Source organism: Halichoerus grypus, chromosome 6, assembly GCF_964656455.1.
Source record: "Halichoerus grypus chromosome 6, mHalGry1.hap1.1, whole genome shotgun sequence".
NCBI lineage: Eukaryota > Metazoa > Chordata > Mammalia > Carnivora > Phocidae > Halichoerus > Halichoerus grypus.
Window position 1 is genome coordinate 75,813,589 of NC_135717.1, and position 213,148 is coordinate 76,026,736.

General features: G+C 42.6%; 4 protein-coding genes, 1 long non-coding RNA gene, 1 other non-coding gene and 2 pseudogenes across 29 annotated transcripts; 5 read left to right on the forward strand and 3 right to left on the reverse strand.

The window, feature by feature from the left end:
- Positions 1-6,946: 6,946 nt before the first annotated feature.
- Positions 6,947-48,251, forward strand: BID (BH3 interacting domain death agonist). Of its 3 annotated transcripts, XM_036102503.2 has the most exons (6): positions 33,321-33,358; positions 33,526-33,601; positions 38,463-38,673; positions 42,153-42,292; positions 44,779-44,991; positions 47,022-48,251. In XM_036102503.2, exons 1-6 carry the CDS (start codon positions 33,336-33,338, stop codon positions 47,031-47,033), a joined length of 675 nt encoding a protein of 224 aa, XP_035958396.1. In that variant the 5' UTR covers positions 33,321-33,335; the 3' UTR covers positions 47,034-48,251. The 3 variants fall into 3 exon arrangements, with proteins under 3 accessions (XP_035958399.2, XP_035958396.1, XP_077931544.1); XM_036102506.2 differs by lacking the exons at positions 33,321-33,358; positions 47,022-48,251 and adding an exon at positions 6,947-7,078 and having other exon boundaries at positions 44,779-45,429; XM_078075418.1 differs by lacking the exon at positions 47,022-48,251 and having other exon boundaries at positions 44,779-45,429.
- Positions 24,157-31,430, reverse strand: LOC118542373 (uncharacterized). Its single transcript, XR_004920549.2, has 3 exons — positions 31,169-31,430; positions 26,299-26,549; positions 24,157-24,186 (listed from the first exon to the last, which is right to left on the reverse strand). It is a non-coding gene; the product is annotated as an uncharacterized LOC118542373 (long non-coding RNA).
- Positions 48,252-49,695: 1,444 nt separating the features above from the next.
- BCL2L13 (BCL2 like 13) lies at positions 49,696-138,856 on the reverse strand. 5 transcript variants are annotated; one of them, XM_078075400.1, is made up of 7 exons: positions 138,673-138,856; positions 128,152-128,320; positions 101,463-101,552; positions 91,481-91,637; positions 86,648-86,717; positions 79,169-79,312; positions 49,696-56,354 (listed from the first exon to the last, which is right to left on the reverse strand). In XM_078075400.1, exons 2-7 carry the CDS (start codon positions 128,270-128,272, stop codon positions 55,536-55,538), a joined length of 1,401 nt encoding a protein of 466 aa, XP_077931526.1. In that variant the 5' UTR covers positions 128,273-128,320; positions 138,673-138,856; the 3' UTR covers positions 49,696-55,535. The 5 variants fall into 5 exon arrangements, with proteins under 5 accessions (XP_077931526.1, XP_077931529.1, XP_077931528.1 ...); XM_078075403.1 differs by lacking the exon at positions 138,673-138,856 and adding an exon at positions 138,543-138,624; XM_078075402.1 differs by lacking the exon at positions 138,673-138,856 and adding an exon at positions 133,269-133,397.
- On the forward strand, positions 72,023-73,098 carry LOC118542372 (BCL2/adenovirus E1B 19 kDa protein-interacting protein 3-like pseudogene; annotated as a pseudogene).
- Positions 109,624-109,793, forward strand: LOC144382335 (small ribosomal subunit protein uS14 pseudogene; annotated as a pseudogene).
- Positions 138,857-138,909: 53 nt separating the features above from the next.
- ATP6V1E1 (ATPase H+ transporting V1 subunit E1) lies at positions 138,910-187,532 on the forward strand. Of its 4 annotated transcripts, none has more exons than XM_078075416.1 (9): positions 138,910-139,053; positions 153,558-153,623; positions 158,925-159,034; positions 159,657-159,723; positions 174,238-174,327; positions 175,134-175,202; positions 177,381-177,475; positions 180,437-180,524; positions 187,239-187,532. In XM_078075416.1, the coding sequence occupies exons 2-9, from the start codon at positions 153,567-153,569 to the stop codon at positions 187,335-187,337; spliced, it is 675 nt and encodes a 224-aa protein (XP_077931542.1). In that variant the 5' UTR covers positions 138,910-139,053; positions 153,558-153,566; the 3' UTR covers positions 187,338-187,532. The 4 variants fall into 4 exon arrangements, with proteins under 4 accessions (XP_077931542.1, XP_077931541.1, XP_077931543.1 ...); XM_078075415.1 differs by lacking the exon at positions 138,910-139,053 and adding an exon at positions 147,409-147,608 and having other exon boundaries at positions 187,239-187,530; XM_078075417.1 differs by lacking the exon at positions 138,910-139,053 and adding an exon at positions 147,410-147,608 and having other exon boundaries at positions 187,252-187,302.
- Positions 156,830-157,033, forward strand: LOC118551039 (small nucleolar RNA SNORA74). The gene has a single exon (XR_004924856.1). It is a non-coding gene; the product is annotated as a small nucleolar RNA SNORA74 (small nucleolar RNA).
- Positions 182,458-210,654, reverse strand: SLC25A18 (solute carrier family 25 member 18). Of its 15 annotated transcripts, none has more exons than XM_078075407.1 (11): positions 210,348-210,654; positions 204,507-204,571; positions 195,501-195,621; positions 193,874-194,029; positions 193,578-193,633; positions 192,333-192,423; positions 188,763-188,881; positions 186,167-186,332; positions 185,245-185,399; positions 184,593-184,668; positions 182,458-183,273 (listed from the first exon to the last, which is right to left on the reverse strand). In XM_078075407.1, the coding sequence occupies exons 1-11, from the start codon at positions 210,374-210,376 to the stop codon at positions 183,135-183,137; spliced, it is 1,173 nt and encodes a 390-aa protein (XP_077931533.1). In that variant the 5' UTR covers positions 210,377-210,654; the 3' UTR covers positions 182,458-183,134. The 15 variants fall into 15 exon arrangements, with proteins under 15 accessions (XP_077931533.1, XP_035972415.1, XP_077931540.1 ...); XM_036116522.2 differs by having other exon boundaries at positions 182,458-184,168; positions 193,874-193,996; positions 210,348-210,653; XM_078075414.1 differs by having other exon boundaries at positions 182,458-184,168; positions 193,874-193,996; positions 195,501-195,770; positions 210,348-210,653.
- Between the last annotated feature and the right edge of the window lie 2,494 nt (positions 210,655-213,148).

Consider the following 213,148-nt stretch of genomic DNA (forward strand, 5'->3'; position numbering starts at 1 on the left):
ACATAGCAACATAGAGGGATCTTGCAAATACAGCACTGAGTGAGGAAAAAAATAAAATGAGATCTACCATAATATGTACAAAACAACAGTATACTTTTTTTTACGAGACTTTATACAAACAAATGATATATAATACATATATCATAAAAGGTACCTCTGAGAGGCAGGTGAAGGAGATGGGAAAGGGGAAAAAAGAGAGAAGAAATAAATGAGAACACAGGAGAGGGGACTGATGAAGACCACGTGCTAAGAATGAGGCAGCATGATTCATCCAATGCAGCGCATTTGAGATTTTTTTTTAAAAAGCATAAAAGAAAAACATTCTTTATAAATAAATGACTTTTGGGGCGCCTGGGTGGCTCAGTCATTAAGCGTCTGCCTTCGGCTGAGGTCATGATCCCCAGGTCCTGGGATCGAGCCCCGCATCGGGCTCCCTGCTCTGTGGGAAGCCTGCTTCTCCTTCACCCTCTCCCCCTGCTTGTGTTCCCTCTCTTGCTGTCTCTCTCTCTCTCTCTATCAAATAAATAAATAAAATCTTAAAAAATATATATATATATAAATGACTTTTTTTTAAAATTTAAATTCAACTTAACACATACTATATTATTAGTTACAGAGGTAGAATTTAGTGATTCATGAGTCTCCTATGACACCCAGTGCTCATTAGATCATGTGCCCTCCTTAATGCCCATCACCCAGTTACCCCAGCCCCCCACCCACCTCCCTTCTAGCAACCCTCCGTTTGTTTTCTAGAGTTAAGAGTCTCTTACAGTTTGTCTCCCTCTCTGTCTTATTTTATTTTTCCTTCCCTTCCCCTATGTTCTCCTGTTTTGTTTCTTAAATTCCACATATGAGTGAATTTATATGGTATTTGTCTTTCAAGCTTACATAGTGAGTATATCATCAACTGGAGATCTGCTTTTTTGTTTTTAAGTTTATTTATTTAAGTAATCTCTATAACCAATGAGGGAACTTGGGGCTTGAACTCATGACCCCAAGATCAAGAGTCACTTCCGACTGAGCCAGCCAGGCCCCCCTGGAGATCTGCTTTTTAGCATTAATCAAAGCTCAGGCCTGCAGGGTTGGGGAAGGGGAAGCCAGACAGACTTTCTAAGATGCGCCATAGGGAGAGCACTTTACCTTCCTTTCTGTTTCCACACAAGATGAAGCAGATATTATTTGGTTCATCTTCCCCAAACCAATTTTCAACCCTGAGTTGGCTTTGCACAACAACACCCTTGGCCTCCTGATGTCAGATAACCAGTAAACTCTATTTTCCAAACTCAGCCTTGAACATGAAAGAGTGTAAAGGGAGCTCTAAACAGAGCTGTCGCCATGCCTCTCCCTACCAGGTTGTGGTCGCACACAGGCTTGTGCTGGTGTCGGAAGCTGGAGGGGTCCAGGCCTGCGTTTTCCTGTGAGCCTGGATCTAGGGCCAGAGCCTGGAAAGGTCAGGTCATAACAGAGGTTCAGGGAGACCCAATACCAATCTGCCAGGGTCCGCTGTCACCTCGGCCTGTCCGAAACAGCCTGCGAGGGGGGTCTGAAGGGACCCAGGCCTGAGAAGGAGGGCAAGATTTGAATTTTTCTAAAAAAGGGTAAGCTATGCCCTTGACCTTGGAGCAGGATAATGATGTAGTTTTGAATGTAGGTGAGGTCCGGAGCTGATGGTCAAGAACGAATTCTTGAGACATCTTTGGTGCAAAAAGGTGGTTTTATTAAGGCACGGGGACAGGACCCATGGGCAGAAAGAGCTGCTGCACCGGGGTTGTAAGGGGTGACTTGGGAGTTAGGGGTAAGGAAAAAGGGAGGCTTTCTAAAGAATTTTCATATGCTAAAGAGGATTTAGAAGATACTGGAGGCCTTGCCATCGTCAAGGTTCTTTTTCCCTCTAGTAAGGTATTAACATTGAGACAGTTGGGAGCTTCCTGGAGGAACGTTAAACTCTGCCTGCCTCAAGTATATGTCAATGGGCTGCAGGTTATAAGGACATTTAATTTTATCTACATTTCCTTCTGAAAGCTAGGTTATTGATAAGAACGCTTTTTCCTTGTAAATCACTAAGACATTTGTAAACTGAAGGAGACTCACGTCTTGCAGGACCGTGATCTCTATGAGTTAACCATTTGTTTTCCTTCCCTTAGCTTTAGGGCAACCAGGAGTGACTGAGGAATGTCACACTGATCCCACCTGGGAGTGGGGGTGTGGGAGGGTTGTGGGGTGTCAGCTTGTGCTTTGTCCTCAGCTTGCCTTCTGCTCCCTCATCAATAAGATAAGTGTGAGACCTCCCCAGGACCAGAAGAGGAAGGTCACCTGGCAAGGAACACAGACAGTAAAAGGGAAAGAAACCCAGCCCCTTCTGATTGGGTACAGGTGACTCATAGCTAGAAGTGGGTGTATGAGTTTGCTCCGGCTGCCGTAACAAAGTACAGCAGACCCGGGGCCATAAACAACAGAAACCAACTTTCTCCCGATTCTGGAGGCCAGAAGTCTAAGATCAAGGTATTGGCTGGGTTGGTTCTTCTGAGGCCTCTCTCCTTGGCTTATAGACGGCTGCCATCTCCCTGTGTCTCCTCCATATGGTCCTCCCTCTGTGGGTGTCCGTGTCCTAATTTCTTCCCGTAAAGATATCAGTCATATTAGATTAGGGTCTACACCAGTGGCCTCATTTAACCCTAACTACCTTTTTAAAGAGCCTGTCTCCAAAAACACTCCCACTGTGAGGGACTAGGAGGTTAGAGCTTCAACAGATGAATTTGAGGACACAATTCAGCCCATAACAATGGCTTTCAGAAATAATCATTTTCAAACAGCATCCCTTCAAGATGTCTTTGAAAATGCCATCCTCTTTCTGCTGCAATAAAGGGAACTTAGGAAGGGGGTTGGGGTTTCGTAGGAGGAGTGGCCCAGCAGCCGGAAGCAACAGTGAGAAACCTCAGGGAAATTGAAACTGAAGCCAGACTGCTTACCTTCCTACACCCTTTCATCCAAAACCTCACTGGGTGTTTTGTTTTGTTTTGTTTAAGATTTTATTTATTGATTTGAGAGAGAGGGAAAGAGCATGAGCAGGGGGAGGGGGAGGGGCAAAGAGAGGGGGAAGGAAAGGCAAAAAGAGGGGGAGGGAGAAGCAGACTTCCCACTAAGTAGGGAGCCTGATGCTCCATCTCAGGACCCCAGGATCACGACCTGAGCCGAAGGCAGACACTTAACCGACTGAGCCACCCAGGCGTCCCATGGGTGCTGTGTTCTGTCTTCATTACTAAGAGCATCATTCTCTCTTGTTTATTTGTGTATTTACAGTTTCATTTTTGAATTAAGTTATCATTTTTACATACGGTAAAATTCACCTGTTAGTGTGGAATTCTATGAATGTTGACAAAAGTATACACTTGTGTAACAACCACCACAAGGAGCATGTAGAAATATTCCATCATTCCCGTCTTCCCTTAGAGTCCCTCCCCTTCCAGTGGCTGGCAGCTACTGCTAGGTTTCCTGACCCTATAGACTTGCCTTTGTGAGAAGCATCATACTCTCTTAATTTACAAACAATGCTGACAGATTTTAAAGACCAAAGCATAACAGAAGCAGCAAATTAGAACTGGGGATTGGAGTGGAGAGAAGCTACCCTGACTGCAAGAAGCTAAATAGGAGACACAACGAATTTGGGGGCAGACTGGCATAGATCCCACCCTGCAGGACAAAGTCAGTGACCCCCACAGTGTTTAGGATAAGACCTGACTCCTCACCCAGCCTGTCCCCAAGCCTCCCTGCTGTCACCTTGCACCCACTAGGCACCAGCTCCCTCGGGCTCCTTCCTGCGTTGGCACGCTTGCTGTAGATGCTTCCCGTGTCCACAATGCTCTGCCTCCTCCTGTCACATCTGCTCCCCTTTTCTGACTTTCAGGCATCAGATGACCCAGCTCCTGAGCCACCCATCGCTCACCTGCCCTCGCAGTGTCCTGTTCAGTCTTCTGCACGGCACCTGACACCACCTGCTGTTTTTCTTGTCGACACAGTTATTCCATCTGTTGAGCACCCATGAGTACCAAACGCTGTTTTAGGGACCAAGACAAGAACATGAATAAAACAAGTCCCTGTCCTCCTAGTGGAGATTATTTCCCAGTGAGGGGAGACAGTCCAACACAAACGAAGAATTATAGAATATTTCAGGTTGTGAGAGACGCCGTGGAGGAAATGAAGCCAGGCCCAGGGAAAGCACAGAGGCTGTTGGGGCTGAGGCAGAATAATAAGGGGACGGTGGTAGGATTTGAGCTTAAAGAGGGTGCAGCTCATATAGGACTTTGGAGGCTGTTAAAAAAGCCTTGGGAAACCATCGAGGACTTTAAAGAGTGGAGTGACACCATCTGACATTTTATAAAAGGAGGAAGAATATAGGGAGCCCCTCCCTGTTAGAAGCTATTTCTATGATAGGGGGATATGGTGGCATGGACCAGGGTGCTGGCGGTGCAGGGGTGAGACACAGGGATTCGTGGGGCTGCTGGGATGCTCACACGCTGCTGGTGGAAGTGCAAGAGGCTACAGCCACTTTGAAAAACTGGCTGTTGGTAATACAGTTGAACATTCCTCACCCTATGACCCAGCAGTGCCACTCCTAGGTATTATACTCAAGAGAATTGAAAACATATGTACACAAAAAGACTGGTAGGAGAATGTTCATGGCAGCACTGCTGTGACCACCATATTTGGGGATGCATGGATCAGTGAGCAGACACGCATCTTCTGGAGATGGAACCCGAGAGTGCTGCCCAGAGCCAGAGCACCGTTTTACAGGACAGGAGGCCATGCTAGAGAAGGTGGCTGGAGGCATGGAAAAAATGAAATCATGTTTAGAGTCCTGTGTAGGGAGACAGAGAAGTATATCATCCATTATTCAAAGTTTAGCAATCAGAAGTGCTGAGCAATCAGGAGAGTTGAGTAGTGTTGAGATGGGAAGGATTACTAGTTATTTGCATAGGGTTAGAAGTTAAACAACTCCTGATGAGAAGTTTGCACTGGGGAACTCCTCCTTGGGGAGCATGATATAGCCTGGTTGGTCCACATACAGTATGAGAAACACATTTATAGTCCTAGAAACGTACTGGTGCCAGAAGTGACTTACAGCTTAGGTAGGCCAGACTCTGTGCCCAAATGAAGAGCGTCTGTCCCGGGTGCGGCACACAGCCTCTGCCCCCTCTGACTCCAGCATGCACTGCATCTGCCTCCCCAGGGAGAGAGTGTCGAGCTGGGACTACCCATGTGTCATTTGTACTCTGATCTCACGCATCCTGTGCCCCTTTCAAAGAGGTCATCCTTGGAGGAAATATATTTATTTATTTTTTTTAAAGATTTTATTCATTTATTTAACAGAGAGACACAGCCAGAGGGGGAACACAAGCAAGGGGAGTGGGAGAGGGAGAAGCAGGCTCCCCGCCGAGCAGGGAGCCCGATGCGGGGCTCGATCCCAGGACCCCGGGATCATGACCTGAGCCAAAGGCAGACGCTTAACGACTGAGCCACCCAGGCGCCCCAGGAAATTTATTTATTGGAATGAATCTGTTCTTGCTCAAAATTTCTAGATTGTCCCCTTTGACACCTCTTTCAGAGCCAAGTTAAGCTGCACACAAAAACCAGAAATTTAATTTACAGTTAGGTGCAAGTTAAGGTTGGACACTCTTTTTATTTTTTTTAAAGATTTTATTTATTTGACAGGGAAAGACACAGTGAGAGAGGGAACACAAGCAGGGGGAGTGGGCAAGGGAGAAGCAGGCTTCCCGCTGAGCAGGGAGCCAGACATAAGGCTTGATCCCAGGACTGCGGGATCACGAGCTGAAGGCAGACGCTTAACCACTGAGCCACTCAGGCGCCCCAAGGTTGGACACTCTTGAAGTGGAAATTGGTATGCTCCATTCTTTCTTTATAGAATCGTGAAATTAACCTCTCTTGCTTTGGCTGCCAGAAACCTCAGAGACAGCCCCTTTACAAAATATTACTTGCTATTTATACTTTAATCACTTGGACATGCGGCTCTGATAAAGAAATCAACTTGAAATACAGATAATGCTACCTAAATTTAACAAACCATTCCATTATGTGATTTTCATTATAATCGTTTTCAGTCACTGTAAAATTAATGCCACCGTTCTTTCAGAAAAATTGGAAAACACAAAAAAGCGAGAAGTAAAAAAAAAAAATCACTGTGATTTTTATTATTTTAATGTAACCTTGTGATGATTTTTGGTTGTATTTCGTTCCAATCTTTTTCTTCTTTAAAATTCAGTTTCTAGGGACGCCTTGGTGGCTCAGGTCATGATCCCAGAGTCCTGGATTTGAGCCTCATATCGGGCTCCCTCCCTGCTCAGGGGAGAACCGGCTTCTCCCTCTGCCCCTCCCCCTGCTTGTGCTCTCTCTCTCTCTCTCAAATAAATAAAATCTTTAAAAACATAAAGTTCAGTTTATACTACTCTGTTCAGGTGTAGCAACTTCCATAGTCCTATATGTTTTGTCATGATTTCCAGAAAGTTGTTTTCCTGATTGTTTTTCTCTTTTGTTGGGAGTCACGTGTTTCTGCTTTGGCTGTGCCGTTGTGGCGATATCTGGGCACAGGCACTGGTGAATGGCTTCATGAGGTTATTACCGGGAATCACAAACCCCCGCCCCCCAACCCGGCTACTCCAAGAACAGCTCGTGAGGATTCTGAAAGCCCTTCCCAGCAAGGAACATTAGGAATAATCCCTGCATCGCCGGAATGCGTGACCAACCTCCCCAGATGGCCACCTTGATAGGGACCACTGTCTGAGGGTGGAAGTCCACTGTATCCTCGGCTGATCTGCCAGGCGGGAGTCGCGGTCCCCAGCCGGGCTCTAGGGACCGGGCTCCCGCATCGCGCGTGGGGGTTTCCCAGTAGGCGCCGGCGGGGGGCGGGCCGGGGGCGGGGTCGGCCGTGGCGGGCGGGAAATAAAGGAAGTGGGAGCGCGGCGGCTGCGTACTGCGCGCCCCGGGCACTTTGCCGCCCGCCCGCCTAGCGCGGCTCCCGGCTCCCCTGCCAGCCTCTCGACCTGCTGCCACGGCCGCTGCGTGGGTGAGTAGCCCCCCGCTACCCCGCGCGGCCGTCTGCGCTGAGCTGCAAGCTTAGGAGCCCCTGCCTGACGGGCGACGGGATGGCTCAGTGCTCGCCGGCGGCCCGACCCTCCCAGGCACAGTCCCAGACCGCCTGCGCCCGGGGGTGGGAGCCGGAGGGCGGGAGGGGAGGCCCCGCCGCCAGGTGCCACCCCGCCCGGAGCGCCTCGTGGGCCCCCGCGGTTAGAGCCTGCCGGCCCTCGGCCCCCGGCGTCGAGGCAGCCTTTCACCCCGCCTCCCGTCCGCCTGGGCCCCTCCTTGGGTCCTCGCGGCGGGGACACCGCCGGAAGGGCTTCCCCCCCCCCCGGAGGAAGGGGGACACAGGGGGAGCGGGAGCGGGGCCCGCGCGCGGCCCTCGGATTCTCTCCAGTGGCTAGTGGCCGGAGCGGCCCTCTCCTTGGGTAGGCTGGAGATGGCTTTATTGTCTCCTCTCCGAGCGAGTCTTCGGGTTTGGCCGGCGGCTTGTGGGGCCTCGGCCGGGGTGCGGTGGCGGGGGTGGTGAGTTGAGGACTTAAGACGGTGAGACTAGCGGCTGCCGGTCCAACCTCTGAGAGGAAAAAACCGACGGGAAGAGACGAGTTCAGGTCACACATCTGTCTGTTCAGCACCAGATCCAGAACCTAAATCCAGACGCAGACCTTGGACTCTGGTCTCGGGCACTTTTCCCTACTTCCCCTGCCTCAGTGTGGCCAGAGAGCCCGTCTTAGAACTGTTAGAAATTACATGCATATATTGGCTAGTGGTAGAAGTCAGTTTGTTGAATGACTTTGTGACCCCAGGGGACCCTGGGAGAGCCCTAAAGCCCTCAGCTACAAAGTGGCTGGGCTGGCAGGGATTTTGCTGGGGTCGTGGAGGGACAGTGGTGGTGACAGTGGGGGATGAGCTTGAGGAACACAGGTGAGGCCTTCTGGGATTGGATTGGTCTGAAAAGGGTTGAGGAGCAGGTGAGAAACCCAGCACAAAGCGCCCCCACATTTACAGGCAACTACCTAATTCCACTGCCAAGCCTGCCTGCCCTTCCTGCAAATCTTATCTGTCTGCCCAAGCCTCACTTGGTGGCATCTCAGCTGGTCTCTTTCTATAGAAAGGAGCTGGGAAAGCTGCTGAAGGATGTGGTTTGTCCACATTCCATCTCCACCCATCTGGGGCAAGTGGCAGGCTATGAGTTGGGGAAGGCTCTCCTGGGCCTTGGTCTCTGCCTTTTTTTTTTTTTTTTTTTAAGATTTTATTTATTTGACAGAGTGTGAGTGCTTGGGTGTAAGCACAAGCAGGAGGAGCAGCAGAGGGAGAGGGAGAAGCAGGCTCCCCACTGAGCAGGGAGCTGGAAGCGGGGGCTCCATCCCACAACCTGAGCCAAAGGCAGACACTCAACCGACTGAGCCACCCAGGCACCCCTGGTCTGTGCCATCTTGAGACAGACCTTGAACCAGGGCCCTGAGTGTCCACTGGAAGTCATCAGTGACTGTTCCTGGAAGATAGTCTGGTTTTGGAGCCAGAAGGAAAATGGGAAAGGGACTTCTGGTTTTAAAAGTTCAGGTGGACAGAGCTCTAGTAAGGCCTTGTTGGGAAGAGGATAGATGTCAAGCCTTTCATTGCTGCCGGGCATGTGGTGTTCTGTCCCTCCTGCCCAGGGAGAGAAGAGGTACAGGGTCGGCGTCCACAGGAGGCCTTGTGAGGCACTTCATAAGTGGGGTTTAAAGGCAGCCTTCTCATGGGCTTCCTTGAGTACTGAGGTGCCCAGTGCCCATGTGGTGTGGTTCATGAGGGACAGGGTGCTGTCTCATGGGAATGGAGACAAACTGGCTACTGTCATACATCAGGACGTAGGCTTTAGTGTGTTTGTTGCAAAGAGCTTTGGGAACATGGGGTGGGTTGCTGTTTGTTTTGTCTGAGGAGGTTAGGCCATCTGAAGGGGACTCTGATGAATGAATAGGATCTTGCCAGTTGGATAAGGTGGGAAAGTGCACTCAGGGCAGTGCAGGAATGCTGGGGGAGGGGTGCCTAGGCGGGGAAGAGGTGTCTCTAGGTGGGAAGGGGCATTGCATGCCCTCCTCCGAGGCCTCGCCCAGGGAAGCTCACAGCCTTAGCCAACCTGGGGAGACTCATTGGAGGAACTGCAGGTTTCACTCATTGGCAAACGAGAACGGCCTGTCAGGAGTGCTGAGGCCACATGGAGGAGCAAGATATGAGATGATGGAGTCTTCCAGGGCAGGAGTCTTGGCTTGAGAAGGACAGTGAATGACATTTGAGCTGTTCTCTTTTTCTCTAGTGCAAGGGACTGTGACAGGAGGTCACCATCATGATCAAGGACTGTGTGTTCCTTGGTGGTAGTACCCAGGATGCTGGCTCTGGATTCCGAGCTCCTGAGAAGACTCACTCTAGAGCTGTGGCCATTGGAAGTCCTTTCTGTGGTTGTACCTCTAGTGACCATTTGTCAGTCTGGGGCTTTGGAGGGCAGTGCCGCCCTGGATGCCCCCTGGGGCCAGCTATCTACCCTACCGGGCCTCCTATGCATAGGATCCCATTAGCAGCACCTTGGCTGCCACACCTGGCTGGCCACCTCCCAGACCATACCTGTCCTTGCCCAAAGCCACTGAGGGGTCTGAAAAAGACAGCTAATTGAGGATGGTGATAACATACAGAGCTCACTGTGGGCCAGATACACACGTAAAGAACTTTATGTGTGTTAGTTAGCTCATTTGGACATCACAGTAATCAGAAGCAAGGTTATCATCCTTATTCTTCAGATGGGAGAGCATTGAGTAACTTGCCCACGGTCACAACTGAGGGAGTCAGACCGTAGAGTCCCAGCTCTCAGTATTATATTACACTGCCTGGATTTCCAGGCTACTCACTAGTCCATTTTCCAAATTTGGCCCATCTACCTCTGCACCTCTACACTGGTCAGACGTGAAGGGGCGAGGAGCAGAGAGAATGGCCGTGGCCTTTCTGTGGACTCCCCTCCCCTGCAGGCAGCTAGTGATGTGCGTGGGACAGGATGAAGCTTCAGGGAGCAGTGCCATGGACCCTCTGGGTGGGATTTTGCCCATCAGGTTCCCCAGCCTCCCATCCCTGGGGTTCAGTCCTTTCCCCACCTTCCCCTCCTCTTCTCTTTCTGCCTGCAGAGGTCAAAATGGGGGAGTTTCAAATGAAAGGCAGACTTGATGATCTGGATGAACCATAAAGCAACCATCGAATGGAAATCGTGGTTGGCTTTTTGTGTCCAGGGTCCTAGAAGCCACCAGCTTAGAAAATGAGGAAGTGGTTTGTTTTAAACTAACCTCTCCCGTTGGTAATCCTATCAGCTTGGTGTTGGGTGTTGGAGACGGGTGCCAGGCGGTGGAGTTTTATCACCCTCTCTGAGTCACAGACCAGGTTTAAAAGGGGGCTGGTTACGTTCAGACACCCAGAGTGGCTGGACTGACACTGCCCCGTGTGGCCTGGTAGACCGGCTGCCCTCGTGGAAGGATGTGGGCTGCATGGAAGTGGGGCTGCCACATGTGAAGAGAGGTGTGCCTTCTGGGTCCAGGGTGTCGGGATCACCATGGAGATCCTGGCAGAGCTTCGTGCCTGGGCTTCTGCCTGGTCTGAACGGGCTCCCAAGCCCACACTGAATAAGCTCCTGCCATGCTGCTGTCTGTGCTGACCAGTGGGGCAGGTCTGCAGTTGCTGATAGGCTCCTGTGCTTAACAAAGTGCCTTTCTTCAGAGTTAGGAAAGTGAGTGCTGTGGCCTCGGTCAGGGGCCGGCCAGTTTTTGGAGTGCCAAATGTAGCGTAGTGGTGGTGGTGGGGCTGTCTGAGCTTTTATCTGAGGCCAGCAATGGTGTTGCTGTTTTTCTGTCAGTGGGCATCTGTGCATCTGTAGTTGCTTTCATTTGCATAACTATCTCATTTTAATTCTCAAGCGAATTCTATGAAATTCTGCAGATGTGAAAACATCAGTGGTGGGGTGTTTCTCATGTATATGCTCATATTTAGACAAGTGTTTGGATGGTCAAGCCCTGGGTCCAGGACTGGGCCATGTCCCAGGAGCTTCTGCTTGGATCTCCACACCCTCATGCGCACCCCACCCCCATACCCCTCCCCGGCCAAGCCAAAGTGAAGGGTAAGAATCTCATGAGGCAGGGAGTGCCCTTTTTACAAATAGGGAAAGAGAGGTCACATGGCAGGTTGAGAGCCAGCTGTGACCCGGGTATCTATCCCTCTTTAAAGGATCCCTCTGTGGGCTGGGAATGCGTGAGCCTCTTAAAAGCTGCTGGGCCCCAGGGACTTAGGGAGTGTGGGGCTTTTCTGGGGTTTTCATCTGTCTTTCCAGGGAGAGCCAGCTGAAGTCTGGGGGACTAGTGTTCAGTTAGGGCTTGGGGACAGCAGGAGACATGACAGGAGTAAGGGAGCAGAGGAGGAGGTAGTAGATGGGGGGCGGGGGATAGGGTTTGAATCAGGAAGGCTGTGGGAGGTGGTGTAGGGTTCCCACCTGGGAGTAAATGCTGGAGAGTGACCTGGGGCTGAGTAACTCTGGTCCCCTGAGCAATAAACCAGGCCTGAGGTCTGAGGCATTTGTGTGCCTCAGTTTGGGAGAAGGCCAGCCGGGTAAATGAGTCACAGCACCAGCAGCCCCTCTCAGCATTAGCGAGGGTGTTACTTATAATGGATCACCATCTGGGAAGTCAGATCCATATGGGAAGGGCTGGGAGGGGCTTCTGCACCGGCAGGCAGCTCCTTGGAGACAGAAAGGAGGCCGCAGCCTCTGGGGAATCCTGAGCTTTAGGTGCTGACTTCTGGTGAGGGAGGGCACTGTGTTTGGGACTGTCCCTCCACTTTCTTCTGGGCCCAGACACCTCTATGTATGGTAGCAGGGGTGGGGAGAGGGCAGAGGCTCAACACCCCCTTGACCCTGGAATCAAGGCAGGCCCTGCTATTGTAGAGGAGGTAGAGGGCTCTTGACTGGAACCTCTTCTCAACTTTCCAGCAGGTATTTCCTCACCCTGTCCTGGAGAGAGGGTAGGGTTAGGGTTGTGAGGTCAGTGGGCTGGCGGGCTGGCAGGCCCCTGGGATTGGGTGACAGCAAGCCTTAAGGACAGGCATCCCAGAGGCTACTCCAAAATGTCTAGCTCAGCCTTTGTCCTCGCCTCTCTCCTCTACAACCCTCTCCCACTCCCGCTGCTTGTGTTCCTGCTCTCGCTATCTCTGTCTCTATCAAATAAATAAATAAAATCTTTAAAAAAAAAAAAAGATTTTATTTTTAAGTAATCTCTACACCTAACATGGGGCTTGAACTTATAACCCTGAGATCAAGAGTTGCATGCTCTACCCACTGAGCCAGCCAGTTCCCGGGAGTTAATTTTCAAGAAGTCCAGTTTATCTGGTTTTTTCTTATATCACTTAATTTTGTGGTGTCATATCTAAGAAATCATTGCCTGACCCACGGTCATGAAGTTTTATTCCTGCGTTCTAAGAATTTTATAGTTTTAGCTCTTGGGTTAGTTCTATGATCTATTTTGAGTTAATTTTTGTATATGATGTGAGGTAGGGGCTTGTGGATACCCAGTTGGCCCAGCACCATTTGTTGAAAAGACAACTTTTTACCTGGTCTTGCCCCCTTTGTCAATGATCGATTAACCATAAATATTCGAGTTTGTTTCTGGACTGTCATTGCTAGTCCACTGATCTTATGTTTATCCTTTGCAATACCACACTGTCTTGATTACTGTAGCTTAGTAGTAAGTTTTGAAATTGGGGAGTGTGAGTCCACCACCTTGTTCTTTTTCAAGATTGCCTGTTCTATGCCCCTTGCATTTCCATATGAATTATAGGAGCCATCTGTAATTTTCTTGGGGGGGAAAAAAAAAAGCCAGCTGGGAGTCAGAGAGGAATTGCATTAAATCTATAGGTCAGTTTTGGGGAGTATTGCCATCTTAACCGTAATAATTCTCCCAATCTGTAAGCATTGCATGGCTTTTCATTTATTTAGCTCTTTAGTTTCTTCCAACAGTATTTGTAGTTTTTAGTGTACAAATCTTATGCTACTTTTGTTAACTGTATTCCTAAGTGTTCTCTTTTTCTTGATGCTGTTATAAAGGTAATTGCTTTCTTAATTTCATTTTTGGGTTGTTGATTGCTGATGTATAGAAGTACAGTTGATCTTGCAATACTTACGTCCTGTAGCCTTGCTGAACTCACTTATTAGTTCCAGTAGTTTTTTTAGTGGACTCCTTGGGCTTTTCTACATGTAAGATCATGTCAACTCAGTATGTTTTAAAGCTTCTCAGTTGATTCCTGTGTGCTAGGGTTAAAAACCATTGGGTTAGATCAGTGGTTCCCATGCCTTTGAGATGGAAAGGTGGGGGAACAGAATCAGAGCACTTGAATTTCTAAGGACTTTTCCTCTGTGTCTGTGGGGAAGAATGAGGGGCTGGGAGCTTAGAGAGGGACCAGTATCCTACACTCCAGCTTCCTCCAATCCTGGTAGACCCAGTTGGGCTGGGTGAGTGAAAGTGTACCTTTTACCAAAATGTGTTTTGGGTGAGAGTGGCAACACCCTCCCTGCTTTGAGTTGTCAGAAAGAGCCCGTGGGAAAACTGGTAAGAGTCAAAACCCAAAGGAAGAAGTCAGAGGCTTATGGAAGCCATTGAGGTCCTATTGGGGACTGAGTAAAGGAGGAAGTCTGGGTCGGAGCCACCCAGGGTTGTCAGGACTGTCTTTCTGGCTCTGCCTTGACCCTATCCACCCCAAGTAACTGGACTTCACCCCACTTGAAGGGAAGGACTTTTTCATACAGCTCTACACTATTGGTTTTATTTTCATAAAAGCGGATGTGAGAACTGGCAGGCACCTTAGAAATCCACATTGTTTAGAAAACTGTTGTATCCTCTTATTAGTTCCTTCATTAATTAGAGAGCTAAATGAAATCTCGGACACATGTCCATTTTAAATTTGTACAAAAGTCATGGTTTCACTTTTTTTTTTTCTTTTATTTAGCGGTTTGGGAGGTCATCCACTGAAAAGCATGCCCAATGGATTCACATAGTCTTTTCTTTCTTTCTTTCATTTTTTTTTTTTTTTTTTTTTAAGATTTTATTTATTTGAGAGAGAGAGAGCACACGAAGGGGGATTGGCAGGCAGAGGGAGAAGCAGGCTCTCCGCTGAGCAGGGAGCCTGACATGGGACTTGTTCCCAGAACCCTGGGATCATGACCAGAGCTGAAGGCAGACACTTAACAACTGAGCCACCCAGGTTCCTTCACATGGTATTTTCTTACCTGCCAGAGGCAGTAGCTAAGCAGAACTTGTTTCTTGACTTTGCCAAATGTGTGTGTGTCTCCCTCCCTCTCTCTCCTGACTTCGTTTTGTTTTGGTTTCTGGTTTGCACATGCAGATCAATTATTCCCAGTGGTGGCATCAGTGATCAAAGATTTGGCTTTGTGGTCTCACCATGGACAAATGGATTCTCTGTTGAATGGGGGATGACAGAGAGGCTGGATTGTTGGACTTTACTGTGTCCTTAGTCTCTTGAGTTCAGTTTGGTTCAGAATTTTGTGTCCACCAGGAAGAACAACTCTGACATCTGAACCAGTAAGTCTTCGTGTATCTATGTTTACTCTCAACCTGGAGCTGATGTAGAATTGATGCCACAAGCTCTCTCTGTCTGTAGTTCAGAAAGGCCTTTGCCTCTCATTGTATAAATGTGAAACAAATTTCTTTAATTATCGGGGAGTTAGGTTGTAAAGTGTCTTAAGTTGGAGAAACTCTGTTCTGATCACCTTGTGGACTTGAATAAATGTCTACATCAAGTATTTCTAAAATTTCCAGAAAATATGGAAATTGCACTTTTTTTTTTTTAAGATTTTTTTTTTTTTTAGGTAATCTCTACCCCCCAGTCTCTTACCCCCAAAGTCGCAAGATTAAGAGTCGCGTGCTCCACTGACTGAGCCAGTCAGGTGCCCCAAGGAAATTGCACTCCAAATAATTTAAATGCACTAGACTTAAAAAAAATTCTTACAGAAACAAGCATTTTTTAAGAATGCAGATTTACATTATTAAGTCTTTGACAAATGAGAATAAATTAATAATTTAGTGTAAAAAAAAGCTTTTCTCTGATTTATTAGTATTAGATATAATGCTGATTATGTTTGGTAACAGCATTCAGTAAATCAATATAATAAATTTTATTTTACCTTCCCACCATGCCCAAACTTGTACAGGTAGACCATTACTCTTACATAATGTTTAAGGTTATAAAAAATGTAAATTTGTTTTCAAATAAATTCAGTTAAATTGTGACAGTGTTTTTATTTTAACAGTATTTGAAGATAAAGCTTAAGTACCCTAAAACCTCGGATAATATTAAATTGGGCTAGTTAATGGGTAATCATTGTATACCTAGAATACTGAAACACTGATTACTAGGTATAATTTTAAGTTTTTTTTTTAATATACTAAAAAGCTTTATCTTTGGCTAGTATTAATGAATGTGAGAAAGTATGAAAGGGGTGTGGGGGGGCTATAGAAAGTTGTGTTATGTATTGTGTTCAGGAGTTGTGCTAGTCTGCTAAAATGTTCGTGTGTGACAGCTCTCAACCCCCTAGTTCTCTGGGAAGTACAAGTCAATTAGTTTGGTTAAAAGTTATACTTAAGGGCGCCTGGGTGGCTCAGTCGTTAAGCGTCTGCCTTCGGCTCAGGTCATGATTCCAGGGTCCTGGGATTGAGTCCCACATCAGGCTCCCTGCTCAGTGGGGAGCCTGCTTCTCCCTCTCCCACTCCCCCTGCTTGTGTTCCTGCTCTCGCTGTCTCTCTCTCTGTCAAATAAATAAAAAAAATAAAATCTTAAAAAAAAAAAAGTTATAATTAATACGAATGGCAGATAAAAACTTTGTGTATATGCTTTTAATTTTCAAGCAAAAGGGTTTTGTTTTTTTTCCTCAAAGCAGCATTTCTCACACTTTTTTGTCTCTAGATTCTTTTACACATAAAAATTATTGAGGACCCCAAAAGCTTTTGATTAAGTGTGTTTATCTATTATATTTTCTCTGTTTGAAATTAAAACTGAGAAATTTTTAAAGTATTTGTTGATTCATTGGAAAATATTGATGCTTATTGCTTGTTAACATGAACTTTTAAAAATACTGTATTTTATAAAACACTTTTCGTGAGAACAACATTGTCATGTTTCTGCGGATCTGTTAAATGACTGAGTCTGAAAAGAAGCTATGAAATATGTCATAGCTTTGGCAAAGTTTGCTTATTTTGATGGTCTTGCTTTCTTGGTTTACTCATTGATGCCTTTACTGCCAAAATGAAAGATTATTTTTTACTTTCCGTGTAATCCAACTGGATAGCAGAGATTCTGTAAAACAATAATTTTTGATACTTTATGGTAACTTTAATATATTATTGATTGCTTGAAGGGAAAAAACCCTACAAAGAACAAAGGCTCATCACTTATGAAAGAACTAAGGTTTTGTTAGTTTCATTAACAGACAGCTCTGGTTTCTCAGGTATTCCATGATCCTCGCTTAAATGCCAGATGGCCTCAGACAACACTTTTGGTGTTGCCTTCCAAAAATTGGACCCTAAATGTAGACAAAAAATTTTTTTCAGAATGTTATGCCTAAAACAGTCATTGAGATTTCTCAGAGTGCCCCTGTAAATCACAAAGGTCATTCACCTTCTAAAAAGAGAAATACTATAAAATGAATTAGATTTGTTTGAAGTGTCACTCCTGTGAGGGCTGCGTGCAAAGAGCAGCTGTCGGATCAGAAGAGGTGCTTGCTCGGGCGCTCCTTGGTTACGTTTGTGCAGATAAAATGTTATGAATGCAAATATTTCAGAAAACATTTCCTTTATGGGAATGCCTTTCTGCCCATAATATGTTTTTATTCTCAGGGGAAAGTGATGAAATTTGTTATGAAATGGTTATGTATCGTACCCCAAAAGAGAATCTGTCTCTCTTCCATTCTTACATTACCAGTTGGAGAAATAAATTAATCACAACCAGTAAGTCTCTGCCACCTGTAGATGATTTGGGGGGTGTGTGTGTGTGTGGTTTATGTGTGTATCTCCAACAAAGGACAGAATCAGAGCCTTGTGGAAAAGGATTATACCAAGTACCTTAAACTAGTAATACTTAAAAAAAACAGGCCTCTGAGTTAGCATGGCTTCAACAACTTTCAGACAACACCAGTGCTCGGAGTCAGGATTTCCAGGGCACTTTTTACTCTGGATACTGACTGACAGCGCCATGGAAGTGGCCTGCTGGCAAGCTGCCAAGCTCGATTTCTATAGGACACAACAGACCTGTGTGGGAAACTGTGCTGTGGGGATTTGCTTGGAATATTGCTGAGGTTTCATTTCCATTTTCTAGATAACATGAGGAAACTCCTTAAGCTGCCTGTACTGTCTGTAACCTGTAACAATTTAATAGACTCTGCTTTGGGAAACTGAAATGAAACATTTAAAAATGATACCTAGTTCTCTGCTGCCCTCCTGCCCCCCCACCTCACTCACGTACCCTTCTCCCCTGCCCTGGAATTCCTGTGAAGTCTCCCTGTTTTGAAGGCAGACGCTTAACCAACAGGGACCTAGGCACCCCTTGTTCTTCCTTTTTGAAGCTAAATTAATATTCCACTCTATCGGGACGCCTGGGTGGCTCAATCGGTTAAGCGTCTGCCTTCAGCTTGGGTCATGATCTCAGGGTCCTGGGATTGAGCCCCACATCGGGCTCCCTGCTCAGTGGGGAGCCTGCTTCTCCCTCTGCCTGCTGCTCCCCCACTTGTGCTCACACACTCTCTCTCTCTCTGACAAATAAATAAATAAATAAATCTTTTAAAAAAATATTCCACTCTATGGATAAAACCATGTTTTGTTTATCCATTCACCCATCTATGGACATCTGCATAGCTTTTGTGAATAGTGCAGCTAGAACATGGGTGTACAAATATCTGTTTGAATTGCTGTTTTCACTTCCTTTGTGTATATACCCAGAAGCAGAATAATATATATTAAATCATATGGTAATTCTGTGTATAATTTTTTGAGAAACTGTTACCAAACTCAGACTTGTTTGTATATCGGATACACAGTAATCTAATGTCTGAGATACCGGCTTTGAAGCAAAGAAATCTTTATTATCAGAAAGGCAATCCAACGAGAAATTAGGATCATTTCCAAAGCTGAGTGACCCTGCTGAGCCTAGGGACAGCTTATATATTTGAGAGGAGAGGAAGGGGTTTCTTGAAACCTTAAGGGGGTGGGGCTCAACAACCTAGAGATAAGCATTCTTCCGAACAATGAGGCACTATTTGGGACCTGGTACATCAAGACCGATGTTACCATCCGGTCCCCATTAGGTTTATTTTATTTTTATTTTATTTATTTGTTAGAGAGTGTGCATGTGTGCGCACACAAGCAAGGGGGAGCGGCAGGCAGAGAGAGAGGGAGAAGCAGGGAGCCCAATGCTGGGCTCGATCCCAGGACCCTGGGATCATGACCTGAGCCGAAGGCAGACGCTTAACCAACTGAGCCACCCAGGCGCCCGCCCCCCGCAACCATTAGGTTTCTACAATCAATGGGTAAACGGGGAGTAGGGGTAAAAAGGCAAAGTTAATGATTGATCATGCATGAAACATAATTAGGGAACATAACAGAATGTGGAGCTGAGTTAATAATGCAATTAATACAACCATAGTTCTGTTTATGCTCTCAAAACAGGTCCAGGAACCAAGTGTGTGGCCTCAAAACTGCCATACTGTCCTTTTTTTAAACAGGATATAATTCACAAGCTGATAAGTGTAACCAGGGCCTTCCTTGGAATGTCGAATTTTGCATGATGCGCATGTAATGACAAACCACTTTTCACTTTATGGAGCCAGTGCCTACAAAGCCTTGCCAGGAACCCTGCCCGGCCCCTGGCTGATAGGGCCATAGCTGTACAGGGTAGTTAGGAAGGTCATTTCCTGATGCCAGGGAATTTAAGATACTTGGTGGACCTGAATAAGAGAGGCAAGAGACTGACTATATAAATGGACAGTGGCCAGACTGTACGTAAATGCAGAACCCACCACCTGCAGCAACCTACCCAGGAAACCATAACCCCTCCTTACATAATGACTAGCTCAGGAAGGCAGCCTGCTAGAAATCAGACGTCTGTCTCTGGTGACAATCCAGAAAGCTAAAAATAACTTCTGTAACAATTGGCCCCTAATGGCCTTCATTAATAACTGGTTTCCTACTGTTTGTCCCTGCTTCCAACTTAGGACCACCCAGAAAAAACCAAATATGCACCCCTAACCAATCACCCAGGGTGCTACCAGCCTCCAGTTGGGGCACACTTGAAGCCCCCTCCTTTTCTTCACTGTAAATCTTTCCCACTCCTCTGCCTGCCTTTGAGAGTCTGCCAAATGCAAGTGTCTGGATAAATAGCCTTTGTTCCCAGTTTGGGCTTTCTTTATTTCCATAGAGGAATTCACTCATATTTATAGGAACTGCCAATGAAACCTGCTGGAATTGGTTAGGCTTGGTTTCCTGCCCTCAGGTCTCAAATAATAAGGTGTTTAAAAGTCCAGTCCGAGATTCCTTATGAAAGTCTCTGGTCAGAAGTTGATTCTGTGGCCTTAGTAGTTCAATATTGAGTGGCTCTAAGTTTGCAGAAGAAACTTTTACAGGTTTAACTGGTTAATGAACACCCTTGCTGTACTCATGTAAACTACCAAGCCTGTGGAATGAGACCAGCCCTTATTTATGTCAAAGAATAATCTTTGAGATGATTATCACAGGCAGGAAGACTGTCAGGAAAAACTGTGGAAGACTTTGAAATGGGAAATGAAAAAACCCAACCTGGATGTTCAAACTAGTACACCCTTTTAGGCTTTCTTTGCCTTTTATTGCCTTTGAGTTATTTTACATCTTTGTAAGTTGCAGAAAACTGATACTAATGCAAATGATTGTTAATAGAAATGCAAATGAGCTGTCCAGTGGAATACCTTGTGGATATTGACTAGTTTGGGGTGTGTTTGTAAATTCATTTCAGCTTTCCCATTGCCTATGGCTATGGATCTTTGATTCCTTTGAATGGTTTTAACATTTTACTGTTTCCCCCATTAAATGAGTTAAATAAAATCTTTAATATGTGTTCATTTAAGAAGGAAAAGAAAAAGGAAATCCACCTTCTCCAAACCCGTTTTTCTGAGGAGGACACCAAGGCCCAGAAAAGTGAACTCCCTGTCCCTGTATTTTCCAGATAGCACTTTCTCTTCTGGATCCCCAGTCTGGGGAAAACATAAAAATACCTATATTTTCACAGATATACAACTGACTTGAGTTTGAACTGTGCAGGTCCACTTATATGCAGATTTTTTCCATATATAAACTTAGGCATTGATAAATACAGTGCAGGGTATACCGTAAGTGTATCTTCCTGATGATTTTCTTAATGACAGTTTCTTTTTTTCTAGCTTTAATTTTTAAAATTTTAAAAAGGTTTTATTTATTCATTTTAGAGAGCAAGAGAGAGAGAGCGGGGCGAGGGGCAAAGGAAGAGGAGAGAGAGAATCTCAGGCAGACTCTATGCTCAGCACAGAGCCTGATGCAGGGTCGATCTCAATCCTGAGATCATGACCTGAGCTGAAATCAAGAGTTGGACGCTTAACCGACTGAGCCACCCAGGTGCCCCTCTAGCTTACTTTATTATAGGAATACAACATATCATACATATAACATGCAAAGTATGTGTTAATCACCTGTTTACATTATCAGTAAGGCTTTCAGTCAACATTAGTAGTTCAGGGGTGCCTGGGTGGCTCAGTTCTTAAGCGGCTGCTTTCGGCTCAGGTCATGATCCCAGGGTCCTGGGATCGAGCCCCGCATCGGGCTCCCTGCTCAGCAGAAAGCCTGCTTCTCCCTCTCCCACTCCCCCTGCTTGTGTTCTCTCTCTCGCTGTGTCTCTCTCTGTCAAATAAATAAATAAATCTTTAAAAAAAAAAAAGTTATATGGGCATTTTTGACTGCACAGGCGTCAGTGCCCCCCCAATCCCCACGTTGTTCAAGAGTCAACTGTGTATAGACCTAGGTCTATATATAAAAATAGATATATCTTCATATATATTTAGCTATAAAAAAGATATAGATACATGAGATACATAGATACATATAGATATGGTGAAAATAAAGCAAAATCTCACTGACATAGAATCAGGAGGCCAGCAGGGGGCGCCATCGTGCGCAGACCTAGTAGGAAGAGAGGGTACCTTGTGAGGGCCCCCCCCAACTCTACTGCCCCAGCAGGAGGACTGATGAGAGGACAAATGAGCCCAGCCAGTGAGAGACTGTCATAACTCAGCCAGTGAGAAGCCACTATACTTGGAGCCCCCCTTTTACTCCAGTGGACTTTTGTTTATAACAGCCCTCCCGGCTTCCCCCTTTCGTCTCCAAGTGTTCTCCTTGCCGAGGACTTGCCTATGGTGTTGCCTAAGTGGTTTAATTTTTTTAAGGTGAACATCTCACACACACAGTTGACCTTTGAACAACATGGGGGTAGAAGCGCTGAGTCCCCTACTTGCAGCCCCACGGTCAGAAATCTACATATGACTTTTGACTCCTCAGAAACTTAACTGCTAATAGTCTACTGTTGACAAGAAGCCTTACTGATAACACAAACGGTCAATTAACAGATATCTTGTAGGTTATATGTATTCTTATAATAAAGTAAGCTAGAGAGGGGCACCTGGGTGGCTCAGATGGTTAAGCATCTGCCTTCGGCTCAAGTCGTGATCTCCAGGTCCTGGGATGGAATCTCACGGTCTAGCTCTTGGCTCAGCTGGGAGTCTGCTTCTCCCTCTGCCTCTCCCCCCTGCTTGTGCTCTCTTTCTCTCTCTCAAGTGAATAAATAAAATCTTAAAAAAAATAAAGTAAGCTAGACAAAGGGAAATGTTATTGAGAAAATCATAAGGAAGAGAAAATACATTTACAGTACTGTAAAAAATCTGTGTATAAGTGGACCCACGAAGTTTAAACCCCTGTTTTCAATGGTCGACTGTATATAGATAAAGAGATATCTCTTCCCATGGTCTTTTTTTTTTTTTAAAGATTTTATTTATTTGAGAGAGCGAGAGCATTAGAGAAAGCATAAGCAGTGGAGAGGGAGAAGCAGGCTGCCCATCGAGCAGGGAGCCCGATGCAGGGCTCGACCCCAGGACCCTGGGATCATGACCTGAGCCAAAGGCAGACGCTCAACGACTGAGCCACCCAGGTGTTCCCCCTGCCGCCCACAATGGGTCATTTTTCCACTGTTCCTCCAGCTGCATGCACCGTGCCTGCACATTCGACGAGCTCAGCGTGGGTTGTTGATTGATGAAAGCCATACTCGCAGTCACACAGCTGGTTAAGTGATGGGCTGGGGTCATGCAGAGTTGGGTTCTCCCAGCATAATGGTAGCATGCCCCCCTGTGCGATGTTGAGTAACCTTGAGGTCTGCTTGGTGGTTGGTGAGGAGATGAGTGTGGTGGGGGGGACACAGGTGAATCTATGCTGGGAAGGAGAGGCCTGCCCTGCCAAGGTTTTGTCCTCCTAAAACCTTTGTCCTTCCGGGGCACTTGTGTATACTTGCTCCTGCCTCCCTTTGGCCCAAGCGCCCAAATTGACTGACTTTATGGGATGGTGTTGGGCTGTTTTTTGGTGAACTTTGGGGTTTTCAGTTAATACAGGGACATTTGGCATCCAGGGTAGGGCTCTCAGGCCTCAGGAAAGGGGACTGGAGTCTGAGTAGACACACATCAGGTACCCGCTGTGCTTATGTTTCTCATGGAAAACGAATGGGCCCAGGGGTGGGCACCAACTTGCCCCGCACCCCCAGCCTTGGGCAGCTCTGCAGGTGCTGTGTTCCCTGCCCTCACTGGGCAGCCTCCAGTCTCAGCCTTGACTCTGAAAAATGAGGTGGAAGTGCCTTCTTGACAGGTATGTCATGAAGGCTGGAGAGAAGCCGCAAGCAGAGATGAGCCCGGCATTGTAGCTGGTGTGTTCCCATGTCGTCAGTATGTGGTGGTTGCTGGGGTCTTGTTACGAGTAGTAATACTTGCCTTCCCTGCACCTCAGAATCCTAGACTGATAAGGGTGGGGGAGAGCGGGTCTCCTAGAAACCAGCCGTGCAGAATCTCAAGTCCCAGGCTGCGTCCATCATAGGTGAAATACTGGCTGTGAACAAGCTAGGTAACTGGAAAGCCTTGTCCAGGGGGAAGCCAGTGGCTTGCTCTTTCCCGTTTCCATCTACCTCGCCATTTTCCTGCTGGATCTCAGAAAGGAGAGGACATCAGTTCTTGGCTGCTTGAGTTTTCCTTCTTGCTGGCAACTTTGGTTAGGAATTGGGGTTCGGGGATGGAGCCATTAATGACACAGAGCCCTTGAGGTTTTCCGTGGGTCTTCGCTCCTGTATGCCTGGTCCTGCTCACAGCTGACAGCTGACTCATTGAGTTTCTTCTTGAGTAACAAAGCAGTGAAGCCAGAGGTAAACCAGATGCAGGCAGACACTCTGCCCTGAAGGTTTATGCATCCCCCCGAGGCCCTGCTCAGCCAGGCGTGGGAGTGCAGCCCCCTTTCCTAAAGACCTCCATTGGGCCACACATCCCCGGGGTACTGTGGCAGTGACCCTGAGGCCTGTGTGACCTGGGCACAGCCCAGCTGAGCTACAGTCCCTCTTGTCTCTGACCACCGTGAGGCCTGTGCGTACGCTGAATTTTCACATCTATCTCCTTTGATTCTGGACTTAGTAGGAAAACACCACACCAGGGTATTCATCACAACCCTGTTTTTAATGATGAAAAATGGGAACTATAAATGTCCAGTAATAAGGCATTAATTGTATTTTGGGGTATATGTACAGTAGAACAGGGTTTTCAACCTCAGCACTGTTGACACTTTGGGCTAGAGAATTCTTTGTTCTGGGGCGTGCCCTGTTGTAGGATGTTGAGCAGCATCCCACTGGATGCCAGTAGCACACTCCCCAGACAACGAGAAATATCTCCAGACACTGCCACATGTTCTGGTGGGGGGGGGGGCGAAGTCATCTCTGGTTGAGAACAAACCTCTGCAAAATAAAACATTTTTTGAAAAATACCTATTGAAGCGGAAATACCACAATTTGAAGGAAGACAGTCTACCTGAGGATGTGGATGTGTGTATTGTTAACCTTAAAAATAAAACTGCCAGTTATTTTTACCGGCAAAAATAGGTTTATTTAGCAATAGCAAAGAATTGCAATTTGGGACAAGCTAGCCATGCCAAAGCCATAGGCAAGTCTCTAGAACAAGGGAGAGGAACACTCTTTTATGGAGGAAAGGGGGAGGTTGGGAGGGCTGTTAGAAACAAAATTTCTTTTTTTTTTTTTTTTAAGATTTTATTTATTCATTTGACAGAGATAGATACAGCGAGAGAGGGAACACAAGCAGGGGGAGTGGGAGAGGGAGAAGCAGGCTTCCTGCGGAGCAGGGAGCCCGATGCGGGGCTGGATCCCAGGACTCCGGGATCATGACCCGAGCCGAAGGCAGACGCTTAACGTCTGAGCCGCCCAGGCGCCCCAGAAACAAAATTTCAATGGATGAAACGGAGTTTGAAGGATAGTGACTCTCATTGGCTGGGCTGTGGGGGGAAGCCTACCTACCTTCTGCGGTGGTAGTTATCTACTGGCAGGGTGTGGGAGCGCCCCCTGCTGGCTTCCTGACTCCATTCTAACCAAGGTTTCCTTTTGTTAATTTTCACATTTCCCCCTTTTTTGATCACGATCTTTTTTGAAAGCATTGCTGATCAAGAGTCAGGTTTTCCATATGTAGTGGTTTTGTTCCTTAGTGCCAAGAAGGACCTTCCCTGGTTGTCATGTCCTACTTGGGAGGGAAAGTGCATAGCAGTTGGAAATCCCTTAAGGCCACGGTGGATAACGAGGGTTAGGAGGGAGAACTGTCTGGCACTTCCCACCTATAGTCTATATTTATCAAAATGTAAGTATTGGAAATCATCTTGAAGCACTGAACCAGCATCATGTTACTGGGTACATCGTTTTTAGAAAGTTTGATAGACAACGAAATACAAAACTTAAAATAATTCAATTTTAATTTCTGTTTGAAGAAGTAAAATGAATTCCAAATTGTATGATGGTTCTAAGCCAGGACTCTAACTCTGAAAGTAGCCAGCTGAAATATTTATTGGCACTTAATTCTGACATCAGAGAGAAACGTTCTCCCTACAAAGGCATGCCTCCTGAAGTCTCTGCTTGTAAAGGGACCAGGAAAGGAGAATACTGGATACAGCTGGATACAGCCAGAGCACACTGAAAGGCGTAACTGAGCACACTTGGGAAGATTCAGTGCAGGTGTAAAAATACAGCCATAGCTGTTGGGGCTTTTTGCAGAATAGCAAAACTTAAGTGAGGTTTTAAACCAGTATTGTTGGGGCGCCTGGGTGGCTTAGATGGTTAAGTGTCTGCCTTCGGCTCAGGTCATGATGCCAGGGTCCTGGGATCGAGTCCCGCATCGGGCTCCCTGCTAGGCGGGGAGCCTGCTTCTCCCTCTGCCTCTGCCTCTCTCTCTCTCTGACTCTCATGAATTAAAAAAACAAAAAAATCATTTAAACCAGTATTGTTATATCTCAGAAGAGCTGTTTGGAATAAAATGTTTTATCGATAATATAGCCTGTGAAGTTGCAAATTCAGAGGCCATTAATTTGTTGTTGTTTTGTTTTTTTAAGATTTTATTTATTTATTTGACAGAGGGAGACTCAGCGAGAAAAGGAACACAAGCAGGGGGAGTGGGAGAGGGAGAGGGAGAAGCAGGCTTCCTGCCAAGCAGGGAGCCTGATGCGGACGCTGGGATCATGACCTGAGCCGAGGCTTAACGACTGAGCCACCCAGGCACCCCTGGAGGCCATTAATTTGGGTAAGAATCCAGAGTCAGTTAATAGTTTAGGTAAAAGAAGGCTTTTGTGAATTCTGAGTGTTCTTAACCCTTCAGAAAAAGCAAGTGAGAAATGAGTCCCAGAATCATGATGAGGTTGTTTCCAAAAGGCCATGATCAAAAGAAGAGGTTTCCCCCTCTCACAGGGGCTGGGAGATGCAGGTAAGGACATCATCTTTCCACGAAAGAGAGAGAAGCAGTAATGAGAAAAAGGTATACAGGCCTGCTCCAGACCTCTTGGAAAGCTGTCTCACCCGGTGGTGTCTGCTTCAATTCCAGAACTTCCCTTCCAGGTCAGCAGGGGGTGTGCAGGTCGAGCCAGAGTCTGGTGCTTTCTGTAGATGTGTTATGTGAATCCAGAAGTCTTCTCCCTGGAGTCTGATGGCTTAAGAGTCGGTTAGCAGTCTCTGATAAGGTCGAGTCTTTCTGGAGGTGTCTTTTTCAATTGACAAAATCTCCATGGTACAATATGTGATGCTTTAGGTGGCCATCTCCTGGGAACACACTGGGAGAAGATGGCATTACTGAAGCGTGGGTATTTTTAATAGAAGCAATTAGTTCTTTACAATTTTGAAGTAGATCTCCTTTTATCAACTGTGGATCAGAGGAGGCAGGGGCCAAGTGCATTGGATGTCCTGCGAGTATCTCAAAGGGTGACAGTCTGTGATTTCCTGTAAGGTAGATCTGAGATTTGGAAGTACTGGTGGCAATGCTTTCTGCCAGGGTATTTGGAGGGTCTCTACACATTTTGCCAGCTGAGTCCTAATACTGCTGTTAGTATATTTGACCAACCCTGAGGATTAAGGGAGGTATGGACAATGAAAGTATAAAACCAATCAAATAGCACAGACTTGTCGAAGCACCTGATAAGTAAAATGGGTTCCCTGTTCACTTTGAAGTTTGAGAGGGTTCCTCAGATAGGGATAATCTTTTTTTTTTTAAGATTTATTTTATTTGTTTGAGAGAGAGCACAAGCAGAGGGAGAGAATCTCAAGCAGACTCCATGCTCACCGTGGAGCATGATGTGGGGCTCAGTCCCACGACCCTGAGATCATGACCTGAGCAGAATACCAAGAATCAGACGCTTAACTGACTGCACCACCCAGGCGCCCCAGGGATAATCTTTTCTAACAGAAGTTTAGCCACAGGAGAAGCATTTGCCAGTGTAAAAGGGAAAGCTTTTGGTCAGTGAGAAAACATACAAGCCATGACTAAAACATTTATCCCTAACATCCATGAGATGGGGAAACCATATAAAAACCGTCTAAAAGCCTGAACAGCTTTCCCTGGATTGTACTTTGGACGGGTGGGACAAGTGAGGTGGACAGTTTTTGTGGCCTTATTAATATTTCCCTACCGGGCGCCTGGGTGGCTCAGTTGGTTAAGTGACTGCCTTCGGCTCAGGTCATGATCCTGGAGTCCCAGGATCGAGTCCCGCATCGGGCTCCCCGCTCGGCAGGGAGTCTGCGTCTCCCTCTGACCCTCCCCCGTCTCATGCTCTCTCTCTCTATCTCATTCTCTGTCTCAAATAAATAAATAAAATCTTTAAAAAAAAAAAAAATTTCCCTACCAGTACTGGTTCATGAATGCTGTAATTTTGTCAGTAGATCAACAGTTTAATGCATGTACCGTGGTAGATAGCAGAAATATTAGAATTTCTGGTAGGGCTGGATTATTTGGTCCAAATCAGAGTTCTCTCTTTATCAAACCATTGAACAATTATTACATTTCCAATATTGTTTTTTCCTCTCTGGGGTCAACTGAGTATCTCTGGTCAGTTTTTCCAAATTATCATTGGTGAGAACATCCCTTTGGAACATGACAGAAGTTTGGCTACCGGTTTACTTGAAAGTGTGGTTTCTGTTTTTGTTTTTTGTGAAGCTATCAGCAAGGTGGCATCCAGTAAATTATGGACATAGGAGCCTTTTAAAATCGTATCCCCATTGAAGGCAAGGATACCTCGTTGTTTTCATAATATTCCAAAGTCACGAGCCACACCAAAGGCATATGGGCTGTCGGTATAAATGTCTGCAGTCTTACCCTCGGCTAAGGCACAAGCTTGAGTGAGGGCGTGTAACTCCGCCTGTTGAGCTGACACGGCCGGGGTGAAGGTGCTGCTCAGTGACTTCAGGAGTTGCAGGCAGTAGCATAACCAGCATGGTATTTACCATTTTCCTCTTTATCAGTGGGAATACTAAGAAAGCTCTGTATAGATCAATTCCAGTGAAAAAAAATCTGCTTTCAGTGGAAATGGATCTCAGTAGCATGTGGGAGTTAGGGACAACAGGGTGCCGTGGGATAACAGTGCTATTTATTGCTCAGAGGTCCTGGACTAACTTCCACCCTTGGCCACTGGGTTTTCTCACAGGTAAAACAGGGGCATTCCAGGGACTGGTGTAGGAAGTAATGAGGCCTGAGCCTTGTAATCTGTTATGGGCATAATGCCTTGAAGTGCGTGGGTGTCTTTGTTTATATGGTGTGGATTAATGCCGAGGAGAGGTTTTGAGGGATCTCTTTGAATCTTGATGGGAGGTGCACTGTGGCTTCTGCCAATTATCTATCGATTGAAGATTTTGCCCATAAAGAGGAATGTAACTGATCCGATAGGAGTAAATGATCAGTGTCTCCAGACTCAGCTATAGTGCCATCAGAGAAGAAACAAATAAAAGATGTCAAAGGCTCATCTGATTTTTCTGGTTGGCTGTTTTGATTACTACTAACAAATTCTAGAATTATTTACCCCTTTTGGGAGAAAGAAATTCCTGCCTGATACTTTTCAAAAAAAAATCTCAGCCCAGCAAATGAATAGCAGTGGAAGAACGGAAGAGAAAAGGTTGTGTATCTCTGAAAGGGTCTAGACAAAGGGAATAGGTTCAGAGACAGGAACGTGTTGAGGTTTATGAGAGACCCCTACTGTTTGATCTGTTTTAGTACTCTGCGGGGGAGGCCGCATTATAGCCGTGGGGTTGAGCCCCGAGAGTATAGCTCTGGTGTTAGTATGGACACAGAGATTAATTCCTGATCTGCAGAGTGGTTTCTCCAAGCCAATTAAGAGGGAGGAATGGGAAGAGCCCCTGTAGTTCCTTGGAGCCTCATCATTGGGAAGTGGGATCCCGGGAAGGCTGGCGATGGGGTTAAAGGCTCCTGAAGTGCTTAAGTTTGTAACAATCTTTTTTCCAGTGTCCTGGCTCTTTGCAATAACAGCAGAAACCAGGAGGGTTTGGGTTTTAGGAGTCTTCATTTGCTGAAGTTGAAAATTAAGAATTTTAGTGGTCTTTCTTTTAGGTGACTTACCTGGATGCCAGCCAGCTGCTCTGGCAAATTAACTAAATCTGGAGCGGACATAGTTTCCCATTCCATCCTGGAGTTTCCCATTCCACCCTTTTTTTTTTTTTTTAAGATTTTATTTGAGAGAGAGAGAGAGAGTGAGCATGGAGCATGAGAGTGGGGAGGGTCAGAGGGAGAAGCAGACTCCCCACTGAGCAGGGAGTCCGATGGTGACTCGAACCTGGGACTCCAAGATCACGACCTGAGACTGAGCCACCCAGGCGCCCCATCCTGGTCCTTTTTAACTAAAGGAGAAAAACTAGCCCATTAACAAACAGAATTAAATGCTACCCAGGTGGATTCATATCCAAAGGAAGACCAGAACTTTCTTTAAAAACATTTTGGAGTTGATTGTAATAGTCATGAACAGGTTCATCAGGCTTTGTTTGCAAACCTGAATTTTATTCCAAGGTTTAGGAAAAGCTACTGTAATTGCTCGTGAACATTTCCCAATGAGCGTTCTAGCACCTTGCCAAAAGTTAGGAGTTTGGTTATCTAAATCCCCTTCGGGATGTTCCCATCGGGCTAGTTTCATCCAGTGTTTGGCCTGGCCATGTGTACGAATTGATAAAAATCTGATAAACCAGGTTGATAAGTTTGAATATGTTAAATTCTTTAGCAACCTATGGGGCCCTCAGTTACTTTAGGAAACTAACTATGGCTGGCAGTTTGGCCTTAGTTCAAGAAACATAGAAACTTGGGGTTTATTGAGATCCTCAGAAGAGTAAACTTTAGGGGCGCCTGGGTGGCTCAGTCGTTAAGCGTCTGCCTTCAGTTCAGATCTTGATCTCAGGGTCCTGGGATCGAGCCCCAAATCGGGCTCCCTGCTGAGCGGGAAGCCTGCTTCTCCCTCTCCCACTCCCCCTGCTTGTGTTCCCTCTCTCGCTGTGTCTCTCTGTCAAATAAATAAAATCTTAAAAAAAAAAAAAACAACACAACTATAAAGGGGCAAGTTTTAATAGGTTTAAGGGAGGAGAGAGTGGGGAGAGGTTTGGAGGAAAAGTGAGGTTGGAAGAATAGAGGAAAATGGCACAACACCTGTGCTCATCAGGTGGCTGCCACCTGTCTAGAAACAAGGAGGGCGGGGGCTTCAGAAGCAGTTTTGACTTCTTTCAGCTGTTTGCCTCAGTTAATTTCAAAGTAGTATTTTGCAAAGAGGCAAACCTAGAATCCTGACATTTGGGAGCCTCAAGGTACCAATTGAAATAGACATCCAACTCAGTTTTTTCCCCTTTTTAAGGGCCACAGCTTTTTTTTTTTTTTTAAGATTTTATTTATTTATTTATTTGACACAGAGAGAGACACAGCGAGAGAGGGAACACAAGCAGGGGGAGTGGGAGAGGGAGAAGCAGGCTTCCCGCCGAGCAGGGAGCCCGATGTGGGACTCGATCCCGGGACTCCAGGATCATGACCTGAGCCGAAGGCAGTCGCTTAACCAACTGAGCCACCCAGGCGCCCCGGGAATGTAGTTTTTAAGCAAAAAAAAAACTGGCCAGGGTCTCAGAAGAGGGGCATTTGTATGACTGGGATCCCATTTCTTAGGTGTTTTTTGTTTCTCTAGAGCAAAAAGAAAAGTTCCTAAACTGCAAAGTTTCAACAGGGCCTGGTCCCAAAGGAGTCAGACTGAAGGCCGGCACAGTTCCAACAGAACAGTCGGTTCCTAAAAAAGGAGTCAGACCAAAGGCCAAACAAAACAAGTACTCTCAGAAAGGACAAGGCCTTAAAACAGGTCCCAAATAAAGTCTGGAAAGCTCAAGCATAAAGAGCGCAGAACTCGAAATCCAGGTGAAAACTTACCCTCAAACTTCAGGGTCAGTGAGAAAGCAGTGGGCCCGACTGGCTCCGTGGGTCCCGGCACATGTTGGCTCCCCAGCCTTGCAGCTGGTGGGGGTCATCTGTGAGTCCCACTTCTGATCACCAAATAATGTTAACCTTGGAAATAAAACTGCCACTGATTTTACCAGCAGCAGTGGGTTTATTCCAGAATAGCAGAGAATTGTAATTCAGGACAAGCAAGTTATGGCAAAACCATAGTAAGTTCACAAAACAAAGGAGAGGACTGCTGGGACGGCTGTTAGAAGCCAGAAGCCCATTGGAGTAAACGAGGAGTTCTGAGTATAGCGGCCTGTCATTGGCCGGCCCGTGCCAGCGTCTCCTTGGCTGGGTTGTTGCTGGGGCGGGAGGAAAGCCTCTCTTCCTCCTACTGGGGAAATAGGGTAGTAAAGTAGGGCCAGACTTAGAGGCTATGTTTCTTCCTGTTGGGTCTGAAATTCATGAGCCGTGGTAGGGCATGAGAGCGCCCCCCTGCTGGCCACGACTCCGTTCTAAGCAAGGTTTCCTTTTATTTTCACTGTATCAAAGTCTGGAGGAAACAAATGTTTATGTGAATTCTTTCCCTTTTTTTAAAAAAAGATTGATTTTATAGAGAGAGAGAGAGCAAGCATGGGCATGAGTGGGGGGAGGGGTAGAGGGAGAGAATCTTCAAGCCGACTCCCTGTTGAGCACGGAGCTGGCCACAGGGGCTTCACCTCACAACCCTGAGATCGTGACCTGGGCGAAAGCCACAAGTTGGACACTTACCGACTGAGCCACCCAGGAGCCCCATATGTGAATTATTTCTTGAGAGAACAAGGTGGGGGCCAGGAGATGGACAGATCTGAGAATAATTGTGTCCCACAAATGTGCGTGGCTGCCTGGTGGGGGAAGGCACGTTCCCCATCAGTGCTAGTCTTGGCCCCCTTTTCACTTGCCTGTGGGAGTCTCACCCTTGCTTCCTACAGAGGAATTGGTTGTCTGTTCTTGTTTTTTATCTCCTCTACATTTAAGAACCAAGATAAAATTGCCAGATTTGGCTGTTTTTTACCCTACAAAATGACCATGTCATTTGGTTCAACCTAATACTGTGTGTAAACCACACATACACAGGCAAATACATTTTAAGATAGCATTATATTATATTGTTGAGACTGTTCTGTAGAAACCATTGTTCAGGATCACTCATCCTTTTCATGTTCTGTATACTTCATGGGCATAATCTTTTTGAACTCAATCCCCAATTGCCTTTTGTCTGGTCGGTTGTTTATGAGGGTTATTTAGTTTGGAATAGGTCCCGTAGAGGAGCTTTAATCTTTTGTGTAATTGTCAAATATACATTCTCTTTCCTTCTTTCTTGCTTGGTCACTGAATGCTAAGAAAACATTTTACTTTCAAAGCTTCTTTTTCTTTATATACATTTTATAAGAGCTCTTTCTATATGAATGCCATTGAAACCATGTGGCCTGTGGGGAGAACTGGTCTGCCTGGCTGTCTCTTACTCCCCAAACCTTATTCTCTCATCCAAGTAAGCCAGGATCAACACAGTATACTATCCACTTTTCAACCTAGTTGTGTGGAACAGAAGAGATAATGTGAAGGCTCTGAGAATGGTTGTACGCTGAAGGAAGGCTTGGGTAGTGGTCATATTAGTAGTCATAGTAATAACAAGAGGCCCTGAAAACTTCTAGGTATACTTTATTAGCTAACTTTTTTCTCTCTCTCTTTTTTAAGATTTTTATTTATTTATTTATTTGAGAGCGTACACTGTGGGGGGCAAGGAGGGGCCGAGGGAAACCCAAGCAGACTCAGCACTGAGCCGGAGCTGAGTTGGGGCTCTATCTCATGACCCTGAGATCACAACCTGAGCTGAAACAAAGAGTCGGACACTTGACCAACTGTGCCACCCAGGTGCCCAAGCTAACTTTATTCTTGTAGGAAATGCGCTAATGTAAGTATTTGCTTAGAAGGAATTCATAAACTAGACTGCCCTGATTTGCCTGATCAATGAGGTCTTACGATCCGTGAGCTCTGGGTGGGAGAGCTGAACTCTGAGGTTGGAGACCGACCCTGGGGAGCTCTCAGTGCTTTCGCAAGTCTCTGTGATGAGGAAAACTCCAGAGTCTGCTCGCTTGGTTGCTGCCCAGGCTCCATGCTGAGAAGGGAGCAGCCTGGGTGAGTGTGGTTGGGGTGGGCGAGGTGTGAGCTTGACTGCTGTGTCTGGAGAGCGCCTCAGAGCCAGGGCCCAGGCTGGCTCCCTCGATTCTCTCCTGAGGGTCCCGGAGGGGGTGTCCCCACAGGGAACAGCTGCCTACCCTGCGTGTATGTGTGTCCTCTTCCAGGCTGCTGACTTGGGACACCCACAAAGCCGGAAGCAAGTCGGAGCCCTGCCAAGCCGCCTGTGCCATGGATTCCAAGGTCAGCCCTTGGGCTTTTCCTGGAGGAATGCTTTGGGAGGGGGAGTGAACATGACGGAGGCCAGCTTTTTCTTTGTGTGTGTGCTGTCAGTGTGGGACCCCGCTGACCCCTTCTTTGACAATGCTGCAGGGAGGAGCCTCACATTCACAACTTAGAGGAGCACAGTAAAGAAAAGAGATCAAAGACCTGTCTTGTCTCCTTATCCTCTTCCCTCTACCTTGTGCCTGGTCACTCACTGGAAGGGCAAGGCAACTTTCTGATTCAGGACCATTTAGAAGCTCTAGAGTTCTTGGAAGTGATCACCCTGAGGTCATATAGGCCATTCCCCTGGCTTCAGCAGGATGGTACCTAAATTGCCTTCTCTGTACTCATCTTCTAACTAGCTGGAAGAGAAAATCATGGCATATCCAGTCAAAAGCTCTTTGTTCATCTGCTTACTAATAGTCTTTCTGCTTCCCTTCTCTGCCAACTTCTGTAGAGGCCCCAGCCCCAGGGGCTCCTCTGTGTGCACACTGTGCATCAGCCTTTTGTTCTCACCAGCCATTGGGGAAGGTTTCTGCAAAAAATCTAAGGATTTGGTGGTTAGTAAACTTGGTGGCCCACCGTTTCTGAATCCCTAAACATAGCAACACCTGGCACCTGGCAGGTTCTCAAGGTGTAGTTGAATATCCTCCTGAAGGGTGGAAACCATGTGATTTTTCAGTTTGGTAGCCAGAGGGCCTGAGACACGGTAGGCTCAGCAGAGATGGTAACTGCTTGTCCGAAAGATTTCAGTAGCACTTTTGTCCTGATAAAGGTCTATTCTCAGTATCCAAAATTCCCTTCCATTTGGTGCCATTTAAACCTGCCCATTCTTGTCTTATACGTGTATGTATGTATGTACGTATTAAGATTTCCTTTAGTTTTTCTTATAGGGCAGGTCTACTGCTATACTGTGGTTTATCTTACTATTTAATTTTTTTTAAGTAGGCTCCACAGGGCTTGAACTCATGACCCTGAGATCAAGACCTGAGCTGAGATCAAGAGTCAGATACTTAACCAACTGAGCCACCCAGGCACCCCTATTTTATTTATTTCTTTTAAGTAAACCCTACGCCCAAGTGGGGCTCGAACTCAGGATGCCAAGATCAAGAGCTGCATGCTCTACCTACTGAGTCAGCCAGGCGCCCCCATTCTTGTCCCTTTTAACTTGCAACTGTTGTGTCCTTTCCCGTATTGTTGAAATGTCTGCATTAAGAACAGTGTTGCCATGTCACACTGTGTGGCACTTGAACTTCCACAAGTGCTTTTGTCCGCCTTGTCCATTTTGCCTGAAAACCCTCTGGGGGAGGAAGGGGGACAGAATTACCCCCAGCGTTTTCTCTTTTTTTCAACTTCAAGGTGAGAAAACAAAGACACATAAGTTGCCCAGTGTCCCATGGAGCTGGGGTTCACAGTGAAACACTGAGCAATTTCCTCTTATATTTCAGAGTTTGGCCCCCATCACAGTTTAATCCTGTTGTAGATTTTTCTGACTTTTTCCTTTTGAGGTTTTTCCAGTTTTTAAAAAATTGTGGTAGAATACATAGCATAAAATTTACCATTTTAACCTTTTTTAAAAACACAATTCACTAGCATTAAGCACATTCATGTTGTGGTGACACCATCACCACCATCCACCTCCAGAACTTTTCACCTGTTCAACTGAAACTCTGTCCCCTTTAAATACTAACTCCCATCCTCCTGTCCCCGTCCCTGGCAGCCCCTCTCCACTCTCTGTCTCCGTGAATCTGACTACTCGCGGTCCCTCAGAGAAGTGGAGTCAAGCAATATTTGTCCTATTGTGTGTCTGACTTATTGCGCTTAGCATCATATCTTGTGTTTGGTTTTTGGTTTTGGGTTTTTTGTTTTGTTTTGTTTTACTGTTAACGGTACTGTTCATCCACATTTTAGCATTCTTTTAATTTTTTAAAAGATTTTATTTATTTTTTTTATTTGAGAGAGAGAGACACAAGCAGGGGAAGCAGCAGAAGGAGAGGGAGAAGCAGCAGGGAGCCCGATGCGGGGCTCGATCCCAGGACCCTGAGATCATGACCTGAGCTGAAGGCAGATACTTAACCGACTGAGCTACCCAGGTGTCCCTCTTTTTTTTTTTTAGATTTTATTTATTTACTTGACAGAGAGAGTGTACAAGCAGAGGGAGTGGCAGGCAGAGGGAGAGGGAGAAGCAAGGGAGCCCAATGTGGGACTCCATCCCAGGACCCTGAGATCATGACCTGAGTTGAAGGCAGACCCTCAACTGACTGAGCCACCCAGGTGCCCCCATTTTAGCGTTCTTCTTTGATTTTTTTCTTTATATTTAGAGAAACAAAATAAGGGCAATTGGTTTGGATTTTTTTTTTTAACTGTTTGTATGGTGCTGTTTTTGCCAGGTTTGGGCACCTGGATTGTTCCGGTTTCTCAAAATACATCAGATAGCTTTCCATTTTTTTCTCTACACTGAAACTGATTTTATAGCATGAGAGTTACTTTCGCATTTCTCTCTTTTTTTTAAAGATTTATTTGAGAGAGAGAGAGAGAGAGAGAGCATGAGTGGGGGCAGGGGCAGAAGGAGAGGGAGGTTGATCCCACAACCCTGAGGTTCATGACTTGAGCCAAAACCAAAAGCTGGTAGCTTAACCAACTGAGCCAGCCAGGTGCCCCTTGATCATTTCTCTTAATATACTTTTTCCTGTGATTTAAAAGGATAAATAGCTATCAGATCTTGCATCTTCTGAGACATCCATTTCAACTTTTATCACTAGAAGATCAGAAAGAGTCACAGTTGGGCACCTGGGTGGCTTAGTAAGTTGAGCGTCCAACTCAGCTCAGGTCATGAGATCCAGCCCCATGTTGGGTGCCACGCTCAGTGGGGAGTCTGCTTGAGAGGCTCTCTCCCTTTCCGTCTGCTCCTCCCACTCGTGCTCTCTCTCTCTCTCTCTCAAATGAATCTTTTTTAAAAGAAAAAGTCATAGTTTCATATTCGGTTTGTCACAAGCTCTATATGTTCTTGGAATTAAATACTATCAGCTCTTGAGCCTACTTTCTGATACGTGGTTTAGTCTGGCCTGTTCTTGACCTGCCCATCTAACAGTGTCTGTCCAACTGCTTTATAACCAGCTGGTACTGAACAGCTGGGGCGCCTGGGTGGCTCAGTTGGTTAAGCGACTGCCTTCGGCTCAGGTCATGATCCTGGAGTCCCTGGATCGAGTCCCGCATCGGGCTCCCTGCTCAGCAGGGAGCCTGCTTCTCCCTCTGACCCTCTCCCCTCTCATGTGCTCTCTCTCTCTCATTCTCTCTGTCTCAAATAAATAAATAAAATCTTAAAAAAAAAAAAAAACAAACAAACATTTGAGTGTGTGGTAACTCAGCCCACAGCCCTGCCCCAGCCCTCCTTTCTTCTCTCCTAGCCAGGACATCTCCTTCAGGTAGAAATGAAGGATGTTCTTGAGTTTCTAAGCTGTCTTTTGCTGCCTGGCCTCACCATACCGGAATTGTAAGGATTCGATCCAGCAGAGCTTTTACATGATATTCCCCCCCCCCTTTTTTTAAAGATTTTATTTATTTATTTGACAGAGAGAGACACAGTGAGAGAGGGAACACAAGCAGGGGGAGTGGGAGAGGGAGAAGCAGGCTTCCCGCTGAGCAGGGAGCCCGATGCGGGGCTCGATCCCAGGACCCTGGGATCATGACCTGAGCTGAAGGCAGACGCTTAACGACTGAGCCACCCAGGCGCCCCTATTCCCCCCTTTTAAGAAATAATTCTGGAGAAGGAAAGGCTGAATAACAATACATAAGCACCTTGTTTTATGCATTTCATTTATTTAAAACAATCTGCTCTCTAAAAACTGTCCTAAAAGGTTTCTGAATTTTTTAAATGAAAAATATTCAGGACTTAGAAGACAAATAAATGTTATCGGCACCTTCATCTTCTGCTGAGCTTCTCTTACAGCCGAGTATGTGTGTGTGTTATATTTACCTGGGAGATCTCAGTATCCCTAGCCTTCTGGATGATTCCCTCTTTCATCCTAGGTCTTGGCTTGCTCTGAGCATAGCTGGCTGCTGGTGGTACAAGCACTCACCTTTGTTTGCCAAGAACACTGACCCAGGTGCAGTCAGTAACCCCAGAAACGTCCCTCCTGGCTCCCAGAGCGCAGATGCTGAGCTGAGCTCCTGCGGCAAGTGGTGATGGCGGATGGAGCTGGCGGGCAGAGCCCCCAATCCCTCGCATTAGAGCGGGAGTCATCCTCATACAGCCGGATTGTGGTTAAGGGGCATATCCTCCCGAAGCAAGCCAAGCCTGCCCAAAGGGAGGCATTATCTGCAGTCACTACTGCCCAGGATTTATGGAAAATCGGCTGGGTGCACAATACCATCATAGCCCACAAAGGAGATTATGAAAAAGAAAGAGCTTCTAACTGCTGGATGCATAGCTGGTAGGGTGAGCTGAAGTTGCTAAAGGATACATGGGAGTTAGCAGGAGCATGTAAGTGTAAGGATGTAATGATGATATTTGCTGACTTCCCTAAAACAGCCTTTGGAACTTCCTCCTCCAAAAGCAAGCTCACCTCAGCTCAGTGTTTTCAGAATGTCATGCAAATGTGTGCAGAATCGGAGCTTTTTCTTTGGCACCTACTGGGGGCACTGCTTGAAGCAGACACTGCAGACTTGGCCTCTGCCCACTGGGTCCTCTTGCGCCCATAAGGTCATTCGGACATCTTAGGCCAGTAAGATATTTCAGGCCCAGCTGTCCCCAGAGCCGTTCCACCAAGCTCAGCTGCAGACAGGGCCTCTGCCCTGGACCGGGTTCCTACACGTCTCCCTGACTCCCTTTTTATCCTAGGTCAGCAATGGTTCAGGCCTCCAGGATGAGCGCATCACAAACTTGCTGGTGTTTGGCTTCCTCCAAAACTGCTCCAACTCTAATTTCCACAAAGAGTTGGAGGTGCTGGGCCGTGAACTGCCCGTGCCGGCTTACCTGCAGGAGGACCACGATGATGGGCTGCAGACAGATGGCAACCACTGCAGCTACTACCTGGCAAGTGGGGAGAGAGGTAGGTGTTTGGCGCAGCCTCCTAGGCCCCAGATCTGGGCTTTGCATTTAGGGAACCTAAGTCCTGGAAGGGAGCTTTGGGCTCAGTCTCCCCCTCCCTAGTCTCAGTCCATCATAGATGTTTGTGTCTTATGGTGGTTTGATCTGTACCTGTTGACTCTAGTGGAACAGGCCTGAGTTTCTAATTAGTTGAAAGCCACTCAGTTTCTTTATGATGACTCTGAATCTGTATAGTACGTTACACTTTTATGTGTATTGTGGTGGGATTATCTACAACATGCCTAGGGCATTGAAGTATTCTGAACCTAATTTCCAGATGAGGACACTGAGGCCCAGAGATGGGTAAATGATGAACCCCAAATCAAATAGCAACTGGGCACAGTAAGAGTCAGGCTTGGGGCCAGGCCTCTCTTCTCGAGCTGGGCTCTCTTCCATTGTGCTCCCATGATATGTCCTCCCAGCATGTCATGGTTTCCAGACTTCACCTCTCCTCACCCACATCCCTGTGCTACCTCTTCCAACTTTACTTTTTACTCCTGTGCCATTGGTGCGGCCTCCACAGATGGAGGCCATCCTGAGCTGAAGGCTGAGGGAGCAGGGCTGGGAAGCATGTTGAGAATTAGCCTCTTCTAGATTCTGGGTACATTGGAATTCCACGAGGAACATTTTCAAAATGCACAGTCCTTGGGCCCGACTCCACCTGTCTGCACCAGCGTGTTCTAGGGTGGAAGACTCCCAGGTGTTTATGAGGTAATATGCCCTGGTTAGGATCAGTGCCTTAAAAGCCTAAGGTGACTCTGAAGACCTGGACCCAGGCCTCCCAACCTAGCCGAGAGTGGAGTCAAATCCTCCTGCCTCCACGGAAATCTCCTGGCATACAAGATTACACTGCCCTCTGGTGGCCATGGGGGGGGGGGGACCAACAGCTGATCCACCTTTGGACCTCCAGCTTTATCTTAATTTGGGTGGGTGGGGTATGGCAGGAGTTCCCCCACGAGCCAGGGTGTGCCAAAGACTTTCTGTGCTTTAGAATCCAGCCACCGTATCTTCTGGGTGGCCCTAAACTTGAGTAAGAGCAACTGGTCCTCTTAGGGAGGGGATGGTGGGGCAGGAATGGCTTGGCTGTCAGAAGCTGCTGCAGGGCTAACTGCAGCCAGAGGCTGCACCCTGAGCTGTCCTTTGCTCTTCTACACCATTACTTGCCCTTAGACTGCAAAGCCTGGCTTGACTGAAATGTCATTTGAAAAAGTGATTATGGGGCTGTACACCACACCTCACCTCTGGTAGAAAACTGGCCTGTAGGTTAAGTACCTGCCCCAGGTACTTAATAGAGTAGAATAGAGGCTCTGTATACCACAGTTCCGTTGGTGAATTCATTTACTCAGCTGGATACTGACTGAATCTGCCAGGACTCCTGAAGTTTGCTGGAACCAAGTGAAAAAGCTCAGAGAAATCCGTGAGGCAGCCAGTACAGCGGGAGCTCCGGAGAGGCTGGGTGCTCTGAGGGGCCAGGAGAGACTGCGTGGCTGTAACTGCACTTGAGCTGGCCTGTGGAGGAAGGGGCACATTTTGGCTCTTTGGGGGCTGGTAAGAGGCAATGGCAACGGCGTACGCAAACCCTCGCAGGTGGAAAGCCTGGGGCCTGTTAAAGGTAGTGTGAATAGTTGGGTTTGGCTAGCGAGTTTGGAGGGAATAGTGCAAGTTAAGGTCCAAGGTGTTTTGAGGCCTGGTTGCAACTTGTCACTTCAGCAGGTGTGAGCCCGTGAAGGAGTAGAGAAGTGACTTCCTAGCCAGACTCCATGGGTCATGGTCAAGACCACCGTGGGGCAGGTGAAACGCTGAGGGCACAGAATTTAAGGAGGCGCCCTCCCCAGGGTCACAGCAGTACCCCCAACCCCCTCAAAGCCTCTTTCACTCTTGCACCTCAGTGCCTTGCTGGCCACAGCATATTATGGAGAGTGGGGAAGGGCCTGGAGGGCAGAGAGGGGGCTCGGAGCTTGCCGTCATGATCCAGATGAGAGCTGACAGAGAACCCACATCCGGGTGGTGGCGCTGGTGACACTAGGACAGACAGGTGTGATGTGCTCTGAGATAAGATGTGACCACTGCTTGAGGATGGCTGCAAGCATTGCGGAGATGGAGATTTCTGTCCTGGGTAAATAAGAAGCCAGAGGAAAGGTGCAAACACAGAAGAAATACAAGATTTAATGGGAAAAATAACGGTAGCTGGCATTTATTGAGTGGTTATAGGGGCAGGGACAGGATTCGTTCATTGACTCGTTCATTGTGCAGTTGTTGATCGAGCTCCCGTGTGCCTTGCCTTTTCAGTGCTGCATGTTTGACAGTAAACAAAACATTTAAAAATCAGAGCTCTTGAAATAAGTCAAACAGAGAAAGACATGTATCATATGACCTCACTGATATGAGGAATTCTTAATCTCAGGAAACAAACTGAGGGTTGCTGGAGTGGGGGGTGGGGTGGGAGGGATGGGGTGACTGGGTGATGGACACTGGGGAGGGTATGTGCTCTGGTAAGTGCTGTGAATTGTGCAAGACTGTTGAATCTCAGATCTGTACCTCTGAAACAAACAATGCAATATATGTTAAGGAAAAAAAAAAAGAAGAAGAAGATAGCAGGAGGGGAAAAATGAAGGGGGGGAAATCGGAGGGGTAGACAAACCATGAGAGACGATGGACTCTGAAAAACAAACTGAGGGTTCTAGAGGGGAGGGGGGTGGAGGATGGGTTAGCCTGGTGGTGGTATTAAGGAGGGCACGTTCTGCATGGAGCACTGGGTGTTATGCACAAACAATGAATCATGGAACACTACATCTAAAACTAATGATGTAATGTATGGGGATTAACATAACAATAAAAAATTAAAAAAAAATAAAAATCAGAGCTCTTAGGAAGCTTACCTTCTGGCAAGGGAGTCAGACAAAGAACACTGACAGATAAATGGTGTAGTAGTGAGTGTTGAGGGAGGAAAAGAGAGGGCGGGGGGAGGGCAGGTGGCAGGGCAAGCAGGGGTGTTGATCTCTCTGGCACACGTACAGCCCTAACTCCGGCTGCGGCGGAGCCCCCGCCCTAACAGCTTCTTAGGCCGACACCTGTTACGTGATGGGATAGAGCTGGCAGCCGGGAAGGTTGCCATCACATTCATGCCACAGATGCCCTGGCATCACTGTCATTTTCACAGACAAATGTTGACTGTGTGTGGGGAGGGGCCTGCTTCTCCAAGTCTTCTGCTCACTTAGACCCTTTCCTGGCCCCAGCCCTCTGCCCCGGCTGCTCTCAACTGCAGCTCTACCAGCATAGAGCACGTGCTCAGAGAGCCCACTGTGGTGAGCGGTGCAAACGGGCTGGCTCTCTTCCAAAGCAGAGTCCCTTTCTTTTTCTGGTACGCGGTGGAGTGGGAGGGGTCAGACAGGGCCATCGTCTGAATCTGCTGTGTCTCTGTGCCCCTGCCTGAACATTTAGATTCTCAGGGTCAAGAAGAAATCATCCAGGATATCGCCAGGCAGCTCGCCGTAATAGGGGACAATATGGATCGCAGCATCCACCCAGGACTGGTGAATAACCTGGCAATGCAGTTTATGAATGTGAACCTGTCGGAAGAAGTAAGTGAGAAAATCCACCACTGCCTTTTCTGGGTTAGTCAGGAAGTGTGAGAACTTTTTTCAGTGGTCAGTTTTTTTTAAATTTTAATTCCAGTGTAGTTAATACAGTCTTATATTAGTTTCAGGTGTATAATATAGTGATTCAGTAGTTCTGTATATTACTCAGTGCACATCAAGAGAAGTTTGCTCTTAATCTCCTTCACCTATTTCACCCATCCCCCACCCACTTCCCCTCTGGTAACCAGCAGTTTGTTCTCTATAGTAAGTCTGTTTTTCAGTTTGTCTCTTTTTTCCCTTTGTTCGTTTGTTTTGCTTCTTAAATTCCACATATGAACGAAATCATAGTTACTTGTCTTTCTTTGACTGACTTATTTCACTTAGCATAATACTCTACTCTGTAGCTCCATCCATGTTGTTGCAGATGACAAGAATTTATTCTTTTTTAAAATGGCTGAATAATATTCCATTGTGTATATACCACATCTTCTTTATCCATTCATCAGTTGATGGGCACTTGGGCTGCTTCCATAGTTTGGCTATTGTAGATAATGCTGCTATAAACATAAGGGTGCATGTATCCCTTCGATTAGTGTTTTTGTATTCTTTGGGTAAATATGCAATAGTGCAATTACTGGGTCACAGGGTAGTTCTATTTTTAATTTTTTTGAGGAACCTCCATACTGTTTTCCAGAGTGGCTGCACCAGTTTGCATTCCCACCAACAGTGCACAAGGGTTCCTTTTTCTCTACATCCTCACCAACATCTGTTGTTCCCTGTGTTGCTGATTTTAGTCATTCTGACAGGTGTGAGGTGATATCTCATTGTAGTTTTGATTTGCATTTCCCTGATAATGAGTGATGATGAGCATCTTTTCACGTGTCTGTTGGCCATCTGTATGTCGTCTTTGGAGAAATGTCTGTTCATGTCTTCTGCCCATTTTTTAATTGGATTGTTTGTTTTTTAGGGTTGTAGAAGTTCCTTATATATTTTGCATACTAATCTTTTATCAGATATCTCATATGCAAATATCTTTTCCCATTCAGTAGGTTGTCTTTTAGTTTTCTGTTGTTAATTAAACCATTGATGGAGAAGAACCATGAGAGACGATGGACTCTGAAAAACAAACTGAGGGTTCTAGAGGGGAGGGGGGTGGGAGGATGGGTTAGCCTGGTGATGGGTATTGAGGAGGGCACGTTCTGCATGGAGCACTGGGTGTTATGCACAAACAATGAATCATGGAACACTATATCTAAAACTAATGATGTAATGTATGGGGATTAACATAACAATAAAAAAAATTAAAAAAAAAATTTAAACCATCGAGATCTGTCCTCTGTCTCCTCTCAGACCAGTGTCCAGTGAGGTGACTCAATTCATGACTGCCTACAAAAGAATTGGAAATAGAATCATAGCATGGTTAATTGTATTTCAGAATTAACTTGACATTTAGGAAACTTGAACCTTAAGTCAGAGTCAAGATTTTGGATACAAAAGCCTCTAAACAGATTAATAAAATGTATATGACTCTTCCAGAAATAACTTATTCTTTCTTCAGTTGAATAAAAATGTAAGTAGAGAATGTCAAGTCACAAGAAAAGTGACATTTTATTTAGCCTGCTACTCTTAACTTCATGGTTATAATCAATATACAGATACTAACAGAATTTCTAACCCTTGCCGGGTACCATAAAGTACTCTATCCTTCCTGAAGAAATGTAGTGGGAGGGAGAACTGCCCCAAGGCTGTCAAATCTATGTCTACAGGAGTTCAGAGGAGAGAAGCGTTCCATCCTTTGACCACCACCTGAAAATGCAAATGCTCCTCTCTACATAGAAATGTATTCATCCCCCAAGGTTCAGTCAGCCAGGTCAGCCTCCTGCCTGTAAGCAGGTCTCTCTACTCCAGGGATCTCTCCCTGTCTGGAGTTCTCCAGCAGCTCTCATAGACATGGTCATGTTCTGCCTCAGGACCTCTCCCACAATGTTAACTGAACTTTGCATCTGAGTTGATGAGCTTGAAGGTCCTTTCAGGTCTAATGGTCTGTGGGGTGCCTCTCCCATGTAGGCTAGGCAAGAAGGGCACATTTAGGCCCCCTTTCATCTCTTTCCCTGGAGCTAGGTCTGCACCAGTAAGATAGATCTAAGACATCTTGGGTAGTTAACTAATTCTTGACTTTAAGTGTCTTAGAGGCAGGGAAGGACTCGGGCTTCTTCGGTTCCATTGTCTAAAGTGAACACACAGGCTCAAGAAAAATGTATTTGGTGAATGAGTGTCCAGCTGCAGGGAGTGAGCTCAGTCTCCCCTTTTCATTGTCTCTCAAAATTAAATAATTTCTCATTCTCTCCTCCAACCTCCTCAGCTGTTTAGTAAGTTCCTCCCTATGAAATGAAAGCTGCTTTCTACTTAACATTGGAGGACTGTTTTCCTTTCAGAGGGCAGAATATTAGTAAACTCAGTTCCGTGTGACCCTGTTTTCACCCATGCAGGACAGAAGGAGGTACCTCGTCACTGCGCTGGAGCGGATCATGCAGACTTACCCTACAGACATGGAGGAGGAGAAGACCATGCTGATGTTGGCCATGCTCTTGGCCAAAAAGGTGGCCGATCACACACCATCCTTGCTCCGTGATGTCTTTCGCACAACAGTGAACTTTATTAACCAGAACCTATTCACCTATGTGAGGAACTTAGTCAGAAATGTAAGAACCAGTGATGTCAGCTCCTTGGTGTTTCACTAAATCCTCTTGGTCTCTGCCTGGTCCCTCTAAGGTCTGGAAACCCAGCAGAACTCTCTGCTGCAGGGCTTCTTTCATTCTTTCTCCCCGTGCTTCTGGTGACTAAACCACAAGAGAGGCTTAGGGACCTTCTTGCTCAGGTAGAAAGGCTTGGTTTTGCCTCTGTGACAAAGTTGTGTTGTAGAAGGTGGTGATGAGCACCTAATGCCCTTTTGAGCTCCATCAACGTTATTTTTAAGACAGGGGCGCCTGGGTGGCTCAGTCCTGGGATCAAGCCCCGCATCAGGCTCCCAGCTCAGCAGGAAGCCTGCTTCTCCCTCTCCCACTCCCCCTGCTTGGGTTCCCTCTCTAGCTGTGTCTCTCTCTGTCAAATAAATAAATAAAATCTTAAAAAAAAAAAAAGACACGCTACTATCAGAGCATACTTTATACTACACTATTGCTAGAATCAGAATAGGATGGTGTAGGTAAGGTGTGTGGAGCATGAAAGAAAGTGGCAGGAGTATCCCCAGCGGAGCTTCTTCATCTGCTCTCACCCTCACCTGGTCACAAACATTAAGTATAATTTACATTTTCTTTTTAAGATTTTATTTATTTGAGAGAGAGAGCACAAGTTGGGAGGGAGGGGCAGAGGGAGAAGCAGGCTCCGCACTGATCAGGGAGCCGGATGTGGGGCTCAATCCCAGGACCCTGGGATTTTGACCTGAGCTGAAGGCAGAGGCTTAACTGACTGAGCCACCAGGTGCCCCATAATTTACATTTAAAAACATACTTACCAAAAAAGGATGTTGGGGAGAGAGACCAAAATAGTCAAAAGGGGGGAAAACTATCTAAAATTTTCCCCATAAAACCTGTCCAAGATATTAAAAATAACAGTTCTTCATGATGCTGCCCAAGAAGAGCCAGATAGCCCTCAAAGTCTGTTGTTTCACTTTAACTGGAAATTAAGTTGATGTATCTTATCTGTAAATTTGAAAGTATTAGTGAATGTTTGGGATTTTATGTGTCAGAGGCATTACCCAGGCATCTAACCCTGTTAATATTTACTGATAGGTCTCAATGCCTTTTTTCTCTGTCTGCCACGGTCTTCATTTTTGCCAGCACTTTTTTAAAATTTTTTTTTTTTTGAGAGAGAGAGAGCACGCGCACACACTCAAGTTGCGGGGAGGGGCAGAGGGAGAGGAAGAATCTTAAGCAGGCTCCATGCCCAGTGCGGAGCCTGATGCAGGGCTTGATCTCACGACCTGAGATCATAACTTGAGCTGAAATCAAGAGTTGGATGCTTAACGGACTAAGCCACCCAGGCGCCCCGTGCCAGCATTTTAAAACAGGAGAATGAATATAAATCTTGACTCAAGTATATTAAGCCAAGCTGAATTGTTGGAAGAAGGTAAGCCTGAGAAAGTTCCTGGACAGCTTTCACCAACAACCATCTAAAGGGGGAATAAGTGGGCAGATGTCAGCAGCAATTTCTATTAACAGCTTGCCAAATACTGAAGGGATGAGGGGCGCCAGGGTGGCTCAGTCAGTTAAGCATCTGCCTTCGGCTCAGGTCATGTTCTTGGGGTCCTGGGATGGAGCCCCGTGTCAGGCGCTCTGCTCAACAGGGAGTCTGCTTCTCCCTCTGCCCCTCCCCCAACTCATCCTCTCTCTCTCAAATAAATAAACAAAAGCTAAAAAAAAAAAAGTACTGAGGGAATGAAACAGAATCTTCATTCCTCAGACCCACTAAGGTGCTTCTTGGCACCATAAGTGGCTCAACAGATGTGAAGATCCCGATCTCAGCACCTGGAAAGCCTGTGTTTTTGTGGTTGCTCCCGTGTAGCAAGAAGGAGGATGCAGGGATCTAAGGATAACAGGACTCCAGAGAGTGTGTTTTTTGCATAAACACCAGCTTCACTTCTATCGATTGTGGCACCAGAGTCCTTAAGAACTGAATCCTGGTTTGTGAATTAGACTGGTTAATTCTGGCTATTTTTCTTTTCTCGCTGTAGGAGATGGACTGAGTGGACACCTCTGCCAAGGCACGACTGGTTAGAACTTGATACGGTGACGACAGTCCAGCTGCCTGCCGCTGAGCCGGAGCCATGGCATTTAAACAAAGCTCGTAGGAAAGATAGGCTGAGATCATAGCTATTTATTTCTATTGTAAAGATGATGTTCTAAGCCGGTGATCTGTTTAGACATCTTTACATTAACATACTTGAATGAAAATGTCAACTTGCACATATTTGAATTTCATACCATCTTCTAAATCTACTATACATTGGGCTCTTATCTTATTTCTTTTGTACTTCACTTGAAAATTAAAGAACAGATTGTAAGGCAGAAGAAAAAAACAATGTTTTTTTGTTTAAAAAAACCCGAACTTTACTGTTTATTAAAGTGCAGCCTTGGGGCATGGTCTTACAGCAGGCAAGATCATGTTTGAGGAGAGCAAGGACTGGAGATGGATGCACATACCCTCACAAATGAAAAACTCCTTTCAAAATAGGGAACATAAAAACCAAACAGTACAAGAGGTTCTGGACTAAAGTTCTCTACTCAATGGGAAAATCAGCCCTCAGAACATGCGATTTTTTTTTCAACTTGATGTCCTTTTATTGAGTCAGGGAGAACCACAGGCAATTAAAAGGTGTGGTGGGATTTAAGGGCCCAAGTCAACCACAGTCTCCAAAATGAGGTAACTCCATGCATTTTTTTCTTTCCAAGAAGTCAGAGCTTTAATAAAAATGTTAGCCTGATGGAATACCAGAGGCTACTGCATACATCCCGTGGGGAAATAGGTTAATAATCTTACGTATTCATTTTCCTCCCGTATCCCTCAGCTGATCTTGCCCAAGAAGCTACATCTAAAGAAAACAGGCTTTCTAGGCATAAAAGATGAAAGAAGTTAGATTTTTAAAAATTCAACGCTTGAGGTGGTTCCCTTTCTTAGGGACACAGAATGCAAGTAATACCAAAATAAGTCATTTGGGAAGTGCCAGAATAAACCAGGGAGAGCTTACATTTAGAAAGAGTGCAACAGGGACGCCTGGGTGGCTCAGTCGTTAAGCATCTGCCTTCAGCTCAGGTCATGATCCCAGGGTCCTGGGATCGAGCCCCGCATCGGGCTCCCTGCTCAGCGGGAAGCCTGCTTCTCCCTCTCCCACTCCCCCTGCTTGTGTTCCCTCTCTCGCTGTCTCCCTCTCTGTCAAATAAATAAAATCTTAAAAAACAAAAAACAGTGCAACACTGGTCTCTTGTTCCCGGCAATAAGTGTTTCCTAGCATTCTGTTTAAAAGTATGATGGCAGATGCTGGGTTCACATCACACATGGTACTGTTTCACTTAACCAGTAATACTGTTGTTACTGTGAATATGATACTTTCTTGTTACCAAAAACACTTTTCTGTTCCTTGAGAGTTTAATCAGAAAGGAAAAATGAGGGATGCCTGGGCGGCTCAATCGGTTAAACGTCTGCCTTCGGCTCAGGTCATGATCCCCCAGGGTCTTTGGGATCAAGCCCCGCATCGGGCTCCCTGCTCAGTGGGGAGTCTGCTTCTCCCTCTGTTCTCTCACTCTCTCTCAAATAAATAAAATCTTAAAAAAAAAAAAAAAAAAAGCGTTGTTCAGCATTAAATACATACCGTACTAGGGCTGGATCACAACCTGGTTATCTGCAATATGTTTTAGATACTAAAAGCTGTGCAGTATGAAGACCACCATTTGGAAATCTTCCAGTAATGCTGTTACGAATGTTTGAACAACTTTTTTTTGGAAGGATTCATAGTACGGTGGACACAAATCGAATCACACATACATACTCATCCACACATGTATCAAAGTGTTCAGATTCTCACTAGGGAGAGAGACTTTCTTCCAAAAGGAACAATTTAAATACAAATAGTCAACTCTAATGGAAGAAAAAAGGGCTCTAAAACAACAATCCCAGATTCTCATAATACTTAACTTTTCACAGCACCTTCACCTGCCATTGTTTTGCTTAACAGTAGGCCACCATTTTAATGCAGCTTATATACACATTTTGGTGTACATTTTTTTTCAGGCCAAGTTAGACTTTCTCAGCCATAAAGCAAAATTATCACCTCTTGTTCCCAAGCCAGCATCATGAACAGTCCACTGTATCAAAAACAAGTGTTCCAGTCTTGGGCGCATCCCAGCCACAATGACTCAGGCATATCCTGGAAGTTGGTAGATTTTACGCTGGGAACATAATCCTCATGGATATGATCGAAAATTTTTAATTCAATGTTTTTCATCCTGGTTTTTTAAATATTTGAATTAAGTGATGGAAATTCCTTGGTTAAAGAGAAACAGCTTTCTTCTCCAGGAGATGCTTGGCATATCTGAAAGTCAGATGGACTATGTGGTCTATTCAGAAGGTTAAATCATTCCTGATCTCACCATGCAGGATCCAGCACAGACTGCGGAGATGCTCAGGACTGCTTTAAAGGGTCACAGCGCCAGAGTCTGCTTTTATTTCCTAACAATTTCATTGCTGACTGGAAACCTGAATAGGGAGTGTCCTTTGGATGTTAGATCATGTTTTCAGAACCTGAGGGCAAAGCAAGTGTGTACTTACGAAGACCACAAAATTATCTGAAATGATCCCTCCAAGGTCAAGGGCATAAGGTTACCATATGAATAGAAAGAGGAGTCCATCAATTATCTTCAGATCTCACTTTATTTCAATTTCCAATGTGTTCTCCCCAACACACTGCTTCTAACAGAAAGCACAATTCATAGATTTCAATTTTGTTCCTTTTCCCTGATGAAGAGTAGACTGGACGAAAGGCAGATTACCAGGAGGGAAAAGGAGGAGCGAGAATAACCCACATAAATGAGCAAATCAGAGCTGTTAGTGAGGAGAGCTAATGGAAATTCATACAGAAAAAGGAAGTACATGCATTTAAGTGAAATGCTTATGTTAATTACCAAAATTACCATTTAATTCCAGTAATTTTGAGGAGATGAGAACATTAGAACCAATAATAAATTGAACTCGGTCAAGGAACGAGGTAGGAAGAGGCACTTTTAATGTGAAGGAAAAGAGAAATGGAAGACTAGGTAGGATAGCAGGAAAAACACAGGTCTAGGAAAAATATTCTATCTTTTGGTGCTGGCCAAGGACCAATCTATATAATACAATTGTCTTGCTAGAAACCAGGAACCAAGTTATTCCAGACTCTGTAATAGGAAAAATTGTACTTCAACTTCCTTTTATTCCTGGAACAAACTTAGTAAAACTATGTCAAAACTTTTGTTCATAATACACCGATTAGCCAATTTCTCCTAGTGGTGCAAAGAACACTCACTGAGCAACATTACTATAAAATTTCCCCTAAGAAGGTGAGAAGGGGGCAAGGATCACCTTAAGCCAGCTGCTACTTTTTAACTTATTACAAGGCCTTGCAAATATCCCTGAGAACATTTCCAACCTGAGCTAGCGATTGGAGCAGCTGCCTGGCTAGAACTATTGCAGTGTAAACATAAACATGTAGAGAACACTACTGGTTTTAATTCACAGGAACATGGCAAGCCAGGCAGAGGCTAGTCTTGTGTAAATAAAGGAAGATGGGATGTATTAATATTTTAGTTACACGACCGACCGTTTCCACTCTCTGGAGCTGTATATATGAGGTAACTAAGAAATAGTGGCTAAATTTTAAGAAATGGGTGTTCTATAGCCAAGGCTACTATTAACTTTACATTCCCCAGTGTGCTGTGGAATAGAACAGAAAATTTTTCACTGGAAGGTCACCTGGTGTCAGCTTCTGAGCCAGATGTGCCTGTGGTGCTGCCTGACCAGCTGTCTTGAGTTAGTGACCTCTTGGGTGTTGAGAGGCCAAGCAACGCCTAGAAGTACCCCACTTCACGACTCATGGCACGGGCAGGGGAAAAGGAAAATAATGAACAGACTAAGGGAGAGAAAGTGTCAAGGCGCTGCCTTCAAATCATTTGAAGATTCCCGTGTCAGACTGCTTTACCCTTGTTTACAAGCAGAAAGACGTACTATCTGACACATTAGCTGAAAATGCTAATGAAAGATCTGTACCAGCAGTAACCGCTAATTCTTTATCCATAAGGCACCTCATTCAGTATTTAAGGGGAAAACATCTGGTAGAATCAGAAGTTGGGAATAACCCTGGACATAACCTTTGAACATGCTCAGTACTTAGGACTAGACCATATGGAACCATCGTACAAATCAAGAAAAATCTCCCTTTAGTCGGGTGAGCTTGGCCGCCCTAGTGCAGTGTATGATTGGCACAACCATTTGTAGGGAGCCTACCAATCCTGCTTGGCAGGGTCACAAAAATGGTAAAAACTGAGAAAAGCACTAGACTTGGAGTCAGAAAAATTATCACCCTTGCCTTTGCCTCTCCCACGCTAGAAGACCTTTGAAAAGTCATTAAACTCTGAGGTTTCTTCACTCTGTAAACTGGGGATAAGGAATACAAGTATGAATTACAACTGTGAAGATGGACTAAGGTATGTAAGGGCGCTCTAGAACAATCCCTAGCAAGCTAAATGTTCAACTATTATTTGTTAAAATGACCCACACTTTTTAAGGAAAAAGATATTCTAATACAAAAAAAAATATGCACCCTAAACTCAAACCCATCTCACAGTTGAACCTCCTAAGTGATGAATGGAGTAACAGGACGAGGTTATCACTAATGGCAGATCTCAGTCCTCCAGAAAAGAAACCTTCTAGTACTGTGTTGCTGAGGCTTTAAATGAGATAGGGTAGCGCCCCCTTATCCTCGCCAGTGGATGACTGAAACTGCAGATAGTACCGAGCCCTCTATATGACTTTTCCTCTACGTCCATCCCTGTGGTAAAGTTTAATTTATAAATTAGGCACGGTAGAGATCAAAACAACAATAAAATAGAACAATTATAATAATATACCGTAATGAGTTATGTGAATGTGGTCTCTCCCTCTCAGAGTATCTTCTTGTACTGATACTCACCCTCGTCATGATGGAAGATGCTAAGGTGCCTATGCGATGAGCTGAAGGGAGGTGAATGACCAGGCACTGTGAGAGGCATTAGGCTAGTACCGACCCTCTGAGGATCCATCAGAAAGAGGACCATCTGCTCCTGGACCACGGCGCACCGCGGGTAACTGAGCCACAGGAAATGAAGCTGCAGACAAAGGGACTACTGTCATGCTTGTGAGGAAATTGGTTCAGAGGCCAGAAACTGTTTCTATAAAGCAACCAAATAGTTGACAGGCTCTCTGTGAAACATGATCACCACCTCAAGTTCTTTGAAAGATAAATGTGTGTAAAAAGACCTCAGGAATTAAAAGAAAGGACAAAAATCTTATCTAGAGTACCTTTTATTTCTATAAAGCATCTCTTAAAATAATTTCAAAATTCTGTGCGTATGACACTTGTCCACGTCATGCCTTTAGGGAAAAAAGGCAAGGATCAGGCATTACTTTTGTATTATTATTAGAATTAGCACAAAGGCTGTGGACATTAATTTCCACAAGAAATTAATGGTAGCTGTGGTTCAAAAAACCCCGTCTCCGGGCTCACTGTTTATTCCCCCAGGACAAACCCAGGGAGCAGCTGCATTTGATAGAGGAGATGGTACAGAAACGCAGGCGAGGGCAGGTGTCAAGGAGGCCTTTGTGCAGTCAGTGCGTGAACCAGATGGCCAACAGTTGCTTTTTGGTTTCTAGAAAGCTTTCTAGAGGACAGTGATGATCACAAGAGTCCCCTAAGGCACACTGTAGATACTGACTGACTTCTTTGGGCCCAGAATTATTATTATTTTAATACAGAGAGGATAAAATAGCATTCTTTAATTCTGGTATTTTTCTCAAGAAATCTTCACTGGCTTTTTGACAAGTTTTCAGAAATCATTACATTCACTAAAGCAATTAAGAAGAATTCTAGAGGACTTACACAAACTTTTCCTGAATAGTTCAAAGAATGAGGAACGATAAATGGTGGTATTTTTAATTCCACACTTGAGCTCCATAAACAAGTTGGATTTATTCTGAATCTGCCTTTTACTTTAGATTCAGATGTAACAGAAGTTAGGAGGGGGAGAAGAAATGGCCTACTACCAGCGCCACCAAAAAAGAGGGAGGTGGGAGGTTGAGAAATAACCTTTTTTTTTTTTTTCATAGCAAAAGTAGCTGCTGTAAGAAGCAGTCCTTACTAGGGTACTCCCTTCCACTGCCAGAGGCCGAGGATAAGGAAGTAAAGAAGGAATGGGGACACTGACACGTTCCTATTACTCGGAACTAACAACGAATCACTCTAGAGAAAGCCAATGGAAAAGAATATTAACCATTACCCAGGAAGATAAAATGGGCCAGATCACTTTGGGTTAATGTTCAACAGATGGGACGATAAACCGCACGTGGCAGCTCCTTCTGTGGAGAACACAGACCCAAATATCCTAAGCCACAGATGGCCTTTTAGTAGCTCCAAAATGAACCTGGCTTCTCTTAGTACTTAAATGTGTCTTAGCTAATGGATTTGAGGATCCGGAGTTTAAAAGTGTGAACATCGGAAGGAAAATATTTTATTATAAAAGAGAAAAAAAAAATCAAGATAACTCACCAGTTTGCTCTTACCCTATGCAAACACAAAAGTAGCAATTAGAATACAGAGTAACCCAATGTCTGAGCCAACTGTCAGAGTCCAAGGAGGAAAATAATCTTTACTGCATTAATCCCCATTAATCCCATTTCCCCCCTTCACTTCTAGCTATCCTAATCAAAGTGCACCAAAACCCTTAAAAAATATCACTCCCTAAGACACTAAAACTCAGAACATAAAGACACACTGCATGATAAAGCTGAACAGACAAACACACTTCAGACCTTTCCTCGACCAACTTTTAAATAGTATTGCTTTAGGGAGAAGATTTCATTTTAAAAAAATAAATTTAAAAAAGAAAGCACATTTAAAACATCAAGTTTTGGTGATCAGGATAGTAAAGTAATTTTATTACAAATTTCAGGATCTAAAAAGTAATTTGTTACATTTACTAAGATAAATCTGAGATGACCTGGATCAAGCACATGTGTCCTGCATAGTGACACTGACCCTCACGCATGAAAAGACACAGTCCCACCCCCGTTAGGGATGGGATCAACCAGATGAAAGAAAGTTATGCTGATTCTCAACTAGCACATACTGATTAGAATCATTTTGGTTTATCACTCTGGCATTTGGACTGTAAAGAGTTCAGGGAAGAAGAAGTCTTATTCTTGAACTCTGAAAGCCAAATTAGAATCTCAAGAAATTCAAGCTTCTCTTTTCCTACTTTTTATTTCAATGTTATTTAGGGAGATTTTCTGTATAACTCTTATTGAGTTATGATTTAATTGGTCTGTAAGCCCAAGTATGAAAATCCTTATCACATGGGAAGAGACCGCAGAGAGGCTGGTTGACCAGTAAGAAGACTGAGGCCAGATAAAGGGAAAACACACAGCCCAGATTATAGACAGTGACCATCCAGCAACAGAGATGCTGCCAGCAAGTAACCATAAGCTCAGAAGGGTGGCCATACACAAAAGGGCCAGAAGACACTCGGCCATCTAAGTCATCCTGCTTATAAATGAGACAAATACCGCTCTCTAGCCAGTTACTTGCACTCGCATCCACAGGCAGGGAACCCTAGGTCTCTTTTATATTTATTTTTTTTAAGATGACTAACGGCAACATCTTTACAAGGTGGAGCTGGAGGAAGCATCAGGGACTTAACGGGTGCGGACCAAGCACTCTCCCATGGGGCCTTATAAAGCACCTGGGGGTGAAGAGGAGCCGTGTAGTACCTGAGAGGCAGCTGAGACATAGGGGAGAGCACCCTCACGCTACAGGACCGAGAAGGTGGGGAAGAAAAGAGGAGCCACAGAGGAATGGCTGCAAAACACAGCATGTTCACCAGGAAAGATGAAATTCCAGGGGCAGGAACAAATCAGTAGCTGAGGAGCCCACAGCTAAGCCCTTTTGCCTGGGAATTTCTATCCCAGATTCTCCTAAATTAACCCTTTCCCTCTGGAGCTGTGGCTCTCCACGGGAACAATTTTGCCCCCGGAAGACATTTGGCAATGTCAGGAGACATTTCTGATTGTCACAACCGGGGGAAGGGTGCTACTTGTATTTAATGGGTAGAGGCCAGGGATCTTGCTAAACATCCTACAGTGCACAGGACAGCCTCCTACAACGAAGAATTAATCATGATGTCATTAATGCCAAGGTTGAGAAACCCTGTTCTAGAGGGAGTGCTTGACGCATAAGATTCCGAATTTAGCAGGAGCCAAGGCCCTTGGAACTTAAAATCAGACAAACGTGAATGCTCTCTACCCGAAGCCCTACTATGTGGATCAATTTACTGCCTTGTTGAGTAGAAGTCTCCCATTATCCCAGAGTGTTCCACAAATGTCCAAATCAGCTGTTGGTGGTTCAAATTCAGTCAGTACAGCTAAAGCCTGACATCTTTTTTGTTTTCTTTCTCTTCTGAAAAATCTGCTATTTCTTTCTCAGAGCCAGTGCGACCCCAACTGCCACTGCCAGCATGGCGATGGCGGCGGCCCCTCCAAACAGCAGTATAGACTTGCCCTCAGACAGTGGGATGGCTTTCCCTTCTCCTGCAGGGGAGGGGCCTTCTCGAAGGCCCCCTCTCCTCACACGCATCTCCTCTTCACTCAGCAGTGTTGCTGTGGGTTCCAGTGCAGGGGTCACCTCCTTTTCCAGTTCAACAGATTCAACCGTTGCTGCTTTTGTCTTCAGCAAGTTCTCTTGTTCAGCAAGTTCCACAAACGAAGACGGAGCAGGGCTGACTGTCTCCACTGTCATCCCTTCTGTGTCGGGCTCCCTCATCTCCAGCAAGGAAGCGGCAGTGATATGTGGAAGCAAGGGAGCTGGTACTTCCGGGAGCGCCTCCCGCAGCTCCTTGGTTGGCAAGATGACAGATGCCACGGCAGCCTCTTCCACGTTTTCAGGAATTTCTTCTTTCTCCACATGCACAATGTCAGAATTAGAAGAGTTGTTCTCGCTCTTCTCTCCAGCCCCGTTGCTATCTAAGCTTTTGACTTCTTCAGGATCCATTGCAATCTGCTGCCAGGACTCAGGACCTAGGGACACTGGGAGGCTTTCTGTGTGCCAACTCTGACTGGCTGACAGTGAAACAGGTAAGCTCTCTGACTGCCAAGAAGTAGTCACAGTAGGAGACTCTGGAGGACTGACTTGTCCAGAGTTGTCACTGGGCAGGATATAAATGTCATTGCTATCTTCGGCAACAATTCCAGGGTATTCCTCCTCCTCTGATTCAAGGTTAAAGACAGTGCCCTAGAAAAGGAGGAGAGTCAATACAAAGAATGGTAAATACATTTAAAGTAAATATAAATCTTGGATGCCTGGGTGGCTCAGTCTGGTTAAGCATCTGCCTTTGGCTCAGGTCATGATCCCAGGGTCCTGGGATCGAGCCCTACATTGGGCTCCCTGCTCAGCAGGGAGCCTGCTTGTCCCTCTCCCTCTGCCTTCTGCTCCTCCTGCTTGTGCTCTCTCTCTGATAGATAAATAAAGAAAGAAAGAAAGAAAGAAAGGAAATAAAAATACATAAATACATATATAAACATACACATATATCTGGGGGTGCCTAAATCGGCTAAGCACCCGACTCTTGGTTTTGGCTCAGGTCGTGATCTCGGTGGTGGGACCAGGCCCTGCGTCGGGCTCCATGCTCAGCACAGAGTCTGCTTGAGATTCTCTCCCTCTGCCCCTCCTGCTTGTGCGTGCTCTCTCTCTCTCAAACAAATATTTTAAAAAATAAATATAAATCTGGAAAAAAATTCTTTCCTAAACTGAAGTTCTAGAAATAAATACACTGTCTAAGCCTACGTAGTTTCTGAATTTAAGAATTTCCATGTAAACCACTGTAGAGGAAGAATTTTTAACAACATCGTCCTTTGACCAGTTTCCTTGAAGCTAAAAAACCAAAATTTGATTTTTATATTTAATTCAATGTATGTATATTTGATGCAATAATTAATGTAAAACAGCAGAGAAAACAAAGGCAAGAACCTTGCTCTTGAGGAATTTCTCACTTAGTAGGGCAGTGCTATCCTGCAGTCCAAGTGCTAGTAAGAGTTCAGATGGGGAGATGCTGACTTCTTTTGGTGAAGGCTGCAGCAGGCAGGGAGATGACAGAGCTTCCTGGAGCATTTTAGCTATCTGGAGGATGGGTCAGGTTCCATGGTGAAAGCATGTACAAGACACGCCACCAGCAAAAGCACAGAAATAACAAAGAGGGGAATAGTAAGTCACCCAGTTTAAGGAGTGCACAGTGTACATGAAGAATAGAAGTTCAGTTGGGAAAGGGACCCTGGAAAACCTGACAGCTAAGAAATATGGACGTGATTCAATACGAAGTGGTTAGTCAGTGGAGTCTTTCAGCTCCACAATGACAGTCACAGCTCCACTTTAAAATTATGTGAGAGCAGTGGCTACAAGGAAGCCAGAAATGCAGGACTCGTCCTTCTCTCTTTAGGAAGACTCTTTACACCAAAGTAATAAAGATAAATAAAGCCAGTCTTTGTTTTCACACTTAGCAGTTTAGTTTAACAGGACCCAGCATGTGCTTGTGGCCTATTAGGTACCATGTTAGGCACTAGCATTATAAGGAAGAATGAGATGAGACTCCATTTCTGTTCTTAAAAAATTCACTGTCTAGATGTGAAGACTGACATATGAATAACTAATTTCAATAGGATACAGAAAGCTTTGACAGGTATATACACAGGATGGTAGGGGAGCCCAGAGGTTACAATGTGATCAGGAAGGCAGGAAGAGAGGCGCCTGGCTGGCTCAGTTGGTAGAGCATGCGACTCTTAATCGTGAGGTCATGAGTTCAAGCCCCATGGTGGGTGTGGAGCCTACTTTAAAAAAATAAATAAAATATTAAAAAAAAAAAAAAAGGCAGGAGGGCGCCTGGGTAGCTCAGTCATTAAGTGTCTGCCTTCAGCTCCGGTCATGATCCCAGGGTCCTGGGATCGAGCCCCGCATCGGGCTCCCTATTCAGTGGGAAGCCTGCTTCTCCCTCTCCCACTCCCCCTGCTTGTGTTCCCTCTCTCGCTGTCTCTCTCTGTCAAATAAATAAATAAAATCTTTAAAAAAATGGGAGGAAGAGAACCAATGGAGTGTAATGTTCATAAAGACCTAATGAAAGCTTTACAAAATGTCTGGATGACACTTGGACATGCTACGGAGAGTCTGAATAGGATTATGTAAAACAAATTAATTCCTATTTTATTTTGTGATTATAGCTGTTATTCTATGAAATAGAATAATTTTATTCTTCAATCAAGACCAAAAATTTTCTGTATACATTAAGACTCTAATATAAATCAATAGTCCCTCTATCAGCCCCACATAAAAGGAAACCAGAAAAACAACTGAACAAGTAACATGATCATAATGTCAATATTCTAACTGCCCCACATTTCACCTCAACCCTTGCTTCAATCTCTTGAAGAAGTCCTAGAGGTCATCAGGGATAGTCCATGGATGAATATAAGCAGAGAGACAAAAGAGTATAGTAATTAAAAATACAATATTTGTAGGAAAAAAGAACTGGTTTGAACCCCAGCTCCACAGTAAATCTGAATGCTTTGCTTAACCATTTAAACCTCAATTTCTTCATAAAAGGAAGATGACTGGCAAGGTTGTTACAAAAATTAGATACAGTATTTATAGTGCTTAGCATAGCACCTTGTACCTAGTAAGCAATCAATAAATTAGGCTGTGTTTTCATTATCATTGTTTTGGTTGCCGTTGTTTTTGTTGATGTGGTGGTGGAACAAAGAGCTACTCTAAAATACCACCTAGACTAAAAAAAAAAAAAATTTTTTTTTAAAGATTTTATTTATTCATTTGAGAGAAAGAGAGACAGAGAGAGCATAAGCAGGGGGAGAGGCAGAGGGAGAGGGAGAAGCAGACTCCCCGCTGAGCTAGGAGCCCGAAGTGGGGCTCGATCCCTGGACCTGGAGATCATGACCTGAGCTGAAGGCAGACACTTGCTTAGCCATCTGAGCCACCCAGACGCCCCCCAACCAAAAAAAATTTTTTTTAAAGATTTTATTTATGTATCTGAAAGAGAGACAGAGATAGCGACAGAGAGCACAGGCGGGGGAGGGAGAGGGAGAAGCAGGCTTCCCGCTGAGCAAGACCCGGGATCAGGACCTGAGCCGAAGGCAGAGGCTTAACCGACTGCGCCACACAGGTGCCCCTAGACTATAAATTTTTAAAACTGAAAGCAATTTGAAACAATACCCTTCCCTTGGATAGAAAAGGTAATTAACAAACTTTTTCCTCCTTCCTCATCTCTTCTAAATAGAGGTATCACAAAAGTAAAATCTCTCTTTACAATAGTATACATTAAACCAATATATGGGTTATTTCTATGGGATAGAACTATAAGAAGTGTATTCTATACACTTTTTACAATGATCATGATTTAGTAAAAAAAAAACTTTCAATTTTTTTTTTTAAGAATGTACATATAAATTGGGGTCTGCTACCTCCTAGGAACTTGAGATTAGTGGATATTCAACAATCTCAACATGAGCTGTGAAATAATTTGAGTCAGATGAAGAGAATCTCCTGCATTTCTTTTGTACAGGTCTCTAAAACAAAGGGCAGGGCATACCATTAGAAATTGGTGTTCTTTTAAAAAATCTTTTATTCGTTTTTTAGTATTGATATTTACATTCATAAAATTTACATAACCTAACATTCACCATTTTTAGGGGCGCAATTCAGTGGTTTTTAGTATATTCACAATGTGTGCAAACATCACCACTCTAATTCCTGAACATTTCCATTATCTCAAAGAGCAAGCCCTTCATGTCTAGGCTCTTTCACTGCACATAATGTTTTCAAGGCTCATCCATGCTGTAGTATGTATGGGTACTTCCTTTCTTTCTACGGCTTTGCAGTATTTTGTTGTATGGCTATACCACATTTTGTTTATTAATTCATCAGCTGGTTGACATCTGGGTTGTTTCCACCTTTTGGTGATTGTGAATATCCACAAAGTTTTTGTTTGACCACCTATTTTCAATTTTTTGAGGATATAGCTAGAAGTGAAATTGCTGGGTCATATAATTCTATGTTTAATTTATTGAGGAACTGCCAAACTATTTCCCAAAGCAACGGTACCGTTTTATATTCCTCCCAGCAATGTACAAGGGTTCCAATTTCTCCACATCCTAACACCTGTTACTGTCTGTTTTATTTTTTTATTTTTTAAAGATTTTATTTATTTATTTGACAGAGACACAGCAAGAGAGGGAACACAAGCAGGGGGAGTAGGAGAGGGAGAAGCAGAGTCACCGCCGAGCAGGTAGCCCGATGAGGGGCTCGATCCCAGGACCCTGGGATCATGACCTGAGCCGAAGGCAGACGCTTAACGACTGAGCCACCCAGGCGCCCCTGTTTTATTTTTTTATTAGAACCATCCTACAGGGATGTGAAGTGATATCTTATTTTGGTCTTGATTTGTATTTCACTAATGACCAATGATACTGAACATCTTTTCATGTGCTTGGGGTCATGAGTTTGAGCCCCATGTTGGATGTAGAGACTACTAGAAAAAATTAAATAAATTTCCTGTGAAGTTGTATTTACCTACCTCTTTGCCAGAACACAATTCTTTTTTTTTTTTTTTTTAAGATTTTATTTATTTATTTGACAGAGAGAGACACAGCGAGAGCAGGAACACAAGCAGGGGGAGTGGGAGAGGGAGAAGCAGGCTTCCCGCGGAGCAGGGAGCCCATGCGGGGCTGGATCCCAGGATGCTGGGATCATGACCTGAGACGAAGGCAGACGCTTAACAACTGAGCCACCCAGGCGCCCCCAGAACACAATTCTAATTAGTCATGCAAATTCTCTACACTTGTTACAAAGGGATTTCTCTTTGCCAAATAATTTATATATGCAAAGGTTTATCTGTTTATTAAATCATCTCTTCAAGGAGCTCCACTGTGAAAACGAGAAATAAGGAATAATTTTACAAGGAGGGAAAAAGGTAGTAAAGTAGTAATAATATAAAGTAGCATGAAGTTCATAATTGTATTGACTTTGGTACACTTGTTTTATTTATTTGCTTTCTCAAAATCTCCAAGTGAGAAACTAAATATGGCTCAGCAGCTTTCAATCCTCTACCTTCAAGCTCTGCAAAGTAGTTAAAAAGAAGGGTAAGGAGGCCTTGCTGAAGCTTCAGTGTTAATTCATGGAAAGCAAACTACCAATGTCTTTCTGGAAATAAAATAAGTATATGTCTCTATCTCATAGAGGGGAGTAGTTTCCCTGCACTCTTGCTGAGTTTGACAAAGATCTTGGTTTTACTGAAAAATGAATTCAACTTCCCCCACCCCCCAATATGGCAACTCTTAGACACCATTACTAACTCAGAACAGAAGAGATGAATCTAAGGTAGCATCTGGCCATTAGATAAAGGCTCAGTTTGAATTTTATAAAACAGAGTAAGTAGTGCTACATTTGAAATCTATTTCTAATTGTCTCCTTCAGTTAAAAAGCAAGAGGGCAAAGTCATACAATATTTAGAATAATATATTATTTCTTCTTGGGCACATTAAATATTTTCCCAGGAAACCAAATATAAATTTTTTTTTACAAAAAGGCTGCAGTACAGGGAGGAGGTAAGGCCAATCTTTCCTTTCTTGTTTTTTTTTGTTATTTAAATTCAATTTAATTAACATATAATGCATTATTTGTTTCAGAGGTAGAATTTAGTGATTAGTTGCATATAACACCCAGTGCTCATTCCATCAAGTGCCCTCCTTAATGCCCATCACCGTTACCCCATCCTCCCACCCACCTCCCCTCCAGCAACCCTCAGTTTGTTTTCTATGGTTTAGAGTCCCTTATGGTTTGTCTCCTTCTCTGATTTTCATCTTATTTTTCCTTCCCTTCCCCAATGTTCATCTGTTTTGTCTCTTAAATTCCACATATGAGTGAAATCATATATTTGTCTTTCTCTGACTTATTTCGCTTAGCATAATACGCTCTAGTTCCATCCACATAGTTGCAAATGGCAAGATTTCATTCTTTTTGATGGCTGAGTAATATTCTAGTGTGTGTGTGTGTGTGTGTGTACACACCCCCCACAACTTCTTTATCCATTCATCTGTCAATGGACATCTGGATTCTTTCCATATTTTGGCTATTGTGGATATTGCTGCTATAAACATTGGGGTGCATGTGCCCCTTCAAATCACTATGTTTGTATCCTTTGCATAAATACCTAGTAGTTCAATTGCTGGGTGTTCTCTCCTTTCTATTCCTAGAGCCATTAGCCCAAATTTGTGTTAATCACAAATTAGGTGTCCCATATAAGAGGGAAGACTTATCTTGGCAAGGTTGCTCATTGTTCCCTACAAACGCTGTACTAAATCCCCAAGCCCTGTCTTCTTATTCATGTAGATAATGGTGCTAACATTTTGAGGAGCAGAAAATATTTCACAAATATAACAAAAGATGTGAGACTTTTCTTTTAAAACTGCGCATTCACACAAAGCATACACACCATTTTAGGAGAAATTTCACACTCCCTGAAACTTATCCATGGCTAAAGACTCTTCATCTGGCTCCATCTGGGTCCGGCTTAAATTCTAACCCCTCTGGACTGAATCCAATCCCCCTCTTATTTCTCCTGAACTCATAGCTCTGAGTCTAGGTTACACAAAATACCATAATTATACTTTTGTACCATACTTCTTGCTAATTTTTTCACAAGTATTAGTCATTCCCCAACTAGATTATAACACCTCAAGGGACGAAAACATGCTTTAAAAGTCTTTGCTATCCTCCTTGTAATGCCTAACATAAGCCAAGTAAATAGTGATGGTCAGCAAATGCTTAACAGGAAAACTGGTCCCATCTTTGGATACAAAAGAAGCACTGAACACCAGCTATTTTGATTTTCTCAGGCACTGATAGGTACTGTTCTTTATTCATTTCTAGATTTCTATGCATACGCAGTGTTTGTTGTCCAAGGTCACATACTGCTGGTGCTGAAGAGAATTCAAACTCCCCTCTTCTGACTCAAGTCACCCAGAATGCCCTTCTCCTCAGTTCTGCCCTTCTGAATCCTTCTCATTACCTTTAAACTCTTAAATGAGTTATCTGTTCTCTTTGCTTATAAAATATATAATAAATTGTGTGTATCTGTCTTATACCCCTACTAAGTTCTTAAGAGATTAAAGATACTTTTTTTTTTTTAAAGATTTTATTTATTTATTTGACAGAGAGACACAGCGAGAGAGGGAACACAAGCAGGGGGAGTGGGAGAGGGAGAAGCAGGCTTCCCGCCGAGCAGGGAGCCCGATGTGGGGCTCGATCCCAGGACCCTGGGACCATGACCTGAACTGAAGGCAGACGCTTAACGACTGAGCCACCCAGGCGCCCCAAAGATACGTTTTTAAACATCTTCATTGTACCGGGTTTTTTTTTTTCTCAGCCTTGTGCCAAGTGCCTTACAGAATTCCACACATATTATATTAATAGAATTATATATAATATATACTAATAGATTAATTTTTTTTTTTTTTTAAGATTTTATTTATTTGAGAGAGAGACAATGAGAGACAGAGAGCATGAGAGGGAGGAGGGTCAGAGGGAGAAGCAGACTCCCTGCCGAGCAGGGAGCCCGATGTGGGACTCGATCCCGGGACTCCAGGATCATGACCTGAGCCAAAGGCAGTCGCTTAACCAACTGAGCCACCCAGGCGCCCACTAATAGATTAATATTAATTTAGGGGGAACTTAACGACAAGCTGATCCAGCTCATGGATCTGGGGTCTCTTCCACTGAGGAACATCTGTCATTTCTCTTTGTGCATGATTGCTGCCTTGGAATCGCAGAGATGGAACATGTGTCATAACCTGCTGTTCTAGACCTGCAAGCCTCTCTGAAGAGGAAACACATCTGTTAGCCAACCTTTTCTACTAAACACAGAGAAGAAAGACACCCAGTGGAGGTCTGAGCAGAACCAAACAAGTTCAGGACTGCTTTTTTCATAACCAAAACTCAGTTTAGGATATATCACAAATGGCTCAAACGCAAAAGTTTAGACATAACAAATAAAGTCTTGCTATTCAGAGTCATGGCCACTCCAAATCACCTAAGCTGGATCTCACAACTCATCCAACTAATGCCTTGGTGCTCTCCAACATAAGTCTTTCACACTTCTTCAAGATGCGACTATACTTCGTCCAAGAAGCATTTCCTGATTGAGCTCTACAACCATCATTTCCTTTCTTGGTATTCTACACTACCCACTAAAAAATTTGTACTTCACCATGGCTTTCTTGATATTTATTTTGAACAATTAAACAACTGGCTTCATTATGTTTATAGTTGTGTTTAACTAATAAGCATATAATCACCAATCTAATAAAGCTTAAGAATTTTAGAATTAAAATCTGTTTCAAAGGGTCTATAATCTAGTTGGGGAGATCAGGTAACATAGCAGCCCTCAAACTCTCCTGCCTAATTAGAGATACCTGTGAAAGTTTTAAGATTTCCTATGCTAAAGTTACAACCCATAACAATCAAATTAGAATCTTTGAAGGTGGGACCCAGGTATTAGATCTTGCTCAACAAAAATGGGTATAATGGCTGCAATCAATTTGGCTTCCTCAGTATCCTACCCAAAGCCCAAACATACTCTAGCACAATGAAAAGATGATTAAGACTACTGAGTGACTATAAGGATATTCTAAGTTTGCTGATTCTTGATGAACCACCAATAACAGAGAATGATAGTAGGCAACACGAATGAAAATAGCTACCCAGGGAACCATTTCTGTAACCTTTTTGGAAGAGTATACCTGGAGGTCCAAGAGTAAGGAAGACCCAGTCACCAAAGCCAGATCAAGAGTTAAACTCAATTTTCCTGTGAAGTTGTACTTACCTAGCTCTTTGCCAGAACACAATTCTAATTAGTCATGCAAATCCTCTAACACCTTGTTACAAAGGGATTTCTCTTTGCCATGTCATTTATAGACTCAAAAGTTTATCTGCTTATTAAATCATCTCTTCAAGGAGCTTCATTGTGAAAACAGAAATAAAGGCTCATATAAAGAATAATTTTACAAGGAGGGAAAAGTAGTGAAGAAGAGTAGTGATAGTATAAGGTAGCATGAAGTACATAATTGTCCCTTACTGACTTGACTTTAGTACACTTGTTTCATTTATTTGCTTTCTCAAAGTCTCCAAATGAGAAACTAAATATGGCTCAGCAACTTTATAATTCTCTATCTTCAAACCTTGCAAAGTAGCTAAAAAAGAAGGGTAATGAGGCACTGCTTAAGATTACATTTTTTTTCTTCATTATTGAAACCCCACATTTAAAAACTGGGTTCTTTTTGTTAAATGAAGAGGAAGAAGCTGGAAAAGAGTGTTAAGAGAATTATACCACTGAATGAACCAATCACAGTCTATGACCCCCAAGAAGCAAGTAAGACTACCCTATTTTCTCAAAGAAACTGCACGTCAGGGTTACGCAAAACAGTCAAAGAACATCAGTTACTCCACTACTAGTAACTTAAAACAGTGTGTTCTTGTTAGCCTTCCATGAACATTGTCCAAGTTTCATCTAAAAAACTCAAAAAGTGCTCCTAGCCACCCTCACCTCCCAACTGAGTCATTAAGAGATAAAGAATGTAACTTCTCACGTTGTTTATTCTTAGCCTTCGAATCACATCTGCTCTCATTCCGTTCACACTCCATGCCACTTCAAGAGACGTACAGTACAGCTGGATTCACAGAGCCGCTTTACAATTACAGAGCTCTTCAAACAGAAGGTTATCCAAGGGTCAGAGCGGTCTTAAGTGCTCACTGATAAGAATCCTCAACAAGTTACTTCTCTGCACTTCTAAAAACAGAAACTCTCATAGCAAGAACTGATTAAAAAAGCAAAAAGCAAAAACAAAAACAAAAGAACCATAAAACAAAAGGCAAAAATTTCAATCCCCAGAAAGGAAACCTTTGCTGCTTATTCTTTAGGGCTGTAAGCCAAAACAAATGAAATGGAAATTTCAAAAATTCGATCATGAAGAAATAAGGGAAAAGTTAACAAACTGCAATAGAATTCAGTATAAAATGACATTTTGCTTTATTTTTAACAGCTTAAAGCTAACAAGAGTTAAGAACAAACACTCTTTGTTCCCTTGCTCAAGAAGTCTGTCAAATTACAACCTTGGAATAAAATATGGCTCAGAAGTCAATTCAGATTTAATTGCTTTTTTCCTTGCTGTCATGGCCTTCCCTGCCTTACAATTTATTTCTTACTTGGAACGTGATATTTTAATAAAGATTCACCAAAAATTTCGTGCTCTTATGTAAGAAGCATTAAAGAAAAATAGATGACCACTGAGACTTTTACTCCTCGGACCAATTCATATGAAGCAAAAATATAAAAATAGAGGCCTCTCTCTTAACAATTACCATTAAGAGTAGGCTTTCACTAAAAGATAAAGAGCTTTTTTGGATAATACTTTGGGTAAAATTTAACACATTAGGGTTGCGTGGGTGGCTCAGTTGGTTAGGTGTCTGCCTTCGGTTTGGGTCACGATCCCAGGGTCCTGGGATCGAGCCCCGCCTCGGGCTCCTTCCTTAGTGAGGAGCCTGCTTCTCCCTCTCCCTCTCCCTCTGCCGGCCGCTCCCTCTGCTTGTGCTCTCTGTAAAATGGATTAAAAAAATCTTAAAAAAAAAAAATTTAGCAGATTAGGGGGAATAAAATCTACAAGTAGTATTAGAGCCAGTCCAACAATCTAAAATCATTTTTAGCACAAAATATTTATGTTGTTGGAAATATTTTTTTAGTCCCATTGATATAAAAAACATAAAGGAGTAACTTCCAGGACTCAAAAACACAAAACTAATTTGGACCAACTATCAGAGTTTAAATATGCACAAAGAATCAGAGAACTGTATCTTTCTTTGAAAACAAAAACAAAAACTAAACCAGAGAAAGCCCAGAGAGATTATATTATTTTATAATAATTTTATTCAAACTTCAAATTTTCCATCTATTATGATGACCAAGCCTGCTACGAGAACAGCTTGTCAGTAACATGCAGTAACCCCCACATACTCCTACCATGTGCCCTTCTGAAGATTTTACTGATATTAACCTATTTAAACCTCACAAGGCTATAGAGTAAGCCTTATTATTATTTCCATTTTACAGACCAGGAAACTGAATCAACTGAAGAGGATAATTGTTCAAAGTCACTGAACTGGATTTAAGCTCAGGCAGTTTACCTCCAGAGACCATGCTTTTTATCAACTACATGACATTAACTCTTGGGCTGAAGTCCCCTGATTACCATACAGATGTTTTCCCCTGAGTTTACTGCAAGAAGTAAATAGAAAAGGTTATTCTTGTTTTCTTCAAGCAAGTACACGAAGTACACGAAGATATGTGCATGAAACCTTTCCAATAAAAAGGGAGAAAAGAAACTGAAATATGGAGATAAGGGGAGTATCTTTATTTATTTATTTTTTTAAAGATTATTTATTATTTATTATTTATTTGAGAGAGAGAGAGAATGAGAGAGAGCACATGAAAGGGGGGAGGGTCAGAGGGAGAAACAGACTCCCTGCTGAGCAGGGAGCCCGATGTGGGACTCGATCCCAGGACTCCAGGATCATGACCTGAGCCGAAGGCAGTCGCTTAACCAACTGAGCCACCCAGGCGCCCAAGGGGAGTATCTTTAAATAAATGTAAGAAAATATAAATGTAACTTTGGTTTTGGTGGTAGGAACAAAATAAAAACAGCTTGCAGATCATTAAAAGAACCACTTCAAAAATGTGCAGTTGCCGCTTTATTCTGCTTATATCGACTGCATTTTGCTTCCTTTTTTTGGGTTCACATCAGTTACAAATTATTCTGCCACTTCAAGCAGTATTTTACCTTCAGGGTCATAGCTGCTGACAAATTGAGCTCCTTACAGACTTAACTTTTCCATCTGAAGATGCTTTGGCAGAACTCCAAAGACATATTCCCTGGTAAACTCATCTAGGGACTAACCTGCCCTAAGATGTACCAACAAACCGTTACGGTTACTTCTTGGCCTTTATACAATATCTATCTCTCAAGTATTCCCCTTAAAAAATAGAAACAGATAATTACTCTTCTACATTCAGTCAAGCAGGATACCATATGTCTCTCAGATCACTATTAACCTAAAATGAGAAAATGCAAAGTGGGAAAGATATTCCAGAGAAATAATTTTCCATCTATTATGATGACCAAGACCCACAAAAAATGTATTTTGGAACACAGTGCAATGAATACTCACACCTGCATATAAAACACATGGACTTCATGAAACAGTACTTACCCTCATTACACTAAAATTATTTCAATCACAAAACCCACTTAGTGATTTTTAGATCACAAACTATGTGTCACCTCCCGGAGTATAAAAACTCTGCTCTTACCTAAAAGTTCCCAAAAGACAGTCTTCAAATATTCTTGATTACAAACAAAAACACTTTTTGTGGCTTTCTATTCTTAAAATGGAAATGAGAAGCTTTAAGTCAAAAAGAAAAAAGGCAAAAATTAATTTTATTCAAACTACTTAAATATTAAATATTGGGGCGCCTAGGTGGCTCAGTCATTAAGCGTCTGCCTTTGGCTCAGGTCATGATCCCGGGGTCCTGGGATCGAGCCCCGCATCGGGCTCCCTGCTCAGCAGGAAGCCTGCTTCTCCCTCCGCCACTCCCCCTGCTTGTGTTCCCTTTCTCGCTGTGTCTCTCTGTCAAATAAATAAATAAAATCTTTAAAAAAATATATTAAATATTATAGTAGACATCAGATGACATTTTCACCAATAAGCTTTTATGTAATTCAAAACTAAATCTTTCATAGTAAGTATATAGTTTAGTACATGACATAGAAAATAAAAGAGAAGCCTTACCACGGTGGACTTGTACTGCCCTTTTCAGGAGACAGACTTACTTCTAATGTAGCAACACAATCCCAGGAAATGAAAGACAGTGAGAAAGAAGAGGGAGGGAACAAGGATGAGTCAGGAAGAATCATAATATGCCAACTAGTCTGTGCCCTAAGTGCGCTGCAGGGCATTGAAAAGTCAGAATCAAAACGCAAAGGAATCTTCAGACTCAGGGAGAGGAAAAAAATACACACTCTTAAAGACATATCTGAAAACCTGACATTTGTAAAAATGTAGCATTTTCACAAAACACTTTTATATCATTATTTCTGTGAGACAGAGAGCTATTCTTCCCATTTTGTAATTGATAAAACTGAGGCTCAGAGAAGTTAAATGAATTTCCCCCAAAACACAAGACTAATATTTGGCAGAGCTGGAGGCCACAAATTAATCCTGTGGATTTCCAGTCTTTATTAACTCGCCACTCTCTGGCAGGGTTAAAAAATAAAGTAAAAAGAGAAAGGGGCGCCTGGGTGGCTCAGTCGTTAAGCGTCTGCCTTCGGCTCGGGTCATGATCCCAGGGTCCTGGGATCGAGCCCCGCATCGGGCTCCTTGCTCCACGGGGAGCCTGCTTCTCCCTCTCCCACTCCCCCTGCTTGTGTTCCCTCTCTCGCTGTGTCTCTCTCTGTCAAATAAATAAAATCTTTAAAAAAAAAAAAATAAATAAAGTAAAAAGAGAAAGAAACCAAAAGCCCTATCTTGTAATTCTAATGCCACATAAACAAAAATAAAAAATTATAATCTGGGGCGCCTGGGTGGCCCAGTCATTAAGCATCTGCCTTTGGCTCAGGTCATGATCCCAGGGTCCTAGGATCGAGCCCCATGTCAGGCTCCCTGCTCAGCGGGGAGCCTGCTTCTCCCTCTCCCTCTGCCCACTGCTTGTGTTCCCTCTCTCGCTGTGCCTCTCTCTGTCAAATAAATAAATAAAATCTTAAAAAAAAAAAGAAGATTGAAAATGTCTATGACAATATTGAAAGAATGCAAAGACAAGCCACAGACTGGGAGAAAACAATTTCAAAAGACACACACCTAATAAAGAATTATTATCCAAAATATACAAAGAACTCTTAAATAAGAAAGCAATCAATCTGATATTTAAAATGGGCCAAACACCTTAACAGATACCTCACCAAAGAAGATGTACAGATGGCAAATTAGCATATGAAAAGATGCTCCACATCATATGTCATCAGGGAAATGCAAATTAAAACAAGATACCACTACACATCTAGTAAAATAGCCAAAGTCTAACACCAACACCACCAAATGCTGGTGAGTCTATGGAGCGAAAGGAACTCTCATTCATTGCCAGGGGGGATGCAAAATGGTACAGCCACTTTGGAGGACAGCTTGGCAGTTTCTTACAAAACTAAACATACTCTTACCAGACTGCACTCCTTGGTTTTTACACAAAGAAGTTTAAAGCTCAAGTCCACACAAAAACCTGCACATGGATGATTGTATCAGCTTTACTCCTAATTGTCAAAACTTGGAAGCAACTGAGATCTCCTTCACTAGGTGAATGGGTAAATAAACGGTGGTACATCCAGACAAAGGAGTGCTAAAAATTCAGTGCTAAAAAGAGATGAGCTATCAAGCCATAAAAAGACATAGAGGAAACTTAAATGCATATTACTAAGTGAAAGAAGCCAATCTGAAAAGGCTATATATCACATGGTCCCGACTATATGACATTCTGGAAAAGGAAAAACTATGGAGACAGTAAAAAGATCAGTGGTTGCCAGAGGTGAGGCAGGAGGGAGAGTCAAACAAGTGGAACACAGGATTTTTAGAAAAGTGAAACTACTCTGTGTAATACTATAGTGGTGGATATATGTCATCATGAGTTTGTCCAAATTGCAGAATATACACCAACAGTAAACTGTAACGTAAACTATGGTCTTAGGCTGACAATGATGTGTCCACAGAGGTTCATGAGTTGTAACAAATGTACCGCTCTGATGGGAGATGTTGATGACAGGGAAGGCTATGCATGTGTGCAGGCAGGTAGTATATGAGAAATCTCTGTACCTTCCCTCAATATTTCTGTGAACCTACAACTGCTCTACAGTCTATTAAAAAAAATCCACACCAGTCATGTTACTTAGAAGCCTCAATAAAGTGCTCTTCTCAATACCAGTACAATGGAAAAATCATCTCAAATATAATAAGACAAAAATGATCACAAAACATAAATCATAGAAAAAACAAAACTATCTGCCGAAATCCAAAAGGCATTTATCCCAGCCATTTCTTTTTATAATTTAGAGAACAAAATATTATTTTCCTCTCTGCAGATCTATATGCCCAAACCCTTCATCCAACAGATTATAGCTGCCATCACCTCCTCCCTTCCTGTAGGTTTTCAAAATTAGTTCCACTTTGACAGCTAGACAGTTTGTTTTACCCTGATGTTGTGTTCAAGTGGCTGAAGACAAACACATTACCCATAGAAATCATACTATAGACTTTATATAACAGACATGCAACATCATGTAGCCAAATCATTCTCCTCTAGAAGAATGACCATAATGGTATTAAGACCTGTCAATGTAATGTTTAACACAGAGTACCTTAAAGATGATTCATGCTGACACTTTGTATCAGAGGATACATTTTCACCAATTAGTCAAAAAAGCAATCTCTTGGTTTTAAACACACGAAAAACAGAGTGCTTAGACCTAACAATGTGAAATACAGATTGGGCATTCAAATTTAGAGATTAAAAACACATTAAAAAATTTAAATATCAACAAACTAGTTATTCATATTATTGCTCTTTTCTTTAGCACACACATTTCAGTTGAATAAATGAGCTACTTTCTCTGTAACAAATTATAATAACCAAAAAACTTTGATGTACTGTATCATAATAAAACTGAAAATTGAGAAGGGAATGAATTATATTCCCTGTATTATAATTCTTCCCTTGTTGTAAAGCACCATGTAGGTGAGGAAGATTCCTGGGTGGAGCTACCATGAACAGCAGCAACGGCAATGATAATGGCAATGAGGAAAATGGGGGGCTGGCTCATGTATCTTCCTCAACCCTCTATCTACACTGGAGACATGGAAGAGATTCTTTTGAGAGCACATGAATCAGGACAGAGTAGTTCAAGGGGAAGTCCTTACTGTGACAGTCCTTCCCCACAAAAAGATGGGCAGATTATATGTTTAATGTAGAAATGCACAGCAGCAGAGATCATAGCTCTCAGTCAGAAGTTAGAAAAGCTGATGCTTTGAAGCAAAGTATAGACTGTATGTCTGACTGGTCCAGCAGGCCTGAAACCATTCCTCCAGGGAGTTCCACTTCAGTTTCCACTCCGTTTCTGGGAGCATGAGGAAAAGTGAAACCAGAAAGAAAGGGGGTATTTTTTTTTTTTTTTTTGCAGACTCTCTTCATTCCATCTCTCTTCCTTTCTCATGCTTTGGCTTTGGATCTAGGCATCTATATTGAAAATGACTGAGCGTACCTTCTGCCAGCACCTACTGAGGGAAAGAAAAGCTCCTTGAAAAGTATGAGACATATGAAGTGGTATATTATCACAGCAGTTCACTTGAACTTGAGACCACTGTAAGCATGACCCAACTTACCACCCTATTTTTGCATATCCAAGTTCCAGTAACTCTCAAATCCAGTATTTTATTCAAACTCTGTTGAGGCATTTTACTAACCTCATTCCCTCTTTGGCCTGTAAGTTTAGAATTTCCTAGCAGTTGACTGTTATTTAGAAATTTGCAAGGGCTTCCTTCTTTTCCCACAAATGCCACCAACAGATTATAATTTTGGCAACAATGCTATTGTCTCCTTTTAGTGTCACCAGACATAGAACTGCAACATTCATGGTAGAAATTTTACTTTTACAATATAACTACCACTTCTTTCTTAAGATGAAATCAGGGGCACCTTGGAGGCTCAGTCGGCAAGGTTCAGTCGGTAAGGCATCCAACTCTTGATTTCGGCTCAGGTCATGATGTCGGGGTCATGGGATCCAGCTCTTCAGGCTCTGAGCTCAGTGCAGAGTCTGCTTGAGATTGTCTCCCTCTCCCACTGCCCCTCCCCCTGCTTGTGCTCTCTCTCTCTCAAAAAAAAATATAAATCTTAAATAACAAGGGACGCCTGGGTGGCTCATTCATTTAAGCCTCTGACTTGATTTCAGTTCAGGTCATGATCACAGGGTCATGAGATTGAGCCCCACATGGGGCTCCATGCTGGGCGTGGAGCCTGCTTGGGATTCTCTCTCTCCCTCTTCCTTTGCCCCTCCCCCACGCTCCCTGTCTCTAAAAAAATAATAATAAATAAATAAATAAAATCAGGTTAGCAAATGATACAGAAGCTTTGTTATTTTGTTTTGTTTTTCAAGACAAAGGAAAGCTTCCCTAAGTTTGAATTTATAGTTATTAAAAAAAAGAAAAGAGGGGCACCTTGCTGGCTCAGTCAGTAGAGCATATGAGTCCTTTTTTAAAAAGATCTTAGGGGGCACCTGGGTGGCTCAGTCATTAAACGTCTGCCTTCGGCTCAGGTCATGATCCCAGGGTCCTGGGATCGAGCCCCACATCGGGCTCCCTGCTCGGCAGGAAGCCTGCTTCTTCCTCTCCCACTCCCCCTGCTTGTGTTGCTGCTCTCGCTGTGTCTCTGTCAAATAAATAAATAAAATCTTTAAAAAAATATAAATAAATAAAAAGATCTTATTTGGGGCACTTGGGTGGCTCAGTCGTTAGGCGTCTGCCTTCGGCTCAGTTCATGATCCCGGGGTCCTGGGATTGAGCCCCGCATCGGGCTCCCTGCTTGGCAGGAAGCCTGCTTCTCCCTCTCCCACTCCCCCTGCTTGTGTTCCCTCTCTCGCTGTGTCTCTCTCTGTCAAATAAATAAATAAATACATAAATAAATAAAATAAAATAAAAAGATCTTATTTATTTGAGAGAGAGAGATCACCAGCAGGGGAAGGGTAGAGGGAGAAGCAGACTCCCCACTGAGCAGGGAGCCCAGCGTGGGACTTGATCCCAGGATCCTGAAATCATGACCTGAGCCAAACGCAGACCGTTAACTGACTGAGCCACACAGGCACCCTGAGCATATGACTCTTGATGTTGGCGTCGTGAGTTCAAGCCCTACATTGGGCCTAGAGCTTACTCAAAAAAACAAAAACAAAAACACAAGACACACATACACACATATATCCTGGGCAATAAAAAACTATTTTAAACCAAAAACTAACTAAATAAGAAGAAATTAAGAAATAACAATAAAAATGAAAAGGAAGATACAACTTCATACACTATAAAGTTTAAAAGAGAGGATTTTTTTTTTTTTTAAGAAAGACAGAATGGGGGCGCCTGGGTGGCTCAGTTGGTTAAGCATCTGCCTTCGGCTCAGGTCATGATCCCAGGGTCCTGGGATTGAGTCCCACATCGGGCTCCCTGCTCAGTGGGGAGCCTGCTTCTCCCTCTCCCACCACCCCTTCCCCTGCTTGTGCTCTTTATCTCTTTCTCTCTCTCAAATAAATAAATAAATCTAAAAAGAAGGAAGGAAGGAAGGAAGAAAGAAAAAGGAAAAAAGAAAGAAAAAAAAAGAAAGAGACAGACAGACTATCACATGCAGTGCCTCATTTGGACATTTGCCTACTCTACATTCTTCTATAAATGGACCTTGAGTGCCTGTTTTGAGGTTCTAACAGGGGAGTCAAGCTACTCCTATACCCTTGATGGAAGAACAGTCCTCCTCTATTGGGGAAGGTCGTCTTCTTTAACCAAGCGCACAGGCTCAGGAGGGACACACGTGGAGGGTGAAAGAGGAAGGGACACCCACCTAGCCAGCCAGATCAGTCAAATCAAACCTGGCAATCAGTGGGGTGACAGCTGTCACAGCCAGATCACCCTCACATCCAAAAGAGAGGATATTTTTGAGACATTTAGAAATTTGAATGCTAATAGGATATTTGAGGATATGAAGAAATCATTTTTAAATTTTTGATGTGATAATGGTAGTGTGATTAAAAACAAAGAAAACCAGGGCGCCTGGGTGGCTCAGTCGGTTAAGCGTCTGCCTTCAGCTCAGGTCATGATCCCAGGGTCCTGGGATCGAGCCCCACGTCAGGCTCCCCGCTCGGTGGGGAACCTGCTTCTCCCTCTCCCTCTGCCTGCTGCTCTGCCTGCTTGTGCTCTCTCTCTCTCTCTGTCAAATAAATTAATAAAATCTTTAAAAATAAATAAATAAATAAATAAAATAAAGAAAACAAGGATGCCTGCGTGGCTCAGTCAGTTAAGCGTGTGCCTTCGGCTCAGGTCATGATCCCAGGGTCCTGGGATTGAGACCCACATCTGGTTCCTTGCTCAGGGGGGAGCCTGCTTCTCCCTCTGCCTGCCACTCCCCCTGCTTGTGCTCTCTCTCTCTCTGTGAAATAAATAAAATCTTTTTAAAAATGTTTAAATATAAATAAATAAAAATAAAACCTTTATTTTTTAGAGATACATACTGAAAAAACAATTTTGTTTTTAACTTTTAAGTAGGCTCCATGCTCAGTATGGAGGCCAATGTGGGGCCTAAACCCACAACCCTGAGATCAACACCCAAGCCCAGATCGAATCAGATGCTCAACCAACTGAGCCACCCAGGCGCCCCTGAAAAATTTTTTAAATTCCAGTATACTGAACATACAGTGTTATATTAGTTTAAGGTGTACAATATAGTGATTCAATTTTATATAGTACTCAGTGCTCATAAGTGTACTCTTAATCCTCTTCACCTATTTCACCCATCCCCCCACCCACCACCCAACATACTAAAATTTTTTTAAAGATTTTATTTATTTATTTGAAAGAGAGAGAGAGAAAGAGCAAGAGTGAGCATGAGCAGGGGGAGCCCAATGTGGGACTTGATCCCAGGACCCTGGGATCATGACCTGAGCCAAAGACAGATGCCCAACCTACTGAGCCACCCAGGAGCCCCCATACTGAAATTTTTCTAGATAAAATCATATAATGCCTGGATTTTGCTTTAAAATAGTATTAAGAAGGGACATGACTAGGGTGTGAATAAAGCATAATTGGCAATGAATTAGTGACTGTTAGGGCTGAGTGATGGGAGTCATTATACTATCTTACCTATTTTCATATATGTTCAAAATTCTCCAAAACAAAATGTTTAAAAGTAAATAGTATCAGAGAATTAAGATAGAAAAATCCATTGCACTCTCCTCCAAAAGAATAAAAATAAAAGGGTATAATGAATAGGTCTACACCAACAATTCAGAAAATTTAGGGATAATATCCAGGAAAATTATCAAGAGTTGACAAGAAAGGGGTGCCTGGGTAGCTCAGTCAGTTAAGTGTCCAACTCTTGATTTCAGCTCAGGTCTCAAACTCAGGGTCGTGAGCTCAAGCCCCATGTTGGGCTCCACGCTGGACATGGAGCCTTCTTAAAAATAAAAGTAGGGGCGCCTGGGTGGCTCAGTCGGTTAAGCGGCTGCCTTCGGCTCAGATCATGATCCCAGGGTCTGGGATCGAGCCCCGCATCGGGCTCCCTGCTCGGTGGAGAGCCTGCTTCTCCCTCTCCCTCTGTCTGCCGCTCTGCCTGCTTGTGCTCTCTCTCTCTGTTAAATAAATAAATAAAAATCTTTTAAAAATATAAATAAATAAATAAATAAATAAATAAAATTAAAAAAAAAAGTTGGGGCGCCTGGGTGGCTCAGTCGTTAAGTGTCTGCCTTCGGCTCAGGTCATTATCCCAGGGTCCTGGGATCAAGCCCCACATCAGGCTCCCTGCTCAGCGGGAAGCCTGCTTCTCCCTCTTCCACTCCCCCTCCTTGTGCTCCTCTCTTGCGGCCTCTCTCTCTGTCAAATAAATAAATAAAAATCTTAAAAAAAAAAAAAGTTGACAGGAAAAACCAGAAAACTTCCCTCAAAACACCAGGTGATTTTACATGCATGTTATAGGAAGCAAGGCACAATAATTTAAACCTCATATAAACTATTCCAGAGTATAGAAAAAAGGAAACACTCTTCCCAACTCTGGATTCTTTTATGAAGCCAACATACCCTTAAAACTGAAACCAAACAAGAAAAATTACAGTCCAACCTCACTCATTGAGAATGATACAACTAAATGGTGAAATAATTAAAAGCACTCATTTTAACATCAGGAAAAAGACAAGGATGTCTTCTAACACCAATTCCATTAATAGTGTACTGAAAGATCCTGATTTTTTTTTTCAGTTTTTAAAGTTAAAAAGATAGAGTTATTAAGGAACAATTTTATCATTATTCACAGACCGTATAATTTTCTACGTAGAAAACCCAAAGGGGGGCGCCTGAATGGCTCAGTCAGTTGAGCAACCAACTCTTGGTTTCGTCTCAGGTCATGATCTCATGGGTCATGAAATCGAGCCCTGTGTCAGGCTCAGCACTCAGGGGGGAGTCTCCTGGAAGATTCTCTCCCTCTGCCCCGCCCCCCACTCACATGCTCAAACAAATAAAAATAATTGAAAAAAACTTTAAAAAGGTGGGGGGGGCACCTGGGTGGCTCAGTCGGTTAAGCGTCCAACTCTTGGTTTTGGCTCAGGTCATGATCTCATGGGTTGTGAGATTAAGCCACGAGTCGGGCCCACAGTTGGTGTGGAGTCTGCTTGAGATTCTGTCTCTGCGACCCACCCTCCCCCGGGGTCACGCACGTTCTCTCTCTCTCTCTCAAATAAATAAATTAGTGAATAAAATCTTTAAAAAATAATAATTAAAAAGAAAAAAACCAACAAATCCAGAGATAAATAATCAGGATAATAAGAGAGTTTAACAAATTTGCTGGCTATGAAATCAATACAGAAAAGTCAATTTGGTAAGAGTAGCATAGTTGTGTAAGATGTTAACACTAGGGAAAACTGGGTGAACAATATGCAGGAATACTTTATAACATTTTTGTAAATCTAAACTTATTACGAAATAATCTTATTTTAATAAATGATTTTAAAAATTAATAAGTCTGACAATATTAAGTATTGGGGAAGATGAAGAGCAACAAAAATTTTTATATATTGCTGACAGAATATAAGTTGGAAAACCACTTTGGAAAACACTTTGGTATTATCTTGTAAATTGAAAATGTCTATACCCTTGGACCCAGAAATTCTACTCCCAAGTATATAACCAGAGAAACATATGTATAAAACTGTTCATAACAGCAATGTTTGTAATAGCAAAAAGATGGAAATGTCTACTGATAAGATTATAGAGAAATAGATTGTTATGTATCTACACAATGGAATACCAAACACCAACCAATACATCAACCCAGATCACTGGATGATTTAGAGGGTGAAAATAGGTTTGGCAAGATGGGGGAAATCTTAGATATTACAATCACTTGTGGCCCTTCAAAGGGCAACAGTACATAAATAGACTTCTATCTGTAGTATCAAAATTTCATGGGGAAGGAAGGAGATGATTAGGATAAAAATGTCTAAAAAGGATCCTAAAAAATTAATAAATAAAAAGGATCCTTCGAGTGATAATAAAAAAAAGAAAATTGAGAAACAATGACTGAGGAGAGTCTCAAGAATACAACATAGAGTAAAAAAAAGCAAGTTTAGAAGAATACATATAGTATATTATTCACATAAAGTTCAAAACATACAAAATAATGTAATTGTTTAGAGATACATATATATGTATGATTAAACTATAATAAAAAAACAAAATTCAGAATAGGAGTTATCCTTGTGAAGTAGGTAAGAGCATGCTGAAATCCAGGAGGGGCATATAAAAAAATTCAAAAGTATCGTCTGTTCTTTTCTTCAACTGGGATGGCAAATACATAAGCATTCATTTTATTATTCCTCATCCCTTAATTATTTAAATATTTTTTGTTAGTATAAAATATTTCATAATTAGAACTACTTAAAAGTAGTTAAAAGAACGATTTAAAAACACCACCTATCAATTTACTGAAAGTAAAATCTTATAGTGAAACCATATGAATAGTTTGCCCCTGATCTTCATGCAATTAATGTTAAATAATATTAAATGATAATATTCACATTAAACCTATGTTGCTAAAAACAACCACAATGAGAAGCTTAACCTTTTTTTAAAGATTAAAAAAAAAAATACTTAACAGCTCATACCCAGCCACCTTGTTGAGTGATGTACTCTGCGGCATAGTCCTCCAGATATGTCACACCAAACTGTAGCAATGCACTCAGAGGCTCTTGACCACGTCTTGTCAACTCCAAAAGCATTTGTTGTAGCAAAATCAGAGGCACCAAAATCTTTAAGGCAAAGATGAGAGAGTAAAAAACAAACTGAAATTCTTATAATTCATTTTATATGTTCAACTACTAGAAAATTACAACTTGGATGCATCATTATGGAATCTCATTTTTATTATAATAAAGGAATAAAACACTGACCCCTTACTAGAATGTCTGTGAATAATGCATGTAGATTTTATACCATAGGGTGGTAGAAACAATTATTTTATGAAAACAGTTGGGCTTATGTGTATGTGTGTATATGAAACATGTACAGAGAATTCACTGAAATATTATTTATAATGGCAAAAGACTAGAAACAACCCACCAGGGACTGGTTAAATCAATTTTGGCAAAATATCATGTAGTTGTTAAAAAGAATTAGATTGTTCACTGCCCAATCACCAGGACTTATTTTCAGTGAGAAAAGTGACAGGACAGTGTATATAATTATGGTACCATTTGTGTTTAAAATACACATACATACACATACACACATATATATACATGTTTGTATAATCCTATAGTATCTCTGGAAAAATATACAAAAACTGGTAATAGTGGTAGCCTAAGAAGAGAATGAAGTAATGGCAACAGGGTGGGAAAATAGTTTTCAATGTATACATTTCTGTACTTACTGCATTTTGTACCATGTGCTTTTTATATCTATTTGAAAATGAGAATTTTTAAAATTATCAGCTATCTTAGAAAGTCATCAAAAACCTAAATAGGGGGCACCTAGCTGGCTCAGTCGGTTAAGTGTCTGACTTCCGCTCAGGTCATGATCTCAGGGTCCTGGGATGGAGCCCCATGTCAGGCTCCCTGCTCAGCAGAGAGTCTGCTTGTCCCTCTCCCTCTCCCTCTGTTTCTCCCCCTGCTTGTGCTGTCTTTCTCTCAAATAAATAAATAAAATCTAAAAACAAAACAAAAAAACCCTAAGGAGGTATTATTATCATTCCTAATAACCTTGTGGCTCAATATTTAAAAACCGTCAAAATTTATGACAGAGGCATACGAGAGTCCCTTGCCTTCCAAAAACAACTAACTGCACATTGAAAAGAATTAAAAGCATTTTCAATTAACCATCTGCATGCAATCTCTTTAGTCTAAACCATCAAGAGGGCTCCACATGCCTGGAAAAGGAATGCAAAAGGAAATGAAACCAATTCCAGTCCCTTGTTACTGAAATGCCAAGGTAATAACTGAGGGATTACAAAATATTTCTGCAGAAAAGGACAAACAGAAAAGACAATGAGTTTATAGTCTTACTAATACTCTTTGGCTTTTAAGTAAAAGCAGTCCTGAAGGAATCTATATCAAAGTCTGAAAGAAAGAATGCAACAAACACATATCTTCCCTTTTTGATATTGTAAAAGAACTCCAGCCCAAAATTTATTTAAAAACCCCTTCCTAACACTAATGGAGGGGTCTAGGGCTATAAAGAAGAATATACTAGGTTTTCTTCACAATTAGAAAACCTGTCATACTATTAAAAACAAAAACAAACAAAAATACCCACCCCCAAAACCTATTGTTCATCTAGCTCCAGTACTCTGTCTTAGTAAGAGCAGTCAGGTCAGGTATAGCTTGTTGATCAGTCCTACTGACTCCGATCACCATAACTTCAAAGGCCTGAGATGTTCTATACCTCAAAACATTCTAATTTCCCATAATAATCTAATAATATGCAATATTTTAAAGTTATTCATGTTTAAGCTCTATTACCTCTTAGGGAAATGAGTTGCAAACACTTTATATTTGCTATACAAAATAATACTTATTTTTATTTGTTCCAAATTTACCTCTTTCATGTATCAAAAAGTAGATGCCCTAGTTTTACTATATAATTATCTAGAGATAAATCTGTAATCCCCTTTCACTACTGTCTTGAGTCCTTAATCATATTCCCTCTCATTCACTATACTTTTTAGGCTGAAATTTACTAATCTTTTAGACTGTTCTTCATCTGGCAATTCCTTCACTGCTTTAATCATTTAGATTACCCCTTCCCAGTTCTTCTCCATCCTAATTATATCTTTCTTGAAATGCAGTGTCCAGAGTACAGAAACTTCACTTTATTGGACTAACAAATTCTAACTGTAATATTCTTGATGATACATGCTCTGTCTCTTTTACCTATTTGACATCCTGTCTTCAGAGACCTATATGATGACTTCCAGGCCCACTACCTTTTAAGTATAATTTAGACTGTCTTTATATAGTTAAACCCACTTACCCTCTAATTTTTGTGATCACACACAAAACCTCTTAAGTTATTTCTACAACCAAGTCCATCAATTTGGTAGTGTACTACCCACAAGAAATTATCACCTTATACCTGATTTTTTTTTTGCACTCCCTCTCCCACAGTCCTAAAAAAAAAAAAGCTTAAAAAAAAAAAAACTGGATCCCCAAGCATCCATTCCTAGAAGGTCCCCACTATTCTTTTAGTCTTATCTCTAAGACTAAAAAGGAACCAAGTAGTCTTACTCTTTGAATTCCTCTAAGTCATTTCCTTACTGGATAATAGTAATCCCCACAACACATATAAATTATTTTTCTCTCCAATAACTTTCGTAAAGGAATGCTAAGGTAATTTTGACCATCAAAAAGGAATACCTCCATTCACTGTCTCCCCATAGGTACCATGCTAACAATATTATCTTATTATTAAAGAATGTACAGCTTGCTGGGTACAGAAATGAAGTATATTAATTTATAGTTCCAAGGATCTCTTCCAGTAGAATAGATATTTGTAATGATAAAATACATATTTTGATCCATCAATTTACTATTTAGTAACCAATTTATAACTTAACAATTCTAGTAAATGTCATATCCCACAAATTTTATCTGTATTGATGAGGTTTGAATGTTTGACCTATGTGCTTCAAAATAAAATTTAAGTGACAACCAGGCATCATGTATCACCCAGTGTGATGCAACAGGAAATAAGGAACATCACCAATGAAGTATTCTTGCCAAAAAGATTAAACCTGACTATGATTAGGCTTCTAGATCTACCTACCAATGGAAAGGAAATACAGATACAGAGGACTATGTTAAGTGACATCTCAGTGATACAGTCAAAAAAATCCAGAAAGTAGGAAATTTTACAGAAGAAATAACTTGTAAGCAAAGAAAAAATCAAGAGAGAGTAAGCCTACATATTAAAAGAGACTTAAGAGGGCGCCTGGGTGGCTCAGTTGGTTAAGCGACTGCCTTCGGCTCAGGTCATGATCCTGGAGTCCCAGGATCGAGTCCCGCATCGGGCTCCCTGCTCGGCAGGGAGTCTGCTTCTCCCTCTGACCCTCCTCCCTCTCATACTCTCTGTCTCTCATTCTCTCTCTCTCAAATAAATAAATCTTAAAAAAAAAAAAAAAGAGACTTAAGACACATATTACATGATTGCATTTATATGAAATGTCCAGAATAGGCAAATTTAAAGAGACAGAGTAATGTTGTTAGGGGCTGGGAGGAACAGGAAATGGAGAGTGACTACTACAAGGTGTGGGGTTTCTTTATGGGAAGATAAAAATGTTCTGGAATTAGACAGTGGAGACGGCTGCATAACTATGTGAATGTGAACCACTGAACTGTATGCTTTAGAAAGGTATATATAAATTTTATGGTATGAATTATATTTCAATTTTTTAAAAAAAGTAAAGACAAGAGACTTATCAGCCAAATGCAATGCATGGACCTTGTTTGCATCACAATTCAAACAAATCATCTTAGAGAAATACCTTTGTGAGACAATTGGAAAAATCTGAATACTAAACAGATTATATGATGATAGAATTACTGTTAATATTTTGAGGTATAATAGTGGTATTATCAGTTGGTTAAAAAAAGAGATACATCCAAAAAAAGGGGGCTACATCATCCTTAAAAATACATACTAATGTATTTATGAATCAAATGATGTCTAGAGCCTACTTCAAAATAATCTGGGGGAGAGTGGGAAATAGATGAAACAAGACCAGCCATATGTTGATAATTACTGAAGCTGAGTGACAAGATACATGGGATTTGCTATACTATTCGCTGTGCTTTTGTGTATGCTTCAAATTTTAATAAAGATTTAAAAATATTAGTGATTCAATATGTCACTAAAAATTACCCAAGACAATTCATTTATTTTTGCTATTATTTTTCTAAAGTTTATTTATTACACTTTGAACAGTATGTACTAACACTATAGCTGGCTCTCTTTTTCCAGTTACAATGTTTATTTTATTCTATTATTGTTTTTTAAAAGATTTTATTTTTGGGGCGCCTGGGTGGCTCAGTCGTTAAGCATCTGCCTTCGGCTCAGGTCATGATCCCAGGGTCCTGGGATCGAGCCCTGCATCGGGCTCCCTGCTCCGCGGGAAGCCTGCTTCTCCCTCTCCCACTCCCCCTGCTTGTGTTCCCTCTCTCGCTGTCTCTCTCTCTGTCAAATAAATAAATAAAATCTTAAAAAAAAAAAAAGATTTTATTTTTAAGTAATCTCTGCACCAAACATGGGGCCCAAACCCACAACCCTGAGATTAAGAGTCACATGTTCTACTGACTGAGCCAGCCAGGCACCCCTACAGTGTTTATTTTAACAAAAAGGATATAAGGAGGGTGAGAAAAATAGAGGACAGTAAGATGTAAAGTGTGGTGTGTCTCTGCACACCATTTACAGTACCAGAACATCATCAAAATAATTGTTTTTATCAGGGTGAAAAAATACAGTGATTATTAATGTGTCGTGAGCAGTTACGGAATTCTGCAGATAACGTAATTATATCAGCAGTCCAATTGCATGCACAGTGCCTTCAATTAATGTACTTGAGCATAATTACATTTCTGGCAGGGTCTACACCCCCAAGAAAAGGCAAAGGTAAGCATTTCATGGCTTTTTCTCTTTGATGATCATTTTGTTCTTTTTTTCTCAGAAGCAGAGAAGTACATAGGAAAAAACAATACCCACGTGGGGACAGGGGAAGAAAGAAAAGAACCCACAATTTAGAGATAATTACTATGTATTATTTAATGTTTTCGCACATATTTCAATTGTTTTTCTAGGCATATACATACCTACATTTATACATGGACTTTTTTTTTTGGACTTCTCTTTTTTTAAAGGACCATACTACTAATACAGGTTTGTGACCAGCTTTTTTCCTCCACTTCTTTTGATATAGAGTATTCTACCAAGATGCTTTCAGAATCCCTATACAGATAAACAGGTATTAGGTTTATCCCTAATGTGGCATGCTCTGTGGACACTTTTTTTCTCTTTTCTCTGATGCGTGTTTCATTTGAGCCTCAATTACCTACCAGACAACCATATTCTTTTTAGCCCTAGAGGACTTAGTAGGAGAGTAATACTGGATTCAGCAGAGCAAGTAATACTCTAACTGGCATGGCTTATTTATATGAAGTATTTATTCAAGCCACAGCCTTGGCTCTTGGTCCAGCTGAAGGACTAAAATGAAGCAGACAATGGGAAAATCAGACAGGTGAAGAGAGACAGTGAAGTCTGGGGTTTAATTCAGATTTTTTTTTTTTTAGGACAACCCTAGGATCAACGGGAGGAGAACATACAAGAGTTGATTATTAATAGTCACTGGACATGAGGGAAAGGAAGAGAACATAAAATAGGGGAAGAAGGCTAGTAATATTAGGTACCTAAACATGTGTTGTTTGACATACTAAGAAATATATCATAACCAAACTCATTCTTATTTATAAAATAAATAAATGTATTTCAAATATCCAAATAAAAGGTTTTTTTTATTCCAAGAAAGGAAATGAAACAAACTTTTTAAATAAGTTTTTTGCAACTAAATAACATAGTAAAACCCCATAATGGTGACTATTTTGGAACAAGTTTTCATGTGTTAAATCTAACGTAATAGCTACTGTTTCCTGAGTGCTTACTATGGTGCCAAGCAATGTGCTAAATAAGCATTTAACCTATATTATGTCGTTTAAGTCTAGTAAAATTTATGAGGTTAGTATTACTAGATCCATTTCACATATGTGAGAATGAAGATTTAGAGAGGCGCCTGGCTGGCTCAGTTAGAAGAGTGTACTACTTTTGATCTCAGGGTCATTAGTTAGAGCCCCATGTTTGGTGTACAGATTATTTAAACAAAACCTAGAAAAGAAAATTAAGATTTAGAGAGGTTAATGAACTGTCCAAAGACATGCATCTAGTCTGTGGCAAAGCTGATATTTGAAACAAGTCCAATTACAAAGCCTATGATGCTAATTATTATGCTATAATGCTTCCAAAGCCTGTATTATAAAGTGACTAAAAAAATATACATCAATTAGGTACGTAAGGTCACACGGTCTGACTCATACTATACTATTAACAGTTCTGAGTAGAGGGCAAGGGGTGGGGGGACGGGTTAAATAGGTGATGCAGATTAAGGAGTGCATTTGTCATGATGAATACCAAGGGATGTATGGAATTGTTGGATAAAATGAAAACTTAAAAAAAATCAATTCAGAGTAGAGGTGGCTATTTATAAAAATGATTCTACTGAATTTTCTCATTCCTACACAAGATCCTAAGGGCCACACTTCTTCCTCATATTGAGCTGAGTCCTCCCATACTACATTTCCTTAGACTTTCTGCCTTTTCAAGGTGATAAATGGATAATACAGTCTGAGATCATGGGTAAGCAGTACGGTACAGTGGAAAAAAACACTAAAGCTGGAATCAGAAGATCTGAGATCTCAGCTCTAGCGTTGGTTCCAATATTTCCTAGTCAAGGGGTCCTGGACAAGTCACTTAACTTTTTTCTCTGATTATTCACCTGATCTAACTAAATAAATAAACAAAGCAAAAGCTAATAAAATCCATTCTGTCTTCTGCAAAGGATGGTTGTAATGATCCAATGAGATGTGACATCAGATATCTTGTAAACTATAAAACACAAATGGTATTACTCATTTAAGAGAACCAGAAGAACAAAAAAAAAAAAGAGAGAGAGAGAGAGAAAACCAGAAGAAGCGGTCTCCCAAATGAAGCTCTTATTCTTTTACACCCCAAGACATACACACAGGGTAACAAATAACCATCTGGAGATAAATGTCATGTCTAATACAGAGAAGTGAAGAAATGATAGAAAGTTCAGAAGAGATAGGAAGGAAGAATGGCATACTATGGGACACATATTTTTGGGCCACCAGAATCTCACAGCATTAATCAAAAAACCACTTTAATCAAAAATATCCACTTAACACAATTGGATTTATGCATTAAATAATGAGCTCTAACAGTTTTCTCTTATATGATGTCAACAATTTCTCCTGCACTTTAATCAACACACTAAAATCTTATAAGAGAAAAGATAATTTGGTTAATACCTTATTCCAGCCGCTGGCATGAACTGTGGTCTCCAGTGTACATTCCCGATATGCCTGATATGTCACTGGCCTGTAGAGATTTTTTTTTAAAAGTCTGGGTCACAAAGAAGTAAAATTCTAAATTTCCAGATGAATAAATATACAGTCACTATTCTGTGTTGAACTTTTTGCCAAAGTACCAAAGAATATTCAATATACTGTTTTGTATGAGATGTGGCTTTTAACATTTGGTATGCATTTACTTCAAGTATTCCCTATTGGCTGAGAGGCATGCTATCAGCTTGGGAAAGCAGCTAATAACATAACAAGATAATAATAAATAACACTTTTAAAATAATTGTTTGAAACTCATCCAACAGGATTTCCATGTTGCAGATAAACATACACTTGGGTTATTAAAATAAGATAAAATAGTAACAAAAATGATCTCATTATTAAAAGCACAATTTTAACTTTTTTAAAAGGCAAAAAACTTAAAACATTTCAAAATTAAAGAAACATGTCACTGAAAGACCTCTCAAATTGAGGATATAAAGAGTTGGACTAAACAAGGCCAGTAAACGGAGCTCTATTTTTAACTTGGAGTCTCATGATATAAAATCCTGGAGGGCAGAGATAAGCCTTTTTGATTATTTCCATGTAAGTTCTAGTCATACCAAAACTGAAATCACTGAGTGATGACAACAACACTCACTAATTTACTGACAGACTTTAGTTACTATGTGTAAGACTTGGTTTCATGTACAAATTAACAACCAACAAAAAATACTTGGTACCAAGTAGCATCTGAAAGCATCAACAGACTGAATATCAGATTTAATAAAATTTACCCCCCTATTTTTGTGGGCAAAGTATTAACATATATGTAAAAAAGGGGAGAGGTCTTGCTTTTATAGGATTTTAAAATCCATTCCAAAGGCATTTTCTGCTCTGACTTGGGTCTGTGAGCTCTTCAGCCTATGAAATTTAATAATTGAGGACAGCTACCATTTATCAGTAGCCTACTGTTCAGTTTTATATTTTTATATATTTATATTTTATATTACATACTATCATTTTACACATTAGGAAACTGAAGCTCAGAAAAGCTAAGAGACTATCCAAAATCCACATAGCTGGCAACCAGCAATGCAGGAATTCACACCCAACTAGATCTGGGTCCAAAGGCCACACTACTCCTATTTTAAATTAGGATTTTGAAACATGCCACAATAATGCCTCAATGCCACATGTGGCTAATGGTCATTTGAAATGCGGCTAGTGATATGCTGAAAGCATAATATACACACTAGATTTCTAAGACTTAGTAAGGAAAAAAAATGTAAAATAGCTCATTAATATTTTTATATTGAGTACCTGTTAAAACTATAAATTTTTAATATCCTGGGTTGAAAAAAATAGATTAAAAAATCTTAATTTTTAATGTGGTTGCTAGGAAATTTTAAATTGCATTTCATGACTTGCATTTTATCTGTTGTACAGTGCTGGTCTACATACTTCAGAAACCAGTTCTGATGACACAGGTATCATTCTTTTACACAAGTCAATATAAAATCAATACCACAGTGATGCTGAAAGGAGGTAAGATACATGGGATGGCCTTTTTAAGAAGATGTTATGTACTACCTTCCTGATATTGTATGACCATTAAAGTACGCTTAGAATTTTTTAGAAGCCTTGGGCTGAACAGTAGGTAGTTATAAAACTTGAACTTCAGATACTATACAGTCTACCTACCTATATTCTCCCTGAAGTTTACTTGCGTCTATCAGTCCCTTCACTTCCTTTCCTGAACTGTTTGATGCTACTGTGGGTCATAATAGTCCTTATTGGTAGTTTGTGTATCAGGCTAAAGTACTTTAGCATCCTTCAGAATGAAACATGATTTGAATCATTATATGTACACACATATATGCACATAAAAGATCCAGCAGACTAAAACATTCAAAGGAAATCTAATACATAGAAAAGCAAGTAGCTGAAAAATCAGCCCTATCTAATGAGGTATCTGAACAGAGCAAAGAAGAAAAAGGGGCAGGGGGAACCTTTTCACACTGCTGGTGCTTGGCTATACGAAGAGTTCAGGTTAATTTCCCACTTGAACTAAACTGTCTGAAGAAGTAGGTGGTATTTTCCACCTTACAAATTATTCCCATCAACCTGTATAATACTTCCAGTTCATCATCAGTTAGCTATTAGTAACAGAGCTTAACAACTTTAAAAAGCAGATTACTAAAAAAAAAAAAATTTATCGGGGTGCCTGCGTGGCTCAAGTCGTTAAGTGTCTGCCTTCGGCTCAGGTCATGATCCCAGGGTCCTGGGATCGAGCCCCACATTGGGCTCCCTGCTCGGCGGGAAGCCTGCTTCTCCTTCTCCCACTCCCCCTGCTTGTGTTCCCTCTCTCGCTGTGTCTCTCTCTGTCGAATAAATAAATAAAATCTTTAAAAAAAAAAAATTTATTCATAAAGAGGCCTGACTCTGATATACAACCAGAGGTACCAATTGAAAAAATAATTATGTCAGGGGGCGCCTGGGTGGCTCAGTCATTGAGCGTCTGCCTTAGGCTCAGATCATGATCTCAGGGTCCTGGGATCGAGCCCTGCATCGGGCTCCCTGCTCCGCGGGAAGCCTGCTTCTCCCTCTCCCACTCCCCCTGCTTGTGTTCCCTCTCTCGCTGTGTCTCTCTCTGTCAAATAAATAAATAAAATTAAAAAAAAAAAATTATGTCAGAAGCGCCCGGCTGGCTCAGTCGGTGGAGTATATGACTCTTGATCTTGGGGTTGTGAGTACAAGCCCCACTATGGGTATAGAAATTACTTAAAAATGAAATATTTAAATAAATAAATAAAAATAAAAATAAGAAATAATTACATCAGTATTCAGGGTCTGGGGAAAAAAACCCACCAAGTATTCACCTGACTATATATTTTTAAATACAATTTACTTTGCAGTGAGGGGCGCCTGGGTGGCTCAGTCGTTAGGCGTCTGCCTTCAATTCAGGTCAAGATCCCAGGGTCCTGGGATCGAGCCCCACATCGGGCTCCCTGCTCCGTGGGAGGCCTGCTTCTCCCTCTCCCACTCCCCCTGCTTGTGTTCCCTCTCTCGCTGTGCCTCTCTCTGTCAAACAAATAAAATATTTAAAAAAAAAAAATTTACTTTGCAGTGAGAAGATATCAATTTTTCCTGTAGATTATGAAAAGTATGCCAAAAAAATACTTTACCTATATGATACTGTTCTTCAGAGAGCTTATAATATCCCAGTAAAGTTAAAATTAATAGATGGGGAAATTTATTCTTTTTTTTCAAAGGCGCCTTTTTTCCAGGCGCCCCTAGATGGGGAAATTTAGATATAGAATGAAATGGTTTGCGTAAAGCCACAAATAGTTTGTATCAAAGTTGGAGACAGAATTTTTTGCCTTCTAATCTCAGTTATTTTACTCCCAGTCCCAATAGCTTTTACAGTTTTTGTTTTTGTCAAAACAGTAGGTTTCTTCAAATCTTACATTTAAAAATGTATGAAAATATAGCTATTCTATGGGGTGCCTGGGTGGCTCAGTTGTTTAAGCGACTGCCTTCAGCTCAGGTCATGATCCTGGAGTCCCACATCGGGCTCCCTGCTCAGCAGGGAGTCTGCTTCTCCCTCTGACCCTCGCCCCTCTCATGTGCGCTCTCTCTCTCATTCTCTCTCAAATAAATAAATAAAATCTTTAAATATATATATATATATGGCTATTTTAGTTTAGGAAGGGTTGGCAAAGGCCTAACAAGCCCCACCCACTCACCCTGTCCCTCACGTTCTCAGGAACCCTAAGCTCCACAGAACATTCTAAAAGCCACCACTGTACACCCAAATTTCCTATTTAACTTTTATGTTCTGACACCCATAATCTTCTCTTCACATTTCTTTTTAAACTTTTCTATATATAAAGTTAAGAAAGTCCAAATATGATTTTCATTTCAGTATCCTATACATAACTTGGATTTTTTACATTTGCTCATGTTACCAGAATATGCGGAAACAAACTGAATTCTCCTTAAACTCCAACTGCTTCCTTCTGACAAATGATAACATACAATTTTTGCCTATGTGGAAATAATGAATTACCTTACTACACCAGTAATCTGGCATCTGAATTTTAACCTTTTTAGTGAAGAAACAGTCTTCATCCTGTTTTAGATGTCATTCTTCATTAAAACAATGTTTTTCTAATTCATACCAATTCTTTAATGATTCTCAGCAAAGAATTAGAGGAAAAGAATTTTTAAGATGTACAATAAATGACTTGGTTCTATTTTAATATACTTTCACTGTGAGCTTCTTGCCTTGAGCTTTAACAGTCAAAACCATGGTTAGTACAGAAGTTCCCACTATAAGAATGTGGCAGCACTTCCATGGACAGATGTGTAACCGCAGTTTAGCAACATTTGGGATACCTAAAATACTGATATGATGTTAACCCCACGTTACAATGCATAAAACCCTAACCATTATATTTATGTTGGCCCTCAGGCAGAATGGTAGTAAAAAGTGGTCAGGACAAGTGAAAGAGCTCGTATTTCAGAGCAGTGAAAGCATCTGTTGAAACCTGACAGCTCAACAAGTAAACACAAATGATCAAATCCATGTCGAAACAGTTAAATCACCACTTTGATGTAAAAGTTGTCATTCAAAACACAAACAGAGATGCTTCAGGAAAGCAAAGAAAGAAAAAGTAAAGTGAGAAAAGAAGTGACACCATTCACCTAAAACAAAGCCTTAACCAATCCAGTGCTGCATGACAGATTCAGAAACTACTTAGAGAAGCATGTTCCCACTCAGCAATGGTAACTCACTGGCTGAGGAGCATTTGCAATGCCTTTTGTAGAGGCTCTTTCAGTTCCTGTGATACTTTTTCCCCAAGATGAGCCAAGCAGTCTTCCACGGAGCTTTCTGGGTTAGCAGGGCTGAACACAGGAGAAGTATGACGATCAAAGCCTGTGCTGGTGAATGCTGAAGACGGTAAAAGAAAAACCTATTTTAATAAATAATACCAAAGTTGTGCTGCAGGGGAGCTTGGTTGGCTCAGTTGAAAGAGCTCCGGGTCATGAGTTCGAGCCCCACACTGGGAATAGAGATTACTAAAAAAAAAAAACAAAACTTAAAATCTGAGAAAAAAAAAAGTTGTGCTATAAAAACTCAAGGGATTAAGATGCCTACTATTGGAAACAAGCTAATGGTTATAAGCCACTTAAAAAAGTCAGACAGTCATTATGGATATTAATCTTTCCTGAACACAAGGCTTAACAGGTCCTAGTTTAGAGATTTTTTTTTTTAAAGGGAAGATTTTTATGGAAAATCTTAGTTTTAAAAGAACAAAAAGACTAAACTGACATGCTAAAATACACAAGCCAAGGGGCGCCTGGGTGGCTCACTCGGTTAAATGTCCAACTCTTGATTTCAGCTCAGGTCATAATCTCAGGGTTGTGAGATCGAGCCCCATGATGGACTCCGAGCTCAGGGTGGAATCTGCTTAAGATTCTCTCTCTCTGCCCCTCCCCCAACTCTGATGTGCCCACGCTCTCTCCCTCTCAAATAAACAAATTAAATCTTTAAAAAAAAAATACACAGGGGCACCTGGGTGGCTCAGTCAGTTGGGCATCTGCCTTTGGTTCAGGTCATGATCCCAGGGTCCTGGGGTTGAGCCTGATGATGGGCTCCCTGCTCAGCAGGGAGTCTGCTTCTCTTTTCCCTCTGCCCCTCCCCGCCACTCGTGCTTGCTCTCATGCTCTCTCTCAAACAAATAAATATTTTCTAAAAAATACATAAGCCAATTTAGTATGTTACTACATACCAGTGTCATGCAAGAATGATAAATGGAAAGCAACTCCTAGCTCTATCATCCCACTCTTAGTATTTTAAGATTTCATTTTTACCTTTATAAATATGGCACTTCTTAAACCAGATTCTAATCAGCTTATTCCACCTGATGGGATGAGTCAATTACTCTCATTCCTTTTTTTAAAAAGCTTTTTATTTAAGGGGTGCCTGGGTGGCTCAGTCGGTTAAACATCTGCCTTCAGCTCAGGTCATGATCTCGGGGTCCTGGGATCCAGCCCTGCACTGGGATCCCTGGCTTCTCCCTCTCCCTCTGCCTGCCCACCCCCCTCCCAGCTCATGTGCGCATGCTCTCTCTCAAATAAATAAATAAATAAAATCTTAAAAAAATAAATAAAAAGTTTTTTAATTCCAGTATAGTTAACATACACTGTTATATTGTTTCACATGTACAATATAGTGATTCAACAATTCTGTAACTTTCATTTCCTTTTTTATTTTTTATTTCTATTTTTTTATTTTATTATGTTATGTTAATCACCATACATTACATCATTAGTTTTTGATGTAGGTTCCATGCTTCATTTTTTGTGTATAACACCTATTGCTCCATTCAGGAGGTGCCCTCTTTAATACCCATCACCAGGCTAACCCATTCACCCACCCCCTGCCCCTCTAGAACACTCTGTTTCTCAGAGTCCATAGTCTCTCATGGTTCATCTCCCCCACCGATTTCCCCTCCTTCATTTCTCCCTTCCTACTATCTTCTTTTTTTTAACATATAATGTATTATTTGTTTCAGAGGTACAGGTCTGTGATTCAACAGTCTTACACAATTCACAGCACTCACCATAGCACATACCCTCCCCAATGTCTATCACCCAGCCACCCCATCCCTCCCACCCCCCACCACTCCAGCAACCCTCAGTTTGTTTCCTGAGATTAAGAATTCCTCATATCAGTGAGGTCATATGATACATGTCTTTCTCTGATTGACTTATTTCGCTCAGCATAATACCCTCCAGTTCCATCCACGTCGTTGCAAATGGCAAGATTCATTCTTTTTGATGGATGCATAATATTCCATTGTATACATATACCACATCTTCTTTATCCATTCATCTGTCAATGGACATCTTGGCCCTTTCCATAGTTTGGCTATTGTGGACATTGCTACTATAAACATCGGGGTGCACGTACCCCTTCGGATCCCTACATTTGTATCTTTGGGGTAAATACCCAGTAGTGCAATTGCTGGGTCATAGGGCAGCTCTATTTTCAACTTTTTGAGGAACCTCCATACTGTTTTCCAGAGTGGCTGCACCAGCTTGCATTCCCACCAACAGTGTAGGAGGGTTCCCCTTTCTCCCCATCCCCGCCAACATCTGTCATTTCATGACTTGTTAATTTTAGCCATTCTGACTGGTGTGAGGTGGTAGCTCATTGAGGTTTTGACTTGGATTTCCCTGATGCCGAGCGATGTTGAGCACTTTTTCATGTGTCTGTTGGCCATTTGGATGTCTTCTTTGGAAAAATGTCTGTTCATGTCTTCTGCCCATTTCTTGATTGGATCATTTGTTCTTTGGGTGTTGAGTTTGATGAGTTCTTTATAGATTTTGGATACCAGCCCTTTATCTGGTATGTCATTTGCAAATATCATCTCCCATTCTGTCGGTTGTCTTTTGGTTTTGTTGACTGTTTCCTTTGCTGTGCAAAAGGTTTTTTATCTTGATGAAGTCCCAATAGTTCATTTTTGCCCTTGCTCCCCTTGCCTTTGGCGATGTTTCTAGGAAGAAGTTGCTGCGGCTGAGGTCGAAGAGGTTGCTGCCTGTGTTCTCCTCAAGGATTTTGATGGACTCCTGTCTCACATTTAGGTCTTTCAACCATTTTGAGTCTATTTTTGTGTGTGGTGTAAGGAAATGGTCCAGTTTCATTCTTCTGCATGTGGCTGTCCAATTTTCCCAACACCATTCATTGAAGAGACTGTCTTTTTTCCATTGGACATTCTTTCCTGCTTTGTCAAAGATTAGTTGACCATAGAGTTGAGGGTCCATTTCTGGGCTCTCTGTTCTGTTCCATTGATCTCTGTGTCTGTTTTTGTGCCAGTACCATACTGTCTTTGTAATAGAGCTTGAAGTCCGGAATTGTGATGCCACCAAGCTTTGTTTTGCTTTTTCAACATTCGTCTGGCTATTTGGGGTCTTTTCTGGTTCCATACAAAATTTAGGCTTATTTGTTCCATTTCTTTGAAAAAAGTGGATGGTATTTTGATGGGGATTGCATTGAATGTGTAGATTGCTCTAGGTAGCACTGACATCTTCACAATATTTGTTCTTCCAATCCATGAGCATGGAACGTTTTTCCATTTCTTTGTGTCTCCCTCAATTTCTCTCATGAGTATTTTATAGTTTTCTGAGTACAGATTCTTTGCCTCTTTGGTTAGATTTATTCCTAGGTATCTTATGGTTTTGGGTGCAATTGTACATGGGATTGACTCCTTAATTTGTCTTTCTTCTGTCTTGTTGTTGGTGTATAGGAATGCCACTGATTTCTGTGCATTGATTTTATATCCTGCCACTTTACTGAATTCCTGTGTGAGTTCTAGCAGTTTTGGGGTGGAGTCTCTTGGGTTTTCCACATAAAGTATCAGATCATCTGCAAAGAGTGAGAGTTTGACTTCTTCTTTGCCGATTTGGATGCCTTTTATTTATTTTTGTTGTCTGATTGCTGTGGCTAGGACCTCTAATGCTATGTTGAATAGCAGTGGTGATAGTGGACATCCCTGCCGTGCTCCTGACCTTAGGGGGAAAGCTCTCAGTTTTTCCCCATTGAGAATGATATTCGCTGTGGGTTTTTCATAGATGGCTTTTATGATGCTGAGGTATGTACCCTCTATCCCTATACTCTGAAGAGTTTTTTTTTTTTTTTTTTTAAGATTTTATTTATTTATTTGATAGAGACACAGCAAGAGAGGGAACACAATCAGGGGGAGTGGGAGAGAGAGAAGCAGGCTTCCCGCTGAGCAGGGAGCCCGATGTGGGGCTCGATCCCAGGACCCTGGGATCATGACCTGAGCCGAAGGCGACGCTTAACGACTGAGCCACCCAGCGCCCCTACTCTGAAGAGTTTTGATCAAGAAAGGATGCCGTACTTTGTCAAATGCTTTTTCTGTATCTATTGAGAGGATCATATGGTTCTTGTTCTTTCTTTTCTTAATGTATTGTATCACGTTGATTGATTTGCGGATGTTGAACCAACCTTGCAGCCCAGGGATAAATCCCACTTGGTCGTGGTGAATAATCCTTTTAATGTACTGTTGGATCTTAATGGCTAGTATTTTGGTGAGAATTTTTGCATCCATGTTCATCAAGGATATTGGTCTGTAATTCTCCTTTTTGATGGGGTCTTTGCCTGGTTTTGGGATCAAGGTAATGGTGGCCTCATAAAACGAGTTTGGAAGTTTTCCTTCCATTTCTATTTTTTGGAACAGTTTCAGAAGAATAGGTATTAATTCTTCTTGAAATGTTTGGTAGAATTCCCCTGGGAAGCCATCTGGCCCTGGGCTTTTGTTTGTTGGGCAATTTTTGATGACTGCTTCAACTTCCTTAGTGGTTATAGGTCTGTTCAGGTTTTCTATTTCTTCCTGGTTCAGTTTTGGTAGTTGATACATCTCTAGGAATGCATACATTTCTTCCAGATTATCTAATTTGCTGCCATATAGTTGCTCCTAATATGTTCTTATAATTGTTTGTATTTCTTTGGTGTTGGTTGTGATCTCTCCTCTTTCATTCATGATTTTGTTTATTTGGGTCATTTCTCTTTTCTTTTTGATAAGTCTGGCCTGGGGTTTATCAGTCTTGTTAATTCTTTCAAAGAACCAGCTCCTAGTTTCGTTGATCTGTTCTACTGTTCTTTTGGTTTCTATTTCATTGATTTCTGCTCTGATCTTTATTATTTCTCTTCTCCTGCTGGGTTTAGGCTTTATTTGCTGTTCTTTCTCCAGCTCCTTTAGGTGTAGGGTTAGGTTGTGTATTTGAGACCTTTCTTGTTTCTTGAGAATGGCTTGTATTGCTATATACTTTCCTCTTAGGACTGCCTTTGCTGCATGCCAAAGATTTTGAATAGTTGTGTTTTCATTTTCATTTGTTTCCATGAATTTTTTTAATTCTTCTTTAATTTTCTGGTTGACCCATTCATTCTTTAGTAGGATGCTCTTTAGCCTCCATGTATTTGAGTTCTTTCCAACTTTCCTCTTGTGATTGAGTTCTAGTTTCAAAGCATTGTGGTCTGAAAATATGCAGGGAATGATCCCAATCTTTTGGTACTGGTTGAGACCTGATTTGTGACCTAGGATGTGATCTATTCAGGAGAATATTCCATGGGCACTAGAGAGGAATGTGTATTCTGTTGCTTTGGGATGGAATGTGCTGAATATATCTGTGAAGTCCATTTGGTCCAGTGTGTCATTTAAAGTCTTTATTTCCTTGTTGATCTTTTGCTTAGATGATCTGTCCATTTCAGTGAGGGGGGTGTTAAAGTCCCCTACTAATATTGTACTGTTGTCGATGTGTTTCTTTGCTTTTGTTATTAATTGGCTTATATAATTGGCTGCTCCCATGTTAGGGGCATAGGTATTTACAATTGTTAAATCTTCTTGTTGGATAGACCCTTTAAGTATGATATAGTGTCCTTCCTCATCTCTTATTATAGTCTTTGGTTTAAAATCTAATTTGTCTGATATAAGGATTGCCACCCCAGCTTTCTTTTGATGTCCATTAGCATGGTAAATGGTTTTCCACCCCCTCACTTTCAATCTGGGGGTGTCTTTGGGTCTAAAATGAGTCTCTTGCAGACAGCATATCGATGGGTCTTGTTTTTTTATCCAATCTGATAGCCTGTGTCTTTTGATTGGGGCATTTAGCCCATTTACCTTCAGGGTAACTATTGAAAGATATGAATTTAGTGCCATTGTATTGCCTGTAAGGTGACTGTTACTGTATATTGTCTGTGTTCCTTTCTGGTGTATGTTACTTTTAGGCTCTCTCTTTGCTTAGAGGACCCCTTTCAATATTTCTTGTAGGGCTGGTTTCGTGTTTGCAAATTCCTTTAGTTGTTGTTTGTCCTGGAAGGTTTTTACCTCTCCTTCTATTTTCAACGACAGCCTAGCTGGATATAGTATTCTTGGCTGCATATTTTTCTCATTTAGTGCTCTGAAGATATCATGCCAGTCCTTTCTGGCCTGCTAGGTCTCTGTGGATAGGTCTGTTGCCCATCTAATGCTTCTACCACTGTAGGTTACAGGTCCCTTGTCCCGAGCTGCTTTCAGGATTTTCTCTTTGTCTCTGAGACTCAGAAGTTTTACTATTAGATGTCGGGGTGTTGACCTATTTTTACTGATTTTGAGGGGGGTTCTCTGTGCCTCCTGGATTTTGATGCCCGTTTCCTTCCCCAAATTAGGGAAGTTCTCTGCTATAATTTGCTCCAATATACCTTCTGCCCCCCTCTCTCTTTCTTCTTCTTCTGGGATCCCAATTATTCTAATATTGTTTCGTCTTATGGTATCACTTATCTCTCGAATTCTGCCCTCATGATCCCATAGTTGTTTATCTCTCTTTTTCTCAGCTTCTTTATTTTCCATCATTTGGTCTTCTATATCACTCATTCTCTCTTCTGTCTCATTTATCCTAGCAGTTAGAGTCTCCATTTTTTATTGCACCTCATTAATAGCCTTTCTGATTTCGACTTGGTTAGATTTGAGTTCTTTTATTTCTCCAGAGAGGGTTTCTCTAATATCTTCCATGCTTTTATCAAGCCCAGCTAGTATCTTTAAAATTGTCATTCTGAACTCTATTCTGACATCTTACTAATGTCCGTATTGATTAGGTCCCTGGCAGTCGGTACTGCCTCTTGTTCTTTTTTCTGAGGTGATTTTTTCCGTCTTGTCATTTTGTTCAGAGGACAATAGATGAATGAGAGAATAAAATGCTAACAGGGTAACAACGACCCCAGAAAAATATACACTAAACAAATCAGAAGAGACCTGAAACCGGGGGAAAAGAAAGGGAAAGAAAGAAAAAAGAAAAAAAAAGAAAAAGATTTAAAAAAAAAAGAATATGATCAAATATGATCAGGGTGGTGCATAGATCAGTGCCACACATTAGATTTTGGGCATATTTTGGTCTGTTAGAAGAAAGTGCCTCCCAAAATTTTAAAGAAAGAAAAACTTATATATGCACAAAAATAAGCATAAATATGATGCAGGGATGGAATATGACTGTAAAGATGAAAATTATAGGGGCGCCTGGGTGGCTCAGTCAGTTGAGTGTCTGCCTTCGGCTCAGGTCATGATCCCAGGGTCCTGGGATCGAGCCCCGCATCGGGCTCCCTGCTCTGCAGGAAGCCTGCTTCTTCCTCTCCCACTCCCCCTGCTTGTGTTCCCTCTCTGTGTCTCTTTGTCAAATAAAAAAAAAAAAAAAAGATGAAAATTATAAAAGATTTTATAAAAGGGATTGATAAGAAGTTGGTTAAAAAAAGAAAGAAGAGGAATTAAAAAAAAAAAGGGAGAGAATGAGATCAGGCAGGAGACTAGAACAAAACCATACACTAGAGATTTAGGGTATATTTTGGTCTGTTAGAAGAAACTGTATCCCAAAATTTTAAAGAGAGAACAACTTATATATATACCAAAAATAAGGTTAACTACTATGAAGAGATAGAATATGACTCTAAAAATGAAAAATAAAAATGATTTTTTTTTTTTAAAGATTTTATTTATTTATTTGAGAGAGAGAATGAGACAGAGAGAGAGAGAGCATGAGAGGGGGGAGGATCAGAGGGAGAAGCAGACTCCCCGCTGAGCAGGGAGTCCGATGCGGGACTCGATCCCGGGACTCCAGGATCATGACCTGAGCCGAAGGCAGTCGCTTAACCAACTGAGCCACCCAGGCGCCCTAAAAATGATTTTTAAAAACAGGGATTGATAAGATATTGGTTGAAAAAGGGAAAAAGAAAAATTCCAAAAAAAAAAAAAGAAAATTAAAAAAATTAACTTTGAAAGACTAAAGAATCAGGGGAAAAAAGCCATGAATTCTATGTGCGGTATTCCCCTAGCGCTGGCGTTCTGCCATTCTCATTGATCTGTAAACTTGGTATTGGCTGGCTGTTCTTGCTGACCTTCTGGGGGAAGGGCCTGTTGCCGTGGTTCCCAAATGTCTTTGCTGGAGGCGGAATTGCCCCGCCCTTGCCGGGTCCAGGCTAAGTAATCTGCTCAGGTTTTCTCTCAGGAGCTTTTGTTCCCTGAAAGCTTTCCGTAGGGCTTCGGAGGACAAGAGTGAAAATGGCGGCCTCCCAATCTCCGCCCCGGAGGAGCCAAGAACTCGTGGCACCGCTCCTCAGTGCGCCCCCAGAAAAAAGCAGTCAGTCACTCCCGTCTCCCCGGTCTCCGGCCGCACTCCATGCTCACCCAGCCTGTGACCGAGCGTTTCTATCTCTGGTACACAGCCCCATGTGGAGTCTCGAAACCCAGCAGATCCCTGCAGTGCGCTCCCACACCGCTCCTCCCGGGGGAGGAAGGGGAGTCTCCCCGGATCTGCCACTTGTTGGGTCCCTGCTGGAGGAGCAGTGGCCCAACTGTGCCGCGGATCACGGTTTATGGCAACCCCGAGCTGAGAGCCCGCTCCTCTGCTCCGTCTCTGCAGCGGGCTTCCCCGCTCCAATACCTGGGAGCTCTGCTGCACTCAGGCAGACCCGGTCTTTCTGTGGCCCCAAGGGTCCTGAGACCACACTGTCCCAGCGAGGGTTCCACCCCCCGCTTAGCCACTGGAGCGACGTCCCTCAGCGGAGCCGACTTCTAAAAGCTCCGCGGCTCTATCACTTACAGGTAGCAGCTGAAAGAGGCCCCCTCCCCCACCGTCTATCTTCCCAAATATTGCCTCGGATTCACTTCTCCGCACATTCTACCTTCCAGAAAGTGGTCGGTTTTCTGTTCAGAGAGTTGCTGCTATTCTTTTCTTCGATCTCCTATTGAGTTCGTAGGTGTTCAGAATGCTTTGATCCCTAATCTAGCTGAATTCCTGGGACCAGACGAAATTTAGGTCTCCTACTCCTCCGCCATCTTGCTCCTGATATCTCATTCCCTTTTTTTAAATGAACCTCACACTCAATATTCCTGCGTATGGATAAATTTTATTTTTATTTTTTAAAGATTTTATTAATTTATTTGAGAGAGAGAGAGAGAACAAGCGGTGGGGAGAGGCAGAGGGAGAGAGAGAGAAGCAGACTTCCCTCCAAGCAGGAAGCCCAATTCGGGGCTTGATTCCAGGACTCGGAGACCATGACCCAAGCCGAAGACAGACCCTTAACCGACTAAGCCACCCAGGCACCCCATGGATAAAGTTTAAACTATGAAGGTGATACAAGTATAAAATGTTGCACATGAAAGAAACAACCACAGCTTCTCTCTCCTCAGCTCAAACTACCAACTTCTCATCTGCTTCCTTACTCCATGTTATACTGCCATGCTCTAACTGGGGGAAGAACAGGCAGAACCATTGTTGTTCAGGGGGATACAGGGCATAGAATCCCAGTAAAGCAAGCAGCTAGCACCCACCCCCCACAAAATTACATGTATATTACTCTTACAACTATCTATAGCATACATCCATGCAAAAATGGAAGCAACTTACTTACAATTTCCCCTCTAATGTTGTTATTAATTAAAAAAACACCAATACAAATCAAATGACATTAAATGGAAAGTACCTTAACATGACTGTTTAGTATATTACTTAACACCAGGAAAAGGCTGTCAGGTATGGTTTGGAAATATTTATAAACCTATCCCCTAGGAAAGAAAAAGGATCCCTTCTAGTTTCACCTTTATAATCCTATACCAATGAAGCTGTGTAATGTTGAGAATGCCCTACTGTAAAATATCAAAGCAACAGTAAACCACACCAACCTGAGTCTACTAAGTAACTAGGAAAATAAGAATAAACAGACCTTCAGAAATTTCTTTGTCCAGGGATTCTAGCTCTTCTTCAATTTCAGTTTTAACTTTTAACAAAACTTCTTGATCCAGAGGTTGTGAAGCTATGAGAGAGAGAGAAGCCATTAGAATATGGGTAGTATTTTAACTATTTAAGTCAGAAAATACAAATCAAAACTCATTATCAAGGCTACTGGGCTCAGAGATACTTAAAGATGAGGACACTGAAGCTTGAGTAGGTTAGACCACCACAATGGAGGAGCTGTGAATCAAACTCAGGTCAGTCTGAATATAAAATCATTAATCCAGGGGCACCTGGGTGGCTCAGTTGGTTGGGTGTCTGCCTTCAATTCAGGTCGTGGTCCCAGGGTCCTGGTATCGAGCCCCGAGTTCTGCTTCTCCCTCTCCCTCTGCCCCTCCCCTCCATTTGTGCATGCTCTCTCTCTCTCTCAAATAAATAAATAAAATATTTTTAAAAAAATCATTAATCCAGGCTGTGTCCTCCTCATCTTCTAGTTGGGAAGCCAGGAAGGAAATATCTCAGAAACATTTTTGACATAACAATAGAAAAAGAAACCTGAGAAGTTGTCTCGGTAAGTAATAAATGTCTTCAAAAATTGATATTCATGGTCCTTTATCTTCACATCTTCATGCAAACTGCAGCTCAAGAGAAGGCCTATTATCCTCAGATTTATATCCTCCAACTTAAGAGAACTATGGGCATACCAAAAATACTGGCCACAAGCTATTATCATGTAGTAAAAGGAAAGGAAGGTCTTGGTCTGTGGCACAGAATGGAGAACAAAGGGGAAAAGCACTGAAGGAGAAAACGACACAAGATGCTTTAAAATCTACTAATTTTGGGGCACCTGGGTGGCTCAGTTGGTTAAGCGTCTGCCTTTGGCTCAGGTCATGATCTCAGGGTCCTGGGATCGAGCCTCACATCGGGCTCTCTGCTCGGCGGGAAGCCTGCTTCTCCCTCTCCCACTCCCCCTGCTTGTGTTCCCTCTCTTGCTGTGTCTCTCTCTGTCAAATAAATAAAATCTTTAAAATAAATAAAATAAATAAATAAATAAATAAAATAAATAAAATAAAATCTACTAATTTCTCCTGCCTCAACATTTCATCTAAAATACTGAATACAAATATGACACCCCACACCTCTCACATTCAGAATAGACTTACAGACACATTTCCAGTGCTTTTTCAATTGTTTATATCACTGTTTTCTACCACTGATAAGTTTTAGAAAGAGATGGATTTACCATTTGTATGTTTTGACTTTCTGCAAGCAAATAAAAGCTGAATTAAAGGATGAGCTTATTAATTTAGACCAAGCAACTTGATTATTTTAAGATTTTATTTTTAAATAATCTCTACAACCACCATGGGGCTCAAATTCATAACCCCAAGATTGAGTCCCATGTTCTACCAACTGAGTCAGCCAGGCGCCCCTAGACCAAGAAATTTGATTATTATAGCATCCCTATGTCTTTAAAAATACCTTTCAAAAACAAAAGGTTGACTGCTTCAACATTTCACAGATTTTTTATTAGTTTTCAAATTTAAAGTTGACAAAAATAATTTTCCTTTAGGTAACATAAAACACTTTCCTTCTAAGCTGAGACTAAACAAAATAAAACTTAAAATAATTTTTTTGTGAAAAAAAAAAGTTCCTTAGGTATTTCTAGTTGAAGCATAACACAAAGGATCTCTTCAACGTCATGATTAATATATTTGCTTAATGACATTTCACTTATCATTTCTGCCTATATCAATACCTTACATGAAATTATGTACATAAAAACTAAAGCATTATATAAAACAAACACAATCTATTATGCAAAATGTGAAGACAATGCATCCTAGGAAAAATGTAATCTTCATAAATTGTCCTAAGCATAAAAGTCCATCTTTAAAGGCAGGCTCCCCCCTAATTTTTTTAATTGTGGTAAAATACATGTAACATAAATTTTCCATCTTAACTATTTTTAAATGTGTAGTCAGCTGTATTACTTACATTCATAATGTTGTACTACCATCACCACCATTCATCTCTAGAATTTTCGACACCTTTTTTTTAAGGATTTTTTAATAATTATTTATTTGAGAGAGAGAGGGGGAAGGAGGGAAGGAACAAGCTCAGGGGGAGGAGCAGAGGGAGAGGGATAGAATTCTCAGGCAGACTCCCCACTAAACACTCAGCCTGACTCAGGGCTCAATCCCAGGACCCTAAGATCATGACCTGAGCCAGAATCAAGAGTCGGACACTTAACCGACTTAGGCACTGAGGCATCCCAAGAACTTTCTACATCCTGAAAAACCAAAACTCTATACCCACTAAACAATAACTCCCCATTCCTTCCTTTCCCCCGAACCCCAGCTCCTGGCAACCTCCACTCTACTTTCTGTCTCTCCAATTTGACTACACTAAGTACTTTATGTAAGTGAAATCATACAGTATTTGTCTTTGGAGACTGGCTTATTTTGCTTAGAGATAGACTTTTAATAAATCTTAAGTACTGTGTGTAATTATAATAGGTTTTCCTTTTTTAAAAAATATTTTATTTATTTATTTGAGAGAAAGAGAGAGACAGCGTGAGCAAGGGGAGGAACAGAGGGAGAGGAACAAGCAGACTGAGCTGAGTGCAGAGTCCGACACAGGGCTTGATCCCACAACCCTGAGATCATGACCTGGTCCAAAATCAAGAGTCATGTACTCAACCAACTGCATCACCCAGGCACCCCTAACAGGTTTTCCTTTTAGAAATAATTTGCAAACTTTTAGATAGCTCTGCAACAGCACTGATTAATGTAACTATACTAGGTAAAGTGATACCCAGAATATATCGTGACATTATTAAAACAAGGCAAACACAGACTAGGAAATTAATTTAAGGTCAATCTTATCTCTTTCAATGAAATTCTCTCTCTCCCTTCTGGCTTCCTGGAAGGCGGATCAATAAAGTGGAAGATAAGCTTTGGAGTCAACCATTCTAGATCATCACTACATGTGACCTTAGGAAAATAATCTTGAGCCTTTCCTCTTATGTGAAATGGGAAAATAAAACCTACCTCAAAAGGATGTTGTCAAGGCTAATGAGATAAGTCCCATTACATTTTAGGTAGTAAACAGATAGCTCAACAGATAGTAGCTCCCACTCACCAATCCTTTGGATTCCCTAAAATGTTACTATTTGATAGTGATCTTTCCCCAGATCTTGTCTCTGTGAACAGGATCAGGTCATCATAGATTTCTAATCAATGATGCTTATACAGAATCTGTTTTCAGTACTGTAAGAGTTTGGATCAGCAGGACCAACCTTCTGACAGTCTACATAATGCCAAGTAATATGAAATAGGGTTATTATATTATATTGTATATGGCTTAATATCAGTTGATCTAAAACTAATCTTTTTTTCCCCTGAGCACATATCCAACAGAGTTTAGTTAATTTACATTCAAAAATTCAGGGATGCCTGGGTGGCTCAGTCGTTAAGCGTCTGCCTTTGGCTCAGGTCATGATCTCAGGGTCCTGGGACCGAGCCCCACATAGGGCTCCCTGCTCAGTGGGAAGCCTGTTTCTCCCTCTACCACTCCCCCTGCTTGCGTTCCCTCTCTCGCTGTGTCTCTCTCTGTCAAATTAATAAATAAAATCTTTAAAAAAAAAAATTTTACGTTCAAAAATTCAGAAGGAAAGTTAAGTTTTTAAAATGTGAGGGCACATTTCACAATAAATTCATCTGGGCAGTTTTACTAAGAAGCTACCTTCCTGAATACAAGAAGTTCCATGGTTTTCTGTTTCCAGGTGTGACTGGTCTGTAAAAGACTTGCCTTCAAACTTTCTCCAGGCTCAAATAATCTCTTACATCCAACAACATAAGAATTTTGATCAATCACTGTCATGAATTATAGTGAATGAAAGTGTTTTTAATGGAAATCCTTCTCTTAAATCTCTTAAATCCTGGGTGGCTCAGTCATTGAGTGGCTGCCTTCGGCTCGGGTCGTGATCCCAGGGTCCTGGGATCAAGCCCCGAGTCGGGCTCCCTGCTCCACGGGAAGACTGCTTCTCCCTCCCACATCCCCTGCTTGTGTTCCCTCTCTCGCTGTGTCTCTCTCTGTCAAATAAATTAAAAAAAAAAAAAAAAAAGAGAAATCCTTCTTTTACCTGCAGATACTCCTTCAATCATACTTCTAAGACAGAAGTAGGATAACAACCATGCTGAAAGTTTTGGTTAGCCTTTTAAGTTCCATGTTTGTTCTTGACTTGCCCTTATTCAGAAATGTAGAGCACCTAAACGTTTCAGATTCTTGCTAGAGAATACAACCTGTTGGATCTTTTCTTCTTATAAAGATTTATTTATTTATTTGAAGGGGGAGGGGCAGAGGTAGAGAGAGAATCTCAAGCAGACTCCCCACTGAGCACAGAGCCCAACCCAGGGCTTGATCTCACAACCTGAGCCAAAATGAAGAGTCAGCCGTTCAAACTGACTCAGCCACCCAGGTGCTCCGAATCTGTTTTTCAGTCTGACATGAGAGGTAATCCCTCCATTCCTCTACATTCTAGATTTTATCCTCATAGTAAGCTGGATCATTAGAGAAGTACATACATATAACCTAGGTCCCCAAAGAGTGTTAACTAGTTGTTTTAACGAGGCTGCACTTTGGTGTCATTTCCTTAGCTTTTATCCAGAATCACATTAAGAGACAGCGTTCTGAAAGCTAATACCATGTTTGATATTCACAACATCTTCTTCTACATTTCTCTGTGCCCTACATAATAAAGCTCTAAGTGAAAAAAAAATATATTTTAAAGAATAATGTTCCACTTAAAAGAAAATAGTATAGCTTCTAGTTACGGAAAAAGAAATCTGGAACTAAGTATACCTTCACTTGTTTTTGGCTTTTGCCTCAGAACCAAATACACTGCTCAATGCTAGTATTACCATATGGGACCTTAGAGACTACGCATCTGTGTTCTATTATTCACACTAAGGAAATGTATAGTTTTCCTACTCTGATCTCATTTATTAGAATATTTTTATTTAATTAATTCATTTAGATTTTTCCATTATTTGCTATTACAAGCCACATTAAATTATATGTGGTAAGGACTTTTAAAAAAATTCATTCAAATTCCTGCCCAGTATGAACTCACTGCCAACTTCTTCACTAATAAAAAGGACATATTATAACTACATTTTTATCTAACCTGGACTGCTCTTCCTCTTCCTGATTATTCAAATTCTGTCCACCCCTTCAAGGACCAATTTAAGTCTCTCTACTACTCCACAGTATCTTCTTCACTGACTACTACCGTATCACTGCTGTTTGAACATTCATATTATTCCTTCTATGCCACATAGTGTAATACTGAAGTATATCCTGTCTAATACTGTTCAATGATTTTATAGTTTATTATCATTCTGACCACATTATAAGCTATTTGAGATGCTCCCTTTGTCCTAGACTTGTGTCCAGTATGGACTAAAAAAGTACTCAAAAACTTAATAGTGATGGCTACCACTGTCACTATGATCAAGACTCAAATGACTACAATGTATAGATATACATGTATAGATGACAACATTGCTGGGGAGAGAGAACACTTAAGGGGAAAAAAACACAAAAAAATTAAGAAAAAAACCAATAAAATTAAAGTTATTTATAAATTAAAGGAATTTAAAAAAAGTTATCAGGGGTGCCTGGGTGGCTCAGATGGTTAAGCATCTGCATTTAGCTTGGGTCATGACCCCAGGGTCCTGGGATCAAGCCCTGCATCAAGCCCCGCATCGGGCTCCCTGCTAGGCGGGGGGCCTGCTTCTCCCCCTCCCTGTGTTTCTCCCCCTGCTCATAGTCTCTCTCTCTCTATCTCTGTGTCTTTAATGAATTAAAAAAAAAAAAAAAAACCTTAAAAAAAAAAGTTATCAGTAATTTTGAGGCTAGCTCAAATGACAAAAAATAAGAAGTCATTTTACATAAGACAATAAGAGTACAGACCAACCACATACATAGAACACTAACTAGACTATTTATGGTGATGGAATTGTGAAAGAGAATATTATAAAAGAGGAATGGAAAGAATAAGGCCTCAACTATTATCTCCATGCTTATGGGAGTTTTAGTCAATGCCTGAATCACTGAATTTTAGATTTGGGAAGATCTGTAATATAAAGGCCATCTAGTTCATCCTCCTCATTATATGAAGAATATGGGACTTACAGAAGTTGAAATGATTCACCCAGCCTCAAATAAATCATATTAAAACAAGATTAGAAAGTAGATCTTCTGGGGGCACCTGGCTGGCTCAGTCCATAGAGCATGACTCTTGATCTTGAGGTTGTGAATTTGAGCCTCATGTTGGGTACAGAGATTACTTAAGAATCTTAGATGTTCTTTTTTTTTTTTTTTAAGATTTTATTTATTTATTTGACAGAGAGAGACACAGCGAGAGAGGGAACACAAGCAGGGGGAGTGGAAGAGGGAGAAGCAGGCCTCCCGCCGAGCAGGGAGCCTGATGCGGGGCTCGATCCCAGGACCCTGAGATCATGACCTGAGTCGAAGGCAGATGCTTAACGACTGAGCCACCCAGGTGCCCCAAGAATCTTAGATGTTCTGAAAAGTAAAATTATTAGTGAATTCTAAAACATGATAATTTTTGATGTACAGTGAAAAATAAGGATTACATGAATGTTTTATCTGCCATCTGTCTCTTTTTGGAAAATCTACATACCTAAAACATATACACACCCACACACCCAATCACACCACCACCAGCACTACCACCATGCCACAAAGTAAATGACAATAATGTCTTGGTTACCATATGCCTCACCCGCCAGATTAAAGAAAAGCAGCTGATTAAAGGAGTGTCTATTCTCATGAGACTAATGTGATGCTGATTACACACGACAAGTTGTCATACTTGATAATAAGCCATGTGGAAAACCTAAACCAGAAAAAGTCTACTGCTGTCAGGACACAAAAGGCTATTTATTTAGCAAACCAATGACACAGACAGATTCAGTGATTTTCATTTAATCACCTCCCAACCCAGACTTTCAAAGGCAAAGAGCTATGCAGTATCACCAATGCAGCATAAATCCTCCGCTATAAACCCAGAGAAAAATGTTTCAAAGACAAACAGACTTTAGCACACCAAATCCCACCCACTTCAGTGTAAAACCAAGAGTCAAGTGAGTCAGCAATCATCATATTCCAGCCTGAAATACACTCAGGGCTTTCAAAGTGAATATCAGATCAACAAGTTTAGAATAGTTGTATGGGCAGAGCAAAATGCTTTCTAAATCTATGGGTCTCCAAACTGAATGCACAATAAAATTACTGAGCAAATATATTAAAAATACAGATTCCCAAACCCTATCATGGAGCATCTGGTTTAATAGGTCTGGGGTAGGGCTCCATGATTTTTTTTAGGATTTTTTTTTTTTTAAGTAATCTCTACACCCAACCATGGGGCAGGAACTTACAACCAGAAGATGGAGTCACATGCTCTACCGACTAAGTCAGCCAGGCGCACCCATGATTTTTTTTTTTTTAAGATTTTATTTATTTATTTGAGAGAGAGAGCAAGTGAGGGAAAGAGCATGAGCATGGGGAGGGGCGGAGGGAGAGAAGCAGACTCCCTGCCAAGCAGGGAGCCCGATGTGGGCCTGGATCCCAGCACCCCAGGATCATGACCTGAGGGGAAGGCAGACGCCCAACCGACTGAGCCACCCAAGTGGCCCCCCATGATCTTTTTTTAAATAAGCATTCAGGCAGTTAGTCTTGACAAACACTGCTTTTAAAAACCCAAATAAGGGGCACCTGGGTGGCTCAGTCAATTAAGCAACTGCCTTCTGCTCAGGTCATGATCTCAGGATCCTGGGATCCAGCCTGGCAACAGGCTCCCTGCTTGGCAGGGAGTCCGCTTCTCCTTCTGCCCCTCCCCCCATTCATGCTCGCTCTCTCTCTCTCTCTCAAATACATAAATAAAATCTTAAAAAAAAACCCACCCAAATAGTTATAATCAAATTAAAAACATCTACTAAACATACAGACATGGTTCAATTATTCACTCAATAGCAAAAACAATACCCCAAATGATACCATAGTAGACAGATTTTTAAAAAGTACAAAATAGCCTTTTGCCTCATTGCATCTGAGAGAGCAAGATGGGTCACCAGCAGCTCTATTGGAGCCATCCCAGAAAATTCAGCCAGGGTTCTCATTCTTGCCACATCTGCTCAAACCTGCACGGTCTGATCCGGAAATCTGGCCTCAATATGTGCCCCAGTGTTTCCGTCAGTACACGAAGGATAGAGGCTTCATTAAGCTGGAATAAGTGAATTTCCTTGAATGGGTCATCCAAGAGACCTACCTTAACTGCAGAAATCCAACATATGTACCTTCATGCTAACTCATTGTACATAAAAATACTTCAGTTATGAATGTTTAAAAAATAGGTTCCAGTGTTCCCACACCCCAAGGTATCTTGCACATGGGGAGACAGATTTGAAAGAGGACATATTTGAAGGAAAAGAATACAGGGAAATTTCATCACGCACCCACTCAAAGTCTGATTTCAGGATCAAATATCTGTTCCTGATAGAAAAGCTGAGAAAAGAATGAAACAGTACACATCTCCAGAAATAATGAACTGAATCAAAATCTGGGATGGGGTTATAGATGGCAATACCCTCCAAATTGACCTACAGATTCAATGCAGTCCCTTTCAAAATTCCAACTGCAGGGCGCCTGGCTGTCTCAGGCCATGGAGCATACGAACTACTTGATCTTAGGGTTTTAAGTTCGAACCCCACTTTGGTTGTAGAGATTACTTAAAAATTATATCTTAAAAAAAAAAAATTCCAACTGCCTTTTTTCCAGAAATGGATAAAACAATCCTAAAATTCATATAGAATTGCAAGAGACACAAAATAGTCAAAGTGATTTTGAAAAAGAAGAACAAAGTAGAAGGACTCAAACTTTATAATTTCAAAACTTACTACAGAGCTATAACATGATAGTATGGTTATGGAATAAAGACAGACCGATAGACCAATGGAATCTAATTGAGAGGCCAGAAATAAATCCATATATTTAAGGTCAATTGATTTTTTTAAAAGATTTTATTTATTTATTTGAGAGAGAGAGAATGAGAGAGAGAGAGCATGAAAGGGGGGAAAGTCAGAGGGAGAAGCAGACTCCCTGCTGAGCAGGGAGCCCAATGCGGGACTCGATCCTGGGACTCCATGATCATGACCTGAGCTGAAGGCAGTTGCTTAACCAACTGAGCCACCCAGGTGCCCTTAAGGTCAATTGATTTTTGACAAGGGAACCAAGACCATTCAACAGGGGAATGAAGAAACTTTTCAACAAATGGTGCTGGGAGAACTGCATATTCCCATGCAAAATAATGAATCTACATGCCTACTTCACAGCATATACAAAAATTAGTTCAAAATGGATCAAAGATCTAAAATTTTTTAAAGTTTTTTTTTAAGTAATCTCTACACCCAACACAGGACTTGAACGCACAACACCGAGATCAAGAGTTGCACACTCCACCAACCAAGCCAGCCAGGCACCCCTAACAAAGATCTAAATTTAAAAGCTAAAACTATAAAACTCTTAAAAGGAAACATAGGTGAAAATGTGCATGACTCTGGATTAAGTAATGGCTTCTTAGATATGACACCAAAATCATAAGAAATCAAAGAAAACACAGATAAACTGGACTTCATAAAAATTAAAAATGTATATCAAAGTACACTACCAACACAAACAACAGAATGAAAGAGAATATCTGAAATCATGTATCTGATAAGGGTCTGGTATCTAAAATACATAAAGAATTCTTAAGGGCACCTGGGTGCCTCAGTCGGTGAAGCGTCTGCCTTCAGCTCAGGTCACGATCCCAGAGTCCTGGGATGGAGCCCCGTGTCCAGCTCCCTGCTCAGCAGGGATCCTGATTCTCCCTCTTCCTCCTGCTCCCCCAGCTTGTGCTCTCTCTCTCTCTGGCAAATAAAATAAATAAAATCTTTAAAAAATATAAAAATAAAGAATTCTTATAGCTCAACAATAGAAAGACAAATAACCCAATCAAAAAAGGGCAAAGGATAAGAATAGACATTTCTCCAAAGATATGCAAATGACCAATAAGCACAGGAAAAGATGTTCAACATCATTAGCATTAGGGAAATGAAAATTAAAAACATAGTGAGATACCACCACACACCCACTAGAGTAGCTATAATCAAAAACAGCAATGATAGCAAGTTTGGCAAAGACAGAGAGAAACTGGAACCCTCATACATTGCTGGTAGAAACCCAAAATGATACAACCACTGTGGAAGACAGCTTGGTAGTTTGTTACAACTAAAGATAGTCTTACCATATGATCTAGCAATCATGCTCCTTGGTATTTACCCAAATGAGATGAAAACTTCTATCAACACAAAAACTGGCACATGAATGTTTAAAACAACTTTATTGGGGCGCCTGGGTGGCTCAGTCATTAAGCGTCTGCCTTCGGCTCAGGCCATAGTCCCAGGGTCCTGGGATCAAGCCCCGCATCCGGCTCCCTGCTCAGTGGGACGCCTGCTTCTCCCTCTCCCACTGCCCCTGCTTGTGTTCCCTCTCTGGCTGTGTCTCTCTCTGTCAAATAAATAAATAAATAAAATCTTTAAAAATAAATAAATAAATAAATAAATAAATAAATAAAAATAAAACAACTTTATTCATAATTGTCAAAACATGGAAGCAATCAAGATGTTCTTCAATAGGTGAATGGAGAAACAAACTATGGTACATCCCTACAATGGAATATTATTCAGCAATAAAAGAAATGAGCTGTCACAATGAGACACCACACTTCACACCCATTAGGATGGCTACTATAAAACAAAACCATAAAACAGAGAACAAGTATTGGTGAGGATGTAGAGAAATTGGAACCCTTGTGTATTGCAGATGGGAATATAAAATGATGCAGCTACTGTGGAAAAAAGTAAGGCAGTTCTTCCAAAAATTAAACGTAGAATTACCATGTGATCCAGCAAACCTACACCTGAGTATATACCCACAAGAACTGAAAGCAGAGACTCAAATAGATGTTTGTAACACCAATGTTTACAGCAGCATTATTCACAATAGCCAAAAGGGAGAAATAACCCAAATGTCCATCAGCAGATGAATGGATAAGCAAAATGTGTGACATGCATACGTTAGAATATTATTCAGCCTTGGGGCGCCTGGGTGGCTCAGTCATTAAGCGTCTGCCTTCAGCTCAGGTCATGATCCCAGGGTGCTAGGATCGAGCCCCGCATCGGGCTCCCTGCTCAGCAGGGAGCCTGCTTCTCCTTCTCCCTCTGTCTACCACTCTGCCTACTTGTGCTCTCTCTCTGTCAAATAAATAAATAAAATCTTAAAAAAAAAAAAAAAAAAATTTTTCAGCCTTAAAAAAGGAATGAGGGGCCTGGCTGGCTCAGTCGGTAGAGCATGTGACTCTCAATCTCAGGGTCATGACATTAAGCCCCATGTTGGGCACAGAGATTACTTAAAAAAAAAAGGAATGAGGGCGCCTGGGTGGCTCAGTTGGTTAAGCAACTGCCTTTGGCTCAGGTCATGATCCTGGAGTCCCGGGATCGAGTCCCGCATCGGGCTCCCTGCTCAGCAGGGAGTCTGCTTCTCCCTCTGACCCTCCTCCCTCTCATGCTCTCTGTCTCTCATTCTCTATCAAATAAATAAATAAAATCTTAAAAAAAAAAAAAGGAATGAAATTCTGATACATGCTATAGCATGGATGAACCCTAAAGACATTATGCTAAGGGGCACCTGGGTGGCTCAGTTGGTTAAGCGACTGCCTTCGGCTCAGGTCATGATCCTGGAGTCCTGGGATCGAGTCCCACATCGGGCTCCCTGCTCAGCAGGGAGTCTGCTTCTCCCTCTGACCCTCCCCCCTCTCATGTGCTCTCTCTCTCTCTCATTCTCGCTCTCTCAAATAAATAAATAAAATCTTAAAAAAAAAAAAAAAGACATTATGCTAAGTGAAATAAGTCAGACCCAAAAGAACAAATATTATTTGATTCCACTCAAATGAGGTGCCTAGAAGAGTTAAATTCAGAGACAGAAAGTAGAATAGTGGTTGCCTGGGGCTGAAGGGAAGAGGGAAACATGGGGAGTGACTGCTTAATGGTTGAGTGAATAACAAACCAGTAGCACAGCTACATGTATTTGATAGTCACTTTACTAACAGATGAACTTACTCTCCTTTCTAACTTAAAAAAGAAATGTCTTATTAATAAATCCGTATTAATTACTTCAGCAACAAGGTGCTCTATCTTAATAAATGCAAAACTGTGCATAATAGAAGTTATTATTTGACATCAAATATGCAATTCAGCAAGACTTCTACTAGTCAGAGTATATAATCCAGAACAGGGTTGACTATATTCAGCACAAACTAACACTGTCTGGAAGAGCTGGCTAGTTCTGGGAAAGTGTAGAGTTAACTATTTATGGAAAAGTCTATAATCAGCACATGACTCAGGAAAAAATGAAAAACATTCAATGTGACAAAAATCTTGCATCATGAACTGGGTCACCTCCCTTAACCTCTCCTTCTCACGCTTACTGCTTCATGAACTTGAAACCAAACCCTACCCACATTACACCAATGGATGCTACCACAGATCCTATTTATAATAACATGGCATGAGAATAAGCTTTATATCACATTTTAGATAACAAATGGGATAGCAAAGCAGCAAAGACAGCAATAAGAACCTAATTTTTCCCTCTAAGAAGTTAGTCTTTCTTCTTAAATGCCACAGCCTAGAAGGGACATAAATCACACCACTCATATTTCAATGGCTAGGACCAGTCACATGGCCCTGCCTAAATGCAATGTTCCCATGCTCCTGGTAAGGAGATAAGAATTACATATGGGTGGGGGCGCCTGGGTGGCTCAGTTGGTTGGGCAACTGCCTTCGGCTCAGGTCATGATCCTGGAGTCCCGGGATCGAGTCCCGCATCGGGCTCCCTGCTCAGCAGGGAGTCTGCTTCTCCCTCTGACCCTCCCCCCCTCTCATGCTCTCTATCTCATTCTCTCTCAAATAAATAAATAAAATCTTTTAAAAAAAAAAAAAATTACATATGGGTGAACATTAGTAATAGCTATCACAGGAGTCTACCATTCTAGAGCAGCAGTTTGAGGCATAAGCATGGTTTGTTTAAAATACAAGACAGGGGCACCTGGGTGGCTCAGATGGTTAAGCGTCTGCCTTCGGCTCGGGTCATGATCCCAGGGTCCTGGGATCGAGTCCCACTTCGGGCTCCCTGCTCCACGGGAAGCCTGCTTCTCCCTCTCCCACTCCCCCTGCTTGTGTTCCTGCTCTATCTCTCTCTAATAAATAAATTTTAAAAATAATAATAATAAAATAAAATAAAATACAAGACAGTATGGGTGTCTGGGTGGCTCAGTCGTTTTAAGTGTCCAACTCTTGATTTCGGCTCAGGTTATGAACTCAGGGTCGTGAGATGGAGCCCTCTGGGTGTGGAGCCTGCTTAAGATTCTCTCTTCCCCCTACTTAAGATTCCCTCTGCCCCTCCCCCTTGGCTCTCAAGCTCTCTCTAAAAATTAAAATAAAGATAAAAATTAAAATAAAATAAAATACAAAACGGTAAGAGACATCAGATGCAATGACCAGATCATAGAAACCAATGAAAGTTTTGTAAAGTAGCCTTAGGGGAAGAGAATAACTGTGGGTTTCCAATATAAGAGGCAATGTTAGGAAGCTCAATATGCTTGTAGCATGCAAAATGCATGATGGGGAAGACATAAAGTGAAGGAGAAAAATTAGGAGACACTTGCAATAATTTGAGGCAGGACCTGTAGGATAATGGGAGAATCATCACAAAATTGGGACAGTTGGTAACAGCTGACAAAGAAAGAGGGAAAGAGGAGTCCCTGGCTGGCTCAATCAGTAGAGCATGTGACTCTTGATTTCGAGATTGTGAGTTCAAGCGCCAGGCTGGGTGTAGAGATTACTAAACAAAGAAAAAGAAAAAGAAAGAGAGGGCAGGAAGCGAAGAAAAGAGCTAAAGAATGACTTCTAGGGGCACCTGGGTGGCTCAGTCGTTAAGCGTCTAACTTCAGCTCAGGTCATGATCTCAGGGTCCTGGTATCGAGCCCCGCATCGGGCTCCCTGCTCGGCAGGAAGCCTGCTTCTCCCTCTCCCACTCCCCCGGCTTGTGTTCCCTCTCTCACTGTGTCTCTCTCTGTCAAATAAATAAATAAATAAATAAATAAATAAATATTTATCTTTAAATAAAATCTTAAAAAAAAAAAAAAAGAATTGACTTCTATGTTTCAAGCCTGGGGTATTGTGAACAAATTATTGTAAACACAGGGGCTGGCTTAGAGGGGAAAATAAAAACCTGACTTCTAGACCTGGGTGTCTAATATTCACTAGTCACTAGCCACATGCAGGTTTTTTAAGTTTAAGTAGAAATTAAATAAAGTTAAAAATTCAGTTCCTTACTCACACTAGTCATATTTCAAGTATTCAACTATCTCCTGTGACTTGTGACTACAATATCGGACAGAGCAGATACAGAACATGTTCATCACTGCACAAAGTTCTATTACATAGTATTTTTCTAAACGTATCAGGCTATAACTAATCAGAAGAAGGTTTTGGAAAAGTAAATGAAACTGGAAACTGAAAAGGAAAAGGTTTAAGGAATTTGTGAGCTCTCTGAAGGACTGTCATGTGCCCATTCCAAAGAAGGCTGCTGAATACCCTAAATGTCCTAAAGCAGGAGACTACAGATATTTATTTATTGAAACATGGACAGATGTTCAAATATGTTGTTAATTTTTATTTATTTTTTTTAAAAAAATATTTTATTTATTTATTTGAGAGACAGAGAGAGAGGGGAAGCACAGAGGGAGGGTGACAAGGAGAAGGAGACTCCCCGCTGAGCCCCGACATGGGGCTGGATCCCAGGACCCCGAGATCATGACCTGAGCCAAAGGCAGACACTTAACCAACTGAGCCACCCAAGTGCCCCTAAATACGTTAATTTTTAAAATGTTACCAAATGGCATATGTACCACCTCATTTTTAAAAACCATAAATGCAAATTTATATGTTCCTATATAAATGGGAAAAAATGTTAACATTTCATCATTTTAATTACTGGATTATAGAATTTTTCTTCTTACTTTCTTTTTTTTTTTACTTTTCTAAATACTTTCATATATATTAAAACATTTTAATAAAAAAAGAAATATGATTAAAGAATGGAAGTGACAAGGACATAGACCTGGGCTTAAGATAAACAATAACAGCATTTAGTTTTGTGCATAAATGCATTGTGCTCCTTGATAATAATGAGAAAAATAAGGTTCCCCGCACTGATATCAGGTGTCAGCAAACTATAACCCGTGGGCCAGATGTGCATGTTTTTCTATAGCCCATGAGCCAAGAATGATTTTTACATCTTTAAATGATTGAAAAAAATAAAAAGATTAATATTTTATGACATAAAAATTATAGGAAATTCAGTCCCTATAAATAAAATTTACCTGGAATATAGCCATACTCGTTCATGTATTATCTGTGGTTGCTTTGTGCTACAATGGCAGAAATGCATGGTTGCGACAGAGTCTGTGTGGGGTGTCCTCACAGCTTCACACTGTTGCATAGCACATTACATACTGCAGTGGCACAATATACCACAACTTTTATTTACCCGTGCATAAAAAAGTGGACTTTGAATATCCTGCTTTTAAGGATTATTTTGTTATCAAATTAGATGGCAAAGTATCATACTTACTATGCAATGACATTATAACTATACTAGAAGCACACAATATACACTGATATTACCAGACTCATCAGAGTATTCCCAACTCACAGGAAAGCAAGTCAGAAAAATGAGAAAATTTAAAATGGAACTTTTTATCATAGAATTTCTTCATAAAAATAAAAAATGAAAATGAGGCTGCAACCAAAGTTAAGTTTCCACGGCTCAGCTGTCAGCCATGCAAAGAAAGCCATTTACTGATGTCAAGTTAATTAAACTGTGTTCAGCTAAAGCCCCTAAAGAGACATGTTATAAAAAAAAAAGTTTAAGATTATTAGTCTTTTGGAGAGAACAGTTGCTCAAGGAGTTGAGGACAATGGGAACAACATCAATAGTCAATTGAAATACAAGGCAAACAATTTTGAGTGGTTTTCTTTGGCTCTTGATGCCCTGACACTTGTCTGAAACTCCTCAGCTGTTCTTTATTGAAGGAGTCCATGCCGAGTTTGAAGTGACTAAAGAACTGCCATGCCTACACAGAATAATTACGGGTGAGAATATTTTCTAAAACATTGAGAAAACACTACTTCACTATAACCAAAAGTGGAATCTGCTAAGATGTGTTACCAATAATGGCAAAATACGTGTGGCACATAACAAGGCTTATTCGTTTGACAAAATTAGTTTGACAGAGATTGTGAAAATGTAAAGTATTCAAAACTTATGGTTATTCACAGAAGTATTCAGCAGTACGTACTCTGGAAAATACCTGAATCTATCTCATGATAAGGAACCAGGAGTTTCTTTTTTTTTTCTTTTTTTTTTTAAATTTTATTTATTTATTTGAGAGAGGGAGAGAGAACACAAGTAGGGAGAAGGGGCAGAGGGAGAGGGAGCAGACCACTTGCTGAACAGGGAGCCCGATGCAGGGCTGGATCCCAAGACCCTGGGATCAATCATGACCTGAGCAAAGGCAAACACTTAACCAACTGAGCCACCCAGGTGCACCAGGAACCAGGAGTTTCAACAGTGAACTTTATTTGCTGTGGAGGACTTAATTACTGTTTGTTCCATGAATTTTTGTCAGAAATAGAAGCTGAGGGCATCCGTGGCTCAATTGGTTAAACGTCTGCCTTCGGCTCAGGTCATGATCCCAGGGTCCTGGGATAGAGCCCCGTGTCGGGCTCCCTGCTCAGCCAGGAGCCTGCTTCTCCCTCTGCCTGCCGCTCCCAGTGCTTGTGCACTCTTTCTCTCTCTCCCCCTCTGTCAAATAAATAAATAAAATCTTTATAAATAAATAAATAAATAAATAAAATAGAAGCTGAGTATCTTTTTTTTTTTTTAAAGATTTTATTTATGGGAAAGTCAGAAAGAACTCAAATACATGGAGGCTAAAGAGCATCCTACTAAAGAATGAATGGGTCAACCAGAAAATTAAAGAAGAATTAAAAAAATTCATGGAAACAAATGAAAATGAAAACACAACTATTCAAAATCTTTGGCATGCAGCAAAGGCAGTCCTAAGAGGAAAGTATATAGCAATACAAGCCATTCTCAAGAAACAAGAAAGGTCTCAAATACACAACCTAACCCTACACCTAAAGGAGCTGGAGAAAGAACAGCAAATAAAGCCTAAACCCAGCAGGAGAAGAGAAATAATAAAGATCAGAGCAGAAATCAATGAAATAGAAACCAAAAGAACAGTAGAACAGATCAACGAAACTAGGAGCTGGTTCTTTGAAAGAATTAACAAGACTGATAAACCCCAGGCCAGACTTATCAAAAAGAAAAGAGAAATGACCCAAATAAACAAAATCATGAATGAAAGAGGAGAGATCACAACCAACACCAAAGAAATACAAACAATTATAAGAACATATTAGGAGCAACTATATGGCAGCAAATTAGATAATCTGGAAGAAATGTATGCATTCCTAGAGATGTATCAACTACCAAAACTGAACCAGGAAGAAATAGAAAACCTGAACAGACCTATAACCACTAAGGAAGTTGAAGCAGTCATCAAAAATTGCCCAACAAACAAAAGCCCAGGGCCAGATGGCTTCCCAGGGGAATTCTACCAAACATTTCAAGAAGAATTAATACCTATTCTTCTGAAACTGTTCCAAAAAATAGAAATGGAAGGAAAACTTCCAAACTCGTTTTATGAGGCCACCATTACCTTGATCCCAAAACCAGGCAAAGACCCCATCAAAAAGGAGAATTACAGACCAATATCCTTGATGAACATGGATGCAAAAATTCTCACCAAAATACTAGCCATTAAGATCCAACAGTACATTAAAAGGATTATTCACCACGACCAAGTGGGATTTATCCCTGGGCTGCAAGGTTGGTTCAACATCCGCAAATCAATCAACGTGATACAATACATTAAGAAAAGAAAGAACAAGAACCATATGATCCTCTCAATAGATACAGAAAAAGCATTTGACAAAGTACGGCATCCTTTCTTGATCAAAACTCTTCAGAGTAGGGGCGCTGGGTGGCTCAGTCGTTAAGCGTCGCCTTCGGCTCAGGTCATGATCCCAGGGTCCTGGGATCGAGCCCCACATCGGGCTCCCTGCTCAGCGGGAAGCCTGCTTCTCTCTCTCCCACTCCCCCTGATTGTGTTCCCTCTCTTGCTGTGTCTCTATCAAATAAATAAATAAAATCTTAAAAAAAAAAAAAAAAAAACTCTTCAGAGTATAGGGATAGAGGGTACATACCTCAGCATCATAAAAGCCATCTATGAAAAACCCACAGCGAATATCATTCTCAATGGGGAAAAACTGAGAGCTTTCCCCCTAAGGTCAGGAGCACGGCAGGGATGTCCACTATCACCACTGCTATTCAACATAGCATTAGAGGTCCTAGCCACAGCAATCAGACAACAAAAATAAATAAAAGGCATCCAAATCGGCAAAGAAGAAGTCAAACTCTCACTCTTTGCAGATGATCTGATACTTTATGTGGAAAACCCAAGAGACTCCACCCCAAAACTGCTAGAACTCACACAGGAATTCAGTAAAGTGGCAGGATATAAAATCAATGCACAGAAATCAGTGGCATTCCTATACACCAACAACAAGACAGAAGAAAGACAAATTAAGGAGTCAATCCCATGTACAATTGCACCCAAAACCATAAGATACCTAGGAATAAATCTAACCAAAGAGGCAAAGAATCTGTACTCAGAAAACTATAAAATACTCATGAGAGAAATTGAGGGAGACACAAAGAAATGGAAAAACGTTCCATGCTCATGGATTGGAAGAACAAATATTGTGAAGATGTCAGTGCTACCTAGAGCAATCTACACATTCAATGCAATCCCCATCAAAATACCATCCACTTTTTTCAAAGAAATGGAACAAATAAGCCTAAATTTTGTATGGAACCAGAAAAGACCCCAAATAGCCAGACGAATGTTGAAAAAGCAAAACAAAGCTTGGTGGCATCACAATTCCGGACTTCAAGCTCTATTACAAAGACAGTATGGTACTGGCACAAAAACAGACACAGAGATCAATGGAACAGAACAGAGAGCCCAGAAATGGACCCTCAACTCTATGGTCAACTAATCTTTGACAAAGCAGGAAAGAATGTCCAATGGAAAAAAGACAGTCTCTTCAATGAATGGTGTTGGGAAAATTGGACAGCCACATGCAGAAGAATGAAACTGGACCATTTCCTTACACCACACACAAAAATAGACTCAAAATGGTTGAAAGACCTAAATGTGAGACAGGAGTCCATCAAAATCCTTGAGGAGAACACAGGCAGCAACCTCTTCGACCTCAGCCGCAGCAACTTCTTCCTAGAAACATCGCCAAAGGCAAGGGGAGCAAGGGCAAAAATGAACTATTGGGACTTCATCAAGATAAAAAACCTTTTGCACAGCAAAGGAAACAGTCAACAAAACCAAAAGACAACCGACAGAATGGGAGATGATATTTGCAAATGACATACCAGATAAAGGGCTGGTATCCAAAATCTATAAAGAACTCATCAAACTCAACACCCAAAGAACAAATGATCCAATCAAGAAATGGGCAGAAGACATGAACAGACATTTTTCCAAAGAAGACATCCAAATGGCCAACAGACACATGAAAAAGTGCTCAACATCGCTCGGCATCAGGGAAATCCAAGTCAAAACCTCAATGAGCTACCACCTCACACCAGTCAGAATGGCTAAAATTAACAAGTCATGAAATGACAGATGTTGGCGGGGATGGGGAGAAAGGGGAACCCTCCTACACTGTTGGTGGGAATGCAAGCTGGTGCAGCCACTCTGGAAAACAGTATGGAGGTTCCTCAAAAAGTTGAAAATAGAGCTGCCCTACGACCCAGCAATTGCACTACTGGGTATTTACCCCAAAGATACAAATGTAGTGATGCAAAGGGGTACATGCACCCCGATGTTTATAGCAGCAATGTCCACAATAGCCAAACTATGGAAAGGGCCAAGATGTCCATTGACAGATGAATGGATAAAGAAGATGTGGTATATGTATATATACAATGGAATAGTATGCAGCCATCATAAGGAATGAAATCTTGCCATTTGCAACGACGTGGATCAAACTGGAGGGTATTATGCTGAGCGAAATAAGTCAATCAGAGAAAGGCATGTATCATTTGACCTCACTGATATGAGGAATTCTTAATCTCAGAAAACAAACTGAGGGTTGCTGGAGTGGTGGGGGGTAGGAGGGATGGGGTGGCTGGGTGATAGACATTGGGGAGGGTATGTGCTATGGTGAGCGCTGTGAATTGTGCAAGACTGTTGAATCTCAGATCTGTACCTCTGGGAAAAAAAAAAGAAGAAGAAGAAGAAGATAGCAGGAGGGGAAGAATGAAGGGGGGGAAATCGGAGGGGGAGACGAACCATGAGAGACGATGGACTCTGAAAAACAAACTGAAGGTTCTAGAGGGGAAGGGGGTAGGAGGATGGGTTAGCCTGGTGATGGGTATTAAAGAGGGCACGTTCTGCATGGAGCACTGGGTGCTATACGCAAACAATGAATCATGGAACACTACATCAGAAACTAATGATGTAATGTATGGTGATTAACATAACAACAAAAAAATTTTTTTAAAGATTTTATTTATTCATTTGACAGAGAGAGAGAGCACAAGTACAAGGAGCAGCAGCAGAGGGAGAGGGAGAAACACGCTCCCCGCTGAGCAAGGAGTCTGATGTGGGGCTCGAGCCCAGGACCCTGGGATCATGATCTGGGCCAAAGGCAGATGCTTAATCAACTGAGCCACCCAGACGCCCCAGAAGCTGAAAATCTTAACATTCCCTATCACTAGTTCAATGCTAAGCAGTGCAAGTGTTTTGCTGCAATTTTTTGAGCTCAAGAATGAGACAAACTTTTCTTAATATAATGAATAGCTCTGGAAATTACTTTTCACTGCAGACTTAAAAATGTTTCTTAATAACTAAATCTAAAATTACAAGGTCTACTGCTTGCTAACCCCGCCATCGATAATGTTCCTGAGAGTAAATGACACTGCTCCTTGGACTGCATTCTCCTTGTTGGGTCCCCAGGTAAAGAAGGCTGTCCTACCCAGTGATACTCTGACTCCTGGTTCCATATAGCAGAACAAGTATTGTGCCCTGATAATGGAGTTCATGCCCCACAAATAATCAATACCGTATCCTTAACTTTAGCTACCACAGCAATGAGATGTCACAAGCCCTAGAGCACATCAGCAGATATTTGTCTAAATGCCCCTGCATGGATTATATTGGGTACAAGACTGGCCTTGGACCATATTCTGGCTGAACAGGGAGGAGTATGTGTGGTTGCCAACACCTCCTACTGAGTTGGATTAACACTACTGCTTAGATGGAACAATCCATACATGCTAAGGAAAGGAAACTAAATGGTTATCTGAAAATACCTACTAGTCCCCTCTGGGACTTACTCACTTAGCTGAATCTGAGATCCTGAGGCGGATGGCTGAGATCAACACTGCAGAATGGCTTCACCCTGCTAACTGGGATTCTGTTTATAATCACCTTAATCAAGTGTTATACGAAACAAACTGAATGGATTTCAATGAACATCTGCATCTAATTTTGAAGGGTAGACTGTTGGGAGCAATGGCCTGCAATGAATCCCAAGCATCCCCATATGTCCTTGCTGAGTATGGCAAACTGAAGGCCTAACTATCCTCTGACTCTAAGCCATTTTTATAACTAGTAATGAAGGCAATTTGGTAGGTCAAAATGACCACAAAGTAACTGCTCACTCTTTCAAACAGGGTCACTGGTTTGCTTACTGTTTTGCTACAAAAGGTGCTAAGCCCTTAGTACTGGCTTCCTCAGCTGCAGTACAACCCACTACATAAAATGCCATCAGGTGGGCTCATCATATTACCCCATAGTAGTTAGAGGCAGGGTGAACCAGTGCTATCATGTAACACTCCTAGTGTTTCCTAGGCTGGAGTAGTAATACATTATCTTGCTCTAATCTAGTGAGTCTTAATATCCAGTTTTGGCATCTATGGAGTTCTAGGAGGTTAAAGTATAAAAACCACATGTGCTTCAGGGGTGCCTGGGTGGCTCAGTCAGTTGAGCATCCAACTCTTGGTTTCAACTCAGGTGGTGAATTCAGAGTCCTGGGATCAAGCCCCTAATTGGACTCCACACTCAGCGCAGAGTCTGCTTTGTCTCTTTCCCTCCCCTTCTGCCCCTCCCCACACTCGCTTGTGCTCTCTCTCTCACAAATAAATGAATAAATAAAAACCACATGTGTTTCATAAAATTAATTCCTGGAATCTTCGTCCCAAAGCAAAATGCTGGTAGGTCCGGATATAATTCCTACCTCAGGTGCACTAACCATTTATACATTAATCACTATCAACACAACTACTTGGTTGGACTCCCTATAAATCCATGGTACATGTCCACTGAGTCTAAATACCTGAGTCTTAAAACAATGGAATCCAGCACTTTCAGAAGTTATAACTAATTTTTAAAACAATGTGTAAAAAAAAGATATGCTATGGTTGACAATTTAGAGGCCACATATTTAATTTTAATTTTTTTAATTTTGCTTTTGAAAGAGAGAGAGAGAGGAATGGGGAGGGGCAGGAGAGGGAGAGAGAGAACAACCCTGAGACCATGACCTCAGCTGAAATCAAGAGTCAGACGCTTAACTGACTGAGCCAACGAGGCACCCCATCACATATTTATTTTAAATGACAAGCTCCTCATAAAAATATTATTACTCTTTGATCCACTAGTTTGACTCTAGATGATTTAGGAAAAGTAAATAAATGAAAAAATAAAGTCAATATATAAAAGCACTTTTTTTTTTTTTTAGATTTTATTTTCAATGAAAGTCCTACTACCAGTGTTAGTGACCTAGGTGAAAAGGTTTTTATGGTAAACCAAAAATTTTATAGCAGTGCTACTGATTTTTATTTATATATTTTTTAAAGATTTTATTTATTTGACAGAGAGAGACACAGCGAGAGAGGGAACACAAGCAGGGGGAGTGGGAGAGGGAGAAGCAGGCTTCCCGCCGAGCAGGGAGCCCGATATGGAGCTCGATCCCAGGACCCTGGGATCATGACCTGAGCCGAAGGCAGACACTTAACGACTGAGCCACCCAGGCGCCCCAGTGCTACTGATTTTTAAAAGAACTAGAAACAGGGGTACCTGGCTGGCTCAGTCAGTAGAGCATGCGACCTTGATCTCGGGTTGTGAGTTCGAGCCCCATGTTAGGTATAGAGATTGCTTAAAAATAAAATCTTTAGGGGCGCCTGGGTGGCGCAGTCGGTTGAGTGTCTAACTCTTGGTTTCAGCTCAGGTCGTGATCTCAGGGTCATGGGATTGAGCCCCGCATCGGGCTCCCTGCTCAGTGGGAGACTGCTTTTCCCTTTCCCTCTGCCCCTCCCTGCTGCTTGTGCTCTTGAGAGTGTGTTCTCTCTCTTTCTCTCTCAAATAAATAAAATCTTTAAAAAAAAACCAGTGAAATAAAATCACAAATAATTGATTATAACTATGTAAAAACTATGTATATTGACAAAGATTAGAAAATAAGAAAATAAGGAGCAGCTGGGTGGCTCAGTAGGTTGAGCATGCAGCCCTTGATTTTGGCTCAGGTCATGATCTCGGTGTCGTGGGCCTGAGCCCCGCATCAGGCTCCACACTCATCAGGGAGTTGGCTTCTCTCTCTCTCCCTCTGCCCTTCCCCCCACTCACTGTCTCTCTCTCTAAAATAAATGAATAAAGCTTAAACTAAAAAAAAAGAAGAAAGTAAAATATGTTCTGTAAGTTTGGTTATAAATTATAAATTAGGGGTGTCTGGCTGGCTCAGTCAATTAAGCATCTGCCTTTGGCTCAGGTCATGATCCTAGGGTCCTGGGTTCGAGCCCTGCATCGGACTCCTTGCTCAGCAGGGAGCCTGCTTCTCCCTCTCCTTCTGCCTGCCACTCCCCCTGCTTGTGCCCACTCTCTCTCTCTTTTTCAAATAAATACATCTTGGGGCGCCTGGGTGGCTCAGTCGTTAGGCGTCTGCCTTCGGCTCGGGTCATGATCCCCGCGTCCTGGGATCGAGCCCTGCATTGGGCTACCTGCTTGGCGGGAAGCCTGCTTCTCTCTCTCCCACTTACCCTGCTTGTGTTCTCTCTCTGGCTGTCTGTCTCTGTCAAATAAATAAATAAAATCTTTAAAAAATAAATAAATAAATAAATAAAATAAAATAAATACATAAAATCTTTAAAAATAAATAAATAAATGATAAATTAAATAATTGGTATCTCTTAGGAGTTTTTAAAGTTATTTTGCCGGGGTACCTGGGTGGCTCAGTCGGTTAAGCATCTGCCTTCAGCTCAGGTCATGTTCCCAGGGTCCTGGGATCAGGCCCTGCATCAGGCTCCCTGCTCAGCAGGGAGCCTGCTTCTCCCTATCTCTCTGCTGCTCCCCCTACTTGAGCTCGCTCCTGCTCTCTCTTTCTAGTAAATAAATAAAAATCTAAAAAAAAAAAGTTATTTTGATGTAATTTTATTAAAATAGCAACCTATCTTGGTGTACTTAAAATATGATTCAATATTTAAAAACAGAATACAGCAGGGTGCACCTGGGTGGCTCAATCGGTTAAGCGTTCAACACTCAATTTCGGCTCAGGTCATGATCTCAGGGTCCTAGGATTGAGCCCTGAGGCAGGCTCCATGCTTGGCGTGTAGCATGCTCAAGATTCTCTCTTCCTCTCCCTCTGCCCCTTCCCTCCACTCCCCACTGCATGCACGTGCTCTCTTAAAAACAAACGAACAAACCAGAACACACCAGTTAGTCACCATTTAAGTATTTAAATTAGCAATATGAGGACACCTTTTGTCATCCCTACTGTCAGAATGACTACTGGATTCCATCATTTCTGAATTCTTTTTTGAGCTAGAATGGAAGCAAATAGATAAGAACCACCCCCATAGCTGCAGTAGAAACCAATAGATAAGAATATTTATGATGATATTACATCTTAATAAAGAAAACAAATTTAGACTCCAGTAACTGTTTTAACCTTCATTCGGTAAACTATTTACAGAAAAACATATCCAACTTCACAATACAAAAAAAATGCTAGAAACTCTCTTAAGTCTATCAGATATAGGGAGACTGCATGGCTCAGCTGGTTAAGCATTGGACTCTTGATTTCGGCTCAGGTCTTGATCTCAGGGTCGTGGGATCAAGCCCCCAAGATCAGTGCAGAGGCTACTTAAGATTCTCTTGCTCTCCCTCTGCCACCCCTGACCTCCCACCCCCCCCCATGCACATGTGTGCACTCTCACACTCTAATAAATAAATAAATCTAGAAGTTAAAATATTTTTTAAAAAGTCTATCAGATATATAAATCCATTGTTTAAATCTAATATCCTTGAGAAAAGTCAATTCAAGAAACTTAACTTTTAAAATAATTATGTAGGGACGCCTGGGTCTGCCTTTGGCTCAGGTCATGATCCCAGGGTCCTGGGATCGAGTCCTGCATCGGGGCTCCCTGCTCAGTGGGGAGCGTGCTTCTCCCTCTGCCTGCTGCTCCCCCTGCTTGTGCTCTCTCTCCCTCTGACAAATAAAATCTTTAAAAAATAATAGTGATAAAAAAATAAAATAAAACAATTATGTAATTCCAATCTCTGTCTTGTTAAGCATGAAATTTTTTTAAAAGCTTTTATTTATTGGGGCGCCTGGGTGGCTCAGTTGTTAAGCGTCTGCCTTCGGCTCAGGTCATGATCCCAGGGTCCTGGGATTGAGCCCCGCATGGGGTTCCCTGCTCAGCAGGAAGCCTGCTTCTCCCTCTCCCACTCCCCCTGCTTGTGTTCCCTCTCTCGCTGTCTCTCTCTCTGTGTCAAACAAATAAATAAAATCTTAAAAAAAAAAAAAAGGCTTTTATTTATTTATTTGAGAGAGAGAAAGAGAGCTCCAGCACAAGCAGTGGGGAGAGGCAGAGGCAGAAGGAGAAGCAGACTTCCCGCTGAGCAGGGAGCCCAACGTGGGGCTCGATCCCAGGACCCAGAGATCATGACCTGAGCCGAAGGCAGACGCTTAACAGACTGAGCCACCCAGGAGCCCCAAGGATGAAATTTCTAGAGAAAGACAGAATTCCATTTATTTACATGTGCTTAGTACATTTTTACATGTACCAACAGCACTCATTTAAATTACCAGACCCTTAAAATGCCTTAAAAGTCTTATGTGGGCATGGATCAGGGGGTGGGAAGGGATGGGGTGAGGGGTTATTCTTTAAAAGATTATTAGTATTATTTGATCTTATAACCACAGATACAAATTATGTAGATATATGTATTTTTATATTTGAAGTAATTACTACCACTTAATATAACCACCATGAGTCAAAGACAATACCTTGGGGCGAGGAAAGATGTTGCTCTTGTAGCTTCTCCTGAGAGAGGAGTCCCAAGTAGCTGAGAACAACATACTTCGTTTCATAGTGAAATCCTAGAGGCACAGTAGTAGAGGACGCCATTGAGTTGGCTGGCAGAGCTCCAGAAGTCTACTTATAGATGTGTAAAACCTAAAAAACATAAAAAGTTATTTTTTCAGTTTAAAGTTTGTTACATGCCAGTACATTTCCCCATTGACTGAAATTATTCAACTTAATACCAAAATAAGTATTTCTCAGACTTTTCTTCTCAGTAATTTTTAAAAATTGTAACTTTAGTTTACTTACAAGTCGGAATTCAGACTTCAGATCAAAAGCAAATTTCCCTTTCTATCTCTCCCTAGTTTCTCTGTTTTCACCTACGTGGCAAAAACACTGGCTATGCCCCCACCTTTCCCTCCACCCCAATATATATTCTCTTATTTTTTTTAATAATAAAGCCTCCTGGGGCACCTGACTGGCTCATTTGGTAGAGCGTACAACTCTTATCTCGGGGTTGTGAGTTCAAGCCCCATGCTGGGTGTGGAGATGACTTAAAAATAAAATCTTAGGGGCGCCTGGGTGGCTCAGTTGGTTAAGCGACTGCCTTCGGCTCAGGTCATGATCCTGGAGTCCCGGGATCGAGTCCCATGTCGGGCTCCCGGCTCGGCAGGAAGCCTGCTTCTCCCTTTCCCACTCCCCCTGCTTGTGTTCCCTCTCTCGCTGTCTCTCTCTCTAACAAATAAATAAATAAAATCTTTAAAAAAAAATAAAATAAAATAAAATCTTAATAAATAAATAAATAAATAAATAAATCCTCCTAAATTCTAGCTAGGTCCATGGCCACACAACTGCAGACCACATTTCCCAGTTCCTTAGCAGCTTCACGTGCCAAATGATTAGCCTGAGTCAGAGGAATATGAGCAGAAGTTATATGTGCAATCCGTGGGCCTCTTTTTAAAGATTTTCTCTTTCCTCCTTGCTATGGTTTGGAATGTGAATATGGCAGACAACCAGTTCTGACATGCAAACAAGGACACCACTTTAGGGAATGGTAAGGTAACAAGAGAGAAGGATCTGGGTCCCTGAATGACCACGTGCAGCAGAGCCGCCCTGCCTGGACTAACCACCTCTGGATTGTCATTTAAGGCACTTCATTCTGAAATCTCTTCATTCGGCATCCTAACTTGTACCCTAATTAATACAACTACAACTTTTGCCTCTTCACATGGACTTAGTAGCTGTTTTACCTACCAAATGCCTTAACAGTTGTTTCAAATCAAAAATTCTTATTAAGGAGTTTCCAAATAACTGAGTTTTTTAATTAAACAATAATACTAACTGCTTTAAGATCTCAGGAAATAGCCAGTAAAAGAAAAAGAGGTTCAGATAACTAACAACACGTAAGGGAGACAGGCAATGTTGACAAAATTTAAGATCTATAAGCAAACTAAGAGAAATGTCTAAGAGTGATAAACAATGAAAAAATACATGCAGAATTTATTTTTTTTTAAAGATTTTATTTGACAGACAGAGAGACAGCGAGAGGGGGAACACAAGCAGGGGGAGTGGGAGAGGGAGAAGCAGGCTTCCCGCGGAGCAGGGAGCCCAATGCGGGGCTGGATCCCAGGACGCTGGGATCATGACCTGAGCTGAAGGCAGACACTCAATGACTGAGCCACCCAGGCGCCCCCATGCAGAATTTTAAATACACAAAAGAAAACAGTGGCTATATAAAGAGATAAAAAGGAAGAATAACATAAAAATATGCTTTGAATGGTTAAATACTGTCTTTTAAATATTGCACTAGGATTTCTTTTGATAGCCTAAGTAAATACTGATAATAGCAACCATAAATGCATTTTTTAAAGTCCCTATTGTTTCCTACCTTCACGGAGCAATGCTACCAAATTGTATCAAAACATACATGAAATCAAACAGGCCTTAGACTGCCCTGTTCAACTTTAAAAGTTTATCAACTTCAGAAAGTATTTCAAAATTATTACTACACACCCCAAAGAAAGGGAAAAAGTGTCACAGCTTACATCACAGGAATAAAAGCCACACCCGCTGTGTAATTACAGGGTGCTTTACTCTTAAAAAGCTCAAAATATTTGATACTTTTACAGTTACCATTTAATGACAGAATTTCAAGTTTACAAATATAAAAAGGGATACCCACAAAGGTAAAATAAGTTTTCTGAGGCCTATCAGTCAGGTACTAGCTAGCACGGTGCTGTAATGAACCTTTGCTTTTTTATTGTATTTTTTTGCCTGCCTGCCATCTGAACCCAATTTCCTTTATAGGGAGCATCCAACATTGCGTCAATCTCGATAGGAAACAGAAATCTCCCAGCCCCCACTGTAAAAGCTAAAATGAGGTAGATTTTTTTCTTTCCCATTCTCCTGTTCTGTGGCATGTAGGGTATGTGATGTAGGTTCAGCCAAGTCAGAGACTCCTACTAGCATCAAGAACGTGGAAAGACATTTATATTAAAGATAATTCATGGAGAAGGTTGTGGTACTAAGTCAGCAGAGGCAGAGGCTGCAGATCCAACAGCAGTGTCCTAACTCTTCTGTTCCTTGGCCTGATCCCTGTTGAGTCTGCAGCCAAGTCTCCCTTGGTTCCTGCCTGTTTCCCAAACCTGATTTTCCAGCTTCCCATCCATTCTGTGAGCTACCCAATGCCCTTTTCCTAAGTTCCATTTCTGCTTAAATAAGCTAGAATGATTCTGTGGTGTTCGTAACCAAGAGCTAACTGGAACAAGGGCCAAGATGGAACCTAATTTTCTTAAAACTTGTGAGGCAGTTCCCCAACAACTATAACACACTACTTTCATGTGAAGATTACTAGGCTGAATTTACAGTTTAGAAAAATCTTTAAAGTCCTCATATCGACCTAGTAATTATATCTACTGAAACAGAAGGCAATGCCTTCTGATAATTTTGTGTGTTCATTCAACACACATTTCTTAAGACACAAGGTACTCTACAGACATTAGGCATAAATTAAGATAAATCACCTGCCTTCTGGAGTTTTTGACCAAGCAGAGGAAAACGAAAATATGCAAATAAATCTGAATAATAAAGTTCTATGATACAAGTTAGTATCCACAGAATAGGAGAGGGTAACCCAAAAGAGGAAGCAGGAAAGTTTCTCTGGGAAAGGGAAAAAGTAAAAATCAGGAAAGGCTTTATCAAATCTGAGCCAATCTTGGAACATGAGTAGGTATTCACTAACTGAACCAGCTTAGGGGGATGAGACAGGGATGCATTTTAGATGTAAAGACCAGGAAAAAGTATAGAAGTGTTTTGAAACAGCATAGAACATAAAAACTAAGGAATCTGACATGGCTAAATCATAAGATATAAGGGGGATAAGGCTCAGCAGGAGTAAGCAGCAGTCAACAATTGGTGTGCTTTGTATACCATGGGATTCTGGGAAGGTTAGGTTTTATCCTATAAGCAAGGAATTATTTTAACCATGTTCATGAACGAACCCCCTAAAACTGTATGCAAATTCTCTATGCATGACCATTTTTTTCTAGAAAGAAAAATCATTCCATTTCTTTCATTTCTCAAATTAGATCATGATGTAAAACAGGCTAAAAACTACTACAGAACACGACCAGGAACTATTGAAAGGTTTCAAGCAAGAAAAGCATTCAACAGATTGTATTCTAGAAAAATTATCCTGGAGATGGTATGGAAGATTAAGAATAGAGATTGGAGGCAAGGACACAAGTTAGGGGAATATTGGAAAAATCTAAACAAGATGTATGAAGGCGTAAATTAAGAGCAAGAACACAAGAAAGGGGATGAACAGGAAAAATATTAAGAGCTTCAAAGATTTGTTAACTAACTCAGTAAGAGTACTCCAGGCAGCTGCAGGGAAAGTGGTGTTATTCCTATTTCTCAAATCAGATAATATAGGAAGAGCAGGTTTAGGAGAGGATAATATGTTCACTTTGGGGCATACTGAATTTAAAATACCTAGTTGTCCAGGTGAAGATGTACAGCAAGAGGTTGGATATAAGAGGTCTTATACTAAGAGCTCTGGACTGGAAATAAAAAATTGTGCTCTGCATAGATAAAAGTCAATGAAATTATCTAAGGAGACTGAATAGAGAGTTAGTGATTTCCAATGGGTAGGAAGTGTCAAAATTTTGCGTAGGAGTGAGAAAGGGTATTACAGGTTGAAAAACCCATATTCAATAGATAGTTTCACACTAGAAGGGAAACATTACCTCTGTTTCCAGATTACAAAGTATAGAAAATAAAGCTCAGCAAATCTTCAATCTTCTTTGTTTTTTCTTCAATCTTCTCTGTATCAATGACTCAGTGCATGGATGGGAGAGAAGAATAAATGCACCCATCACTCCCTACCCCAAGCACCACCACCAGAAGAGGAGCCAGAGAATTTTTTATTTATCAAAAGGAGACATGGTTTAAAAAAAAATGTCAAGAAATACTGGTTTCATCTGAAAAAGAAACACCATTAGAATTCAGGGCAAAACTAACATTTCAGGGGTCATCAAAAGATGAGAAGCTGGCAGAGGCGACCTCCACGTCTGGATCGGAACAGTCAGAAAGGAAGGAAGAAAAACAGGAAAGAGTGTGTTTACGGAAGTCAGGGAAGGAACTTCAATAAGAAGGTAGTGAAGAAATGTATGAAATGTAACAACACACCAAAAAGAATGAAAATGTCAGGGTAATGATCCTTGACTGGACAGTTCTATTTGACGGCCAGGGGCAATAGCAAAAGGCAGGGAGTTGCAGACTGAATGGGAAGTGAAAAGGGAGAGAAAGGAGTTTTAGTCTATTCTTTCAAAGAAAGAGCCTGGTTGGATAGGAAGAAAAGAATAGAGGCCAGAGAGAGAGATGAGTTTGAGAGTTCATTTGTTTTGTTTTTGTGCACAAGAGTCTTAAGCACGTTTACACGCACTGGAGGAAGAGCCAATGAGATATAAATACAGAAAGCAAGGAATAAATTATGAAGTGAAGTTCCAAAAGAGAGGGGAGAACAGAGCAAATCAGTAACAAAATTTCAGCTTTACAAAGTCTCAGAATTTTTTGGTAACAGGAATAAAGAAGTACTCACATTTTGAATAATGCTTTAAATAAAAAATTGATGTTCTCAAATTTGTTATATTCAAATTCGTGTATTTATCAAAAATCTGTATCTGAAGACAATTTTAGTCATTCTCCAACCCAGATGCCATAGAAAAAGCATAGTTCACTGAATTTCCAAATTTGATTTTTAGCCTAGTGCTCTTCAAATTTTCTTACAAATCCCAATTGCCTAACCATAAATGCAATCTTAATCATGGATTTCATAATTTTCCATCCTCCACACTCACTTCACTATTTGCAGTAAAGTCCTCAGCTCTAGTATACATGTTAATATCCATACAACCATACATTTGGTGGATGATTATATTCTATTCAATCATTTTAACATTTTTCAATGATTCACACTAATGGAGAAGATGATAACACAAACTCCAATCATTTAAGTTCAGTACACAGTTTTTAGGCTTTAAATGTATATTGGATAATCTAGTTATAAACATACCAGACCTAAATATTACAGACTTACAGTATTAAATATCTATCCAACTTCTAATTTAGCTTGAGCTTCCAGTTGTAGAGCAACAGAACAGCTCATTCACGCCTGTGATTAGGTGGTGGGGTAGACAGACCCTAGGAACAGTATTACACATCTAGTGTGTTTTTATTAAATTATAGAACAAGGGCATTGAGAATACACGAAATGTAAACTCCACAACTACTAAGGGTATTCTAGGAAGAGAGGGCATGCACTTCCTTTGCAACATTCTGTGGTGCAGTCGGCATACTGCACAGTGGGCTCTTACATTTCGAACAAATATAAATAAATTACATCTGCCTGAGACCTCTATTTCTGAAGGACTCTTCCATGTGTTGTCATAGTATGCTAGAACGAAAAGGTAACAGTCTCAATTTTATTGATGGAGAAACAAGAATAGACAATTTATTTGCACAAAATCACACAGCTAGGTTAACAGTGCAATCACTTGGTTAGGTACATCGTCTTCAGTTCTCTTAGCCTTTAACTGCATACACTCAACGCATATTTACTACATGTCAGGCAATGTCCTGGGTGAGAAGAATGCAAAAGTGAAAATACTAACAATAACAGGAGGAAGAAATGGTAGACGAACAAGGTGTTTTTTCAAACAGACTACTGAAAGGAGCAAATTTGTCAATTTTAAGAATGGGGCCAGGGAAAAAAGAAAAAGACAAATCAGATGAAAGGTAAATATGATCTGAGATCACCACCCAGAGCTTTCCTTTAAGCAGGGTACAGTGCTCAAGTCCACCCCACTACTGCCTTACCAACACAGAGTGCATTTCATATATAAGACATCTCAAGCTTCTTTTTAAATGATAAGAAGGACATAGCTACTTTTACTCTAAATTTTGTCTAGTAGACTCTTTTAAAATTTAAATTAGGTGCAAGTGCTCTCGGTATCCAGGTTTAAATATAAAAAGTATTGGGGATGGGGCACGTACCAATAAACTCTTGGTATCCAAAAGTTTAAATGTAGTTTAAATATAAAAACTATTGGGGATGGGGGTGGTTCAGTAGGTTAAGCATTTGCCTTCGGCTCAGGTCATGATCCCAGAGTCCTGGGATCGAGCCCCACATCGGGCTCCCTGCTCTGTGGGGAGCCTGTTTCTCCCTCTCCCTCTGCCTCTCTTTCTGTCTCTCATGAATAAATAAATAAAATCTTCAAAAAAAAAACTATTGGGGTGCCTGGCTGGCTCAGTTGGTGATTAATACTTGCAACTTTTGATCTTGGTGTTGTCATGAGTTCAAACCCTGTGTCAGGTATAGAGCTTATTTAAAAATAATAAAAATTTAGAAAATAAATAAATAAATAAATATAAAAACTATCTTTCGCACAAATCTAACAAGCCACCGAATATGGCTAAGTGTTAGCCAGTTGTTTCTTTTTCTGCCTTACACCTTTAGTTTGCTCCTCTATTAAGTTACAAGTAGTTGTCAGCCAATGGACAGCCTGAGGAAGCTTAGGGTAACTTAATCCTATGTTTATACATTCATTTGCTGGCATCTCCAAAACCAGGCACAAATAAAACATCCATGATCCTTCAGTAACAAATCTAACATCCACAATTTGCAATAAATAGTCTGCTTTATTTTTTTTAACCAGATTTCTATCATGAATACCAGTGCAAATTCCAGGATGCTAGCACTGATAGTACTATAGGAATTAAAGCACATTTTATGAACAATAACCAGAAGGTGGGCAGCACTATTAAATTCTACTTTAAATTCTTATGAAAAGCAAATCTGCAGCAACATGAGAGTTTTTTGTAGTTGTTTCCCAAACTTGTCTGATCATGATCACCTTGGATATTTGTGGAAAACAGAAATTTCTAGTACCCACTTCAGGCATACTATTTAGAATACCATAGCTATATCATATTCCTTAACCCCACAGAGCTAAAACAGAAACACATTTACAACTTAACAACTTAACTTACAACATGTTTTAATTAAATTATTTCAAGAAGCTTTGTTTTTAGACCATTTCCATCCACTAAAATTATAATGTAATAAAACTGTTATATACTCCAGTAATAGAGATGAACAGATCTATAGTCCCAGTTTACAAAAAGAAAAAGAAAAATCCACAGATAACTCAATCACAAATCAAAACTCTGAATTTTAAACATTAACAAAGTTTTGGGATTACGAGACCTCTAGTCATTGGTGACCTGAGTATGGAGTTTGTTTCAAGTTCCACAATTACCATCAAGTCCTGTAACTTGCATTTTTTAAGATCCATACTTTATTAGTCCCTATAGAATTCTAGGACTTCCTCTAAAATAAGAGAAGTAAAATTAAATAATCCTAATAAAAATTGTGAAATTTTAAAAAATTTACCCCATCCAGCTGCAAAATGCAACTTGGCAAGGGTATCACTTTTAAAACTCAGCAAACATGGGGGCGCCTGGGTGGCTCAGTTGGTTAAGCGACTGCCTTCAGCTCAGGTCATGATCCCAGGATCCTGGGATCGAGCCCCATATCAGGCTCTCTGCTCAGCCGGAAGCCTGCTTCTTCCTCTCCCACTCCCCGTGCTTGTGTTCCCTCTCATGCTGTCTCTCTCTCTCCCTGTCAATTAAATAAATAAATAAAATCTTTAAAATAAAATAAAATAAAACAAAACAAAACTCAGCAAACATGAAATATTCTAGTGTAGAGAATGTTTCATACTGAAACATGCTTAACTGAAATACTCTAGTTCAATCTTGTTTTAAGAGCTGCCCCAAAATGTTTTCACTCAGCAGCTGGCATTCAAAGATAATGTACTTATAGAGGAATGCCTCACTCTCACCCTCCCCACAGGTACAGTCTTTCACAATAATAAGGCTTCCCATGTATGTGTAGATAGCTTTATAAAAGGGAAGCATAAAATTCAGTTGCTCTGTCCCACTCCCAGGTATATGCCAGAGACATGAAAACACAAGTCTACACAAAAATTTGCACATGAATAGTTATAGCAGCGTAATATTTAACAGCCAAATAGTGGAAATAACTGCCCATCAACTGATGAATAAAGAAAATTGGTATATCCATACTATGGCATATTGTGGCCATAAAAAGGACTGATACATGCTATCACATGGATGCACGCTGAAAACATCATGCTAAGTAAAAGAGGCCAGTCACAAAAGACCACATATTGCATAATTCTGTTTATATGAAATATCCAGAATTGGTCAATCTATAGAGACAAAGTAAGTCAGTGGTTGCCTAGGTAGGGGAGGTGAGGAAGAGTGGGAATAAAAAATGACTGCTAATGGGTACAGGGTTTCTTTTGGGGGTGATGAAAATTGTGGTGGTGGTTGCAAATTCTGTGAATATACTAAAACCATTTTTAAAAAACCCATCAAATCGTGCAATTGGTGAGCTGTATGTTAGTTATATCTCAAGGTGTTAAAAAAATCAGCTATTCTGAAAATAGCCCCCTCCCTTCAACGTTGTAATATATATTAAGTAAGAAATCTTGATGACCATTTATTTGGAATAAGATACGAATCAAAATGAAATTGAAATTGAAAAACTGATAAAAAGTAGGACAGCAAGACTGATTGTTTAAAACTTGTTTTTTATGGCTAAAATACTTTATAAGAGAAATATATTTTTAAAACAAGATTATTGTTGCAAATTACTTGTCCTAAAAGTTTAGTGTATGAGATATTTAGTACCGATTAACTGATGTGCTAGAGAGCACATCTTTTCTTCACAAAACTGGTTGGACTCAACTTTATATATCCTTCAACTAAATTCAACTACTGGGGTACAAGCCTCCATGAGAAAATGAATCATTAAAAAAAAAAACAACAAAACACTGAAAATAGTACCTGGCCAATCAGAGTAAAAGGATTTTCAAACCCCTTCTTGGCCTATTATCAAATAAAGAATATTTCATAACGGCTTAGTTTCAATTTGCAGGTGCAAATGTGCACTGTGCATTTATCCAACTATGTATATGAAATGTAAATAGTTTACTACCTACAAAAACATTTGCTTAATTTTCTGGGAGATAAAAAAAGAAGGTACTAGAAGGGTGTGGCAACTCATCCAAGGTCACAAGAAGTCAGGGCAGAGATCAACATTGTGGTTTACACCCAAACCTCCGGAGGAAATCTCACTGACAATTTCGCAAAAAGTCTTTATGTTTGTTTTTGCTTTACATCATAAAGCAAAAAAAGGGGGGAGGAGGAAGGTTACCGTCGGTTCAGTTTAAAACTTCTAAATAGAGACAGTGCAATAGCTATTTTAAATAAACAAATACTGGTGCGGGGAGTGGTTAAGACAAAGATCCCAGTGGGGAGCTTCCAAGAATAAGAAGGCAGATTTTTCTAAAAAATAAATAATAGTAATGATGGGTGTCAGAACAGCAGTGAATAAAGGATAAAAAATTTCTAACAATCTGGGAGAAAAAACAACTAGGACTGGCAGAGATAATCTATAATCATTCTAAACGAATCGCATGAAACCTTTCCCTCAACCAAAAAGAAGTCCACGATCCCCAGCCTGGTCCTAAAAATGGACACGGGTTTTCCACGTGAAAGTCTTTGTGGGGAAGACCGGCGGTGCAGGACAAGGGCCGAGTTCCTCCGCCTCTGGCAGCCCTCTCAGGAAGCCCCGCTCAACAAGCGTCCACGGTGGGACCACGCTGGACAGGTCCGGTTACAAAGAAATGGACCCCTCAACCTTTGAGAACCCTCAGGCAAAGGAGCGCCGGTACACACACACTCTCTGTCACTCACTCACAGTCACACACTCACTGACACTCACTCACGCGTCGTCGGAACCACTGGGGAGGCGGTGGATCGTCAGTCTCTGGACACCTTCCTGCCCAGTGAAAACCGCCTGAGGAGCTGGATGAGGACCCAACTCTGCCTGCCCAGAACCCCTCTCCCCTCACCTGGCCCTGGCCCCTTGCCCCAGAAGAGATGGAAGGGGCGGCGGCGGCGGCGGCGGCAGTCGTATCCGACAGGGTCCCCCAGCGGCGGTGGCTGCTTCGACCCGCGGCCCTAATCTACCGCCGCCGCCATGTTGGAAGGTGAGGTCACCCCCGGCGTGCTTCCGTCACCGCCAGCGTCGGGGAGGACCCGGGGCACAGAGAAGCGCCGGAAAAGGGTGGCTCTGTTCTCCTGAGCGGAAGCACGGATCATAGAGGCCCGGAGGTCTCTTCGTGCAGACGTGACCCGGAAGAGCCGACCTCGCTTAGCCCGCTCTTACCAGGAGCCGCCCAGATCTATGATTCCCGGGATGGTGGAGGTCTTTGAAGACTGGAGGACGGGAGGTGGGATTCTAAGGAATCAATCCTGTGGGGAGAGAAACAGGCAGTTCCCGCGGAAAGGAGCATTGCTGCTGCCACAGAATGTTCCGTGGATGTATTAAGCAAACAAGTATTGAGGTTTAAGTGTGTGTAAGCGAACGTGGTAGAGAAGTGTCAGGAGAGTTCAAGAGAGCTGCCGAGTTCGCAGTCAATTGTCGGGGAAGACGGTCATTAAAAGTTGGGAAAATTTTCTAGCAGTTGGGGGTGAGGTGGGGGTCAAGAGATCATTCTAGGCGGAGGGCCCTGCCTGAGCACAGGCACTAGAGCGGTAAAGGAAGTCTTCAGTAGTACCCATTTTGTTCACAGCACCTAGCACAGTTCCCAGAACAGAATGTGTGTTAATGGATGTTTGTTTACTTGAATCCAAGCGTCCTTTGGGGGAGTCACTGAAGGTATCCAGTTAAGAAAGTGTATCTAAACCATGCTTTAGAGAAACTGAAATGTCTGTGATGTACCTGAGATAAAGTGAAAGGAGAGCGATGAAGATGAGTTGGAAGGCTGTTGTAAGGAGCCAGATCAGAAGTGATAAAAACATAATGAGGAGTGACTGTTAATGGGTACAAAGTTTTTTGGGAGAGGTGATGAAAATATTCTCAATTGATATTGATGACAGTTGAACACCCTGTGAATATGCTTTTAAACCATTTATGTATATACTTTAAATAGGTGAGTTTTATGGTATGTGAGTTTTGTCTCAATAAAGCTGTGAAAAATAAGTGCTGAAAACCTGAATTGATGTGAGGGTGGGTGGGGGTGGAAGCAAAAATGTTGGAGCTGGTGTTACAAGAGCTTTAAGCCTGAGCAACTGATAGAACAGTAGTGCCATTTAATAGACAAATTGGATAAAGATTTTGAAAAAAAAAAAAAAGTCTTAGTAAGCTAATAAAACTTAATTACCCCTAGTAGTACCTAATAACCAGTTGATATTTAAATTTCCTCAGTTGGCCAAGTAATGGCTTTTTTTTTTTCTTCAAGTAATGGCTTTTATAGTTTGCTGTTGTTGTTGTTTTTTGAGTAGGCTCTGTGCCCAACATGGAGTGTGAACTCAGGACCCTGAGATCAAGAATTGCATGCTCCACTGACTGAACCAGCGGTTTTTCAAACGAGAATCATGCATTTGGTTGTTACATCTTTTGTTAGTCTCCTAGTTTTTTAATAACGTTGACTTTTTCAAGCATATTCACACAATGGAAATTATTCAGCAATAAAACAAAAAGGAATAACTGGTATTGTGAAAATTAATCAAAGGAAACCTCATTTAAAATAGAGTCATTGGGGGTGTCTGGCTGGCTCACTGGAAAGAGCATGCATCTCTCGATTTCAGGGTCATGAGTTGGAACCCCAGGTCGGGTGTAGAAATTACAAAAAACAAACAAAAAAAACCTTTGAAAATAAATAGGCAGATGAAGTGGAGTCAGAAGCCAGAAGGGGGAGCGCTTATGCCCTATCAATCTGTCAATTGCAGATCAGATAAGAAAAGGGGTGGAGGGTGGGGAGGTGTGGCTGGCTCAGTCCTTGGAGCATGAGACTCTTGATCGCCAGGTTGTGAGTTCTATTCCCTCGTTCGGTATGAAGATTACTTAAAAATAAAATCTTTAAAATAAAATAAAAATCTTTAAAAATAAAATCTAAAGGGGTGCCTGAGTGGTTCAGTCAGTTAAGTGTCTGACTCTTGATTTCAGCTCAGGTCTTGATCTCAGGGTTGTAAGTTCAAGCCCCACACTGAGCTCCACACTGGATGTGAAGACTACTTTAAAAAAATAAAAAGACTTAGGGGCGCCTGGGTGGCTCAGTCGTTAAGCGTCTGCGTTCAGCACAGGTTATGATCCCAGAGTCTTGGGATCGAGCCCTCACATCGGGCTCCCTGCTCCGCGGGAAGCCTGCTTCTCCCTCTCCCACTCCCCTGCTTGTGTTCCCTCTCTCACTGTGTCTCTCTCTGTCAAATAAATAAAGTCTAAAAATTTTTTTCTAAAAATAATGGTAATAAATAAATGAATAAAGGGGCATAGTTGATTAAAGCATCTGACTCTTGGTTTCGGCTGTGGTCGTGATCTTATGGTCATGGCCTTGAGCCCAGAGTCTGTCTCCATGCTCAGTGCAGACTCTGCCTGGGATTCTCTTCCTCTCTCTCTGCCCCCTATCCCGCGCTCACATGCGCACTCTCTTTCAAAATAAATAAATAAATTTCTTTAAAAATACAAACTAAAATTTTTAAAATTTTTAAAAAGGAAGAGGGGGTGGGGCACCTGGGTGGCTCAGTTGGTTAAGCGTCTGCCTTCGGCTTGGGTCATGATCCCAGGGTCCTGGGATAGAGCTTCACATCGGGCTCCTTGCTCAGTGGGGAACCTGCTTCTCCCTCTGTCCCTCCCTTTGCCCCTCTCCCTGCTTGTGCTTTCTCTCTCTCTCTCAAATAAATAAATAAAACCTAAAAAAAAAAAAAAAGGAGGGGCGCCTGGGTGGCTCAGTCATTAAGCATCTGCCTTCGGCTCAGGTCATGATCCCAGGGTCCTGGGATTGAGCCCCGCATCCAGCTCCCTGCTCAGCGGGAAGCCTGCTTCTCCCTGCTTCTCCCTCTCCCACTCCCTGCTTGTATTCCCTCTCTCGGGAATTAATTTATAAATTAATAAAATATTTTAAAAAAACAACAAAACATTGTGTTGAGTGAAAGAAGCCAGACACAAAAATGTACAAATTATGTGTTTCCATTTATATGAATTTCAGGAATAGGCAAAAATAGTCAATGGTTCTAGAAATCAGCACACTGTTGCCTAGAGGCAGAAAGTATGGGATTGACTAGAAAGGAACTTTCTAGGGTAATAGAAATAGTCCGTATCTTGATTGGGCTGGTGATCACACATGTATCAGAAGTCATCTAATTGTACTTTGTAGGTCTATGCAGTTTATTTATTTTTATTTTTTTAAAGATTTTATTTATTTATTTGAGAGAGAGTGCAAATGAGCATAAGCCGGGGTAGGGGGAAGGGCAGAGGGAGAGGGAGAAGCAGGCTCCCCCTGAGCTGGAAGCCCCACCTGGGGCTCAATCCCAGGACCCCAGGATCATGACCTGAGCTGAAGGCAGATGCCCAACCAACTGAGCCACCAGGCGCCCCAGTCTAGGCAGTTTATTGTATGTAAATTTTTAATTAAAAAAAATTTTTTTTAAGATTTTATTTATTTATTTGAGAGAGAGAATGAGAGAGAGAGCACAAGAGGGGGGAGCGGGAGAGGGAGAAGCAGACTCCCCACCGAGCAGGGAGCCGGATGCGGGACTCGATCCAGCGACTCCAGGATCATGACCTGAGCCGAAGGCAGTCGCTTAACCAACTAAGCCACCCAGGCGCCCCAAAATTTTTTTATTTTAAGATTTTATTTATTTGGGGCACCTGGGTGGCTCAGTCGTTTAAGTGTCTGCCTTCGGCTCAGGTCATGATCCCAGGGTCCTGCGATCGATCCCCGCATCCGGCTCCTTGCTCTGCAGGGAGCCTGCTTCTCCCTCTCCCTCTGCCGCTCCCCCTGCTCGTGCTCTCTCTCTGTCTAATAAATAAATAAAATCTTAAAAAAAAAAGATTTTATTTATTTGTCAGAGAGAGAGAGCAGGCAGAGGGAGAAGCAGGCTCCCTGCTGAGCAAGGAGCCCAATGCGGGACTCCATCCCAGGACTCTGGGATCATGACCTGAGCCAAAGGCAGACCCTCGACCGACTGAGCCACCCAGGCATCCCATAAGTAAATTTTTTTAAAAAGTCACATGAAGTAATTCTCTATGGTTATATTACCAATCTGATATGTGGTTAGGTTAAATTCTTTCAGATTGCTTTCAGTTGTAATGTTTCCTTTTATATTTTATTTGTTGAATGCATACTATAAGGATAGAACATAGGTCAATGGAACTGAATAGAAAGTCCAGAGTGGGCAACTGATTTTTGACAGAGTTGTCAAGACAATTCAATGGGGAAAGGGATAGTCTTCTCAGCAAATGGTATAAAACAATATAGTCCTTTTACAGAAATTATTTTACTTTAATCACAGCAGTTTATGGATTTTGGGACTTTTTTTTTGGACAGATCTTCTAAGGTATACAGAATCCTAGCCTGCAGCCTGATGTGATTATAAAATCTAAAGTCTAAAAAAATAGTAAATAAAATCTAAACTCTAGACTCTATAGTCATTTTATTCATTCTCATTCATCAGTTAGTTATTGAACCCCTACTATGTACCAGGCAGTGTGCTGGATGCTGGCAAAAACAGTGATAAGTAGGTCAGACATGGTCTCTGTTGTGAAACTGACATTTTCATTGGAAAACCAGACAAAAACCTAAAAACAAAAAGAAAAAAACCAAAATAATTTAAAACTGTGGCATGTCTGAAGTAAAGTAAAGAAGCTGGGAGAGAAAGGAAGGTAAAAGAGTGTTTATGAAAAGCTCTGTCTAAGGAGGTGATATTTTAAGTAAAGACCTTAAAGAATGAAAAGCTAAGTGATAAGTGGACGAAACGAATTCAGACAAAAAGCTTGGTGTTTTCCAGGAACTGAAAAGTAAAGCTATAAGGTGGTGAGCAAAGGGAAGAGGAGCAATGAGGTCAGACAAGCAAGCAGAGCCAGATCAGGCAGCGCTCACACAGACCATTTGAGGTGTAAAGTGTTCACAAGCAGACGGAAACCATTAGAGGGTATAAATTGGGAAGTGGCTAGATGCCAGCTAGGTTTTAAACCAATTTCTGTTATGTGGAGAACTGGTTGGAAAGGGGTAGGAAGTGCGGGCACCTAAGTTAGAATTTCACTATTTTCTGGTATCATTTGTTTTTTCTTTTTAAGATTAATTCTTCAAAGGGCACCTGGTTGGCTCAGTCAGTAGAGCATGTGACTCTTGGTCTTGGGGTTGTAAGTTTGAGCCCCACGTTTGGTGTAGAAATTACTTAAAAATAAAATATTAAAAAAAAAACCACCCAATTCTTCAACATTCAAAGACAGAGATGATTTATATTTTTTAAAAATTTATTTTTAGTAAAATAAAGCCAAATAAAGCCCGAGGGCCATGAACCCCCTACCCTGAGACTGTTTAACCACCTAAGCCACCCAGCCACCCCCAGACGCACCCCCAACCCCCAACCGCAACCCACCCCCACCCCACCCCACCTTCGACCCGCAAAGAAGTTCAAGCATTAGTTTATTCAATCTATTTATTTATTTTTAGATTTTATTTATTTATTTGACAGAGAGAGACACAGCGAGAGAGGGAACGCAAGCAGGGGGAGTGGGAGAGGGAGAAGCAGGCTTCCCGCGGAGCAGGGAGCCCGATGCGGGGCTCGATCCCAGGACCCTTGGATCATGACCTGAGCCGAAGGCAGACGCTTAACGACTGAGCCACGCAGGCGCCCCGCTGATTAAATTTCTAAAGCCACAGACTGAAGTGTCAGCTTGGGAGCAGGTGAGGCAATGAGCACAGAAACCATCTGTTTGTGACTAACCTGACAGGAATCTAGGACAATGATTTTGTGAAGCCAAAAGTAAATAGGCTTATCTAGGAGTGGGATTTTTGGAATTTATCTGAAAAGCTGTTTTAATAAAGCTCCTTCACAAGACCTAAAATAATATAGGAGGAAATTGGATTTGGATAACTACTAACTAGTTAATCTTTTATTGTACTTATAATAACTTTTTCACTCCAGAGACTGTCTCTATGAAGCTTACCATATTCTTATCACACAGGACCTGGCCCATTCCTTGGTGAATCAGCAAAATACTGCAGAAACTAGTTGTAAAGACCATTAACGTAGGGGAGGAGAAAGCTGCACAAAAGGGAATGTTAATTATACCTGTAACACTACTTTAGAAATGAAGTCTTAAAGCAAATGTGACAAATGTTAATTGTTGATTCTGGGTGGTGGTACATGCTACATGAATGTTTAAATTATTCTTTGTACTCTTTATTTTTATTGTCTCAAATTAATAATAAATAAATCATAAAAATCAGCACACTGTTTTCCAGAAACCAAAAGCACATTGATCTGTTCCAGACATTAATTTCACAATGATTAGACATGTGGCATTAGATTGCTTCTCCCACTCCCCCAGTTATTTGCAGAACACTGTAAAAATAAATGGGAGGAGGGATTATAATCCAAATGAGTGACCTAGGGATGCTAGAAGGAGGCATCCCCAAAATCTGTCTTCTGGGATGGCAAAGAATGAAGTTATTAATGCAGAAACTATCAAGATGAAAGAAATAAGCCTATCAACTGGTTTAGCTCAGTTGATAAGAATACTGATCAAGGGGCACCTAGGTGGCTCAGTGGGTTGGGCGCCTGCTTTCGGCTCTGGTCATGATCCCAGAGTCCTGGGATCAAGCCCCAAGTTGGGCTCACTGCTCATCTGAGAGCCTGCTTCTCCCTCTCCCTCTGCCCCTCCCCCTGCTTGTGCTCTCTCACTCTCTCTCTCAAATAAATAAATAAAATCTTAAAAAAAATACTGGTCAGGGGCGCCTGCATGGCTCAGTCGTTAGGCATCGGATCAAACCCTGCATCGGGCTCCCTGCTCAGCAGGAAGCCTGCTTCTCCCTCTCCCACTCCCCCTGCTTGTTTTCCTGCTGTTGTTATGTCTCTCTCTGTCAAATAAATAAATAAAATCTTTAAAAAAAAAATATTGATCAACTTAAGGTCAACCGCGTGGATTTCTGTTGCTCTGTTAGTTTATTGTCCTGTGGCTAAATCCTTCCCTTAACCAACATTACCAGTTTTCTCAAATATGTGCACCCATCTGTCACACACTACAAAGACTACTGTACACTAGTACAGCTGGAAAACAATTTGGCAGTGTGTATTAAATTCTCATTAAAGGACAAACTGAAATGTACTTTTCTGATGTGATGCACTGAGGATACAATATCACAGATGTAGGACTTTTTCCAAAATGCATAACCAGAATCTAATTATGAGGAAACTATCAGACAAAACCAAATGAGGGACTTTCTACAACTGGCCTCTTCAAATGTGTGGAACTCTTCAAAAATGTCACTATCAGGAAAGACAAAGTCTGAGGAACCATCCCATATTAAAGGAGACTAAAAAGGGGTGCCTGGATGGCACAGTTGGTTAAGCATCATACTTTTGATTTGGGCTCAGGTGTCGTGGGATCGAGCACCTGAGCTCCATACTCGGCGAGGACTGTTTAAGACTCTCTGTCCCTCTCCCTATGCTCCTCCCCCCAGCTCATGCTCTCTCTCACTCCCTCTCAAATAAATTAAAAAAAAAAAAAAAGACTAAAAAAGACATGACAATTATTACAATAGGTGATCTTGTACCGGATTCAGGATGAGAAAAAAAATTTCTACAAAGGATATTAGTAGGACACATGGAAAAATCTGATTATGGACTTGTGAAATTTCCTGAATTTGATTAATGAAAAGTAGTAAAGCCAAATAGCAAAATGTTAACAATTGGTGAATCTAGGTGAATGGAATTTATTGCACTGTTCTTAAAATTTATTGTATTTGAAATTTCTTCAAAATAAAAAGTTGGTAATAAAATACATGTACCCTGACGCCTGGGTTGCTCAGTCGTTTAAGCGCCTGCCTTCAGCTCAGGTCATGTTCCCAGGGTCCTGGGATCAGGCACCACATGGGGCTCCCTGCTCTGGCTGCCGCTCCTCTGCTTGTGTTTTCTCTCCCTCTCTCCCCCTCTGACTAATTAATTAATTAAAAAAAAAAAAAAAGGAAGGAAAGGTTGAGTAGCTGTCACACCCAAGAAATTTAGGGGACATGACAATTAAATAAAACGCAGTATCCTAGATGGGATCTAGCATTAGGTTGAAACTAAGGAAATCTGAATAATTATGGACTTGAGTTAATACATCAATATTACTTAATTGTAACAAATATGCCATCATAACATATTAATAATATGGGAATCTGTGTGTGCGGGTGAAAAAGATACATGAAAACTGCCCTGTTCAATTTTTCTGTAAATCTAAAACTGTTCTAAAAATAAAATCTATTAATAAATAAAATATTGGTTAATTTGTTTTCATTAAGGCCAGGAAAGCAAAATAATAAATTCTGATTTGGGAGTAAATAATTAAACTTTAAAAAAATACGCAAGGGCTTTAAGGCTAGAAAAATACACAGAATTCGGCTAATTTCAGACGCCTGAATTCCTGAACCCTCTCTTCCGAGGAATACGCTGTTGAAGAAAACAGCTCAGAAATCACGAGCCAGCTGTAAAATGGACTGGGACTGGACGGAGAAGAGGCCGTCCGCGCAGGCGCTCAGTCAGGGGGCGGGTCCAGGGCGGGACTTCCCCGGACCCGCTCTCTTCCCACTGGCTGAGAAAGCTCACAGGGCTGGGCTGCGCGGTCACCTGGCAGGAACCGGAAGCCGGAGTTATAAAGCGAAGGAAACCGAAAACTCTGCTGGATTTTCTTTTCCCTTCCTTCCACCGCCCCCTTCCAGCCTAAGCTAGACCAGTGGGCCTCCGGCCTAGCAGAGCTTTCGCCATGGCGCTCAGCGATGCTGACGTGCAAAAGCAGGTAGGACCTGCGGTTAGGTCTGGTGAAGTCGCAGTGTGGGTCCGGGGGTGGCGGACTGGAGGACGCGGGCCTCGGGCAGCCCAGATGCCGGAGGAGGGTCCCTTACTCCAAGTCTCCCGGGCTTAGTAGGCTGTCTGCAGGAGGGGAATTTGACCTACAGCTCCTGTGTCTTCAGCTGCGGTTTTGCGCCGCCTTCTTGAATGTGCTGGCTTTTTGGCTTACACCTCGGCGTTCCTTGTTTTCCCAGGGTATTCGCTGGGGTTGTTAGAGCAGAGAATTGAAAACAGGGTTTAAATGCAAATCGAATGCAAGGATTGAAGACCTCCTTTTCACTTGATTTTTAACCCTGAGGGAAGGGTTCACAGTACGATAAAGAATGCTGACGGGAGAGAGTTGCTTCCAATGTTGTTTTGAGGTCATTCATTGAATTGTTAATCTTCATTTTGGAAGGACCTCCTCTATCATAATGAATTGTAATCGTTGGTCTCTCACTGGTGTGTACGTTAATGTTTATTAATAATAATGCAGAATTCCTCTCAATTTATGAACGCCAGCGCCAGCGTTTGGCACAAAGTAAATAAGTCAAGGTTAATGGAAAAAATTATGGAAGTCGTGAACCTACATCATTTTTGCAAGTGTATCAGTCCTGGGAAACTAGGGTTTTTTGTTTGTTTGGCTTTTTTGTTTAGTTTAATGTGCCATACCTTCAAGTTGTAGACATTAAGAAAGTTACAATTAGAAAGACTCCCAGGAAAATATATTGGCATTGATAGGCCTGTAACAAACATGGGAAAAAATGGTTTCCATTTGCCCTGCCAGAGATATTCTGAAACCATGGTCCTTGAATTTAGTAGCCATATTGCCAGTAGATTTTTTCAGAGAAGGAAACACGCCTGCAATTTAATCTTTATAGTTTAGAGAACTAAGTCTATTTCTTTTTGAAGTACTAGGAAAATTCTCTGACTAAAGCTCACTCACTGGCTTATGAATCTTCTTAAGTGAGCAATAAAATGTTTTTTCCTTGGATATTTCCATTTCCTAGAAGATGACTTTGCATTTTATTCTTAATCTAACGTGCACTAAGAAAAGTGGAGTGTTTCTTCATCAGTGGTCTCCTGCTAATAATCACAAAGGGAAATTGTGTAACAAAAATAGCATCTATGGATAAGATTAAGAAATCTAATAATATTCTTACAAAACAATGGGGTTTTTACATTTATCACTGCTGCTTTTGATTTTTACTATAGGAAAAACTTGGTGCAGTGGAAAAGTACAGTGTCCTCCACATCTTCTAGTAGTCACAGTTACAGTGCTGATTCTCTTTTTCCACTTGTTCCTTCATCATCCCCCCTACCCCTTTGTTATAATATATTGAAGAAAAAGCCTTCCCCAGGAAAAATAAAAAGTGGTGTATTTCCTTGGAATCTAGACCAAAACCATTTTTTCTTTCTATAAAATTGAAAGATGAAGGAATCTATGGTCTCTACCCCTCCACGCTACACACAAGCTCCATAAGGGCAGTGTGTTTTGTTCCCTGTATTCTCAGGGCAGTGAATAGACCAGGCACCAAGCACATAACAAGTGCTTATAAATTGCGGATTCCTTGACTTCTTCCCCATTGTATTAAAATTTATGTATATTTGCTTTTTTGTCTGGGGAGTAATGTTATTTACTTCATCCAGTTTTTGAAGGAATCTGATTTCAAAAAACTTAAAACCCAGTAGGGTTAGCAGGAAGATGAAAAGTATCTTTTATAAAAAGGAGGTAGTCTCTTTTTTTTTTTCTAATTTAAGATTTTTATTTATTTATTTGACAGAGAGAGACACAGCGAGAGTATCTTTTAAAGGCCAGATTTTTCTGCCTTGGGGTGGAGTTAAATGTCCTGAAGGGCTTGACTATTTTTCTTGTTGGAACTCTTGAAGACAGAATATGATCATGTTGGCTGTAAACAGGCTTCTCTGACCTGGGTTAAAATGAGTGTTTTGCTCTAGGCTGTGCTGATCTAGTCAAATCCGGTAGAGGGTCCAGCATGAGTGATAAAGGCAGATAATGCAGGTTTGAATCAGGGTTCACCTCTACAGGCCCACTGTGCCTTGTAGCATTTATAAACACCTGTTTTGATTACTGTATTAAACTACTTTTAAAATTCCAAACTGAGTTCAGTAAGGCTTCAGACTGAACTTGTGGAGCTACCATTCCTTACCATGAACACACAAATCTGTGGGGGCTAATCCTTTTAGCAAGGTCACAGTGATTTTCTATACAAAGTACTTCTGGATTAGGTACCCCAAATATTTCAAGGCCTGAGATTTTATAAGTATTGTATTACCTATGAAATAGGCTTTGATTATCATAATTATTTTGGTTCCTCAAGCATAGGGTAGTTGCTAAGAATTTTGACAAAAAAGAAATCTTCCCTTTCAAACCATACTGTTTTTTCTTTAAGACTTTGATGCCACGAGGTTGGATTATTAATGCACTTTATATTTTTTAATTTTTTAAAATATTTTATTAGAGTGTGCATGCGTTAGAGCACAAGTGGGGGGTGGGCAGAGGGAGAGGGAGAAGTAGGCTCCCCGCTGAGCAGACGCGGGCCTCCATCCCAAGACCCTGGGATTATGACTTGAGCTGAAGCAGACACTTAACCAGCTGAGCCAGAGAGGCGCCCTATCGGTGCCCTTTTTATTTTATTTATTTATTTTTAAAGATTTTATTCATTTGACAGCACAAGCAAGGGGAGTGGGAGGGAGAGGAAGAAGCGGACTCCCCACTGAGCAGGGAGCCCGATGCGAGGTTGACCCCAGGACCCTGGGATCACCACCTGAGCAAAGGCAGACACTTAACTGACTGAGCCACCCAGGCGCCCCTATTAATGCCCTTTTTTAAAAAATGTATAAAACACATAACAAAACTTAGTCATCTTAACCATTTTTTTTTAAAGGTTTTTATTTATTTATTTGATAGAGACACAGCGAGAGAGGGAACACAAGCAGGGGGAGTGGGAGAGGAGAGGGAGAAGCAGGCTTCCCGCGGAGCAGGGAGCCCGATGCGGAACTCGATCCCAGGACCCCAGGATCATGACCTGAGCCGAAGGCAGACGCTTAACGACTGAGCCACCCAGGCGCCCCCATCTTAACCATTTTTAGCTGCACAGTTCAGTAGTGTGAAGCATATTCACATTATTGTAAAACAAATCCTCACTCACCTGTGTGTACATTAGATTTATGGTATCTTTGTGGTACATGGAGAAGCTGGGAATTGTTTCCAGATTGTTAAACTCTAAAAAGTACTTTGGATATCTCAGGAGGCTTAAAATACCAACAGGTTCTCATTCATTCACAAATGTTTATTGAGCACCCCCTACAGGGGTAGTTGTTCCATGTTCTGGTGTTTTGGTGATGTAAAAAATAAGATCTCTATACTCATGGAACTTAAGTGGGAGAATTAATAAACACAGGGAATTAGGGGCTCCTGGATGGTTCAGTCAGTTAAACATCTGACTCTTGATTTTGGCTCAGGTCATCATCCCAGGGTCGTGAGATAGAGCCCTGCTTCGGGCTCCGAGCTCAGCTCAGAGTCTGCTTGAGATTTCTCTCTCTGCCCCTACTACCCCCGCAGGCGTGCTCTTTCTCTCTCTCTCTCTCTCAAATAAAGTCTTTTTTAAAAATAAAATAAACACAATGATTAATGACCTAGAGATTATTGGTATTTTTTAAATCATCTTTTTTTACTCATCATTTCTTTCAGATAGAGCCCCTATGAAATGAAACTACCAATGAGGTTGATTAGCCTTAGTACTTGTATATTCACTTGGGTGTTATTTTTACATCTTCCACTAGAGATAGTACTTCATTTATGAGTCTAAAAAAAAGAAAACTTCATTTTTGAGTCTAAATTGGTTCAGTGACCCCAAGCCCCATTCAGAAGACTTCAGTGGACTTTATTCTCTGATTGTAGCCAGAGAAGCCTTATAACAAGTACCTCACCTTATAGTTTAGTTGTGGATAGGGACAAGTAAGCAAGGAATTAAGAATATGTGTTTAGGTAGAGGACGTGCAGAGGGCCCTAGGTGCACATTGGTGAGAAATTCAGGAAAGATTGGCCAAAGGAAGTGACAGTTAAGCAAGAAGAATCCCGAGAACTTAGCCAGCTGAAGGGAGGGAGAAGAGTATTCCAAGTGGAAGGAGCAGCATATTTGAAATCTTGGAAGTGAGGAAGAGAGTGGTGAATTTAAGGAACAGAAAAACTGAAATAAGTTTAGTAGGACAGGAACCAAGAGTCTGAAGAGTGGCAAATGGTGACGGTTATGTTTCATATGATGCTGGCAAGGTAAGCATTGACCAGATCACGTACCTTCTAAAATCTTTACACTTTATCATAAAGCAGATGGGGGGGGGGGAAGAGTGTGATATATCATGAAACTGGCATTTTTATTTTTTTAATTTATTTTTTAACAATTTTATTTATTTGACAGAGAGAGACAGCAAGAGAGGGAACACAAGCAGAGGGAGTGGGAGAAGGAGAAGCAGGCTTCCCTCTGAGCGGGGAACCCGATATGGGGCTCAATCCCAGAACCCTGGGATCATGACCTGGGCCAAAGGCAGACGCTTAACCGACTGAGCCACCCAGGTGCCCGAAACAGGCATTTTTAAAGGATCCTTCTGGTTGCAGTGTAGAGTTGATTAGGAAACAAGGCTGAGGGCAGGGAGACAAAATTGGAAGCTGTTGTAATAATTCAGCTGAGAGATGGTGGTAGCAAAGACTAGGATAGTGGCTATGAAGATGGAGAAATGTGGACAAATTAAAGAACTATTAGAATTGATAGCACTTGGTGGTTGATTGGATGTGAGGACTGAGGTACAAGAAAGGGTCAAAGTCAGATGTTGGTGCTAATCCTCAAGATAGAGATCTTAGGGCGCCTGGGTGGCTCAATCGGTTAAGCGACTGCCTTCGGCTCAGGTCATGATCCCAGGGTCCTGGGATCAAGTCCCAAATGGGGCTCCCTGCTCAGTGGGAAGCCTGCTTCTCCCTCTCCCACTCCCCCTGCTTGTGTTCCCTCTCTCGCTGTGTCTCTCTGTCAAATAAATAATAAAAATAAAATCTTTAAAAAAAAAAAAGATAGAGATCTTAGTGGGCAGAGGGGAAGTGATTAGCAGTTCATTATTGAGTGTGTTGGATTTAGGTTCCTGTGAGTAGGCTATCTAAAGAGCAGTCTAGGAGGCAGAGGAAGAAGAGGATGGCCCTGAAGGAGGACAAGGAAGTCATGGAAGCAAAGGGAAGAGATTGTTCTTATTCGAGAAGGGAGGGTTGACCAGCATATCAAAAGATGCTGAAAGATTGATTAAGGCCAAGATTTAAGGGCTAGGAGATTATTGTCATTTTATGAAAGTAATTTCAGTGAAGTGGAGAGGGTAGAAGTCAGATTGAAGTATGTTGAGAGTAGGAGGTAAGAAAGTTGAAAAAGTATGGAGCACGTGGCTGGCTCAGTTAGTAGAGCATGTGACTCTTGATCTTGGTGTTGTGAGTTTGAGCTCCATGTTGTGTGTAGCGATTACTTAAAAATAAATCTTTAAAAAAAAGTTGAAAAGGTAAATATAGATCTGTTTAATTATAGATGGAGAAGAGGAAAAGAGGGTGCCGGCTGAAAGGGGTATGAAGTAGAGGAGGATATATACTCAGTCCTCCCTCCCCCATAGACTCCATGTTCCTTGAGAGTAGGGTAATGTTCTGTGTGATATTGAATATTGTGTCTGGTCCATTTGCTAGAGCAAATTCCAGATTGTAAGATACCTGAAACCAGGAATTACCTCATTTGTCCTTGTACACAGTGCCTGGCACATAATACACTTTTAGTAAATGATTGATTATTGAATGAATCAGAAAAGATGTATATATATATTTTTGTTATAGTCAAAAATAAACTAACCTTTTCTTTCTTCTTCCTTCTAGATTAAGCATATGATGGCTTTTATTGAACAAGAAGCTAATGAGAAAGCAGAGGAAATAGATGCAAAGGTGAGACTCCATCTTGTGGGTTCAGGAAGTTCTCAGAATTTCATAGTGTGGCTTTGCTAAGCAGTAATTAGTAAAATTGCTTCACAACACATTGTATAGGACTGCTAAGAATGTGTCTTATCTTTAATGTTAAAAAGTAAATTTTCCTGGGCAACCTTCTCCGTTCCCCTCCCTCTTCGGGAGCTTTGTACTATCGCTCAGTAAACTAATTAATTGATTAATTTTCCTTTCTGAACATTCTAATTGCCAATAAGTATCCTGAAATTTTATGGTAGGGAGTAGAAAAGTAATAGATAAATTTTCTCATGGAATCTGGAATCTAGACATTTAGCATCTATGACTAATTGTGATAGTTGGTTAGGGGAGGGTATAGTATTTTTATGTTGTTATTTTTCTTTTTCATTAATTTGTGCTTGTTGAAAAAAAATAATAGTTTGGAAGTGTATAAGGTATAAAATGAAAGCCCCTGTCCATTACAAAGGTGATACTTGGTCAGCAATTTTGAAATTTTATAAATATTTCCAGTTGCAGTTTGTTTATACACAGTATATCAAGTTGTTCTTTTCCCTAAGTATAATCATAATGGGCAGAATATATTGTTTAATACATTATTTTCATTATCTTTTTTTTAATATAACTTTAGTTTCTTTTCTTTTTTTTTTTTTTAAGATTTTATTTATTTGAGAGCGTGAGAGCGAGCCGGGGGAGAGACAGGGAGAGGGAGAAGCAGACTCCCTGGTGAGCAGGGAGCCCAATGCGGGGTTGGATCCCAGGACCCTGAGATCATGATCTGAGTCGAAGGCAACCGCTTAACCGACTGAGCCACCCAGGCGCCCCTAGTTAGCTCATTTTAAAAATGAAAGTATTTGGGGAGCCTGGGTGGCTCAGTTGTTAAGCGTCTGCTTTTGGCTCAGGTCATGATCTCGGGGTCCTGGGATCGAGCCCCGCATCGGGCTCCCTGCTCAGTGGGAAACCTGCTTCTCCCTCTCCCACTCCCCCAGCTTGTGTTCCCTCTCTTGCTGTGTCTCTGTCAAATAAATAAATAAAATCTTAAAAAAAAGTAAAATAAAATGAGCTAACTAGAGAACAGAGAAGCTAAATGACTGGCCCAAGATCACACAGCTGGTACTTGCAGAGGAGATCCCTACCCCAGTACTTCCTAGTTAGGCTGATACCTGAGTTATAATCTGTTAATGGCATCCATATGCCTTTGTAGGTTAACTTTTTTTTTTTAAATAAAAATAAAGGCTAACAGGGGTGCCTGGGTGGCTCAGTCGATTAAGCGTCTGCCTTCAGCTCTAGGTCATGATCCCAGGGTCCTGGGATTGAGCCCCACGTTGGGCTCCCTGCTCAGTGGGAGTCTGCTTCTCCTTCTGACCTTCCTCCCTCTCGTGCTCGCTCTCACTCACTCACTCACTCTCTCAAATAAATAAATAAAATCCTAAAAAAAAAAAAAACTTAAAAAAAAATAAAGGCTATCAGGTGAGAGAGTATGGAAGCAAGAACTTCGTATTTCCTTCAATGACTCCAGAAGAGCAGGAAAGGAGGAAAAGGTAATTTTTATTTTTAAAAATTTTTTTAAAGACTTTATTTATTTGACAGAGAGAGACACAGCGAGAGAGGGAACACAAGCAGGGGGAGTGGGAGAGGGAGAAGCAGGCTTCCCGCGGAGCAGGGAGCCCGACGCGGGGCTCGATCCCAGGACCCTGGGAACATGACCTGAGCCGAAGGCAGACGCTGAATGACTGAGCCACCCAGGCGCCCCATGGAAAAGGTAATTTTTAAAAACCTACACTGACAAGGGCACTTGGGTGGCTAACCATCTGCCTTCGGCTCAGGTCATGATCCCAGGGTCCTGGGATCAAGCCCCACGTCGTCGGCGGGTTCCCTGCTGAGCAGGGAGCCTGCTTCTCCCTCTCCCCCTGCTTGTGTCCCCTTACTCTCTCAAGTGAATGAACAAAATCTTAAAAATATATATATAAAGAAAAAAAATAAAAACCTATGCTGACAAGCACGGCTGTCATGAAGATAGTGCCCTGGGAAGCAGGTGGTGCTGCAGTGCCAAGGGGGACAGAACGAGGTTGGTGTTACACGAGGTGCAGGAGTAGGGTCCTGTGCCCTGGCAGATGCTGCAGGAGTGACATTGTTTACAAGCTTCTCTCTTGTATCCAGAAGCGCAGTCAGGCACACAGTGGTCCTCCCAGCAGTAGGTCCTGGGCATTCTGGAAGCTCAGGCAGAGGCTGCCGGTGTTGTGGAGATGAGCTGCACAGCGCTGGTGCAGAGGATGGGGGTCGTCAGTACTATCAACATTTCCCCCAAGAACTCTGAGAGCTCTAGCACGATGTGCCCTCATTCACAGTGCTCCTGAGCTCCAGTGGAAAGGTTATTTAAAAATAAAATCTTAAAAAATTTTTTTTTATCATTTAAGGAAGAAAAGACTCTTTTGCCTACCACTACTATAATCTAACAGCTGATGGAGTATTGTTTAATTTTGTTTGATGGTCATAGGAGCACTTCAGTTTCTTGTATGACTAGTGCCCTTATATCCCTCTGGGACAAATGTAGAAATTCTATTTCAGCTGATAAATGCATTCCTATTTGAAATAGTCTTATATCGAGATGCCTGAGTGGCTCAGTCAGTTAAGCGGCTGCCTTTGGCTCAGGTCATACATGATCTTAGGGTCCTGGGATTGAGTCCTGCATGGGGCTCCCTGCTCATCGGGCAGTCTGCTTCTCCTCTGCCTGCCATTCCCACTGCTTGTGTGCTTGCTCGCTCTCTCTGGCCAGTAAATAAAATCTTAAAAAAAAAAAGCATTGTATCTCGTATAACACAATCGTCTTTATTTCCCATGATAGGTATAGAAGAAAGCTGTTAGGCACTTCTTTTCATTTATTTATTTGTAAAGATTTTATTTATTTGAGAGGGAAAGAGCACCAGGGTGGGGAGGTACAGAGGGAGAGGGAAAGCAGACTCCCCGCTGAGCAGGGAACCCACTGAGCCGAAGTCAGTTAGATACTTAACTAACTGAGCCACCCAGGTGCCCCAGGCATTTCTTTTAGAATATAAAAGCTCAGATACCTGTGTCAGCCATTAAACATTCAAGTGGACGACTCTAGCTAACTTTGTAAAATCATTTCATACTGCTTAAAAATCATAGACATCTGACACACTGGTAAGATCACCTTTTAAAAAAATGACCACTCTTCCAGCAGTAGTCAGCTGTCTAGATAGAGCCATTCCTGTGATGGTGTTACACTGCTGGAAGAGGGCTGTCCTGTCGTCTTCCTCCAGTGGCTTCTGTCGCTCTTCTGGTGGCGCCTGCCGTTGGTGCAAGGCAGAACTGTGCTTCCTTGAGAGGGTGCTGAGCGTTCACTCTGGCCGCTTAGCTCTAGTCCGGGAGCAGACACAGTATACCGCATGCTTTCTCTGCGTGTTCTAGTTAGACCGCTTTTTCTTTCTCTTTGAGTATTTCTCTTTAATCCTGCTTTATATTCTCTAATAATTCCACACTTTGATTTTATTTGATATCCTAAGTATATTCTTCCCCCAAAAAACTTAATTGCAAGCTAGTTTGTCCGTTAAAATGTTTTGGTTTTTTTTAACATAGATCAGTTACTGTAAACTTCTTTATAAAATATATTCTAGGTTGTCATTCAGAGTCTTTCTATATTTGATTTATACTTAATAATAAGAGTTTTCTGGGGCGCCTGGGTGGCTCAGTCGGTTGGCGCTAGGTTTTCTGGCTTTGTTCTGTAGCACATTTGGAGCCATCATTGAGAAAACAGGAGGTGCAGAAGATGACCTTAACACAGAAACAGCTGGAACTGTGACAGGCATGTTGTATATATGTACAGGCGGTCTTTGAGGGGTAGGTAGCACAAGGTGCTCTAGCAGGACTAATGCTTCCTAGCCTCTGCACACTATATAACTGGGAGCATACGAAAGCCTCCTTGCTCCAACAGTCACTCTGAAGATTTTGACAACTTATGAATGGAGGACACTTTAGTAGTCATCTAGATCAATTTATACGTCAGCCTAGAGTTATTCTCTCTTCCTACAATTAGTTTGAAACATTGGAGATTCCAGTTTGCTGTGATGAAGATTCATGGATGGGGGCACCTGGCTGGCTCAGTCAGTAGAGCATGTGACTCTTCATCACAGTGTCATGAGTTCCAGCCTCATGTTGGGCATAGAGCTACTTAAAAAAAAAGAAAGAAAAAGATTCATGGATGGTTGACCAGGACTGGCACTCCTTCCAGCCATTGAGTTAAAGCCAAAACCCTCTGGTAGCTGAGTAATGTGGTTTTCTCCTACCCCCTGCACTGGAAAACTACTTACTCCCAGAATTCAGGTCATGATTGTTGTTGTACTGTATCACCACATTTGTTTATTTAATGATCTGAAACTGTAATGTTGCTTTGTATTCCCAGTAAAATAAAAAAAATTTAAAAATTTAAAAAAATTAAAAAGTAACTGCTCAGTAATTTACACTCATAAACAACTTACATTTATATAACTTATAATTTTAAAAGGACTGTTAGATTTATCTTACTTATTTGACCTATGAGGAATGAATACTGTTCTATTTATTTTTTTAAAGGGAGGTAGGGTGGGAGAGGCAGAGGGAGCGAAAGAATCCCAAGCAGACTCTACGCCTAGCTTGGAGCCCAACGTGGGACTCGATCTCACAACCCTGAGATCATGACCTGAGCTGAAATCAAGAGTCAGACACGTAACCAACTGAGCCACCCAGGCACCCGAAGAATACTATTTTTATTATTTTATAAGGGAGGACTAAGACTGAGATTACTTGACCAAATTTTTTTAGGCAGTAACCCAGATGTAAGCTCCAAATTCTGTAGTCAAATGGATTAAATTTAGAATACATAATGATTTTTTTTCACATACAGAATCTTCTATCTGAATATATCCTTGTAACTTTGTGGCTGGGTACTGTTATCTTTTTTTTTTTTTTTTTAATTTTTATTTTAAGTAGGCTCCACACACCGTGGGGGGCTTAAAATCATGACCCTGAGATCAAGAGTGGTATGTTCTACCAACTAAGCCAGCCAGGCACCCGTGGGTACTGTTATCCTAGATCAAATTTTTAGTTTTCTGGTTCATCATTTATGTCGAAAATCATTGGTTATCCCTTTTGAGTAAATTAGAAATAAATTTTGAAGACAAGTCATAATAAACTGACTTTTTGATATGGAATACAGTGCTGCTGGTTGCCAGCTGCTTAAAATAAAACTCAAAATCTGGTGTAATGAATTAATAATAATTGTTTCCTTGATAGGCAGAGGAAGAGTTCAACATTGAGAAAGGTCGTCTTGTGCAAACCCAAAGACTGAAGATTATGGAATACTACGAGAAGAAAGAAAAGCAGATTGAGCAGCAGAAGAAAATGTACGTAGATCCTCGTACCGTATTAGCTAAGGAAGCTTTAAAAAGTCAGTGGGACGGGGTGCCTGGGTGGCTCAGTTGGTTGAGTGACTGCCTTCGGCTCAGGTCATGATCCCGGAGTACCAGGATCGAGTCCCGCATCGGGCCCCCTGCTCAGCAGGGAGTGTGCTCCTCCCTCTGACCCTACCCCCTCTTGTGCTCTCTCTCTCACTCTCTCTCTCTTGAATTAAAAAAAAAAAAAAGTCAGTGGGACAAGAGGACAGAGCAGGTGCTTTGGAGTCAGGTAGGTATGGGCTCAAGTCTTAACTGGACCACTTAATATACTTGTATGACCTTGGGCAAGTTGTGTAATTTCTTTTTCTTCATTTGTGAAAATGGAAGCATCACAGGATTATTGAAAGAAAGTTGTAATAACTGATATGAAAGTGCTTGCCACTTGGTAAGCATTCAATAAATACTTTATCTTTGAAAATAAGTTGGTAGAAACCACTAAATGTATTTCAGTGGGGTTCTCTGGGGTATATACAAAGAGAAGTATCTGTACATACAAAAGAAGCTGTATATTTATTTCTCTGCAGTTTTTTTCTTATGCTATACTGATACTATTTTTCCATACCTTTTGCAGTCAGATGTCTAATTTGATGAATCAAGCAAGGCTCAAAGTCCTCAGAGCAAGAGATGACCTTATTACAGTGAGTAATTTGCTCCTATTATAAGATTATAAAATGTTTATTCACTTACCTATTATAGAGAATTCACTAGTTAGCATTAGCTAATTAAGGAGTTGAATGATTTCTAGAGAGAAAATATTTGGTCAGCAAATCATTATACTAGGTTTTGTAATAAATACAAAGTGAAGGGTGCCTGGGTGGCTCGGTCGAGCGTCCGACTCAATTTTGGCTCAGGTCATGATTTCACGGTCATGAGATTGAGCCCCGAGTCGGGCTTTGCCCTCAGTGGGGAGTCTGCTTGGAATTCTCTGTCTCCCTGTTCCCCACCACCATGCACTTGGGAAGTATTGTCTTCTAAGGAAGAAGTTAGAAACCTACAGAAACATACTACTTAGTTGAGAAAGTTTAAAGGTATTCAAATTAGCCTGCCTGGCTCAGTTGGTAGAGCATGCAACTCTTGGTCTCAGGGCTGTGAGCTTGAGCCCCACATTAGGTGTGGAGTTTACTTAAAAAAAATTGTGTTCACATAAAGGTATTTGAATTATATTTTAGGAACCAACTAGGATGCCTGCTGTCTTCACTGTTCTTCATTGTTATATTGGAGGCCCTAGATTCCTTTAAGATGGAGAAATAAGAATTATATACAAACTGGGAAAGAATAAAGATTTTTTGCAGATGTGATTTCCCACACACAAAAATACAACATCTAAAAAGCAATAAGAACTAGTAATTAGTTTAAAATGGTGACTGGTGGGGCGCCTGGGTGGCTCAGTCGGTTAAGCGTCTGCCTTTGGCTCAGGCCATGATCCCAGGGTCCTGGGATCGAGTCCCACGTCCGGCTCCCTGCTCAGCGGGTAGCCTGCTTCTCCCTCTCCTGCTCCCCCTGCTTGTGCTCTCTCGCTCTCTCTGTCAAATAAATAAAATCTTAAAAAAAAAAAAAACAAAAATGGTGACTGGCTACAGAGAAAATATACAGAAATTAATAGTTTTTCTGGATCCCAACAATAACCAGTTAGCATGTAAAAAAAAAAATAGATTCTTTTATAATGGTTACAAAAATTACTAAATTATTATGAATTATTAGTAAATAAGACCTAAATGAAAAAACTATATAAAACTAAAAGTATAAAACTTGAATAAATGGAAAGCATACCATTTTCTTAGAAGATTAAAGAAACACAAACTAATATTGTAAGCTATCAATTCCTACTAGGTTAATCTGGTGTGGCAGCACTGAGAATGGACTTGGTGTGTCAGTGTTGACACATTTTGCAGGGAGACTTTCCAGACATTGACTAATGGTTGACTTCTCTTCCAAGTCCAATGCTAAATACTGAATTTCAGACCTGGCTAACTAGGAGAATGGTGGTTCTATTAATGAAGTGGGAAGTTAGGAGGACAAACTTTTTTGGACATTCTTTAAGGGGCCAAGAAACCTCCAGTTGGAAATGTCTGTCAGGATGGTAAATAAGGGGCTGAAATTCAGGACAACAGAGATCACTTATTAACATAACTCATAATACTTCAAATTCGAATGCTTTTAAATTCTAGGAATGTGTGGGGCATCTGCCTTTGGCTCACGTCATGATCTCAGGATCCTGGAGTCGAGCCCCATCGGGCTCCCTGCTCAGTGGGGAGTCTGCTTCTCCCTCTGCCCCTCCCCCTGCTTGTGTGTGCACACTCTCAAATAAATTTTTTTTTTTTTAAGATTTTATTTTTTTGTCAGAGAGAGAGTGAGCATAAGCAGGGGGAGCAACAGGCAGAGGGAGAAGCAGACTCCCTGCTTAGGAAGGAGCCTGATGTGGGACTTGGTCCCAGGACCCTGAGATCATGACCCAAGCCTAAGGCAGACGCTCAACCAACTGAGCCACCCCGGCACCCCATAAATAAAAATCCTTAAAAAAAGTTAAAAAATAAATTCTAGGAATGTGGGAAAATAGGAAATCTGTTGCTAAGTTATCTTCCCACGTGGGAATGAATAGTTCATCCTTTATAAAATACCAAAAAGAGGACTGGAGAGCTTTTTGTGGAAATGTTGACTGCAAAATACCTCAGGACAGCTGTTAACCTAGTGTCTTCACCAAAATGTTGAGTTTCAGTAATCAGTGGTTGATTTCCTTCCACGGGATTCAAATTTCTTTAGCAACCTGATTGACATAGTTTATAAGTTGGACTTAGAATAATAACCACCTTGGGGGGGTGGTTTCTTGTAGAAGAACTTGGGCTTTAAGAGTATTTCAGCTTTGGGGTGCCTGGGTGGCTCAGTCGGTTAAGCATCTGACTCTTAATTTCGGGTCAGGTCATGACCCTCAGGATCATGAAATCGAGCCCCATGTGGGGCTCTGCAGGGGAATGGAGCCTGCTTGGGCTTCTTTCTCTTCCTCTCCCTCTGCCCCTTCCTCTCTCAGGGGAAAAAAAAAAGTCTTTCAGCTTTGCCATGTTAGTTTGAGTAAATTATTATTTCTGACCCTCAGTTTCCTCTTTGGTATGTATTAATTATGATACTTGGTTCAGAGGGCTGGGTTTTTTGTTTCCTTTTTTTTTATAGTTTTATAATTATTTAAAAACCAAATTTATTTTTGGGCTCTATGCTGGGTGTGGAGCCTGCTTAAAAAAAAATCAAATTGGGCGCCTGGGTGGCTCAGTTGGTTAAGCAACTGCCTTCGGCTCAGGTCATGATCCTGGAGTCCCTGGATCGAGTCCCGCATCGGGCTCCCTGCTCTGCGGGGAGTCTGCTTCTCCCTCTGACCCTCCCCCCTCTCATGTGCTCTCTCTCATTCTCTCTCTCTCAAATAAATAAATAAAATCTTTAAAAAAAAAAAAAAATCAAATTTATTTTTACACATTAAAAAATCTAAAGAATCAAATCCATAAAGGTTTATGCCAACAAATGTCAGTTTCTTGGCCCAATTGAAACACAGGGTTCTTAAGCTCTTACGAGGATTGAATGCGAGAACGCATTTAATTCCTCTAGCTTAACACTGGCATATGGTGTTTATTCAAGAAGTGTTACTTGCCTTTCCCCACCTCATTTCCTCCAGGTGGTAATAACCCTTCTTTGAATAGGTCTTGATAGTTGAAATATTCTCCCAGCTTCTTGGTGCCTTTGCTCCGAAAGCCCCTGGACCATAAGTTGCTGTATCTTTGATAAATGCCCAGAGTCAAAAATGACAACTGTGACAACTACTGGGTAGATGCTGTTATTTGTACAATTCAAGAGTTTAGAGACCTGTAACTTAAATATCTCAGCAGCATTCCTCAAGATGAGTGCCAAGGGTTATAGCACATATTGTTAAATGTTATAATTTGACCAGTTAATAGGTTTTGTATTTGCTTTATCTGGTTTTATGCTGCCTTTTTTGAAGATTAATGATACTAAAAGTGGGAAAGATCCTAAGAAAGGTCATCTCTAATATACTATAGAAATGCTTTTGGGGCGCCTGGGTGGCTCAGTTGGTTGGGCGACTGCCTTCGGCTCAGGTCGTGATCCTGGAGTCCCTGGATCGAGTCCTGCATCGGGCTCCCTGCTCGGCAGGGAGTCTGCTTCTCCCTCTGACCCTCCCGACCCTCCCCCCTCTCATGTGCTCTCTCTCTCTGTCTCTCTCTCTCAAATAAATAAATAAAATCTTAAAAAAAAAAAAAATGCTTTTGATAATATATTCTCTAATGGTGTACTTGTCTTAGATGGCAAACCGGTTTTTTTTAATTTTTTTTTTAAAGATTTTATTTATTTATTTGACAGAGAGAGACACAGCGAGAGAGGGAACCCAAGCAGGGGGAGTGGGAGAGGGAGAAGCAGACTCCCTGCTGAGCAGGGAGCCCGATGCTGGGCTCGATCCCAGGATCCTGGGATCATGACCCGAGCCGAAGGCAGACGCTTAAGGACTGAGCCACCCAGGTGCCCCGCAAACAGGTTTTATAACCCAAAGTAAACAGCTCAGTATTTTAGTAGATCTGACTTCACTTCAAATTAAAATTATTTTTTCTTGTCCTTATTGTTTGCTTGACCTGATTTTTTCTTTTTTTTTTTTTAAAGATTTTATTTATTTATTTGACAGAGAGAGAGCAAGAGAGGGAACACAAGCAGGGAAGGTGGGAGAGGGGGAAGCAGGCTTCCCGCTGAGCAGGGAGCCCGATGCGGGGCTCGATCCCAGGACTCTGGGAGCATGACCTGAGCCAAAGGCAGACGCTTAACGACTGAGCCACCCAGGCGCCCCTGATTTTTTCTTTTTTTAAAGATTTTATTTATTCCCTGCTCCACGGGAAGCTTGCTTCTCCCTCTCCCACTCCCCCTGCTTGTGTTCCCTCTCTCGCTGTGTCTCTCTGTCAAATAAATAAAATCTTTAATTAAAAAAAAATTTATTTGGGGCGCCTGGGTGGCTCAGTTGGTTAAGCGTCTGCCTTCGGCTCAGGTCATGATCCCAGCGTCCTGGGATCTAGCCCCACATCCGGCTCTGTGCTCAGCGGGGAGCCTGCTTCTCCCTCTCCCACTGCCAGCCTATCTGCCTACTTGTGCTCTCTCTCTCCCTCTGTCAAATAAATAAATACAATCTTTAAAAAATAATAATAAATAAAGATTTTATTTGTCAGAGAGAGCACAGGTGGAGGGGAGGGGCAGAGGGAGAGGGAGAAGCAGACTCCACACTGAGCAGGGAGCCTAGGGCAGGGCTTGATCCCAGGACCCCAAGATCATGACCTGAGCCAAAGGCAGACACTCAACTGACTGAGCCACCCAAGCACCCCTGATTTTTTCTTTCTAAAAAAATTTTTTAGGGGCGCCTGGGTGGCTCAGTCGGTTAAGTGGCTGCCTTTGGCTCGGGTCATGGTCTGGGGTCCTGGAATCGAGTCCCACGTCGGGCTCTCTGCTCAGCAGGGAGTCTGCTTCTCCCTCTGCCTCTGCCTGCCGCTTTCTCTGCTTGTGCTCGCTCTTTCTGTGTCAAATAAAAATAAATCTTTAAAAAAAATTTTTTTTAAAGATTTTATTTTTAGGGGCGCCTGGGTTTTATTTTTTAAAGATTTTATTTATTTTTGCAAGGGAGAGAGAGGGAGGGGGAGAACACAAGAGCACTAGTGGGGGTGGGAGGAGGGAGGGCAGAGGGAGAAGCAGACTCCCCACTGAGCAGGGAGCCAGATGTGGGGCTCGATCCCAGAGTCCTGGGATCATGACCTGAACTGAAGGCAGACGCTTAACCAACTGAGCCACCCAGGTGCCCTAAATCCTTTTAAATATAATGAATTACAAGTTTGGCTTTTAGAAGGAAATTTTAGGTGTCATGGATAGGAAACTAATATCTAAAATTTAGATCATTTACTTAATCAAATATCTGATATGCTTACCAAGTGGCAAGCACGATTTTTATTACTAGAGTTATAATAAAATGGAGTCCTTGCCTTTGTGGAACTTAATATCCTAGTAGGCTAAGTATGACTTGTGGTTTAAAAAACAAAACAAAACAAAAATTTGGGTTGTTTTTTTTTTTTCCTTTTTTCTACTTCTCTGTATTTTCCACTTTTCAGTACCAGTGCTTGTCAACTTTTTTCGCCCTCTAGAGTATTTACATGATTATTTTATACTTGAATAACCTCTCTCATCATACACAGTGATTTTCAAATTTTGAGGGAGAGGATATAGAGAGAAAGCACAGTTGTATGGAATGAACATTTTGTAATTAGAAAAGATCCAACTTCAGATCGTTTTTCAAAATAAAGTTTGTGTACCAGGGGGCGCCTGGTCAGTTAAGTGTCTGGCTCTTCATTGCAGCTCAGGTCATGATCTCAGGGTCATGAGGTTGAGCCCTACGTTGGGCTCTGCACTGGGTGTGGAGCCTGCTTAGGATTCTCTCTCCTTCTCCCTCTGCCCCCCCACCCTCTCCCCCCCCCAAAAAAACCCCAAAAAACCAGAATATAGTTATCCACCATTTTCTTTAAGAGATGGGTTAAGGGAAGAGGCTTACATTTTATAAGTTTGAAACACAAAGCAGCAGTTTCAGGTCATATCACACATATCTTCCCCAAATTTTGCCAGAGAGTTTGTCTGCTTATTTCCGAAATGGTCACAAACAAAATTCTGTTTCAGTACTATCATCATCTTTTAGTTTTCACTATTCTATTTTCATTTTCTAATTTAGCTGGGTTGCCTTCATAAGCTATTTGAACTGAATTCAAAGTATACTTATATTTGGCTTATATCCTGCTGGGCCCTATAGCAGTCTGCATCCAACTGGATTGAGACCACAGTGTATATCTGTACTATAGCTTTTTGAGTGTGAACCTTAAAAAGAATATGGAACTTATCCTTTGGCTGACTCTCTAATTTTAATGAGCATAAAAACTACCTGGAAGACCTTGTTAAAATGGGGATTGCCAGCCCTATTTCCAGAGAATTTTATGTTCTAGTCAGGAATCAGCTTAAATAAGCAGTCCAGAGTACCCTTGATGCAGTGGTCTGAGAACCACACTAAGAACTACTGCTTTAGGCTTACATTTTTGTTAGAGAAGGAGCTGGTGACTGGGAACAGACAAGGAGGTTTGGGCTTACCTCTCAGGTCAAGAAGTAGGAAAGCCTAAACCACGGTAGCAGCAAAAGAGATGAAGAGAAGGCAGGAGCCTCATTGCACAGATCCTACAAAGGTAGTTGTAGGACTTGGCGACTTTCAGGTTGCAATGAGTGAGCGGAAAGAAGTAGTCAAGAAAGACTTAGGGTTCCTGGGGTAGGCAACTGGATGGAGGGATGGAGATTAGGAATAAGAGGAGCAGGTGAGGGATGGTGATAAACCTTGGAGTTGGAATAGCTTTAGGAATCCAAGTGAACAGATACGAGTTGGGCTTATGAGAGAGGTTGGGACTTTTTTTTTTAAGATTTTATCTTTAGGGACGCCTGGGTGGCTCAGTCATTTAAGTATCTGCCTTCAGCTCAGGTCATGATCCCAGAGTCCTGGGATTGAGTCCCGCATTGGGCTCCTTGCTCAGCAGGGAGCCTGCTTCTCCCTCTGCCTGCCGCTCCCTCTGCTTGTGCTCTCTCTCTCTCACATACACACACACACACAAATAAATAAAAAATCTTAAAAAAAAAATTATTTTTAAGTAATCTCTACATCCAGTGTGGCATTCAAACCCATAACCCCGAAATAAGAGTCACACACTCCACTGGCTGAGGCAGCCAGGCACCCCAAAAGGTTGGAACTTCTATATGGACAACACACAGGTCCCAGGTAGAGCTGTGGGTATGGATGAGATCACCAAGGTTGTGGATATCAAATTATAGGGCCATGTAAACAAACTGAGAAGCATGTGTATATATACATATATACACATACATATCTACACACATATATATCTACACACATATTTATATATATATACACACACACACTTTTTTTTTTAAGTATGCTGTATCCCCAACATGGGGCTTGAACTCACAACCCCACGATCAAGAGGTGCATGCTCTACCAACAGAGCCAGCGAGGTGCCCCAAGAATGCAGCATATTTAATAGGCAGGAAATAAGAGATTGCTAAGGAAACATGAGGGAAGAGTAGTCATGTTGGAGGAGAATAAGAAGCTAAAGGAACAGAAAACTTGAACAAAATGATAATCTAATATAGTATCTAATGCTTCCAAGAATCAACATAGGAAGAGCAAAGAGATTTGGCAATCAAGGTGTCATTTCTGACTTTGCCAGAGCACTTCATTTTCATTAATGAAGGCAGAAAGCCAGATTGTAACGGCCTGAAAGATGAGAAGTGACTGTGGCTTGAGGAGCTGAAGGCAGGATGCGTGGCCTCTTGAGCAGTAGGGCTGTGTGAGCCATCTGTGTTCTGATCTCCTTCTGGAACACATGTGAAGTCCCAAGTCTTCTGTAGCATGCAGCTTGAGTTCAGTGTACAGTTGAGCTTTTATTTTTTTAATTTATAATGAGAATTGTGTGAAAATAAACATTTGTGTAATTTCAGTTGTCCTAAAGACGCTGATTTCCTTGGGCCTTTGCCAAGTCTTAACTTCTTGCCATCAAGTTTTTTACAGTTGAGCAGACTCAGTAAGAGGTCTGGAGGAATGGGGAGCCAGACTCGGAACTGACAGAGCACACAGGGTTACATATACATTGGGGCATACATACGTGCTTTAAATGGGTTTTATTTCTAGTTTTATCCATAGAGTAGGAAGTTAGGTAAGAAGGGGAAGTTGTCAAGCAGTTGGATAGAAAGGGATATTGACAAATGATAGAAGGAAGGGGAAAAATAGAAAACCAGGGTAAAAATGAAATCAGCAGGATTTTGCTATCAAAATTGGTCTTAGTTACATAATCCTTTAGTTACTTTTGTCTGCTATTTATCTTTTTTCCTTGTCTGCCCTGATGTTTTCTAGGTTTAAGAGCACAAGCTTTGGAATCCCTGTGAAATCTGAATTTGTATTTCCTGGTATCAGCTGTTTGGTGGGCAGATTTTTTAGCCCCTTCGAACCTTCTGTTCCCTATAAAATGGGGGGGGAAAAAATAACACCTGAAGCTTATCTAGAATTAAATTAGATAATCTAGGTAAAGTGACTAGTATAATGCCTAACACAAAACACATCTTTATTAACACTTCCCTAAACTTCACAACTTACTTAAAAATTGCTAGAAGATATACACTAGCATATAAATTCTGATTCATTGATCCTGAAGTAGAGTTCTAGTTTTGTGGTTAAAGAGAGATGAAATAGAAATGTCTTCCAGGGAGGCCAGCTGACACATCAAATTAGGCGGGACCAGGGAGTTAGGATTTTGATGTTGACATCATAATCGGGTTTTGGTTTGCTACTTTCCGGACCAGAATCCTAATATTTCCAGAATCCTTAGAGGCAGTTATGTTGAAGTGGGCAGATAGGCCCTTCCAAAACACTGATACTGGTATGTGAGCTGACACGTGAACTGCAATAATATACATATCTCTCCTTGGAAAAGCTGCACGGGGAGCCAGATGATAATCAGAGAGTTTGAATTTAGAATCAAAGATTATTAGTAACTAAGATATTAGTGGTTTGTAACATTGTTGATCATAATTTACTTTTTTCACCTGTGATGACCTGTCTATCAAGTGGATGGGAATACTTAAGACAGGGACAGTACAATTTATATCAGTTAGATTTCAGCCTTCTTAGCTGGACTTTGGTTTATTTCGACTTCCCTACATCCTTGATTGGAGTTGTAGGTGGTGTTAAAACTCCTCATTTTACCCGTTTCCAGATTTTTATAGTGGGTTACTTTTACAGAGGGCTAGTATTGCTCTTTACAAGTTGACTTTATCTAATTTTATTCTCTTAGAGCAAACCAACCCCCGTACTCCACTCGTCTTTGCTTGACGATTGTTGATTGGTCCATTCCAGCATGAAGAGAAAAATGCTGGAGGGATTCCTTGGTGAGGAGGAGACATTTCAGCCAAATGTCTCATATACAGTATATGCTTTAAATCTTTGTGCCCATAAGCTTCCCAGACTGTAAAGGCTTAAACGACTTCTTAACCAGGCTGTTAGGATTTAATTAATAACACTTCTAGGGGTTAGGTTGTTCCTCATGGACACCTAAAATTAGAGGTTGATTTTTGATCATCTCTCTCTCTCTTTTTTTTTTTTAGGATTTATTTATTTTTAGAGAGAGTGCGTGCAAGTGGGGGGAGTGGCAGAGGGAGAGAGAGAATTTGCAGCAGACTTCCCACTGAGCGGGGAGCCTGAGTGCTCGATCCCACGACCCAGAGATCTCCACCCCAGCCGAAATCAAGAGTGGGGTGCTGAACCAACTGATCACCCAAGCAACCCTGATTGGCTCTTAATAATTTCACTATGTTCATACAGAAATTTTATTTATTTTATTTTTTTTAAAGATTTTATTTGGGAGAGAGAGAATGCGTGAGTGAGGAGAGGGCCAGAGAGAGAAGCAGAGTCCCCGCTGAGCAGGAAGTCAGACGTGGGTCTCGATCCCAGGACCCTGGGATCTTCACCTGAGCTGAAGGCAGACACTTAACTGAACCACCCAGGCGCCCCCAGAAATTTTATTTCTAAAAATGTTCTGTCCGGGGGCGCCTGGGTGGCTCAGTTGGTTAAGTGACTGCCTTCGGCTCAGGTCATGATCCTGGAGTCCCTGGATCAAGTCCCGCATCGGGCTCCCTGCTTGGTGGGGAGTCTGCTTCTCCCTCTGACCCTCCCCCCACTCATGTGCTCTCTCCCTCAAATAAATAAATAAAATCTAAAAAAAAAAAAAAAAAGTTCTGTCGGGGCGCCCAGGGTGGCTCAGTCCTTTAGGCGGCAGACTCTTGGTTTCAGCTCAGGTCATGATCTCACAGTTGTGAGATCTAGCCCTGCCTTGGGCTCCATGCTGACAATGGAGCCTGTTTGAGATTCTCTCTCTTCTCCCTCTGCTCTCCCCACCCCCTTGCTCATGCGCATGTGAGCACACTCTCTGTCTAAATTAATTAATTAATTAATTAATTCTCTCAGGGCATCATGTTCTACCCAGTTTTTTTAACCCCCCAAAATAAATTTTCCCACTTTTTTCTTTCCCCCTTTTTTAAGATTTTTTTTTAAAGTAATCTCTACCCCAAATGGGCTCAAACTCATAATCGCAAAATCAAGAGTCGCATGCTCTACCAACTGAGCCAGCCACGTGCCTCCCCCCCCATTTTTTTTAATATATACTCTTCCTGGGGTGCCTTGGTGGCTCACTCAGTTGGGTGCCCGACTCTTGGTTTCAGCTAGGGCCCTGATTGTCAGGGTCCTGAGATCGAGCCCCACATAAAGGGCCTCCCCCCCGAGTTGGGCTCCACACACAGCATGGAGTCGGTTAAGACTCTCTCCCTCTGCCACTCCCCCCCCCCCCACCATGCACACTCTCTCCCTCTCTCCCAAATCTTAAAAATGTGTGTGTGTGTGTGTTACACACCTTTGAATTTAAAGAATGGTTTTCACATTACTGTTGTCATCCTTTCTTTCAGTGTCTGGGCTAACTCAGAATTACAACCCTGTCTTCAGACTCTAGATCTTTGTGAGGAGATGAATTACTGTTTAAATATTTCTTGCTGTGGGACGCCTGGGTGGCTCAGTGGGTTAAGCGTTCGCCTTCAGCTCAGGTCATGATCCCAGGGTCCTGGGATTGAGCCCCGCATTGGGCTTCCTGCTCAGCGGGGAGCCTGCTTCTCCCTCTGCCTGCAGCTCCCCCTGCTTGTGCTCTCTGTCTTTCTGACAAATAAAATCTTTGAAAAAAAATGTTTCTTGCTCTGATGGTTTAGTCTGCTTTGTGCAGAATATATTTAACAATGACTGTTGCTGTGGGGGAGATTTTGAGGCTGTCCTTTCTCTTGCACCCTCAGGGACTAGAAACATCTTAAAGCTAATCAAACTCCATTTAGTGGAAACGGTAATGGCGGTACAGTTTCTTTAGCAGATTCTTCTCAGCAGTTACTGTAGGCTCTGTCAGCTAGTCAGCTAAGTGCTTTAAAGCAAAAGCTGGCTGAGGATCAATAAATGGAAATAAAGCCAACCTGAGATGATCCCACCATGGGAAAAATGGGGGAAAAAAGTGACTATCATCTAATAATTACATATTTAGAAGAAGAAAAATGATTTCCTTTTGGACATTAGTTAACTTTTTTTTTTAAAGATTTTATTTTTATGTAATCTCAACACCCAACGTGGGGCTTGAACTCACAGCCCCAAGATCAAAGGTTGAAAGCTCTGCCGACTGAGCCAGCAAGGCACCCCTGTTGTTAACTTTATTTTTATTTTTTAATTTTTTTTAAGATTTTATTTATTTCTTTGACAGAGAGATAGCACAAGTAGACAGAGTGGCAGGCAGAGGGAGAAGGAGAAGCAGACTCCACGCTGAGCAGGGAGCCTGATGTGGGGCTTGATCCCAGGACCCTGGGATCGTGATCTGAGCCGAAGGGAGATGCTTAACCGACTGAGCCACCCAGGCGCCCCCTCATTGTTAACTTTAAATGTATTTTGGTTTTCATCATCAAAACAAAATGGGGACCTACTGAGTGCGGTGCCTAATGTGGGGCAGGGCTCGATCTCCTGACCTGAGCAGAAACCAAGAGTCCAGCACTGGGTGCTTAACCGACTGAGCCACCCAGGCACCTCATAAGGAATTTTTTTTTTTTTGGACAGTTGTTGAATTCAGTGAAGATAATCTTAAGGTATAGAACAATATGGGAAGTAGAATGTTTTTTTTTTTAACCATCTTGTTTACTTTTTATTTATTTATTTATTTATTTATTTATTTATTTTAAAGATTTTTATTTATTTATTGAGAGAGAGAATGATAGAGAGCATGAGAGGGAGGAGGGTCAAAGGGGGAAGCAGACTGCCTGCCGAGCAGGGAGCCCGATGCGGGACCCGATCCCGGGACTCCAGGATCATGACCTGAGCCGAAGGCAGTCGCTTAACCAACTGAGCCACCCAGGCGCCCTTATTTGCTTTTTAGAAAACAGAAATTTTAGGGGCGCCTGGGTGGCTCAGTCATTAAGCGTCTGCCTTTGGCTCAGGTCATGATCCCAGGATGTCGGGCTCCCTGCTCAGCGGGAAGCCTGCTTCTCCCTCTCCTACTCCCCCTGCTTGTGTTGCCTCTCTCGCTGTGTCTCTATCAAATAAATAAATAAAATCTTTAAAATAGTCTCTAATGACATGGTTTCTCAGAACACCTTCATGAAATTCTTGGGGGTGGCCAGCTACAGATTAGAAATCTACATGCTCATCATCATTTAAAAATTTTTTTTAAATTTTAAATGCTCATTATTATTTAAAATTTTTCTTAGTTTGTTAGTACGTTAGAACCAGTTTTCATGTGAAAGTATGTGTGTGGACTTTTATTCGTTGTCTAATGTCAGAATTGACAGGAAGTTGTTGCCTTGCAAAGTCAGTCTGTAGAGGCAGAGGGCCACCAGTCTTCTATACCTGCTGTTGAAGGCTTGGAATCTATTTTACTTCTTATTAAAAGTTTTTTTTAAATTGGCCCTAAAGTGAGTACTTCTGATTTCTTTTTTTTGGAAGATTTTATTTATTTATTTGACAGAGAGAGAGACACAGCGAGAGAGGGAACAGAAGCAGGGGGAGTGGGAGAGGGAAAAGCAGGCTTCCTGCTGAGCAGAGAGCCTGATGCGGGGCTCGATCCCAGGACCCTGGGATCATAACCTGAGCCGAAGGCAGACGCTTGACCAAATGAGCCACCCAGGTGCCCCAGTACTTCTGATTTTAAAAATAAATCTTGGTCTATTTGTACTTAGTAGATGTCAGATGAAATAAATGTTAGCTTGACGTTAGCTGCATGAGTGAGTGAGTGTCAAGAGTGCCCTCGCCTCCGCGCGAACCATGGAGTGAGAGCTCGCTTCAGGCGTCTTGCACGGCAGTGGTCTCAGAGGGGTGGGGATCAAGGGTAGCTCTCAGAACCAGATAAAGGGCTTTTCAGCATGGAGGGCTACTTCTTCGTCTCCACCCTCTCTGCCCAAACTCTGATTGGCCTCTAGGTGAGCACGTGTCTCTCCTTCTTCCTTAAAGTACCAAGAAACATAGCTTTCCAGAGATCATACTAAGTAGAATAGACTGTAGAACAATTTGATTCAGAGGCATTATCTCTGCCTTTTAAAAGACCTGACCTCTTTTCACCAGTAAGCCAATAAATGCTTATTACTTAATGAGTAATTTCCACTGTATTCTCTCAACCATAAGCAATTTGTTTCCTGATAATCCCTTTTAATTTTTATTTTAGTTATTTTTATTATAGAAGTCAATGTTTATTATAGACAAATTAAAAAATACAAATTAGCATAAAGAAAATTGAAATCGGGCACCTGGGTGGCTCAGTTAAGTGTCTGCCTTCGGCTCAGGTCATGATCCCAGGGTCCTGGGATTGAGTCCCACATCGGGCTCCTTGCTCATTGGGAGCCTGCTTCTCCCTCTCCCTTTACCTGCCGATCCCCTTGCTTGTGCTCACGCTGTCTCTCTCTCTCTCCCTCCATCTCTCATCTTGCACAAGTCTTTTTTTTTTTTTTTTTTGAAGATATTTATTTATTTGAGAGAGAGAGAGCACAAGCAGGGGAAGCAGCAGAGCGAGAGGGAGAAGCAGGCTCCCTGCCAAGCAGGGAGCCCCACATGAGGCTCCATACCAGGACCCTGAGATAATGACCTGAGCTGAAGGCAGATGCTTAACCAATTGAGCCACCCAGGTGTCTCTGCACTACAGTCTTAATAGCTTGCTTTTTAAATCTATATCATGTAGCTCTTTCCATGTTAGTCAGTTTTGTAGGTTTCTGAACTGATTGATAATCTGGGCTATTCTGCTTGAGCGTGAACTCCCTGGGAGCTGTGATGTTGCTTCCTGCTTCCTTGTATCAGTGTATAGTACTTAGCACAGCATGTGGTTTATCATATATCTTGGAATGTGTATTGAATGAAAACAGTAATATAATGTGAAGCGATTGGGCATGAGCCAGGACCACCCTCACAGTGGGTTCTGAGCTGACTACCCTGACTACCTGTAGATAACTTTTTTCTTTTCTACTCTTTGTAGGACCTACTAAATGAAGCGAAACAGAGACTCAGCAAAGTGGTAAAAGATACAACCAGGTACCAGGTGCTGCTGGATGGACTGGTCCTTCAGGTAATTTCTAGGTTAGACCTACCACTGATAGCCACAGTTCTTAAAAAATTGACAAGATGTGTTACAGACCAGCTCTGTTGTTTTTTTTTTTCCCCTATTTTGTCATCTTAGCCTTCTTCCTTGTGCTTGTCCTTGTCATGTGTTGGGGGGACAGTAATATCTGATTGGATAAGACTTCCAGACTTTCCTATCCTTTTATATAGTCTTATTAGTCCTTTAGAACTCAGGGGTCAAATTTGCTTGCCACCTCCAGCTTTAAACTTCCCTAATTTGAGGGGCACCTGGGTGGCACAGTTGGTTAAGTGTCCGACTCTTGATTTTGGCTCAGGTCATGATCTCAGGGTTGTGAGATCGAGCCCCACGCCAGGTTCTGCACTGGGTGTGGAGCCTGCTTAAGATTCTCTCTCTCCCTCCCTTCTTTGTCTCACTCTCTCCTTCTCTTAAAACAAACAAAAACAAAACTTCCCTAATTTGATTTCATTGCTAAAATACTTGCTTTAGATTTTGGGGTTCAGACCAAAGACAGTATACATTTTAAATGTTTGCTGCTCGCTTGTAAATTCTTACTTTACTTAGGTTAATTACAGTAACATTTGGCTTCCACTTGAAGATTTCCATATAAATTTTGTTTCTGCCATTGGAGTATATTTATCTTGTTTGTGAGATCAAAAGCTTCTTTCCATGTTCTCATACTGTGTATTCTGTCTTTTTCCAAACTACATGAAAGAATTTTAAAAATATTTTATTTTGCTGTTGGATTTTATAAATTGCATTTCCTAATAATTGCATCTGATTATGTCTTACAGGGTTTGTACCAATTGTTAGAGCCCCGAATGATTGTTCGTTGCAGGAAGCAGGATTTCCCTCTGGTAAAGGTAAAGAGCTTAAAGAAGAAATCCATTTTCTTTTTTTAAATACATCAAAATGTTAGAGATGAAATGCGTGCTTTAATAGAGGATAGCTCAACCATGGAAATTAGAGGTATCTTAACACATTACAGATAGTAACTTAAGTGTACCTAAGTCTCTAATTTCTTTTCATGAAGAGGTCAAGTTGCCCCTTCTGAGTTAGTACCCTCCTTCCTTTCTGGGAGCTCTGTAACGCCATAATCTTCTGAAAATTCAGCAGTGAAAACAGCACGTACTGGATTGGAGCAAAGATAGGCCATGCCATCTAAAAGTGACAAACTACTCCCAGACTAGCAAGGCTTGGCTATAACCTAATGTATTCCTGTAGTGGGGAAAGAAAGTGGGTACAAAGAAAGTGAGCTGCAGTCCCAGAGGCAAATGCTAAGGTGTTCCTCCGTGGCCTAAGGGAGAAGCTGCCTGGTCTGGGGCCGGCTGCTGGTGCCACAGGGGGTCCATACAGGCTGTAGCATTAGACGGATACCCTAGACTAAAGGACCCGCAAATCAGAATGAACTCACCGAGCTCCGACTCTCTGTCATCGAGTCGCTCTTCAGGTGAAAATTCTTCCCTGTGGGGCGCCTGGCTGGCTCAGTTAGGAGAGCATGAGACACTTGATCTCAAGGTTGTGAGTTCGAGCCCCGTGTTGGCTGTAGAGAGTACTTAAATAAACAAAACTTTCAAAAAATAATAATAAGGGGTGCCTGGGTGGCTCAGTTGTTAAGCATCTGCCTTCGGCTCAGGTCATGATCCCAGGATGTCGGGCTCCCTGCTCTGCGGGAAGCCTGCTTCTCCCTCTCCCACTCCCCCTGCTTGTGTTCCTGCTCTCGCTCGCTCTCTCTCTCTCTCTCTCTGTCAAATAAATAAGTAGAATCTTAAAAAAAAAAAAATTTATTTTAAAAATAAAATTCTTCCATGCAGCTTGCTTTCAGGCAAGGATTGAGTGCTTAGTCCCTTAGCAATTACGTTTCTTACTATAAATTAATATACTTAGAATACATAATGTATTCACGCTCTTATTATAATTTGTCTCCCAAGTAACTTGTCTCCTAGGAAAGAAAACGTGCCAGCTGAAGAATACAGGTGCTCATTCCCCTCACTCTGCACTGGAAATTAATAAAGTGTGATTCTCGTTTGTAAACTATGCCAGTAACCTGGATCCATGTGTGTGCTGACAGCCTCATTTATGAACCTATAAAACAGAGAGCTAGACATATTAGAGAGTTCCCCAAGGTGATAAGCATTCTTTGGAGGCACGTCTGAGTTGCCAACTAAAGTTCCTTTAAGAAAATATTATTTATATGTCTACTCATGCACATTATTATTTAGATAGGACTTTCCACTAATTATGTTTTATCACATTAATTACAGTATAGCATTATTTTTTTTTCCTGATGTGCTCATTTGTTTTTAAAATTGTAAGATGTACAGTCAACAGTATAAACTTGACCATTTCAGGTGTAGAGTGGCACTAAGTACGTGCACATTGTTGTGCAGTCGTCGTGGCCCCATCCCTCTCCAGAACACGTTCACCGTCCCGAACTGAGATTCTGTCCCCATTAAACACTAACTCCCCGTTCCCCACCCCCCCAGCAGCCACCACCCTACTTCCTATCTTCCTGAATTTGCCTACACTAGGTACCTCATGCTAGTGGAATCATACAACATCTGTCCTTCTGTGACTAGCCTGTTTCACCTTGCATGATGTCTTCAAGGTTCCTCATGTGAGCCTCGTCAGAATTTCCTTCCTTTCTAAGGCTGAATTGTATGCATCTGAATTGTGTGCACATTTTGTTTATCTGTTAGACACTTGGGTTGTTTCTACCTACCTTTTGGCTGTTGTGAATGAAGCTGCTGTGAACATGGTTGTACTATTAGCCATTCAAATCTCTGCTTTCACTTTTGGGTACATACCCAGAGGTAGAATTGCTGAATCATATGGTAATTCAGTGTTTAAATTTTTTGAGGAACTGCCATACCATTTTCCACAACAGCTGTACCATTTTACATTTCCATCAGCAATGCATCTATTCTTTTACTTGATAAATAAATAGGAATATGCCTTGCTTGTATAGTTGGCTGATTTTTTTTTTGGATACTTGCTCTGTAGTTTCTGCTAAAACCTTTCATTGTTTTCTGTTTTTCCAGGCTGCAGTGCAAAAAGCGATTCCTATGTACAAAATTGCCACCAAAAAAGATGTTGATGTCCAAATTGATCAGGAGGCCTACCTGCCTGAGGAAATGTAAGGAGTATTCCTTCTCTTAACATCTAAGCTGCTTTCACTACGAGAATGGCCTTCATGCTGGGTCTTGTTGAGTTTTCTCTGAAGCACTCTTCCCCAGAACAGTGGTGTGGCTTTGTGCCACCTGTGACTCTGGCTGTGTCCCCTCTCAGTACTGTGCTGTTCTCTCTTGTTAACCAACCAGGCACACCCTAAAAGGAGCTGGCTTCCTGTGGTCGCTTAGTTTATTCTGCAGAGAGGCAGCACTAATTCTTTACCCAGAACTCAAAGCTGGGTCCAGATCTCTGTGTTAGATGCTGGGGAAGATAATTGCTACCTCTAAGTTTCTATGAAATAAGACAAGTCATCACGTATGATAGTAACTACTATAGAAACGAATAGAACCTAATAGTTACGTTCCTTAGGTACAGAATTGCAAATACCAGTGGTGCTTGTGCTGTGAGGAAATGACAGGCCATTTCTTCAGCATCCCTGATAAGCTTGGTGCTGCCGGGCTAGGCAATAGGAACTCCTGATGAGGTCAGAGCCAAGGTCATTTTCTTGATTGTGCCTGTGTTAGATGCCACGTAGGCACACGTTAACTAACATTGCAGAAAGTCCTTGGGATGCGCGAACCTAGTTGAAAGAGCACCAGACCTGGGTTTGAGTCCTGAGTTGGCCTTTTGTGAGCTATGGGACCTGGAGACTGAATTCCATCATTTGTAAAATGGAATCGATGCTTTTTGCTTTTTTGTTTCATGAAGTGAGGAAAAGAGAGGATATCGTACATGTGAAAATGCTTTATAAACTCAGAAGGTGTATAAGCTAGTGCAAAAAGCTTCAGTATTATCATCAGATTTAGGTTTGATTCTCCACTCTGCCATATACTCACTGGGTAGTCTTGGACCAGTTATTTAATCTCATGGAGCCTGGATTTCCTCATCTCTAAATTGGGATAATAGCACCTACCTCACAGAATTCTTGGAAGCTTAAATGAGATAATGTCTATACAGCACTTAACACAGTGCCTGGTACCCACAGTATACGTGGTTATTGAGCGGTCAGATACTCATTGTAGTAGAGATCGAGCAGATAGGACAGAAAACACTTAGTTCAGGGTCTGTCTGGTAAAGAGTGGGTTTCAGTCCTAAAACCTTTGGGGCCAGATGTTTTGAATACCAGTGTTGAGAAAAGCAAGCAAGAACATATACCACTTGTGACATAATACCCCAGCAGGGTCTGAGGCGTCAACCTCCCACCCCGGGTGATCAAAAATACTAATATTTCTGAATGGGCACACTCACACTGCAAGGGATAAATACATAAAGATTCGCTAGTCATTTGCTGCCAGATGACTAGAGGTCAATTTAGCTTTTGGAGACACACAGATTACACTTCTGTTCTGATAGCTTATTGAATTTCAGAATTGTAGATAAGGAACGGTGGACTGATTCCAGTGCTAATTTAAAGTAGAATTTTAAATATTGTTCTTTTATTCAATCAGGTCATTTTATTCAGTCTTTTTAGACCTTTTTTCTTGTTTGTAAAGTGGTGAGGATACCAACAGAGACTCATAGGTTACTGGGAAGATAGAAGTCATGGGCAGCCCTGGGCTTTACACTCAGTGAGTGCCTGGCCCTCAGTCAACATTCTCACACAGTGGTGGTCTTCCTGCCCTTACTCCCTCCATGAGAAAAACTGTGTCACAGACAGTGGGGTCAGGATTTCAGCAGAGCCAGCCACGTCCTTATGAAGGATATAGTCTGTTTAGAGAAACCAAAGAAATGCCAGAGGGAGGGAGGATAGAGTAAGAAAACGTCATTGTCCATTAAAGTTTTCCAAAGACAATTTGCAAAACCTTTTCCCAGCCTTTGTCACATAGCCTGCTTATTTCAAGAAATACTTGGGGACGCCTGGGTGGCTCAGTCAGTTGAGCCTTCCACTCAGGTCATGATCCCAGGGTCCTGGGATCGAGTCCCACATCAGGCTCCTTGCTCAGCAGGGAACCTGCTTCTCCCTTTGCCTGCAGCTCCCTCTGCTTGTGCTTGCTCTCTCTCTCTCTGGCAAATAAGTAAATCTTTATTAAAAAAAAAAACAAGAACAATGGGCGCCTGGGTGGCTCAGTTGGTTAAGCGACTGCCTTCGGCTCAGGTCATGATCCTGGAGTCCCGGGATCGAGTCCCGCATCGGGCTCCCTGCTCAGCAGGGAGCCTGCTTCTCCCTCTGACCCTCCCCCCTCTCGTGTGCTCTCTCTCTCTCATTCTCTCTGTCTCAAATAAATAAATAAAATCTTTAAAAAAAAAAAAAAAAAAAAAACAAGAACAAAAACAAAAAAACACCAATGTCTTTTAGAAAAAAAAAGAAAAAGAAGAAAAATATTTGATAAAATTCTAATGTACAAAAGAATTTCATTCCCGGAGGCTCCTTGTAATAGAATTTGACTTATCTGCCTTAAGCCTCTAAGTGCTAGAAACTTTGGGGAAAGGAACAACAGAAGTGAGGTGTGGCTAGAGGCAGGACTTTGTAAGGGCCGGTCTGGCACAAGATTACAGTGGTACCTTTAACCTGATACACAATACAGTTCTGCATATGGCCTTATGAGTACCCCTGGTTATTTGCAGGATTGGTCCTTTAAGAAATATTCAGATGAGGACTTGATTGATTGACAAACTGGGGCTAAATCCTCCCCCTTTTCATTTTGTTGGGGAGGGCTGATTAGAATTAAATTAGGTGCTGTAACATAAAACCAGATGGGCAGGTAGCAGTCACTTGGTAAATGACAGTTATTATCAACAACCATAGCTTAAGTCCTCAGAAACTTTCTGAATTAATTTTAAGCTCTTTGCATGTGTTTATTGGCCCTTACAGTACATAGACACTCCACACACCAAAACAGCTTTCTTCTCAGGAAAGAAAGTAAATGTACCATGGGTCTGTCTGCCTCAAATCTATAAAAATTGTTATTTCCTGTGTTCTTTGTAGAGCTGGTGGAGTTGAGATCTATAATGGGGATCGTAAAATAAAAGTTTCCAATACCCTAGAAAGCCGGCTGGATCTCATAGCCCAGCAGGTGAGTGTGGGAATAGGTCTTATTAGTTGGTCTGTTGTTACTTTGAAGTGGCGCAGAGAACATATGTCCATTCACTGGTATTTGGGGTTTGTCACTCTTCCTACATTTTGCGGCATTTTCTTGAAAGGAATGTGCAGTAGGCATGCAGCATTTACTGAGGGGACACCATTTACATGAGAGTGAATTTGGGGTCGAATGAGGGTTTTGTTGATTTAGGATTCTGATGTATACATGTTACTACATGTAGAGATGCTGCCCAGAGTTCTTTCTCTAGTAAGAATGATGGGAACTAAAGTAAATACTGTTTAAAGGAATTACCATAGGGCTGCTGGCTCTTCAGATGTTTCCAGGTTTGTACAAATGAACTCTAGGAAACAAGCCAGGAAAATTCAGGTGTCTCAAAATGCTGAGCCTCTTTCAGCAGCGGTAGTCTGCTGCTGTGGCTGCTAGCTTGTCTTAGAGCGGAAGCACTTTGACCTTGACAGTCATCTTCTGGTAACTTAAACCCTAAAGCTGTGTTCATTTCAGTAGCCGCTACCCACACATGAATAAATTAAAATCAAGTAAAATTAAAAATTGAGTCCCATGGTTGCACTAGCCACATTTCAGACACACAGTAATCACATGTGGCTAGTGGCCTCTCTAGGGACAGCACAGCCTGAGAAGTTTGAGGTTAAATGCTGAGGATTTTTCAGTAGCCGTAACGCACGAGTGCCTCAGCACAAACTTGCATTATGTGTTTTTGCCTGGCACATACTCAATCACACTCAGTAACTGTTGAAAGAAAGAACATAGGTGATCCAGAATATTAGGAGATAATATTGTTAAGGGATCATCTCTTCTCCCTACAGCACAGTTTAACAGAAGCCTTGAATGGCTTTAGTTCTAGTTTTTTTCCTCGTCCCCTTTAAGCAGTCAGTCATAACCACAAATTTGTGATTGGGTAAGTTTCTCACCAAGGATTCTGTTACAGTTTTTTTGGATAAGTAAAGGTACAGACTTGCTGCACTTAGCTTTGTGGTTTCCTTCCCAGCCACATAGGGGTTGCTGACTAGCCACTTGCAGTTAAGATATGCAGTGTTGGGGTGCCTGGGGGACTCAGTCGGTTAAGCATCCGACTTGTGATTTCAGCTCAGGTCATGATCTCAGGGTTGTGGGATCGAGCTCCCAGTCAGGCTCCCTGCTCAGCGTGGAGTCTGCTTCTCCCTCCCTCTCTCCCCACCCCTCCCCCGACTTACACTCTCTAAAATAAATAAAATCTTAAAAAAAAAAAAAAAAAGATGTGCTTTCCAAATTCTCCAGTTGACAACACTTACTTATTAAAGAACTTCTTTCTTTACAGATGATGCCAGAAGTACGGGGAGCCTTATTTGGTGCAAATGCCAATAGGAAGTTTTTGGACTAAACCTTTGGGCGAGGTGGAGTTCATCCATTGCTCTCCTGTCAGGCGGAAGTTTCTGATATTTGAAGAAACAAGATATCTGTGTGGCTTCCTCTTCGCTCTTCTAATATTCTGTATTTATCAGTGGATCCTCTTTGTAGCTAATGCCCTTGGCCTAATTGTTAACATGAGAGAAAGTTTCACTTACTATGATCAGGAAACCTTAGCTTATCTGAAAGTAGCACAACTTTCATTTGCGTCTGTAGCATGAAGGTGAGGGTATCAGATGGTGGTTACTGGAGCTTCCCTGAGTCTCTGCTCTTCCTCTCGTCTTCTGCTGTCAGTTCTCGAGTCTAGAGGGTGATGTGTATGGTGTTCTCTGACATTCAGTCTCTGCTCTTTAGGCTTCAGATGCATGGGGGGCATGTATTCCTGCCAGCACTAGTAGCTTCACTGTTCACCTGTTTGGGCCTAGAAGCGTTTCTCATCTGTAAATGTGATTTAGAATCTAAGCCATGAATCGGTCTTATTTATTAAAACAAAAGGTTTACATGGATTTCATTGTGATTTATTATGCAAGGTGCGCTACAAGTTTGTGGTTTTCGAGGGAAAGTTCTTTCTGAGGTATCTAGCAAGCAGCGTTTCCCTAGTCCCTACAGTCACTGGTTGACAGCGGTCACTACATGAAACCATCAGCCTTCTGTGTATCCTCTGGCACTCCCTGCTCACGTCTGCCAGCCCCTTACCAGCTTTCACACAGACCACACACACGGGTGGCATTACCTGTCCTCCGGAGGGTTTGGCCGCTTTATGGAGGAAGCAGTTTTACTAGCCTCGGCAGAGTCAGGAAGGCATCTAAGAGTTTACTGGGGGACAAGGGTTACTGTGCGTCAGGCCTAAACCCTTTCACAAAAGTCCTTTTCTTCCTCTCCTCTAGCCTCCCGCCCAAGGCCTTGCAGCGGGGCAAAGGTGGGAGTCTAACTCGGGTTTGTCTCTACGGTCCGCACTCACTCGTGGTCAGCGTGCCTACTGAGCCTGACCGTTTTTCATAAATGTGACGTTTGGGACAAGGCGGGGACTAATGTAAGTGCCAACCCCTGGCACAGGCACTGTTTACTGAGGACCTGAGCCCCCGTGTTGCCGGCATCTCTCCACAGCAGGCCTCTGGGGAAGGACTTGAGGCACGTGGGGACTGTCAACGGCAAACGTGTCCGGCAAGGGCGATGCAGTTATGCAGGGATGGAACCAAGGCTGAAAATCCGGTGTAACTGAAAGAGAAGGCACCCCTGCGGCTGTCCCCCAGCCTCCGCAGCGGTCATCTTTCCCGTGGCGGTACTGCTGCAGTGCTCATTCAGACGTAGCTCGGTTCTGAAACGGACAGGGACAGTAGAGGGCAAACCATTCTCTGCGGCCTGTCTGCTTCTCCCACTAATGACAAGACGAGATCTGAATCCATTTTATTTAAAACCATGTTCCGTGGACAGTTTTCTGGGAGAGCTGTGCCGCGCAGGGAGGACCTGTGTGTGGGGGGGGAGACAGCTGCCCTGACTTGGCCCCTGCCCTGGCCGCTTGGTTAGCCTAATCCCACAGCCATCTCATTCAAAAAGATCTGCTTGGTTTCCAACTCAGTGCGGACTTAGAGGGCTTTCATTGTCCCCTTGAACTTCCGATCCTCCTTTTTCCCAAAATCAGTGCTAGAACTAACCATAGGTTATTTAATTCAGAATTAACAAAACTAAATCCTTAAACTGACTCAAGTATACAGAGTTTGAGTGTGAAGTAGAAAAGGAAAATGTAGAAATGACCCTTCAATCTTCACTGTGTTAAGGGCCTGCAGAATCCAACCCAAGCATGTACTGTTTCTGTTGTTGAAAAGGAGGTGGTTAGGGGCTTCTGAAGCTCCCCGGTAGCTGCAGCCCCAAAGAGAATGAACGAAGATAGGAAGGGAGAATGGGACCATACCTAACTTGCTTATTAGAGTAAGAGTGTTTCTTCTGAGATTGAGGTAGCACTACAAGTTAGAGAACAAAATACAACCTGGATGGGCCGCCTTGCTCGTTCCCCTCTAGTCTAAGTCGAATGGGCTAGAGAGATGGCAGGGGACTTGGGCTCCAGCTATCTCTACTCGCAACACTTTAAGATCCGCTCCCCAATACCAATGAAGTAGACCCCTTGGGCAATCCCAAAGAGAGGGGCTATGACAAGGGCCCGGCAGCCTGCTCCCTTCATGAGGGCAGATGGTCCCTCCTGAATCCAGAGTTTCCTGTGGAGAGAGAAGAGCCCTGTGAGCTGATTGGCAGGAGCGCAGTGCGAACGGTATTAAGTGATACGCTCCCCTCCAACGCTTGTGCATCTTCCCTTGGAGAGTAGGTGTTATTTTCCATAGCAGTAGCAGGCTCCCAGGGGTGCAAGAGCCTTGCCCCACCCACTGTGTGTGCACAGTTGGGTTACTAAGCAGCTGGGTCTGGGCCATGGGAAATGGGCTCAGTCTGACTAGACTGGGAGAAATGCTGTAGGGATGCGAAGGAGGAAAAGCTCCCAGGACATCCTGTTTTGTTGAGAGGTGAGGGGAAGGAACAGATTTCAAAGAAAGCCGAAGCGCAGCGTTAGTATGGTGATAAAATTGTAGACAGCAAGGCAGGGGGACTGTCCCAGCCCCAGCCTCTGCAGGGCTGCAGGCCCCTCACCTGGCACAGTCGGTGATCCCACTGTAGCTGTCCTCACCCAGGCCTTTTTTGAGGGTTTGGATTCGAGTTTTCAAAACTAAATCAAACAAAAGTTAAAAGTAGTGAACGTCTTGCTTTTGGCCCCCTCTCTCCAACATAAAACTGTTTCCTGTTAGAGCCAGCATGCACAAAACTGAATCCTGAGGCCAGTTCTGCCACTGTGTGATCTGTAATAGAAGATCCTCATTTATAAAATGAAGGAATTAGAAATGACCTGATCCTTCAGGTTACCCATACTTTAGAAAGGTGCACCAGAGAAGCTGGGCGTAGCCCTGAAGATAGAAGTGTGGTCTCACACTGTTTTAATTCCTGCCTTTAGCTTCGGGTTTGAAAACTCCACTGGGGGGACAAAAAGCTAATGAAATCAGCACCTAGAAGGTGAGGGGATTTGTCAGGGATAAGAGAGTCAAGGTCTCCTTGGCTCCACTTTATCTGGGAAGACCCTTGCTGAGTTTCTGCCCATGGCCACAGGTTGCGATCCAAGGGAGTTTTCAGGTTGGAGCAGTTTCATTTCTATCCAAAAAGTAGATGACAATCTTCTAGACAACTGTACAGCTGTCTGGCTTGGAAAGTGAGCCAGCCCTTGAAGGCCCCCCATCTCCAACGCACTTACCATCCAGAGGTGTTACTGCGACAGCTGCTACGGAACCCGCAGTGCAGCCTGACATGAAGGAATGAGCGAAGGAAGCCTTCCCTGTGCTCTCGGTGACCCCGAGGTTGTTAAGGTTGGCAAACAGTGGGAAGTAGATGATGGAGAAGGGGATGTCTCTGCGGGAGAGGAAGCGGGATGAGCTGCCTGCTGCTCAGGGGGACCCCACCCCCACCCCCGCGGGCTCAGGCAGGAAGCCTTTCCCTAAGCCCACAGTTAACCTATTCTTTCCCTGGCCCCCATGATAATGTGCAGCGGCAGAGGGCGGCTGCCTGCCCACCCACGCTCCTGGTGCATCACTGCCCTCCCAGCACCTGCAGGACTCAGGCGGCGGACGGGGGGCCTGGGAGCGCGCAAGAACGGGTGGCAGGGCTAAGGTAAGAGTGAGTGGGGGGCTGGCTGGTGAAGAGCTCTAGAAGCTATGTGTTACGGGGGTGGGGTGGGCAGGAAGGTGAAGTTCATTGACCTATTGCCCAGTGATAGGAGAAAACTAGCCCCTGGCCTGGCACACTTCTGATCAACTTTAAGGATTTTGGCCAAGTAGCAAAGTAAAATGAGGGGTCTCTGTGCTCATTTACCTATAAATGATCCAAAGTCCTTTGTATATAGGGCATTCTTAGGTGCCTTTGTTCCACAGAACATCCCATACTCATGTGGTCTGGTTACCGGAGAAGGGGCCTCAAACTAGTCTTCCAGGTGTCCATCCTGTGCAATTCTGCCCACTTCTGGACCAAATAGGAAGCCTGGAGGTAGTTTGCTCTCTGGGGTTTGAATGTTCCAGAAAGAATGCAGTGACAGATTGGGGCCGCAGTCCCGCTGGCCCTCTGTGCCCTCTCCCTGCTCCCCGGGGCCCTTCTGTGTCCCAAGTTCAGGAAGAAAGCTTCACCTGAGGAGAGTGGCACCCAGGCCCTTGTAGAGACCGGCCAGGCCCTGGGTGCGGAGTAGCTCCCAGGCGATAAGGCTGGCAGACGGGCGCTTGTGGGCAGAAGCTGAACCCGTAGTATAGGACCTGGAGGAGGAAGGTGCTGAGGCCGAGCCCTGACGATGAACTGCTGAAAGGGAGAGGACAGACCCCATCATGAGCAAGGCCCCAGCAGGGAGTGTGCCTCCCGCCTCCTCACCCTGGGACAGCTCAGAGGTGAGGCTCACATCCCTACTAGAATTCTGACAATTGTCCGAATTTTATTTATTTTTAAGATATTTATTTTTAAGTCATCTAACGTGGGGCTCGAGCTCATGGTCCTGAGATCAAGAGTCACACGCTCCACCCACCGAGCCAGCCAGGCGCCCCAGATTGTCTTCATTTTAGAACATTTGTTTTTGGTTCCAAGGAAATCTTTCTAAGATCTGTGTCATCTAATGTGTCGTCCCCGCCACACCGGGCACTTCCCAGGAGCCACGGCCCGCCCGGCCTCCTCCATAGGGAGCTACAGCAGCACCTACTCCAGCCCCAATTCCTTATCCTCCCGTTAAAGCTCTGCTTCTGATCTGGCTTCCATTTCTAAACCACCTCTGAGCCTATTTACATAGTTTCATCCTGCTGGCACTTTGGGACATCGGAGTCCCATTTCCTTCTGCCTAATGTGTAAAGCAGCAAATTCTTTTTGTCCAAAATCTATCTCCTTCAGGCCTCCAGAGGTGCCTCCTCCCTCTAGTATTCCAAGATCAGGTGAACACGGCCTTTATACCCTTCACCATTTTATAGAATTTGATTTTTCATTTTAGTTGAATAATTCAGAGCCCATCATTGGATGAGTTCAACATCTAAGAAATAGAATGGAATTGTTTTTTTCCTGAGCATTTCAAGTACAGCATTTCAACGTGGGTGAATCCCATTCATGAACACAGGATTCAATGTGCTGAAATCGTGTGACTGTTCTTTTTCTTAATTCTCCCCATTTGAGCAGCTTTGTCTAGACTCTACGGCCTTACTCCAAGGAAGTGATTTCATGTCCCAGTTTTGTCTAACAGCCAGCAGAGCGACATCTCACACTGAGAAGCTGCTGACTGCACATCCTTTCCTGAGGCAGCGAACAGGGCGCAGGTCCACACAATGAGCTTGAAGAAGGTAGTTCATCGGTGAGCTGTATCTTCCCCATTGCCTGCCTGATGTGCCCATAGCTCCCCTGTTCATTCCTAGCCTGTCTTTCCCTGCTTTTGACGTGGTTTAGGAATACTAACACTCTCACCCAAGTTGAAAAACAAAACGTGGGGTGCCTGGGTGGCTCAGTCGTTAAGCGTCTGCCTTCGGCTCAGGTCATGATCCCAGGGTCCTGGGATCGAGCCCCACATCGGGCTCCCTGCTCGGCGGGAAGCCTGCTTCTCCCTCTCCCACTCCCCCTGCTTGTGTTCCCTCTCTCGCTGTGTCTCTCACTGTCAAATAAATAAAATCTTAAAAAAAAAAGAAAAGAAAAACAAAATGTTTCAGAGCTTTTACTCTTTGTAGATCAAAACACAGGGGCTTTCCAGCGCTCAAACTTTATTCTTGCTGCAGTTTCATGCGCTTCAGGCTAGTCTGCTCCAACCTAGAAAGCTGGTTGAATTCTAGCATAGCAAGTGTGCACAGTGGGTTTGAACAGTGCTAGGTTAACCCTGCTGGTGCTAGGTTAGGCACCTCACATGCTGACTTCTTTAATGCAGGTACTGCATTTCACCCCCGAGGAAAAGCCCTCTGTCCCACCCCAAGGGGCTGGCCTCTCTTCCGCTGGATAGCGAACCCTGGTTCTTAATCTATGCTTTGGTACTTACACCACTTGGTATTTTTGAGATGACCAGGATTTAGGAGAAGGACAAAATTCTCTTCCAAAAAAACAAAAAGAATAGGAATGGTTCTCTTGTCCCTTCTTATGCCTTCCCACCAAAGGCCAGCCTCTATAGCATAATATAATAGAGCATAATATGATGTCTACTGACTGAAGTGTTTGTGATCAGTTCTTAAAATATTTAGGAAATCAAGTCTAAAGGTCATGGTGATCTGATAGAGATATTAGGTTATTTTCTGATTCAAATTTCTCATTTCTGCTATAGAATTAGAAGTATTGAAATCTAGAAAGGTATCCATTAAATAAAGACTTCTAGGGGTAGAGCATGCGACTCTTGATGATCTCAGGGTTATAAGTTTGAGCCCATGTTGGGCATACAGATTGCTTAAAAAAATTTTAAAATCTTAAAAAAAAAAGAAAGACTTCTACAGGGACGCCTGGGTGGCTCAGTCGGTTAAGAGGCTGCCTTCGGCTCAGGTCATGATCCCAGGGTCCTCAGCAGGGAGCCTGCTTCTCCCTCTGCCTGCAGCTCCCCCTGCTTGTGCTCTTTCTCTCTCTCTGTCAAATAAATAAATAAAATCTTAAAAAAAAAAAAAAGACTTCTACTGACCTGGAAAGCTAACTGAATCACACAGTCTAGCCAATGAGTGCAGAATGTGGGGAAATCTATTCTGATCATAACCCTTTGCTAATCCCATGTGAAGTCGGGATAGGCCTCACCCAAGCGCCCAGCATCCTGCAGCTGAATCTTGAGCATTTCCATGGGACAGGTAACCACCACCTGGCATATTCCAGCTCCACATCCAGCTAGCATCTCCATCTTCAGATTCCGCTGCATCCTGTGGGACCATGAGTCAGGCTCCTTCAGGCCAGCCCTGCCACCCACCCTGGCCCATCTACCCAAGTCTACCCAACTACCCAAGTAGTTGGGACTTTCCGTGCATGGTACTCAGCCTCGTTTGGACCAGCTGCCACTCACCCAGCTGGGTAAATCATCACCTGGCCCTCAAACACAGTCTCCTTAAAACATGAAGCTAAATTTAAAACAGGCGCCAGGGAGGTAGAACTTGCACAGAGGTTGAAACTAGTGCATTCAAACTACCCATTGCAGGGATGTGATTGTCCCTGATCCCTGAAGCAGTATCACCAGGGCAATGGGAGGCACAGAGAGTACTAGAAAGTGTTTGGGGGCTGATTTTTAAAAATTCATCAGTATAATAAGTGACACATAGATCAATGGAACAGAATTGAAAACCCAGAAATAGAGTCCCGCATATACAGTGGTCAGCTAATATGTGACAAGAGAGCCGAGAATACTCCATGGAGAAATGACATTATCCTCAATAGATTGTGCTGGGAAAAATCAGATATTCACATGTAAAAGAATGAAACCAGACCCCTATCTTACACCACTTACAAAAATGAACTCAAATGGATTAAAGACTTAAATGTAAGACCTGAAATGATAAAACTCCTAGAAGAAAACACAGGGGAAAGCTCCTTAACTTGGGTCACCTAAAGCACAAGAACATGAACAAAAACAGACAAGTGCGGCCACTTCAACCTGAAAAGCTCATGCAGAGTGAAGGAAACCATCAACAAAATGAAAAGGCAGCCTATGGGGGCACCTGGGTGGCTCAGTTGGTTAAGCGACTGCCTTCGGCTCAGGTCATGATCCTGGAGTCCCTGGATCGAGTCCCGCATCGGGCTCCCTGCTTGGCAGGGAGTCTGCTTCTCCCTCTGACCCCCCCCCCTCATGTGCTCTCTCTCATTCTCTCTCTCTCAAATAAATAAATAAAATCTTTAAAAAAAAAAAAAAAAGAAAAGGCAGCCTATGGGCTGGGAAAAAAATACTTATACATCACATATCCAACAAGGAGTTAATATCCAAATATATAAAGAACTCAACTGGATAGTAAAAAACAAAAAACAAAAACCAAAAACAAAACCCAAACCAAACAACAAATAATCCAATTAAAAAATAGACAAAGGACTGGAAAAGATATTTTCCATAGTGGATATTCAAAAGACCAACAGGTACATAAAAAGGTGCTCAACATCACCAATCATCAGGGAAATGCACATCAAAATCACAGTGAGATATCACCTCACACCTGTTAGAATGGCTAGTATCAAAAAAACATATAAGAGGCGCCTGGGTGGTGCAGTCAGTTAAGCGCTGGACTCTTGATTTTGGCTCAGGTCATGATCTCAAGGTCGTGGGATAGAGCCCTGTGCTGGGCACTGCCCTCACTGGGGAGTCTGCTGGAGATTCTCTGTCTCTCCCCCACACCCTGCTGTCTCTCTCTCTCAGATAAATAAATAAATCTTAAAAAAATAAAAAGATAGGGGTGCCTGGGTGGCTCAGTCAGTTAAGTGTCTACGTTTGGCTCAGGTCATAATCCCAGGACTGTGGGGCCAAGGCCCGCATTGGGCTCCCTGCTCAGTGGGGAGTCTGCCTCTCCCTCTCCCTCTGCCGCTGGTGATCTCTCTCAAAGCAAAATCTTTAAAAAAAATAAATGTCTGGTAGAATGAGAAGCCATCTGGCCCAGGACTTTTTGTTTTTGTTTTTTTAAGATTTTTATTTATTCATTTGAGAGAGAGAGAGTGAGACAGAGCACAAGCCAGGGGAAGGGGCAGAGGGAGAAGCAGACTCCCTGCTGAGCAGGAAGCCCGATGACTCAGGGCTCAATCCCAGGACCCAGGAATCATGACCTGAACTGAAGGCAGATGCTTAACTGACTGAGCCACGCAGGAGCCCCAGGCCAAGACTTAAAAAAAAAAAAAAAAATGATAAATGCTGTCGAGGATGTGGTGAAAGGGGAAGCCTGTGCGCTATTGGTGGGAATGCGAACTGGTGTAGACACTATGGGAAACATAGTGGCCTCCATAGTATGGAGGTTCCTCAAAAAACTAAAAAGAGAATTGATCTAGCGATTCCATTTCTGGGTACATATCCAAAGGAGGTAGAATCACTATGTTGGTGAGCTATCTGCACCCCCACACTCACTGCACTACTGTTCACAAGATCCAAGATTTGGAAACAACCTATTGTTCATGGACAGATGGATGGATAGAGAAAATGTGGTATAGATACAATACAATATTATTCAGCCATAAAACAGAAGGAAATGATGCCATTTGAGACATGGATGGACTTCAACGGCATTATGCTAAGTGAAAAAAGTCAGACAGAGAAAAACAAATACTGAGTGGTCTCACTGACATGCGGAATCTAAAAAAAATTCAAACTCACAGGGGCTCCTGGGTGGCTCAGTTGGTTGAGCATCTGACTTTGGCTCGGGTCATGATCCCAGGGGTCCTGGGATCAAGCCCCACGTTGGGCTTCCTGCTCAGCAGGGATTCTGCTTGTCTTTCTCCCTCTGCTCCTCTCCCCACTTGTTCTCTCTCTCTCTCAAATAAATAAATACTTTTTTTTTTTTTTTAATTCAAAGTCATAGAAAAAGAGATTGGATTTTTATCAGAGGACAGGAATTAGGTGAAGGTGCTCTATAGGCATAAACTTCCAGTTACAAGATAAGAAGTACTGGGATGTAATGCAGCATGATGAGTATGGTTAACCCTGCTCTACAGTACATTTGACAGTTGCTAAGAGAACAGATCCTAAAGTTCTCATCTCAAGGAAAGAAACAACTTTTTTGGGTAACTATAGGAAGTAATGGATGTTAACCTAACTTATCGTAGTAAACATTTCACAGTATATGTCTATAAATCATTATACAGTGCATAAATATGCCCTGTACAAACTTATACAGTGTTGTACTACAGTTATATCTCAATAAAAATGAAAAAAATGTTCATCAGCTAGTTGATGAATATATGTATAGTCTATAATGATCTATCATCTAGAACTTTCAAATTACACCAGCTCATTTTCTCCTTTCTCTTTCCTTTTTTTTTTTTTTTTTAAGATTTTATTTATTTACTTGACAGAGAGAAAGAGAACACACGCAGGGTGAGCGGCAGGCAGAAGGAGAGGGGAAAGCAGGCTCCCGGGGAGCAGGGAGCCCAATGCGAGGCTCAATCCCAGGATCTCGGGATCATGACCTGAGCCAAAGGCAGACGCTTAACCAACTGAGCCACCCCAGGCGCCGCCTCCTTTTACTTTCTACTTGCCAAAACATAACACTAAACTTCCGCCATATGTGTGCACATATTCACATGCATGCAGACAGGTAAACTGATACATTCCTCTCCCTGTCACCATCCCCCCAAACTATAAACATACAGTGATGTATTTCCACCCCACAGCCCCCCACCTGGCCATACCCATCCTCCATTAGCAGCTGCCGGAAGAAGTCATTGGCTGCCAGCTTGATGGCCTTCTCTGGAGTGACCAAGGTTAAGTTCACTGCAGCTCCTGGAAGTAAAAAACGAGGACAAGTTAAGGCCATCTTAAAGGTAAGACTTCTTGGGTCACCTGGCTGGCTCAGTCAGTGGAGCGTGCAACTCTTGATCTCAGGGTTGTGAGTTTGAGCCCCATATTGGGTGTAGAGTTTACTTAAAAATAAATTACTTAAAATTAAAAAAAAAAAGTCACAATTCTCTGAATCTGTCACTCATGTAGGCAACCTACTCTCACTCCTAGCCAGGCAGGTTTCTGGGAGGAACTGGGGTCTTGTGGGGGAGGCTGTTGAGGAGGGTTCTTCTGCCTATTTTATAGAAACATGAAAGTTTTTTTTAACTCCCTACTTTGACTCTCCTCCCTCCACATTTCCCTCTTAGACGCATGTGTTTCCTTTATGGGCTCATTGGTGCAGTTATTGGGAAGTTATTTTCGTCCTTGCAAGTGCTGCCCATCTCGATGATAAGTGAAGAGTTCCCCAAATCAAGCCCCAATAATAACGTCCTAGGGGACAGGGTTCGGTTTCCATCACTCTGTGCTTTACTAGCCCAGTCCCACTGGCAGTTTTGTGAGTTACAGCAGTTTTTATTTTATTTCTCAGGGGTACTAGAATATCAGCTCCTTCTTAACACCAGATTTGTATCCATTTTCCAAGCCCGAATCATGGCGATGCGGCCCTGGATGGGGTCACTGCAGGGGACAGGGACAGCACTGCTTGTGTCAGGGAGAAGCCAACAAGTAACTCCCTGTCAGAAGCTCAAAACCCTTTCCATCTCTTCCCTGTCAGCTTCTTCCCCTTCTGCTTTTAGTAGCTAATGCCCTGACAGCCCTGAATGGGGGCGGGGGGGGGCGGGGACCACTTGCTTCCAGCATCACACAGTTGTGCCAGGATGGAAACTGGGGCTCCTGGGCTCCTTAGTGTGCTCACTGGTGCCCCCCCCAAACCTCAGCATAACTGCCTGTCTCCACCAAGGAAGATGGGGGCTTATAAAAAGCAAATGTGGCTTAGGATCACCTGGTAGCCCAGGCCCCGCCCCAGGAGCTCCCTGGGAAGAAGAAATGCCACTTCCCAATGTTCTATAAAGCCACAGAGTCTGGTGTGCTGGGCTGCCCTCTCTGTTTTCATTTGGCCCAAGCCAAGCCTCCCCTGGGGTGCATTATAAGCCCACCTCGGTACATGCCCAAGAAGCCTTCTGCCCTAGCAGTTTTCATCAGGCAGTCTATCCTAGAAGCAGAAGCCAGAAAAGGAAATCAGTGGTGAGCAAGAGGATGCCCATCAGCCCTCCCCCCAACCCGGTGCACTAATCCTTCTGGGCACACCCCAGTTGACCATCTCCCCCCACCCCACTCTACCCCCACAATGCATGCACTCCCTAAATAAAGAGACCGGAAGGAATGAGGCCCCATATCCCTCCCCGGGAGTTCCCCTCTCCCTACTCACCCCATTCCCCTCACCAATACCTACATTCCTTTGTAGATGTCTTTTCCATGCTGGTTCTGCAGCCGAGTCTTGGCCAAGTCAATGGGGAACACACAGGTCACCCCAACAAGCCCTGCCACACCTCCATTGATGAGTTTTGCTGTGACACTAGGCCGTGAGGAGGAGGGAGGCACAGAATGACTGAGGGAGGCAGAGGGACACAGGAGCTCAGAGGGAGGCTGGCTGCAGAAAGCCTCACACATAGCCAGGACAGATGGGGTTGGGGGTGGGGGACAGGGAGGGGAGGACTGGAGAGCAGGAACAGAGGGGAGAAAGAGTAGAACAGCGGCTTCTCCTCCGGGGACCTCAACTCCACACCAGGGACACCTCTCCTCAGCCTCCTATACCCAACAGCAGCACCTCCCACAGCCAACCTGGGGCTCCCTCACCCACATCCAGTTACAGAGACAGGTGAGGGCCTGGGGGCCAGGAGTGTCTGGCCACCCCCTCCAGGGGCACTCACCAGGGCTGAGGCATCTTGTCCTAACTCCCCCCAGGGAAATGCTCCTCAAGCTAGGATGCTGCAAAGGCTTTTGGGAAGGAGGCCCAGAGTGCCAACTCTGCCCCCTGGGGCCCCACCAGGGTGTAGGAAGTCCTCAGCTCCCCTCAGAGCTGTCCCTCAGAGCTTCCACCAAGGGCCTGTTCTCCGGCTGGTCCCCACCTCTAGAGCCACATGTGGGAAAGTTTTCCAACGGACTGCAATTTTATTTCAGGCTTAAGTTCAATCAGAACGGAATTTGAATCCCGGCTATGCTGTTTACTTAAACAAGTTACCTCACTTTTCTGATTCTTTGTTTTTCCCTCTGTAAAACTGGCCTCAAGGGATTTTGTGAAGATTAAGTAAGTTAATGCACTTGGTAAATGATAGCTATTATTTGTAATAAGAGAGGGCGCCTGGGTGGCTCAGTTTGTTAAGCAACTGCCTTTGGCTCAGGTCACAATCCCGGAGTCCCGGAATTGAGTCCCACATCAGGCTCCCTGCTCAGTGGGGAGTCTGCTTCTCTCTCTGTCCCTCTCCCCTCTCATGCTCTCTCTCACTCCCTCTCTCTCAAATAAATAAATAAAATCTTAAAAAAAAAAATAAGAGAACACACATTTTTACAATGAGGGCTTCTAGTCAGCACAAGATCACCAGGGCTAAAGTATTCAGATTATCTGATTCTAGCCAAATGTCAAGTCAAGTCACACTTTACATAATGTGAGCCCCTCATCCTGGAATTTTGGAAGACTGAAGATAGAAAATAAAGCTTCCTCAGTCTCCTTGGAACCTAGTAGTGTTTTCTTATCTTTCAGGCCAGGGGCAGACTGTGAGCAAAATATTTGCAGGTAGATTACCTGGAAGTAATAAGAATAGATATTCTCTCACACCTGAACCCTGATAAGCAAACAAACAAGCAACTTCGTGAAAACAAATAGAATTGTGACTGAAATTTTGCAATCTGAGAAGATGCAGTTCAAACAAGGACAAATTTTACATATATATTTTGTATACTGGGGGAAAATGAGTCTCACTTGCTCCTCCCCTGGACTCAGGAATCTGGAAGAGAAGCTGAATGATGTATTGTTACCACAGAAACCCAGCCCAGACAGTCGGCTGTCTCAGCCAGTTTACCTCAAATCCGGCTTGGACATTCTGCCAGGGGCCAAGGACTGCTGGTGGGTCCCGGCACAGGCTGTCGGCTCCTCACGGGAGATGGCTGGCTGAAGCAGATGTGATGTCTGTTTCCTTGACTCTGGCCCACCGCAGAAGAACGGATAGAACACAGGTGTCAGTGGAGACTGGCCTGAGCCGCCTTCTGGGCAAGCCTCGGTGGGCTGGTTTCCTCCTCTACAAAGTGGTCAGAACAACACTCGCCTCACGGTGTGAGAAACCAAGTATGTGCTGGGACAGAACATTATTAATACACTGATGCTGCCAACTTGCTTTTTTCCTTTTTCTTTCCGGACCTTTTGGACTTTGGGGATTGAGATCAGAAGAAAGGCAATGAGAGAGGAGGACAGCTGGCCCAAACTAAGGCTCAGGGAGAGGAGTTCTGGGGCATCTGAAAGAAGCCTGGGGGAGTGGTGGTGAGGGAAGCTGATGGGTACAAAAGAGGGATATTAAGAAGAGTTGCTATGGACTAGGAATCCCTCTCATGGTGTCCACGAACTATAATAAAACACTTGAAATGTTCTTTAGTTACTTTTTGGCTCTTAAAATGTGTTTTCTAAACTTACTATGATCCTGTTGAAAGACTAAGCTGCTTTTAAGTCTCTGGACTTATTTATAATTGATACATATAGAAAGCACCAGGACGGTGTCAAAAAGTCAAGCTATAATCATAATAATTACAACTTCTGGGGAGGGGTCCTGCTTGACCCCAAGGGGACAGTGTCAGCAAGAGTTCTCCTGAGGCTCCAGTGGAGGCTGGCTTGAGCTCTGAGATGCCTCTTTCCTCCAGGCTCCCTTCAAGCTGCTTTAGGGTTCCCCTCCTCTTACAGGCTCCTCATTGGTCCCTGAGGCTGCCAGCAATTTTCTGTTGTTTCCAAGTATTTTGTATTAGGGAAAAAAAGAGAGAGATCAGTCTTTCTCTTGGTATATATTGATCCATTCAGAAAAAAAATTATTGAGTGCCAGGCACTGACTGTTCCAGGTCTGGGGATATAGTAGTGAACTATATATAGTTCTCAGGGGCTTAAATTCTTTTTTTTTTTTTTTAAGGTTTTTATTTATTCATTTGAGAGAGAGAGTACACAAGCAGAGGGGAGGGTCAGAGGGAGAGGGAGAAGCAGATTCCCCCCTGAGCAAGGAGCCAGATGTGGGGACTTGATCCCAGGACCCGGAGATATGACCTGAGCTGAAGCAAATGCTTAACTGACTGAGCCACACAGGCGCCGCTCAGGGGTTTAAATTCCAAAGGAGCAGAGAGACAATAAATGAAATAAATCCTAAGGAAACCAGATAGTGATAAATACTCCAGAGAAAAAAAATTTAGAAGGGAAGGAAGGTAGGAAATGTCAGTGGGGTGGGGGCTCGGTGGCTTTACCAAGAAAGGATTCATTTAGGTGATTTGAGGATTCAAAGGAGGTGAGAGAGCAAGCCATGCAGATATCTGGGAAAGAACACTCAGGGCAGAATAAGTGCAAAGGCCCTGAAAGACAGAGTGAGGCTGGTGACCAGAAGGAACAGCAGGGTGGTCAGTGAAGAGTGAACAAGGCGTGGGTAATAAAGACAAAGTCGTAGAGATAATGGGTGGAAGAGTGACCCTGGAAGGCCTCAGAAGGTCTTTGGCTGTTATTTGGAATGAAAAGAGAAACAACTGGAGAGTTTTGAGCAAAGAAATGACATGCTCTTGACAGGACCATTTGGCTGCTGTGTTGAGAATAGAGAGCAGAGGGCCCAAGATAAAAGTGGAAAGACCAATTAAATTATTGCAGGTATCTAGGCAAGAGGTCATGGCTGCTGGTGGGGGGTGGGGTGGGTGGGAGAGTAGTTTAATTATGGATGTATGTTGGGGTGCCTGGGTGGCTCAGTTGGTTAAGTGGCTGCCTTTGGCTTAGGTCATGATCCCGGGGTCCTGGGATAGAGTCCTGCATCAGGCACCCTGCTTGGTGGGGGGTGGGGGGGGTGGGGGAGAGCCTGCTTCTTCCTCTCCCTCTGCTCCTGCTTGTGCTCTCTCTCTCAAATAAATAAATAAAATCTTTAAAAAAAAATTATAGATGTGTACTGAAGGCCAGGCCACCAGGACTGCCTGATGGACCAGATGTGAGACACAAAAGTAGTTAAGTTGTTGGTCTGAGAAACTGGAAGAATGGTTTTGTAACATGGTGTTTGGACCTAGAACAGGTAAAAACTTGGATCTGTTGGAGAAATAGGAAGCTGGTCTGCAGAGAAAGAAACAGAAAAGTGAAGCAAGCACATGTGGAAGAGAAACAGAAGACGGAGATTGTCCTAATGTTTCAAATCCCAGTTTCCAGTTCACTCCTTAATGCCGGTCACATTCCTGTCTTTGGATTCTGTGACACACTCAACTGTCCTGTCAATCAATTAGGTCATTATTGCTTAACTTGCTAGAATGTATATCTGATACACCCACCCAAAACTAGCAAAGGGAGGGAGGATTTGCAAATTATAGACCCTAAAGCATGGACTCGGCTGAGAGAAAGCAGGGCCCAGGCTGGGGGGCTGGCGAAAGCCCCTCCTCATCTCTGGAGGCTCCAACCATGTCCTCTGAGAGCTGGAGCTTTAGGGAACTTGGGGGAAAATGTCAGGAAATTCAAGTGTACCCACTGTTCTTTGACACACTTATTAAGTTGTTAGGAGAGAAAGATATGTTGTAATTCTAGGTAGCCACCTTAAAAATGAACAGGAAACAACAGGACAAGTATGAAACCCTGTCAGTCTGAAACCAGAGACTCAAATAATTGAGAATCTTGCAGCCATATTCTCTGCGTTTTCTAAATTACTAATTTCTAAATTACTAGCTTATAAATTGTGGTTCACTGGCTTTCGGAGCAGGGGTATTTAAGAGAAGCCAGAGAAATTAGGGACACCCCAATCCCAGGGCCACTAGCACTTCCACGTGGCAGGTGTGATAATGGGATGTGGTAATGTCTCCAACCTTCAAATGCATTCACCTTTTGGTATGTCTCAAGCGTGTGTGTAGCAGGGACCAGCCTCAACCCCCAGCCCGAGACTGGGCCAGGCCACTAGAAGTCCCAGGCCCGTAGTTCTCTGGAACAGACTTAGCATTCAAAGGCTATGCCTTGACAAGATTTCTGGCACCCGTGAATGCATTAGCAAACCGAGTCAACAAAGAGGAAACTGACAGTCAGCCAGCAAAGGTTTTAAAGGAGTCATCACCACAAAAATCCCACACTTGGCAACAGGGTCCATATTTGCTCAATCCTTAAGGCAATCCATAGGCCCAAGTGTTAGTCATTTTACAAATACTTGTGGAGGGCCTACTGTGTGCCGGTCACAGTTCTAGGCAGCAGGGATATAGTTGAGAACAGAAACAAGGTCCCCGCTTTCTCGGAGTTTAGGGTACTCCTGGTTCTAGCCCTGATAGACTTGCAGAGTGATACAGCACGCCCTCCCACCGGGCACTCCTCAGCACTGTTCTCTCCATACGGGACCTGAAGGATCCTTGCAAGGGAAATTCTTCCAGCAAACCAGGCCCTGAGGCAGCCATTTTCCTGACCAAGGAGCTCCCTACATTGCGAAAGAATTTAGCAAACAAATGGATATTCATTAAATTATCTAGCCTTTTTTTTTAAAGTTTATTTATTTTTTAGTAATCTCTCACCCAACTTGGGGCTTAAACTCAGGACCTCAAGGTCAAGAGTCACGGGCTCCTCTGACTGAGCCAGCTAAATGCCCCTAAATTATTTAGTCTTATCACTTAAGGAGTGCTCTATGCATTAGACTACTGAACAATAGATAATATATATATTTTTTAGAAGATTTTATTTATTTGGGAGCGAGAGAGAGCACAAGCAGGGGGAGGGGCAGAGGGAGAGGGAAACGCAGGCTCCCCGCTGAGCAGGGAGCCTGACATGGGACTCGATCCCAGGACTCTGGGATCATGACCTGAGCCGAAGGCAGACGCTTAACCAACTGAGCCACCCAGGCGCCCCTCTCCTTACTTTGTTAAATAGAATTTAGAAAAATAGAGTATTTGGGGAGGGTTGGAGTAGTAATACTAATTATTTAAGCACTGGGACACAGAATTATGAGGATCTACATCTGCAGCTCTCTGGGACCAAGGTGGGGAAGGACTGGATATATTAAAAAAAAAAAAATCTTTATCTGGATAACAGAGGCTCCCTGTTATTGCCTCTGGATGCAGTATCTGGTCATGACATTGAGTTATCACATTGGGAAGATAAGTGCATTTATAATTTGACACATGATTATTGAACCATATTAGAAGGAGGAAATTTAAGGGCACCTGGCTGACTCAGTCGGTAGAGCATGTGACTCTTGATCTTGGAGTTGTGAGTTCAAGCCCCACATTGGGGGTAGAGATTACATAAAAAAATAAAATCTTAAAAAAAAGAGGAAATCTAGTTGTATGGGAAATGGTATCTGTTTGCATGTCCTCAGGCATCAAAGGGTAGAATGTAGTGATATACATATTGGATTTCTTCATTACCCCATTTCCAGGAACCTCCCTTCTCCCTCACCATTCACCTGGTGGGGACTGCTATATTTCTAAAATGTGACAATATTCTCCCGGGTAATGTTGATTATCTGAGGATGGGCCCCTGATTTAAGCTAGGTTTTTCAATCTCCTCTATAGGTATTTTAGAAGAGAGAGCGATTGTGTAGCCTCTTTCAAGTTTTTGTCTGTAACATACAGCACTTGGGACCTATCTGCAGTCATGTTTACTGTCGTGTAGTTTGGGAAACTGAGAGATGATTTTGTAGCAAGAGATTTATGAATAAAGCAGAACCACAGGAGAGAGAGCAGAGTTCTGGTGGGGTATGAAACCCTGATTACAGTGACCCACTTCCTTCCTGACCTTAGGAACCAAAGGGATATTCCACTATCGCTCTAATGAATTAACCTATTGTCTTTTTGTTGTTGTTTTGGGGATTTTTTGTTTGTTTGTTTTGAATTGACTTATTGTCTTAAGCAAATTAGAATTAGTTTTTGTAATTGGGTAGCCAAAGAATTTTTAATAAACAAAACTTTTAAAGAACTCTCAAATTCCATTCCATTACAGTTGAGCTGCTTAGACAGTGAATACTGTAAGCCTTCAGAGATGCACAAGGTCATTCTGGGCTGGCTTGGAGAGGGATCTAGACGTGGCCTTAAAAAATAAGGGCAAGTTTATAAGGAGAAGAGGAAGGGGAGGTGGCCTGGATGCGAAAACTTTGTGAGCACAGGGGACCAAGCAAAGGGCTGAGGGACAGCTCACTGCCCTGGCTGGCTCACCAGAACGGTGGAAAAGGGCTGCAAAAGTAGGTTAGGCCAGGTGTGGAGAACCCTGGGCTTCCCCGATACAGTTTGTGCCCCCCAAATTAAGTAACTTTTCACAAATTTGATCCTATATGCAGTAAGAAAACACTGAATGCTTTTAAGGGGCAAACTACCATGTCGAATGTTGTATGAGGAAAATAATTCAGGAAGAATGGGTTGAGAAAAGGAAATTTCCCCTGAGAGACCAGTTAGGTGGCATCATGGCAAAGCAATGAAGTCGAGAGAAAAGGATTAGGGTGGTGGAGGGTACAGAGGACAAGGGATAGCTGGGAGAGAACTTTTTTTTTTTTTAAGATTTTACTTATTTATTTGACATAGAGCGAGTGAGAGCAGGAGCAGGCGAGCAGAGGGAGAGGGAGAAGCAGGCTCCCTGATCAGCAGGGAGCCAGATTCCGGGCTCGATCCCAGGACCCCAGGATCATGACCTGAGCCGAAGGCAGACGCTTAACTGACTGAGCCACCCAGGCGCCCCTGGAAGAGAACTTTTTAAAGAAAAAAGGGCCTGGACGTGGCAACTGTCCAGGGCTGAAGAACCACGGAGCTGAGGGAGGCCTGAAACCTGAGGCTCGGAGGAACTGAAAGACAGGCTAGGAGAGGAAGCTGCCCAGAGGGAGGGAGAGGCACTTGGAGAGAAGCCAAGACTCTGGGAACTGTGTCCTCCAGCTCTGTGGGAAGTGGGTGAGAAGGCACCCCTCACTTGGCAGGGAGGACACCGTTCTGCTAGTGAGTGACACCAGGCTAGTCTTTTGACTCCTTAGATGCCCATTTCCAGGAGCATCTCTGCTCTGCGTGTGTGTGTGTGTGTGTGTGTGTGTGTACACAGTGGGGTGGTTTGTCCATTCCTCACCCTACAGCAGGCTCTGTTTCACAAAAAAGAAGCTGGCTAAGGACGGTCCTAGGAAACAGGTCCTGGTGGGGCTAGGAGGGAGTCCCCGTGGCAGGGCCCTGCCGGCCTACCTTACCCTGTCTCATCCAGGGGTCCTGCGCCTAACAGCAAAATTGTGACCCATCCTGTGTGCTTCCCTAGGAGATAGCTAATTAACAGATGCTTAGGCGGTGATCAGTTCTTTTTTGTTAATAATGAACCATTGTTCTATTTCTTAAGGTATTTAAAGTACTAGAAAAAAATTAGAAAATTTAGAAAGCACAGAAAACTCTAAGGTAATTTTTTTAAAAAGTAAGCTCTACACCCAACATGGGGCTTGAACTCAAGACCCCGAGATCAAGAATTGCATGCTCTACCGACTGAGCCAGGCAAGTGCCCCTAAAGTAATTCTTACTACATTGTTTCCCAGGATCATATTTTGAATGAGGCTGTCCAGAGACACATCTTTCAGAGGGATGATTTTAGGTAGTGAGCTGCAGGGACCAGAGCAGGCCAACGTTCTCTGAGCTTCTGATTACACGGCTTTTCATTTGTCCCACATTAAAACATTCTATTATCTTGACTTCTGTGGGCTCCTTGGCTCTCCCCAGTGGCTCCCTAGCCTCCATGACCAGTGTCCTTGCTCACTGGTGCCCACAGGGTCCTGCCAAGGTTCTCAACTCCTTCCATTCCACACAGCCATCCTGAAAGTCCATTTCCTCCTGGGCTTCGGTCATTGTCTACTTGCTCATGACTAATGGACTTGCAGTTCAAGCTCTCTGCCCTGAGCCCCTCACCATCATCTTAACCAGCTCCTGGGCTGTCCCCGTCTTGGCAGCCTCGCCTCACCCAGTATAGTAATACCTCTTTTTACTTGTGTCCACCCGTCTAGGCCTGCTGTTCCTCCTCCCGGTTCCCTAGCTCCCTAGCTCTGAAAGCTGCATCAGCGATTCAATTATCTAGGCCACATACGTGTGCCATCTTTGATTCCTCCTTTTCCTCTTATTCTGCCACCACTAATCAGTCACCGTGTTCTGGCAGTTTTTCCTCCTAAAATGGTGCTACTCAGGGTGTTGGTTCAGTGCTGGTCTGTGACAAGTACAGAAATTGAGAGTAAAGGCTTAGAAATTTTTATGGTATCTCAAGGAATTCCATATTTTAGAATGTACTAAGAAAAATGTGAACTTTATCATTTTATTTATTTTTTAAAAGATTTTATTTATTCATTTGAGACACAGAGATACAGAGAGAGAGAGAGAGAGCATGAGCAGGGGGAGAGGGAGAAGCAGGCTCCCCGCTGAGCCAGGAGCCCGATGTGGGGCTCGATCCCAGGACCCTGGGATCGTGACCTGAGCCGAAGGCAGATGCTTAACCATCTGAGCCACCCAGGCGCCCCTATTTTATCATTTAAAAAAAATTCTATTTTTCTAGCAATTCATCTTTACTGCATTTTACAAAATTATTTGTCCATAATGGACAGGGGTAAACAGGTCCTTCATCATGGGTAGAAAAAAGCTATCCTAAGTCTCTCGTGGGCCCACCAGCCACTGCTTATCACATGGGTGTCACCCACTGCCTGGAGCACCCAACAGCCTCTCCACTCTGCCCCCTGCCTTCAGCCTTGCTTCCCTCAAATCCAAGCTCCACAAATACGGCCAAGTAAGGGGCACCTGGGTGGCTTAGTTGGTTAAACAGATGCCTTCAGCTCAGATCGTGATCTCAGCGTCCCTGCTAAGTGGGGAGTCTGCTTCTCCCTCTGCCTGCCACTCCTCCTGCTTGTGCTCTCTGTCAAATAAATAAAATGTTAAAAACAACCACCAAACATGGCCAAGTAAGCAAGCAAAAGGGCAAGTCTGGTCCCAGTTGCCAGCCTGCCATTTGAGCACTTCCCCACCTACGGTGCACTGCTAACTTCCCACCACTCTTAGGACAGTTTCCCAACCTTGACCTGGACCCTCTACCTTCCTGCTTGACTGTGTCTTCCAAACCACCCCTCCATCTACTCTCCCTGCCAGCCATTGGGAACTCTCCCTTCCCAGAACGCATCATAGTCTCTTGCGTCTGAGCCTTCCACATACTGTCCTGTTGACTAGGACAATTTTTCCCCATATCTACCTGATGAATTACAAGTTGTTTTTGGGCTTCAGCTTCTCACACAAGTCCCTCTTAAGTCCCTCAAATCTTGGCTAGGAGTCCTCTTCTATGATCCCATTTAATACCCAGTTATAGCACGTACTACATTGTATTACAGTGGTTTGTCTACTGGACTCCACCTCCAATCAGAATGATTAAGTTACTGGGACAGGCAAGGCAGTCTTAGGGTTTTACCCCTGGAGCTTGGTGCAGAGGCATTCAATAGAGATGTTGGAATCCATGAACCACGAGGGGGACCAACGCCTTTAACCTTGCAGTCAATCTTGTCATGAGACATTCAGTTCTGCTCCTCAGTTGCCCTCATTTCTTCACATTGTGAGGAGACGCTCAAGGAAGAGGACCATTCTCTCTCTACCTCCTCTAATTAGCAGGGCAAGTGAGAGTTCCTCAGGGGTGAGCCCCTTCTACTAGCAGTGCCAAGAAAATGCCTCCTGACTTAGCTGTTGCCTGGGATGTCCTATTGTCAGGGGGTGGCCACTTCCTCTTGCCCACCTCCTTCCTACTCTGTGTAGCAAATGAAACAAGACCCTTTCCCACTGGCTGCTCTGACCTCTTTCCCAACTGTTTATTTGCTAGAAGTGGATCTTTCCCTTCCAACTCTAAGCTTGATACAGACAAGACAAACACTTACCTGCTTTCAGTAAGGAACCTTCTGCTTTTTCTGGATGCCAAGATACAGGCCAGATCACTGCGGAACTGCAGGAAGGGTTGGTTTACATTCCTCTTTTGTTACTGGCCCTCCCTCCTCATGCCCACACAGCCCTTTCACCTCGGGCAGCAGAGGAGGGCAGGTGTCATGAAGCCATCCTCCTCTACTCCAGTCCCCAGCCCCTCTCCCACCTCCCACACCTGCAGATTGGGTTTGAATGTAACCCCAAAGAGGCCACTATGCAGCCTAGCCAAGCCCAGTCCTACCTCCCCAGGTGGCAAGCAGGTGGCTGTTTACTTGGCTGTGGTATGACTGGGACAAAACTTCAGGCTGGAAAAGGCTTTGTTCAGGCAGCCTTGGGGTGGGGGTCAGGGGAGATTCCACCCACTCAGAGACCTCGAAGTCCGGGAGGAGGACAAACAATGGAAAATCGATGCAATGCAAACACTTCCGCCAGACTTTTGGGGCCAGAAGCTAACCTCTGCTTTTCAGACTCCCCCACTTTTGTGGTTGCAGGTGATTGCCTGTTCCAGTGATTCTGTATTTTCAGTGGTCTACCACGTGCTCTGCTGGGGGGGGCGGCAGTGTTGATGGGGCACATTCCCTGCCCTCACAGCTGTTACAGCTGAGCCAGGAGCTCAGGGCTGCAGCTGAGTTCTTCCAGCCTAGACAGCTGGAAAGATTTCAGGAAGTAGTCACTGGTTTTCGACTTGACGACCAAGAGCAGAGTTAAAATTAAACCCGGCTTCTCTTTAGTGGCAAATTGTCTAATTTGGGGCAAGGGATGAGGCAGTCGCAGGGAGAATAAAGCTGGTAACATGTTGGGTCCCAAAGGTAGAGGACCTTGTTGTCTGGCCAAGGATTTGGGAGAGATGAAGAATCAGCATGGGACAGACTTTGATGTCAGAGACCCAGGTTCAAATTCCAGCTTCCAAGTTAATAACTACCTCACTTTAGGCAAGTTATTTAACTTAGTGCCTTTCTTCATCGAAGGGGGATGGAGATAGCCACTTCATAGGACTGCTATGAGGCAGTAGAGCAGAGTGGTTAAGAATCGGCTTTGGAGTAAGGCTGCCTTTGAACTGGTTTGAATTCCAGGTTACTACTTACTTGCTGCGTGACCTTAAACAAATTACTTCTCTGTGCCTGCGTCCTCATCTGTGAAATGAGACTCAAAACTTAGATGTAGCGCATTTAGTACATTTAGCACTTAGTGTGTGGCACATAGAAGGTGTTCATTAAATGATAAGTTTTCCCCCCTCCCTTTTCCTGGTGGGCAATGGAAAGCTGATATAGGACGTGGAGTAGGGGCCCATAGTGGACGGTTCAGGTTTATCGCAGCACCAAGGGGTTTGGACAGGTTGGGAGATTACAATAATCCAGGCAAGAAATAAAATGAGAAACTGCATACAGGAGGGAAGAGATGTGATTTCTGTGAAGAATTGATAGGGCTTGGCAGTCGATTAAACATGCCAGAGACAAATATGGTTTGAAACATGGATCAGCAGGAAAAGATATATTATCACCCCAACTAGGAGTATCAGAAGTGGATAGGTAAGGAGAGAGTGGAGAAGAAAAGTTTGGCTGGCTATTGAGTTTAAAGTGGCCGCCACAAAACGGGATGGCAAGGTGTACAAGAAAAAGTGCTACCACCTCACACCTGCTAGGGTGATACTATCAAAACAGAGAAAACATGTGAGGGTGAGGATGTGGCGAAACTGGAACTCTTGAGCATCGCTGATGGGAATGTAAAATGGGGCAGTGGCTGTGGAAATTGGTAAGGCAGTTCCTCAACAAGTTAAAAACAGAATTACTGTATGATTCAGCAATTCCATTTCTGGGTATCCACACAGAATTGAAAGCAGTGCCTCAAACACATTATCTACACACTCATGTCCATTGCAACATTCATTACTCACAATAGCCAAAAAGGGAAACAACCCAAATGTCCTCTGATGGATGAATGGATAAACAAAATGTGGTCTATACACACAATGGAATGTTCTTTAGCCTCAAAAAGGAATAAAATTCTGCTACATGCTACAACATGGATGAACCCTGAAAACACGCTAAGTGAAATAAGCCAAAGAAGGACAAATATTGTGTGATTCTACTTATCTGAGGTACCTAGAACAGTTAAATTCATAGACACAGAAAGAAAAGTGGTTACCAGAGGTTGGGGGAAAAGGGAGGTAGGGAATTAGTTTAATGGGAATAGATCTTCACCATGGAATAAAAAAGTTCTAGAGATGGACAGTAGTAATGGTTGCATAACGATGTGAATGTACTTAATGCAACTGAAGCGTACACTTTAAAATGGTTAAAATAGTATGTGTGTATTTTGTCACGATAAAAAGGAAGCGAGATGAGCCATGAAGCCAGAATATTACACTTAAACATAAATGGATGACATTGGAGGGACAGGGAAATATGTCAGTTGTAATGTTTGTTGTAATAAAATGGCTAAGAAAGGATGTTAAAAATAAGCAAGGTGTAGGAAATGAAATTGCCAATCATTCTGATAAAAAATTTAAAACAGTGGCAAATAAAAATCCTGGAACAATGGCAGCAGGGACACGTGGTGTCCATCTCCAATAGGAACTTGGAAAGGGTGACCAGAGCATGGCATAAAGTCCAACTTGAAGATGGATGTCAACTGCATAGAAGGACAAGTAAAGTTGCAGGTGATGATAATAACCATCTAGAGGAAGGTGTATGAAGAGGAGGAAAAAGGGGGCAAGTCTTAGGAAGAGCACAGCTACTCGAAGGGAGAAAAGGTAACCGGGAGGGCAGGCTGTGGAGACCTGGGTGAACGTGGGTCATGGCATCAGTGAGAACCAGTTCCAAGGGGGGCTGAGGCCATGCAAAGGGTTTAAGGGCTGTGAAAGGGATCTGGCGGAGGCTCTGTAACTAAGTCGGTAGTTGTAGAAATGTGGGGAGGAAGCCACATTGCAGCAGAGACAAAAATGCCAGGTTCTATTGGTAAAGAGTTTGGATGAAGGTATGGGGTGACTGGCTGGCTCAGACCAGCATGCAACTCTTGATTTTGGGGTCCTGAGGTTGAGCCCCATGTTGGATGTAGATACTACTAAAAAAATAAACTTAAAGGGACACCTGGGTGGCTCAGTTGTTAAGCATCTGCCTTCGGTTCAGGTCATGATCCCAGGGTCCTGGGATGGAGCCCCACATCGGGCTCCCTCTCCCTCTGCCGCTCCCCCTGCTTGTGCTCTCTGACAAATAAAATCTAAAAAAAAAAAAAAAAAAGTCTGGATGAAGGTAAAGAGAAATAAATAGGTGATATTTAAGTAGAGGAAACTGGAACATTTATAGGGAGGGAAAAAAGGAGGAGAGACTAACTGATGGCATGCGGTTGGGATGCAGATAGGAGAGGCTGGAATGCAAAGCACAAGGGCAAGTCAGCTTTGGTGAGGGGACAGGACTGGCAGGAAAGAACAAAAGTGAAGATCTGGAAAAGCACAAAGTTAGAGTACCATGTGAGATGGTCTCCCTCTTTAAATAACAAGGTCAGTTATTAGTGTTGGAAAGCAAGGACGGGTTTGAGGTCTCTTTGCTGCTCTCAAACTGCAGCAAGCTTGTTAAACACGCAGAATCGCGGGACCCAGCCCAGGCCTAGTGAACCAGAATCTGATCTTAACAAGATTCTCCAGGTGTTAAAGTCTGCAAGCCACTGGTTTTGCAGAGCGCTTTACAATGGTGTTTTTTTTTTTTTCATTTATTTTTAAAGACTTTGAGATAGAGTGAGAGAGAGAGAGAGAGAGCACAAGCAGGGGGAGGAGCAGCGGGCAGAGACAGAAGCAGGCTCCCTGATGGGGACTCGATCCCAGGACTCTGGGATCATGACCTGAGCCGAAGGCAGCTGCTTAACCTACTCAGGCCAACCAGGCGCCCCGAGAGTGGTTTACAATGTTGACTGCACCACAGAATTACCAGGAAAGCTTTGAAAAATTCTGATGCCCAGGCTGCACCCCAGACCAATGAAAAACTCTCTGGGGTAGTGTTCAAGCATCTAATTTTTTTTTTTTTTAAAGCCCAGGTGTTTTGTTTTGTTTGAAAGATTTTAAGTAATCTCTACACCCAGTGTAGGGCCTGAACTCACAACTCAGAGATCAAGAGTTGCATGCTCCACCAACTGAGCCAGCCAGGCGCCCCAATGGCCCAGGTTTTTAAATCCCTAAATGGGCAGCCTAGATTGTCCACCATTGGTTAAGAGCATTGCAAAGCCAAACATAAACTCACTAAAATTTGTTGAATAAGTCACAACAGCAGCTGTGGGAGAGGTCACAGGGAATACAACAGGAGATGTTTAAAAGCGGTAAGGGTCTTGGGGCGCCTGGGTGGCTCAGTCGTTAAGCATCTGCCTTGGGCTCAGGTCATGATCCCAGGGTTCTGGGCTCCCTGCTCAGCAGCAAGCCTGCTTCTCCCTCTCCCACTCCCCGCTATGTTCCCTCTCTTGCTGTGTCTCTGTCAAATAAATAAAATCTTAAAAAAAAAAAAAAAAAAAAGCTTGGAGGGTCTTGACATGACTGGATGGCTGCAGTGCAGTTAGGTTTGGATCGCCCCCAAACACCCAACGCTGCAGAAGATGAGACAGAGGATGCAGACACTGGGAGTGAGGTCTGATGGAGGAATGTGGGGGAATAGAGGCCAGGTGTCACGGAGGGCAGGGCCGGGATGGGGCCTGGGTGGGCAATGAGGGAATTTCTCAAGTTTGCAGCCATTCTTGTTCTACAGTCCTTCCCTGGGTTTGGATTAGAGGAACATCCATAACCTTTATCCATGTTAACCAGCAGGGTGTGGGATCAATGAGATAGCCTGCTCAGATGAGGAGTGGATAAGGATGGAAGTATAAACACCAGGGCTGTTCCTATAGGTCAGTGTTCTCAAACTTCAGTTTGTATCAACCCCCCCAGAGGGCTACTTACACAGACTGCCCAGACCCACCCTCAGTCAGCGTCAGTAAGCCAGAACTGGCATTTCTTTTTTTTTTAAGGATTTTTATTTATTTATTTATTGAGAGAGAGAGAATGATAGAGCACATGAGAGGGAGGAGGGTCAGAGGGAGAAGCAGGCTCCCTGCTGAGCAGGGAGAAAGATGCGGAACTCGATCCCAGGACTCCAGGATCATGACCCGAGCTGAAGGCAGTCGCCCAACCAACTGAGCCACCCAGGCGCCCAGAACTGGCATTTCTAACAAATTCCCAGGTGATGCTGGTGGTCCAGAGTCTACCCTCAGAACCAGCACAACAGATTATGTGCCCACAGGAAGACAGATGAGACTCACTAAGGCAGGCTGACGTAGTGGGGCCAGGCCCCAAGCACACTCATTTCCATAGACCTATGCGGTCTCTAGGGACGTCCTCTTAGTACCACACGGGAGAGATGGACTGGTGGTAGTCCGCCTTGTCTTCATCAGTATAGTATAGCCTTATGGGAGCACAACGAGGGGGGAAGGGAAGAGAGGAATTCAAGCTGCAACAAGGACTCAGAGAAGACCAGGCAGAGAGACTGCTGAATGGAACGAGCTAGGGGACTGCAGGCCCCAGTGGATGAGATGCCGGCGGGCCTGTCCAAATCATGGCTGACAGTACCCCGCCCTCCCGCAGTGACTATATTGCACGGAGGGAAGAAAAATATCTATTACTTTAAGCAGTGTCTTCTTTCTAACACTTTACTGTAGTCCAATTTTTCTGTATTTTCTCCCTTTACTATGAACTCTGAGCAGAAGCAGCTATTTTTTCCTCTTTTCCACTGTTAGTAATTAGGCAAGGTTAACTAGGCACACAGCTGTTATTTAATACTTACTGAGAACTTGAGTGTGAGTCAATCTTCATCTTAGTTCTTGGGGCACACACAGGCCAGGCTTCAGTTGAATGTCTCTGCCCCTTCCTACTGCAGACTCAATTCCTCCCCAAAGCAAAAACCTTGAATCCAATCCAAGGAACTGACTCCACTGCTTTAAAAAATTCTATTTAGCGTTTAACTGGCTAGAATAGAGCTACTCCTTCCTTGTCATTCACTGTCCAGGACGAGGTTCAAATCCAAGATTCTAGGAGCAAGTAGTGCTTTCCCAAACCTGACGACTTCTTGAGGGGATCTGAATTTATATGCAGGTCATGGAAGCAGAAGGGGTTGGGATTTCAGCACACAATAGTCAAATCTGGGGATTTTCCAGCTGCCTTGTTGGCTAGTACTTCACACTGAGGTTTTTGCTAGAACTACCCAAGGAAACTAGAGGACTGAGCATTGGTAGCAGAAAGGGGACTAAAACAGATACACAGATGTTCTCCATTAAAAAACCCAAGGGAGGGTGGGAGGATGGGTTAGCCTGGTGATGGGTATTGAGGAGGGCACGTTCTGCATGGAGCACTGGGTGTTATGCACAAACAATGAATCATGGAACACTATATCTAAAACTAATGATGTAATGTATGGGGATTAACATAACAATAAAAAATTAAAAAAAAAAAAAACAAAAACCAAGGGAAAACCATGAGGCCAGGGAAAGAGATCTGCAGGGCCCATCTACAGAGAACCCAAGCCTCATTTCCAGTTGGCCTAGAATCCAGCCCCCCCAGAGAAAAGGTCCAATGGCATTTCTTCCAAAGGCAACCCTTGCATAACAATTTAATGACACAGGCCATTCACCTCTCCAGGAAGATTACAGGGTGAAGGTCGACCTCCAAAAGAGCCCAACCCTGAGTTATTTTCTCAGTTCTGTTAATACCACTCTCAGAGAATGTAGATTACGGCAAAACAACCCCTAGAGGGGCTACTTGTTTATAAAATTAAGATCCCTTTCCTTCCTCAATGACAGGAATTGGTTTAGAGACAGAAGACATTAACATTTAAAAAGAGAAGAACTATGGATGTTTCCAAATGTCAAAAAGGAGAGTTCCACAGTTTTGAGACTAATCCTCATTGGCAATTTGTGACTTCCTTCCTTTTCCCTAAATCTTTCCCTGCCAGCTTTCTTTTCATGCTCCAATTTGAAGCAAGCGGCTCACCGAGTAGGGGGATTGTTGTGTAAGCTGTTACCCATGGGGCTTAACAAGTGTTAATGTCAAATAATAGCTCCAAAAATAGAGCTGGATTAACACTGCCCACTGTACCAAGTTCTGGAACAGAACTGATCTGTGCAAGATACTTTGTTTTGGTCCCAAGGAGATAAATTTGGGAACACCCTAAGGGCACTCAGCTAAGACCTAAGTTCCTATTACAAAATAAATCAAACCCTATCATTAGCTGAAACAGTTAAAAAATGTTGGCTTTCATGTCACAGTAGGAGTGGTTGCAGCTGGGAATCCAGAAGTCAGAAATCAATTTTTTCATGCATTTTAAGGATGTGATACTAATATGCACTGCGGGTAGAGCTGACGGCCGGCGTCACAACTGGCATGACAACGAAGAGAACCAGGCGAGAGCAGTGGCCCACTGGCCACTGCCCCTCCAGTGCAGGAGGAGACACTGAAATACCATCTAACCAGCATCCTGTCAAATCTGGGGTTTACGAATGATTTTCACTTAAAAGTTGATTTTTTATAAATATATTAGTCAATAATAATATATCAACAGGGACAATTTAGGGGCGCCTGGGTGGCTCAGTCGGTGAAGCATCTGACTCTGATTTCGGCTCAGGTCATGATCTCATGGGTCGTGAGATTGAGCTCTGTGCTCAGCGGGGAGTCTGCCTGAGGTTCTTTCTCTCCCTCTCCCTCTGCCCCTTCCCCCAGTTGTCGGCTCTCTCTCTCAAATAAATCTTTATTATTTTTTTATAATTATTTTTTAAAAGATTTTATTTATTTGACAGAGAGAGACACAGCAAGAGAGGGAACACAAGCAGGGGGAGTGGGAGAGGGAGAAGCAGGCTTCCCGCTGAGCAGGGAGCTGGATGCGGGGCTCAATCCCAGGACCCTGGGATCATGACCTGAGCCAAAGGCAGACGCTTAACGACTGAGCCATCCAGGCGCCCTTCAAATAAACAAATCTTAAAAAAAAAATAGGGACAATCTAACACCACACAATCGGAGGTCAAAAGGGATCTGTCACTGCCCTAGAAAGTGATAAACCTGAGTGAACACAGATTTAGAAACTGGTACTATTTGGGGTAGAATTTTTCCAGAAGGAGATTACTTTCACAAGGCCAATTAAGCATAAAAAAGACCAGAAATTTTGGTGTCTTGGAACTACAACCGATAGTAAGATGGCTTTCTTTTTTTTTTTTCCCAAGTAAGCTCTACCACCCGAAGTGGGGCTCAAACTCACTACCCCAAGATCAAGAGTCACATGTTCCATGACTGAGCCAGTCAGGTGCCCCAAGATGGTCACTTTATCTATTCTTTTTTTCCCCTGTAACAAAAACCCTCCTAGGAACTGGAAAGAAAAACTAAATAAATCGGGCAGGTACAAAGTAGCTGCTTACCTAGCCTTGTAGCTCCCACTCCTGACCACTTGTAATTCACTCATGGCCCCAGGCTCCAGCTGCCTGGTGTCCCCTCATTATAAGCTGAATTCTTTACCTCCTGGACCCTAGTCCATCCTAGATTTTGGAAGGAGAGCAAAAGTAGTATATACAAGTGTGTTAAAGGTGTGTTCCAAGGGCTAGG

Bases quoted from the DNA above. Each gene is read 5' to 3' on its own strand.
- SLC25A18 (XM_036116520.2), bottom strand. From the start codon at position 210,376: ATGAAGATTGACTCACACTCAAGTTCTCA. The intron at 195,622-204,506 runs GTAAGTGTTTGT...GCGGTGGGCCAG, and splicing joins AGGTTCCTTACTGAAAGCAG to AGTCAAGGAAACAGACATCA. The intron at 193,634-193,873 runs GTAGGTATTGGT...TTCTGCTTCTAG, and splicing joins AAAGACATCTACAAAGGAAT to GATAGACTGCCTGATGAAAA.
- BID (XM_078075418.1), top strand. From the start codon at position 33,336: ATGCTGAGAAGGGAGCAGCCTGG. The intron at 33,359-33,525 runs GTGAGTGTGGTT...GTCCTCTTCCAG, and splicing joins CTGAGAAGGGAGCAGCCTGG to GCTGCTGACTTGGGACACCC. The intron at 33,602-38,462 runs GTCAGCCCTTGG...TTTTTATCCTAG, and splicing joins CCTGTGCCATGGATTCCAAG to GTCAGCAATGGTTCAGGCCT.
- BCL2L13 (XM_078075400.1), bottom strand. From the start codon at position 128,272: ATGGCGTCCTCTACTACTGTGCCTCTAGGATTTCACTATGAAACGAAG. The intron at 101,553-128,151 runs GTATTGTCTTTG...TCTCTCTCATAG, and splicing joins ACATCTTTCCTCGCCCCAAG to CTTCACAACCTCTGGATCAA. The intron at 91,638-101,462 runs GTCTGTTTATTC...TACCGTCTTCAG, and splicing joins GGACAAAGAAATTTCTGAAG to CATTCACCAGCACAGGCTTT.
- ATP6V1E1 (XM_078075415.1), top strand. From the start codon at position 147,576: ATGGCGCTCAGCGATGCTGACGTGCAAAAGCAG. The intron at 147,609-153,557 runs GTAGGACCTGCG...TCTTCCTTCTAG, and splicing joins ATGCTGACGTGCAAAAGCAG to ATTAAGCATATGATGGCTTT. The intron at 175,203-177,380 runs GTAAAGAGCTTA...CTGTTTTTCCAG, and splicing joins AGGATTTCCCTCTGGTAAAG to GCTGCAGTGCAAAAAGCGAT.